The 274,503-nt window shown below is 36.2% G+C and overlaps 13 protein-coding genes and 1 long non-coding RNA gene across 58 annotated transcripts; 9 read left to right on the top strand and 5 right to left on the bottom strand.

Moving 5' to 3' along the window:
• Nucleotides 1–8,080: 8,080 nt before the first annotated feature.
• LOC117340854 (protein PFC0760c-like) lies at nt 8,081–9,163 on the top strand. Its single transcript, XM_033902629.1, has one exon. The coding sequence runs from the start codon at nt 8,081–8,083 to the stop codon at nt 9,161–9,163; it is 1,083 nt and encodes a 360-aa protein (XP_033758520.1).
• A 42-nt stretch (nt 9,164–9,205) lies between these two features.
• Nucleotides 9,206–11,666, top strand: LOC117340843 (uncharacterized protein DDB_G0290685-like). The gene is made up of 2 exons (XM_033902622.1): nt 9,206–10,024; nt 10,110–11,666. The coding sequence occupies exons 1-2, from the start codon at nt 9,206–9,208 to the stop codon at nt 11,664–11,666; spliced, it is 2,376 nt and encodes a 791-aa protein (XP_033758513.1).
• A 25,558-nt stretch (nt 11,667–37,224) lies between these two features.
• Nucleotides 37,225–54,042, bottom strand: LOC117341044. Its single transcript, XM_033902864.1, has 3 exons — nt 53,916–54,042; nt 38,327–38,630; nt 37,225–37,402 (listed from the first exon to the last, which is right to left on the bottom strand). The coding sequence occupies exons 1-2, from the start codon at nt 53,919–53,921 to the stop codon at nt 38,334–38,336; spliced, it is 303 nt and encodes a 100-aa protein (XP_033758755.1). The 5' UTR covers nt 53,922–54,042; the 3' UTR covers nt 37,225–37,402; nt 38,327–38,333.
• Nucleotides 54,043–67,050: 13,008 nt separating this feature from the next.
• LOC117340832 (collagen alpha-1(XXI) chain-like) lies at nt 67,051–70,080 on the top strand. Its single transcript, XM_033902616.1, has 3 exons — nt 67,051–67,070; nt 68,774–69,011; nt 69,598–70,080. The coding sequence occupies exons 1-3, from the start codon at nt 67,051–67,053 to the stop codon at nt 70,078–70,080; spliced, it is 741 nt and encodes a 246-aa protein (XP_033758507.1).
• A 14,875-nt stretch (nt 70,081–84,955) lies between these two features.
• On the top strand, nt 84,956–111,638 carry LOC117316250. The gene is made up of 14 exons (XM_033870792.1): nt 84,956–85,026; nt 85,328–85,500; nt 89,843–89,936; nt 90,548–90,694; nt 91,135–91,195; nt 93,176–93,305; nt 93,710–95,451; nt 95,818–96,132; nt 97,793–98,030; nt 101,730–101,833; nt 103,695–104,659; nt 106,809–106,952; nt 110,539–110,605; nt 110,807–111,638. The coding sequence occupies exons 6-14, from the start codon at nt 93,247–93,249 to the stop codon at nt 111,250–111,252; spliced, it is 4,080 nt and encodes a 1,359-aa protein (XP_033726683.1). The 5' UTR covers nt 84,956–85,026; nt 85,328–85,500; nt 89,843–89,936; nt 90,548–90,694; nt 91,135–91,195; nt 93,176–93,246; the 3' UTR covers nt 111,253–111,638.
• Nucleotides 111,639–112,236: 598 nt separating this feature from the next.
• On the bottom strand, nt 112,237–131,137 carry LOC117316234 (speckle-type POZ protein-like). 2 transcript variants are annotated; one of them, XM_033870774.1, is made up of 10 exons: nt 130,991–131,137; nt 120,732–120,968; nt 120,273–120,394; nt 119,087–119,238; nt 118,651–118,778; nt 118,111–118,288; nt 117,308–117,363; nt 117,040–117,162; nt 116,633–116,775; nt 112,237–115,946 (listed from the first exon to the last, which is right to left on the bottom strand). In XM_033870774.1, the coding sequence occupies exons 2-10, from the start codon at nt 120,807–120,809 to the stop codon at nt 115,802–115,804; spliced, it is 1,125 nt and encodes a 374-aa protein (XP_033726665.1). In that variant the 5' UTR covers nt 120,810–120,968; nt 130,991–131,137; the 3' UTR covers nt 112,237–115,801. The 2 variants fall into 2 exon arrangements, with proteins under 2 accessions (XP_033726665.1, XP_033726673.1); XM_033870782.1 differs by lacking the exon at nt 130,991–131,137 and adding an exon at nt 129,083–129,101 and having other exon boundaries at nt 115,658–115,946.
• Nucleotides 131,120–147,168, top strand: LOC117316212 (RUN domain-containing protein 3B-like). The gene is made up of 10 exons (XM_033870743.1): nt 131,120–131,530; nt 133,790–133,905; nt 134,616–134,752; nt 136,694–136,779; nt 137,404–137,493; nt 138,933–139,013; nt 139,912–140,077; nt 141,745–141,902; nt 142,470–142,616; nt 143,998–147,168. The coding sequence occupies exons 1-10, from the start codon at nt 131,448–131,450 to the stop codon at nt 144,824–144,826; spliced, it is 1,893 nt and encodes a 630-aa protein (XP_033726634.1). The 5' UTR covers nt 131,120–131,447; the 3' UTR covers nt 144,827–147,168.
• A 909-nt stretch (nt 147,169–148,077) lies between these two features.
• Nucleotides 148,078–164,688, bottom strand: LOC117316203 (cyclin-T2-like). The gene is made up of 10 exons (XM_033870732.1): nt 164,521–164,688; nt 163,794–163,875; nt 162,500–162,625; nt 160,076–160,136; nt 159,807–159,869; nt 157,605–157,650; nt 156,725–156,815; nt 155,764–155,836; nt 155,283–155,356; nt 148,078–154,166 (listed from the first exon to the last, which is right to left on the bottom strand). The coding sequence occupies exons 1-10, from the start codon at nt 164,661–164,663 to the stop codon at nt 152,472–152,474; spliced, it is 2,454 nt and encodes an 817-aa protein (XP_033726623.1). The 5' UTR covers nt 164,664–164,688; the 3' UTR covers nt 148,078–152,471.
• A 155-nt stretch (nt 164,689–164,843) lies between these two features.
• LOC117316217 (KAT8 regulatory NSL complex subunit 2-like) lies at nt 164,844–181,629 on the top strand. 2 transcript variants are annotated; one of them, XM_033870758.1, is made up of 9 exons: nt 164,844–164,972; nt 168,705–168,949; nt 169,521–169,693; nt 172,202–172,316; nt 172,701–172,864; nt 173,639–173,730; nt 179,532–179,685; nt 180,309–180,463; nt 180,783–181,629. In XM_033870758.1, exons 1-9 carry the CDS (start codon nt 164,952–164,954, stop codon nt 181,380–181,382), a joined length of 1,719 nt encoding a protein of 572 aa, XP_033726649.1. In that variant the 5' UTR covers nt 164,844–164,951; the 3' UTR covers nt 181,383–181,629. The 2 variants fall into 2 exon arrangements, with proteins under 2 accessions (XP_033726649.1, XP_033726655.1); XM_033870764.1 differs by having other exon boundaries at nt 164,917–164,972; nt 168,702–168,949.
• A 1,173-nt stretch (nt 181,630–182,802) lies between these two features.
• Nucleotides 182,803–200,878, bottom strand: LOC117316185 (zinc phosphodiesterase ELAC protein 1-like). Of its 3 annotated transcripts, none has more exons than XM_033870703.1 (9): nt 200,614–200,878; nt 195,553–195,671; nt 193,408–193,602; nt 193,046–193,143; nt 190,659–190,754; nt 187,432–187,531; nt 185,184–185,364; nt 184,871–184,965; nt 182,803–183,920 (listed from the first exon to the last, which is right to left on the bottom strand). In XM_033870703.1, exons 1-9 carry the CDS (start codon nt 200,696–200,698, stop codon nt 183,798–183,800), a joined length of 1,092 nt encoding a protein of 363 aa, XP_033726594.1. In that variant the 5' UTR covers nt 200,699–200,878; the 3' UTR covers nt 182,803–183,797. The 3 variants fall into 3 exon arrangements, with proteins under 3 accessions (XP_033726594.1, XP_033726601.1, XP_033726610.1); XM_033870710.1 differs by having other exon boundaries at nt 193,046–193,140; XM_033870719.1 differs by lacking the exon at nt 200,614–200,878 and having other exon boundaries at nt 193,408–194,932; nt 195,553–195,666.
• A 10,675-nt stretch (nt 200,879–211,553) lies between these two features.
• LOC117316167 (nuclear envelope integral membrane protein 2-like) lies at nt 211,554–231,030 on the bottom strand. The gene is made up of 8 exons (XM_033870679.1): nt 230,876–231,030; nt 228,118–228,263; nt 227,268–227,502; nt 225,966–226,038; nt 225,610–225,703; nt 223,432–223,796; nt 221,990–222,151; nt 211,554–212,764 (listed from the first exon to the last, which is right to left on the bottom strand). Exons 1-8 carry the CDS (start codon nt 231,000–231,002, stop codon nt 212,617–212,619), a joined length of 1,350 nt encoding a protein of 449 aa, XP_033726570.1. The 5' UTR covers nt 231,003–231,030; the 3' UTR covers nt 211,554–212,616.
• LOC117316177 lies at nt 215,095–217,766 on the top strand. 2 transcript variants are annotated; one of them, XR_004529840.1, is made up of 4 exons: nt 215,095–215,212; nt 215,541–215,562; nt 217,339–217,420; nt 217,462–217,766. It is a non-coding gene; the product is annotated as an uncharacterized LOC117316177 (long non-coding RNA). The 2 variants fall into 2 exon arrangements; XR_004529841.1 differs by lacking the exons at nt 215,095–215,212; nt 215,541–215,562 and adding an exon at nt 216,944–216,966.
• A 1-nt stretch (nt 231,031) lies between the features above and the next one.
• Nucleotides 231,032–254,635, top strand: LOC117315949 (aspartyl aminopeptidase-like). Of its 39 annotated transcripts, XM_033870642.1 has the most exons (18): nt 231,032–231,140; nt 232,516–232,594; nt 236,464–236,552; nt 240,491–240,604; nt 240,955–241,080; nt 241,744–241,868; nt 242,363–242,450; nt 246,487–246,594; nt 246,957–247,034; nt 248,328–248,408; nt 248,747–248,904; nt 250,753–250,792; nt 251,131–251,232; nt 251,878–252,045; nt 252,434–253,563; nt 253,830–253,899; nt 253,932–254,159; nt 254,192–254,635. In XM_033870642.1, the coding sequence occupies exons 1-15, from the start codon at nt 231,138–231,140 to the stop codon at nt 252,479–252,481; spliced, it is 1,407 nt and encodes a 468-aa protein (XP_033726533.1). In that variant the 5' UTR covers nt 231,032–231,137; the 3' UTR covers nt 252,482–253,563; nt 253,830–253,899; nt 253,932–254,159; nt 254,192–254,635. The 39 variants fall into 39 exon arrangements, with proteins under 39 accessions (XP_033726533.1, XP_033726396.1, XP_033726374.1 ...); XM_033870505.1 differs by having other exon boundaries at nt 252,434–253,119; nt 253,310–254,159; XM_033870483.1 differs by having other exon boundaries at nt 252,434–253,119; nt 253,272–254,159.
• A 7,371-nt stretch (nt 254,636–262,006) lies between these two features.
• On the top strand, nt 262,007–272,828 carry LOC117315938 (protein amalgam-like). Of its 2 annotated transcripts, XM_033870371.1 has the most exons (8): nt 262,032–262,189; nt 263,574–263,686; nt 263,795–264,047; nt 264,335–264,480; nt 264,803–265,004; nt 269,876–270,097; nt 270,769–270,825; nt 271,525–272,828. In XM_033870371.1, exons 1-8 carry the CDS (start codon nt 262,123–262,125, stop codon nt 271,698–271,700), a joined length of 1,236 nt encoding a protein of 411 aa, XP_033726262.1. In that variant the 5' UTR covers nt 262,032–262,122; the 3' UTR covers nt 271,701–272,828. The 2 variants fall into 2 exon arrangements, with proteins under 2 accessions (XP_033726269.1, XP_033726262.1); XM_033870378.1 differs by lacking the exons at nt 269,876–270,097; nt 270,769–270,825; nt 271,525–272,828 and adding an exon at nt 268,690–268,852 and having other exon boundaries at nt 262,007–262,189.
• The last annotated feature ends 1,675 nt before the right edge of the window (nt 272,829–274,503 follow it).

Here is a 274,503-nt window from a genome sequence, read left to right as displayed (position 1 = left end):
TACGAAAAAGATTTATGAAATGAACACCTGTGTGGAGACAACCCGTATCTAGGATATCGGACATATGCTTTCCATTTAATGCAGATGTAAGGCGGTTAGACATGCTTGATACCGCTACAATTGCTGGGTAATTCATGAACAGATTTGTAAGCACTTTTGTTTTATACTCCAAAACATTTTTATTTATCAATTTAAGTTCAATAATGTCATACTTATGCACGTATAGCTGTTGGTTCTTCCTTGTCGCACCTGTAATTTACCTGCCTACGGTGTAATTATGCTACGATCAGTCTCACCAAGGGAGATATTTAAGAGATGATTTAAATTGAACGACAGAGTGTAAAATCAGGCATGTTATAAGTAGCTCGTTCAGGACTGCGTGGATTCGAGTGTTTCTTATATGGCACTATGGTTTATTTCAGTCATTTATTGATGTTTTCTAAGGGATTTAAATGTAAATTGTCCGTCTGAAGTGTGGTAGTTTATTGTTCCTCTTAAGATACATTTACGAGTGATGGTATGTGCACATGCTAAAGATTTTAAATATTTAATATGTTAAATCATATTATATGTGCCATATATGTTTTGGAGAGGGGGTAACTTGTTATATATTATTACATGTTCATTTATTTTACAGTGGGCCAATTCCGGAACATTTCTCTTCGTGTATTAGATATTAGACATCGGGTTCATATGCCATGAAAACTACTACATATGTAGACCAGGACTGAAAACGCTGTAAACGATATTCAGGATAATCTGTTTGTATTGAATAACATCTTTTTTACATTAGATGATGTTCTCGTTCCTTTATTTCTATCACATTGAGGGGAAAAAACGTTCTTACAACTTTAATATCTTTCGGAAAATCCAATAATCTTATCTGTTCATAGTGAAGTAGAATTGATTGACATCGTATCGACTACCATATCATGTTTTATTCTAAATATTTTATTTGTGCTGTGAACATGTATGACTGTCTTCTAGGCTGTGTATTCACGAACACCTGTCAATCATCCTTTTCGGACCTTTCTTATTGGTTAAATGGAATCGATGTGGATTGGCCATAGGAATGTCCGCACATGACAATCCGATGTCGCTTGCTCGTTACCAAACGTAGCATGTTTGGGTCCAAGTGAAGCACTATATTATCCCTAATGCGGTAGAAATATTGTAATTCATTTGTCAAGCTGAATTCTATTTCATCCCGGATATCCTTCTCCGCCTAATTGATTAGGTTGGTTTTGATTGTTAGTTGCTACTCTATATGTCAATCTCTCCCCATTTCTCCTAGTAATGGTAATTTCTAGTAATGTAGGGTCACAAATCATAAGCATTGTATGTGTCAAACCATTTCTTTACTGATTGATACATTTTCATCAATTTTACTGCGTTTTGCTATTCATTAGTTATAGAAAAGGAGTGAATCTTTTTGTCTGATTGGATGATATGTTATACTCTTTCAGATTCAGACGCCAAAATGACGGCAGCCTTTTATTAAATGGAAAGAAGCGATTTGGTTATGACATCGGTACAGCTTTGACGTGGTTTACAAGTATTCTACAATACCCCATTTACAAGTACAATCATCTAGTCCAGAGCCAGTCTTCGTTTATTATGTATATTCCTGTACACTATATGAAAAATGTATTGTTTGCATATGAATAGCTGTCTGCGTACATGCATATTTCTATTTCCATCAAATTTCTGTCTTTCTATTGTGTAGCGACTGATTAGATTCACGAACCGCACCTCGCATGTGACACAGAAGACGTGCATGTGACACGTGAGGTACAATACGAAACAGCTTGCTGGTTGACAGGCATGGGTATGGGTGACCGGATAATAAAGAATCGAGAATTCTCATTCAGGAAGGAAAATAAGCAATTAATATATTTAATTACGAAATAGTGTCCCAATATTGGGAAAGTTTAAATGCTTTAAATGCTTTACCACCTGTAAATAAACATGAATTTCCGTGAAAGCGTCAGTCCCGGCCGAATTATCTCTTTATCCTAGTAAAAAAAAAACTGGGAAAACTCGAATTCGGAAATCTCGAAAAACTCGGATAATACGAAGTGAAAATTTGGTCCCAACAATAAAAATCCTACTTGAAATGATCGAATAACTCGAAGTATCGTGTTTGTGTCCAACAACGATCGGTAGTAAACGCCGACATTTTTTCAACATCGAAATTCCATTGATATCGGCACTACAATTCTACCGAATATTATACCCGATTATAAGTGTTTCATAATGTCATGAAAGAAATTGTCGGTGGAATCTTAGAACAACAACTGTCGGTGATAAAAAGTACTGTTTTACTTACATTAGATAATTTCCTAAGGCGGTCGCCGATAATAGTACTCTGATTAATCCTGTTTCTCCCAAAACTGAAAATCCAGGTTAAACTTTTTTTGGAGAAACAGGATTTGTTTACACAGGGGTCTAATTATTAAGTAAACACATAATGTAATTATCTCTCGCATTCATTTATTGCAAAATCCAGGTAAATACAGGTACAGTAGGTAGGTGATAGAACCATACAAATTTCAATTTAATGTTATACTTTGAGATGTGAAATTATATATTAAATTTCATTGACATAATCATATATATGTGAATATATATTTCAAAACATATTCTACACTTTGAAAAGTTAAAAATAATGCATATACAAACTGTATATGTAATTTTTACTGATAATATAATACTTGTACAATGGATAACTAATATGCACTATTATCTTCAAAATACAATAATAAGCGCCACATATACATTCATACATACATTACAAATTAGCACTATTTATATCATAAATAAACCAATAGTTTACTTTCTCTGTACACTATTTGTACTGTATTACAAAAGATGAATTTATATTTAGGATAATACATTGTTAACAGAACTATATGTAACTACATATATGTAGTATGTTTTATTTCACTCCATATGTAATAAATATGTTGCTCAGTCGCCATAGTAGATGTAGTCGATGTCGCCATTGCGTAGAAGGGTTTTCAGTTTGGTCAGACGGTTGTTTAGTTGTAGGTATCTGCGTCTCTTGGGCATTGGCAGTCCTCCGGGAGCAAGCTGAAGTCGGGTGATGTCGTTTGTAGCCTGGATTTTTTTGAGTACACGGATGAAGATTTAAATGTTTGGGTGTGCGTGTGGGATCCTCGAGCTCTTGGTTGCTGGTAGTGGCAAAAGCTAGCATGCGTTGGTTGTCTGTGTTGTCATCAAAGAGAAGTAAGTCTTCACCGTTATTGGTTCGAGTTTATTCATCTTCCAAAATGATGCCTGCCAAGGATGTCGGTGGCTTTGGTAGTAGTTTGCTTCTGGAGTGGTAAAGGGATGTCTTACAGGTTGCGTAGGTGGGAATCTGCTCAAGTAGTGGTCTGTCAGCTGCCCAGTCCTGTGTCTGTAGTTTGGATACTTCTTCGTCGTAGATGTCGGGTATGGGTTTGAATTTCTTTCTACACCTCTTCGTGATGCTGTTCATTATCTTCTGAACTTCCCCCTGGAAATTGAGCTGAAGTTGATGATTTGTAATATGGGGGATACATATATCTTATTAAAGTGCACGTTTTATTTTTAAATTCAAACCATCTGTGAATATATGGATAAATCTATTATTTTTTATTTATTTGTCAACTGATACATTCAGTAATAGACACCTTAATTTACCTGGTCAGGTAACTGGAACGTTGATTTACCTGTACAGGTAGCAGTTAACCTAAATGTTAAAACAACACTCCTCCTAAATTGTTTACATAAGTTTTTGGGAGAACCAGGATATATATTTTTCAGTTTTGGGAGAAACAGGATGACACCCTCTGACACACCGGTAGATCTACTCGGCTGATGTTTTTACATATGTATAAATGAAACAGTCACCGGTGCCTATTAAATCTGCAAACTGCTGAAACAATAGCGTAATTACTGCCGAGGTGTTCAGAGTGGTGTGTTCTCCTTTCTCCCACTTTTTAAAAATAACAAAGGGACAGGTATGTTGTGACAGTCATTATAGTCTGCTTCATGTATACCTTACCTGGATTTTACATGTGTTTTCCCACATTACCTGGATTTTACCTGTATTCTCCCACATTACATGGTTTTTACCTCTATTTTACACAAACTTTGAATTCATCTCATTTCGTTACTTTTTAATCAATTTTTACATACCATATACCATTTTCATCAACTAAATTTGCAGAAGACAGCTATATTACAACTTTATATATTATAGATATTTCACAGTTTGAAATTATTAAAAATGCGAAACAAAATCACATCAGGCCATTTACTACTATCCGACAACCCTTATCAACATGGCTAAGTATCGCTGATATTTTTCTTGATACTAATTAACTTAACTGATTACAAATCATATACATGTATACATATAGGATTGGAAAACAAGCTAAAAGCTTATACTAATTCTTTTCCTAAAACATGATTACAGCATTAAATCATGGACAGTTACACACAATAATTAGATGGACAAATTAACTTCTCAACAAAAAAGTTGATTACATATTCGATACTTTAATTTCTGGAAAATTTGATATAGCCTCAGTGGGGTTTGAAAACTAATCAAGATGTGGACATTATTAAAATCTGTTACTGTTACAAATGAAATTCTGAACAGAAATTAATATTTCTTCATTTTCCTTAGTGTTTAGCGATTGATCACCCCATAAAAGAATATTAGTTAGGTTTTCATTAATATCATACTTCGTCATTACATTTGATAAAGATTATTGTTGGATTAAACTATTGAGATGAGTGTTTAAGCTGTCTGATTTGTAAGTATACATGCATCAGGATGGCTATGTCTATCACTATTCCCTGTCAACCAATAACAAGGCAAACGCAGATTCGGATGAAATTTCTTCAGTACAAGAACAATACATTCAGAACCCCAGGACAAAATTACTACAGCTATTTTATTAGTTGTGTATGCATTTTAAATTTTATGAATAATCTATAAGCTATCATCCATTGTCCAGTGCTGAGTGTATATGCCAAGTATTCCTCGTATAGATGTAAACAATTACTATTAACTGCTAATTATTATTAGATAATTGTGTGTTTCATTTAATTTTTAATCAGCCAATGTCTAGTGCTAACTATTTTAAGTTTGCTTTTTACTTTAGCATTTTCCCTTCAGGCACATATCACGTACAATGATGTAACTGTTCTGTACTAGTGTATTCTCTGTACTATCTTTCTTTCTCCTAATATTAATTGCCACATGCTTCAGAATTTCTGTATTATGTATTATGCTCTAAAATTGAACTTGGTTAGTGGAATCTGGAAGATATCATAATAACAAAAATAAATAAATAAAAAAGTAAAATAAAAAATATACACAATACCGAAACATTGACAGCCGCCTTTAATATAATAAACGGGTATATTGTGATCTATCTTGTAGTATGACTTGATAATGTGATAATACAAGTGAATATCTATCTTTACATATGCACATTCCCAGAACAGACTATAATTGGCGTGCCATTGTTCTCAAGTGTTTATATAATTCTTTTGATCCCCAAAAAGTGCTTGACTCCGGTTCAGTTTTTGCTGCTATAAATACCATCCGTATAAACCACAATAGATCGAGTCTGGTATTAATGCAGTTCCACGTGAAAATAAAATAAATGGTGTCATCAAATACACTAATAATGTAATTCAATATATAATCGAAAATCGGTTATGTAGAGGTAACTATTAGAAACATTATATTTCAAAAAGAGAAATGATTAATTTTGTCTGGTGTCACCTATCGAAGGATGGGTCCATTAGATAACCGATACAATCATTACATTGTGAGAAAATAGATCACTCAATGCAATAACGGCCATGTTTGTTTGACAAGTATTGAGAAAACAAACAAGAGGAATTCCCGTTTGATGTCCTGGGGGGAACATCTGTGTAATAGGCCATCAGGAGTGTCCAGTGTACTTGAAATATCATCAACAGATAAAAATAATCCTACTGGAATTCTAATAGATAACTCACGTTTGACCACCGCTTTAAATATACAACCTTGCGAAGTGGAAATGGACACAATAAGAATCAGGCTGAATAGTGTCCAGAATACAGAAGCTGTGTACTAGCGACACTAACTAGAAGCTAACATCAAATGAAGCAAAAATGAATAAATTTCTTCATTTACTTGATTTAATATGATACCCTCAAGAACAGTAATGTTATATATATTTTTAAGAATTATGAAAGACACATATCGTTCAAGTTAAAATTATCCAAAGGATTGTACAAAAGATGCATACGACATTAGCATCACAAATTGGGTAAACAAGGACGTGTAAACAAGGACTGGGTAAGCAAGGACTTGGTAAACAAGGACTTGGTAAACAAAGGACGGGGTAAACAAGGACTTGGTAAAACAAGGACGAGGTAAACAAGGACGGGGTAAACAAGGACGAGGTAAACAAGGACGAGGTAAACAAGGACGAGGTAAACAAGGACGGGGTAAACAAGGACGAGGTAAACAAGGACGAGGTAAACAAGGACTGGGTAAACAAGGACGGGGTAAACAAGGACTGGGTAAACAAGGACGGGGTGAGTAAGGACGAGGTAAACAAGGACGGGGAAACTTTGGTTTGGTTTGGTTTAATTTGCTTAACGCCCTATTAACAGCTAAGGTCATTTAAGGACGGCCTCCCGTGTTTGCGATATGCATGCGTGTGGTGAGTGCGTATGTGTATTTTGGGAGGCTGCGGTATGCACGTGTTAAGTCTCCTTGTGATAGGCCGGAACTTTTGTCGATTTACAGTGCTACCTCACTGAAGCATACTGACGAAGACATCCAGCAGGATCCCCCACCCGGTCACATTATACTGACAACGGGCGAACCAGTCGTCCCACTCCCATAATGCTGAGCGCTAAGCAGGAGTAGCAACTACCCTTTTTAAAGACTCTGGTAAGTCTCGGCCAGGGGACAGAACCAAAAACCTTCCTCACAGAGGGGAACTCTCAACTAAAGGCCAAAAGTGAGGCATTGTCAGGGGAGACATTAGGAAGAAGAAAGTTGGTAAGAAAGAAGAAAAAAGATAAGATCCCAATTTTAGTCGCCTCTTACGATCATGCAATGGGGGTAGCAGGTACAATTCTTACGCCCTACCTGCGGGGAAAACAAGGACGGGGTACACAAGAACGGAGTAAACAAGGACGAGGTAAACAATGACGAGGTAAACAAGGACGGGGTAAACAAGGACGGGGTAAACAAGGACGGGGTGAGTAAGGACGGGGTAAACAAGGACGGAGTAAACAAGGACGGGGTAAACAAGGACGAGGTAAACAAGGACGGGGTAAACAAGGACGAGGTAAACAAGGACGAGGTAAACATGGACTGGGTAAACAAGGACGGAGTAAACAAGGAAGAGGTAAACAAGGACGGGGTAAACAAGGACGAGGTAAACAAGGACGGGGTAAACAAGGACGAGGTAAACAAGGACGGGGTAAACAAGGACGAGGTAAACAAGGACGAGGTAAACATGGACGGGGTAAACAAGGACGGGGTAAACAAGAACTGGGTAAACAAGGACTGGGTAAACAAGGACGAGGTAAACAAGGACGAGGTAAACAAGGACTGGGTAAACAATGACGAGGTAAACAAGGACGGGGTACACAAGAACGGAGTAAACAAGGACGAGGTAAACAAGGACGAGGTAAACAAGGACTGGGTAAACAAGGACGGAGTAAACAAGGACGGGGTAAACAAGGACTGGGTAAACAAGGACGAGGTAAACAAGGACGAGGTAAACAAGGACGGAGTAAACAAGGACAGAGTAAACAAGGACAGAGTAAACAAGGACGTGGTAAACAAGAACTGGGTAAACATGGACGGAGTAAACAAGGACGGGGTAAACAAGGACTGGGTAAACAAGAACTGGGTAAACATGGACGGAGTAAACAAGGACGGGGTAAACAAGGACGTGGTAAACAAGAACTGGGTAAACAAGGACGAGGTAAACAAGGACGGGTAAACAAGGACGGGGTAAACAAGGACGAGGTAAACAAGGACGGGGTAAGTAAGGACGAGGTAAACATGGACGGAGTAAACAAGGACAGAGTAAACAAGGACAGAGTAAACAAGGACGTGGTAAACAAGGACGAGGTAAACAAGAACTGGGTAAACAAGGACGAGGTAAACATGGACGGAGTAAACAAGGACAGAGTAAACAAGGACTGGGTAAACATGGACGGAGTAAACAAGGACAGAGTAAACAAGGACGTGGTAAACAAGAACTGGGTAAACATGGACGGAGTAAATAAGGACGGGGTAAACAAGGACTGGGTAAACAAGAACTGGGTAAACATGGACGGAGTAAACAAGGACAGAGTAAACAAGGACGTGGTAAACAAGAACTGGGTAAACATGGACGGAGTAAATAAGGACGGGGTAAACAAGGACGGGGTAAACAAGGACTGGGTGAACAAGGACGAGGTAAACAAGGACGGGGTAAACAAGGACGGGGTAAACAAGGACGGAGTAAACAAGGACGGGGTGAACAAGGACGAGGTAAATAAGGACGGGGTAAACAAGGAAGAGGTAAACAAGGACGGGGTAAACATGGACGAGGTAAACAAGGACGAGGTAAACAAGGACAGAGTAAACAAGGACGTGGTAAACATGGACGGGGTAAACAAGGACGGGGTAAACAAGGACTGGGTAAATAAGGACGGGGTAAACAAGGACTGGGTAAACATGGACGAGGTAAACAAGGACGAGGTAAACAAGGACGGGGTAAACAAGGAAGAGGTAAACAAGGACGGGGTAAACAAGGACGGGGTAAACAAGGACTGGGTGAACAAGGACGTGGTAAACAAGGACGGGGTAAACAAGAACTGGGTAAACATGGACGGAGTAAACAAGGACAGAGTAAACAAGGACGTGGTAAACAAGAACTGGGTAAACATGGACGGAGTAAATAAGGACGGGGTAAACAAGGACGAGGTAAACAAGGACGTGGTAAACAAGAACTGGGTAAACATGGACGGAGTAAACAAGGACAGAGTAAACAAGGACGTGGTAAACAAGAACTGGGTAAACATGGACGGAGTAAATAAGGACGGGGTAAACAAGAACTGGGTAAACATGGACTGGGTAAACAAGGACGGGGTAAACTAGGACGGGGTAAACAAGGACGAGGTAAACAAGGACGGGGTAAACATGGACGGAGTAAACAAGGACAGAGTAAACAAGGACGTGGTAAACAAGGACTGGGTAAACATGGACGGAGTAAATAAGGACGGGGTAAACAAGAACTGGGTAAACATGGACTGGGTAAACAAGGACGGGGTAAACAAGGACGGGGTAAACAAGGACTGGGTAAACAAGGACGAGGTAAACAAGGACGAGGTAAACAAGGACGAGGTAAACAAGGACGGGGTAAACAAGGACGGGGTAAACAAGGACGAGGTAAACAAGGACGAGGTAAACAAGGACGAGGTAAACAAGGACTGGGTAAACAAGGACGGGGTAAACAAGGACGGGGTAAACATGGACGGGGTAAACAAGGACGGGGTAAGTAAGGACGAGGTAAACAAGGACGGAGTAAACAAGGACTGGGTGGACAAGGACGGGGTAAACAAGGAAGAGGTAAACAAGGACGAGGTAAATAAGGACTTGGTAAGCAAGGACGAGGTAAACAAGGACGAGGTAAACAAGGACGGGGTAAACAAGGACGGGGTAAACAAGGAAGAGGTAAACAAGGACGGGGTAAACAAGGACGAGGTAAACAAGGACGAGGTAAACAAGGACGAGGTAAACAAGGACGGGGTAAACAAGGACGAGGTAAACAAGGACGAGGTAAACAAGGACGGGGTAAACAAGGACGAGGTCAACAAGGACGAGGTAAACAAGGACGAGGTAAACAAGGACGGGGTAAACAAGGACGGGGTAAACAAGGACGAGGTAAACAAGGACGAGGTAAACAAGGACGGGGTAAACAAGGACGAGGTCAACAAGGACGAGGTAAACAAGGACGAGGTAAACAAGGACGGGGTAAACAAGGACGGGGTAAATAAGGACTTGGTAAGCAAGGACGAGGTGAACAAGGACTGGGGTGGACAAGGACGGGGTAAACAAGGACTGGGTAAACAAGGAAGAGGTAAACAAGGACGAGGTAAACAAGGACGAGGTAAACATGGACGAGGTAAACAAGGACGGGGTAAACAAGGACGGGGTAAACAAGGACGAGGTAAACATGGACGGGGTAAACAAGGAAGAGGTAAACAAGGACGAGGTAAACAAGGACCAGGTAAACATGGACTGGGTGGACAAGGACGGGGTAAACAAGGAAGAGGTAAACAAGGACGAGGTAAATAAGGACTTGGTAAGCAAGGACGAGGTGAACAAGGACTGGGTGGACAAGGACGGGGTAAACAAGGACTGGGTAAACAAGGACGAGGTAAACAAGGACTGGGTAAACAAGGACTGGGTAAACAAGGACTGGGTAAACAAGGACGGGGTAAACAAGGACGAGGTAAACAAGGACGAGGTAAACAAGGACGGGGTAAACAAGGACGAGGTCAACAAGGACGAGGTAAACAAGGACGAGGTAAACAAGGACGAGGTAAACAAGGACGGGGTAAACAAGGACGAGGTAAACAAGGACGAGGTAAACAAGGACGGGGTAAACAAGGACGAGGTCAACAAGGACGAGGTAAACAAGGACGAGGTAAACAAGGACGGGGTAAACAAGGACGGGGTAAACAAGGACGAGGTAAACAAGGACGAGGTAAACAAGGACGAGGTAAACAAGGACTGGGTAAACAAGGACGAGGTCAACAAGGACGAGGTAAACAAGGACGAGGTAAACAAGGACGGGGTAAACAAGGACGGGGTAAATAAGGACTTGGTAAACAAGGACGGGGTGAGTAAGGACGAGGTGAACAAGGACTGGGTGGACAAGGACGGGGTAAACAAGGACTGGGTAAACAAGGAAGAGGTAAACAAGGACGAGGTAAACAAGGACGGGGTAAACAAGGACGGGGTAAACAAGGACGGGGTAAACATGGACGAGGTAAACATGGACGAGGTAAACAAGGACGAGGTAAACATGGACGAGGTAAACAAGGACGGGGTAAACAAGGACGGGGTAAACAAGGACGAGGTAAACAAGGACTGGGTAAACAAGAACTGGGTAAACAAGGACGGAGTAAACAAGGACGAGGTAAATAAGGACGGGGTAAACAAGGACGGAGTAAACAAGGACTGGGTAAACCAGAACGGGGTAAACAAGGACGGGGTATGCAAGGACGAGGTATACAAGGACGGAGTAAACAAGGACTGGGTAAACCAGAAAGGGGTAAACAAGGACGGGGTAAACAAGGACGAGGTAAACAAGGACGGAGTAAACAAGGACTGGGTAAACAAGGACGGGGTAAGCAAGGACGGGGTAAACAAGGACGGGGTAAACAAGGACGGAGTAAACAAGGACTGGGTAAACAAGGACTGGGTAAACAAGGACTGGGTAAACAAGGACGGAGTAAACAAGGACGGGGTAAATAAGGACAGAGTAAACAAGGACTGGGTAAACAAGGACGGGGTAAATAAGGACAGAGTTAATAAGGACTGGTTAAACAAGGACGGGGTAAAAACAGCACGAGGAAAAACAAGAACGGAGTAAACAAGGACGAGGAAAACAAGAGTGTGCTAATTACAGTCTCGGAAGTAAATTACAATTGAATTAAGCCTCAAGTGATTTAACCCTGACTTGATAATGAAGACGCTTACTCCTCCGAGTACCTTATCCGTGAAATGAAAGTATGAAAATCTTTACTTTTGTGTAAAATTTTCCTTCGTTTAACCGACTTTTAGTTTGAATTGTTTTGTAATTATTCGGTATTCTTTGTTAGTGTTTTTTTTCACTTATTGGGAGCTTCCTCTAAAATGTCTGGTACATGGCATGAACAATTGTCAGCAATACAAATCATACTGCAATTAATGACATAACAGGCCTTGCCCATAGAGGGAATATTCTGTAACATATCGGTCAGTTAGATGATAGAACCATAGCCTCGTTCTAATCTGAAGTCCTTATTAAACATCCCGGCTACTGGACCTGCCCTATCATATCCTTCCCGGTGTGCTGTTGAGAGGTCGTACTTTGTCTAATCTGTAAAGATTATTAAAATCATTTTTAATACATTAGCTGTTAGCTGACCAGGTATTCGGTATGTTTGGAATGTTTTAGGCAATGTGTTAGTAACACAAATGTCGTGTAACGAGGCATTAGGATGGAAACCCATGTAATTCGCATTTGTCTCAAATTTGGTTACACGTCATAACACGACCATGCATTTTTATGCTTTAGTTATCTTCCATTAAGTATTCGTGGTATTCTACAGTAACTTCATCATTAAATTTCTGCCATATACAAGCATGATCTCCAGTAGGAGAAAGCACAAGGCTGCCAGTAACAAGGAACGAGACGTGTGTTGATTGCCGTAATCTGAGTTTGTTTAATCATATTGATTCCAAGTTTAAATATTTATATACAATAGTTAATAATCTGTGTTATATCTGACTAGCACAGGAGGGGGACAAGGAAAACAAAGCAATCGGGTCACTTTGTTAAGACACTAGTTACGACTGGTCCCTGACAAACTGATGGACATAGTGGAGAGCGCGAGACGATTCAGATTGACCAGACTGACAAGTCATTAGTGTAGAGTCTACTAATAGGTCAGCAGGTCACATCAGCATGTTATGGTTTAACAAAATAAATGATGGAGGTTATGTCCGACCATTTTTTCAACTGTCCCCGCAGTACTGACCAAACAATAGTTTACGGTATGTCCCCACAGTACTGACCAAACAATAGTCTACGGTATGTCCCCACAGTACTGACCAAACAATAGCGTATGGTATGTCCCCACAGTACTGACCAAACAATAGTTTACGGTATGTCCCAACAGTACTGACCAAACAATAGTTTACGGTATGTCCCAACAGTACAGACCAAACAATAGTTTACGGTATGTCCCAACAGTGCTGACCAAACAATAGTTTATGGTATGTCCCCACAGTACTGACCAAACAATAGTTTACGGTATGTCCCAACAGTACTGACCAAACAATAGTTTACGGTATGTCCCAACAGTACTGACCAAACAGTAGTCTATGGTATGTCCCAACAGTGCTGACCAAACAATAGTCTATGGTATGTCCCAACAGTACTGAACAAACAATAGTCTATGGTATGTCCCAAAAGTACTGACCAAACGACGGGGACTTGGCATTTCGGTCTACGTAAAACAATATTTTATCTTATATCAATTATATTTTTTCAAAAGCACAAATAAGTTTGTCCCATCCCTTTATAGATGGTAAATCTGGTTGTTAAATCCTCTTAAAACAACATTAAAGTCGAGTGTGTATAATGAACCGGTGCCACTTTTTCTTCATCTGATACAAATGTGCCTCCCCAATGATAAGTACACAATTCCGAACTTTGTCCCTTTGGGATCCAGCACTGATGTTCAGGGCAAAAGGTATATAAGGTTTAAGTCCAAAAAAAGGAAAATCAGCTTTATTCGACAAATTAAGAAGATATAAAATTATTGATGTTCCATATACACTGTATGACATTCCTAGTACATTCCCAATATTCCACTGGTACAAATACAATATCAAAATATAAATTACAAAATTAGAAACAATTGTTAGATTAACATATTCTAATCTAGATCGATCAATTAGAGCTATATGTTGAGGTCAGTTTGCATGCCAATCATTGCAAATTCACTCAACTAGTACATATTTTCAAGGTACAAACATTATTTGTAGGGAAGCAAAACAAGCGTAATGAATGGCAATCATAATTTAGAACAATGCTTTTAAAGTACACAGTAAGATTAATGTTGACAAGAAATACGTGGATCTTTGGTACGATCCCTGATTTGACAGACCGATGCCGCTGTAAGATATCTGGTATAGGATAGAGTAAGGAGGACCGCCTCGTGACCTGTGTCCAGCAAACATTTCCAATTAGGAAATGTATATTTGTAATAACATTAGACGTTACAAACGATCATCGCGACTCCAAGTAGCAAAGGGGATAATCTTAAATGGCTTCTACGACAATGTTAAGATGGCGACGATAACAAAGAGTTTCTTGCTTTTTGACTACCCAACATTTCTGATCTCGAGGAGTCTAATGAGCTCCCTTAATGGTCGCCATTTATCAAAGGCGGGATCCATGACACGGCTTTTTATGGTGATGAATTAATTTTGCGTCGTTTATGGATTGTGTGATGGCCGGCACTTATTGGTAACACGATGCTCACACTTGATTTGTGTATTGACCCTGGGATTTCATCCAATATCGCCATCACGTGATTAACTCACAGAAATTGTTCCATTCTGGTCCTTATATTGATATTTCAAAGACAAAAAACACAAACTACATGAAAAAATCAATTTTCATTTTGGCTGTTTCACAATAATTATTCTTTAATATTTACATATAATGAGATATATGACAAAATAAGTTCTGAAATGTTATTCTATATATATTTATGTATAATGAAGTATAAGGAAATAAGTTTTGCAATTTATTCTTTATATATAATGAACTACACGAGGAAGACAGTTTTGTTCTTTATATATATGTATGTATAATGAACTACCTGAGTAAATGTATTCGTTTATTATCAACTACATGTGGAAATAAGTTCTGGAAATATTATTCTTTGAATGTTTATGTATAATGAAAAACATGTGGAAATAAGTTCTGCAATTTTTATTCTTTGAATGTTTATGCATAATGAACTACATGTGGAAAAATATTCTTCAATATTTATTCTTTGAATGTTTATATAGTATATAATGAAAAACATATGGAAATAAGTTCTGCAATTTGTATTCTTTGAATGTTTATGTATACTGAAAAACATGTGGAAATAAGTTCTGCAATTTTTATTCTTTGAATGTTTATGTATAATGAAAAACATGTGGAAATAAGTTCTGCAATTTTTATTCTTTGAATTTGTATGTATAATGAACTACATGTGGAAACAAATTCTTCAATTTTTATTCTTTGAATGTTTATGTATAATGAACTACATGTGGAAAAATATTCTTCAATATTTATTCTTTGAATGTTTATATAGTATATAAGGGAAAACAGGTGGAAATAAGTTCTGCAATTTTTATTCTTTGAATGTTTATGTATAATGAACTACTTGTGGGAAAAAAATTCTTCAATATTTATTCTTTGAATGTTTATATATAATGAAAAATATGTGGAAATAAGTTCTGCAATTTTTATTCTTTGAATGTTTATGTATAATGAACTACTTGTGGGAAAAAAATTCTTCAATTTTTATTTTTTGAATGTTTATGTATAATGAAAAATATGTGGAAATAAGTTCTGCAATTATTATTTTTTGAATGTTTATGTATAATGAAATGCATGGCGTAATAAGAAATGTTTATTTTGCGTGATCACATAGTTCAATGCTGATAGTTGTTTTTTCTGTGAATAGAAAAATGAATGAAATGCCATGCTGATTGGGTTAATGATTCCTTGTATCGTTTATATTATGTAGGCCCAGGGGGTCAGAGTTTACTGTTCCAGTATCAAGTTCGTTGGTATCATTTTCCTATTGCTTCCAAAAAGGGTATTACACATTAAACCGGCAATGTGTCATTATAGTTTATGTTTCAAGTCACGTGAATGTGTAGCTAGAATGTACAATGCATTAGTTATAATTAGCTTTAATTAAGTGTATTTAAATATATATATTGTGTACATCGTTTATAAACCCTAGTTTGTAGTATATCCTAATGTAGCAACATTCACCTCACTCTTAGATCTCTAGATATGTCTTCCTTTCAGTCAATTTCTTTGGTTTTTCCTCTTTTTTTAATCATTATAAGTATAAGGTGTCGTTATCACAATCTTTGTTATACATTATGTGTGGAGAGGGCTTTTATAAGTTGTTAAAAACTTGTGCCCAATTCAATTGTGTCTTAACAATAAAATACGTTCAAATCAAATCAAGTCACCTTGTTTGTTTTTGTTTTGGTTAGGTAAATCATTCCGGGACAGTGTGACTTTAGCGTTTAGTATATCTATTGTTGTATATTATGTATTATTACCGTTACTTGAATGATATGACTTGGCAACACGCTAGGATATTTACAGCTGCATTAGTTTGTATCGTGTGTTTTTATTTATCTTTTGAAATATTAAACATTTTCATCCCTTCACACAACATCAGTATTGTCGATATAGAATAAAACAGATGTAAGTGTACAAGAGAAATATATGTTTTGACTGTGGCTGTGTGTCTTTTCTGTACAAGACTTTGGAGGACCTTGTTCTGAGCAGCCATTCATGGTCACATCAACTCTTATCCCTGACTCATTATCAAACTATTTTCAATATCCTTGTCTACACATGTAAGCGCTGCCTTGAAGGGGACTTTTGAATGGTCCAATTGAATGTCTTGCAGATTAAGAAACAATTCAAAAAGTTAAAAAGTTGAACCTTAAAATTGAATTTATCAGGAAAATAAGATACCCGTATTGACAAGAGGACAAGAAGTACAGCTGGGAGATCAAACCGGACCGTGTCCTCACTAGGTTTTTTCGGTATAAGGGATTTAGGAACACTATGACTAATTTCTGGGGGATGACTTATATAGATATAATGACATGTTTATTTGAATATTCATAAGATCCATGTGAAAGTTGGAAATAGAACAGGAAACAAGTTGTATTTTTACACAGGATGACTTATCTCAGTAAGGTTAAAGAATTGCTACGACTGATCCTCGTTGTGTCAAGTTTGTTAAAAAGTGTCAACAGAAATGAGGCGACATTGCCTTGGTGATGAACATGTCAGGGAGTGAAATGGGTCTGATAATTTTATTAATTAATATGTTCTCTACAAACACCCTCTATAGCAAGCTCTTTCTTCTTATTGTCATTTCTTAGAAACCGCATAAGCTTCAATATTACCCAGTAGCATTTCTTGATATAATAAATATTCTCATTTCGTTATTTTTGTATAGAGAATTAATATAACTCCAGGAAACAGATTAAATGGCCCTCCGAATGGGTCATATTGTAGGAGTGCTGATATAATTAGTATTGATTGACTAACTAAATAAATAAAACAAAATCCCGGAGAATATAAACACGACTTTATTTAATGGAGAGATACAGCCACACACCTGCTGCTAACATGCTCATTAATCACCCCGCAACCAAATATCTATCACCCACAAACACGAAATTGATTGCTTGGATTTAATTTCAGTCCAAAAATCAATGCCGCGTGAGTCGAAAACTTGAATAAAAACACGTACATTAGTAGAACACATAGGGCGAAATACCAAACAACGTCTGAATTTAATCCGTAATACTACAAATAAATTCATTTTTAAAAGTCATCAGCTAGGCATTGATAATGTGTCCCTGCTATGGGCTCATGTTGAAGGCTCCTAATTCGACAAAATGGACATTTTCTGGACCCCGGTCAATACCATTAGTCCCGATGGTATTAACTATTTTACGTAACTTCACGTCATCACGTTGTCTTCTGTAGTAACATTCATACCTATTTTCTTATACTATAATGCTTTTGATGTATCCCCCAAATGTTATTTGTATAAACATATTGTGGATTCCTTCTGTACTCAGTTCTATCTAATTAAACCTATCAATCATATATTTAAGAAGTTATTAAGCCAATTTCTTATGCAGTGTCACAGTCTCAATATCGAGTCTGGGCGTTATAATAACATCCCTAGAAATCAGAGGATTTGTACTGTCTGTGATAAAAATGACGTAGAGGATGAAGTGCATTTTGTACTTCTCTGTCCGGCATATTCCGAATTAAGGGCGACATACATCAAAAAGTATTTTTATTGTCGACCAAGTGTGTATAAGTATATTGAATTATTCTCGAGTAAAAGTGTTAAAATTTTGAATATGTTGGGTAAGTATTTGTTTCGTGCTACAGCGAAAAGAAAAGCCCTGCTTGCAAGTAATTAAATTGATCTTAGTTTGTTGCTATTATTGATTCATCATTTTTCATCAGTGTCACTGTTGCTTCTGTAGCTTTTTTATATAGTATGACGTCATCCGTTATGACGTATCGTTACTATGTATGACGTCACGGTTTTGTCATATTAATTCAATAAGTTGAAACTGGTGAGTTTACAGTGTATATTGATAACACAATGTAGTTACAACATGTCTTGTACATCTCATTACAGTAGTATTGATGGTAATATTGTCCTCCGCCATCTTATGCTTGTCTATGTCATGATAATTATGAAAATGTTTGTACTGTTCCCTATATGCTTGTTTTGCATTTGGATGAAATAAAAAATAAAAAAAAAAAAAAAATACATACTCCATTGTCACTCAAGGCTTATTTATATAGCAAAATAATGTTGAATTTCAAACACGAATAAATATCTAAAAATTTGCACAAAAATAGTCATTTGATATAAAAAAAAAAAAAAAAAAATGTTTGTTTGGACATGTACATGTAGTTACTTAAAATCACCCATAATTTGCTGTAGATGCAAACAGGTTTGTTTTCTACAGAGTAACTTTGTGATAAGGTGTAGCATGGAATAATTGTAAGTCACACAAATAACCAAACCTGAAAAAAGGCCATAAGTGTCTTTAGCACTGGGTAGGAGCATCTGTTTGACCGGATTCGGCTTTATGTACGTATAAACACTTATTTTGTCTTGACATAGAAATGAAAATTGCGACTGTGAATAACATTACACAAATTCGGCATCAAGGGGGACACTTCAATCAATAAAAAATTGCTCCTATATCATACTGTTAAGACATCTGATCATAGTAAGAAGGTCCTTTTAATACAAAATCTTTAACTGGTGAGTCTTTTTCAGAAATGTGCATATTTTACCCCAAACTCAACGGTTGAACATTTATTTCTAAAAACAATCTTCTTGCCGTGACAAGAGTTATTTATAGAGTCTAATAAGAACATTTTTCGATGTTTGAAATACCTCCTTAATAAAAACAGTGTTTATACATATTATACAGTTTGATCTGGTCCAACCAATACTCATATTTTGTGCTTTTGACTCTTGTGAGCAACACGACGTAGTTATTTTGTGCGATATAAGCGATACAATGAGCTAATTATCTCCCCCTGAAACATGCAGTTTTCACATGTTTTCCTGAAATTTACAAACAGCTTAACAAATTACATATCAACAGCAAGGCCCAATATTAGCCATCATACAAAATAAAAGTTCATCATGTTACTTGCGTGAAATTGCACCATAGTAGGGATTTATAGGCCTGTAAAATATTACTGTTTTGACTGGATTTGCTTTTAAGATGACACTAAGTACTTTCATTTTCAAATCACCACATGTGACGTTTGTATACCAAATACATGTACACAATAACCCAATCAGGCTAAAACTGTCGTATCGCCATTGATACTATACGCTTATTTGCGTTAATTATAAAATATGTGTTTTAAATTGTTGTAAAATATGTTTCTATTTACCTGTATATTCAATTTAAACTGGACAGTTTTTCCTTTTCGCAACATTAAGTACGATTCAAAAACACTTTTTGTTTCACTCAAATTGTACCCCCTGATTGACACAACGTGCTGTAACAAAATTCATGGCACTGTAAAAAAAAAAAAAAAAAAATCACGGCGCTGTAACACAAATCTTTTATTATTACCTCATCAACAATCAACTATGAAATATATATGAATGAAGATATAAATATTTCAACAAAAACAACTGAACATTAGTGGTCGTGGGTGGTTATATAACTACTGGTTAGTGTTAGTGGTGGTTATATAACTACTGGTTAGTGTTAGTGGTGGTTATATAACTACTGGTTAGTGTTAGTGGTGGTTATATAACTAATGGTTAGTGTTAGTGGTGGTTATATAACTACTGGTTAGTGTTAGTGGTGGTTATATAATTACTAGTTAGTGTTAGTGGTGGTTATATAACTACTAGTTAGTGTTAGTGGTGGTTATATTACTACTGGTTAGTGTTAGTTGTGTTATATAACTAATGGTTAGTGTTAGTGGTGGTTATATAACTACTGGTTAGTGTTAGTGGTGGTTATATAACTACTGGTTAGTGTTAGTGGTGGTTATATTACTACTGGTTAGTGTTAGTGGTGGTTATATAACTACTGGTTAGTGTTAGTGGTGGTTATATAACTACTGGTTAGTGTTAGTGGTGGTTATATAACTACTGGTTAGTGTTAGTGGTGGTTATATAACTACTAGTTAGTGTTAGTGGTGGTTATATAACTACTAGTTAGTGTTAGTGGTGGTTATATTACTACTGGTTAGTGTTAGTTGTGTTATATAACTAATGGTTAGTGTTAGTGGTGGTTATATAACTACTGGTTAGTGTTAGTGGTGGTTATATAACTACTGGTTAGTGTTAGTGGTGGTTATATTACTACTGGTTAGTGTTAGTGGTGGTTATATAACTACTGGTTAGTGTTAGTGGTGGTTATATAACTACTGATTAGTGTTAGTTGTGTTATTTAACTAATGGTTAGTGTTAGTGGTGGTTATATAACTATTGGTTAGTGTTAGTGGTGGTTATATAACTACTGGTTAGTGTTAGTGGTGGTTATATAACTACTGGTTAGTGTTAGTGGTGGTTATATAACTACTGGTTAGTGTTAGTGGTGGTTATATAACTACTGGTTAGTGTTAGTGGTGGTTATATAACTAATGGTTAGTGTTAGTGGTGTTATATAACTACTGGTTAGTGTTAGTGGTGTTATATAACTATTGGTTAGTGTTAGTGGTGGTTATATAACTACTGTGTTAGTGTTAGTGGTGTTATATAACTAATGGTTAGTGTTAGTTGTGGTTATATAACTACTGGTTAGTGTTAGTGGTGGTTATATAACTACTGGTTAGTGTTAGTGGTGGTTATATTACTACTGGTTAGTGTTAGTGGTGGTAATATAACTACTGTTTAGTGTTAGTGGTGGTTATATAACTACTAGTTAGTGTTAGTGGTGGTTATATAACTACTAGGTTAGTGTTAGTGGTGGTTATGTAGCTACTGGTTAGTGTTAGTGGTGGTTATATAATTACTGGGTTAGTGTTAGTGGTGGTTATATAACTAATGGCTAGTGTTAGTGGTGGTTATATAACTACTGGTTAGTGTTAGTGGTGGTTATATAACTACTGGGTTAATGTTAGTGGTGGTTATATAAGTACTGGTTAGTGTTAGTGGTGTTATATAACTACTGGTTAGTGTTAGTGGTAGTTATATAACTACTGGTTAGTGTTAGTGGTGGTTATATAACTACTGGTTAGTGTTAGTTGTGGTTATATATGTTAGTGGTGGTTATATAACTAATGATTAGTATTAGTGGTGTTATATAACTATTGGTTAGTGTTAGTGGTGGTTATATAACTATTGGTTAGTGTTAGTGGTGGTTATATAACTACTGGTTAGTGTTAGTGGTGTTATATAACTATTGGTTAGTGTTAGTTGTGGTTATATAACTACTGGTTAGTGTTAGTTGTGGTTATATAACTACTGGTTAGTGTTAGTTGTGGTTATATAACTACTGATTTAGTGCAAAATGATTGTGTTAAAGTAGAAAATAATTTTAGGTAATTGGGACATCTTATTATAGAAAATAGCTTCAGATGATGGTGCAACTGTTTTAGTAGTGACTTGGCGATGGGACAACCTGATTATTGGTGACTGGATGATTTGCCAACCCGATTAGTGGTGACTGCAGGATGTGAGAACACGATTAATGTTGACTTGATGATGGGACAACACGAGAAGTCGGGTTAGAGGTCCCGGATGGTTGACAACCGGGTTAGAGGTCGGGTTAGAGGTCACGGATGGTTTGACAGCCGGGTTAGAGGTGACGGATGGTTGACAACCGGGTTAGAGGTCACGGATGGTTTGACAACCGGGTTAGAGGTCGGGTTAGAGTTCACGGATGGTTTGACAACCGGGTTAGAGGTCGGGTTAGAGGCCCCGGATGGTTGACAACCGGGTTAGAGGTCCCGGATGGTTTGACAACCGATAAAGTAAAAGTTGTATGACGAGTAACCAGATCAGTGGTTATTGAGGTATTGGTGGTGAACCGGATTAGTGCTGGATAGTCGGGTAACAAAACACTAGTTGTCATAACACTGCAGATCAAAATGGCCTTTTTACAGAAAATGTCTTACCATGAAGATTGAAAACGGTTTAACTTACGTACATTCACTGCGAATTAAATACAATTTAAATAAAATTAGATTGCTGCGTAGATAAATGATCATTGTCAAGGAATGTCTTGGTTTGCTGTAACAGAAATTGATGATATAATTGAGAATAGATGAATATATAAGCACTTCAGTCTGTGTATTGGCGCTACCACATGTTTTCTTTCTCCCTTTCTTTTCAATCCCAGAATTCAATTGATAGTGTAAACTATGCAGACTAGAATTCATGATGACATTTTAGATTTGACCCGAAAATTATCCTCGTTTGTCTCGTTTGGGATTTGTAAATTAAGCACCCTGTCTTTCTTGTAAAGCAAGATTTCTAATTAATTGGGTAGCCGGTCATTTGGGTATTTCTCGTGTGCGCAAGCGCAGACGGAGAAAGGTGTCCAGGACCAAACGATATCACATTTATCACCATGGAAATGGTGTCGTCATCATGCAAATATAATCGAAATTGATGAAGATTGCTCCTTCGAAGACCATCAGTCAATTATTTGCTCAACAACATCAAATTATAAATGGCTAGATAATTCGTAAATTTGAACATTTTCGGCAATTTGATCAATAAACGCTGACGACTTAGCGAGATATATATCCGAAAGCAATCTCCTCTGATCTATCATGCATCAATCTTGGCGGGAATCTGTGTGCCAATTTACACCAAGTTAAACATCGGAGGTCGCAAGATTAAAACGAGAAGACAAACACCAACATCGGCAAAATAGCAGATTATAGGCTTGTTCTCTGATTTATTCGATATATCTCATTCTTCACCGCTCTTCTATGGAATTTTTCACGCTGAAGGAAAATCATTCAGTTCTATTCATGGTGGGGTGATTTCCTGGCTGGAGTGAGAGTCTAGCTTGCGCCAATCTATATGTAACATGTAATCATTTTCTCCTTCTCGTTTTGGCTGACGAGTTGGAAGCAAAGACGAGAAAACATTAGATGTCTTCTGACGATTAATCATTAGGAAAACATGTCTAACTCAATGGCCTGAGAATGTATTGTCATTATAGTGACGAGTACACAGTCGGATGAGGATAAAGAAGAATGTTTTGTGCTGTCCCAAAATTATATTCTGATTTCGTTTAATGTCTTCTTTTAGCAAATGGAAGCTGCTTTCATGCCGTTTGCGTTTTGCTTTTCGAAAACATGTACTTTAAAATGGTATGAAAATCTTCTTTGAAAAGTTAAAGCAGAAACAAAAAGACACAATCATGGCCGAATAGGAAGGGAAAATATGAATATGTTATTCATACCAAAACTTGTAGCAAACAAATAACTCTATCAAACAGGCCAATATATCATTATAAGAGGTTTGCAATCAATCTTCGTTGTTCTAATCATCGCGAAATCCGGTTGTTCCACTATCCCTCCACACTGTTCAGATGTCGGCTGTTCCACTAACCATCCACACTGATACAGCTGTTCCACTATCCACCAACACTGATATGGCTGTTCCACTATCCACCCACAGATACGGCTGTTCCACTATCCATTCACACTGATTCAGATGTGCCAATATCCATTAAAACATATGCAATTGCCCCGCTCACCATTAATGTGGTTATTCCACTTTCCATCCACACAGATACGGCTGTTCCACTATCCATCCACGCTGATACGGCTGTTCCACTATCCATCCACACTGATACGACTGTTCAACTATCAACCCACAGATACGGCTGTTCCACTATCCACCCACACTGATACGGCTGTTCCACTATCCATCCACACTGATACGACTGTTCCACTCTCCGCCCACACTGATACGACTGTTCCACTATCCATTCACACTGATACGGCTGTTCCACCATCCATCCACACTGAAACGGATGTTCCACTATCCACCCACACTGATACGGCTGTTCCACTAACCATCCACACTGATACAGCTGTTCCACTATCCATCCACACTGATACGGCTGTTCCACTATCCATTCACACTGATAGACTGTTCCACTATCTATTCACACTGATACGGCTGTTCCACTATCCATCCACACTGATACGGCTGTTCCGCTATCCATTCACACTGATACGACTGTTCCACTATCCATCCACACTGATACGGCTGTTCCACTATACATCAACACTCATACGGCTGTTCCACTATCCATCCACATTGATACGGCTGTTCCACTATCCATCCACACTGATACGGCTGTTCCACTATCCATCCACACTGATTCGGCTGCTCCAATTTCCATTCACACTGATACGGCTGTTCCACTTTCCATTCACACTGATACGGCTGTTCCACTTTCCATCCACACTGATACGGCTATTCCACTTTCCATCCATACTGATACGGCTGTTCCACTATCCATCCACACGGATACGGCTGTTCCACTATACATCAACACTGATACGGCTGTTCCACTATCCATCCACACTGATACGGCTGTTCCACTATCCATCCACACTGATTCGGCTGCTCCAATTTCCATTCACACTGATACGGCTGTTCCACTCTCCATCCACACTGATACGGCTGTTCCACTATCCATCCACACTGATACGGCTGTTCCACTATCCATCCACACTGATACGGCTGTTCCACTATCCATCCACACAGATACGGCTGTTCCACTATCCATCCACACTGATACGGCTGTTCCACTATCCATCCACACTGATTCGGCTGCTCCAATTTCCATTCACACTGATACGGCTGTTCCACTTTCCATTCACACTGATACGGCTGTTCCACTTTCCATCCACACTGATACGGCTATTCCACTTTCCATCCATACTGATACGGCTGTTCCACTATCCATCCACACGGATACGGCTGTTCCACTATACATCAACACTGATACGGCTGTTCCACTATCCATCCACACTGATACGGCTGTTCCACTATCCATCCACACTGATTCGGCTGCTCCAATTTCCATTCACACTGATACGGCTGTTCCACTCTCCATCCACACTGATACGGCTGTTCCACTATACATCCACACTGATACGGCTGTTCCACTATCCATCCACACTGATACGGCTGTTCCACTATCCATCCACACTGATTCGGCTGCTCCAATTTCCATTCACACTGATACGGCTGTTCCACTTTCCATTCACACTGATACGGCTGTTCCACTTTCCATCCACACTGATACGGCTATTCCACTTTCCATCCATACTGATACGGCTGTTCCACTATCCATCCACACTGATACGGCTGTTCCACTATACATCAACACTGATACGGCTGTTCCACTATCCATCCACACTGATACGGCTGTTCCACTATCCATCCACACTGATTCGGCTGCTCCAATTTCCATTCACACTGATACGGCTGTTCCACTCTCCATCCACACTGATACGGCTGTTCCACTATACATCCACACTGATACGGCTGTTCCACTATCCATTCACATTGATACGGCTGTTCCACTATCCACTCACACTGATACAGTTGTTCCACTATCCATCCACACTGATACGGCTGTTCCACTATCCATTCACATTGATACGGCTGTTCCACTATCCACTCACACTGATACGGCTGTTCCACTATCCATCCACACTGATACGGCTGTTCCACTATCCATCCACACTGATTCGGCTGCTCCAATTTCCATTCACACTGATACGGCTGTTCCACTCTCCATCCACACTGATACGGCTGTTCCACTCTCCATCCACATTGATACGGCTGTTCCACTATCCACTCACACTGATACAGTTGTTCCACTATCCATCCACAATATTACGGCTATTCCTTTATCCATTCCCACTGCTTTTGATGTCCGACTTACAATTCTCAATGAACAAGGATGTTCCACTAATCCTTCAAATTGTCAACAGAGACAAATAGTGTGCTGAATCGCCAGAGAAATGAACTGTTGGTGATACAATAACAGGAACTAAAACGTAAAAAGCTATATAAACATTCCTTTTTCCCTGTTGTCTCTTTTATGACAAAACAATTGTAAAAGAGGCACATATGCGAATAGCTCATTCAACTTATTTAATAAATAATACACAACATAGAGCAAGAAGGAAAATGAATAAATCTACATCGATGCTAATGACCAGAATACGAGAAATGAAGAACCAATGTTCAAACTCAAATCGAAAGTGACCTTATCTCTCAGCTACACCCATTCAGTTTAAAATGTATGTTTATTCAAAATAAATCAGTAGTGTTGTTACAATAATCATTTTAGTCAGTATGAAATACAAACAAATGGCTTATTGGCTCCCACTTTCCAAATTATTTTTCCTTTCAAAATGACAGAGATCTTCCCTCCCGTAGGATTATGTAGCAGCCTAATGGTTATGTATAATAATGATCTACTTACAATAACCAGATGTTTATATTTATCAATATGTTCGGATTACACTAGCTTTTGATAATATTAAGGTATTTCCGAACTTTTATTTTGACACCGTCCATTTGTATATTACACTTTACCCCAAGTAAAGACTTAAACCAGGCACCGTTATATACAAAGGTACCTCGTATATTTTGTGGAAATCGACAGTCGGGAGGTAGAGTACACACACCGATATGGACGTCAACAGTCGGGAGGTAGGGTACACATACCGATATGGACATCGACAGTCGGGAGGTAGGGTACACATACCGATATGGACATCGACAGTCGGGAGGTAGGGTACACATACCGATATGGACATCGACAGTCGGGAGGTAGGGTTCACCCACCGATATGGACGTCAACAGTCGGGAGGTAGGGTACACATACCGATATGGACATCGACAGTCGGGAGGTAGAGTACACACACCGATATGGACGTCAACAGTCGGGAGGTAGGGTACACATACCGATATGGACATCGACAGTCGGGAGGTAGGGTACACATACCGATATGGACATCGACAGTCGGGAGGTAGGGTACACACACCGATATGGACATCGACAGTCGGGAGGTAGGGTACACATACCGATATGGACATCGACAGTCGGGAGGTAGGGTTCACCCACCGATATGGACATCGACAGTCGGGAGATAGGCCACACCCACCGATATGGACATCGACAGTCGGGAGGTAGAGTACACCCACCGATATGGACATCGACAGTCGGGAGATAGGCCACACCCACCGATATGGACATCGACAGTCGGGAGGTAGAGTACACACACCGATATGGACATCGACAGTCGGGAGGTAGAGTACACCCACCGATATGGACATCGACAGTCGGGAGGTAGAGTACACACACCGATATGGACATCGACAGTCGGGAGGTAGGGTACACACACCGATATGGACATCGACAGTCGGGAGGTAGGGTACACACACCGATATGGACATCGACAGTCGGGAGATAGGCCACACCCACCGATATAGACATCGACAGTCGGGAGGTAGAGTACACACACCGATATGGACATCGACAGTCGGGAGGTAGGGTTCACCCACCGATATGGACATCGACAGTCGGGAGGTAGGGTACACCCACCGATATGGACATCGACAGTCGGGAGGTAGGGTACACACACCGATATGGACATCGACAGTCGGGAGGTAGGGTACACACACCGATATGGACATCGACAGTCGGGAGGTAGAGTACACACACCGATATGGACGTCGACAGTCGGGAGGAAGGGTACACACACCGATATGGACATCGACAGTCGGGAGGTAGGGTACACACACCGATATGGACATCGACAGCCGGGAGGTAGGGTACAGACCCACCGATGTGGACATCGACAGTCGGGAGGGAGGGTACACACACCGATATGGACATCGACAGCCGGGAGGTAGGGTACAGACCCACCGATGTGGACATCGACAGTCGGGAGGGAGGGTACACACACCGATATGGACATCGACAGTCGGGAGGTTACCACACCCACTGATATGGACATCGACAGTCGGGAGGGAGAGTACACACACCGATATGGACATCGACAGTCGGGAGGTTACCACACCCACTGATATGGACATCGACAGTCGGGAGGGAGAGTACACACACTGATATGGACATCGACAGTCGGGAGGTAGGCCACACCCACCGATATGGACATCGACAGTCGGGAGGTAGGCCACACCCACCGATAAGGACATCGACAGTCGGGAGGTAGGGTACACACACTGATATGGACATCGACAGTCGGGAGGTAGGGTACACACACCGATATGGACATCGACAGTCGGGAGGTAGGCCACACACACCGATATGGACATCGACAGTCGGGAGGTAGGGTACACACACCGATATGGACATCGACAGTCGGGTACACACCCACTGATATGGACATCGACAGTCGGGAGGTAGGGTATACCCATCGATATGGACATCGACAGTCGGGAGATAGGGTACACCCACTGATATGGACATCGACAGTCGGGAGGTAGTGTACACACACCGATATGGACATCGGCAGTCGGGAGGTAGGGGACACACACCGATATGGACATCAACAGTCGGGAGGTAGGCTACACCCACCGATATGGACATCGGCAGTCGGGAGGTAGGGTACACACACTGATATGGACGTCGACAGTCGGGAGGTAGGGTACACCCACCGATATGGACATCGACAGTCGGGAGGTAAGCTATACACCCCGATATGGACATCGACAGTCGGGAGGTAGGTTACACACATCAATGAACTACCCTTTGTATCCGTTTCTCTGGTATCCATCCTACTACAGAGTCTGTTGTGTGTATAGGGTTGACTGCTCATACGTTGTGATAAACTGTTTTGACTTTCCGGGAGACTATCAGTCCCTACCTATCTTACAATTCTGGTTTTACTTCCGGTAGCTCCTTAGAAATCACATCGGAACTCATTAACTGGCACATACACATGTTTGTACGGGACAAGAGTCGTCAGCAAGAGGAATGCCAGCCCGATATAAAACATTATCAAAAAATACTAATTCTATTTGAAAGCGTGTGTCTTCGTTCTTACTTAATTGATTATAAAGAAGTTAATTACGATGTCAAAAACTAAGCTAATGATGTTGTCCAAATAGAGTTGAAACAAATCGCTCGAGCGCGTTCACAGATTAAAGTGTACCAGTCACGACTCATCTCCAACAAATTCTTCTCATTATGTGTACTAAATTGATGAAAATGTTATCCTTCTAATCATACGCTGTAGTTATAGCATTAAACGATAATTTGTATTTCTTGTGGCCAATTTAGCCATAGGATCTTTTAGCAAACAGTGTCACAAGAAGCATGTTTTACGGCCAAGACGCCCATCCTGTCATTGAGTTACATAAATGTGTTTACAATCAGAAAACCTTTTAATTGAGTATTTAAGTTGTATTGGGGGTTTAGCAACCTTCATAAGCTAAGTTAGATAACTTCGGATTGACAATGTCACGATATTGATCATCTGACCAAATGTTGTAATGGTGACATAAGATATTATCTTTATCACGATGGGGGATACAGAGGAGAACAAAACATAACAAGGTTCCTGTACAAAACATCGTTAAGAGTAAGGTTGTTGGGTTTGTTTTGTTGGGGTTTTTTTTGGGGGGGGGGGGGGGGGGGGGGGGGGTAATTAGAGAATTTGAAATGGAAAATCTGGCATTAAAAGCTATAGTTTCGAACGTAAACGAAATTTGAAAAACATGACATAGCAAATGAAAATCGCGTTTTTGAAAGTTAACTGTAATGTGTATTTTTATCCTATGCACTTTACGTATTTATAGTGTTATGCTATGCATATATACTGTCCTACTGAGAATATGTACTAAAATAGAAACCTGTCATTATCTCCATGTTACGTATTTATAGCGTTATAATACGTACATACACTGTCCTACTGAGGATCTGTAATAAAAAGCTGTCATTATCTCCATGTTACGTATTTACATGTATAGCGTTATAATACGTACATATACTGTCCTACTGAGGATCTGTAATAAAAACCTGTCATTATCTCCATGTTACGTATTTACATGTATAGCGTTATAATACGTACATATACTGTCCTACTGAGGATCTGTAATAAAAAGCTGTCATTATCTCCATGTTACGTATTTACATGTATAGCGTTATAATACGTACATATACTGTCCTACTGAGGATCTGTAATAAAAACCTGTCATTATCTCCATGTTACGTATTTACATGTATAGCGTTATAATACGTACATATACTGTCCTACTGAGGATCTGTAATAAAAAGCTGTCATTATCTCCATTTTAACATTAACACTCTATGCATTACTACAAGAAATAAATTCCAGTCGCGCTTTAAAAATACAGAATAATGCAAATCAAAGAAAACTATCTCGAAAATAGTGCGCACTTTCTCTTCAATCTAGTTTTTATTGTGATAAACTTATATAAATATTTTGTAAGCTCTGGTAACCAAACAGTTCTTCTCTTCTAGGCGGCAGACACTAAAGTACTACGCAAATCTCTGATGGATTTTCGACCGTTTTGGCAATCATTTTAAATTAACAACAAAACACCGTTTAAGTAACTATAAAGACAAGTTCTCAAGCCTTATTGTCTGTGAAGGGGAGAGCACTCCCCATGTCGAAGTTAATCATCGGCTAAGAGCTATTAGCTCGCACCATTTGCTAGATTAACTTTATTTGTCAATAAATAAGAACTTGTCGGTCGGAGATTGGTGCGGATCAGTGTGACTCCGGGGAGAATACACGCACGCTTATTTACATTAACTAGTCCTTAACAGAATTCATTTCATTAGCTAAATGCTGCGCTCCGATTTAACGCACGTTTGGGTCATCACGGAATGACGACAGGCCATTTGCAGCTCGTTGCGCGAAATCGACAGTATTAATTGATTAAACGAAGACGTTTCGAGACGCTGCCGACATAAAAATGCCCCGCTAGGGCAAATTTAAACCTCAAGCTGTAGTCTTAAACGACGATGGGCATCTAATTATAAGATCGATATTTTTAACGGAAATAAAAAATCAAATGAAAGGCACAACAAAATTACATTAAAAAAAGACGAGAAGAAATTAGAATCTAAAACACAAGAAGTTGTTGACATTTAAGAATTAATATAAAAGACAGGTTTGTATTAGATTAGGTAACTGTCCCTGGGGTCCAATGGCGCGCAGTACACTTAACCTGTTATCTAACACATGCGCACCAATTCCGTACAGAAAACAGCATCGATAAACAGCCAATACACAAAAATGAGAATGACTTTTTTAATTGAGTTTTTGCTCTATATTTAAGAAGTATATTCATAGCAATTACCAGGGACGTACATAACTATGTAAATCCCTGTTAATTACAGGCATCTGTCTACATTGAAAAGCTACAAATATAGAACCAGGATCAAATTCATCGATCAAAATTAGATTTCAGGTTTATTTTGGCTTCGTAAAAAGTTAACAGTGAGATATATACGGAACTCTTTTAAAAAGAACAATAACACACCAGTTAAAGATAAATCCACATTTTTAGTTGTATACGATAATAGTATACGATCATCAATGCCAGAAAACTTTAGAAAATGCAACTTTCCAGAAATCAAGATTTATTTATCTTGAATAACCAGAAAACAAATACTAAGGTTACAATGATTAATTTAACATGTACCATTGATATGTATGCCGAAAATATGGGAATTGTTTGTGTATCGATCACTTTATCGTGTGTGAAGTTTTATGGTCCTATTTTTTTTTTTTTTTTTTTTCAAAATTATTTTTTTAAATGCCCAGATGTGTCAATGTTTGATATAAATATTAGATTAACGACACTGAATATATATATATATATTTCTACATTCCTCACTGTGTTTTAGCATGCATTTTAATCCATTTTAATAATCAAATGTCTCCAGACAGTTAGTTTCACATTTAAAGCGCGACGTTTACCTTAGATTTCGCCCTCAGGACACGGAGAATTCAGCCTATAGAAAATCGAATATACCCGTAATAAAGCGATACAAGCACCTATACGAGCTTTGCTGTTTGTATTTTCGGGGTTAAAACATTGTTCACTTCGACTGTTGCTTGTAAACATGATTTATATAATACTTTCCTAATGTTTCTACTCGAAATAAATACCAAAATAAAAATCATTGATTGTCATTAGAATACAATAACGCAAAGCTTTTTTAGATAAGTAAAAGCATTGTTTAATATTGTTTGTTGAAATTTTGCACTGTGTTTTGGTAGTACAACATCAGCCTCGATGTAAGGGAAACAACTCTAGTTCATTTGTATCGCTTATTTAGCCATGCGATCCACAAGTAACGCTCATTAATAAAATAATCATCACCTAGTGCACCCTACTGATTTTTTGATAAATAAGCCCTACATATCAGTAGGATGAATAATTTGATGTTCCAAAAGTACATTTTTTCAACAACAAAAAATCCTTTTTTGTGATACCGCGTACCTTGAACTGTTACGGGAACAATTAATTGATCCTTTCAAGTATTAATCCAGACGTGGTACATGGCGAGAGAGAAAACGTAGAAGTCCGGCGACATCTGGATTTCCACGTGGTTTGGTCGGTTTGAATGAGGAAACAACCGAAACTTGTGTTTCTTAAATCATGTTTAATCGTAATGTTAGAGAGTTAGGATTTGAAGTTTTGTATATCTAAGTTACCATGACTACTTGTGTTATGAACATGTTACTGGGAGTGACATGTTCTCATATTATATAGAAGTCAGCATTCGTTGAAAATAACAAAAAGACTAACCTACCGTCATTTATAACATATACAAAAAAAAAAATCAATGAATGTGACCGTGAAGTGCAATTGCTTGTAAGTCCTCCATATTTCATCTATAGGTACATATGTATTTCTTTAGTTTACAAAACCTTTATTGACCTCTGTCGATCGAATAAACCATGTATAAAAATGAAATCAAGTACACTGTAGACTCTTCAACACCAGCCGCTTGCCTTCATTTTCCATTTCTTGATAGTAACATCATTTCTTCCCCTACCTACGGTATCCCACTTCATTCGATATATTTCAGGAACTGATCACAGTATCAAGATTTCTGCGAGATATGTCGCCACTGGTGGAAACACTAATATTTCGAGAGGTGGTCGACATTATTATCTTATTGAGAAATAATCTAATTTCTAATTAAGAAATAATCTATTTCCTAATTAAGAAATAATCTATTTTCTTATTGAGAAATAATCTATTTCCTAATTAAGAAATAATCTATTTCCTTATTGAGAAATCATCTATTTCCTTATTGAGAAATAATCTATTTCCTTATTGAGAAATCATCTATTTCCTTATTGAGAAATAATCTATTTCCTAATTAAGAAATAATCTATTTCATTATTCAGAAATAATCTATTTCCTAATTAAGAAATAAGCTATTTCCTTATTGAGAAATCATCTAATTCCTTATTGAGAAATCATCTATTTCCTTATTGAGAAATAATCTATTTCCTAATTAAGAAATAATCTATTTCATTATTCAGAAATAATCGATTTCCTAATTAAGAAATAATCTATTTCATTATTCAGAAATAGTCTTTTTCCTTATTGAGAAATAATCTATTTCCTTATTGTGAAATAATCTATTTCCTAATTAAGAAATAATCTATTTCCTTATTGAGAAATCATCTATTTCCTTAGTGAGAAATAATCTATTTCCTTATTGAGAAATCATCTATTTCCATATTCAGAAATAATCTATTTCCTTATTGAGAAATAATCTATTTCCTAATTAAGATATAATATATTTCCGAATTAAGAAATAAGCTATTTCCTAATGAAGAAATAATCTATTTCATTATTCAGAAATAGTCTTTTTCCTTATTGAGAAATAATCTATTTCCTTATTGTGAAATAATCTATTTCCTAATTAAGAAATAATCTATTTCCTTATTGAGAAATCATCTATTTCCTTATTGAGAAATAATCTATTTCCTTATTGAGAAATCATCTATTTCCATATTCAGAAATAATCTATTTCCTTATTGGGAAATAATCTATTTCCTAATTAAGATATAATATATTTCCTAATTAAGAAATAAGCTATTTCCTAATGAAGAAATAAGCTATTTCCTTATTCAGAAATAATTTATTTCCTTATTCAGAAATAATATATTTCCTTATTCAGAAATAATCTATTTCCTTATTGAGAAATAATCTATTTGCTGTCACGATATGAAGACAGGAGATACCTCGATGCTCATTGATCTGTCTGATGGTTCCATTGTCACCATCTGGAAATAGATTTACGTGGCCGGTGTCGTCAATGCTTACTCTGCCGGAACACCTGGTCTCTCCAACTCCAACTTTCGCCATCTATTACTGCTTGTCCTATTTTCTGGTCTGACTTTTTCCTCTTACGCTTTCTGGCACTTTCCGTGAGGTAACTTTCAGGTCCCCGTTGCCTTTACGTGTTCACGTCCGCCATGTTGCTTCTTTCTCAACTTACACGCATGCGCAGTATCAGGTTACGAGCGGTAATTGATGAATTAGATCGAGACCGCTATGTTTACATTCTTTATTTTTTTAAATATCTATCATAAATGGTTGCAGTGGCTTTTAATTTTTGTAATTAACAGAAATTGTTAGTTTTGTGCCATACTCAGAAAATATAACGTTTTACATCTTTTTTCTCATAGTGTTTTTTAACCATATAGTCCCTTTAAGAGTAAGAATGCATGTTGGTATTTTTTGTTGTTTTTATTACATGGTCACGTGATCGTTTAGTATACCTGGCTAACATATTAACTGCAATCTGCTAACATTTTTAATGGTTAGTGATATCGCAGCTATCATTTTAGTTCTGATAGAGATAAGCTATTCAGTTATAATCGATATGAAGTCTTCTGGAGTTCTGTCGTGTTTCCATTTTCCAGTACATTTTGACGTGTTAAGACTGTCATAAAGATACCGGTCCTAACGTTGTGTATCCTTTACTCAGCACCTTTATGACTTAACGCTCATAAAACCGCTCGTATGGTGATTTCGTTTTATAGCACACACATGTAACGTAGTTTGAATCAGTGCTGTCTTAGAACTCACTACTCGTACAATAATCCAACCACCTGCATTCTTAACAATACAGCTTAACTGAATGATATGAAAAGTATATTAGTGGCGGAGAGATTACCATGGCTCCTCTGAGTTCAGTAGTGTAGAGAATCACTCTTTCTGATTCTGTAACGAAATATCATTGATTATTATCTTCAAACTTACGAGAAACATGACGATAAAGATCACTCGCTTGTCAACATATTAGATTTTCCTTCTTTCTTTTTTGTTTTAATCTTTGTCTCCCCAGTTCATGTTGTACAATTGACAGGTGTAAATGCTGTTACGAATGATGTTCACTTTTGCATACGAATTTGAATTTTTTGGTGAAGCTATTTGAATACTGTTATGTGTTTTATGTGTTCTATGAGTAATAGGATGTTAAACAAAATAAACCAAACCAAACCAAACCAAAGTGTTCTATGATAACAGCTATTTATTTCAGTTATTGGTATTTCTACCTCAATAGGTCGGTGTTATTCAACTCCCAAGGCATGAAATAACTGTTGAATATCATTCAGTTTATACCACACGTGGAAGAAATTCTAATTACGTGGTTAAAAACGATTTGATTGGCTAGCAATTGAAGGTCGCTACACAAGGTCCCAGAAATGATAACGTTATAGAAGTAGGAGTTGTTTCCTTAGTTAAGGTAGGGCTGTATACACAAGGCACGTAACCTTATTTATTGTTATATACACAAGGCACGTAACCTTATTTATTGTTATATACACAAGGCACGTAACCTTATTTATTGTTATATACACAAGGCACGTAACCTTAGTTATTGTTATATACACAAGGCAAGTAACCTTAGTTATTGTTATATACACAAGGCACGTAACCTTATTTATTGTTATATACACAAGGCACGTAACCTTATTTATTGTTATATACACAAGGCACGTAACCTTAGTTATTGTTATATACACAAGGCAAGTAACCTTAGTTATTGTTATATACACAAGGCACGTAACCTTAGTTATTGTTATATACACAAGGCACGTAACCTTAGTTATTGTTATATACACAAGGCACGTAACCTTATTTATTGTTATATACACAAGGCACGTAACCTTAGTTATTGTTATATACACAAGGCAAGTAACCTTAGTTATTGTTATATACACAAGGCACGTAACCTTAGTTATTGTTATATACACAAGGCACGTAACCTTAGTTATTGTTATATACACAAGGCAAGTAACCTTAGTTATTGTTATATACACAAGGCACGTAACCTTATTTATTGCTATATACACAAGGCACATAACCTTAGTTATTGCTATATACACAAGGCACGTAACCTTAGTTATTGTTATATACACAAGGCACGTAACCTTATTTATTGCTATATACACAAGGCACGTAACCTTATTTCACGTAGGGTTATTTGCACAAGGCACGTAACCTTATTTATTGCTACATACACAAGGCACATAACCTTATTTTAGTTTGGGCTATATACACAAGGCACGTAACCTTATTTTAGTAATTGGTAACTTACAACTTTATTGAATCTCATAGTCGATGCTCATGAACCTGGTGGTCTTTTTCGTCACCCGAGTTCTCATTTTAAAGCGTGACATCGCCTTGATTTCAGGAGGTTTACCTGATGGGTGTCGCTGTTTTGACGGAGGTTTACCTGATGGGTGTCGCTGTTTTGACGGAGGTTTACCTAGCGGGTGTCTCCGATGATGCAGAAGACGACTACCATCCGGGTCCTATTTTCCTAGTGTATGTAGTTTTTTTTCATTACGTTGTCGTTTTGAAACCTTTTTTAGATCAAATTACAGCTTTTTCATGTCTTTTTCACTTGTTTTATCGGACAATTATGTCATGGCGATTGGCTAAGTTTGATGGAACTAACTGATTTAAATCCCAAACCTGACAATACGCATTGTGCCGTTGGCAGAAGAGAACAGTTGGAAAGCAAAAGCGATATTCACCAGCAGTATATGAAATTAAATAAAGTATGAACACTTTTTTGTTGATATCGTAAACTTTATTTACAAAATCTCATAAGCGAGCAAACATGAGGACAAGATGACGTCTCTAAAGTATCATATATCAGAATGACATTAATATCGATGTTATGCTTGTAAAAATTTAACGATATAAATATCCATCTATTTCTGTCCTGCTGAAGTCTTCTCTTCTCCTAAAAAAGAAAGACTTTGTTAAAAAGATTGTACAAAAAAGACAATCAATATATTAACACCTTTCAAAAATTTAACAGCAACATACAAATATCATCTTAAAAGACTCCTCAGTGATGCTTAGTGCCTAAGGAAGGTTCGTTAAGCAACAGAAATTTAAAGTTATTTTAACAAATGTTTGGAGATGATTTTTTTCAACTATCTTTTTTGAATATGTACAATTAGCATACGAAAACCAGGTTATATTAAATGTCACTGCAATAAATCACAAAGGAAGAAGGTTTCGTTAGGCGTTAGTTTAACTACATAGAAACATTGGGAAATATATTATCCTTCTTTCTTTGTTGGTAGGTAAGAATTGTAGAGTAAATGTTTGGTGAAGACTTCGGGATTTTTTGTTTTGATATTTCAAACCAGATGATGTAAAAATTATTTATGTACTATGTTTGGACTAGGGTCTCTAACGTGTTTGAATACATGGGTTACATGGTGACATGGTTCAAGAAATACAATGAGACAGACAACAATATAAAGGCTACCTATGATTTTAAACTATGGAAAGTTAACTGTATCGTCTGTAAATACATCTCGAGATAATACACCATTATTATGTAAGGAAGACACGCAATATCTGTAAATACATCTCGAGATAATACACCATTATTATGTAAGGAGGACACACCAAATCTGTAAATACATCTCGAGATATTACACCATTATTATGTAAGGAAGATACGCAATATCTGTAAATACATCTCGAGATAATACACCATTATTATGTAAGGAAGATACGCAATATCTCGAATTCATATATAACGGCTCTGTCGCGCATAATGGTCTACTACCAGAAATAGGTATACTAAGTATACAAACAGATAAACAAACAAAAAATGAACTGTGACAGACATAATGTTTCCAGTGATTACCTTCCTCTCACGGGTCCACGCTGTCCTCAAGGTTGGCTTTCGTCTGCATAACCGTTTGACAAATGGTGTATATTGATGCAAGAGCTTCTCGTACATCTTCCACGTTCGTTGGACTGTTGTACATAGATCGTTTTCCGAAAAATAAACTGTTCATATTTGGATTCATGCCTCTTCTTCCAAACAACAGTGGCTGTTGACCGAGCAGGCGACTGAGAGCGCGCGTGCTTGGCTGTGATTGGCTGGCGTGGGACAGGATAAGGACCGCAGCAAATACCAAAGCGGTACACACTATTTTCAGGTTCATCTGAAGTGGAAAAAGATACAAATGATGAGAATTGAAAAGAAATGATAATAAACTGATGTATGTCTGTCGTCTGGTCCATTTACCTATCTAAGCTTACTAGTGTCAAAATGTTCCTACTTCTTGTAGGGAGTTTTAAAACCACCTACAGGGAGATAACAGGCGCCAGGAAAAGAAACACCTCGTCTGGAACCATTTGTGTCTGGTCCATGACCTTGTATGTTTTTCTGAGTTCTGATAATAATCAAAATATGCATATTTTACTTAGATTCGGTGACCGTATGTTGCTTGTCTCGAGAGTTGACATACATTTTGTAAAAAGGAAAAATAGTCTATGTGCCTAATTCGTCAGGTTGGCCATTTTATAATATCAATATGCAACCCGAAGTTTACTATATTTTTTGCAATGTATAGTTTAGACAGATTTTAAAACAAACATCTGACGCTTTTTAAACATTTGAAAATTGAATACAAAACACTGATGTTTATCTGGTTGCCTAGACATTAATTGCTTCTAATGCTGAAAACTTACTAATACTAGTTTGTCACAAGTTTACTTCTGGTGTTAACAATATCTCGATTGCTTTTGTTTCTATAACAACAGACTTTCTTATTTCACTCTTGAATTATAACCTAACTTTTACAGTATTGGCGTAGTTATTGGTCTTAAGACAGTCGTATTGACCCAAGGCGACGACCGCTAGGGCTGTCCTCCGAGGTGTAATGTCTAGGCTTGTAGTGAATCAGTAAGGTCTAGACAACTTTATAACAGATCATATGAATGGAAATAAACTACTTTTACATTGTTAACAATTTTATTCTCATTAAAACAACCATCTGAATTTCCAATAAAAACCAAAAGTTGAGTATGAGCTTGTCGCTGATCCAGGTCGTTTGTGTGATTGTCTACAACCCTCAAATTCATCACGATTTTATGCGCGATCGCCTCCGCAGAGCTAGTTTTTAGCCATCGTTGTTACGTAAACTGAAACTAAGACGCTACCGTATACATCTATGATAGCAATGACCAGTTCTGAACGGAATGGATGCGTTCGATTAGGCGGAGTAATGGTGCACGTTTGTGATATCGGACGCCTTTTCAATATTGGACATCTCATTACCATATTGGTCAGTGTTTTCAGTATTGGACGTCTCATATCCATATTGGACAGTGTTTTCAGTATTGGACGTCTCATAACCATATTGGACGGTTATTGCTAAGTTTATTACATAGCTAGGTTTCTCGGTGCCACTGTCAATATTGATATTTGTAGTTAATTAATAAAGGTTTCTATTTGTAATTACCTTCTGATCTTTCAACAAGCTTAAAAGAGGATGAAGTCGTGAGAAATATTAATTAAATTTCTGGTCGACAACAACTTTGTTGAATTGGGTTCTTCTGGCATACCCATGGAAACTATGCCCTTCCTTGGTAGACTTGTTTTCATTAGTTTTCCTACGAGACTTAGCCATACAGGTGTGAAAGACATTGTAAAATATTTAAATGTCACCTAGAGACAAAATGACAATAAATTATCTTTAAATAGATTTTGAGATAGCATTAGGGTTTTGTTGGAATGTCGAAATTCTCTGTTTCTTTTTTCAGCAAAGCCCTCATATAATATTCCATGACGATGTACTTCTTCAACTGAATTTGATTTACATGATCACCAATGACATGATAATGGAGTCTGATCTATAATACACATGTAGTTAGGATAACCCTCACATGATAATGGAGTCTGAACTATAATACACAGGTAGTTAGGATAACCCTCACATGATAATGGAGTCTGATCTATAATACACAGGTAGTTAGGATAACCGTCACATGATAATGGAGTCTGATCTATAATACACAGGTAGTTAGGATAACCCCTCACATGATAATGGAGTCTGATCTATAATACACAGGTAGTTAGGATAACCCTCACATGATAATGGAGTCTGATCTATAATACACAGGTAGTTAGTATAACCGTCACATGATAATGGAGTCTGATCTATAATACACAGGTAGTAAGGATAACCGTCACATGATAATGGAGTCTGATCTATAATACACAGGTAGTTAGGATAACCGTCACATGATAATGGAGTCTGATCTATAATACACGGGTAGTTAGGATAACCCTCACATGATAATGGAGTCTGATCTATAATACACGGGTAGTAAGGATAACCCTCACATGATAATGGAGTCTGATCTATAATACACAGGTAGTTAGGATAACCGTCACATGATAATGGAGTCTGATCTATAATACACAGGTAGTAAGGATAACCGTCACATGATAATGGAGTCTGATCTATAATACACAGGTAGTTAGGATAACCGTCACATGATAATGGAGTCTGATCTATAATACACAGGTAGTTAGGGAAACCGTCACATGATAATGGAGTCTGATCTATAATACACAGGTAGTAAGGATAACCCTCACATGATAATGGAGTCTGATCTATAATACACAGGTAGTAAGGAAAACCGTCACATGATAATGGAGTCTGAACTATAATACACAGGTAGTTAGGATAACCCCTCACATGATAATGGAGTCTGATCTATAATACACAGGTAGTTAGGATAACCTCACATGATAATGGAGTCTGATCTATAATACACAGGTAGTTAGGATAACCCCTCACACTGTTAGTGAGATGACCAGACGAGGGATACTCATGGTCACAGAAAATGTACCTGGGTGAGAAATCACACATTGTATTCTTACTATCTAGCAGATTTAAAGTACAAGCAATATGTATGAAACCAGACAAAACCTTAGCATCGTTCCCATTATGGTACTCTAACGTCACTCTGGCACGTGTTCTAAATGTACTTAAGCTTGATCCAATTTAAAAAGACAGAAATAAAAGTCCCCCAGGTTCGTGCTAAGAACAGAGAGTAATTAGTTTTAGAACCCCATTACATACCCAGGTGAAATTTATAACTGCTGAATTCATGGTATTACTGTGATGGATGAAGATGTAGATCAAATCCCTCACAGACTATAAAAATATTCTACAGTATAGATATCACAACACTATTTCACGTACACTACAAGGTTTTATTTGTACATGTATTCGTTTATCATGAGCTATAAAATCCAGACCTGTTAAATCCGCTAACGTTTACGACGTCAGCAATGAATACGTATTTATAGCAATGGAAATTCTTATCATAAAATTGATTGCATTATCATGTCTTAAAAGTCATTGTCAGCTTAACTGTCAATGATTTTTTTACAGAGAATTCATAATCTGTTTAATGATACAATGCTCATTTTGGATTCATCTATATTACGATCGTTTAGATTTTGTACCTTTATGGAACAAATTTGTTTTCCTAGACAAAAGTTTTATTTTTATAAACCAATCAAACCAATATCATGGAGTGCTTTGGATGGTTACATTCCAAGAACAAGATGGTGAAAGTTTACAATACTTCAGGATATCTTCCACCGGTGATGATAAGATATAGTCATCCAATGGACTGTTGTTCTTATATTTGGCACAAATGCATGTTATTTATTTATCTATATATGATAACATGCTTATCAGAGTAGCAGACGTGTCCTTAGTCATCTCGTATTTTTTCTCTGTAAACCGAAAGAAATTGCTCTATTATATACAATGTAATTCTGAATACGGGAAATTTTCCAAGCTTCCATAATTGAATGTGTTCTCTATTTCAATGTTTCTCAAGAGGAAACCAGTTCTGATTTAAGAATCAGCTAAAAAAACTGGTCTGAAACTGTATATCAAAACCTAAACCAGTTTATTTGCAACAAATTCGCCCTTATAATGTTTAATTTCAACCAAAAAATGCTGCTGGAAATCTTTAATATGATAATAAAGGTGTTCCTATTGAACATCTTTTTGTAGGTATAATAATCTTACATAGGTTTCTTTTACATTTCAGATGTATGGTACGTGTCTAACACTGACTTAGTTTGATAAAAATATATTACGTGTTTGATAAATCGATATGGAAAACAATGCTTCTGTTAATAAAGTCCAAAATTCTTTAGTAGTTCTAAACTGTCCTTTCGATGAAACATACAACTTTACAATTATATTTACACATAACAATTTTTATATACATGTACATGCAAATGATATTGACTATAAATTCATATTAACTTTTTCTCCTTCCTAGGTTTTGTTGACAAATCTGAGCATGAAAACGCACATCTTGTGTTCCTTAATGCCATGAACCCATCATACTTCCGGTGTGTATGTGTACATGGTTTCTGAATAGAAAAATGGAACTTCTTACAACAGATAATTTCTTTTATAATTAGAAGGTAACCTTTAGACATGGCGAGTAAATGTAAAACCAAGGCGACCGAACGGTGATTCTTTATATTAATCCTAATGCAAATAAATGGCCAAAGGTTTTAACTCGTCAGCCGTAGTCGTAAAATCTATATGCTTGTCCGTAATGGCTATTGCAGTCCCATGTTGGCTTGATTGATGACAGACAAAGCACCAATTAGTCCCTTTTAACACCATCATCTATGACACTGATGATTAATCGATTATTAATAATTGATTTTTCATCAAGACAAACTGTTTGTCTGGTTTAGAGATCAAAGTGACGAGAAAACATCGTACTTGTTTGGATTCCGTCGACTTACAGTCTATTATGTAATATTTATCTTGTCAATTTCTTTCCTCATTAAGGAAACGAGATTATTCCAGCTTCTTCTAGGATATGTCTACACAAATTGATTTTGTGACATATCACTTATATTCATTGTGGTTAGATTGTTCCTATCTTTACCTTTCACTGTGAGGATTCGCAAACACAACTATGTTTACTGGTAATGCCGAAATTTCTGAGAAAACTTATCAAATAATACCTCGTGGTTTTAATACAGTAATAAAAGAAATTAGTATGTTGAAATGTATGTGGGGTTGGGGTGACGACAATGTTTGAAAGTGGCAATAGACACGTAATATAACGTCTTTCTACCTTTCGATTGTGCATGGTTTTTTTTTATTGTTTATGTTACTGATAATTCTGAAGATTTCAGACGACAGAGAATATTACATGAAACCACACTTATATGTTTTCTACTGTACCTTTTTGAACCGTCAAAGAGATTTCATAATTTAACTAAATTCTTCATGAAAGTCCTAATTCAGTAACATTATGGTTTTATGTATTGGCCATTGAACTAGGAAAATGTTTTACTTGTACTTGTACGCAACCTGATATATAATACAGTTACTGTTTTATCTCATTCTTTAATGTATCCTAGCGATGGCTTCAAAATGAAAACGATATATATTTTTTTATTATTCAAAATATTTGAAATAATTTTCGTCTCAACAGGATGAAGCCAAAATAATTTTGTCGACGAAGTGTTACTCTGGTATGCTCTAACTCAATCCTACACATATAAAACTCATCATAAAGGATCTATTTTATGTATCGTTAATACAACATTATCGCCGTGCGCTGATACACGTGTAAATGTCAGCCAAGGTTAAGTACAGTCTTGAAACCTGAGATAACGGGAGGTTGGTACTGTTGCACACCCGGGTCAAATAAGAAAATTATATATGAATTTTATTCAGGATAATAAATATTTCGAGAATTCTGTTATATACAAAGTATCAGGGTATTATGTATATATTAGTTACCCGGGAAACAATAGGTTGATCGGGTGGCGCAAGGACGAAGCACTCGTCTTTCACCTAGGTTATCAGGGTTCAATAGTTTCATGTTTGTATCATTCCTCAAGGCTACACATGGTTGTCATAATTCAAGTTATGTGGAATTTCCGGATTCAGTAAATGATATCGTAGCATGTCATTAAATGTTAAGTACAGTAACAGCAAGCTGAATCTAATTTACCTACTTATGAATTATCTCATAATTTTATTTCAATTTTCTATATGTTCGTTATGGTACAAGCGGGATCTGACATACTTCACAAGTCATATATATAATACTGTTAACATTGGTCACGGGTCAGGTCAAAACCAATTATATATAGTACATATATAATACTGTTAACATTGATTACGGACCAGGTCTGAACCAATTATATATAGTACATATATAATACTGTTAACATTGATCACGGACCAGGTCTGAACCAATTATATATAGTACATATATAATACTGTTAACATTGATCACGGGCCAGGTCTGAACCAATTATATATAGTACATATAACTAATGTTAACATTGATCACGGCCAGGTCTGAACCAATTCTATATAGTACATATATAATACCGTTAACTTTGATCACGGACCAGGTCTGAACCAATTATATATAGTACATAACCGTGTCATTAAAAATTAGTGTTGTTATTCTATAACATGCTTCTAAAACAACATTGTTATTTTTGTTTTCAAGTGTTTCTGTCTACGTTTTTTTAAACCATAATGTTACCACAACTTTCTCCTTAACATTACAATGACGACGCTGGTTTGTCCTCATTCTGGCGATCCCTGGTTTCCATTCTCTGGCTTCAGCCTACCTTGGTCTTGCAGCAGAAATTGACTAACTATTCTATTGGGTGTCGTTCTGTGTAACGCCATCTTGTGAAGCCTTAGTAATATGGCCATCAAGGGTGTGATTTTATTTTATTTTATCTTCTCAAGGATTTTTAAGTTGGCAGATTCGAGACTCCTCGTTCGAACAAGAAATCCCAGGGGTGCCATTGAGTACGTGGCGACACTAATCAACATTTTTTTCTAATTAATCATGCGACCATCATTAGCAATTATCTGGATATTTTAAGACATTGATTTTTAATCCTTAAAATATTGCACAATTTAATTCTGGAATGGTAAAATGGAAAAAAAATAACGTCATTTGGTGTAAGGACGTGTATACATATTGATGAAAAGGGCGTGGTCGTTTAAAAAGCAGAAGGTACAAGGAATGCAACTACAGATGCCTTATAAAATGAAAGACTTTTCCTACTGATATCTCTGCTGTTCATTTAATCATTTCAGTTGGTTAAAGTACACGAACTATACATCGGATTAGGCCAAGCCTAAATGCAGCGAAGCGGCCATCTAGGGTTTTCCATCCGTAATGCGTATCGGGTAAATTGGGCAAGTATTGGATAAAATAATTAAAATGTTCACGGACAAGTTGGCAGGTAACGTAACTTTATATTCTCAACATGAGATGGGATATTAATAGTTGTTAACGTTCAGCACATTAATGGCGCCACCACTGAACTGGTTATTGACTTGCCATGGTACTAAGAGGAAGTTGATAGACATTTTCCGGGTATGTGTCGCCAATGTTTTATAATGTTAATTTACTTAAAACGAATCAAATGAAATTATCCGAAAATATTTTCAATGATGCAAAGCATAACCACCCACGGTTTGTCAGTCTGAGTATGGTGATAGTTCTTGGTGCCGACATGAAGCCAGCCTAATTTAACCGATTTTTTACGATATGTCCTCACACAGACCACCGGCTATCATTCGATTCAGGAATCATTTTACAATGTCTACGAAGGAAGTTCGATATTCCTACAGTATCAAGCACTCCAGAGATATTCCTTCAAATGTCGTGGAGACACGTGCTAGGTATAAACATACATTCAATATACTTCCAGTTGGACAGTAACGACAAGGTACATTTTACAGTGCAACTTAGGTAATTATTCTGAGGGGGAAAACCGGGGAAAACAATGCTTTATTTTAGGTAACTTTACTAGATTAACACTGCTATGTTATTACTATGGTATTGTAATTGTAATTAGTAATTTACAATGCATATATGATAGTCATTATTTTTTACCAGAGAACCATATGATTTATTACAAACGATTTCATTCTACTCAAGATAATTATTCGTTAAATTACACACGGGCTTTGTTTATTGGATAGTTTAATGGTAAACGACAGATATTTCATAGGATTATCATTAATTTTAATATTCAGATGATAGTTAACTAATTAAGAGCACTGATTAATTATTAATTCCTGTTAAGAAGAGGATTTTTTGCGTTAAGCCATTTTCTTCAACCCTGAAGAACAGAGAATAAATGAAGCAAACGGAACAACAACATATATTTAAAAAAACTCAGGAAGAAACAACACAGATTATAAAAACCAAAGGAACAACAACACAGATTATAAAAACCAAAGGAACAACAACAGATATTATAAAAACCAAAGGAAGAAACAACACAGATTATAAAAACCAAAGGAACAACAACAGATATTATAAAAACCAAAGGAACAACAACACAGATTATAAAAACCAAAGGAACAACAACAGATATTATAAAAACCAAAGGAACAACAACACAGATTATAAAAACCAAAGGAACAACAACAGATATTATAAAACCAAAGGAACAATAACAGATATTATAAAAACCAAAGGAACAACAACACAGATTATAAAACCAAAGGAACAACAACACTAGCACCTGTTCAAAACAAAAATATAAACATTTCAGATATCCTAACATTCAAAACCTGTACTAATGTAACTGTCTGTAGAACTCAACGATTAAGGTCAATAAAATGGTGAAGAGTAATTATTTAATTACTAACATATACTGGTATGTTATCGTTGGTGGATTCTTACACTCGGGTGTCGTGGATAAATATAGGTTCTCCTTTGTGTCTCTTATGTCAGAGGCAGCACTTCATAAATCTCTATTTACATCTCCGTTAGTATCCAGCCCCGTCCGTAAAATCACCACTGGGGAGTACTTCCGTCAGATTAGATAAATCATGTATTCTAAAGTCGTGAACTTTTATAGAGAAAACATCGAGAACGTGAGTCCCTGGTGGGTTATCTTATTCTAAACTGAAACTACATCATTGTTAATATCCAAACTCAGCACAACAATATTCAAGCGTTCTTAACTTTTTTTTTCTGTTACGAAGGTTATTTTGAAACACATTAACATTCAATAACATGTCGGGACAATTATTAGTAGCGATAACAATTATCATGGGGCTGGAACTATTAAAACTTTGTGGTAAACAGCTTTTGTTGTTTATGTTTTAAGTAATAATCAAGGTAAATGCCGTATGAGGATGAGCTAGAAATGTCCTTGATTTTAAGTTCTCTATGGTATATCAGATTGGCGTAGTTAATACAGCTCGTGAAGACAACACATCATCAATATATTTTTAAAAGCCAATTGAATTAATTTGCAAGGTTTAGTATATATTCTTAAAAGCTCTTTAATAACTACAGTCTAGTGTGGAAACAACGGTTTGTCACCATATGGTACTGGATCATCAACTGTCGGTATGAAAACAAATTAAGATAATAAACTTAAAGCCGCGGTTTACATTCTTTTCAGTAAAGAATACATGACTTATTTTGAAACCAACATGTTGTTTTCAGAGTTTATTGCATGTTTTAAGATTTGAAATGATAGGTATACTAAATACAAAATACCGTTAGTTTAAAAAAAATTGTGATTGTGGATTTCGCTTTCAGAATAGCATATACATATAGCATATATTTCATATATTTTCATAGGTAAACCAATTCTCTCTTTTTTTTAAATGTTCCTTAAATTATAAGCGAAACCTTTGATTTTCAAGATCAACGCTGTACTGAACGAGGTAGTCCGTCTATCCCTGTAGGCTAGAAGTGGATAGTATCAGAGTGATGCATAACCAGATTTTAAACGTCATAAAGGCACCAATGTCTTGATGTTGTAGGGTCTGGTTATGTTAATGAAGATTGTTTTTTAATGTGCATGAGTATATGAGTTACTAGATGCAGCCATTACCATACGATGTGCATGACTGATTTACTCCTATTACTGTTTTCACGCCCAACATAGCCTCTAGTCGTAATTATGTATAAATACCATCGAAGGTTTGAGATTACCAAAACATCTCTCACATTCACAATTCACTTTCATACCGAGCTGATGGAAATACCTATTGATATGAGTGGAAGATCTAGCTACCAACTCAGTACAGAGGTTGTCAACCATCAAGTCAGTAATTCTGTTCATGCTCGATACATTATCCTTTGTCCAAATGTAGGCTCATTGATTACTAACACTGATTGAATAGTTTCATTCATATTTCAGGAGATTTGTATATGACTTGTTTAAAAACATATACAATCTAGATTAATTATCTACGATTTCTAATGGGATGTTTTCAATTTTTCACGATCTATATAGAAAATCAATATGAAAAGCGGATTTTTGCGGGATCGAGTACATGGAGAAATTAACTAAAACATTGCACTATTTGTAAGAACTACGTCATGGTAATTAAGTATGTGATAAAGATAGGCAAAAGATGTAGCCAGCCAAGACACCGTCAGACAGTCAGCTAGTCAAGGTACTTCTTATCGAAATGTGTTTTTCCCTACTGGCACATTATATGCAATACTTCCGTTCAACGTTTAAACTGCATACTAATATAACAGCCCCGTTTTCCATGCTCAATATGGGGTTATCTCCCCTTCTTTATTTTTACAATTGTTTATGTCCTTTTTGCTTTTCATGACTTCCATTATGGATTTAAACACTCCCTGCCCCTTCGCATCGCTAACGAATCCTACACAAGGACGTCACAGCTGCATGATGTCCCTTACATCACTGGCGAGTCCTACAAGGATGAAGCAGCTGTATGATGCCCGTAACATCATAGCCCGAGTTTTCTCTGGCCCTGTCACCATGTCTGGTGTGGGGCAGACATGGTGACAGGGCCAGAGAAAACTCGGGCTAGTAACATCACTGTCGAGTCCTAAGAGGATGAAACATCTGCATGATGTCCCTAGCATCACTACGAAGTTCTCGAAGGAACATACAGGCTGTATGATATCTCTTACATCATTAAGAAGTCCGATAATCAGTACTTTCAAATATTCGGCTTGTAAATAATTTAATGGATTAATTATATATTTTGTTAATCTAATTCAATGACAAGCCATTGCGATAAATAAAACCAGTAAGAGAACACTGCCCTCCTGATTTAGTCATTGACATTTTAATAAATACGAATACCAGTAACCGACACAATATAACAAATGCCCCAGCTAGTAATCTATTGCCTCTATTAAGTTAAATTATTCCTTTGAAACTTAACGACACTTGGTTTTAAACGGAGTAGAGAGTCACCACAATAAATTTTACAAGGTCGCTGTTGACGTCGAGACAGTCAGTTTTATACGTGTAGTTGTTTAGACATACGACACCCAGTACACCTACATATCGTATGGGAGACATTTACTTACATTTCCACATTTTACATTCTCAATCCCTTCTATTCAGGGCTTAATAATTTAACTAATACGCGACTTATTCATTTGATTATGTGCAGTTTTAGCCTCTTTTTAATGTAAAACGTTCGCATGGCCATCCGCTATTGCCAAAATAATAAAACGATTCTCGCAAGACATTGCTTTAACACGTTTTCAAAAAGGAAGGTGCAAAAATGTAGCAACGGATAATGTGGGAATAGAGGCATGGAAGCGTGATTTATGAATATTCAATGCTATATTTAGCAAACCAACGTAGATTTGGACGCGCGTGCCACCACATGACATCATGATATCTTATTTCGAAAAGCCGTCTAGCCAGGATTGCTTTTTCAAATTGTCGGGAACAGAAATTATCAGTCTGATAATGGATATATTAAACTTCAATTTCTCAAATACTGCTTTGTATTGATCTAGTGCTGCAATTTATTGTCCCGGTTTTGTTTTCAGATGTAAAACGTGAATCTATAAAGAGTTAATGTATACGTTTGTTTGAAATTCATTATTGGGTATAAGATCAGGCAGCATGCCATTTTAAACCAAAAGATTTCGATAGCATGAACTTTTCGAACTTTATACATGAATATACTACACACAGCTACGTTTATCCCATATTGTTTCTTTCATAAGGAATCGTTCTTTAACTAACAAACACGATTTAGACATATGTCGATATTCCAATACTCTCAAAAAATATTGGTTATTTGTTCATGTTAAAGTTAATGATATATGATAGTCACTTTTGTTTTGAGTCCCGCCGCTCTATTTTGCAATCTAATATAAGTGATATGTGACAGTCACTTTTGTTTTGAGTCCCGCCGCTCTATTTTGCAATCTAATATAAGTGATATGTGACAGTCACTTTTGTTTTGAGTCCCGTCGCTCTTTTTCCTCTCTAATATAAGTGATATGTGACAGTCACTTTTGTTTTGAGTCCCGTCGCTCTATTTTCCTCTCTAATATAAGTGATATGTGACAGTCACTTTTGTTTTGAGTCCCGCCGCTCTATTTTGCAATCTAATATAAGTGATATGTGACAGTCACTTTTGTTTTGTGTCCCGTCGCTCTATTTTCCATTCTAATATAAGTGATATGTGATAGTCACTTTTGTTTTGAATCCCATCCCTCAATTAATCTCTCTAATATAAGTGATATGTGACAGTCACTTTTGTTTTGAGTCCCGCCGCTCTATTTTTCTCTCTAATATAAGTGATATGTGACAGTCACTTTTGTTTTGAGTCCCCTCGCTCTATTTTCCATTCTAATATAAGTGATATGTGACAGTCACTTTTGTTTTGAGTCCCGCCGCTCTATTTTTCTCTCTAATATAAGTGATATGTGACAGTCACTTTTGTTTTGAGTCCCGCCGCTCTATTTTGCAATCTAATATAAGTGATATGTGACAGTCACTTTTGTTTTGAGTCCCGCCGCTCTATTTTGCAATCTAATGTAAGTGATATGTCACAGTCACTTTCGTTTTGAGTCCCGCCGCTCTATTTTGCAATCTAATATAAGTGATATGTGACAGTCACTTTTGTTTTGAAGCCCGTCGCTCTATTTTCCTCTCTAATATAAGTGATATGTGATAGTCACTTTTGTTTTGAATCCATCCCTCAATTAATCTCTCTAATATAAGTGATATGTGACAGTCACTTTTGTTTTGAGTCCCGCCGCTCTATTTTCCATTCTAATATAAGTGATATGTGACAGTCACTATTGTTTTGAAGCTCGTCCCTCTATTTTCCTCTCTAATATAAGTGATATGTGATAGTCACTTTTGTTTTGAATCCCATCCCTCAATTAATCTCTCTAATATAAGTGATATGTGACAGTCACTTTTGTTTTGAGTCCCGTCGCTCTATTTTCCTCTCTAATATAAGTGATATGTGACAGTCACTTTTGTTTTGAGTCCCGTCGCTCTATTTTCCACTCTAAGGTAAGTGATATAATTATATGAGCAGTAGAAAATGGTCGCACAATCTGGCTTATTTGTCTGTTAACAGTAGGAAAGTGTTGGAACCCTCTATCTTGAAACAACCGATCATACTATAAACATACTTCAGTGGTAATCTTATTTTAGCAGTGTTGGCGCTGGGAGCATGTCGCTCAATTATGACTGACCTAATTATGCTTACTATGCGCGGTTTCTATGTAAAACAACTTTGTTGCGTCAATTCTTCGATGCGCTATTCTGTTTAGATTCGGAAATGCGCTAAAATTTGTGCGCGCCAAATAGAACGTTTACAGTTTTGTGCCGTTTTCGAATCTAAGCTGCTGTCTAATTGGGCGCTTGTCACCTCCTCGCCGGCGCTATCGGAACACGGTACAAGAAAAGACAATAATAGACTCCAATCAAATGCCAATATTTCAATCTTTGTGAAATATTTCAAAATGATTGCTTTAGATCGTACTAAATATAATTTCTCCAAATCAAATTCAAAACTACCTAATTGTATATTCTCATGTGAGCTTTAAAACATCTTTATCGCTAGCGTACCGTCAGCATATCATTGAACTGGGTATTGGAGCTTTCCGTGTTAACAAGTTCTGGGATTCGATTCATTCTAGCCCATGAAATCCTGCCTCGTATTTAATGTGTCCACATGTAGAAGGTGATGTCATTTGAAGTATCATGGTGTCATTATTACATACAATTAGATTGATGTGAGGAGATGTTTATTACTCATGTCGCTGTTCAAATGTCGCGAGACATCACCTGTTAATGATATATACTATCGTAAGGTAGCTTCAGTATCTTACAATACGTTTGAGAATTGTCTTTGCATTTCCTATTATTATGTCGCTACATTTTTATTCAGTACACTGTAAAGTAAGCCATAGGACGGATATAAGCAATTCTACACCAACAATAACATTGTCCTTAACATGGAAAATTTAATCGTTTGATTTTTATTTTATAATCTGTCTGCCAATGTTTACCAGACATGACCTTACATTAGTTACTAATACTACTGTATGCCTTGTAAAATTATATCTTTAAACACAGATTTTCAACAATAAAATAGACGAGATTATCAGTATGAGAATAGCAATATTTGCTATACTTACAGCGATGGCGGAATTACAGAAAAGAGGCATATATCTTCACTACGTTTGGAAATAAAGCCAATTTGGTTGTCTCAACAAAAACTATAACTATGGCTTACAATAAAATGCGTCGTTACAAAATAGGTTTAGGCGGCCACATAGAACCTCCCCTATGTCGGAATACATCATCTAAAACCATCTTCCTTTCAGTTAAGCATAACAATAAATATTAATTAGAGAACAATAAATTGAACTAACATTAAAAATATCAAATGAATCAGTGTGATATTTACTTCGTCAAGAGCATGTTTTTATATTGCTACATATCCGCAGATACATCCAAAATTATTTCAAATGCAGAAATTATTTTCATAAAAATTATCACATCAAATGTGAATATAAAGAATTACTTAAAAATCAGTAACGAGAGTTATAAAGGGAAAATCTTGTTGCTTCCAAGCTTTTTACTAAATATTAAAAAGGAGGTTTACTATTTCGCCTACACGTACATACTGTCTTTTTGTTGTAGGCTTGTGCAGCTTTCCTGTTTGTGACTTTAAAACGCGGAAGTGTAGCACTCATCAAATTTATTTAGTCATTTAGTTAATATAACTTAATCACCTACTGTGGTAGAATTAAACCACCAGTTAAACGAACCATACATATGTATGATCGCAAGTGATTCAACTCATCGTAATTATTGTAAATATAATGGAATTTAGTCATTCGTTCTTATACATCATTCATTATCATAAAGGTTTTCTCTATACTGTTTAAACGTCGTCAGAAGATACAGATGACCAGACTAAAATCAATTTTCATCAAAATTTGCTTTTCTCTCCAGTAGTCATTTTAGACAATCCCAATACATGCGTTGTTTGAATCAAGAAGAAAGCTGGGATATTGTATTTGTAGCCTTATTTCCACTCCAACAACATCTTTTTACAATCGAAAAAGTTTGCAATATAAACATGGTTATTAGTAATTCATAGACCTACCTTCATGTTCTCCTGATGGCTGCTGTTCGGTAATTCGTCTGTAGTTAGGTCTTGCCTTTTAATGGTAAAACTACGACGAACCTTTCCACTTATACGCTTCTCATTGTAATATTCACAATGGGCGGTGAACTATAGTGACGCCACCTCACCAAGCCCTGTTAATCGTTCGATCGGAGGCGGGTCTCTGGGATATCATTGATAAATAATGGCTGTTAATTAGGTGTATGTAGTCATATTTCAGATATTGCCGACCGAAAGCACGCGATGTAAACCAATAAAAATGTTATTGATGATGCTGAATCTGCATCATCAATCTTAAAAAGATAAATTTGTTAAACTAATCCACTTAAGCAAGGACGCAGGGGACAGGGACTTTGAAGTACGTCTAAACGCGAACAGGAACAACGACAAGATATTCCATGGGAACATTCGCCTAATATGCTTTTTGTAATGATTTTATTTGGAGCTTGTTTGGAAAAATTGTGTCTTTTTGTATCTGCCTTTGAAAGGACAATTTGCTTTTAACAATACCGGTTGATGACACAAGTCAACTGTTTGGTAATGCTTTATTGTCACGGTTGCCATATCCGGCGATACCGGTAAATTCTACCGCATTGATATTGCTTCGTCGTCATCATACCCAGTAACAAATGGGGGCACTAGGAGGGGAATATATATGAATAGCGCGTTATCACATTAAAAGAATATGCCTAATTCTAAATTAAGGTAGACTAATGAATGGTCGCTATAAATATTATGTTTCCGTATCATTTCAACGTTTCTTTCCTTTAAATTTACATCCGCGTGATTAAAGAATTAAACATAAATATCTTATATCCTAATAAGGGCCTCCAACAGACAAACTCGTAAAAACGTGGGCTGGATTTAACAGGTCCCGAGTTTCATCTTCTATCTGGATTCCCAATTATGACAGTTCATGATTATCTAAAATAGTTCGCTATGAAAGACTAATGTTGAGATGTCAAATCATATTACATTAGTACACGTGTTTGACCTCTAATATAGGAGGGTTTAAAAATTGACCTAACTTATGAAAAAAATGGTACTAAGAATTCATACTGGATTGTAAGAGATAGGGAACAAGTTCAGACTGGTTAACAACATGTAGATGGTCAGATTATCACTGAATACGATCAGGATTATTACTACAGTCGATATTGTTAATACTGATTGATTTCAGTTGCGCCATCTGCGAGTCAGAGGTCAAATGGGATAAAAAAAAAAACTGTCACCGATGGAAAATATCGGTTCTCATTATTTATGAATTAATGAAAATGCTTATGTTGACGGAAACTGCTCACCCTGAGTCGCTTACTTCAAATGTTGTATGTCGTGAATAACAAGTTAAGTATCATTATCGATAGGGGGCCCGAAACAAACGAACAACGAGGGGTTGCTTTTGGGGGAAATCTCAGATAAGTTTCTTACCTTTTCACAGAAATGAGAACACCTCACGGAAAGAAGTCAAATTATCGGCGATAAAGATATATGTTATTTTATATGTAAAACATATATTTCTCGAAAAATTTATCTTGATATGTTGGAAAAAAACATGGCATGCCTTAAAATAAAAGTGATACACACGTACTGTAGTATTGTAGGATAGATATGTTAAATTCAAATGAATTGCAGATTCATTTCACTTGTAAAGATACTTTTCAACAGGCCTTTTTCATATCTAAATCTTATGACTTATTCACCAACATTTAGTCAGATATGTACATGTATATTGATAATACAATTCACCGATGGCCTCGGTAATTCAAAATTTAAAAAGTTCATCTTGAAAATATTCATGGTCTCTTAAAATTGTCATGGGTGACTAATATCTTTCTTGACGAACGCCAAATATCTCATGTACGCATTACAAAAATGTGTATATTAGATATGAAACAATAATAGCGTTACCTAATGTCCATAACTTATAACTAGATAGCATTGTCCATGTTAACCTCATTGGAAATAAGAATAACTTGCCAGAAACAAAAATACGCACATACTTCAATGGAACAATACAAAACAGAATATTTTCACATTCGTGTATATCCGTATATATCCGTTGTGTTTTATTAGGGAGGTAGCAGCTGTTAAATTTTAATAATGACAACTTTCCCCATTTATATGAATACTGTAAATCAAGAGCACCAAATGCGTCATGAAAACCTTGAATCTTATAACACAATATCACAAATTATTCTTCTTTCACTGATATTGGTCAAAAGCTCTGCACTGTCAAGTAAGCCTAATAGGATTTTCTATTTTAAATCAACTTTTACAATTGAATGCTTATATATCTAACACTTTTTACTTGTATCGATTTAGGTTCTGTACAAGCTGGGCAGACTACATTTTTATTTTAGCCTTACTGGCGACCTGTACTTCCTACGCAGATAGTAATTTGGGTGCAGTAAGGAACGTCCAGTTTCACGTGATTTCGGTATTCCCTAACATCCTCTATTTATAATCATACCCATCCCGACAACATAGATACTTGGTCTAAGAACTTGATTGATCCCGCATAACATATTTTTGTTCTCACGCTTGTTTGTTCCAATATTCATTTAATATACCGGTTTAATATGTGTCTATTCTTTAAATAGACTCCATATTGATACCGGACGAGGATCCATTTAGTCTCATAAAGATATTTTCGTATTCGTCGTCACAGATGTGTAAAGTGACCCATCAGCAAAAAAACTTCACTATCGATTGCTATTTTGAAGTCTAAGCCAAGTCGTTTTGAATTTCTTTTTTCAAGATATTGGAACAACTTGACCCTATGTAACTAAGATAGTCTGATGGGAGAAAAATAGGCATTCCAAGCATCCCTACCTTGAGGACGTGACATAAGTTTAAATGATGTCTCATTTATATCAAATTAAAGTTTGAAGTTTTTTCTACGTAAGAAATGACGTTATCGTATATATTTAGTGGCAAATCAGCGCACACGGGTTCTCGAAAGACCCTGATATTTATAATGTGGAGGGTAAAACCCAAACTGGGGAATTCCCGCCATTTTGACCTGTAGGCCTTCGTCATTCTATTTTCAGAAGGACTGTATATTTTTTAGCTTTTCCAGTCTTAAGACATTACTCTTTATTCTCGTATATATAGAAAATACCTATCCGATATGTAAATTACTCAAGAAAAAAGCTACAAACCTCAGAAACACTTTTTAGTTAGGGACTTGGTTCTCAGGGAAACAACAGCTGATTGGCAAATTTAATTGTGGGATTTCTTTACATGCGTACTGTTATAGGAACAAATTGTGAAACACTCAGAAAATATTCAAGAACAATCACCAGAAAGCCATAGGATATGCTCTGTTATACCAGTCGCATTATCTGTCAAGATCTTCGTTTGGTTTTTTCCAGCTACAATGTCACGAAAACGGCAGGTGGCATTTCCCCTGACAAACGTAAACAAAGCGTCAATCTCATTGTACAGACATTACAACCACACTTCTTCAGCTAAGACTATCCGCTACACACCTCTAGCCTTCCCATGCTATCAACATTAAAATGATCCGTACTTTAATTACAATACATTTCCACCGCTCTGTGAGGTAATGACATTTCACTCAGAAAATATAGTCTCATTACTTAAAAGATTACAAGATCAAGACGGGACCATAAACTACACTTAGATTTTGAGGTTAAACTCATCAAAAGAAAAGGGACCTACGAGACGGGACCATAAACTACACTTACATACGTGAGGTTAAAATCATTAAGAGGAAAAGGGCCTAGAAGACGTGAGGTTGAAATCATTAAGAGGAAAAGGGCCTAGAAGACGTGAGGTTGAAATCATTAAGAGGAAAAAGGGCCTAGAGGACGTGAGGTTGAAATCATTAAGAGGAAAAGGGCCTAGAAGACGTGAGGTTGAAATCATTAAGAGGAAAAGGGCCTAGAAGACGTGAGGTTAAAATCATTAAGAGGAAAAGGGCCTAGAAGACGTGAGGTTGAAATCATTAAGAGGAAAAAGGGCCTAGAAGACGTGAGGTTGAAATCATTAAGAGGAAAAAGGCCTAGAAGATTGGACTATGGACTAGACTTGCATATGTGAGGTTGAAATCATTAATACAATTTTACGATTATTAAGTGTGTGTGCAACCGGAAGGAAGTCGTGAAGGATAAATTTTAGTTATGGGAAAACGCCATAATACATCAAAGAAGTCCAATAAGACTTATATCGATGTCTTCCAGTGATTCAGTGAGTCAGAAGAGTAAAAGGGCCTACTCCGTGACCAGACAGGTATTCCATGTAATAATGTAACTTACCATTGTAATCTAAACGTGTGAAGTCAGAGGTTTGATCATCACGTGCAGCTACAAGTAATAGTCTGGAATACTAGTACCTATCCTCTCCTGTTATATTGTCTGTGTTCCCCAAGCTCGTGACCAGTCTTGACTATTGTCTGTGTTCCCCAAGCTCTTGACCAGTCTGGACTATTGTCTGTGTTCCCCAAGCTCTTGACCAGTCTAGACTATTGTCTATGTTCCCCAAGCTCTTGACCAGTCTGGACTATTGTCTGTGTTCGCCAAGCTCTTGGACAGTCTGGACTACTAGTACCCACCCTCTAGTGTCATGTTGTCTGTGTTCGCCTAGCTCTTGACCAGTCTGGACTATTGTATGTGTTCCCCAAGCTCTTGACCAGTCTGGACTATTGTCTGTGTTCCCCAAGCTCTTGACCAGCCTGGACTATTGTCTGTGTTCGCCAAGCTCTTAGCCAGTCTGGACTACTAGTACCCACCCTCTAGTGTCATGTTGTCTGTGTTCGCCTAGCTCTTGAACTGTCTGGATTGTTGTCTGTTTTCGCCTAGCTCTTGACCTGTCTGGACTGTTGTCTGTGTTCGCCTAGCTCTTGACCTGTATGGACTGTTGTCTGTGTTCGCCTAGCTCTTGACCTGTATGGACTGTTGTCTGTGTTTGCCTAGCTTGCGATCAGTCTGGACTTATAGTCACTCTTCTGACCCATATGTGGTGTTAGCTTTTGTTTCCGCCATCCTTACAAACGGATCATTGAACAAATTTGGAACCCGTTCTTCCTGAAAATAAATAAGAAGTGCTGTAATTATCAATAAGGTTACGAATACTATTCTGGTTGATTTTCTGATAGTTACATATATGTAGTATTTATAGAATACCGCATCATCGATACTCCAGCGGTGACGATCACAGACATCTTCGTTATTTTGGTAGTTAGAACAGGGTGTGTGTCTGTTTTGTTGTTTTTGTTTAATCGAAACATTGAATGTACAATAACTTGCTCAAGACATCGACGTAAAATGATATCCTCATTATATATGCATGTACGCATATGTTCCTGCTAAGGACTTTAACTGTTCGCTATGTACTAGGGCTGATTGATATGTTGTGAACCTCATATTGAAGGATGTGAATTTTGCCGGACATTTTGTATTATTTTTCAACATAATCCCCTTCAGTATCTATACACTTTGGCCAGCGGTGTTTATAGGCCTCAATGCATTTTTATAGAACTCCTTTTCTTGGCTGTTCAGAAAGTCATCTACTGGATTTATGACGTCATCATCAGACTGAAAGTGGGTGCCTGAAATAGCTGTTTTCAGTTATGGAAATAGATGAAAGTCTGATGAGGTTAGGCCTTGGGTACACGGCCATATATAGTCAGAGAATAGTAGGACTTAAAAAGAACATCCTTCAATACGAGGCTGACAACATAGCAATCATCCCTCGTATTATATAGCAATATTGGTTGCATTTTTCAAAGTTGTGAACATTCTGACGGGTAATAACTGATAGTTGTTTAATATTTTTTAAAGAATTGAACTTGCCATCTACATGTATGTATGACCCCACCAAATACCGTGTGTCCATACATGGCCTGTGTCTATTGATAAAACAGACTACCTCAGAGGTATGTGACATTTAACGGAACGTCTTTATAACTGATATCTCCCCCTTCACACACCGCAAAAACTGGATGCTGAAATACATAACCATCATCAATCGATCAATCGATCAATCGATCAATCAATCAATCAGTCGATCGATCGATCAATCAATCAATCAATCAATTTCATTACATTGCAAAGGTTCGATAGAAAAGTTGATGGTCATTTAGTTACTAGAGTGAAGTTATTCAGTACTTGGTTTAATATACGCTAAAGTATTAATGAAATATTCATCTGTGTACTGGCCTAACTCACCCCTTGAAGCTATTTGGAGAATCTAAGAATTGAAGATGACTGAATGAAGGCAAGACTCATTTTCATTTCTCTTATCATCACTAAAGTAGATTTTGCAACAATACCTATCGCCAGTTGATTGGGATCTCATAAACACAGATGACTCGGACCTATTTTAGATAAGTAAATAAATAAAACTTGAACACAGCATCACAATTTTCTAGCTGATGTTAGCTTAGTGGTGCGAGGTCAGCGAAATGTGCAAAAATACTTGTTATATCCAATTTTCCGTAATCAGTATTTAGTACGGTATTCTATATTTAGAATCAAATTATTCAGCTGTAGATCAGACAATATCTTTTTTATCAAAAGTTGAGCTTTGTTTCCATTGAATGCTGTTTTTCATGAGTGTATGTCCTACAAAATGAGTCTTAATAGGTTAGAGCATATTAAACATGACATTCTGGGAAATAATTCCGCATAGCCTGTTATTTTCGTGGGTCAAAACTTTCGTGATTACAGTATATTCCGAATGTTTTACAGGAAATTCGGCAATGCGATCCCACTTTATATTTCTATCTTTTGGATGTTATAACGGCCTCTGTTTTCGGTTCTCAAAACATCAAACGCCAACGACAGCAGTGCGACCTTGGACACATTGATACTCTAGATTGGGTGTCATTTGGGACTGACTCACTATTTAATAGTCAGTAGACTATTCTCATGGTGAAAAAGAAATCTTGCCGGAAGTTCGTTATTGGATTAAAGGAAACACCAAAAGTGCCATTTCCAGAAATTTCAGTGACCAATTTCATATATGTTTCACATAGGATTCGTGAATTCAGTGTGTAATGTAATAACACGTGCTTCCTTTAGCTGTATGGTGGACGTTCGCCTACATTTCGTGCTCGTGTCTTAAATTGCGACAAAATCCAACCACACAGATCCCGTGGACATAGCTGTGAGGTCAGAATGCTGAAAAAAAAATCTTTTAAAACGCACGAATACTAAATTTTGGATTTTAATGTTTATTAAATCATTTAAACAAAACAAAATATACAATCGTATTTCGAAATAATTGGCCCCTATCCCTATATCTGTAATCCTACTGTGGCTGTGTTTTAATCTATTGTGGATTAGAGATACGTTTGTTTTGTTTCGTGTCCTCTTTTGTTTCTCTACATTACGTCATAGTCACGCTTGATTAAGTCGATTAAGGCTTACTAATCTTAAATAACACACATAAAAGATAAAATGAGAGTCCATTATGTACTGGTATATTAACTATGTACTGGTATATTAGTTAAAAGCACTATCTTTGTTTTACTGTCTTGTGACAATAACACTACGATCAGACAAAATACGTTAAATACTGAATAAGATATTGTTCAAACCAAATTAATTTATATCATGATAATACATGTAATAATTTGATGCCTCATTGCTTTTGAATATAAGTTCCACAACAGCAACAATACATTGATGTCCTTTATGAAGCTTTTGTAGTGCTGAACATTAACTTGCTTACTTTTGCAGACCCTAAATGTTACTCGTTGTCAAGTTGCTCACGACTGTTGAAATGTAATCTACAGTCGATACGTCTGCTACTTGGATCACTTTCGAACTGTATACATTGATCTTAACGAAATATACAATCAAGTTACTTTACCTTGTGGTAGTTATATAACAATAAACTGGAGCTCATTAAAAAATCCCAAAACGTCCTTAGTAATGGCTGTAATACTGTAGCGCTTCCAAACTGTATTAGCAGTAGACCAGGGAATGAAGCAGGTGTCCTATGTCTGTGATGTGTTTTCTGAATTTGTACTGGCATCGCTAAACGAAATAGAAAGTTTGGATGTCTTAAATTTACAACGACCATGTCTTATTCCTGGGATGAACCAAGCATGTTGATAGGCAGTACTACAGGGCCAACATAACCAGATAGTCTCTCAGTTTGAACAGATTCCAGACATTCTTTGTATTGCCCCTGAAAGATAAGTAAGGTTTTAAAAGACGTTGAAATCTTTCCATATTGACCTCTCTATAACCTTTATAAACGCTATTGTACGGAATAAAAGTTGACACGCTTCCTAGAATTTTCCTGGAAAATTTATCTTTTGTCACGAGTTCTTGCTCTGGCCTACAGGTATAGTCTCCAATACAATTTTGTCTGTTTCCAATGGCCTAAGTGTCAAGTCCCAACGTTGGATGTGCATGAATACTTTTGAAATTACAGTACAGAACTTCCTGCGTTATCATTTTACGCCACATCGGAAGTTATGTTTTTTCAAGCGTAATTTACTTTGTGTCGGCGGCAGCGGAAACTGTATGATTAAAACATCATGTATCATTGACGCGATGCGTTAGCTTCGTAGATAATTAGACTGGTTAGTCTACGCATTTCTTCTTACAACATACAGTTTAGATTATCAAAATAACATTTATCTGATATTCACACTATTTGTTAGAGGAGTATGTCATTTTCAAGCATATAACGTCTTAGAGACACCAAAGGATATTTTTGTGGATATTTTACTGAAAGTAAGTACGTAAATGTATTGTTAGTTTAGCAGGTAAACAGACGCATGCTTAGAGATCGTGTTTACGCAAGTGCAAGCCCAAGCGTAAACACGGTATTCTTTCATCATTCTTTTCTATACAGATTTGGTTATCCACTCCAACTGTAAGCTAGAGAATTTCAGTTGTGGTTTTAGATTTTGTTTCGAAAGCTGTGATCCTGGCAGTATTTGCTCCGTCAATCCTTCCTATTGCATACTGTCTCTCAAAGAGAACCGGTATCGTGTGTAAATGAAACGACAAAAACCTATTGCTGCCACAAGGGTTTGGTTTGCATTGTCCTATCAACAGCTAATGTCATTTAAGGACGGCTGCAGCAAGGGAACATTCGCTGTATGGACATGGCACATTCATATGAATTCACGAGACTGTTCTACCAACGTCAACATGACTTCTAAACTGTTGACTTGTCCTGATTTGTTTTAGGTTACATCTGGTTTGTAGAGAAGTTGTTGCGCATGAAAAAAGTTCGTTGATAACAGAAACAACTGTCACAATGGGACATCGATATGTGTGTGTATTACCGCGACACTGATCCCAGGACGATGATTGAAGGTCTTTCTATGAATAGATTCGGATTTATTTTTTGTTAAAGCGTGGTTAATTGGATTTCAAGCATCCAATTATCCTTTAACGACTCCATAAACACAAACCACCATCCCTGTCCCTTGTGTGGTGCTTAATAAGTTCGTAATTCCAATTGATGTGATGTGATATCAAGCCATTAGAGAGAGGGTCCTGATGACGTCCTTTTTCAGCATATCGTTTTAACTACTAAGTACTCATGATATATGGTCCATCGATGCTTTATTGTACGCTTTAGTTTACATATTTCTTCAATCGCATTGTTTCTTAAATAGTATTAACTACTTATCTGCCTTTGAAAATCGTTCCAATCTCTGAAAGCCGTTCATGACTTTGGGATAAATATGTTTCAGCGGTCTGTGATGTGAGGCATTGCCCCTAAATTTGAACTTCGATGACTGACATTGATACCCAGATCCATCATTCTTGATACTCGCTAATGACGTCAATTTTGTATTAGTAACTACAACAAGTTTAGCATTTTTTGCGTTTGAATGGTTAACATCTGGTCATTTCCTATAAAGTCTGGTAGAACGACGTCCTATGTAATGTCATTTCATATGAAGCCTGGTAGGACGACGTCCTATGTAATGTAATTTCCTATAAAGTCTGGTAGGACGACGTCCTATGTAATGTCATTTCCTATAAAGTCTGGTAGGACGACGTCCTATGTAATGTCATTTCATATAAAGCCTGGTAGGACGACGTCCTATGTAATGTCATTTCATATAAAGTCTGGTAGGACGACGTCCTATGTAATGTCATTTCCTATAAAGTCTGGTAGGACGACGTCCTATGTAATGTCATTTCCTATAAAGTCTGGTAGGACGACGTCCTATGTAATGTCATTTCGTTATTAAGAATGTAGCATGTATTGTACGGGGAGTTATTTGTTTTTGCATCTTCGTAGACTTCCATCAGTAAAGTCCAGCCATGAACCATATAATAAGACAAACATCTATAAAAAAAATGTATGAATACGACAAAATGTGCGTTTAAACTTATGTTTCTATTCCATTATGTTATGAACAATGTACATCACGCTAATAATGACTCTTCTTGGTAAATAACGACATCATGTCTGAATGAACACTGAACCAACAATCGCCTGTTGCCGGTAATGTGTCAAATACATGTTTTCCGTTTGTCCGTTCCTGCTGACGACCGTGTCAGAACTCATGTCTTTCTCACCTGGTTGTCCTTTCTAAACCCGCTGTGTGCGTAACTGTGGTATATTTCAATTATCCAGTAACTCCCCCTATCTTGGTGTCCTTTATGAACCATAGGGTCACTTGCAAAAATAACAGATTCCGCTTATTGTGCCTAAAAAGCAAATTCACTTTAAGTGACTAGTGATAATTTGTGATAGAATAATGATAATAAATCTTTATTGGACGAGAGTAACATGTTTGATAACACTCATCTCCCAGATGGCCCTCCTAACACTACAAATGTTCATGTACATAATGTATTTATTATAAAAATCACATAAAAGATATATATTTATATAGACATCAGATTAAACGTGAAATATTGACGAATTATACTTATTAAAGAACTAACACATGGGCACTTACATTTACCAATTAAAAGTGCATACAGCTTAACACAATGAAATATAAAATATGAATCTCGGAGATAACTTTTAAGATTTGATTTAAAATTTGACCAATTGATTCTCTGATTTTGCTAGGTAGGGAGTCCTACATTATCACACAAGACGTATAATCAAGCACGAGCGACAATGTTAAAACATAAGGTTAGCTTCTTTATTACATTTTCACCAGTGAAATATCGAAAATCATTCATTCTATAAAAGTGATATTTTTCACTTTTTTTTTCTGATTTAACAAATCAGAACACTGCTTACAAATGACAATGGGGAAAATTATGATTTTCATATAGGTCTACGTCATGTTATATGACGTCATAATGCAAGATAGAATACAAAACGTCACGAATTGGCGTACATTTGTGAGCCATTGACAGGGGACAGCAATGAATTCTGGGGGAAATTGAGCTGCCTCGGTATTTTTTGCTATGAAATATTATAAACATAATATCTAACAGCATCTTTAGTAATACCAAATGTATTTCACTCGTGCGGCTAATATTTTGATGTTTTTCGCTCGTGCTACGCACTCGTGAAAAATATCAAAATATCAGCCCTATTCGTGAAATATATTTGGTTTTACTGAAGACACTGTTAGACATACTTTATTTAGTTTACGGAAAACTGTCATCCCAGTTTCCAATTTTGTATATAGTCTTTCCAACTTAATATGTGGTATATTAGTACAATATGCCAGCAAGTGTTTTAATTTATTATATAATCTTTTAATCATTCTCTACACTAAGCGTTATATATCACGTGTATTTATCTGTGTGGGAGTGATGCGAAAGCAAATAATGCTTTTGATTATTGTAAATATGCATATGTCTACTGAAGAGCCGAAATGTTCATAATAATAATGAACTGAACTGAACGTGGCTTAGGTCAGCGAAAAACAACAAAAATGTCTAAATAAAACCTTCCAAATAAAAACTTTTATATTGGATGGGATTGGAAAGAAAGGCGTGGTAACACTCTCTTAGTTTCAAAGGCTAGTTTGTCAAGTTTAATACCAAGTAAAATTCCAAGTCATGCATATAGCACAATAAATAATATTAATTTAGCACGAACAGTACAATACTGGATTAAACTACCTGTAAGTTCTCATGATACATGTATATGTAACGAAATTTTTTCAAAAAAGATAAAATAACTTTTCCATTTTTCATTTTACTTAATGATACAATCTGACAAATACTATGCAAATATTAGATATTCATTCCATCAAAAAAAGCTCTTTGGAGGAAACAAATATTTCTAATTGGCGGAAGGAATAATGAAAAAGCGAACAATTTTATACAAAAATTCAAAGCCGCATCAGTAGATTCAGACGACAATGGGCAGTATTAGCATTTTCAATGAGTGGCATGCTCAGTTTCAATGGGTAGTAATAGGCGATTTCAGATTCGCCTAGCGACTTACGCTGTATTAAACGCCAAAAATGATCATGTAGTATCGTCATGTTATTATTTCCTAGTTTGTAATAGCATTAAGGCATTGCGATTTTAAAAACAAATAATTTGTTCGAATGTCACGTGTTTGGCAAATTAACAAAAAAATTCACCTATGATCATAATTTGCATTGGTTCGTGGTACTCATTAGAGAAAAATAAAATCATTAACATTTGAAATTGAAAATATTTAGAAACACACATTTTTTCTCTCTTAGCGTCTCGAAATAATTACTTGGAAAAAATCGAACCAAGAGCATTTCTTTTTCACATCTCAGAAGCAAATAAAATACACTTCCGATTAAGGACCACTTCCTGTTAACGTAGACATGAATATCTACTTCCGGAAGGTACAGTCAGTGGCTAATGAAGCTTGGACTTGCAAATACATCATACAGAGGAAGCCTTATCTTGGTATTTCATGACTTCCAGTCCATTACACGACTAACCGATAACTAGTATACTTGGACGACAATCAGGTACACATAGATTTATATAGATCAGTAATTACGTTGGCAGATCAAAAAGGTTTTATCGCTAGTGCTGTTACTGGAACATCCACGCCACACCATATGATTACCAACCATGGGATGATTACCTCCCTTTGACACTTTAAGACAGGCAATTGTGTAGATACCTTGCCGCGATCAACCCCCTCTGTGTGACACCCATGTGTTCAATATCATATAATGATAATGATAATTCTAAAGATAGCAATGTCTACCAACCTCATGCGGTAGTTGAATTATTAACTCGAATTTCGCGACGCCACAAGCTTTCATCACTGCGCGACAGAGTATAAAAAGCATCTTTCCTGCATCTAGTTAGCAACTGCTTCAATATAACTCATATGACAACAACAGACAAATACCCCGACAGATCATAATGCTATCCCACTGCACGAAGATTTGTTCTTAATTCTAAATACATATAGCATTTTACATCATCAGAATCCGTGTCCTAAAACGTGAATCCACCGCGGTGTTCGATTTGCAATAATTGCGCTTTAAGAATCATTGGTCACACAAATGTTGTATAAACAGGTAAACTGGGTCTGGTTTGGAGACGGCACAGTGTACTAATAGTACATGTCCTCTGTAGACATGTGTAAAGCTATTAACCCATTAACCACAAAACAGTTTACTAAATGTATCTGATAAGTAATTCAATGATCCCCTGTATACAATAATTAGAGGCCTTATGGGCGATGTGTCAGAGACCTGCAGTTAACCGAGAAACTTTAATTCACCATGTATAATGTAATCCTCCTCATCAGGTCTAGCAGAGAGCCCAACAGACAATCGGCGACTCTCTCGACACTAACAATATCAATACGCCCCCTGGATACCTGAAATTGCATTGTATTGTTTTCGACCTATTTACTTTAATGCTAAAAAGTAGGCTTGATTTTTTAATTTGAAAACAACGGAACAGAGCATTTTACCGGGATATATAGGCATACTTTCCTATGACACTCGAAGCAAAACCCCTGTATTACATAAAAACCATTTTCTCAGAATAAGACGCATTTGCATTATCAGACACATGCCTATCAAATGAATCCCTTTACTACCCCTTATCCGCTTCAAACGGGCACTACTCTGACAACTCCTGTCGATGCCGGACGTTACCGCTATACATCAAATCCACTGATGTAAGCCTCTTTAGCGTAGTAATCCGTGGAGATCCTACTGTACAGGGAGTGTAAACGTCCGATTTATCGGGATTTCAGAGGGCGGCAATAGGACAAAAACAGGAGTGACCGTTGAAAAGATGACAGTCTAATTGTTTTAGGGAGTGGCTCAAAACACTGCTACATTTTTGTGAAGTGATTTGTCAATCGTTGACAAACACGAAGGTGGTTTTTGAACAGGAAGTGTGAAATGTTGTTGTGGTTATATTTATATATATTTGATTCAAATTGGACACATTTCCAACAAGCTATATTCAATAATACATTAACGAAAGTACTGCCAAAATATTTGATAAAACATAATTACCAAAACATAAATTAAAGCAGTTTTAAGGAATAACAAAATTTATACCGAACATAAATTAGTTTTACAATGAACACAACAGAATTTCCAAAATATTTTATAGCATACGTTTCTTTAAAATATATCGACTTTCCCTTAATTATGAAAATCGGATGTGTCCGCAATCGCGTTTTGTAAATACCTAAATCGGTGCAAAATAGTAACATTGCAATTCGGTACGTCCTACAAGTAGAACGCTGCGTGAGTTCGTCACTTGCACCCTCGGGACTCAATTCGACTTTCTCCATTTTACAAACATCAACCAGGTGTGTTTAAGCCCCTTAATATATAGGTATAGAACATTTGTACGGTATAGATATTAAAACCAATTCTACTTATAAGAAGAAATAACCGTTAATGAGTATAATATATATAGGTATAGTCGCTTTATACATATCAGCAGATGGAAACATGAAGAATTAGCAGTCAGAGGGAAACATGAGGAATTAGCAGTCAGAGGGAAACATGAAGAATTAGCAGTCAGAGGGAAACATGAAGAGTTGGCAGTCAGAGGGAAACATGAAGAATTAGCAGTCAGAGGGAAACATGGAGAATTAGCAGTCAGAGGGAAACATGATGAATTAGCAGTCAGAGGGAAACATGGAGAATTAGCAGTCAGAGGGAAACATGGAGAATTAGCAGTCAGAGGGAAAACATGATGAATTAGCAGTCAGAGGGAAACATGGAGAATTAGCAGTCAGAGGGAAACATGAAGTATTATCAGTCAGAGGGAAACATGGAGAATTAGCAGTCAGAGGGAAACATGGAGACTTAGCAGTGAGGGAAACATGGAGAATTAGCAGTCAGAGGGAAACATGAAGAGTTAGCAGTCGGAGGGAAACATGATGAATTAGCAGTCAGAGGGAACTATGAAGAATTAGCAGTCAGAGAGCAACATGAAGAATTAGCAGACAGAGGGAAACATGGAAAATCAGCAGTCAGAGGGAAACATGGAGAATTAGCAGTCAGAGGGAAATATGAAGAATTAGCAGTCAGAGGGAAACATGAAGAATTAGCAGTCAGAGGGAAACATGGAGAATTAGCAGTCAGAGGGAAACATGGAGAATTAGCAGTCAGAGGGAAAACATGATGAATTAGCAGTCAGAGGGAAACATGGAGAATTAGCAGTCAGAGGGAAACATGAAGTATTATCAGTCAGAGGGAAACATGGAGACTTAGCAGTGAGGGAAACATGGAGAATTAGCAGTCAGAGGGAAACATGAAGAGTTAGCAGTCGGAGGGAAACATGATGAATTAGCAGTCAGAGGGAACTATGAAGAATTAGCAGTCAGAGGGAAACATGGAAAATCAGCAGTCAGAGGGAAACATGGAGAATTAGCAGTCAGAGGGAAATATGAAGAATTAGCAGTCAGAGGGAAACATGGAGAATTAGCAGTCAGAGGGAAACATGGAGAATTAGCAGTCAGAGGAAAATATGAAGAATTAGCAGTCAGAGGGAAATATGAAGAAATAGCAGTCAGAGGGAAACATGGAGAATTAGCAGTAAAAGGGAAACATGGAGAATTAGCAGTCAGAGGGAGACATGGAGAGTTAGCAGTCAGAGGGAAACATGAAGAGTTAGCAGTCAGAGGGAAACATGAAGAATTAGCAGTCAGAGAGAAACATGAAGAGTTAGCAGTCAGAGGGAAACATGATGAATTAGCAGTAAGAGGGAAACATGGAGAATTAGCAGTCAGAGATGAAAGATGAAGAATTAGCAGTCAGAGATGAAAGATGATGACCGAAGTTGGGAAGCAAATCAATGTCACCCCACAACATCCCCACAGTCTTCAGGGGCCCACTTTTAGATCGAAAAGTTTTGCTCTACTCTTTATGAAAATAATGATAATGTGTTCAAGCATCCTCCAATTCCATACGACTGGTTAGGTAACTATAAGTTTTATTTTATGTTTAGGTACATTTCTCTACTTATTAACGATGATGGTGAGCGTTCCCCTTTAAGCAGTCAATCACTGATGGTATTAACTGTAAAATGTATATTTCAAAAATATCGAATTTTCCTAATTTCTTCAGATAATTGTATTGTGTGGATTGGACTGATCGCTAGAGAACAGGTAGTTTTATTAGTTAGAGCATCTAAAGTTTTGAGGTCCTGTGGTTGGGACGTAACGAGGATTTTCGTGTGTGCCTTTGAGGTCGTCTCATGAGGAATTTCGTGTGTCATGGGTCCCCAGGTGGCCTCCTAGTGAAGAATTTCGTATAACACGTGTGTGTTTGAGGTCTCGTGGTCGAGTCCTAACGCGGAATTTCGTGTGTGTCTTTTCGGTCGAAGACTTTGCTGAGGGATGTATTAGTGTAACTGAATTAGTCAGGGGTAGCATCTTAGTACTGTTGAGAAAGGATATGACTCCAACAATAAATAAATGATATACAACAAAAAGAGTTAGTTAATTAGTCAGTCAGTCAGTCAGTGGCGAGTACAAACGGGCAAAACCAAATCAAGACCAAACAAACGAAACAAGTGTACACAGTTTTGAAAATTACTTTTGGACTTGATACACTTGTATGCTGTTGTAAAAGCTCTCTCTTTTTCTAATACAATGCTGAACGGCAAGGCTTTTAAATTATTGACCCTGAGAGAATGCTGATGTTTAATCCAGAATTTTCTCAAAGCCGGACGTAATGCACGTGATACCACAGTCTCTATAATCATTAAGTGAGGTGCGCTTTGGTAAACAGGTATTAGGTAGTTGCAGTAACGTACCCCCTCTAGGACCTCGTTTATTCTTACGCTACACACTTAACTCCTTCAATTAAGCTAGCTCGTTAGACGGGCATAAGTCCGACATGAATTCATGGTTAGATGAGTCTGAGAGGTATTTACAAACGCAACAATACTATCCATATCCGGTCATGCTCCAAACTATGCATGTGGATAATCAACAAATAGGTCTGAAGCGAATTCCGGAATTGGATTGCCAACCCTTTTAAAATTGTCTGTACACTCCCATTTTATAACTAAAAGTGCATTGTGGCACGTGATTGTAACACGTGAAACAGCATTGTTTTAAGTGCAGTAGCAACCATAAAATGTTAGGTAATATTCCAGTCTTTGTAAGTCAAATTTGTGAATTATTTTTCTTTCCAGTATCTTTCGAGGCAATTCACCCAATTATCTACACATGAACAACAAATTACTTCATACCACAAATAATCATGCACAAAAATTACCTATTCCATTATCAGTCTAACATGTACGTTTACCTGTAGTAAATATCAGCATTTGTATGATATGCGCGAATAAGAAGAAAAAGAATGTTTAATGAGTCTTGATCAATTATCGGAGATGATAAGGTATATAATGTAATAAGGAACGGTCGAGTTGGCTATGAAGAGTGTCCAGTGACTTGCACATAGCGAATGTTTTGTCCAAGCAAGCTTTCAGAAAAGACTCAAACAACCGATAGCGTAAATGAAACATACAGACGGGGTAGCAACGGGTGACATTGTCGGAATGTACATGCCAGCAGAGCCAACTAAAGACGTGATATATCGCTCACTGATTACGAACATATACCTGGTCTTGTGGAATAAGGCCATGTCGTAAATAATTCATCAGATGGATGTCTTTCTGCTCTTCCTTTCAGACCTGGCTGTAAAATATCACCTTATGGAATGATGAAGCAATGTCGGAAATAATTTATCAGATGTCCTTCACTTATATGCTTTTTCGTGCAGATATTTTCGACATTTTAAACACTCTGTTTCTATATACTTGACATTGATATTTCTCTGGCGTCTGAACTACTGGCTAACTGGGGTTACGGGTGAAACTTTCTTTGAGCTCCTCTTATGGTTGACAGACACTGGTCTTGCCTGATTTGTCACATCTATTGCTTAATATTTATACGTCTTTGGGGCTCAAAGAAGTTACAATTCACAGTCACCATACATTTGAGGAATTCTCAGCACAATTCCACCAACATTTTGTCTGTTAATCAAATGTCGGCAAATGCGGGATCTGTCGAGAACAAAGCCTTTTTTTCAATTTCACACACTCGGTAAGTATGTGATATGCCTTCTGAAATTTCAAAACTACGAGCTCTCTTGGAAACAGTCTATTGACTACCCTACAAGCAATACTCATGCATGCAGTAATACTGTTCTTTTCACGCTGAAACAACTAGGCTACCTTGCTGTGTTTTTTTCTTTCATCCTCATTCCTAAGTTTGATGACAGGCCTGTCCATGGTTTTCAAGGAAGCGAAATTAGTGACATGAAAAGCGTTATGTGAACTGAATACCTCGTATTTTTATAAGGGCGGGTATTTTTATTCATTCTCAACTTTCAGTAGAACATTAAAAATATGCCACAAGTCAGAAGAACAAGTCATTTATCAGCAGTCATTAGTAAATCCTGCTGGTGGACTATGCAATCATTTGAGATCGTCGGGTGGTAAGTCCTGTTGGTGGAATATCCATTAAGATTGTTGAGCGGTAAGTCCTATTAGTGGACTGTATAATCCTTTGAGATTGTTGGTCGGTAAGTCCGGTCGGTGGAATGTACTATCTTTTGAGATTGCTGGTCGAGAAGGTCCGTTGAAATTATTGGGTGGTAGGTCCTACTGGTGTACAATCCCTTGAGATTGCTGGGTGGTAGGCTTCGATAGTAAACTTCAATTTGCTGACATCTTTTTACCCTGCATGTCATTTCCTTATTCCGATAGTAGTGGCTTATGTTTAGAATATCTTATTCATTATCCAAACTTACCAGTTGGTTAATGCAGCCCTGTTCTGTTTTAAAATGTGTTTAGGACCATTCTTACAGCATCACTGACGAGTCCTGGAAGACGAAAACGGCTATATAATGTCTCAGACATCACTGACGAGTGCTAGAAGGAGCTACTTGAGAATTAATGTTAGCTTTGGTTGACATCTAGCAAGGTTCTTCAAACGTCCAGCTGATTCCAAGTATTCACTTTTATTGGTACGTTTGGTGGCGATCTATTCCAACAGACTATTATAATGCCCGTGTGTAACACAGTGCTTAACTGACTAATTTTGGTTGTCACACCAGGCTGAGTTCTCCCAATATTTTATCGGGACAGGTACCAAATACATTGCAAAGTTCTTCAATTTCAACCTTTGAAAATATTGATAATTTTGAAATGTCTTTAAATCATTCTCAATTTGTTGACTATTGTGATAAAAAATACCATCGAAATTTTGAAATCAATACCACTACAAACTCTTCGACTCAGCCACTTACTTCTCTCCTCTCTTACATCGTAATCAAATAGGACAACCTAACATTCAGCTGTAAGAGGAGTATAATGCGTTCAATTTCCCCTTGTGGATATTTATCACAGGGACTTGGCATGCATTTCCAGTCAACAGTTCACTTTTTATAGTATCAACATAGATACTGTAATACATTTATATGAGGGCCGTGAGTATAGCTATTAAATGTATAACATTGATCAATTATGGATTTTTGTGAAGTCAATATGGTGTTATACCGACTTGGTAGAATCAAATATTAGCCGAGGGCGAAGCCTGAGGTTAATATTATAGATTCTACTAGGTTGGTATAATAGCATATTGACCGAATCAAAGTTCCTTATTTTCTATATTAGGTACGAAATTTGTTTGCAAAAGAACGCAATTACATTATATCTATCTTGATTAAAATGAAACTTACATTTGGGCATTAATTGTGATGTAACAATGATTATGACGTCATCAAAGTAATATTAACTTTGTGTTTCTAAAAACATAAACATCATGTTGATATCACAAAATATTAAGCCCAAGCTACTGTTTTAGCCAATGAGAATTGAGGAAAATCGAATCATATCTAATATACATATATATGGACCATGTGTTGGAAATTCGTATCAAATCCCTGTGATATTTATGAACCATTCAGTGTTTGCCACAGTGTTTTGCAAAATATTACCATAGATTCCATTTTGCTGTTAAAAGCAAAGTAGTCAAACTAGCTTACTTTCAATTGGATTTTTTTCAAATTGTATTACAGTTTTAACAGAATATCTTTAAAGACAGTCTCCATGCATTTTTGAAGGCGAACTGGAGTTGATAACATTGTGTTCAAAAACAACTTGTAGCGGGCACGAAAAACACCTAAACAATCGCATTTATATTGATGGCGCCAACCGAAGTCAGCAAGGAAAATAATCGTCGTTCTCGGGACTCCTGACGTCACGGATTGGGTACAATGGCCGCCCAGGGAGAAACATTGGACGAGCTAATTACAAGAAATCGTTTCACTTTATTTTTCCTTATCTAATTAAGTTTATTGCCAAATACACATTTAATAGGTTTACAACATTTGCATATGGTCAGCATTCCATAAAACAGTACAGAAGCGGAGACCATACAATACAACTACATCCTACCAAGTACGAATAGGAGGTGAACAGCTAAAGCTGCTCGGACCGCGATATCATAGGGGGAATGTTTATAAACAGTAACTGATATCATCCTTGGTACTGACTGGTAACCGGTCCAACTATCAATATCAAATTACATCTGTCCAAGTAAGATGTTCACCTCCGGTAGTTTTGATTTGAGATTAAGCATTCGAAATTTCTCATAAGACTGGCGAATCTCTCGTAAGTTCCTGTATTTGTCACAAGCCCTGCATACCAAACATGATAAAACGCTTTGGAAATATCAAAAAAATAAATAAATAAAGATTCATCGATTTTTCAAAATATTCACATATATTAAGAAATGTTTCATTTGCAGTTCAGGTACAGTAGAGAGAGAATGGTGATTTTCGCGTCATGAATTATCTAATGAATAAGTGTATAAAGTTTTGGTAACCTCCCAGTAAAGACAGTACTAAGACAGAAATCATTCTATAATTATATGAGTATGGGTCGTGAGTGTCATGTGCTTTAAACGGGAATCTCTAACGGTAACGCATGAGATGAACATACGTGTAGTACCTGGTACTGGGGACTCTTGGAAAGATAGAGAATTGTGAACGCCCGTTACGCTAACTGTGTATTGGTGTTATGTCTCTCATATTGTATTTGTATGTTGTATTAAAATAACATGCATAAAATAATGACTAAAGGATCCCTTCTAAAACGACACAAAGTAGAGAGGACACTACACGGATAATTAAAGACAACAGAAAAGCTCTCTTAGACATGACATGTAATATCCCGCATACATTCTCTGCAAAGTAATATAACACATTGTTGTATTAAACATTATGATACACAGACAACCACAGACTATTTACCCCATTCCAACACAGATTCAAATCCCAACACAGAGCTAGCTCTATGAGACACAACTCGTCACATTTACCACAGATACATATAACAATCTTTCAGAAGGGAACTTTCACGTTTCGCCTTTAACAACAAAATATAACCTGGATAAAAATATCTTTTTGAAAATGGAAGCCAAATAAGTACTTGTTAACAATTTAAAATCCAACGCCTGCCCAGTCCTGTTATCCCTGATTATTCTTAGTATGTTTATTAATGAATTACCAAACTCACTAAAGCGCCAGGCTCGACTGTTTCCGATGACATCATCATTAATATCACAGCAACAACAGAAACAGACTCTTAAACACCACCAGGAAGATAGCCACCTTCTAGAAAACTGGGGAAATCAATGACCCTGACAAGTGCGAAATTCTAACTGTAATGCATACCAAACCATATATATACACTTCTTGGACAAGGAGTTACACACTTAGGTCGCACTATTACTTGAGACTTTTCAAGGAATTTATTACACACAAAGCGGGAAAGACATTGCATGAGAACGTAGGAACAATAAAACAACCAAAAGAATAAGTGTATAAGGTACGCCAACAACAGGAATACTGTAGCGCTGGACCCATGGCAACACTACACAATAATATTGTAATTATCCAAAGAAGAGCTGCTAGGTACACTTTAATTAATTATCGAGAGACAGACATTGTCAATCTAATTAAATTCAGGTCACTCAAAATTCATGTCAAAGATTTTCGATCGAGACAGCGTTTCCGACATGTTAAAAACCCTAAATCATCAAACGCTTCAGTACCATAGAAACCACTCTAAAATCCACGAATATGTCCCTCTTAATTGACCATAAACTGTCATGTACTGTCTTTCTGTTTTCTTTCCCCATACCATTCATCTCTGGAACAACCTGTCGCCAAAAAACGCCCAGGGTCAAATTTAAAGCTATGTCATTTCCATATATATCTATACAATCTTCTACACACAGTGGGAAATGGAGTACACTGTTGATGGTAATGCATTCTTACTGTTCATATACAATTGTGTATAATCATGCTGCATCATTTCTGAGAAAACAAACATGATACATTTTTACTTAATTTTTGTTACATTTAAGCATTGAAATGCATTCCGTTTAGGGTTATAGGCGTATGAACGCCCACTGCATTACAGGAAAATAGCACGAACAAACCACAGAGGAACGTGATGAAATATGTAGGGGAGATAACTCACCCTTACGTGATTTAATAGGAGAACTGTAATTGAAATATTACAATTAACCGTATCAAGCAGATATCGAACTATAGACACTGGAGTAAGTAATTCACTATAAATTATGCCTCACATGCTGGAGACCGAACCAGAGTATAAGGACGTCTTTCAATGGTAAAACCATCTTTTCACTATGTCCGTTGTTTCTGCAGTGCTAATAAAATGTTGTGTATTTGTGTATTTATATTACCTTTGTTTTATCTCCATACAATAATAAATTGTCTCTAGTCATTAACGAACAATTTATTAAGTTCTAAACGTATAAATATTTAAAACATTCACAGAGTAAAGACTATAAATGATCCAATGTGATTTTTGGCATGTCGACTTTGAGCAGTGTTTGTAGCCGAAGATATCTCTGGCTGGGCTATTTGGTGCTGTAGATCGCGAGTTTGAGGCCGGTGTAACGTTGAAAATTGACCCCCATGGAAAATGGAACCGGGATGCCGTGGAAAACGGAACCAAATATCAAATTTTCTTTACATACCCGTTGAAAATGGACCGCGTTGAATAGTGAACCACATAATAAGGAAATGGGTCAGTATATTGTAGGGTCCATTTTCAATGTTGAATATGGAACCGGGGTCATTTTCAGCAAATGATATGCGAATGGGTCAATATGTCGTGGAGTCCATTTTCAACGTTGAATATGGAACCGGGGTCATTTTCAGCAAATAATATGGAAATGGGTCAGTATGTTGTAGGGTCCATTTTCAACGTTGAAAATGGACCCCACAGCATACTGACCCATTTCCATATCATTTTTAAAAAATGACCCCGGTTCTATATCGTATACATTTTATATGCATATCTTATTACAGTTTGAAGATAAACCAAAGGTTAGTATATGGGTTACCAAAGGTCACAGGTCACATCGTCAATCAATGTCGATCAATATCTTGTACATGTTACATATATGCATAACTTATATCAGTCATAATTTATACCAAAGGTCATTATACGGGTCACCAAAGGTCACATGTCAAATTTTTAATCAATGTCGATCAATATCGTGTACTTGTTACATGGATATCTTATCATAGTGATAAATTATACCAAAGGTCATTATATATGTCACCAAAGGTCGAAGGTCAAATATCTTATCAATGTTGATCAATATCATATGAGTTTTATATGCATTTCATATTTCAGTTTGAAGATATACCAAAGGTCATTATATGGATCACTAAGGGACAGGTCAAATTATCAACCAATGTCGAACAATATCGTGCACATGACATATGTATATCTGATAACAGTGACAAGTTATTCCAAGGTCATTATATGGGTCACCAAAGGTCAAAGGTCAAATTGTCATTCAATGTCGATCAATATCGTATAAATTTTACATGTATATCATATTACAGTTTGAAGATATACCAAAGGTCATTATATGGGTCACCAAAGGTCACATGTCAAATTGTCAATCAATGTCGATCAATATCGTATAAATTTTACATGTATATCATATTACAGTTTGAAGATATACCAAAGGTCATTATATGGGTCACCAAAGGTCACAGGTCAATTTAACAACCAATGTCGATCAATATCGTGTACATGTCATATGCATATCTGATAACAATGATGAGTTATACCAAAGGTCATTATATGGGTCACCAAAGGTCACATGTCAAATTGGTAATCAGTGTCGATCAATATCGTGTACGTGTTAGATGAATAATTTATCATAGTGATAAGTTATACCAAAGGTCATAATATGGGTCACCAAAGGTCAAAGGTCAAATTGTTTATCAATGTTGATCAATATCGTTTAGATTCGGTTCTTAATACAATTGAAGATATACCAAAGGTCATTATATGGGTCACCAAAGATCGAATTGTTAATCAATATCGATCAATATTTTATGCTTGTTAAATTGTATACAGACTTGTATCTTATAACAGTCCTGTTATTCAGAGCAACTTATACATGTCGCTCACTTTTCAACGGGTTCCGTTTTCAACAGGCTACACGTGGAAAAGAGAGACCTGATGGGGTCCATTTTTAACAGGAGAGTCAGTTTTCCACGGCGTCTCGGTTCCATTTTCAACATTGAAAATGGAACTATTTTCGACGGGGGTCCATTGTCAACGTTACACCGGCCAGAGTCATTTATGTTTAGATATAAAATATACTTTAAAACACTTTGAAAAAAAAAGTAATTAATACCAGTAGACAAAGATAGATAACGCGCTTTCCGTCTTCTGTAAATGAAACTAAGGAGCCATTTTGGGATACAATTATAGTTGGCATTAAACGAATTTCCAACATGGGGAAACTAACTATTTACATTAATTGCTGTTATTTGATGTTTCCTGAGATTTACTGTACATTGGTGATGTTTACCCCTGAAATGCTGTCGACAGATACACATCATTGACGTCACTATCTTACGGCTTTGTCACGGTGTGTGTGTGAAGGGAAATTGTCACATTTGTCAGGAGGACACTTTTTATACATATCTGCATAATTCCATTTCAGAGTTCTTGTTCCTTTGAAAGACTATATAAATTGAAAGGCGTTCGATTAATGTTTAGATATTTGTTTTGATATGTTAAAATATGCTGAACTAACGAGGGAGTGTCGGTAGATCCGTGTGACGATATGACTTGTGAGAAGAATGGACGGCGTGACAATTGATCACGAAGCAGTATCGAATAAACAAATATAGTTGTCTATCAAACTATAACATAATGTATAATCACGAAGGGATATCAGTTAGATTTATAGTTTTCTGAAATTTTATTGTTTATATGATTTTATAAAAGAAATAATTATACCAATGTTGAATGCATATATCATAACGCCATTAATATCGCGTACAGACCACTTATTGGTTCATGTTCACTATGTACATAGAGACCACTTATTGGTTCATGTTCACTATGTACATAGAGACCACTTATTGGTTCATGTTCACTATGTACATAGAGACCACTTATTGGTTCATGGTCACTATGTACATACAGACCACTTATTGGTTCATGTTCACTATGTACATGGATACAATGTGTATTATTATCGCATACATACCACTTATTGGTTCATGTTCACTATGTACATGGATACAATGTGTATTATTATCGCATACAGGCCACTTATTGGTTCATGTTCACTATGTACATAGAGACCACTTATTGGTTCATGTTCACTATGTACATACAGACCACTTATTGGTTCATGGTCACTATGTACATACAGACCACTTATTGGTTCATGTTCACTATGTACATGGATACAATGTGTATTATTATCGCATACAGGCCACTTATTGGTTCATGTTCACTATGTACATAGAGACCACTTATTGGTTCATGTTCACTATGTACATACAGACCACTTATTGGTTCATGGTCACTATGTACATACAGACCACTTATTGGTTCATGTTCACTATGTACATGGTAACAATGCGTATTAGTATCGCATACAGACCGCTTATTGGTTCATGTTCACTATGTACATGGAAACAATGTGCATTATCATCGTGTACATACCACTTATTGGTTTGTGGTAACCATATCCATGTAAACGTGTGTATTGATATCACGTACAGACCACTTACTCCAACAACTTTGGTTTGTGGTCACCATATACATGTACATGTATACACTGTGTATTACTATCGGGCCCTGCAATGAGTAACAAGGGAAATGGAATTGGTGATCTGGGAAAAAAAGATAAAATGAGAAGGAACGAAAGGAAAAAAGAAAAATGAAAGAACGTCGGGAAAAAAATGAAATGGAAAGAAGCAAAAACAAATCGAAAAACAGCAAGAAAAAAAGAGGCAATCATTGTTATAGTAAAGATACTCCACATGAGCTAATGTGGCCAATTTAATTGGGCAGTTGTCATCTGTCACTTCCAATGACGTCAAGTCGACTCCGTCTTTATCACGTGTGATAATGCTCACGTGACATGTGCCATTTTTTTTTCATATAGATGTATTTAATTTATTAATAACAAAATAAATAAAACAAGAAGTAACGAGGTATTAAGCAACATCGACTAAAGATATATTTTCCCTTGCAAGCTTTCGGTCTAAGTTGTAACACTGGTAATCAATTAATAGACACGTGCATAATTTGCCTTCATATCCACGTCAGATCTATGGGGACAATCCTCAAAGTTTATAAATATAAAACGAATTCTGCTTCTGTAGCGGAACTGGACTAAGTCAGGCTGAACGCCGGTGACCAGGTAGATCAAATGGTTAGAGCGTCCGTCTAGAGTTCGGAGGTTCCATGTTCGAGTCCCAGTCTGGCAGTCGTTGCATTTATCCACTCCTATTACACTTCGCCAAAGGATACTCCAGGCCAAATATCAACAAAGTCCTTTCATTACATCAGAAGAATAAAAATTCATAGATTTTGCTATATTCCTCATCATTGCCTATAGGATCCTACCCCTCATCCCTCTGGAGGATCAGCCCTACCATTTGTACAATTTTGGATCCCTACCAGGGATACTTCCAGTCAAATATGAATCATATCAATCATTTAGTTCCAGGGCAGTCGTTTATGGTTACATTTCCCCCTTTTTGCTCCATTAAACTTGGCAGACCTTTAGTTTGGAGGCCAGTCCTAGTAGTCAAGGCAATGAATGACTTAGGCTGGACAAAACTGGTTGCAAACTGCGCTAACTGTTTTACTTGTAACTATTCATAATGAAATGATATAACATACATATTATTGACGTATGTTTAAACATCTGCGTTCTTTATTAGTCAAGCACCCATCCTGACTAACATCCCGCGATATCATCGTCTACCTCCACGTCTTCATCGTCCTGGCTCTCTGGGGGTAGTCCTTTTAAACATGTGATGCCTCGGCACTGACCACACGCTGGTGTACATAACAATCCATTTTTACAGCAAGTGTATGTTTTCTTGTTACATTTCCCACTGCAGTTACACCAGATGATTGAAATTAGTCTTTCTGGTGCAGCTGGCTTGGTCATCTGGATTGGTACAAGACCAGTCGTAGGGGACTTTTGCCATTCCCAGTCCTCAGGAGAGATGTTATTATCGGGCCAAGCTTGCACCTGATGATATGTCCGATGGCTGTGATAAGTGGTTGCATTGCTGATAGGAGGCGGTTTCTCAGGATACACGAATCCTGCAGAAGTTGCCACTTTTAGCTGAAACTTTGTCACTCGTGCCGCATTAAGGTTTGGTGTTGCTGTGGTCCATTATACTGACAACATGGCGTCTTCTACTGCTCTTTCGATGTCATCTTTTGATGAAGATGGAGACATGGAAACGGATGAAGATCGATGTAGTGCTCTGAACTTGGTTAGGACGGTTACTTTTCTGATTCCATTAGGCCCTAACGTGGTATCGCATCCACTAAATCCGCGCAGGAAAAGTAAATCTTCAGCAAGACAGGGATGCAGAGATTTCAAGGTAGTGATGTAAACCGTCTGCCTTAATGTCACCATGTACAGGTTTTCGCTATGGTCGCTGATAGCTTCATGATATACCAGGAGCTGAATTACATCGGGATCTTCAGCAACGACAGCTGTTGGCTTTATATTTTGTAGTCAGCGTCGCCTTCTGCGTGTTCAACACTGATGCCGACTTTGACTTGGTATTCTGCAAGCAGGTAAATGAAGCTCTGCTTATTTTATGCATAAACAAGGAAATCTTTTTTTGGTCATTGGTTAAGGCATTTCCGAAGACACTGACTCGAAACACACACATCGTATCCTTTCCGACGCCGATGGGCTTCATCCTTGGTGCTGGAGTCATGGTGCCCACCAAATACCAACGATGCATGGCCAAACTGTCATGGACATTGCGGGTATACATTTTCGACGTAGTTGGCATGTTTAGGCCAAGAAAACTTGTGGAGCAGTCGTCCCCCATCATCAACAAACTGCAACCCATTGTCGATCACGGCTCGGGTGATGCTTAAGGAGCAAGCCTCAGGAGATGGTGTATGATTTCAGCTTTATCCCATGTTCGCATACACAAATGGTTATCAAAGAGTGACGGGAGGGTATAAACAGAGCTCGTATTTGAAGAGTTCAGAAAGAGAAATATCGTTGATACCTGTATCAAGGCGACGCTGATACAATCGTTGGGAGTCCAATTCGATTTGCTCACCAGAGACTGCTTTTACATGGACAACTGAGGCTAGAGTATTCACTTGTAAACTTGTAACCTGCCACATATTTACCACCCATGGAAGCAAGAATCTTGTTGTCGACATTTTTGGCATCAGCTGCGTTAATTGATTCTTCTGCCACTAGCTCTGTTGAAAGACTTACAAGTTTGTCAGTGGTTCGGCTAAATGGTCCCCGTTCAATAAACACCCCGATCAACTTCTGAATATCTGACATGTCATGCGGATACGTGATTTTGCAAGGTCACGACGCCCGTTTTCGGTATTGGAAGGACAACCCTGCTATATCGAAGATAGATTGGCTAACCTCTGCATATATCGGTCCGAAGAGTAGGAAAAGTAGGTGAGTACTTTCAGTGAAGCCAAACCCATGTGTCAGACCCCCACTTGACTTGATACCAGCCTAAAAACTTGCTCAATGAAGAGATCCGTAAATATCCCTAACCACACACCATCAGTTCTCCTGACAGGAAAGAGTCCATTCATGAAAGCTGCATATACGGATGGGTACGTTCTACAGTTGCAGCTCAAACATTTTAGTGATGAAGAGAGCCAAGGATTTTGTGTAATTATTGTGCCCAACAGCAGCAAGATATGGCTGCACCTCACACAAAGACTGTAGATACCCTTATATTTCTTAAACAAAAATAGAAAATGCCAGATGAATAAGATTTATCTATACATTACAATATACTAAACCTGTCCTGATATAATTATAGCAAAGAATGGATCATGACCAGCACCTGCAAATGAAACAAACAGTATAACGGAATAAATATACACAATTTTCGCCAAAATTTGAGTCAAAATTTGATCTAATTTCATATTGACCTTGATCCTGAAAAAAATCTTGATTTTAAATCACTTCATAGGTGTCGTCAAACTAATAACCAACTCAAACTTAGTTGGAAATGACACCTAGAATGTATTTCTAGTCCCCTTATATCTCCTGATATGTCCATTTGAATATTGGCCCTTCTGTAATGGTGGCCATCTTGGAATTTCTGACGAAAACGAGGTTTTGCCATGGAGGGATCCAGGTGGATTTTTTTGGTGTTCTATTGTACCATTACTAAAGCCATTTCAGTTGAAAAACCTTTGTTAAAAATTGTGTCCAACCTCTAATGCAAAAAGAAGTTCATTGCTTGGACTGTAGTTGTGGCTTCACAATTTTGGATGTGTCTATCACCTAGCATGGATGTCAAATTTAGTTAAATTCCTATCATCAGTTCAGAAGAAACAAGTCGTTTGAAGAATAGTTGAAACACAGATGACAGACGGCCGGACGGATGGACGGATTGAGGTTATGCAAGGTTCTAAAAAAATTAAAGATTCTGTACTATAAGTTACAGTACTGATTTCTATGACGCGGGAAGGATGTCATAATTAAATATTTTTGCCTAGTTTTGCCTAGGCAGAAATCGAATTTTGCCTAGGCAAAAATAGAATATTGCCTAGGCAAAATTCGATTTCTGCCTAGGCAAAATGCGATTTCTGCCTAGACAAAATTCGATTTTTGCCTAGGCAGAAATAATTTTGTCTAAGCATAAATCGAATATTGCCTAGGCTGAAATATTTTTGCCTAAGCAATATTCGATTTTTGCCTAGGCAGAAATAATTTTGCCTAGGCAATATTTTATTTTTGCCTAGGCAAAGATATTTAATAATGACATCCTTCCCGCGCCATAGATTTCCGTTACTGAAGTACAGTAGGCGATGAAGATATTTGCATGGATTGAATCCCGTTTCAGAAATGTCATTATATGTAACTTGGAAACTCCTGTTTGTTTATTTATTTACTTTAATCGTTGACATTGCCTTGTATTTCCAAAAATATAATGATTTAAAAACTGTTTCTATGCTTGTATCTCCGGAATATCAGTGGTAAGTTTGGGTCCACATTTAGTAATTTAGCACATACAATGTACACGTCACCACAAAGTGTGATATGACTGCAGACGACAAGACGAAGAACAGCAGAACCAGAAATTATATGGCTAATCTAGGCTACATGAACCGTGAGTCTTTGCAATATATATCCAGTCCTTATCAACATGCTCTGGTCTAACTGTAAGGGCAACCAATTCCACAATTTCCGTTGCAAATCAAGGATAAATGGCACTGCCTATAAAATATGTCGGACTTGAGCAAGACTACAATAGTGCTGTATAGTCAGCTAGATTCTTTCGTTATAGTAACTTTCAGCTAAAAACATTATGCAAGGCACATGTTTTGAATATACTAGTCTACATGGTACCACTGGTACCTCTTTTATTATTTACAGCATATTCTTTTTGTGATATTGATCTATTTTACTAGACTGAAGACTGAAGTGGTAAACCATGTTTGACCAGTTCCCGTCCAACGCTGGCCTTTCTCTATGGCCAGATCCACCAGAAACAAAGAATGAATTCATTTGTTACCTGAGTGGTGGATTTGGACTAATCTACATTATTTGTTTGGTCTTAGCCTATGCTAGCAGCAGGTCAAAGGTACAGTTTATCTTCATAAAATTTCTACAAATCAAATGGTACAATGAAACCTGTCTAATTCAACACCTGTGTTTATTCAATGAAATAAACATCTTGTTTGATGTGAATTATAATATGAATTCTTTAATTTGCTAACATTAACTTTCCTTGAATATACCCTAGGCCCTTTAAGTGTGCAAACTCCAGGGTATTAGGCCTACCCACATGCTCTCGCAAACTAATTGGTTGCTTCTGTTGATTTTCATATATTCCTAACTTTTTTCTTTTAATTATCTTTTGTCCATTCATAGATCATTAACTGTTCAAAGGTCATGTCTTAAGCATGATTTCTGTATATGATCTCAGAGGTTAATCTAGCCCATTTTTACTACCAAAATAAGGTAGTATTCCCCACTGATGTTGTTTTCCCCAATGAATAAAAACAAATTCCCCATCAAGAAAAAATGCCATAAAACAGGGGAAAATTCTCCAAAACAGGGGATCTCCCCCAAATTTTGATGAAATATGTAAGAATTATAGCAAATAATAGCTGTCAAATGTTAAAATTTCAAGAATAATTCAAGACTCTATGGCCCCTTCATTTCCCCTAAATTTTATAATAGGTAGTATTCCCCAAATCCTAGATTAGCCCCTGGATCTATATAATATAAGGATAAATAATTCAATTTGCAGGCTGTACTAGTTTATATATATGTCATGTACTTGTGTTGAGTTTAAATTAAATTTTAGTCATAATATATTAGTCCCTAACAGACAGGAAGAGGGGAGCTATAACTTAGTCTATAGTTTTTGCATTGTGTTCGTCTGTCCTACCATCCGCATTTGTTTAGGCACTATTTCCTACATGACTTGCCACTGGTTCACCTGGTTGAGGTGATTTTAACCTTTGACCTACATAGAAAGAATGGTTTGGCCTGATCTCCTGCACTACTTGTCATTGGAACTACTAAGGACATCCATGGGTGAACTTGCATTGCACTTTTGATATTGCCTAGTAAGATTAATGATATTACTGAATTTATCACATTAATTTACCATCAAATGCAGGTATCAAATAAGGTGGATCTGTCAAACATTCAGTGTGTAGAATTAGTTCTTACACAAATTCATCTGTGCCTTCTTGGCACATAAATCACATCCTGTGGTGGACTGTAACTCACTGACTTGTCTTATTTATTTTGTTATTTAACTTCAGGGGCTGGTAGAGGAGGTATTTTTTTAATGTTTTGTTATTAAAGCTATGACTAGGAGTCAAGATTAGACAAAACAAATTGTCTGTTTTAAGTGGCATGTGTAGTTTTCACCCTAAAATTTACCTTTTGTTCTTTTAGGTGGGTATTAGTATTGACAGTACTGCTAAATGATTAGCTTTGTTTTATCTATATGTAAACATATAAATTCCTTTATGTTGCACATAAATACAATTTTACTATCGTGTTTAAGCTGTAATTTCCCCAGTGTAGCACACATGTGAACTCTGCTATGTTTAAAACGCAAAAACCAATATTGTCGAAAATTGAGCATTTATTAAATGCCATTAGATAAACCAACAACAATATCAAAAAACTATTTGCATAAAAGGTTGGGTAAAAATAATACTTAAAAAATGCCACAAACTTGAGCGAGAAACTGCAGTATCTGCTCAAGTGCCCCTAACCCAGAGGAAACCTGTGTGCTACAATGAGAATACATAATATATATTTTAAACATAAACCACTGAATTGCTGCCTTGTATATGCTGACTAGGAAGGCAATCTTGTGCTAGCAATATTAGAACACAAACATTAATCTAAATTCATAGCCCACTCTGCATAATATATCCATTTATCAAGATTCATTAAATGTAGGGATGTGTAAATTTTAAATACTGCCAAGTTAACAATACATTTACACCATAAGATCAGCTATGTATGAAATATTTGTATGTAACCTTTTTATGATCCCCCCCCCCCCCCCCCAAAAAAAAAAAACCCCTCAATCGCAATAGGTTATGCTGATATGACTTACTTAGTATTGAATCAATATATTTTCCAACATTAAACCACGTATAGGCATCATGAAAGACAGTCAACAAAATATCTAAATCTTTATCCTTAAATCAATTGGCATACCATTACAACATGTGTCAATTATCTTCATACACTGATAAAAAAACTAACTACAACTCCATGCAAAGTTGGAAGAAGTATCAAGCCGCCTCAGACAGTCAATCAACTTCCCAAAACATCAAAAATTGAAAAGCTGACTTAAAAGGGAAAATATTCAAAATACTATAACAATAAAGCATAAAGTCATAACAAGCTGAGGTCAGTGCCTCGTATACAAATGTCCACATAGTATTATCATAAATGAATGTGTTAAGTATCATGCCGCCTCAGACAGTCAATCAACTTTTACACATTTTACATTTATACTTGAAAGGCTAATCAAAAAGAAAAAATATTCAACATATTATAACAATAAAACATAAAGTCATAACAAGCTGAGGTCAGTGCCTCGTATACAAAAATTTTTTGTCTCCGCCAGTGAACATAAACAAAGAAGTCACGTGATCCTATGGACGGCCGAACTAAAGTACGGCAAGGATAAGACAACAAATCCGGAAATAGAAATTCCGGAACAATAATATAATAAACAAAAAACAGATAGTATAATCTAATATTGCCAGAAGTGCTTTTATTAACAAATGATGAATAAAAGGCTAAAACAAACAATTTTGTGTGGCCTTAGATCTTATCATTTTCTTAACATTTCCTAATTGTTTTTTGGCTGAGTAGTTCCTTGTACATCTCAAGGAATTCTGTACTGTCCCTCATGCATCTGATATGATGATGAGATTTCTTTTTGTCACTGACTCAATGATGCAAAGCACTTTCTTGGTTTAAGGCATATGTCCCTTTAGTTAAAAAATTAGAGATGATTTCATTGAAGGATAGATTTTTTGGGTTAAAAAGCTTTTTTCAAAAAGGAGGGCAAATTAGTGTTTTTGTAGCAATAACTATTTCATCATTTTCAAAAACACAGAACAATATCATTAATTGTCTATCAAGCACCTTGTGAATACTTTGCAAACTGTGGAGGGATTGCTTTTTCTTAATATCTCAAAGTAACATTTAGGATTTAAGCCATATATATGGGTATGGCCAGTAAATAGGATAGCGTTATAGGATATTTCCTGACATAAACGAACTTGACTTTTGGGACAAATTTACAGGTCAAATGTCAAGGTTCTTGTAAGCACCAAGCCATAAATGTTTCCTCGCTAAGGATGACACATTTCTGTCCACAAGGTGTTGATGTTTCACAGGATGAATACCCATTAAAATTGATGAGGAAAAGAGTTTGCAGATGGAGGGTTAAATGTCAAGTTGTTCAGCTCATTTGGTTTTTGAAATGTACATCCAACTCTTCTGTTGACTACCATTTTTACCTGTCATTACCAAGTAGGATGTAGGTTTTAACAGGTGTCAATTACATTTCAATCCAATGGCAGTTCATATAGCTATGGAAGAGCTGGATTGGGTCAAGAGCATCTATTTTATAGTTTAGAGGTCCTGGGTTTAATATAGGTTAATTACATTTTTCTGTCCTGTTTTACTATTAATCACTTAGATTTCGCAAATGTCTTCAGACATACGTGCTAATGCATGATTTCACGAACACTAGCTAATGAACACTGATCTAGAAATGAATTTAGATTTGTGAATTATGAGCTTTTTGTTTAAGAGTCATGACTTCTGCAAAACTCCTTAATATCAGTAACCAGGGCTTTTTTTCACTGCTTTTGGAATGGGGCCTATGGCTTTGGGATTGGGAAAAAATGCACGGCAACAGGTAAATGGGGAAAAATGGACATAATGGTAAAAATAACAAGTAGACACAAATATGGATCTATGCTATATTTATTTAAACTCTAGAGCATTATCTCCATTTATCAGGCCAGAATAACCAATGAAATGTAGACGGGACGGCGCCATCCGGATTTTTAATGACATAATTTTTTTATAGATCATTCGATTGGGAATTTTAACTGGTCGGATTGGGAAAAATATCCTATTTTGCTGTGGGGAATGGGGCCGAAATTCGGCCCCAAATCGGCCCCCAAAAAAGCCCTGGACTAACCCATAGCTTTTGAGGCCGCTATCCAAAAGTGTTATTTTCATACAAATAATCACAAAGGATTTGAATTTGTGATTGACTCTCCTGATGTGTTAAAGCAAGCATAAGTGTCCCACACGAAATATAAGTGATTTAAATGTCCACAGCCTCAGAATTGTTATCTCTATGAGATACTTAATTATTGATCTGATAGGAATGTACAATTTGTTTTGTCCTTCTCCAGTCAAGCATAATCCTAGTACCACCAAATGAGGAAGTGGAGGATGAGAAGTCACTGCACAAGTATCTATTAGTATTAACAACATCTCTTATACCAGGTGAGGATGGTAAAATAACTTTGAGTGATCAACTGGCCTGTTTTACCCTGTAATTTGCCCATGTCATCAATATCATAAGACACATGTATTAACACTGCTATGACATGGTGTATTGCAATTGATATAGGATCTCTTGTGATTGTCTCTGTAGAGAAACATGTCAGATTCAAAATTTGCTTGTCTTATATATCAATTTGATAGTTTTCGCTTAAATTCTCATAAAAATATGATCAGTTATGTGATAAACAGGAGCTTACTCTTGTGATTGTGTTATATTGGGATTATCATATATATGACATTGCCATTTCTGAAGAAAATCTTGCAGGTAAGAACTATTCTTTCAAAAAGTTGTCGGCTAATAAATTGATTCATAAGAACAAGATTAGGTAACTCAATTCAATGAAGTAATACTGTTCTAGAGAAGATATTGGTTTAATTTCACCACCTACCAGGAAGATTGAAATGTCACAGACCACTAATAGTAGTAATAATGACCATGTGCATCTTGTAAACTGATAAATAGTGTTTCTCATTGACAAGTAAAGAAGTTCCACCTATACGTTACATTAAATGAAAGCTTGCATGACAGTAAATAGAAATATTCTTTCCAGGTTCCAGCTGCTCATCAAATGCTAAAGTATTCATACAGGTAATTGGTCAAAATCTCAAATCCAATTACTACATGGTTAAGGTTTTCTCAGGTGACAGATTCCTTCTTCAGCGAGGCAATAAAGACATTCTTCTGATACGTACTAAAGGTAGGCACACTTAGAGCATCAGCCACTGAATGCAGGTCTTCTTTATTCAAGTAAAAAAAGTGATAACTATAGTTAGATTATGGGAATTTTAGGGAGCTCATTATAACATTTTTGAAATTATTACCAGTTAAAAGCTGTAATGTTGGAGAAAAGTAATAATAAAACAAGCCTACTCAAGCTTACCAGATAAAGCATCTGATTTGTAAATCAAATGTTCCTGTGATGAATCACATAATTATTGGATGGAGCTGTGTTATTTTTGTGAAAATGAAAACTGAAAATAATACTAGTATTATATATTAATTTCTTTAATAAATCTTTGCTTTAGTAAATGGTGAAGCAATTACCAAGTTAGAAAAAAGGCCAAACAAGTTAGGTAGCATTATATCCTGCATGAGACACATGTGTTACACACATTTGTCCACTGTTATATTTGGCAGATTACCTGGGTCCTCTACAAGAAGTCAAAGTTGTTGTGTCTGGATTAAAGACTGTTACATGGTAGGTGATTATTGAAATAAGCCAACTTTTTGTCTCGATGTCAAAAATTATCAATTCAATTTCTTAATCTAATTAATGCATTCTCTGTGATTGATTGATCATCTTACTCTGGATTTAAGTTTTCTCCCAAAAAGAAATTTTGTGGCCATTAGCAATTGAGACTTAATGTTGTATTATATCATCCAATTAGATTTATTAATTTTTCTTTTTAAAGTGATTAACTTTCAAAATGGCAGCATTGCCTGTGCTATTATTTCTTGTTTCAAAATTCATATCATGATGTGATTCATAAGTTAAATTGTAGTTAAATATTTCATCTGGTGTTCATGTTAAGAACGAAACCCTTGTGTTGTAGATGTCTGATATGCTACTGTCATGGAGTAAAGGGCATATCACTTTTAAATGTATCCTGTTTTTCATTGATTTGTAATTTTATTGTCATCTGAGGATCCTATCAGTCTTTTTATCTTTGCATTTAGATTAATCTCTCAAAATCAAGACATTAAATAGATTAATGTAATTCTGGTTGGAGTAGATTTACTGTATAATTGAAAGGATATATGTATAGAGGTGGTTTAGATCCAACTTGTCTTTCCAACAAATGACAGAAATTTCTTCCAGTTTCCTGGTTTTGTGCTGCATATCATAAACATATTGGCCAGCTAGTGTGGTAATCTCTGTGTAATACAAGACCAATGACAATGAATCCCTGCTGGGAGACCTATGGCACGAAAAGCATCAGTTGATGAGCATATTTTGCTCTGGACATTTATTCAGATGAGGTTATTTAATAGTTTAATGGGTTGACAGATGTAATTTTGCGGTTAGTGATGTAATTTTCCCGAATGATTTACAAATAATTATAGTCATAAAGAAGTAAGTGGAGATAAAATGATGATTAACATTTGAAATCTCTCCAGTTTTGGGTCCTCATTTAAAGTTAATTAAGTTGAGGCACAATTTACAGGTTGTACCAGCACATATTTTAAGACACTTCTTCATAATGAAAGCGGCCATTTGGAAAATTGAGTGCCATACACCACTCCCTCCTTTGATTTGCCTTTGTTCTTTTAACAACATTTGTATTTCATGTTTTTAGTCATTTGGATTCCTCACAAGACCTGTACAGTGTCTAGATTTGCTAGTTGATCTTATATCATCAGTAGCTATTCAGGGCGGAAATCTGCATCAGGGGGAAAATACAGACAGTGTATTAACTGTACATATAATACAAAGTGTACTGGAGGTGTTTTCAAGGATATCATACAAGTATTGATTTTCCCGTTGTTTTTTCACTGTTCAACTTTAATCCTGAAATAACAACTATATGTAAATAGCACTAAATTTTCCTTGAGATAGCATGGCTTTTGATACAAGTTTATAATTATAGATGGCTAATTTAGTTTCTGTATAAAACATGGAGAAAACTATGTAAAAGACATGAGTAAAGAGCATCTGAGAGGACCAGAGCAGTTAAAAAAATTTCACTTATTATTAGGGCTATTTAAAAAGGAAAAAACAAAACAAAAAAACAAAAACAAAACAAAAAAACAAATGATAGCATTGTTGGACATTCAATCATGAAGAAGACACCACTTCTTTAAATAATTGGTTTCATTTTAGCCTATCATCTTCAGAGGGCGGGCTGTTTTTCCAAGGTTCATCTTCCCTCCATCTTTATATCAGTTCTTGTTATCAATAATTCTCTGGCAATTCTGCAAGGATTTTTTCTGGTACCAGTGTTTTGTGGTCAGGGATGTGGTATTGGTGCATTATCATAATGTTAGATCTAGTCTGTCCATTATCTGTTTGGCAAAATGATGGATCAAACCAGTATCACTTGCATTCAGAAAGAGAATAGATACTTCAGAAAGAGAATAGATACCTACATGACAAAAGGTGAAGAGTAATTTCTGTGAAGATATATGTATAGCGTGAAAACACAGTGATTGGGTGATAACTAGCCTATTTTTGTTGCAGGAGACCCAGTTCTGTGTTAGTGACTTGCATGACAACAGGGAAGACCTATTCTGTGGACTGTCGACTTGTAAATGCAAACAATACTGCTGCACAAGGGGAAGATAGTCATGTTTTTCCCCTTTGATAACAGGTTTGACACCATGAAATTTATACCAAGAGAGAGAGAGAGAGAGATTTGTAACATATTTCTTATGCAATATTCTTTTGAAAGTAGCCCAGAATTCCATGTTTTATGGGTTAAGTAATAAGACATCAGGGAGATACACATTTGGATTTAGCTATTCAGATCTTTAATAAGTTTCTGCATTAATGCTAGGTTAGATATCTCCTTTCGCTGTTATAGAAGTTTTTTTTGTAAATGTATTGTCTTCTTCAATTTTGATAACATAATGCCTTTTTTTTTTTTTTCTAGGTAATTCAATTTTAATTGCAAAGGGAACAGCCTTATTTCACTTCCTTTTGCTTTTATAACAGTTGCTTTTTGTAAATATTTTTTTTTTTCATTATTGATATCATGCTTGATTTTTTTTCCAGGAAATTGTGGAGTTGGCATGCCATCTTTGGAAGGATTGCTACCTTTCACCCATGGTTATCTCCATTTAATGTGCCTTTAAGGTTTGGCAAGTTCTCAACTGTTGCCAGCACCAGCTTTGTCTTCCTGGCCTTGACTTTACTGATGACCTGGACTTTGATGGGTTACATTCTAACATCCAACAATGTCACTGACAATTTCTCCATGGAGATTGAGTTTGTCATCATGACAGTAATTGTTGGAGTAGCTGTCAACCTCATCATGTATCTTCTTAGTATATTAATGAGGAACATCAAATCAGGAAAGAAAGAAATAATTGACAATTTGTTTCCTAAATCTTACATGAGTGATAAAAATACAGATGGAGAAAACTATGATGAGAAGCAAGGGGAAATATCCGCTTTTAAGAAGAATGTGTCACAGGTACATCTCAGTATAACCCATTTTCCTTCAGTACTCAGCAGAAGATCATCACATAGTGCCAAAATTGGTGATAAACAAATGTCTGATACATTTATGTCAATAGATCTACAGTCAGAACAAAATGACAATATTGTATCGGACAAACATTTAAGTAAACTTAACAGAAACCTTGACAAGGATGAAGACATAGTTGATGTGGGATCAAGCAATGACAGAGCTAAACACTACAAGGGTGTGTCCAATAGTAGTACTTATTTAGAAGAAGGAAACAGGGATGTTTTTAAAAGCAGCACTGATTTTGAAGTTTGTCGTTTAGAAGAAGACTCGAGTATGGAGTTAATTGCTTCAGACCAAAAGAAATCAGTTTCGGATATGAATGTAAGCTTTATTTCTCTTGATCAATTTAGGGATGTAGAACAGGACAGCAACAATTCAGCAGACAAAGATGGTAATAATATGAGAAAAAAGAATGGCAAAATGGAGAGAAATGATACTAAATCATCAGAAGAAGATGTAAAGATGTATGCTTATGGGAGAAAGAATGATAAACATGAACCTGCTAAAAGACCTGTTGAAAAGGTGGATGCTTCAAACACTTCTTTATCTGATGCTGAGCTGTTTGATGAATTCAAATTTTTGGATATAGAATCAGATGCGTTCTTAGATGTGGCTCATTCTGAATCCAAAATGAAAGGAAATGGACAGTTACACTCCGTCAGTAATGAGTGGCAGAGTAATGTGGATACCTGTTTGAAGGATTGTGCATATAGTCTCTCTTTACCATGCACTGTTAAACAGCAACAAATGCTAACAACTACAGAAAGTGATCTATTGCAAGCAGGCTGTGAGGGTGGTAGAGTACAAGACACTTTAAACAGGGAAGAAGAGTCACTTCAAAACTCTTCATTTCTACCAAAAACAGAAGAATTTCTTCAGAATTCTTTTTCAAAACCCAAAACTGAAGAATCCACTGGAAGTTATTTATCAAGACCAAATGAGGATGGTTTTGCAGAAAGTCCATATTCCAAGCCAATTATACCTTCAAATCATAGTGACGTAGATGGTAAGGTAGAACACATGAAGTCAAAAGAACAATGTACATCACACCAGGGTCCTAGGATAAAGGATGGACAAGAGGGCAGTCCAACTTTCCAGGATATAAGTCAGGACCATCTTTCCTGTGATGAGGTCAGCATACATATGTACACTGCTGGTGAAGCAGACTCACTGGATGAAGAAGAGCTTTTTTTGGAGATAGAAAATAAGGCTTCTGTGAACCAATTCTGCTCCATCAGTATAGATGAGCAGACTGCTATCTCAGGTTAGTAAATGTTATAGTGCTGTTGCAAGGAATCCGTAGCTCATTTCTAAGACTGGTTTAGGGGGAGTGCGTAAACATTTTTATAAGAAATGACATCAAAATTATACTTCAAAAATTAAAGCATTGATTCTGAAGTAAATCTTAAATTCAGTGTAAGTAAAATTATATGAAATTTTTTTTTTCACAAATTCATTTTCAAAGCATTGTTTATTTTTACAGGGTAATCAAGGTTTAATGAAGGGATTGTTTAAACAAATCCAGTGGATACAAAGTTTACATGTATTTCTGATTAGGTTCTGCCTAACAAAAGCTTTAGTATTTGTTAATGTTTCCGATAATCTGAATGTATTATGCAATTTCCATTAGACTCCGGGATGAGAGATGAATCGACTTGCCTTCACTCTGTCCTGCTACCCCAGAAAAATTTGACATTCTCAGAATCTGATGAGGTACAGCAGCAGATCAACAGAAGAAATACACAACTCCAAGGAAAAGCTAGAATGTTATCTTTACAACTACTGTTACATTTCTGTGAGATACGTCGCCTGCTACTGACCTGTGTTGATTCCAGCATCATATACCACAAAACAAAAGTGGCTGCACGTACATGGATGACTAGCTTAATAGAGGAACAACTGTTCTCTGTTCTACATACAAACAGGATACTGGCAATCCAGAGAGGTACCCAGTGGATGGTGTTAATTTCAAATTGCTTCAGCTCTGTTTGGTTTTTAGTGTGGGTGTATAAAATCTGCTCCCTCCTTCAGGTATAGATAAGAAGGGTAAAGGACTGATAAATGTCCGATACATTTTCAGCTTCTCAATAATCATCATTTAGATGTCCCTGAACAAATTTGATTATCTTGAGGTTAATATTTGTTCTGATCTTTGTTTGTATTTGACAATTAGTCATGATTAGAATGATTCTCACCGGATAAGTGCAAGTGTTATCGTTTGGATTTGGTTCAAAACCAGAAATGGTCATCATTACAGCTGATTTGCTGGTTTATTTTCAACTTAACTTCCTCTTGAGTTCCTTATGACAGTTCTAATGTGAAGTGGAAGATAAAATGTCTTTTGATCAAAACAATTTTTTCATTCATTTGAAAGCCATGGAGATAGCTATAAAATGTCTCATGATAAGATTATAGGATTAAGACCAGGTCAGTCTTACCACAATCTAATTAAAATTAGACTTGTTATTTCCATTCCTCTACGATACTCTACGATACACTGCAATACAAGATCTAACGACTCCCCGTAGGAGGTCATCTCAGCATGACCTTTGAGCTCAGCCAATCAGCGCGCCACCTATGAAATTGTCGGTGTGATTTCATTCTTCGGAAGTATAAATACTTAGGTAACGTTCCCGAGGTATTCCAATGGTCGATAGCAACGGTAAACAACATGGCTTCACCCACTCCATCTCACCGAGAACACTTCAACAGATTTATATTTTTACAAACGGATGCTGCCTGTGAGATTTTTCATTAATCATACGAAAGAGAGAGAGAGAGACAGTGAAGATAGCAGCGTCGTGTAAAAATAGTTTGGTAGGGAATAACGTGTATGGTAACGGTTTTCGAAATCCAGTTGGCAACAGAGTCCGTCCTGTCGACTAAGACAATATATATGTCTTATCATTTTCTGTTCTTCTTTCAATGTAACACCCAGAGAATAAGCAACTTTTTTTTTATTATCGTAGCCATTTGAGTAGTCTACCTTTGTGAAATTTTGCGTATTTCAAATCAAGCGCTGATTTGAGTCTTCAATACTAAGGAGACGCAACCGAAGGCTCGTATAAGGCTGTTTGTCATTGGTTGACTGATGACGTCATTGAACAATTATCATTGGCTTATATTTAAAGCTCAAAGGTCATGCTGAGATGACCTCCTACGGGGTGTTGTTAGATCTTGTATTGCAGTGTATCGTAGAGGAACGGAAATTACAAGTCTAATTTTAATAAGATTGAGTCTTACCATCATATTGGTACAAATACCTTGGTAACTTTATTGCTCCGATCAAGAACTGTTGTTCTAAATTGTTTAAGTCCAACAAGAAATCTTTAAAGACCACAAATTGGCAGAAGCACCACACATTTAATGTCGTGTGTCTCTACTTTTAAAAACATATCAGAGCAGTGGAGTCATTAGGATTGTTTTGTTGTTCCATAGCACAGTATATATTATACTTCAGCTCTAGATCTGTCATGGTTTAATTGTGCAATGATCAAGAGTTAGAGATTGCAAACAAAAGCAGCGAGTCCTTATTAGCAGTGGGTGAAAATAAGTTTTACTGTATGTTAATGTAATTCTATCAATCAATTTTCTTGATGCTTAAGACCACCTTGCTGTGAAGATGACTGGTCTAGGCGATGAAGTGTTAGAATGGCCCCAGAGCCAGAATATGGGTGCACGGTGTATCAAAAAGTGTATACAGCATGTTTGTGAGGCCATGGCCTTCCCCAGACACCAGAACTTCAGACAGAGGCTTGACAGAGGAATACAGGACACTCTAACACAACATCTATATGACTTCACTCAACAGTTCCATGATCATCTAAAACAAAACTCCAAGTGGTAAGTGTTTTTTCTATCAGTATGATTTTTGTGTATCTGTGGTTCTGCACAATTAAGTTACTTTTTCCAAGGGAATAACTTCAAAATATGCATGCACATTTCAGGCTGTTATACATAGACTTTTTCTTTCAAAACCCTACTCTTCCTTAACCCAAAAGTGGATTATTACCAAATTTGGTGTGAAACATCCTTGAGCTGGTCTGACCCTTGGGTCCGAAGGGGTGGGGCCCCAAAGGGGAACTTTCGTGCATTTTTGCTTAAAAATCCTATTCCATCTTAAGCCTTGGGTGGATTACAACCACATTTGGTGTGAAACATTATCAATAAGGCTGGTCTGACCCCTAGGGCCAGAGGGTTGGGGCCCAACAAGGGGAACTTTGGTGAATTTTTGCTTTAAAATCCTACTCCATCTTAAGCCTTGGGTGGATTACAACCACATTTGGTGTGAAACATTATCAATAAGGCTGGTCTGACCCCTAGAGCCAGAGGGTTGGGGCCCAACAAGGGGAACTTTGGTGAATTTTTGCTTTAAAATCCTACTCCATCTTAACCCTTGGGTGGATTACAACTGAATTTAATGGGAAACATCATTGGAGGAGGGAAATCATATTTTGTATAAATGAGGCTAGTGTGACCAATTATGCCCGATTGGTGGGGCCCTAAAAGGGGAACTTTGCTGTGATTTTGCTTGAAAACCCTACTCCTCCTAAACCATTCAGTGGATTACAATCAAATTTTGTGTGAAACATCATAAGGGGATAACAATCATAACTTATATAAATGAGGCTGGTGTGAGGCCTTGGGAGAAGAGTGAGGCCCCCAAAAGGGGAGCTTAGCTAAAATTCTGCGTTAAAACGCTACCCCTACTTAATGCCTTAATGGATTCCAACCAAATTTGGTTTGAAATATCATATGGAATGGCAATCCTTATTTATATAAATGAGTCAGGTCTAACCCCTGGGGAAAGAATGGCAGGGTCCCCAGAAGGAGAACTTAGGTTAAATATTGCTTTTAAACGCTACTCCTCCTTAATGCCTTAATTGATTACAACCATATTTAATGTGAAACATCATTGGGGAAGGGCAATCCTAATTTATATGAGGCTGGTCCGACCTATTGGGACAAAGGAGCGTGGCCCCAAAATGGGAACTTGGCTGAATTTTTGCTTTAAGATGCTACCCTTTAAGCCAAAATGGATTAAAACCAAATTTGATCTGAAACATACCTGTCTGTAAACAGACAATTTATGGTATTAAATGGATTGAGGATGTGTCCCTGCTGTAAGCGTTTGTCAGATGACCGTTTAGGCCAATGGGCCTCTTGTTTGTTTGTACTTTTTTGAGTGTCTCCATGCAAATCTATATTTTTGTTCATATTTTACCTTCATTTTATCAATTTTTAATTGGAATTGTGGTTTCACTGTAAGTCAGTATTCTTTGTTTTTTGCCCTTAACATACCCTTTTACAATGTCAAATATCAGCATTATTGCATTGTTATGCATATCTCATATACACAATCTGATTTTTTCAGTGCATTTTCCAAGCTAATATTATGATATATGAAACTTAGCTCACATGTTTCCTGAAGCTATACATCGTTTAAGTGATAATAAATAGAATTCATGTCATTTGAAGAAAGTTGTTTCCTGTACAATATTATGAGGACTAGTGAAAAAGGTGCAGCTAGTACATAGGTTCGTTGACTTTGAAAAAGCCTTTGATAGAGTATGGCGAAAAGGTCTTTGGAATAAAATGTTAATTGGTGGCATTAATGGAAAATATTTAATATAATTTTTAACATGTATCAAAGCATTAAATCAAATGTATCTTTTAATGGTGAATTTTCTGATTATTTCCCTTGTGGAAACGTCTTAAGACAGGGGGAAAATTTATCACCCTTTTTATTTAGTCTATATCTCAACGACTTAGAGGAGTTTATGGCCCAAAATAATGTTCAGGGTCTTAATAATATCAGTACCAAATTACAAACTGATTTGAGTATCTATTTAAAGCTTTTTATTATGCTGTACGCTGATGATACCTTAATTCTATCAGACTGTCCAAACGACTTGCAACTGCAATTGAATGTTTTTAATGAATATGTAAACAATGGAAACTGAAAGTTAACATAGAAAAAACTAAATGTATGGTCTTTAGTAAAGGACGCAGATGTAATAGAGTTGAATTTCTACTCAATAATGAGAGGATAGAGTGTGTGGATAGTTTTACTTACTTAGGCACGGTTTTCAGTTGCACTGGTTCTTTTAACGAAGCAAAAAAATACAACATTAAAAAAGCCACTATAGCCATGTACGATGTTATTAAGAAAGGTAGACAACACAATTTATCAGTCCATTGTATATATGATCTTTTTGACAAGATTATTAAACCAGTTCTATTATATGGTTGTGACGTCTGGGGTTTTACTAATCTTCAATCAATTGAACGTGTACATTTAAAATTTTGTAAATTATTACTTGGATTAAAAAACAGTACTCCAAATTACATGATATATGGGGAGTTAGGTATTACCCCACTTGCAATATCTGTTAAAACAAGACTGATATCATATTGGTCCCAGTTGACACATTCTAAAGATAGTAAATATAATGTAACTTTATACAAACTCCTTTGTTACTGTCATCATATTGAAAATAGGCCTGTTACATATGTCAGTTTTGTTAAATCTATACTTAACGAATGTGGAATGAGCTATTTATGGAATAACCAGTTTACATCCGAATGTAATCCTGTATGGATTAGACATGTTATTAAGCTAAGACTAAATGACCAGTACTTACAGAACTGGGAGAGTGATGTTAATAACTCATTAAAATCTATGTTATAGAATTTTTAAAAATAATTTTAATTTTGAAGATTATTTAGTTATCTTAGATGATAAAGACAGGATCACTCTTTGTAAATTTCGAACAACTAATCATAAATTTATTGTTGAAACAGGCAGATGGCACCAGATTGAATATATTGATAGAAAATGTCCACATTGCATTAGTCAACAGATGGTGATGAATTTCATTACTTACTTGAATGTACAAATTTAGCTACAGAAAGAAATTTGTATATAGACAAGTATTTTTGGTTACGACCGAATGTAATTAAATTTAATGAACTTATGAATGCTACTAATATAAAAACACTTAAAAATTGTGTACATGTACATTTATAAGAATAATCAATAATATTATTTGTCCTCCTTAAAACAAGTTATGTATATTATGAAAGTGCTGTATATCTACAAACGAACACTACACGAATAAAGATTGTATATAATATTGTAAATATGTTTTCTCTATGCATTATGTTATGAAAAGAGAAATAAACCAATTTGAATTTGAATTTGGTCAAATACAGTCTCTGGCACTCTGCTTATGGAACATTATTGTTGTGGCTTAGCTAGTAGAGCTGGGGATTATCAGCCAGAGACCTTCTGGGTTTTATCCTTGGTTTGGCATTTGACAGGAGTGTGTTTCACTTGTTCTTTCACACTAGGGCACCCAAAGATTGGCTGGTCCAACACCTTTAGAATAGAGACCTTTAGAATAGAGAACCTGATTTAATAAATTCTGTGTTTTGGTTTTATTTATATGCTCTCTTCCTTGTTATACAAGTGACATTGAGTTATCCTCTACTTTTATCATGATAAATGAAATAATCAGTGATTTCTTCACTCTGTTAAAGGACTCATGACTTGTGGTCATCAGTCTCTACAGATGATAGCATGGCCTACAATCTGACAAGTGTGTATGTGTCCCAGTCATCCCCCCAGGTACTACAGCATAAAGGTGAGTAAGAATTATTGGCCAATCAGGGCTCAAAGTGGTGCCTATTTTGGTGGCCATGGCACCTTAAATTCACCATTGGCAGTTATTGACCTGTAAGGCGCCTGCATGGTGACTACAAAATTTATTTTGAAAAATATTAGACATGAAGTAAAATTCAAAAATGTACTTATAACCATCACATAAGCACTTGATCTAAACTAAATCTTGATCTAAATCATGCTTTGTAAAATGGCTGCAGTTTTCACAACTGAGTTTAAACATGTATGTTGTGATTTCATCAAACTCACTGGTTATTATTCTTTCAAATGTTGCAGTCAATACTTGCATGAATGACATTTACAATCTAAAAAGTTCAGAGATGTTCTGAAAAGTTAATTGGAAATATTTTGAAGAAATTTATTAACTTATTTTTAAAGGCAACTATATGAGCCGGAGACCCAAATTTTTCAGTTGGTGCTTAGATTTTATGGCCTGGTAGCCCAATAGGCCACCTGGTGAAAATATCTACTTTGAGCCCTGTCTGTTCTAGCTACTCCCACTTAACTACATGTGTACCTGACCATTCCTAATTCCAAAGTGATTGTAACATTAGACGAGTTGTTGGCAGCTGTTAGACAATGAAAAGACTTATTTCATAAATTTATTGATTATTGAATCAGAGCTTTAGATACGTTTATGCATCCATATAAAAAATAACAAATTTAATATAAAAAGCTATGTATCAGGATATGTTTTGTGTCTATGTCACCTCTCCCATTTATCAGTACACCATCATATATGATAATACTATATATACAACCTGTGAAATGGTCTAGTATAGTATATTGTTGTGTGCATATACTGTTACCCATGTCCGTCCCGTCTCTATGAATGTAACTAGCTAATCTCAGGAACTGCTGATGTGATCCTCATCAAACTGTGTTTCGTGGGTCAAGTGGCAGTGGTGCAGAGGCATTTAAGTCTTAAAGACATTTTCTAGTTAAACCGTTGTGTCATAATTATCATATCCATACTTTATGTCCATGAGTGAAATCAAGCAGAAAGATTTTTAAAAAAATTGATGAACTGATCAATAGATATTAATTAATTGTCACACTCACTGACATTTGCTGTTACAACTTTTGAAATGTACAAATTTACTAATCCCCTTGTGGAACTTGACATTCTTCATGAAAATGTGTCAATAATTAACCAACCTAGTTTGAAAAATCACTGCACATCTTTCTTATTAGAGGAACAGTTCATTGATGATTACCCTCGCAAACAAAGCCTGGGAAGGAAATAGTGCACTTGTTTGTGTGTACCTTCCACCTTTTTTAAGCATTCTAGTGACTTTTTAGACAGATTTCTCTCAAACTTCATTAATATATCTTGCTTAATTCTCAAAATGCCTCGAACAAGTTTGTGTTTCTAAGGTTAAGGACAAGGTCACCTGTCATTGATACTTTTGTTAGCACTCTAACACCTTCATTACTTAAAGCGACATCATGGTAAAAACATAACATGTCTTTTTAATCCGTCCGTCGATCCATTGTTTGTTCGTCAATTTTTCCATTAAATTGCTATGTCATATTTAATGTACTGAATGGATTTTGACCAATTTGGTCAGATTATGCTTTGGGGATGGGAAACAAATTTTTCATAAATGGTAATTCTGGCCCTCCTGAGGCTGGAGGGGCAGGTCCAAATAGGGGAAAAAGAAGTTCATCCTTTAAATTGCTACTTTTAAGAGGTCATGAACGAGGTAAGGATTTAGACCAAAATTGTTTAGAAGTATCTTTTTTAAATTTTAAATAAAAGGTGAGTCAGTATATAGATGTCCATAATTTTACTTTACTTTTCTTGTTTTTGATTTGTACAGACAATTTTCCAACACTAGTGGTATCCAAATCAGCTGAGTATATGGACTCTCATCTACATGAACTATCCTACTTTTACATGGAATGTGTGCAGAAATGTTTTTCAAAGGATGAAGGAAAAAACTTCAGTGTATCTGTGATGCCAATGCCCACATGTTCAGGAGAGGATCAAGAGGAAGTGCAAGTGTTACTTGGCCCACCACAGTTTTCCCGGTCATTTAAGGAGCTGTCACTGGAATCACAGCTGTATAGGGTTGCCTTAGATGGAGCAATGAAAGAATTATGGCTGGAGTACCAAGACCCTGTTACTATCTACACAACATTTCTCATGCAGGCAGTTACTCTTGATAAACTTAAAACTGTGCTACCATATGAGAGCCAAGAAAACTTGACCAGTGACCATGACAGTGCTGAAGTTTTGAATGGAAAACAACATATCCATGGAAATAAACATACCAACATAGATAACCAAGATGTGGAAGGTTCCGAGCCAACAAGAACTTTGAGGGCAACCCTCAGTGGAAAGTTGGCAACATATTCAGGAGCTTTGTCTCGTAAGTTAAGCTTACTAAGAGAGTCAAAATCAGCTTTAATTACATTACTCTCAAAGAAATCTGAGACTACAGCCAAAAAAAATGTAGACCTGCATCCCTTGATTCCATGTTTGGACAAAAAGTGGCATCAGCTTGGGTTCCATCATAGTTTGAATGTCCAAAAAAGTTTGACTCAAGCTTTGATGTCAAAACTGGTGAAAGATTTGAAAAAGGAACAAGACAAGTCTATACTATCAAAAGAGAACTTGGCACTGGAAAGTGTGTCATGTTTTTACAGGATTGAAAAAGAACTCTTTAGTGAGCTGGACAAATGTGCAACAGCTTGCTTTGAAAGATGGTGTCCTTACATTCAACAAATTGTAGCTGACTTTGAAATTGACACTTGGAGGACCAGAGACCAAGTCTGTGCTGTGGTAACTATCACTTTAAAATCTGTAAAAGTTCATTTATCCATTCTATCAAATCAACAAGAGGCCAAGAGGGCCTGTATCGCTCACCTGGTTTCATGAGATATGAAACAAGAATGATGCTGAAGTATATTTGTCGCTTGTATTGCTATGTCAATATATATCATAAGCATTTTATATGGGTACATGTGCATTGGTTTTATTTTAATACTGAAAATTCCAAAAAGTGCATTAATCCATGAAATGATATTGACTTTTGGCGCGACCTCATAGGGATGCTACCACACAAATGTGAGTGATATCCATTGTTTAGTTTCAGAGAAGAACTTGTTTAGACCAATTGACCCCTTTTGACCCTGACCTCTGCCCCCTTGGGGGTCAGCTCCTTCCTTTATGCAATTTTGAATCCCTACCCCAATAGGATGCTACCAGTCAAACCATTGCTAAGTTTCAGAGAATAAGTTGTTTAAATCAATTTAGCCAAATTGACCCCTTTTGGCCCCACCCCTCAGGCCCCTGGTGGCCCGGGTCAACCCCAACATTTTTACAATTTTAAATCCCCACCCCATAACCATGCTACCATACAAATGTGAGTAATATCCATTGCTTAGTTTCAGAGAAGAAGTTGTTTAAACAAATTGACCAATTTTGGCCCCGCCCCTCAGGCCCCTGGGGGGGGTCAGCCCCACCATTTGGACAATTTTGAATCCCCATCCCATAGGGATGCTAACCGGGAAATATGAGCGATATCCATTGCTTAGTTTCAGAGCAGAAGTCGTTTATTTAAATTTTGCAAAACTGACCCCTTTTGGCCCTGCCCCTCAGCCCCCAGGGGGTCGGCCCCGTCATTTGTACAATTTCAAATTCCTACCCCAAGGTGATGCTACCAGTAAAATATGAGAGATATCCATTGCTTGGTTTCAGAGAAGAAGTCGTTTATATCAATATAGCCAAATTGACCACATTCGGCCCTGCCCCTCAGGCCCCTGGTGGGTCAGCCCCATCATTTGTACAATTTTGAATCCCCAACCCATAGTGATGCTACCTGGCAAATATGAGCGATAGCCATTGCTTGGTTTCAGAGAAGTAGTCGTTTATATCAATAGCTCCAAATTGACCCCTTTTGGCCCCACCCCAGAGGCCCCCAGGGGGTCAGCCCCATCATTTATACAATTTTGAGTCCCCTACCCATAAGGATTCTTCTGACCAAATTTGTTCAAATTTTGATCAGCGGTTATGAAGAAGAAGTCAAATAAGTCAATTGTTGACGGACGGACGGACGCCACGGTATGGCATAAGCTCACCTTGGTCCTTCGGACCAGGTGACTAATAATTAACATGCTGATCATATTGCTCTATAAAACTAGTTTCTCTCGCTTTATTTCAGAAGTTACATTGTCATTTTAAATTAACTATTCCTCATTAGTTGATTAATCTTACTTTTATGCAAAATTACTCCTTTTGGATTATTCATATTTTCAGCCCACCATCTGATGATGTTGGGCTATTCAATTGCCCTGCTTCTGTAGTCCATGGTCCGTCCGTCCCTCCATAAACAAATCTTGTTATCGCTATTTCTCAGAAAGCACTAAAGGGATCTTTCTCAAATTGCATATGTAAGTTTCCCTTGGTCCATATTTGCGCACATCACATTTTGGGACTGATTGCAAAATGACATGGCCGACAGGTGGCCATCTTGGATTTTGATAATTGAAGTTTGTTATTGCTATTTATCAGAATGTCCTTCAGGGATCTTTCTCAAACTTCATATGTACATTTCCTTTAGTCCCTAGTTATGCATATTGCATTTTGGGACAGATCAGAAAACAACATGGCCCACAGCTGGCAAACTTGGATTTTGACAATTGCAGGTTGCTCCTACTATATCGTGTTATATAAGTTATTAAATGTTTTCAAGGAAGGATGAAAGAATGGAAAAGAAGAGAAAAGATCAGTCTTTCATTTGACTGATATGGATCATTCAATGATGGGTGCCACGATCCCTCTGAGATTTCTTCTTATTGCATACAATGCATGTGATTTTGCACTGCTATTTTCATGTATACAACATTAATGATACTTTAAGTTTTCACCACATATAAATGTATGGGAAATGCATTTTCTTATACCTTTCACCATGTTTCAATTGCTATAGGTTGATGTTGCTGGCCAAGAAATGTTAGCTTCCCTAGACAGCATTGTAAGGGACTTAGTCAAGAGGGAGATTGTCGAATACACAGCTACCCAAGCCATCCAGAATTCCATCAGCCAGACTTTCAGTAAAGCAGACAAACTACAGGTGCAAAAACTTCATTAACTTGGTTTAATTAATCAAATTGATTTATAAAGACAGAAGTTTTTTTAGGTCACCTGAGACAAAGCCTCAAGTGACCTATTCTAATCGCCTTTTGTATATCATCTTGTGTCATCCATTGCCTGTCGTCCATTCATAATCAATTTACATTGTTACTTCTTTTCAATAACCAAGAGGCCTAGAGATCTGATAAAGGGCCTACAGCATGTTGAGTAATGGAATATAATGATTGTTGAAATGAACGACCTTGATCTTCATTTAAGGTCACAGGGGTCAAATATGATAAAATCTTTAAATGACTCAGACTTCTTTTCACTAAACAAGAGGCCTAGGGACCTGATATTTGGCCTTTAGCATGCTTGGCTGAAGGGCTATCATGATTGTTCAAATATTTGACCTTGACATCATACAGGGTTAAATATGCTTAAATCTTTAAACAACTTCTTCTCATTAAGCATAAGGGTCATAGACTTGCTATTGGGCATGTAGTATGCTGACATAAAGGGCTATCTTAAATATTCAAGTGAATGACCTTGACCTTCATTCCTGGTCTCAGGAGTCAGATATGCTCCAATCTTCAAATGAATTCTTCTCATTAAGCAAGTTACTAAGAGACTTGATATTTGGCCTTTATATGAAAGGGTAAAGAGCTATCAAGATGTTTTTTCAAATGAATGACCTTGGACTTCATTGAAGGTCACAGGGGTCAAATTTGCTAAAATCTTGAAAGGACATTTTCTCAATAGCCAAGAGGCCCAGATCCCTGATATTTGGCCTTTAGTTTGCTGAGGTGAATAACTACAAATTTTGTTCAAATGAATGACCTTGACCTTCATTCAAGGCAACCAGGCTCAAATATGTTAGAATCTGTTAAATGTCTTCTCAAGAAACAACACTTAGAAACCTGATGGGCCTCTTTTTATATGTAGATTACTAGGATAACTTTGTGATTGATGCCACTTTGTTGACTGATTTTGATTAAGCATACAATGGTCATAGTATTATATTTTCATTTGGACCATTCTTTATATGGAATTTTTCACCTCTATTAGAGCCCTGTATCACAGGTACCCTAGGTAATCACAGTCATCCATCCTTCTGTCCATCTATAGGTACCCTAGGTAATCAGTCATCCATCCTTCTGTCAATCTATAGGTACCCTAGGTAATCACAGTCATCCATCCTTCTGTCCATCTATAGGTACCCTAGGTAATCAGTCATCCATCCTTCTGTCAATCTATAGGTACCCTAGGTAATCAGTCATCCATCCTTCTGTCCATCTATAGGTACCCTAGGTAATCAGTCATCCATCCTTCTGTCAATCTATTGGTACCCTAGGTAATCAGTCATCCATCCTTCTGTCCATCTATAGGTACTTTTGTTTCTGGAGATTTTCTCTGAATTCAGAAGGCCAAACGTTCTGAAACTTCATATGGTGTTATACTTTGATGTGCAGATGAGCAATAGGGGTTGAAAAAGTTAAAGGTCAAGGTTACCAAAAATGGAACTGAATATATACTGCGCAAAATACATCATAAAAGGCCCTTAAAGAATGCCAAATTTCATAATAGGGATTAAAAATTTGCTAATGTCAAGGTCATTGTTACTAAAAATAGCACGTAGAACCATTAATACTGTAAAGAAGATCAAATTTTCAGAAATTTCACTTATGATACACTGAGATGTGCAATAGGGTTCCTAATGTCAAGGTCAATAGTTGTTACTTCTAAAAACAGAGCTAGCAATATACTGTCAAAAATACAATATTTTTGGCCTTTAAAAATGAAATTTATGATAAACAGATCTATTAGAAATTATCAATAGGGGTTTATAAAGTTTCCTATGTCAAGGTCAAGGTCACTTAACAAAAAAGAACAGTTTACTGTAAAAAAAATACATCATGTATAAGACCCTGACAGAAGGCCAAACTTTCTGGAATTTTCCATGGTGATACACTGAGAATTGCAGATGCACACTAAGAGTTTAAAAAACTTCACAAGGTTGAGGTCATAATTGCTTACAATATAACTGAGTACTGGTATATACTTTCAAAAATACATCATATATGGCTCTCACAGAAGGTCTATCTTTCTGAAATATTAAATGTCTAATAGGGATTTAATAAGATCCAAATGACCTTTCCCAATGTCAACGTCAATGTCATTGTTGGTTGCTAATAGAACCAGCAATATAGCTTTTGGTAAATTTTGATGGACATCCTTCAAGGCGGTTCAAAGGTTACACTTAGACGACTTTAAAAATTTTTTTTTTTGAACAATGTACCTCGTGAACTCCTCATTTGGTTTCCTTTACTATAGTTTCATGATATCAAAAAAATAACTGGGCCTTCACTGTTATGCCAGTAATCTACAGGTAATTGAAAAACAAAATCATTCACTTTTTTGGGTTCTGGAAAAACCACTCGGTTACTTGTACTTGTGTATCTCATCCCCCTCTCTGAATTTTTATTGCATATGAGTCCAGAATAATCCTCAAAAATATGCTACATTTTTGCATTATCATATGCCTTTTAAGAGTTTTTAGTAAATTTATACCAATAAATTTGTTCACAGCAGAGCATTTTATAGAAATCAAGATATCATTCTGGGTGTAATTTTAATGTACAAATGTGGAAAAGAAATTTTAGGCATTTTTGTAGAATTTTTAAACTTATAATTGTAACTGCAATTACATATGTGTTTGGCTGTGTGATTCATTCAGCAGAGTGCACTGGAACTAAATACTTGGGGTATTGGTTCACATTGGTAAGCCAGTGTGTTATGTAGCAAAAGTAGATCATTCTGACCTCAATTTTGAGCTTTGACCTGCATGTAAGAAAAGTTTGTTCTGCCACTACCTCCTACACTATGTGTCACTGGAACGTCATACTTGGGTTACGTGTATAGGTTTACCTAGGGAGGTGGTGTGTCACTGTACCAAAAGTGGGTCATTCTGACTACTGACCAATTAATTTCAATATGGAAAAAAGATTCTTAGTGGGACCTCACTGAAAGTGTTGTGAATTGTGAATATATGTCCTTGCTGCTCTCTTTAATTAAGGAATGCCACGAAGGTTACAAGCTACAAGTTGTATTAGCATCTTGACTGTCATGACAATAATGGTTCAAACAGGTGGACCAAATTCTGTCATTCTTGAAAAGAAAAAGGATTTTACCTAAAGAGTGCCACATCCTTTGTTTATACATTAGATCTCATTAGCCCAGTAATGCTACAGATCAAATTTCATCAAAATTCTTATAGATGTGCAGGGCTGGTGTGGCGATTTACCTCTATTTCCCCTATATTGCCCAGCCTCTCTTGCCAAAAAAGGAATAACATCCTCAATTTATACAATATCAGGTTTTCTTTAACCAATAATGCTCCACACCAAATTTCATTAAAATACATTCACACGTTCAGGACTAATAGAGATTGAAAGGATAACCTCAAATTTCCCTATTGGGCCCTGCTCCTCCAGCCTCAGGAGAGTTCCACCCTCTGTTTATACAACACAAGATTTCCTTTTCCCATTAATGCTCCAGTTTAATAAGAAATAAATGCTTTATCATAGATCCCAGTGACTGATAATGGAGAGGCAGCGACAAGTTATGAAATGAACCTGGCAGAACTCATTAAAGGTATGGACTTCAAGATCAAAGGTTGTGTAAAAATATATATTTATCACATTATTCATTTATTGCTCTTAGTTTTGTTTTCATTTCATGAAATTTTTATGACAGTCTTCTCCATTTTTTTAATTTTTGCTCACTGAGGCTCATAATCATCTTTACATGAATGACATACATGACTCTAGAAAAAAGAAATGCTTTTGCTTGTAGATTTCCAACCTTTGAGAATATACCTGTCCCGTGTCACCACATTGGAAAAGTTGATTTCCAAAGAAGTCATAAAGGCCAATTTTCTTGATCGGTATCAGCAAAAACACAACAAATTTGCAGCGATAACCTTACAACATGTTCTGGACTCCTACTATGAGAAAGACCTTGATAAGATGGACACTTCACTTACAAATGACACTCTACAGCAGCTAGAATGGCATGTTCTTCAGGAAAATACCAAAGTGATTCCAAGCATTTTTGGAAGATTGGTGACCTTCATGATGTTCTGTGTGACAGTCTTTTGCCTTGTCTATGTCACGCTCACTGGAGGCTCCCTGACCGTCACTCAGATTCAGGAATGGGTGTCATGTTTCTGTATCAGTATTGCACTCTATGGATTTATACTTGAGCCCTTTGTTGCTGTGGTTGGATATCTCCGATACTAGATTGTATTTGAATAGAAGTCATGGTTCAGTTGATCAGGTTATAAGACCTCTATGGTCAGATAATAGAACCTTTGTAACCATGGTAAGATATATGGCCAGATATCTCGGATAAGAGGACCTCTGTTGTCATGGTCAGATATCTCCAATAATAGACTATCGTTGGCATGGCCAAATACCTGAGATAATAGAACTATTGTTGTCATGGTCAGATCTCCAATAGTAGAACCTTTGTTGTTATGATTATTATGATTGGGTATCTCAGATTTGTAAATAAAATATGTTTAAATTAAAATCAGAATCTTTGTTGCCATTGCCAGATAACTCAGATAATAGAACCTGTGTTTCTATGGTCAGTTATCTCATATTATAGAACCTATGTAACGATGTGCAGATATCTAGGATATTAGAACCTATGTAACGATGTGCAGATATCTAGGATATTATATAGAGTACTAGTAGACAAAGTGTATTTCTTGCAAATGTTGTCAGAATAATAATATTTTCTAGTCCTGGTTGACTGAAGTGCTAGAAATAGTGTTCTAACTTGTAGTTATGGTTTACTGTTTTGGATAATTGGACTCTTTTAGCCGTGTTTAGCTATAGCTGTTTTTTCTATCTGAAATTGAAAACCCTAAAATCTGGAAAGTCTTCAAATTAAGTAAGTTATTCATACGTCTTTTAGAGTAGTGATACTGACAACAAGAACAATCTTTGAGTTGAGGGGACATTTAGAAATCATCATAATGACGGCTGATCATCAAGACAAACCCCCTGCAAGGGGTCCCCTGGCTAAAAATACCATACACAATATTGTAAGGATATTTACTGAATTTCAAAATATTTTCTGCAAAGTGTACAGGAACTTAGGTGGCAGTGTACAGCCAGAAATTTGCTAATTGTGCAAAAGTTCTCTTTAATTGGTAGTATTCTTCAATGAAGTATACCAGGATAATCAGGATTCTTTAAAGATGAGATTCGAGCAGCTTTGATATCACTGATTTATTTACACAACAATGATCAGATAAAAAAACTTGACAAGGAATGAGTGATAATAGTACTTAACTAATACCACAATATTTCATGAAATAAATTAATTGCATCATTCATATATGCAACAAGTACCATTAGTTAAATAGAAAACACTTCTGCACCAAACAAATCAAATACATTGTATATATGTATGTATGGTCACAAATCCCAAAATAAGAATTCTTTGCACCAAATGATTATTGTTGTAATTAATAACATGTTCAACAGAAAATCAGGACTTTAGGGAGATCATTTGAAGAACCTGAAAGTTTATTTTGTTCAAGATTTTGGTTTGATATTCAATACTTTTGAATACAGATAAACTGTGACAGATTGATACAGATGCAGAATGTGTTGGGCATTTAACTAACTCACAAGTCTGAACAATGTAGCAAAGTCGGACATCAATATATTCTCCCAAAATTATACTGTTTCTCAGGACTTTGAGCTGTACAATCATTTATGAATTCATATAAAGTGACAAAATACTCTTGCTATAATGAATAATTGGGGAAGAACCCCAAATATTTCGGTACCAATTTTCATACAGCATGCTGTTATTTTTATTTCCATTATTTATTGCTCGTATTAAATGCATTTTTTGTATTTGTGTACATTTCGTGTGTACTGTGGAGTTTTGTACCTTTTAAGAAATTGGTACCAACATTGATCAAGAAAAGGAATCACATGTACCATTAGTTGATCATTAGCAAATGGTAAAAAAGATCAATTAATAATTATAATCAACTGGCAAAGAACTTTAAATACAATACAGGACACTCATACATACATACATTATCACTATTCTGCCAAATCTATATCAATACACAGCTAAATCATTCAAGTTTCCTTTGCCTTAAAAATTTATCTAAATAAAATATAATATCAATTATTGGCTATATATAAATTTGCTGAATGTACACATATTCTACTACCATAGCTTATATTATTACATACCGCTTGGGGATAAGATTCAAACAAATGTAGGATATTTTAATTTTAGATGTCTTGGACCACTGAAAATGACTTCAATTTGAAAATACAATGTAATGATAACAGACATAAATACACTTTCTATTTCCAGAAAATGAGTATGTATGTGAATAAGTGTTGGTGAGTGGTCTTTTTTGTTTAAAATTAAATACAGCGAGACAAAAATGAACCTGATTTGTCAATATACTAAAAGTACTACCAGTACATGCAAAAGTCCCAAGAAAGATAACTCTTATCAACATATACTATAGCCTTTTCCCACTAAGAGTATTCTTTTCAGCATACACACAGCATATAAAAATTAAGCAAAAATAAGACCAAGTGTATATTTCATGACAAGGCAAAGCACATGCATTGTTCATGCAAATATGAATCAAATTTATCAATTTGAAGCACTAGTACCGAGTTTAATTTTTTCTCTCTAAAATTTCAAACACATAAAATGTTTTCCCTGTGCATGCATTATTTTCGATATATATAGTAATATACTTTGAATAGACTGCTTTTTTTGTATAGTTCATGTTGACTATGCTGTCAGAAAGACGAATACCATAAGCGTTTGTTTAGCTTCAGCATCATTAAGAGACACTCGAACGTATCACTCCCTGATGATTTTTCTTCTTCAGACTATTCATCTAACATAATAATAGATACTTGCAATACATTGTATTTGTGAAGATTAAAACTGTTAGGCAAGAAACTCCAAAATGTTTTCAACACGACATTAAAACTTATCTAAGATGTGTTATTTATGATAACCTGTGAGCTAGACACAAATAAACTAAAGCTATTTGATGAAACAATTATATCTGCATTGGATAAAATTTTGAAGAATAAAATACGAACTTTTTACCTCGGTAAAAGGTCACAGAATTCATCTATATATTGTACAATAATAAATGATGACTATTTTGAACATTGCAACAAACATCTTGTTTCAGATCAACTACAATCACCAAAAACATTCAAAAGTTCTGTGCCCCATCACTAAGATCTGCTTGAGCCAAGCACTTGTGTACGATTCATCATTCAATAAGTTACAAGGAAAAATGACGGTAAATGCGATCTTGGACATATTTCAGTTCAATTTATGTACCATATTGACAACTATCAAATGATACCACAATCATATGGTGTTAAACATTCTGAAGTCATTCACTTATTCTTTGTCTTTAATAATACACTGTACTAGCTAGAATTGCATGTACATATCAATTGCCTGTCGGTAGTAAATTTGAGACAGTTCAGATCAAATTCAATATCAAAACTTTTCACACTCCATTTGGGCAATTCTGGAATCGATTGTCCGCAAAAAATATCTTTAATCTAATACTCTGTGGCAGAGTTAATGCTGATTCAATTAGCTAATTTTGTAACAAAATGATGTAATTAATATAGACCAAAATTTTCCCCATCATTTTCATGGGATGCCGATTGATCTTTTCAATACACAAAGTCCCCTTTTTTTGCCATTTTTGTACGCAAAAGCTTCCTTATTAATGGTATGTACCAAGCAAAAAAAATTTGTCAAGTAAGAGTACATGATTTGACAGAAGAGATACAGATATAAACCTAGTTAAAAAATTATTGGATTTCTGGAAAATTCTTTTGACCCCAATCCAGCTGATTTCACCATTTGAAGATAGTGGAGTGCAATTTTTAATTAATAGTTTTTATTTCTGCTTTCTCATTTGACTTCTGCATCATACTTTTCAAACAACTAATATTGATTTAATGAGGGGAAAAAGGTCAATGTGGCAATTTCAAAGTACACCAAAAGACAATATAACATGTCAGGGTAAACACATTCCTTTGTGAAAAGCTAGAAAATGCTTTTCTAACTATGATCGCTCATTTTAGCCTCTATTTTATTTGACTTGAACTGGTTCAAATATACTTAGAGAAATCCAGTATGTTTGTAATCATTCTTGAGTTTTCGGAAAACAAGAGAAATCCAGTATGTTTGTAATCATTCTTGAGTTTTCGGAAAACACAATACGGGACAAGATCTTCCAACTATTTCCAGTAAGAGTAAAATGTAGTGGCAGATTCATCTACACACTTGGTCCATGCACATTAATTTGCATCCACGAACATATTGACATGGAGCAACATAGCATTTGCTGAGTTATGTGTTGTGAACTTCATCTTTCTTTTTTAAATAACTTATGAAAGCACAAACAACTTTCCATGGTATATGTGAAAGCTTTGCTGTTTTGTTGTATTTTTATTAAATAATGCATCAGACTAGCACATTTCTAATGTCCAAACGCACCAGTCCATATGCTAGACAACTGCACACAACAGTATTATCAGACTGTTCTGGGCAACAGTTCCAAATACAACTAAAGTCAGGGATTTAAACAAATCTTACAAATGTCAGTACCACTAATTGTGTCATACCCATTTCATAGTGTAGAGATAGAATTCTCTAGGAAATGTCATTTTCATTTGCATCCTACCTAATCTGTTGTGTAGAGACAAGAACCCAAACAAATGTCAGTTTCATTCATATCCTACTGAATCACTATGAAGTCTTGACTCGCTTGCGAGGAGGTCCAAGGGGTGGACTTTGTTGACTTGCCAGAGCACGGAAAGCATCAGCTATAAGGTGAGGGTGGCTCTCTATAAGTGTCTTCCAGCCTGCTGTCTCCATCACATCTGTTGCATGACTGTTGAAATAACATTTATCACTTATTATCAATGAAAACTAAAATTAGAATGGTACAAGTCATCCAAGTAATTTTTTTTAACAAATTCCTGGGTATCCCCCCCCCCCCCCCCCCCCCCCCACCAAGTTATTTTTACATGAAGTTTTGGCTGTTATAGAATACAAAGTAGAAACTGTTCAAGCAACATACATGTACTAACTACTAACTTGTACCCCTTGCTTCCACCTAAAGTCAATATCCAGAACTGAGGTATAACTGGTTTGAACAGTTAACAGAAGTTATGTCTAATTAAGGTTCTGCTTTGTCAGTGAGGAAAGTTTTGAGCAAACTCACCAACATGTGAGAAAACAAGACATGGGGTCATTGTGTAAAACTTAAAAATCTGTCTTCCCAGCATTCCTACTAGTAATACTTGGGAGTCACTGGACTACAAAATCTTGAAAACATTCTGTAAATGTTGGGTGTGTTGAGATTTTCACTATGCGAGTGACCTTTAAACTAAGTTGGTTAAAGTTGGATTCAGTCTTTTTGATCTACAAATCTTGATGCAAAATTTTGAAATGCACTGTTGATGATGAAACAATAATCACCAGAAAAGAAACATGATAATTGCGCTTTAGCAACTTATTTACACAAAAATTATGCATAATTCTTTGATTGTGGCAAGCAACCAGCTATATACCTACCTGTTAATGAAGTCGATTGCATGCGTCTTTAGTTGGTCTGCACTATGTAGATCTGCCAGAACTAACACTTCACATACATTGTCAATAATTAGATTTGAACACAAAGCTTCTTCACACATAACCTTTAACCGGTCCAGAGCGTACTGCAGATGAAAATGAATACACAAAATTAAAGGAAAGGGTTAAATAAATTTACATGCAAAGCTTGTACTTAATGAAATTTCAGCAGTGAATATTACCGTAGTCGACATTGCTAGGATTTAGTTGACAGAACCTTAATTACATGTATGGACAAAGATTTCATTTCTAAATATTGATTGAAATTTTTGAAACTGAAATCTAGATCTGGAATTGTCAGTAGTTTACCCTGATACTTGAACATCATGTAATACATGTGTATTTCTTACTTTGTCAGCAGCTGCAAGAAGATCATCTGCCATTTTGTCTAGATTTGGTGCCTTGCCTGTGTACACAAACCGTAGCATCTCCCTCATCACCTCATGATCCACATCTGTTATTTCTACTCTGTTCTGTAGAGAGAAAATTTAAATGCTTTTTGATTAACTGGGTACCAAACTAGATTTTAATCTCATAGCAGCATTTCAATGGATTTTAAGACAGCTATTGCTCTTACAAGATGACGTATTGTCAGGTACAAACATCAGTGGAACTTACTTGTTTCCTTTCCTCCATTTCATGTTCAAACATTGCATGGAAAACAAGAGATCGTGCTGTAATGAGAAGAAACATTATTTGAACTATTTTGACATATAATGCAAAATCACAAATTACGATAGATTATTAGATTTCTTTAGGTTTATTAGGACAAAGAATGTATTCATGACACATAATATTGTTTAAAAGTGTGAACATAAAAGGCACATGCATATAAATGCCATATTCACATTAGTTTTAAATATTGAAACATTTTAAATTTCCTCAACATAGTGATTGAACAAATTACTGCCATGGTAATATATGACTTACCAGTTAAAATATATAGATGTGATATGTATAATGATGTGCAATAAATCAGGTTTTTTTTTAAAAAGAACAAGCATACTAAGCATTGCTAAAGCAACATGTCCCCTACTGCCCGGTTCTTTACAAGTGTCTGAAGTTTGAATAATGAAGAATGAAACCACTAGAGAGCTGACAAACTTTGGTATTACGTGTGAATACAAGATGGATGGAGGGGAAAATTATAGTCTCCCCTTTCTTCACTGTTAAGTGATTAATGAATAAATAACCTGAAATTATCTATTATAGTCCTGCAAGACATGTATCTTTATGACTACAATGATTTCCATAGCCTGCAGTAAAAAGCCATAGCTTTGCCTTTTGATAAGTTTCGTGTCAAGGACTGCAAACAGAGTGGCAGATCTCCCATCTGACCATGTAAATGTCTATCCTACAATAAATCTGGGATAAGTTTTAGAATATAGTTCCCCGTCCTAATAGTGTAACCAATTACATACCAGCTAATAATGCTTTGTGTGCTTGAAATTCTCGTCCTCCTACACACAATGTTACATCACTAAACGATGACCTTTCAAACAGATTGCCAAGGTCATCACTGAGTCGACACTCTGGCACTTTGACAGGAGTACAATTGGACTGGCCAGACACATTAACTGTGTCTCCTACCACTGACACCTGAAATGGAAACAGTTTGTTGGTCACTTGGTACTTAATACTTATATATTTCTATACGATCTGGACATATTTTGAAGACATTTTAGAAATCTCGAAGTTTTCAGACAAAATATGAAATAATTTGCCATATTAGTCGACAATTGGATGAACAGAATGAAAATTTGAATTTTAGTTCTTTATGCTTCAATTTTTTATTGTAATAAGAAGGAAGACAGAAATTAAAGCTTATTCTACCAAATCTACCAGAGACTATGAGACATATGAAGCACTTCCATTTATAACAAGAAGAAAATATGTATAGTTGGCAATACACAGCATATACATGTATACAGTAACATGGGGACCTGCAATGATGTACTTACTTCACAGAATATTGTCAGCTTATCATCAGGCAGTAAACCATTTGCTTCATCCATTAAAAAATCTCGCCTAATGAATTTTTTAAACCCCCAGTCTTTTCCTTGAACAAACCGGTATGCACGTTGACTCTCTGCAAGTGAAATATTTTGTCATTTTTAAAATTATGACAATCTGTAAGCTATACAGTAAGCTCAACTTCTAATTATGTATGTACAAACATGATCACTTTAGAATACTTAAACTATGTTAAATAATCCTTTGAAGAATTTGTGACGTCATCCTGTTACTGTCTTATAATATCATGTTGCTCAACAAATATCAAACAAATGTAATGGTGTTATACTGCATGGCAATCTGAGTATAATTAAACTTGTAATTTTTGAGAATGCTAAATTATGTTTGATATCAAAATCATCTAGAAGAGAAAGCTATACGAACCCATTGCTTTAGTTTCCTCACGTTTGGCATTCAGTATGGAGAACTTAAATTTTGCCCGTACTTCACTTTTATTACATGATACTAATAATAAATAAAGAGATAGATAGTCCTTGCTTTCCTCATCCAGGCCTTTAGGATTCACTCGCAGACACCTGTAATACAAGGAAACAACGAATTGGAGAAAAACTGCTTTTGAAAAAGGTCATCAACTTTGTAAAAGTTAATTAAAAGTTCCTGAAAAATTAGGACTTGTCTTTCTCAATGTCTTATGAAAAAATATCATGTCAGTGCAACCTATTAAAATGCGTTTAGTCTGCTTTGGTTAAAAAGAATGGTATTCTATACCTGATGTGATCAAATTTGCTTCAAGAAAGTCTTTGGAGAAAAATGTTATAATTAAGGTTGACTTACATACCAGATTTCACACAAAGTTACTTTGGAAATCTTCCAACCAAGTAACAATTAGTTAACATTATAATCAAACAAGAAATGACAGACTTTATTAGCAGATCTTGCTTTTGATATAAATTTATACTAATTTTATGTAACCTTGGTTGAGCTCTAGATATCCAAAATATTCGGGAAGAGAAAACATTTTAAACATATCATTTTGCAAAGCTCAGCAGATGACAGGGATTGTAATACAATTATATGGCTAATTATTCAATTATTGATTTTTGTAACTGCTTTGCATTCTTCTGTATAATCATTTGGCTTATCCTTATGACCTTCACAGGACGAGAAATACTGTTTGGAGTCAGGACGATTCAGATCAGCAATTGATGCATACAACTGTTAAATTACACATGCAAAAAAAAATATGTAAGTTTTACTGTAACTGTACAGAGTTTGTACTATTCTCTCCAGATTAAATGGGTCTATCTGTATACATGTAATTTGAATGGGCTAGAAAATAAGTGGAATCCCTTTTACTTTCTTTGCTCTAAAAGTAAGTCATTTTACAAAAGACTCTGGCCTGTAAGCCTATTCTTAATGATAAGGTTTTAGGGAATGTATTTTTAGATTAATTGTTTAAGAGCCCTTAAACAGACTTTGATAGGAATCTTCAACTTTGAAATCCAAGGGTTGTGATCACAAATAATTATTTTGTCTGTAAGTGAATGCAACCCTTGGAATTTCGAGAATGAGGAACCTTTAATCTTCATTATCTCCCCTTTTCACTTACCATTTTAGCTTATCATTGGCCCCAGCTGAGAATGTTGAACTTTTTAGTACCTCTCCCATTTCTTCCCGACAGAAACTAAAATTGTTAATCGTCCAGATATAGGAGAACTTCACCACCTTTACCTGTAACATTGCAATAAAAATGTTAATACATGCATGATCAGATCAAAGTGATGTGTTGATTATCTTTATGGGTGTTAGTGTAAAATCAGAATTTATCAACTTCATAAAACTTATATCATCACTGCAAGAAATCTTATTCCATAACTAATATCACTATTTACCATTGACAAAATCAAAATCATGATTTTTAATTGCACATTATTGAAATATATATATATTTTTTTTTTGGCAGCAAAACATGCAGTAAAATATGTGATTGCTTTGATATATTTTTTTTGTAAAGAGTAAACACAAAGAAATTCAACAAATTTTGAAAAATTCTAAACATGTTACATACTTGTGTGTAGCACCAGTTTTCTGCCACAGGACAGGACATTTCTGGTGGTGGTGGAGTCGGGACACGCGTCACCGCCATTCTCCCAGAATGGTCGGGCGCGGAGGTGGCCTCACGATCCAGTTTGAACGTGTGTTGGAACCACCACTAAAACCTGGCTACAGATACAACTGCAGATAGACACCCAACAAATGTGGCAGCTACATCCACGGGGCTGGGCTGACACCATAGATGATACCCCTGTAACATAAAACAGGCATATAAACATAAATCTTAGATATTCAAATGATGTTCATCGATGTCCATTCATGACTGGTTAATTAAAAACAAAAGGCCCAGTGGGACTGTATTCCTCATCAGATACTGCAGTGAATATTGGGAAACACTACTTTTGCACAGAAGAAATACTTTTAAAGAGTTTGTTTATTTCTCCTATTGGGCCCTACCCCTAAGGCTCCTGGGGTACCAGACCTATACTGCTTAAACAAAATTAGTTCACTTTATTCATCCAAGGATGCTTCAGTCCTACAAAACTTCTGAAGGAAAAGGATTTTAAACAATTTGCTATATATCTCCCTTATTAGGGAACAACCAACCAATTGAAAAAATATATTTTTGAAACAGCCCCTGTGTATAGAACGTTGAGCCAAGGATAAAATGTCTGGCAGCCACTGATTGGCCAGTATGTTATGAAGTGAGAAAATAGATATGTAGCCTGATAGGTAACTATCAATAAGAAATGTTGATATAAATTTCTTAAGTCCGATTGTTTTTTTTCCCAAAAGTTCACGTAATAATAGTAAACAGGTAAACATTTAAGATTTTTGAGAATTTTTACTGCGAAATTCACCTATTTTCAAAATGGCTACCCTGGAGAAAATTTGAGCTGAAGGACCCAACTTTTTTTTTTTATTAGGTGTTATATCAGACCCTTAACTTTTGTTATAAACCATAATCGTCATATTCAATTCAAGAATTTGAATGAAATAATCCAAAACGTTAACACTAAGGTCAATGGGAAAACAATTGGTTGGTTGGTCTCTACATATAGCTACCGCATATGACATTTTGTGCCATCTAGCGTCCCTGGAAACCAGATGATGGGACCGACTAGCACATTTTCGGACGGGATTCTCATCTTGGAGGCATTGTAGCAGAATTTAGAGAGAAATTGAGATTCAGGGGGGATTGATGATGAAAATATGACACATGTAGTGTTACAAGGAGGACCATAGACCGGACAGATACGGACATACATTCTATATTTCAATGGTAGCGGTATATATCGTGGCTCGGGGTACGGTGGTATGCTGGTTGTACTGCTGGCACTACCCCGGTTCAAGGTGTGGGTGTGTGTCTGGTTGTTCTGTTGTCACTACCCCGATTCGGTATTCGGTGATGTGTTTGGTTGTTCTGTTGTCACTACCCCAGTTCAGTGTTTGGTGATATATCTGGTTATTTTTTGTTGTCACTTGCCCGGTTCCGTGTTCTGTGTCTGTGTTTCGACTCTTTTATCTAAATAATGGCTCTACTCCCTAATTTTTTTTCTCGTTCGGCCTTTTTTTCTTCATTTTTTACAAAAAGACCAGAAATTAGGGGGTGGGGGAGATAACATTGAGTTATCTCCACCTGATCTTTATTCTATATCTTATTTGTTTATATTTCTGAGTAGCACGATTTCTATACTTGGCTATTAACCAAAAGCCATCCCTTTAAATTCAAAGCTTATCAAGATATTAAAATTTACATTTCAAAATTAACTCAATTTTAATGTGGTTTTCTCTTAAGAATTTCATATCCGGTACCAATAGAAGAATCAACCTACCAGCCTAAGACTTGCAGTCAGGCACTGCATATTTTGATAGCATAGCCTATGGTTCTATCCTGTTCCAGAAAAGTTATATTTGAAAAATGTGAAAGATGCTATAGGGAACAACCAACCAATTGAAAAAATATATTTTTGAAACAGCCCCTGTGTATAGAACGTTGAGCCAAGGATAAAATGTCTGGCAGCCACTGATTGGCCAGTATGTTATGAAGTGAGAAAATAGATATGTAGCCTGATAGGTAACTATCAATAAGAAATGTTGATATAAATTTCTTAAGTCCGATTGTTTTTTTTCCCAAAAGTTCACGTAATAATAGTAAACAGGTAAACATTTAAGATTTTTGAGAATTTTTACTGCGAAATTCACCTATTTTCAAAATGGCTACCCTGGAGAAAATTTGAGCTGAAGGACCCAACTTTTTTTTTTTATTAGGTGTTATATCAGACCCTTAACTTTTGTTATAAACCATAATCGTCATATTCAATTCAAGAATTTGAATGAAATAATCCAAAACGTTAACACTAAGGTCAATGGGAAAACAATTGGTTGGTTGGTCTCTACATATAGCTACCGCATATGACATTTTGTGCCATCTAGCGTCCCTGGAAACCAGATGATGGGACCGACTAGCACATTTTCGGACGGGATTCTCATCTTGGAGGCATTGTAGCAGAATTTAGAGAGAAATTGAGATTCAGGGGGGATTGATGATGAAAATATGACACATGTAGTGTTACAAGGAGGACCATAGACCGGACAGATACGGACATACATTCTATATTTCAATGGTAGCGGTATATATCGTGGCTCGGGGTACGGTGGTATGCTGGTTGTACTGCTGGCACTACCCCGGTTCAAGGTGTGGGTGTGTGTCTGGTTGTTCTGTTGTCACTACCCCGATTCGGTATTCGGTGATGTGTTTGGTTGTTCTGTTGTCACTACCCCAGTTCAGTGTTTGGTGATATATCTGGTTATTTTTTGTTGTCACTTGCCCGGTTCCGTGTTCTGTGTCTGTGTTTCGACTCTTTTATCTAAATAATGGCTCTACTCCCTAATTTTTTTTCTCGTTCGGCCTTTTTTTCTTCATTTTTTACAAAAAGACCAGAAATTAGGGGGTGGGGGAGATAACATTGAGTTATCTCCACCTGATCTTTATTCTATATCTTATTTGTTTATATTTCTGAGTAGCACGATTTCTATACTTGGCTATTAACCAAAAGCCATCCCTTTAAATTCAAAGCTTATCAAGATATTAAAATTTACATTTCAAAATTAACTCAATTTTAATGTGGTTTTCTCTTAAGAATTTCATATCCGGTACCAATAGAAGAATCAACCTACCAGCCTAAGACTTGCAGTCAGGCACTGCATATTTTGATAGCATAGCCTATGGTTCTATCCTGTTCCAGAAAAGTTATATTTGAAAAATGTGAAAGATGCTATAGGGAACAACCAACCAATTGAAAAAATATATTTTTGAAACAGCCCCTGTGTATAGAACGTTGAGCCAAGGATAAAATGTCTGGCAGCCACTGATTGGCCAGTATGTTATGAAGTGAGAAAATAGATATGTAGCCTGATAGGTAACTATCAATAAGAAATGTTGATATAAATTTCTTAAGTCCGATTGTTTTTTTTCCCAAAAGTTCACGTAATAATAGTAAACAGGTAAACATTTAAGATTTTTGAGAATTTTTACTGCGAAATTCACCTATTTTCAAAATGGCTACCCTGGAGAAAATTTGAGCTGAAGGACCCAACTTTTTTTTTTTATTAGGTGTTATATCAGACCCTTAACTTTTGTTATAAACCATAATCGTCATATTCAATTCAAGAATTTGAATGAAATAATCCAAAACGTTAACACTAAGGTCAATGGGAAAACAATTGGTTGGTTGGTCTCTATTAGGCCTCAATTAAGGCCCCTGGGGTGCCAGATCAACAATTTACACAAAATGGGTTCCCCTACACACAGAAGGATGCTTCAGACCAAATATGAACCACATCCTTTCATTTATACAGAAGAAGGATTTAAAAAAAGTTGCTATACATGATTTTCCCTTCTTGGAAACCACATCTAAGGCTCCTGTGTGGACAGACCAATCTTTTATACAAAATTTGTTCCACTTCAACATAGGATGCATCAGACTAAATATGTACAAAAACTTCCTTTACAGAACAAAAAACTTCCTATATTTCCCCTGTTGGACATTACCCCTCAGGCCCCTGTGAGGGGCCAGTCCCACTGTTTTTATACAAAATTGGTTCCCTTTTACCAAAAGATGCCTCAGACTAAATATGGACAAAATCCTTTCATTCTTACAAAAAGGAGAAAGATTTTATGTTAAATTTGCTATCTTTCACCTATTAGACCTAGCCCTTCAGGCCCTGTAGGGCCAAACTAACCATTTAGACAAAACTAGTTCCCTTCACTCAAGGATAGTTCAGATAAAATTTGGTCAAAGTCCACTCAATCGTTCAGGACTAGTACATATTTTAAGGAAAAGCTGACAATAGAAGATGGATGCTGGGCTATATGCCATAAGCTCACCAGCTCTTCAGACTAGGTGATCATAAACAAAAATGCAGTAAGTCTATGAAGATTATTTCTAATTATAAAGCCTATCAATTTTCACACAGATCATCAATTGAAAGCTTGATAATATCAGATTTTCAGACAGGAAAGTTAATTATTACAAATAAATAATCAATGTCATATATATATTATCATCTTATATAGGATTTTATTGGAAATTGAAATCACGTTATTTTAGTTGGTTAATTCCGCTAAAAAATACATAATATACTAATGCATTGCATTGCCACACAGTGACAAACCTAAATGTAATGTTTCAACTTAAGTACATTTGTAAGCAATGCAGAACATACCAACCTGATAATTAATTACACAATGTTTTTATTACAGATACAATAAAATTGAAGAATGTGGCCATAACTTAGGGCTGAAGTAATATGTACAGTTAACCTGGCCTCCTGCCTTGCTATCAGCTAATAAATTCCAAGGACTACCTCTTACAAAATCCTAAATATAATTTTAGTCTTATATATTGTGAAATTTACAGTAGACTTACCATAATTTTAAATAATTTTTATAAGCAAGAGCAAACACAGATTGAATCATATGATCACAGCTTTTTACGGATTCGCTTGAAAATGCTTTAATTATGACAGCACTTTGCACTATTATCTTATGATTTTTGTATCTGAAAGCAATCACAACATAAACTTACACCTATTGATTTTCCATACAGTGAAAATTTTGTCAGTTTTTTACATGCACGCAAAGTAGAAGAAATACTACAGTATATATATGTATATGCATTTATGCCATCTTATTACCTCATGTCCAGATGGACCTTATATATATACATGTGTATATAGATCTAGAGGTTAATTAAATTTAAATGACTGCCTCCGCTAGGGATCGAACCCAGGACCTCTGGCTTACTAGTCTTACGCTCAACCGATCGAGCTAAAGAGAAGATTTCTCTAGCCGAGTGGTATATTGTGGCTAGTATTTATCAGTTGCATACTCCCCCTCCAGGAAAGAACTCGTCCTCAAGTTTTCCAGGGGTAACAGCGATGCTTTCGCAAGCAGTGATGAGTATCATTCCAGAGTCCCTACATGGGCGCCAATGTAACAGAGCGCATGATTAATTAAATTTGTATCACTGCCTCCGCTATGGATCAAACCCGGGACCTCTGGCTTACTAGTCTTGCGCTCAACCGATCGAGCTAAGGAGAAGATCTTTCTCTAGCCGAGCAGTATATATTGCTGCTAGTATTTATCAGAGTTACATATCCAACAGTCGACACATTTATACAATGGCTTGAGAGTGGAATAATTAAACACAGGGTATTGTGGTAGAAATATATTTCTCGCTAAAGCTTGTGTCTTTTGTAACATTAAAAAAATTACTTACTCGAGTGAAATAAATTCCATATCCAACAACCACTTGTTGTGTAACCTCTATATATCCAACTTCAAAGCCCCCTTTAGGCTAAAGGGCAAACAGTTCCTAGTTTTGATACACCCTCCAGTTATACACATTCAAATTAAATATCTTGAAAATTGCATGCCATATGGCATGAAAGATATGCAAAAAAAAAACTGTCTTAATATCTGATACAGCTGCAGCGACCTAGTTCTGGCACTGAACTTACAAGCCTTTGTAACCCAATTGCAAATATCAAAGACTTTGATACTTGAGGTACATCTTTTCAAGTAGAATGTATGCATGTACACTGCAGTCTTGATAATGTCATGCCGAAGACGTCTTGCAGAAAAGATTGTTTCTCATAAAATATTTTATTGAGAATCAGTATATACAACTAGGACAATAAAAATACATAAATGCAAATTTACAATTGCAGAGTTGTGATCATAAAGTACGATTGCCAAATATTACATTACTTTTACACACTGTGAAATTAAACTGTTATGGATTAACTATTAGAACAAAACATCATTGCTCTATCAAGAAGTATGTGGCAATATTCATGCTTACACTCATGTAACAATAAAAGTCAGACAAGGACAGGTGTGAATGTGTCTTAGATACAAATGTGTACACATACATTGTACTTATAATTTATTAGATATCGCTGATGACCATACAACGTAGCATTATTGAAGTAGTGTATACAGACTGCAATGCTGAGTCCTCTAGATCTGGCTAAGTCTCAATTTCAAAAGAAAATTAATTGGGAAATTTTATGAAAGGTCTTTTTGGTAACCTAAGTTTTCTTGCAAATGATCCAGATCATGTTTTTATTACATTAAGATGAATTTAAAATGAAATTAAAATTTTTGTTTCCCATGAAAGCACTTTATATTTTTCCTGGATTAACTCATTTATGACTTTTTCATTGAAACCAAATTTGTATAGATAAACCTGCAATATATCTAAGTAATAAAATGAAAATACCTCTTCTCTCATTTAATTAGTTCTACCTGCTATATATGTTTATGTACATGCCTCTTGGCGCACCAGGTTGGGAAAACACACTATATTTGGGAGTAAACAGACAAGCATGTGACAAAATAATTCCCATAATGCTTTCCTATAATGAATGCATTTTCCCTACTCAACTAATTGTACAAATGAAATTTAGACAAATGCATTGTTTTAAACAATCATGTGCTTTTTGGCACTTCGTCAGTTGGTGAAAAGGTACATGTATATATATATATATATATATTATATAATACAGCAACTATAAATAACTTAGTTTAAGAGTTATCATTTGGCCAAGAATTACTGGAAAAAATTCAACTTCTTTCACCTGTCATGACTTGAGGTCAAGTTCACAGTTACCTAAAGACAGTGAGCACTACACACTGTAGGTATACGTATCTTTATCAGTTTTGAAATCATAGCCCAGTCAAGAAATTATTTTAAAAATTTTGCACTAATTTAACTTTTGAAGTTTTGACCTCAAGGTCACAATGATCCAATGACAGTACATGCACTTCCTCAGTAGGTGATTAAAGTATGTACAGCAACTCTAAAGATCATTTTAAAAAAGAGCTATATCTCTAACAGTTAAAAAGTTATCACCTGGACAAGATTATTGGAAAAAAATAGCACTTATTTGACCCTTGACCTTGAGGACAATATGTTTCCTTTCATCCAAAGGGGAGACAATAAAACATAATTTCCAACAAGTAGGTCCATTTTATAACAGAAAAAACATGTGTTTTATGTTTTATCCCTGAACAAGATACTCAACTCTGTTGTTTTCCAGTCGACTCAGCTGTAAATGAGTATGACAGGGTTTTCCCTGACCCAAGTTTACTGGGTCTTGGATGCAGAATAACATAAAGAATACCCAAACTAAATGTCTGTGCATCCTTGGGATGCATTGTAATTCCAAAAACTGCCATACAATGTAGAAATAACAGTTGATTTCAATTAACACTAGTTTTTCATTGTGTTTGTATTCTATTACTTAGGGCAACATTGTTATCCCTGACAACCAACTTGGATGCTGGAACTGTTTTACCATAGTTTTGTCAATTTGACTCCAAATTTTCACATCTGAGAGTCCTTGGGTACCTGCATAACAAAATAACAGGGAAAACCCTGGTATGAGGTAGCTAGAGCTTTGCATAAATATTGTGTGTAAGCCATTATCACCAAAATGGCAGCACTGGCGGCATGCAGGAAGTTAATTGAGAAAGACATTGGCTGATTGTTAAAGGCCCAATGACAATGAATAATAATTTGTGAACCACTTTGAGACTGCTTATAGTGCTATGTTGTTGTCATACACCGTATATATAAAACTCCAAATTATTATATTACTATCATAAGTGGGTGAGTTTCGTAGGTCTAACACTCTGTTTCTATAACAACAATTCATGACAGTAATCAAGAAAAGCATGCCCAGGTGTCAACCATTTCCTAATATGACTGCCCCCTTCCTACATCTCCCAGAGAATAGACATGGCACCCTATGTTTTCTAAATAAATGGATATGAATAACGAAAAATATACTGACATGCTTGATCAAAATATTTGGCCTTCAATAGAGCAATGGAGGGTATTATCGTATGACTACTTCATTACCAGTGAGTACTGTTCAAAAAAATAACTGTTGTAGGTTAAGTTTAGGCCAGTGTTGTGTTTACCTGAGTCTGACTCGTTGAGCGTTTGTCACTTATACAAGGGAACATACTTTATTTGTATTTCCGGCCGAAGAGAGGCAGTTATCGTCACCGTCAATATTTTCATGAGTTTTGAAATGTTTCTCGTTATAAACATAAAAAAAATATCATGTCTACGTTTAAAGAACATGCATTAATCAACAAAAAAAATGCATTTAAACCGTTAACAAATATGCCACCCGGCAAATATCATTGTCGGAAATGTTTGGGGTTTCTGCACGTGCTGCCCGAGTTTTCAAGCACTTTGCAACAGTGAACATTACATTCAGCATTGATGTTATGTATGATATTACAATATTTCAATATTAATAAATATCAGATGAAACTTGGAAGACACAGATCAAATATTGATCTTTTAAAATTAAATCTTAAATTTAGAACAAACAATTGGGTCTTAATTCTAAAAGACTAGGTTATATAATATTTATTTTGATAATAAAAAACTGACGATTACTGCCTCCAGTGTACCAAATTGTGGCGGTTATAGTCAGGCCCATTTACGGCATCGAAGAAGCCCGGACGTACATACATCGCGGGTCAACTTAGCAGACGCTGCAGAACTTCGCATATATCACAAACATTCCAATGTTTGCTTCGAGATTTGGATATTGATACGAGAAAGATGATGCACTAACTTTATTAAGTGACCTAAGAACATCAGAAATTATGACGTGAAGATTATTAAAATATTCAAAAATAAATATTATCTGTTTGGAAACTTTGTCTGAATAAAAATAAGGCCAGAAATGTTCTCAAAACTTATATATTTGTTCAATGAAAACTACAGCAATTTGACTTCACCATTTAATGAAATATTCAAAACTTTTGTAAAAACTGACGAAAACTACTCTAAGAAAAATTACATTGTCGGACAGACAATTAAGTGCTTTATCAAACTGTGTCTATTCATTATATATATAAAAAAAATCTAACATACTTTTTTTTAATACTTGCATGGTAATTATGCAACTGGACCAATTAACTCAGTGCTTGTTGTTTTTATGTGAAATAAGGGGAATTTATCTGAAATATCATGAATAAATAATCATTTATTTGGCATATTAATCATTTGCAAGAATGTACCAAGATAATGATTTGTGGACCGATATATTTATTAATACCAAATTAGTATGCCTTATTTTTCCTATATAGGTCAGGAGGTCAAACGGCGACTATTTTTAGAAAATCGATCTTAACCTGACAAGTTAGGAACAGCATGCTGAGCTTGAAATAAACACGTTTCTACGTGCGTGCACCTGCCGTTGTGCGATTGTAAACGAGATACTTATATGAAAATAACAATAAAACAAAGTTATACTTGATTCTTGAATGCAGCAACTACCAATAAATCCATAAAATTACATCAATGATGAATTATTTTCAAGAAATAAGCAAAATTATACCAAAATGTGTCATATTTTTTGCCCTCTACTATTTTCGTCTGCTTCGGGGTAAACGACCGAGGACACGCGGAAGAGAGGGAAATTTTTGACGTTACCCGGTAGATGATTTAGTACTGAAACCTAATTCTTTTGGTCTAATGAAATTATTTAATCTGTGCACGTTTTGATGTATACTAGGTAACCTTCCGTATAATATATAAAGACCATCAAGACTTCACAAATGAACCCCGAAGTTGACCGATCGTTCATTAGACTTGTTTTGGGGATGTGCGATAGAATACAAATAAAATTGGATACATTTCGACCAGATAATGTCTAAAACGGATAAAATTATCATACCTATGTTTTAGAATTCTTTCTCGCCATTCTGTTCAGCAGAGCGGTCCAACTCCGATGTAATTGGAAGAATTATTACAGCAAAATACACAAAGCTCCGAAGGCTAGACGGATCTGTCCTACATTCATTTGACGCATGCGCACCTGGGAAATGATGAAGATCCCAAATCGAGTCCTTGCCGATTTTGTTATGATTTTGGCATCATCAGACCAATGTGGCCACCAAAATCTATTTGATACGAAAATATAACACACTTGCTTTCAATTAATTGGAAAGGCGACACATAAAATATTAAATACAGCTACAATATAACCCTATTTGCACTTTATTTAGAAGGTGAAGGCCATTTGCCTCTCAGCTGGGATAAGTCACATGACACCATAATGGCCGCAGGTGTTTTTTGACAAGAGCGAGTGGCAGTGAGTACGTTCAACCTGTGAAAACCAAACACTCTGCAGGATGGACGTACACGACAGTTTTCGTAACCGAACACAAAACCGACAAGTGTGCGTCCAAAGACGAAATCTGGTTCAAATATGCAGGTAACTTGTCTTAAGATAACGAATCAACATTTGCATGATCAAATTTATCACAACACAAAGTTACCCGTACTTGTATTTTAGACTAAGCGTACACATGTACGTGTATTAGCTGTCGATGAAATAGAAGAAAACGTAAAACGTTTGCATAATGTTTTGATAATATAGAATTGGCATTCGACCAATTGTTCTCTATTGATAAACGGAACAATGTACTGTTCATTATATAAGAAATAAACCGCTCGACTTTTGACCTGTATTTATCTTTGTAATCCATGGTTGTTCATATGCTTTAACCGACTTTACCAGTAGGTCTGGATTTAACTAAGATATAGTTTTGTTTGTAACACTCAAGGCTATATATTCAGCTCAGAATTTCCAGGTAGACTGGCCACTTGACTTCTGGTTAGGTCAATACCCAATATTTCCACAATTTAGTTATAAATATGTTTATTTTTTGTGTTGTAAACACAAAGTAAGAGTAATGGTGTGCAACATGTTTTTGATTTCACCCAACAAACATGTCATGGATTACAATGACAATTGTGATGAAAAAATACAGGATTCATATTAGTGTGACTACCAATTGTATTAGGTTATGTACATGTCCTCAATTGCCATTGTCAGACCAATTTTAGAAAATAAAATTGTATATTGTCTAAATTATGATATTATTACAGTTACTGTACAAATATTAACGGATATAAATGGTCATTCAGTAAACATTTTTAACTATCCTTTATACAGAAAAACTACATATAATACAAATCACCCAATATCAAAGCACAATAACAGCTGTATAGCAGATAAGAATAGCAAACGGACGGATTAAACCACAAATATGGGACTGAATGGGTATTTTTGGGTAAATAAATATCTCATTTATCCATATATGTAAGGAAGGTGTTATATATATGTCACACCCAATTTTTACGGTGTCCATGAATTCCATGTTTTCATATATATATATATATAGTAGTGCACTCTGGCGCTACACCAGACATGGTGTCAGGGCCAGAGGAAACTCTGGCTATCAGTAATAGAGCAACTGCTTCCACCAAGCACTCATGTTGATCCTCACTTAACGCTCAATTCTACCTAGCACTCACAACACAGACATAATCAAGAACAAAGCTTTACCAATAACCAAGAGGATCCAATACCTGAAATTGGGCCTGAGCATGCTGGTATGAAGTTTGTTCAAATAAATGATCTTGACCAACATTCAAGGCCATTAGAGGTCAAATGTACTAAAATCTTCAACTTCTTCTCAATAACCAAAAGATTTACTTTCATGGTCACAAGTGTCGATTGTTTTGGTGTTTTTTGGATATGTGTCAGGAAAATAATGGAACGAAGGTCTACAGAATTTGTCAAAGTGAATGCTTAGCCTAATCTCATATTGAAATAAAGAGGTTTTTAGATTAGCATCCACATGAATAACATAGATCAACATGCATAAGTAACAGGCACATGAGTGATACAGGCCCATGAAGCATCTTGTTACCTTTTCCTGTGAATGATTTAAGATGCTACAAATTCAGTTACATTGGACCAGGATGTTTCAACTTTGGGGAAGAACTTTCCAAAGGAACAGTGACACTGGAATTGTATTCCCTGTCCTGATTGTGGTGTGTGTCTTCCAAAAAATACAGCTCTGTGACTGACTTGGCTGTCATGGATCGATTTTCATATATGCATTTTAAATGTATATCATGAACTATTGCACAGCTAAAATGACTATAGAACAGTCACGTGCAAATTATTGAACACCTATATGACACTTTGGAATTTGGTCATATCCGAATTATTGAATACCTATGACGTTTCAGAATTTAGTCCTACCCTTTTTAGCATCTAAGTCACTCAATTGTCAACACTGCCAGACGACAGTCATGGTGACGTCAAGGCCTACAGAAAAGTCGAGATTTCAGTGATTCTAAGTGTGTTTTAGTGATTATGTAATAAAGCAAATTTGGGTGTCTGTGACAGCTGTAGTAGTCCAGAATATTTAACCTTCAGTACTGGTAATCGTCCGCTTCGGCCTAGTGCAATAGAACAGCGGTCCATCACCAATACCTCTTGTAAAATATTCTGGACTATTGCACAGACACCCATGATATATTTGAATAATAGAGTTATAAGATCTGAACTTAGTGGATTTTGATTGAAGTTATGATGTTTAGTTAGAATTCTTTGGATGTGTTTGATCTTAAAGAATTAAAGTTTCTGTAAACTCACGACTAATACATTAATCCTCAGGTTTACAGTGAAAAGTCTGATTGACAAAGCATCGCTCACCACTGTTGATGATGAGTGTGGAGAGGTCATCAATTTCTGTGCAGTTCTGGAGCAGCTGCTTTCACACAGATTGAAAGGTATAAATATTTTATTTTCAATGTTCTCCATCCTTTCATACTTCTTGGCAGCAATAAAGCCATTTTCCTGTTGGTCTATCTATATTTGGGATAAAAAAGTCTCCCAAAAATAGAGGGTTGTGAACTATGTATGTCAGAGGTTACAAGACTTAGTAAATGTTCAAATAGTTACAAAAATATAATATTCAAAGGTTAACTTACATGATTGTTGTTTACCTGAGCTATTTTATATTTATTGATGTATTCAGGATACAAAACATAATGTACTTGGCAACTCACATGATATTCCTAAGGCGAAGACAAAACATATAATTTCATTTTGGCCTAGAATGTGTAGTCATAAGGTACTCTTTGTGATGTCGTAAATAAGTGATGTTACATGATTAGTGGAAAACATACCCCTGGGGAAGTTTAGTCCACACCTAACTTGTAGGGACTTTGATGAAGTTACATGGTCAACAGATCTTAATCTTGGGTCAATGTATTGTGGAAATTTATTAAACTTGATAAATAATTTGACTGAATGTTAATACATAAGAAATTATGGAACTTTGTAATTATTTTGTAAATTTCAAACATGTATACTCGTGTAAGAAAGATCCTTTATTTATATAAATAATCATATGACAATAATGTTTAAAAAAGTAAACTATATGCATGCTATATTTGATTTTATAAAACTGATGTTGTTCATGTTTTTCTTTAAACAGCCCAAAAGACCTGGTTTACTCTAGATGAGGATCAGTCACATTTCTGGAGTTACATAAAGGTTGCATGCAAAAAGGTGCCCAATAATTGTATCAATAGTATTGCTAACCTGGAGAATGTCAAATCTCCTTTGGCGAAGGTAAGGAAATGATAGTTTTATGAGCAGCCTCTTAATTCAAAGTCATTTACATAAGGAAACATTTGAGTGTTCCATCCCAGTTGTGTGCAGTTAAAGTACTGGCAGGATATTTCTCCTGTATCACAAGTCATGTAGGTATACTTGGGATCAAGTTGTGTCTGTTCTGATTGAGAAAACAAAAATGCTTACATGCAGACATCTTAGCTTTTGACCGTTGAAATTTGTTATTGTTACATTTCAGAAAGATATTCTTAGATATTTCTTAGACTTTATTTATGTTATCAAATGATTATGAGGAAGAGGGGGAGGGAATGGTAGAGTAGAGAAAAAAATCAGTCTTTTCTAAGATCTCTTAGTCTACAAAATATTTTCATTCGCATATGAGACATCTGAAAGATAAGAAGCATTTGAATATTTGTTTTAGACAAACATCAAATTTACATTAAAAATCAAATCTACAGCTGGTCATATTAACTAAAACACTTAGATGTACAGCTGGTATATTTGTATTTAGACACGCCTTGAACATACTGGCATGATTAGCCCAATGTCTAAGTCACTGTTGCTGAAAATAGAATTTTGCTATCACTCTGGTAGTCAGATTTTGGTGAGCCTTCAGAAGTATGTTTGTATTTTGTAAAGCACCCTTCAGGCTTTAGTGACTTATTTTAGCTCTATCAGATATACACAATGCCAGCTTTGCGCTTTACATTTTAGCACACCTGCTGGAAGAGCAAGTGAGCTTATGCCATGGGGCGCCGTCTGTCATCCGTCCAGCATCAACTTTTCCATTTAAACAACTTCTTCTCAATTACCAAGAGGCCCAGGGACTTGATATTAAGTCTGTAGCATGCTCTGGTGAAGGACTACCAATTATGTTCAAATGAATGACCTTGAACTACATTCGAGGCCACAGGGGTCAAATAGGCTAAAATCTAAAACTGCCTTCTTCTCCTCAATAACCAAGAGGCCCAGGGACTTGATATTGGGTTTGTAGCATGCAGGGGTAAAGGGCTACCAAGATTGTTCAAATGATTGACCTTGACCTACATTAAGGTCACAAAGGTCAAATATGCTAAAATCTTTAAACAACTTCTTCTCACTAACCATGAGGCCCAGGGAGTTAATATTGGGACAGTAGCGTGCTGGGATAAAGGGCTACCACTCTTGTACAAATGAATGACATTGGCTTACATTCAAGTTAACAAGCATCAAATAGGTTGAAAAATATTTAAACAACTTCTTCTCAATAACCAAGAGGTGCAAGGACTTGATATTGGGTCTGTAGCATGCTGGGGTGAAGGGCTACCAAGTTTGTTCAAATTAATAACCTTGACATACTTTCAAAGTCAACAGGGGTTGAATAGGCAGAAATGTTTAAACGACCTCTTCTCAATAACCAAGAGGACCAAGGACTTGGTATCGGGTCTGTAGCATGCTTGGATAAAGGGTTACCAAGTTTGTTCAAGTGAATGACCTTAACCTGCATTGAAGGTCACAGGGGTCACAAAGGCTGAAATCTTCAAACTAATTCTTCTCAATAACCAAGAGGCCCAAGGCTACCAAGTTTGTTCAAATGAATGACCTTGACCATAATTTAAGTTAGAAAAACTGGAATTGGCCAAAATATTTAAAAGACACATTTTCAAATAACTTTGAGACCCTGTATATATATATGATCTCTAATACACTTGTCCTTAATTATGTTTATGTATAAAAAGGAACACTGGATAGCAGGTGAGTGATTCGGGCCCATTGGGCCCTTGTTTCTTGAGCAATATGACTCTCACCAGAAATTTTACCAAACTTAAGTAGGTGGCTAGTCATTGTGAGTTTTACTCACTTTCACAAACTAACCAGCATTAAAATCTTAAGAAAATTACATTCTGCAGTCCTGCAAGTGAAATGATAACACATTTTTCTATCAATTTTGACCTGAAGGGACGAGCATGGATTCGGTGCGTTCTGATGGAGAAGCGGTTGTCGGAATACCTTAATGTGGCTCTACAACAAACAAATATTACAAAGTAATCACCTCTTTACTGATTTTTTGGTTTCCTGTATTTATATTATAGATTTATACCACTTTGGATACTGAATTCTTTTTCAGTTTTGTATTTGAATTCTAATACATATAACGGTACAGGTAGCCTGTGTAAGAAAACCCTAAGTTTAAACATGTAAATATATAAATAAAATTAATATATAATGTTGATACAATTGCAAATAGTTTGTGATGTTTGGCTGTGCTGGATGTTTGATATTTGATATAGGATGTATTGAAATATCACTGAAATGATGTTTCCCATCCACAGATCTGGCTCGTCAGCACGGAAATGTAACCCTGGTAAATACTAGCTGCAATATACGGCTGGGCTAGAGAGATCTCTTTAGCTTGACCAGTTGAGCATAAGACTAGTAAGCCAGAGATTCCAGGTTCAATCCCTAGGGGAGGCTGTGATTTAAATCAATTGTGTTCTACTATGGAAACATGTTATATATGTGTTTAGTACACAATGCCTCACTGATAGAGTTTACTACAGGACTCTCATGACTTCCATATTTGTTTAATATTTCTCTTGATGAACCTATATACAATGTACTGTCATAGAATTATGGAATTTATTGGATTTTATTTGTCATTGTTACAGAAAGTTTTACCAGGATGGAGCTGTGATGTTAACTGATGATGCTAATATGTTGAACGGAGTTCTGTTAGGACTCAATGCCATCGACTTCAGGTGATGCGTTGACCTTAATCTTATACCCATTGAACTAAAATTATTTTAATTGGGGTAATGTCTTTTTTTTGTTAGATTACATAATTTTATATTGATGAAGTTTTACAAATAATATTGATAATCATGGCTAAATGTACTTTTTGGTTATCTGATACAAAGTCTCAAATGACCTATTCTAAATGGCTCTTGTCCATTGTTGTGTGTCCGTAAACAATTTTCATTTTTGACTTCTTCTCCAAACCCCCTGAACAATTTCAATGAAAGTTTGCAGAAACCTTCTACGGTCATACTTAAGACCCAAATAAGGTAGAATGAAATACTCTTCATAGGTTCACTTAGTTCAATTAGTAGATTAAGATGACAGTTTGATGGTATAGACATGTTAGCCCTGACTGACCCCCTTAGGCTGATGGGCAGGACCGAAAAGTGTCAAATTGGCTTGAATTTCAAAATCTTCAGTTATTGCCTTTTGTGTTCGGTGTACACAAGACTATACAGACCTGGTCAAGAGTTTGTTCATGGAGGCCGCAGGCCCGTATAGTCTTGTGTACTACAACAAACACAAAAGGCAATAACTGTTTTGTAATATGGCCAACTAAAATAAAGAATAACAAAAGCTTTTCAGAGTCGACATGCAGACTGACTATTGGCACGTAAATATTGCCGGAATAGTTTGTTGCACCTGCAGTATTTTTCTGGGTGTTCAACAAGACTTTTTCTTCAAAATATCTTGTAATTCCTCTTCGTTTATTGTAGCAAAAGGTTGTTGGGGTATCTCGTCTGCCATATTATAAACAAAGTGATGCTGAACAATTATTTGTTTCAAGCATTCTGATTGGCTGTTGTCCAAAGTAACACGTTGCATGATTGGAGGCAAATATTGTTGACCCATTGGTACTGAAAATAGCACGAACAGGTCCACAATGCCTGCCTTGGAAATGTCCAAGCTGAGTTTATTTTTGCACGAACAAGTCTACTCACTGATAGGTCCTTGGGAGGAACACAGGAAATTGGTCAATGAAAATTTATCAAACACTCCAGCCCTATTACAAACTGTGTTTTTGCACAGTGTTTATTGGTTTGTTTCCATGCAGAACAAAATGCAAAAACGTCATGTTCAGTATTTGCCTTGTCATACTATTGAGGGAGATGTTCATTAAAAACATATAATCGGTAATCCTGAAGATGTTGAGACAAAATTACACTGTCAAATGTTCGTTAAGAAAGCATCTGTTTACAATGCATAATTAAGATCTATGTATGTTAATTAGTTAACAACAAAATATCAACTTCCTTGTTGCATGATCTTTGTTGAAAAGATGGCGTACCAAATTGGAACAGTTACAAATTCCAATGGATGATATTCAACAGTTTTCAATATAAAGTTCAGGAACACATACAATCTGCACATTAAAAATACAACTCCTTTTTGTTTCCAGTTTCTGCCTGAAGGGTAATAATGTGGCTTTGTCCAGCCCATTGGAAATTGACTTTACTCCATACCTGAGGTTCCAACAGAGGTAATACTTGAGTAAGATTTTATAAAGACAGAGAGAACCTTCATCACCTGAACCAAGTTTATTTATGGTTCACATCAATTTGCCATTCATCTGACATCATACAATCCATTTTTCCTTTGAATACTTACTGCTTCTACTCAAGAAGAGCTGAAGTTATTTGTCCCCTACCAGTGAAACCGATGGAACTGTAGGTTTCCTCCCCATCCGTCTGTCTATCAGTCCATCCAATCAGTTTTCCACACTTTTCTCAGCCATGCTTCAAGGTATGTTGGTGAAAGTTGGTATTTAACATCAGTATGAGTACCTACAGATCAAGTTCAAGTTTCAGGGTTTTGGGGTCAAGGTCACTGTTATAATGAGGGACAATAGGGGACACGTATTGCTTTAACTTTACCCAGCGTGCTTGTTTTGACTTGATCCTTTAGCATAAGCAGACTTAGACCAACAAAATAAGATAAATGAAGGTTGTGTTTTTCAAACCCTATTACAAACATACACCCCACCAGAAATACCAGAATAAGGCTGTTTTTTAGCCAGCAATCAGTGTATAGTTTTCTGTTCATTCATCCTATGTCCATATGGTCTCTCTTAATGTGAATCTGATGAATCTTTCTAAAATTTCATGTTCCCATTGGTCCATTTATAGCTAGACTGATCATATTAGTCATCTTCGAATTTGAAAGTTTGTTATCAATATTTCCTTAAAAATAACTGAATTAAATAGCTTTAACACTTAGTGGTAAGTCAGTTTCTAAAACTCGGTTATTTTAAATATTTAGAGTAAGATGATTGTAGTTATCCTTGGGATGACAGTTCTAGTTTTAGATTTAGTTCAACAAAACGTTTAGAATGGATTTTCCTGATTGTGCCAGTATTCAGACATGCTTTATGTATTTAGTCAGGAGAGTCTCCATAGTGACGCAGAGGAGCTACAGGAGTTGAGTACCATATCTAGTATGACAAGCAGCATCATGAGCGAAGAGATCACAATTCTTGGGGACGACACCTGGAAAAACAAGTACAAAGCTTTAGAGGCCAAATATAAGACAGCAAATGAACAAAAGGTTAGGATTTACTGCCTACAACGACTTTTTAGGTCACCTGAGACAAAGCAAAGTCTCAAGTAACCTATTCTAATCACCTTTTATCCATTGCCCATCTGCATACAATTTACATTTATGACTTCTTCTCAGAAACCCCTGATCAATATTGATAAAATTTCTTAGAAACCGTCCATGGCCAAAGGTCAACCAAAATTGTGAATTATATGGAACCCATCCCCAGGGGACTGAGGGGCAGGGTCAAAAGGGGTCAAATTAACTGAAATTTCTTCTATTAAAGATCCAAGTAAAGTATTATCAAACACTCTTCATAGATGGAAAGGTTTTAAGATGCTTAAGTGTGAATTTCATGACCCTGGGGTTTCATGTTTGCCCCTGGTTAGGGGGTATACGTTACTATGGTTTATATAGTTGTGCTAATCATTTGGTAGCTCACCAGGCTCGAAGGGCTGGTAAACCTAAGCCATGGCGCAGCTTATGTCATCCATCCCTCCTGTGTCCATCAGCATTTCCTTTAAATCACTATTAGTCCTGAATACCTGAATGGACATCATTGGCAAAGGAGATAAAACACTGTATAAACAGAGGATGAGGCTCCCCTGGGGCCGGAGGGGTGGGGCCAAAGAAAGGAAATTGAGGTTCATTATTTAAATCCCTTTTTGTCCTGATGGGGTAGACATTGGAAAGGGCAATCTGGAAACAGGCCATAACAGATTTATGAACCTTCTGATGGTTTTGTGTGAACCCCATTGATTTTCTCGGTTGGTCCTTTTACAGACAGCTTTGTGGTTTAAGGAGGTCTTTGTGACTTTTAATGTTTGCTTTTGAGACTTTTTCAAGCGGTTAGTTGAGAGGATAACTATGTCTGGTGTAGTATTTTACTACACCATTGGCATGTTTCTCAAAGTCCTTAGTTCTAGAGCAGATTCTTTTGATCCTGTTAAATTAACTGTAAAGACCAGATTGCTTGCAATGCCTCAGGTGGTGAGATGTGTAGTGGAGGTACCCATGTTTATCTGTGGGCCATGTCCAGAAATGTGATTGATTCTGTGAGTATTCCATGGTAATCTTTATACTCTGGTGGAAAGCATAGAACAGAGTGAGTTTTCTTTCGATTCCTGTCCAGATGATTTAGATATCATCAACGAATCTGTAGTATGTATGGGGCTGGAATGGCGTGGATGCTATAGCATTTTGTGCTCAAGTTCGCTCATGAAGATGTTAGTAAAGGAGGGAGCTAGTTTTCTTCCCATGCTGGTACCCCCTATTTGTGGGTAATGTTCCATGTCAGATGTAAAGATGTTACAATATAGTACATGTTTTAACAGCAGTATTATGCTTTGGTTGGAGAGTTTTTATTTAGTGTAATATTTGTAGTATTTCATTTATGGTTTTGCATACATGGAAAATATTTTTGATTGATTTATGTAGTACACATATTGATAGATATATTAAAGTACATTATTATGAAGACATATGTAGCTAAGTTTAGTGTATACAAGTCTAATAATGTTCAAATAAAACTAACATCAAATATTTTGATTTCTCTTACAAATTAATCATATCATAGTCATTATGTTAGTATGATGTAATTTGAAAACCTTAACAGTTATCACCTGTTAATGAGAAATCCTCTAATCATTATTTATGTAAACAAATAAAAACAACAGGGCTACCTGGAGGAGCTAGGGCGGATGAGGGAACAGCAGCTGTACCAGCTGCAGCACCAACGCCAGACCCTCATTAACACTGTCCACCAGTTTGATGTGGAGGGGAAAAAGGAGCGGCACCAACTGGAGCTTGTTATACTGGAGCTTCAGAAACAACTGTAAGTAATTACACAAACGATTGTAAGTAATTACACAAACAATTGTAAATAATTACTGGTACACAAACAACTGTAAGTTATTACACAATCAACTGTAAGTAATTACACAAACAATTGTAAGTAATTACACAATCAATTGTAAGTAATTACTGGTACACAAACGATTGTAAGTTATTACACAAACAATTGTAAGTAATTGCATAATCAACTGTAAGTAATTACACAAACGATAGTAAGTAATTACACACTTTTCTTGGAAGTTATTTGGCAGAATTATGACTGACCCCATTGTTAATGAAAAATGTCATTTTTTGCAAAAAGCTGCTTTTTCCACTCAATAACTGGTGGAAATATTATCCAGCTAGTTCTTTTTAAACTTTATTCAAGGACTCGGCCAAGTTCAATAGCTTTGATAGCGTCAGATATAATTGTCAACAGCATGAAAATTACAAAGTTCCAACCTATACTCAGAAGAGCTCACATACAATATGATTACCCTCTAAAGAAAGGGGGAAAGCGGTGATATAAATTCCACGAATTAGCTTGTTTATTCCTGCTTTTTTGTAGCTCTGGTATGAAGAGACAATGTGAAGTCCAGCAACACAAATATACAAGTCTGATGAGGAAGCTACAGACTGGACATGTAGATATGGATGATGTTAACTTCGTCAATGCCCCACCTTCTCCAGGACAGTCAGCCTCAGATAGTCACAGGTAAATCCTGGAACATTCTGTCTGTATATCTCAGATGTATCTAATGTACTTACCTACAGGGACAGCCTGCCTCAGTCACAGGTAAATCCTGGAACATTCTGTCTGTACATCTCGGATGTATACCTACAGGGACAGCCTGCCTCAGTCACAGGTAAATCCTGGAACAATCTGTCTGTATATCTCAGATGTATACCTACAGGGACAGCCTGCCTCAGTCACAGGTAAATCCTGGAACAATCTGTCTGTATATCTCAGATGTATACCTACAGGGACAGCCTGCCTCTGTCACAGGTAAATCCTGGAACACAATCTGTCTGTACATCACAGATGTATACCTACAGGGACAGCCTGCCTAAGTCACAGGTAAATCCTGGAACATTCTGTCTGTATATCTCAGATGTATCTAATGTACTTACCTACAGGGACAGCCTGCCTCTGTCACAGGTAAATCCTGGAACAATCTGTCTGTACATCTCAGATGTATCTAATGTACTTACCTACAGGGACAGCCTGCCTCAGTCACAGGTAAATCCTGGAACAATCTGTCTGTACATCTCAGATGTATACCTACAGGGACAGCCTGCCTCAGTCACAGGTAAATCCTGGAACATTCTGTCTGTACATCTCGGATGTATCTAATGTACTTACCTACAGGGACAGCCTACCTCAGTCACAGGTAAATCCTGGAACATTCTGTCTGTACATCTCAGATGTATACCTACTGGGACAGCCTGCCTCAGTCACAGGTAAATCCTGGAGCCATCAGCCTCCTAATCTGTATTCACATAAAAAATGTACCCAGTACGTCATGCACTTAGTAGTACTAGTAATGTGTTTTGTCCATGGAAATCAAAGTTGTTAAAATGAAGTAAATGATATTCCTGTGACTTTTCTTCCATACTCTTTGGAAAACCTCTCTTCTGAATTTACCAGGTAAACAATCCAAGAGCCTTTTGTTTCAGCTTTGCCTTACAAGTTATTACAACTATGATTTATAAGGTATTGGTTATGATTTCAATTTTGAAAGATTCTTATGGTATACAATAGTTGACATCTAATAAGCACACCTGCTCCTATAAGCACACCCCATTTTTTTTTTTTTTTTTTTATGGGAATAAATGGATGTGTTCGCTAATTGAAACATAAAAAGTTCCATTCCTCACTGACCTGCTAGTACTTTTATATATACTGTTATATAAATCTTTGTTTTTTAACCTAAGACTCTGGAATGTTTTTTTCTCTGTATATGATTTTATCAGAGCACCCCTTGCATGTTTTTGTAAGTGCACAGTGTACTCGATAGTCAAATGCAGTAATAATAGGTATAAAACGCAGTGTACCATATTTTTAGCTATTAAATGTATTTGTTTATATAATATAGGTCTAGCTACAGCAGTAGTGATGCCGGCTCCACCCTCCCAGCCTCAGCTGCACGGCTGGCCATACCTGGGCCACAAGCCACACAAGGTCAGTCACTAGGTGTGGACACCAGTACACAAAAAGAGGACACTCAGAGCATGATCGCCATGGCTGGCTCCTTTACATCCCAGACCAGTGTACAAACCAGCGACACCACTCACAGTCACCCAACCATGGTAGACGGGCGACTTCACCTGCTTGTTACATCGCCGGAGCGAAGACGAGGAAGCTCTGAATTCAACACTCCAGAAAGGAGAGTAAACTCTGGAGCAGATAGAATTGGAAATAGCTCAGAAACAAGTACTCCTATAAAAAGAGGCAATAAATCAGGCACAGAAAAGGGAGAAACGCCTAATAAAGCTGGCTCAGAAAACTTAAAAATACAGAATGTTGATAACAATATTCAAAAGGATGTGTACTTAACAACAAAGGAAGAAGAGTTTGTTATGGTACCTGAACAAGCTCAGGATGCTTCTGCTTTCTTATCTTTATCAGATGCAGGAGCTGACCAATCTGAAGAAAGATTACAATCTGATGAAAGAACTGACCAATCCTGTGAAAGTTTACAAAGTGTAGACCTGTTAACAAATGATAGTAAAGAAATCCCTGCTGTGAGTCAAGAGACACATGATATAGCCAATGAAAATATACTACCTGAAGACCAAAAAGAAATTCAAATAGAAGGAAAAGACGAAGACAAAGATGGATCAAACTCAGGAAGTGATGACATCATGGTTTTATCAGATGTTAGTTTGACAGACTCTGATGGTTGCACAGATCAGAAAACATAATAACACCATGTATTAGTACAAAACATTGTACAAAATGACATTATTCCACAAAAAGTGTCTCATTTCAGACACCTGCAAGGTATATCTATAAATAAGACAAATAGGTAGTCATCTAGACCTATCTATAACATATATGGTAAACCAATCTTACATTTATTTGAGGACCAATCCTGTGACAATATATCATTTATGATATAGTTAAAATTTTTATCTTGGTACATCCATAAACTTGGAGATCTATTACAGGTATTATGAAAAATGTTCTTGAAGACTAAAAAATTACTAAATAGATATGATAGTAGTTACAATTTGTGTGACATTTACCGCTAAACAATGATAAGATATTCATATTATAGAAATGAATACATTGTTATATCAGCATGGATAATATGTATTCCTGATTTTGCTTTGTGGTAAAAGCTGGTAATCTGTGTTCATATTAAGCTGATCCTCCAGAATAAATCCATTGTAAATGAACTTTCCTGGAATAAAAACTTAAATTACTTTGATTTCCGACCTGCATTAATGTTGGGAACTTTCATTACTTCAAAGTCAACTAATTCTTCATACAATGTCTTCTGAACCAATTATATTAGATCTCTTATACAGAAACTTATAAAATACAGAAACTTAAAAACTTTTATAAGGTGAAAACATATCTTACAAATGAATGAATAAATTACTGTATTAAGATATATGTATTTAAGATCCATATTTTATGATATCTCACTTTATGTAAGATAAACAGGACTATTCTCATTTAATTAATGTATAATTGGCTTACCATAGACACGTCTGTAAATTACATCATCACAAATGATGTAATAAAGCTTTTAAAGTGAGACCATTCTAACATCCATCCAATGTATGTGTATTAGGTATTGTACCCAGTACTCTATTGAATATATGAGGAAGTTTGTGGTTTATTGATCAATGTATTGTGTGATTGCAGTATTACAGAACATTTCACAAAGTGTTTGAGATGTTCATCCGGAAGTTGACCAATATATTTAAATATTCCAGACTACGAGTCCTAGTTACAGTCACTACCCTCCATGCAATTTATATTAAATCTTAAAATGCATCTTTCATCTTCATTTGATAGTTTGCAATTTTCCCCATTTTGTTAATTGGTTTAAGTGGGGTTTTAGTGGACAATGGATACATATGAACAAAATTAATCAAAAATATAATTTAAAAAAAAAAAATATGAGTATTTCCACCATAGTGGTCGGCCATCTCCTTTCTGATGTGGTTAGTCCCGAGGTTGTTTAAAAGATCAAAGATACATATGTAAAAACTGTAAATATTTTATACACATTATTGTCAGGAGTATCTTTTAAAAAAAAAATGATCAAGTTTTATTTCAAGCATGAAAAATACTGAGATTTCTCTAAATCACTTTGAAAGTATGGACTTGAGAAGTTGTCAGGTATTGTACAAAGGAACAAGTGAAGAGAAAAACAAGTAAAGATTGCATTATATAGCTGTTACATCCTTCCAGGATGCATTTACTGTTTTTAAGTCATTCCATGCTCAACAGTTACTTTCTGGGACAGGTGTCAAAATTCTTTCTGGAAATGGTACCGAAAAACTTTTCATTCTTTTGCACATTTTGAATTGTTGGAGCATAACTGAATTTGAATAACTGTTGAGATTTTTTGTTCAAACTTTGAAGTCGGAGACACTGCAGAGAATGGCCAGAAGAATGCTGTTTGGTAATTTGCTTTATATCTTGTTCACAAGGTTCAGTGACAATAACACTACAAAGGGTCATAGCACCGTAAGTTACAGTTGAATTGGCCTGATTGTCAAATTTGTCTCAGATCTTATTGGTATAAGGCTGCATGAAAATCTGTTCATATTCACCAGTACTCAAGTTATTATGTTCACTAGAGAAGTTAATGGACAAAAGGCCAGTGCAATAGGTCACCACAAGTCTTTGGCTCTGGTAACCTCAACACATACATCATTCCTGTTATTGTTTCAAAATGTATGAGAAGTAGAAATTGATTTAGTCAACAATTGATTTGCCAGGGGATGTATTAAATGTCTTTATTTAAACCATTGTAAGGGCTATTCCATTAAAATATCTACAAGGTGGACTCAAGGTTTGTCAAACAGGGACCACCAGCTAGAATAGCCCAAATTACTTAAAACTGATGATTGAATGAAATTAATATTTCCAAGGCTAGTCAGAAAGTTTTCAGCATCCACCGAATTGATGTGTTAGTTTAAATGATGATTTTGCTAAGCTGTGATAAATGCTATGTTATATTGTATTATGTGTCTGTATGGTACTCAGTTTTACCCACCAATAAAGTATTCAGATAAAAGTGTCACTTTTTGTTTTGGTTGTAATTTCTCATTATCAACTGAACAGTCTAGTCAAGAAGCTGCATGGGCCTGTACTTCCCATCTATTTTGAAGCTTGTTAAGAAAACACTTATAAGATTTCATTGCTCCGACTTCCAAAGTTAAATTAGGTTTAAGTAATTGATATGGATCCCAAATTGATGTAGGTTATATTTTTAATGTTATAATAAAACATTACAGTACAAATCGTACACTCCTGCGACCTTAAGAGTTGGTCATGGTTATTGCTATAAATCAAACAAACTTAACCTTTTCATGCCAATATCCAACTGGCCAAATTTTGTGAACCTAATCATCTTGGTTATTGAGATCCCAGTTGTTTGAAAGGTGATTAGGCTAATCACAGTTTAACAACAATTTAAAAATTCTGATCAGATAATTTTTGGTAAAAGTAACATTTTTATTAAAATACAGTACTGGTATATACATGTACTACACACTCGGATTTTGAAGAAAAAAATAAATGAGATTTTCACTATCAAGATATTAAGTTAATCACCTTTTGAACAACTGGGCCCCGATTGACACGTTTGAAGTTTATAGAGGATCAAGGTAATTCATTTGAACAAACTTGCAGGCCATAATCCCAGCATTCTACAAGCCCACTACCATGACTTTTGGTTATTAGGCAGTGGTTACAAGGAAAATGTTGACACCAGACGGAGATTTCAGAATGGCACATACTCATTTGCTATTCACGCAGGCAAGCTAAAATTTCAATGCTTGCATTCAGAGGAAACAAATACAGCGCGTTATGGAATAGAGGATACATATGTAGTTCAAATGATTTTACATGACCATTACAATTGTAGAATCTGAAGTCTCAATCACTAGCTTTACACAGGTGACAAGAAAAACAAAACAGGAGACCTTGGTACCATTTTAAAATGTTTTATATAATCAAGGTAAATATGTCCAACCTATCAACATAGTGTAGCACATTTAATTCTCCCTCCTAACGTACAACTCATTGAAAATACAAAGATATGCTGATCTCACACACGATTAAATAAAAAGATACTGATATTATGTAATAAGTTCAGTGGCATTTTAATTTTTTTTTTTTTTTTTTTGTAAGTAAAGTACATATTACCCGATTATTAGAGAATCACAAAAACAAACTTCTTGGCATGATTTCTTGTGCATTTAAACCAACACTGATGCTTTCATATAGTCCAAGTCTCATCTGGACCCAACACCAGAAGTGTCCATCAAGTCTTTTGTCCGAGGAAACTTTGGCTACCATTCACACTTTATCAATGCTCTAGAGTGTTTTCCTAATCCCTATGTACCAAATCAAAGTGAATACTGCTTAAATCCTACAAACAACAGTATCAGACTTGCAGACACGTGACTACAAAAACCTCCTGTCAAGGAGAATATGTAGATATAGCATAGAAAAAAGATAATGTACATGGGTGTAATGACATGGCAGGTGAAAGATATGGTAACCAAATTATTATATGAAACATCAAGCAAAATATGAACCTTCATGTAGGTAAAATTGAATCATTTTTTTTTTGTTGATTTCTCTTCATTTTTTTTCTTTTCTAGAAATGGCATTACATTTAGGCATTTCTACCAGATAAACATGGCATATCCCAGGTAGTATCCATATTGTAAAGTTTTTTATTTAAGTTGATCAGCAATAATTTCTCGGAAAATTCACCACACTGTCATTATGTTTTTGAAATATTACCCTGATCAGTGTTATCTTAAAACTTGCTATGTTTTCAAAACCTGTTGAAACAATGCAAGCCAAAAATGAAAACAAGACATACGTGTACATCAATGACAATATAACAGAAATGGTATCGCTACTTTTTAAGTCAGCGATTAAATTAGGCAATTCTGAAACTATGTCACCTGATGACAATACTGGAGGTTTATATTATACAAAGTCCCTACTAGTACGCCAGCAGACAAAAATGCCCTCCCACAACATCTAAGATAACAAGGAAATGACACTTCATAAAGGCCTCGATTCACGTGCACAAAACTTACCTTGCTAGACAACGATACTGAATATAGTCATTACAAAACACACCTCCAAGATTTGTCCCCTTCATAATAGCTAGTATGATACTGAATGTATCCCAATATTACAATTGATACCAAACTTGCCCTTTCTTGTTTGTCCTTACACAACATCCTGTATATTGAAGATAATTTGTTAGTTCAACATACCACACGAGTCTTAAGAAGACTGATAAACCTCTGTATTATAGTTAGCCTGACACTTTATGTAGCATGTAAAAATCACCTGCATAAATCAACTCCTCATTAAATCCTGGTAGATACAGACAGCACAATCCTGACATTGTGAATATAAACTAATAAATCAGAAGGACTTTACCTCTAGCTGCTAATTTAACAAATCTTCAAATGATATATTCATTGATATGGGGTTTTCTAGCTTATATCTTAAACAAAAACAAAAACGCTTAGGTGTTTTAAAAACGTTTCCCCTTTATAATCTCAATTTTCCAAAGGTTACAAAAAAAAATGATAAGAAAGGTTGCATCCAATTCAACATGTGTCGAAGTCGAACTTGATGGTATAACTTTTTGTAATTGATCTAACATTGGCAGAACACAACTGCTTTTTGATGAAAAATGTGCATTTCTTGGCTGGGCAAGACACAATGATAATGTGCTATTACCCATAGTGAATGTCAAACTGCTTATGATTAAAGCATTGATATAGATCATGTAAAATGGGTATAAAAAGAATAAGGAATGATTTCAGGATTTATTTTGCTTTTTTACTGGATTTAAATTGAAAAGTTTTGCAATGGCAAACTCACACATGCGAAAATGTTACATTTCAACAGTAAAAATGTGTACGATTATATTTAGAGCACCTGGCTATTCTGTAATTCTTTGGGAGAACATAATTTTGAAGTGTCAAGTTAAATTGATTACATGATCTAAATCAAGGCTGCACAGCTCATACATATTGATACACACTGAACATGTAACTTGTGCATCTAAAGTTTTGTTTAAACACTGAAGAGAATTGGGCAATTAGCACTTTCATTCACCAAAACTCACAAGAATCACCAGTTCAATGGGTATGATAGTTTTGAAAACTCATGATTAATTTTGAGGTAAACGTTGCAAAGTAGTATTTATGTATGGTCATCAATTTAGGTTACTAACCTGTTATAAATGACAAAAACAAAATCTTAATATGTACTAATCCATAACACACATGTACATTGAAATCACCATTAAACATTTATTATTGAAAACCTGCCATTCAAACAAGCTATAACAATGTTGAGAATGTTTATCAACATTTCTTTTCAACAAGACAGATAAAAACTTTTTTTAAATGGTTGCCATTAGGAACACGGTACATTATCAATATGTTATCACTACCAAATCTTTTGTCCATTAAAACATCCATCAGAAACCGGAATGAGAGAAACATGAATTTGCTTGGGAACATATTCTCGAAGACTGCCTATCTAAAGCATTTAATAGTAATGCCAATCTGCAAAGAACCCCTACAAAACTTGTAGGAAATTATATTAAGTGCACTGAGGGTAAATTCCTTGATGGGCAATCCGATTAAAGTCAGATCTTTAATTCCACTTTGATACTCTACCTGGAACTGGAACATCAAGTACATCTACATTGATTGTAGAGTATCAGAGTGGAATTGAAAGATCTGGTTTTAATCAGATTATAAAGATGTAAAGTGATGTATCTAAGTAATAGTTTAATGGTGATGATGATCTCTAGTTATGTTTAACCAAATTTAGCCGAGACAGGGCTTTCTTTTCCTTATTCTTTTGACAATCAGGAATCCCCCATCCCCCAAATCATAATTCAGTTTAATTTGAGCCATACCCATCTACACAGACGATTAATAACCAGCAATGTAATACAAAAAAAGTTTTGCTTTAGGACAGGATGCACTTTACCTTCTTCCCATACATTTCTAAGTAAAATGTCTCAATTAAATATTATTTTTCAGATACAAGTAAAAAGTTCTGGTAAAAAACAACAACATAAAATAAAATTTGTTTGTTTAATGCCCATGGCAGTAATTATAATGAAAATGCATCATATGTGTGAAAATACAAAACTATATATTTTTTGTGTTTACCAGTAATTTAGTTGTTGCAATCTACAAGGCTATAGCCAGAAAGTTTACTTTTCTTTCTCACAAAATATCTACTATACAAGTCTGTGTTGACCAATCACTGACGTCAAGTAAAATATTTGAAATCTTTGGTTCTATCAGAATCACAATACACACTAAAATACAGTAGATTCCACTTCAATCACATAACCAATCTGTCTAAGATTCTAGCACTCTTTTTAGGTACCTCGTTACCACAATGAAAGAATTTTTGATGGACACCAATCCCAGGAATATCTTGCCTTGTCCAGCTCTTTGCAATATTTATGCATTGTATACATGATCTAGAAAATCTATATACTCATTACTGCTTTACAATGTCTTTGTCAATTTAAAACTAGAACTGTCGTCCAGAGGGCCAACTCATACCCCCCGCTCCTGCAACCCCCATCGTTACTATGTGTTCATTTATACAATAAACGAGATATACAGTTAAATCTCACTTAGTCGTATTCAGTTTTCTTGGTTACCCTAATTCTTTTTTTATCTATATTATGAATAAATTGTTGTACATGACATTATGAAAAATGATTTCACATTAGAAAATCTTTTCAATTGATCAATTTATAACAAAGAAAAAATTATTAAGGTTATGAGAAAGGTAAAGTGTGAATGGGATTTATTCAAAAAATTACGACATGGTTGAAACAAGTCTATTTCTTTTTGACACCCCACTCAATGCCGTGTGTTATTATTATGCAAATGGTAATTTTAAGCTTCTGAAGTGGAATCTTCTGAACTTCATCAATTTTTGTGTTAATTCAATCATCAATTTGGATAAAAAATAATTTCGATCTCCTATGGACGACATCATGAATAAATTCTCTTAACATTCACCAGCAATTTTTGCTATGTAAATATTCTAAAATCATTAATATGAGAACATCAATATTGTTACTGATCAATATTAAGTATAAATGAAATAATCTTAGAAAAACAAATATACAAATACATGTGCTTTATATCTACTTGCATTCAAAACAAGATTTGTAAATTACAGTAATGTTTTCAATTCATAAAAGCTCAGAATATTGAAATACTGGAAGTTAAGTTTTGCGTTTTTATTTCTTTTTTTAATTGGTATATAAAATTAAAGTTGCCTAATGTATGGCCTAAGTCAAAAGTGTGTGGGTGTTGGAGGTTTCTCCGTTATGTCACCAGGTAGAGGAGGCAAGGCATCGTCAGAAAGGAAATCCATGTCAAACAAGGATTGCATTGGCATGTCGGTAAATGGTGTGTTCAGTGAGGGGGCAGGAGGCGGAGGCGGTGCCTGAGGATTGCTGGGGGTTTGTTGTAATGCTATTTGAGCCTTTTGCAAGTCAATGACTTGCTGTAATTCCTGTATTCGCATATCTAACTTTTCTTTACTGGCGTCAATCAACGGAGAGTTGTTTCTACTTCCACCTTCAAGTCCACGTAGTGCAATATTAGTCTCTGTATTGAACACATCCCCACCAGTCAGAGACCCAGTGTCTGACAAATCCATACTCACTATAGAATGGTTAGAAGATGACCTGCGCAGGTTTGTTTCTGATTTTGACACTTTATTCTTATGTAAATCATTTAAATGGTCTGTTGCAGGACTATGAGGTCGTTTCCGTGACGATGACGAAGGCATTGAATTTGAAGCTGCTGTTGTGGCCATTAGTTCTGACATTGTCCATGGGTGACCTGAGTGGCTGTGTGAAGACGTGGAAGAAGAGGCAGATTTGGCCGAGTCGTGGTGGGAGGACGAAGACCGAGAATTTTTGTCCTTATGTTTTTCCCCCTTTCCCTCACGACCAGACTTGCTTGAGGATGACGACATTGTGTTCATGTTGATGTGGAGCTTGAGGTCCGAGCGGCCGTTGGTCCCACTGTGGTGACCTCCACCGTCACCTGAATGGTTCATACCTGAACTTTGTTCGGAGTTACTACTGGAGTGTCGCGAAGACTTGTGTGACTTATGATGTGACTCACCACGATGCCTTGAAGAGCCTGAAGATATTTTCAATGGTGGCACTTTTTGTTCCGATTGAGATGATGACTGGGAAGAAGAATGCTTCTTATCCCCATGACTTGATTGGTCCTTTGGCATTTTAATTTTTAGTTTTAGAGGAGAAGAGCTTTCATTTGTAACCTTGTGGTGAGTAAGACCAGGTTCTGACTTAATTTTGATTTTAGTTTCTGATATCTTTTCAAGATCTCGCTGTTGTCTATGCTGATCTCGGTGATGTTCCCTATCTCTGTGATGGTGATGTTTGGTTTTCTCTACTCCAGGATGCTGACCTGGTTCTAGTTTTACTGAAGGAACTCTCCTCTCCTCACCACTTTCCTGAGGCTCACGCTTAATCTTCTCAGCTGCAGCAGCAGCCTCACGTTTCTCTCTTTCTTTCTGTTTCTCCCAGTATTCTTTGAGTGTGGTTTTTGTGGTACTAGTGGTGGTTGCTGTTGAAACAGCAGCAGCAGCAGTAGCAGAAATGGACGGATTTGTAACGGTCCCTAAATGTGAAGGGTCTGAGCTGTGTTTGTTTGAATCCGTACTAGTTTGGACAGGGTTGGGTTTTGATGCAGCAGAATCTGTATGGGAACGCTGGTGATGGTGGTGGCCACTCTGAGCTGTTCCACTGGGGTCTGAATGATGTTTTGAACTACCATGTGATGTTTCTGATTTTATGTGATGAGATTTGTCTCCTTTCCGGTCATGGTTGGTCATTGAATGATGATGGGATGATGTCTTGCCTGCGCCAGATTCTCTCGCTGATTGCTGGGCAGCTTGCTCACGTAACTTCTTCTTTTCAGGGTCATACTCCTCTGGTCTGTCCTTTCCAGACTGGAAAAGAAAACAAAAACAAGTCACAATTACAGTATTCTATCCAAATTAGACCTTTTGCAGCCAATGAATTCAAATATCCCTCCCTTTTTTCAAAATTTAAGACCCATAAATAAGCTTTCAGAGAGGATTCCCCCATTAGGCCATTAACTTAAAATCAAAAGATATTGAAATAAAATCATAATTCTGTTCTCAGGTCCCCTGTATTATTGTGAACATGCTGCATTATGCCACAAAAAACCCCAGAAAGATACCATCTAGTTTCTGCATAAAACTTTTCAAAACAAGACCCAAGAACTCAAACTTGATCTGAGTGGATGGACTGAAAGACGTAAGAGGAGGAAACTTAGAGTCTCCTTGGTTTTACCAGTAGGGGACTAATAAATGTTGTTTTTTTTTTTTATTTCTTGCAATAAATCTGCTTATTCTCAAGATTTCCCTGGAATTAAGGAATTAGTATATATGCTATATACAAAGTTTTAGATAAACCTTTCATAATTTCACTATTTAGCAGTTTCTCTTGCAAACAATTCTTTTATTGTGATTGATTTTGTTGTAAATCAAGTTTACATTTTACTTGGAGGGACATGCACTTCTCTAAACAACTACAAATCTGTAAAACTGATACTGTGCTCCCTAGAAATATATTGCAACTGAAATACAGGCCTACATATCATGTATAGGATTCAAGAGAGATATAGTTATTTTATACAAGTCACACACCTGCACCCAAAGTAGCATGCAGCAAAACCACCTTAGCCATAACTCTATATGTCACTAACCTTGGACAAAGAATTTGACTTTTGATCTATGATCTCAATGTGGCCTTTACTTGAGGCCTGTGGCCCGTCATACTTGTCAAACACAGCTTTGCATTTGATTTCATGAGTCAGAAAGTAAGGCTTGGAACATGAATTAATGTGTGACCCAGACCTGAAGTATTGTCCAGGAACAATGTGTAACACAAACTTGCCATTCTACCTATAACCAGAAAATTTCATTTGTCTATCTCCAGCGAATTGTAAAATTGACCTCCCACCCCAGGCAAAACACTTTGCTCCCCTAAAGTGTTTTTGAGGAGCATTAAAAATGTATTTATCATATCCAGATTTTTACCTTCCATGTCAATATTTTCTTCCTAAGCTTGCTTGGGCACTTGTCCAGTATATTGAGAAATTCCTGCGACATATCTAAAAGGCAAAAATACAACTTTATATGTTATGAATGAATCAAAGTTGGCGATATTTATGGAAAGCAGTAGACAAGATTTTGCTGTCTGTGAAATGTCAACTGCTCAATAAGTCAAATGCTTACATTGTTGAGTACAGGTGTTTTAAATATAAATTTAAACAAAATATTTTTAATAACATGTCAAAGCCATTAATTTGCCTACAAAAAAGAGAATATTCAATTAAAGACCTTTACTGTTGATCTGCTTAGATTCTTATTGAACTGATATGAAAAGCATATCGTTGTTTTCACCAGATCATTTAATAAATATGAAATAATTAAAGGCAACCTGACCACTTTTAATCTAATATACCAACTTTGGAATTTTCCTGAAATATTCATGTGATTGTCATTTAATCTGCTTTACCTTCAAGTAATTTGACTGTGACATTTTTGTCAAGGTACCAATGCCAATCTTTGCCTTCACTTGACCGAGGAATCTATAAATGGTAAAAAGAAATAAGATAATGACATGGAACATATTTTTGTAATAATCAACCTACATATGAAACTTGAGAAAGATTAAGTACTCTTTGAGAAATAGTGACATGCTTAAACTGTCAAATTCAAAATGGCTGCATGTTGGCCATTTTGGTTTCCAAACAGTCTCAAAATTTAACATACACTACTATACTAGGTACCAGGAAGAAACAAAGATAACTATACAAAGTATAAGTATTTATGGATGGACCTAATGGGTTAATAAATACATGACTATTACCAGAAGTAGAGTCGGTCAGGAACCGAAATCAGACTTGTGTTTTAGTCTCAATAGTATATAATTATTTACTATTAAGACTATAATATAAAAAGTTCACTATACAAGCTATCAAGGAGTAATATTTAAATATATAAATAATATTAAATATTACTAGAAAATAATAGGAACTCTGGTGAGAATAAAGTGGATGCTCAAAAAATATCTATCCAGAGGTTCACCAAACATCATGTGTACCAGATTTTTTTTAAATGTTCAAGTGTGACCTTTGACCTATGACCACCAAATCTAATCAGGTGTAGAACTTGATGTGTGATACTACGATGTAAATATGAACTAAATCTATTCAGAGGTCCACGAGATATTGTGTACACAAACTTTTTATTGTAAAAGTCTGACCTTTGACCTTGACCAATGACCATCAAAATCTAATCAGGTTCAGAACTCGAAAGTGTGATGCTATGTCTGGTATGAATATAAATCAGTTCAGTGACAGAGTGTCATCGATATCAATACTAACAGGGTACTTGTTTCACAGGTTATTTGGTATCTACAATATCAGGAAAGGAGGGGATGATGTTTATATTTTGGGAAGGACGGCGAGTTATACCTCCCAGCTGGACCATTTGCAGGCTAGATGTACACAGGCACAGGCTACTACTGTTGGCTTGTACTGCAGACACATGGTAGTCAAGTGGAGGCTGCAATAGGCAATGGAAACATTAATTCAAAACCTAATGCATACATATATATATACCAAAAACATATAGTAAAAATGTAAGATATTGATGAAAAACTTCAAAGACAGGAAATCATCACTATGCTTGCCAGTCATATGTGCATTGTATCTGAAATTAAAATGATTATAACTTATAGACATGCATGAAATATGTTCTCTCTCCATTTATGTAAAAAGTTGAATGGCATTAAGATGCATTCTTGTTTCCAATTGAACACTTTTATTATGATATATATGTATAATCCATTTGAACTTTCCACATATTAAAGTCAAATTCTGTGGGAAGGGTATCTTTTGAAAAAAATCTCTCTGAATATGCAACACATTCAAGTTTGAAAGCATGCATACTTTGCAAGAGTCCATTTCTTTTTCTTTTCAAACAAGTGATGTGCTGTGTCACAGTAGTAATGTATGAGATTGAAATTTGGTTTCCAGGTATATAATAAAAGATCATTATGATCGTCAGCTTGATACAGTTCTTGTTTTCAAAAGTAAAATAAATTTCTACATATTTTTCAAAATCAAGAGTACTGGTTTTTTTTAATGATTATGATGCTGGATTAATACTTTTGACTACATAGCCAAATCAGAAACTTAGTTTAAGTAGCATTTACTTCAGTAAACAAAACTGCAAACATTGCAGTCATTTGAAAGAAAACATGAAAATCTGACATTGGCTACATAGAGAAAAAGTTTGTGACCCATTACATAAATACTGCTGGAGAGAGGCGAATGGCATTGATGTGAGCACCTGTTAGTTGCCAGGAAGTAGGACGTCTGGGCGAGATCCTTGGTGGCTGTGATTGGAACATCCGGTCGACACAGCGGTGACAGGCACAGGGTCAAGGTCACAGGCAACACAAGTGTGGGGGCAGAGAGAAAGAAAACATATGCCACCATTAGCCTGTGCAACAACAGCCCTAAATTTAAAATGCACTTGTATTCTAAGCCAGCAGGTATTGGGGTACCTTTTTAATGGGGAATATTTTCGGCAAATTACCAAGCCAAACTTATTTTAAATCCTTCCTTTATAGGACTTGCTAACATAAATATCAATCCTATCAACTTTGTATAAAGTCCTATACTCTGTATATTTCTACACTATACCCAAACTGTCAGATGACTTTTGGCTTCTGGCCACAGAAATTTGTAATGTTCCTTGTACAAGTGAAAACACTTGATAGGGAATTCAATTATGATTTCCATGTAAAACGTAAACTTTTATGATCAATGATTCAAATGACTAGGTAGAAAAGTTATTCTGCAGACTCAATCACATTCTGCCAATTCATTTGCATTTTTGCTTTCAAGGGGTGATTTTATAATAATCACAAATGAGCAGGAAAGTGACAAAAAGTCAAAAATCAATGAAACAGATGTTTGAGCATATACAATGCACATTATGCATTATTGTCATAACTACATGCAGAATGGAGTCACATTTCAGTTACACATTTATGAAAGATTTGTATTACAATAAACACATTATAAACATTTATATGAAGAATAAATGAGCAGATCATTTCTATAATCCAGAGACAGCATTCCATATGGCATCCTATACTTTACCTGTAATAGCATAAAATAACACACAAGTTAGTTAATATTCAATATCTTTGTTAGAGAGAATCCTGTAAAAGCTTTAGAAATGACATTTATAGCATTTCACAAAGTGGATGGGTCATTTGCAGGGGCAACAGTAGCAAAATTGCACAGGGAAAAGATACACTTATCAACTGAAGAATATATTTTATGAACATTGATTTTACTGTAAGCAGCAAAAGGAAACTGAAAGTTTTTGTGTGAGAACCATTTTTATATGACCTTGACCTTTGAACCTAAAATGCAATGCTATGGATGCAAGCACATATTGAAATCAAAATTGCCCCCACAGTCAAGTTATTAAGCAGACACTATTTTTTCATTTCTTGTAAGTGACCTTGACCTTTGATCCTTAAATGCAATCTCAAGCAAGCTCTTTCAATAAGGATGCTTAGTTATAGGTATTAAGGTTCCATAGGAACATGGTTATAGCACCTTTACATTAAGACAGCAAAAATTATCTCTACTTCCAACATTTACAAGCTAAAGGCTTTGATATGTAATTTTTACACTTATATAGTGATTATTCAATAGCAAGTTAAAATAATAAAATTTCAACCAATTGAATACAAATTCACAAAATGATACCCAAAAAGCAAACCACCTTATGATACATACAAAACCTTCTACAGAGTAATTATCAAATATGAAGAAAAACCAACTGTTGAATATAGGTTTCCATAAAGTATATTCTTCTGTTGCATTGTACTTGTAGCAAATATGTTAAGATCTATCATTTATTTTCATCATTTGGAAAAATAAGTCCTTGTGACAGTACAATGAAGACTAAAATATGACTAGAGGTTTTTTGGCATTGAACATTTTCCCCAAAATAATCATGTTGATCTGAATATGACTAGCATCAGCCTTTGCAAGGCAAGATATTTATCATTTTTGTCTCCAAATGAAATCTTTTGTCAAATTAAAGGGAACATGTTAAATAGTTGCTTTAACTTTATACTTCTACATTCCTATTTTGCATACTGCCTAAGAATTTTAGAAAAGATATCTAGCAGTCCAATCCTAATCTAAACGTCATAAATTTGATCCCCTCCTACAGATATGTTCAATTTGAAATGTTACCAAGCTAAAATCTTCAGTTACAGTAAATATCTAAAAGACAAAGAAAATACCTCAGACAGACCATTATGAAATACTGTCAAGTATGACACCTTGGTTAAATATGATGTAGCTTTTGTATCAAATTGATTCCATCCATGCATTATGGACTGAGCCACTTCATATTAAAATTGTACACTTTTATTTTCAGCAAAAATGTTCAGTAAACGTAAACAGAGGTACACATTTACAACTCCTTGCCATAGCCACTGCAGTGTGGATACAAACTCACCTCTAACCAGTTGACATGTCTTGACCACATGGGTGTGGGGATGGTCTACAGTCAGGTCAAACCCTGCAAAAAAAAAAACCACAACATATGTCTGAGCATCCACTATTCAATAATAGGAGTGGGACAGTTCAGGATTTATTCAGTTCAGTTTGGTTTTTTTTCTGTTTGGTTCCATGTAACAATGTATTGTTGGTACACAAGTGGGGTGTAAGGTTAACATATATACAAACAAACTGTATTTCTAATTTCTGAAACAACAAAGTTCTTACCCAAGGTCTGTAGAAGGATGTTTTCATTCACAACCAGTTCATGTGCTTGTTGTAGGTAGTCCTGTAAATTAAAACTAGTCATCAAAGGAGCATATAATTGTTTTTCTGCATCTACATTAAACTTTTCTATCTTTATCTGTTAAAACTGAACATACACATAATTTCTGAAAGATGTGACATCAAAGTGCAATAAATCATCAAACTAAAGCAAACATATTCCAAAAAAGACAACCTAAATGCTAAGTCTAAATAAATAGGCATACTACTGCCATCATGAACCACTGTTTACAATTTTGAACTAAGCCACATATTGTAAATTTGCGCAAGTTCGTTTTTGAGGTTCATTTTTATAAAAAAAAAAAAAATTAAATGTTTAACTTTGACTGCACAGTAGCTAAATACTCCAGCATAAGAGGACAGAAACCTGTAACTTATCAAAGCTAAATTACAACATTGAATTGCTATCACCGGTCAGATTAGACACATTGGATTGACAGGATGTTTAATTATGCTGCGATTGGCCTAGTCAGCTTGCAAATTGGAGTAGTCCCATCTACGATGTTTGTACAAACAAAATAAAGTATCCTTCCCCAATTAGCTTGTGATTAGTATGATCTTTTGTGGTATCTGTACATACGAAGCTAATTAGGTTGACTGGAAAGCTAAGTATAAATGTAGGCTATGTAATGTTACACTAGCCGTACCGGAACAATTCTGCTGTCAGTGTACATGTGCTGGTCACTACTTTTACATCAACGAAATAAAGATGCTGATAGGATGAATTTTACAGTGCAGATGATGAATCAGAGCAGTTTTCAGTAAAGTCATAATTTATAGGGCTATTTGGTCAGTGACTGCAGCACGAGATCAGGGCATCAGTGTTATCCTTGCGGAATTATGAATGCGTGCTGTAACAGCTTCCGTAAATAAACATGTTGAACTTTTTCAGTTTCTGGCAAAGCTCTGGATTTATAAGATGATTTATTTAGAATAATGAATTAACTAGGTACTGATAAATCACTTCAAGTTTTGTTTGATGTATAATTGAGCCATTATACACTGTAATGCACCTGAATACTTGCTCAAGTGCGATTGTATGTGTGCGGAACATTTGTGGCTAGACAAAGATGAATCCTTTTTAATATATATATGACTGTGATTGTTCGGCCTTTCCTAATTGGCCAATTCTAAACATTCTCACTTTGCTCAAATATTATATCAATCCTGAATCCGTGCTACAGGCCGATACAAAACTTCAACAACTCGAGTTTGTACCCAAATATAATAACAAGGGACTTTCCCACAATCTGTGACGTCAAAAATGTATGCTTACATACACATGTATGTATGTACTAGTAGATTTAATTCGTAAATTTTGTTGAATTTAAAGCAATACTGATTAACGAAGTTTAAGTTCTTTGCTGATTCTGTCTTATTTATTGTCATTTTGATCTTTTTTCCAGGATCACTATTCTCTACCCAATCCCATTGTGATGGGAATCATTCTGATCAATGTGAAAATGTTGCAGTTTTGTCATATATAATAAAGAATTTATCGACCTGTTTTCAGGTGAATACGTTTGGTTTGGTTTGGTTTATTTAGTTTAACGTCCTATTAACAGCTAAAGTCATTTAAGGATGGCCTCTTGTGCAGGTGAATACAATGATTTATCATCCCTTGAAAATGATATTTTCCCCCACCTTCAGCCTCGGGAAATATCACTTTCCCCAGCTGAGAAATCATCGTATTCATCTCGTTTTCAGGTGAATACAATGATTTATCATCCCTTGAAAATGATATTTTCCCCCACCTTCAGCCTTGGGATATATCACTTTCCCCAGCTGAGAAATCATCGTATTCACCTGAAAACAAGTCAATAACTTCTTTATTATAATTGTATAGTAATTGCCGATAGATGGATATACAATTTCAAGGAATAAAACATCAAAATAGCTATTCGTTTACTTTATCATTTGTTCAATGTTTCAGGCATGATTTTGAGTCAAACTGAAAATAGTTGAACATTTTCGGGGTCAGGGGCCAGGGGCAAAGCCCCAATTGGGGGGTCTGGGAGGGAAAGTCTCTCTGAAGCCAGCGACTTTGCACCAATCTAAAATGCCATTCTCACCTATGTAGTTCTTTAATTACTAGTATGTTTTGACAAAGTTACGTCATTAATAACTTCTTCTAGCCAATTCAATCGCCAGGGGTTCTTAATCCCTTTGTTTGGGTTCTTATTCCCAACCCTTTCCAATATATTTCACCACAGGGGTTTCATAGGTTTTACATTATTTGCCATTTTTTACAAGAACAAATAACAAGCGTCGGAATCACCTTTGCGCACTATACGTGAATATTACATTACATTCCACTTACAGAACTTTAACGCCACATTGCAGTTTCTTAACTTCCTTTATACTTACATCACTTTTGGCATCAAAAGGGCCATCTTTGTGTAGCGACTTGTGGACTAGTTTAAGAACATGTTCCAGTTTTCTGGGCTGTTCTTCTACTTTTGCGGCAAGAAACAGACAAACTGGCGCCATGGACTGCAATGTGGAAAGGAAATCATTGACATTCTTAAATTTTCAATAATCACCATTAATATTAATAATATATACTGCATTTCTAAGATGTTGTCTTAACTTCAACATTCATCATATAAATTGATCATTATCCACATCTTCTAGTATGAATGAGACTATGTATAAAAGGGATATTTAGCACATTATTGTTATTCAACATTAAATGTTCATTTCCAATTCAAACCCCAATGTTTTAGAGGTTATTATGAAAATTTCTGTCTGTATCAATAAAAATTCAGCATAATTCCTTGGGTTTTGCACACTTCTGCATTGAAAGTGCCAGCCAATTGACAGATTTTGCAATCTTCAGATTTTTAAACAACTTTTGAACATTAGAAAACATCTTAACAATACCTATAGTCCATAATAACATTTTCAAAATATTTCCAATTTGCAATATCTTGCATTTTCTTCCTAAAAGAGATGGTGGTAACAATAATGACTCGTAATTTAGCAGTTCTATGGTATACAGAAATTTCTCTCAACAAAGTTCCTTGAATACATTGGTACATATGCATGAAATAAACTAATTAATAATAGGTCAATATATGATTATTCAAATTTCACTGAATTTCATACTCTCTTAAGTCACTCACTATCCTACCACTTATGATCATAGTTTTTCACTAACAGAGGTGATTATATTTTAAAGCATTGTTCATATTAAGACTTTCAGGGACAGTGACATGTATATACCATTTAGAGCAATAATTACCTTAGGGAGGGAATGTTTATAGGGCGTGTACTTAAGCACATGTAGCAGCAGGTTTTTTTAATTAAATGCCACATAAAACATCAAACTTGTGGGATTATGGCCCAATGTTCTTTCAACAATTAATACATTGTGATAGCTACATTAAGCTGTTTGTAAAAATATCTAGCATTATTTTAATGGAAGATAGAGGAAATATCTATAACTTTCTAATATTCCATATCGCAAAACGTATGTTCTTAAAATTGCATACAAATTATCCATGATCATCCTTTTCCTTTCAAAACACAAGTACAGACCATTTGAATATTTCTGTGTTGGATACTGAAATAATTTATATCTGTAAGACCAGTTCACTAACTACAAATTAGAGGTCTCAACATGCAGTTCTCAGATCACTGTAATTTTATTGTTACTTACATTGCGATGGAACCTGGAGAAGGAGTGGAACATGTAGAACCGATGCATGTACACGATGGCAGTGTTGATGCATAGCTGGGTTCTGGCAGAGAGTTAAGGATTGAACGTGCAGTAAATCAACATTAGATACGTGTGCATTAATTTATTAGGGCAATTCTTCACATTCTGTAGAACTAAACGACAATATATGAAAGTCAAGTCATACTACATAGTGTAAAAGCAATCCGATATTAAAATCCCACAAGAAAAAATATATATATTATAAATCTCCTATTTCAACTAAACAAAGAACTATCGTTAATGACGTTATACGAAATGGTTTGAATAAACGAAATGGTTTGCATATACATTTATAAACAATGGACTACCATTGAATGCATACGTTAATAATGAGCTTAGAAGCACGTGGTCTTTACTATGAGGAATTTACAATCATTGCGCCGGTATCCATTGACGAAAATGAGGTCATGAATTTACTAGGATCAGTTGCATTACTACGCATCGGAGAAAACAAATAAATGTATGATAATTCACACTATTTCGGGTTTCATCTCTTTAATTTGTATAACCATAATATATGGTTTTCAATTTGCTTTCTTTGAACTTGATAAATGTGTTTAAGAACGATTTTAGACAACATAGCACAACAGAATAGAAAATGGTGCGACCAAACCGGTGACGATTCGACCACACCACTTCACTGCCAACTTTCTCCTGAACAGGATACACTATGAGGCTCTGTCCCATTTCCTGGATCAGGTTGGCAGCTTGTTGTCTGTATGCCAGTTCTTTGTCGTTATCTATCCCACATTTTCGGCTGGGGGTATCCAAAAGTTGCGAATTGGTGAAAATCCATCGCTCCCCCGCCATTTACCCAGCACCAAGGAAATATCGCAAGAGCGCATGCTCAGATTTTAAATTATAGCTCAGACTGAGATTTTGCTTGAAAACGATTAGTCAAAATAATTTTTGAAAAACAACTTAATTCGAGGTTCGGATTAATATCAAAATTAATTCAAATATTCAGCCATGTAACAAATATCCAAAGCCTGTTATTATCAAATAATGATTTATTTCAGCATAGATAAAATGTACACTCAAAATATTTAGCATGCGAGTGTACTTATACGAAAACTGGTGACATGTGCGTGGTGGTGTATGTTGGAAGTGGACCCAAATGTACGTATATTTTCGACTTATTCGTTCACGTTTTCGTTGGTTTTTTATTTTTGCTTGTGCAAGTAGTCGTTTCATTTCTTTTGCCATGTCTGTTTAACCGAAATTTGACTCGATATACATTGAAAAGCGGCCGAAAGCCAAGTCAATATTCTTGGAAAAGTGCAGACCTCTTCACTGCCATGTGGGTTTTCCTACTGCGCATCCAAGAAAAATAGTGCATTCTATTACTCGTTCATTTGACAATTGCTTCCCTTTTATTTCATCTCGTTATGCAATATTTATACGTATAAAATCTGTATAAAATAGAAGCGACTCCACTCATTTTGATATCCACGTATAATATATGTGCCTTCCAAAAATAGATTTCTGCAATGGCCTGGTAGACTACTAGTGGTAGACCACAGGGCCATATAGCTATAGTCTTATATAAAAACAAGAAATACCTTTTAAAAAGTTTTCATAGTTTTGATGCTGGTGGTTATAATGTAAAACTGCTAGGCGAAATAAATTAAAGAACTAAATGCGTTTCAGAACGGATAACAAAATTATATCAGTTTGAATCATTTTTGTTGATAATAAGATTGCATTTGAATCAGGAATATAATTTTATTAATGTGTCATTTGAAAAGATCCATCCAATTATTCAGCTTGCATTCAATCTTAACTTTCTTTCGTTTTTATCTACATTTTGCATTTACCGCTACATTGACCAATCACATACTTCATCTTGACCAGTAACGCTATCTGCCGCGTCATATCCGTAGCCAAAAAAATATTATACAGCTATGCTGAAAAATATAGGTATTTATGGCTATTATTTTTATATAAGACTAGGCATGCCTATGTGGGTAGACTGTATTGGGTATCTTGGAAAGACGGGTAGGGTGCACAGGGACTTGGCATTAATTTCCAGCTCACAGTCCAGGCCTAGGGTACCTTATATGGTAATTACTAGTTTAGACTAGCAGGAGTTGCCCTTTAGCCTAGCTAGCAAGAGGATGTTTGCCTTGAGAGCGAGAGATCACTAGTTAAAGCCCCAAAGTGGGAAGGGTAGTTTTCATCACTCCTTATAAATTTTGTGTGACGTTGACCACTAAAAGTGAAAGCTTTAGGAGATTGAGAGAATTTTCTTGGAGCTAAAGAGGGTTGTCTTCGAGGGCGAGGACTTTGTGAAGGAGGGATTAGTGTAAAAGTAGAGAATATAAGGTCGCCTTACAAGTTCTGACAAGCAGAAAGCTCCCTTTAGCCTAGAGGTAGGATGTTAACTTTGAGAGCGAGAGCTCGCTAGTTTGAGCCTTGGCACCACCAGGGTATTTTTCATAGGACTGTAACGAGTACCCGGGGCACAGACCCGTCACGGGTCGGTTTTGATCCCGACCCAGGTTTGAAATTGTGTACCCGAACCCCGAAACTTTGTACTAACATAGTAATAACTACTATAGTTCACCGAAATACACATATATTTCAAAGAACACTGTATAACTTTGACACACTCATCACATATAGATACTTATTCATCATGTCGTTTTCGTGTGTTCTCTCTACCTGAGCTATTATGGTAGAGCTGTGTTTCCGGTCATGCGTAAAACAAACTGCACGTATGTCAACCAAACAACATGGCTTCCTTGATTGAAGCGTGACTCAATACGATGTCTTTTCATCAGTACATATCATGACTTCATCAGTAATGTTCTACTAAGAAGTAAGAACTATTCAAAGTATTCATTTAGCACAAACAAATCCATGTTCATTATCGAAGGCCTCTCCTGTTCTAGTTCTAAATGTCCGTACAGGGCTACAACTTACAAGTCTATAGCCAACGGGTAACCGGGTACGGGTCGGGTTGTAAAGACCGAGTACCCGGGGCAAAAAATTTGTACCCGTGACAGCCCTAATTTTTCATTACTCCTTGATTCCTATTGCAGTAAAATAAAAAAATAAATAATTTACATCCAGTTGGAGACTAATTTGCCAAATTATCTTATTATATAGCTAGACTGGGCTGAGTGCTGGTGGCCAGGAAAATCAAAAGGTTAGAGCATCTGTCTAGAGTTTGAGGTCCCGGTTTCAAGTCCCAGTCTTGCAGTTGCATTTTCCATCTCCTGCTGCATTGGCCCCCAACTAAATACCCACGTATTACTTCAGCTAGCTTAATGTCTCTGGCTAATTTTTTGTTCTGACGCCAAGCAACCTTCAGCAACCGATCCCTAAGAAGTAATACAAATGGTAATTATCAGGGTAACACTGGATCCTTGCAAAGGTTTGTCTGCAGGATACAAATTACTTGAAATGTTAATATGGGGCAAATAAGTAATTCTAACAGTGTGGACAATAAAAAATATCAAATTTATGAGGCAATCCCCCCTTTATCTAGACACAGAGAATACATGTACAATCGCATGATATATAAACATTACTAGAAAATAGTACAATATTAAGATGCAGTAAGGGTAATATTTTTGGTAGTAGCTGGTTTGAAACATCCTTGGGGGAAGGAGAACAGATTTGCATAAATGGTGACTCTAACCCCCAAGGGGGCCAAAGATCTTTCAGGCCTTAGAGAGTCTGGACTTAATTATTTCTTTTAAGTAGTTGGGATCCCCACACTATATATATAGCATTGTTTGAGAAATTTACAAATAAACGAATTGAACATGAACGTTATTTGACATTTGGTCTAATCCAACCAGGTGAGCGATACAGGCCCCATGGGCCTCTTGTACATATGTACGGGGTTAAAACATTGTTCACTTTCACTGTTGATGGTAAACATGATCCATGCTCAATTTATTGTAAAGAAAATCAAATTGGTCATGTGGTTTGTCACCTTAACAATTTCCAGCCAACAAAGTGTTATTTTTCGGCCTAGTAAAAAGTTTGACATGGAAGCCATGGCCGCCATTTTGTAACATGATTGTGGAATAATGGTTTTCCTGAACAACACCTATTTCAAACTTTTCTCAAGTTCCACCAGTGGCATTCAACTCAAGGTTGGCTACAATGATCTTGAGATTGTCCAGAACATGTACATGTGTTGTTATTTTTCTGGTCAGTCCAAAATACAAGATGGCTGCCATGGCCAGCAGTACCACTAAAATGTAACTGAATATGTACATGTATACTACAATAGAACAAGGATCTTAAGAGTCAGATGACAGTTAAAACCCATGGGCCTCTTGTTATTTTGAAGTAAAATTTACCTTACACGCTTAAGTAGTTATTACAGTTTCAATAGGATACATTCCTAATTCAAGCCTTTATTAGCAGCTCTAGTTTTGGCATTTAATAATTTTGTTATGCTTGTCAGTGTACAAATTTTCTGCATAAAAAATTGAATAAGGCCTAACAAACGATAAAATTATCTACATTTAGTGCATACTGGAGTGTTAGCATAAATAAGGTCACACAGTCCCAACTGTATCAAAAGCAAAAGCATCTACCGGGAAAAAAACACAGACAAATTATATTTGTATCCAAGCTAGATCAGCTTACTTCCAATTTTATACAATCGTATCAGAACGGCTCGGAATGTTTCAAGATTATTTGCAATTAATTCTTAAATTTATTGAAACCTATTGATCAACTTTTAACTTAAACAGGGTACTATTTTTGCATGCACATAAACAATAATGTTCATTTACAGTACTTACAATACTTTTTTTTTTTTTTTTTTTACATAAATGTTTTTTATTATATATATACACTATATAAATGCATATTTTTTGTCAGCAGAAAGAAAAAATGATTAAGTCCAAAAACCAGATTCCCAACCCGCGGCGAATTCGCCAGCCAGTGGAAGGAGTTTTCTGTAATTACACTCACAGGACCTGCATGCACAACAGACTGGATGGATATGACTATTGTATAAGACACATTCTTGAGGACAAGAATGCACCATTCAAACAGTGTGCTTTCATTTCAAGCAAAAACGGAAAACGTTGTCTCAATGCTGCACCAAAAGCAGATAGGAAAGATGGGTAAGGTTCTTATAAAAAGATTAAAATGGCTTTTGATAATTTTCCAACGCCATCATTCAGTTTAGTAGATGTGTTAGATATTGTCACGTTTATAGCATTCTATTGGAACACACTGAAATATTAGAAAAAATAATGATGCAATAATACAATTTCATGCATCAGCCAAATTATTTGTATATATATATAGTGGCAGCCTACAAGTAGACAACACTGTACTAGTTGACTGGCAAATTTTTATTGAGATTTGACATGTCTTAACACCACATTTATGTGTGTTTTTACTGTATCATTCACTTAGCAATCTGACTTTAATACTAGTTTTTACTGACATGAGGAAAACAAAGATTAGCAGGTACCGGAATATTAGCTCATGTGGCAGTGTATTTTCCTTTACATTTTAAATTGCTTTCGAAGGCGGCATGTATAGTACATGTGATTTTACCTGTTAATGAGGCATAAGATGTAAAATTATTTTTCAACAATATATCTAATATTGGTTGAGATTGCAAAGTACAAATCTATTCGTCTTGTTAAGTGTCACTTGAATTAACTTGCTATTGGCTTTTTACAGTTACTGTGCAGAACATTCACGGAGAGCAGTATTACTACGGCAGAGATCCACCCGAAAAGCACAGCCCAAGGAAACAGCTGAAAGTCTGCTAGAGGACCTAGATCACTTTAAAGGTGTGCAAGACAGTCGGCGAATCAAGGGCTACTCCGATAGTGTAGCCAGCAAAGTTCTAGGTTAGTATCTTGTTAGGATAATGTTTATATTTGGATGCTGTTTAGGTATACTGCTTATGTATCAAGGACGTGTTTTTGTTGAATCAAAGCTTTGCCTGTGATGAAAAATAGATTTGCACCTGAATAATTTGTGGATAACAGCACGTCAGTCTGAGGCAAAACTTTAAATTTTTATTATTTTCTTCCTACGTCCTTGGTTAGAAAGTATTGGCAAAATTACCATTTTTGTTTGATAAGTAGGTCAACATGCTGTACTTTCAACTACACTACAGTGGACCCGCAATAATCCGGACGCCGATAGTCCGGAAAACTCACAGTCCGGATGGAAATGCACCGGAACGGATTTCCGTAACGTTATTTGTACTCACCAGTCCGGAAATTCGGATTCCGATTCCGGAAGCCCATTTTGGGAACAGAACGTACTTTTCATTAGTAAATTTCCCTCAATAATCCGGATGATTTTTTCACCACGAGGAGAAAAAAATGTCGGTGCAAGTCACCCGTGTCGACAGCTGTACAGACTATCGCTTGACACTGTGCGTAGTCATAGCGACCGCTGCCAGGTCATAGCCCCGGGTGTTTACCTGTGTTACAATGTGTAGCTTTTGTTTTTATAACGGTACATTGCTTTTTCTCTACGACCTAAATGTTACAGAATTTATGCACAAACATACAGTACGTGATACAATAATTAATCAATCTCAAATACATGTAATAAATTTATGATCAGTAATTAACATCATTAACACTTGTATTGGGTAAACACGGATATCGGCTTGTAACACCGTTACGTGAAACGACGACTCATTGAAAGATGCATGTTATTAATTACATACACATTTACGTATTAAGCAGTGATCACAAGAACTGGGTTGATTACACACAAATTAGTCAATAGTCGTCTGATACTTAACTAAGCGTCACATTGTTAAGTGAATACGGGTTTAATAGTTATCGGACATCTTGGGTAGTTCTCGCTGGTGTCGCATACTTTTAAATAGATAGCTTGGGGTTTCTGGTACGTAAAAATCATTAAAAAAAAACATGGACTGACGGTAAGTTGTAAAATCCGTGTATTTTATTTAAGGTATTTAACGTTTGTAATTTCTACTTGTTTGTGAACCTCCGGGACGTGACACATGTGTGTTGTTTGTAGGTCACAAATGCCCGCTATAAATAAAACAACTTTCACTTTACATGTTCTTTTAAAAACATCAGAAACATAAGTATATTTATTGTTAAAAAGTCTGACAATTAGACGTGTTTATGAAACGTCCCGGATTGTATATAATCAAGGGAGATAACTCTTACACGACAATTTTTTTGACCTGGTACACAAAATTCGGCAGTCCGGAAAACTCGTAATCCGGACGGTTTGGACTGGGAACAAAGGTGTTCGGATTATCGAGGGTCCACTGTACTTAAGTTTCATTTTGTGCATGGTTGACTTAACTTAGGCTCCCATATATCTAATGTCATTTGTCCTAAGTCATCAAACTCCTTAGGTACTACAGTATACTATGTATGTAGGTCACTGTGACCTTATCTTATATTCCTATGACTTTGATTAAACATTGTGTTTATTTATTGTACACAAATATGCTATAAGTTATGTTATGTATCAATATGTCCTTCCCCACCTTGTTTTGGAACAATGCTGGAAAAGTTCTTGTATACCAGTTAGCATGATACAGATATATTCTGGAAAATCTGCATGATTAGTGAGTTCCGAACATTAGACAAAACAGCCCTTGCTTCAAGAGATATTTTGCCTGTGATGATGCCATAAGATTTGCTTCTGAATTAAAGGTTGACACAGCACGTCAGGCTGAGGCAAACGTAAAATAATACTGAAATCTTGCAGGAACTTTATATAATTTGAGATTTTAGAATTCTTTAAGTAGACATCAGAAATCAAATTAAGATTTAAAGCAAAGATGTATTAAAGTAAAAGATTGTGTAGTGAAAGCTGTTGATTTAATGCATAGATCTTTATGAAATATACAATGTAACCACAGTATTGACCATAATTGAACACATCATCGATTCATTTCATTGAGAGCATGCAGTAAACAAGTGTCTTTTTTGTCAGGTTATGTTGTAATTATGTTTATGCCTATGATGAAGTCATTAAGATTTGCTTCTGAATTTGATGAAGACACAGCACGTCAGGCTGAGGCAAATTCATAATACATACACATACTGATACTGTAAAATAATGAAGTTCCTCCTGAACGAAAGTAATAAGTTGTATTCAAATGAAAATAACTGAAGTTACATTGCAGAATTTGTTGCTTTCCAATGTTCTCTCGCCTTTGTTATATATATTCCACCATGTAATCCATTGTAATACATGTATACATAATTTTATTTCCTAGAACATTATGTTATTACTGTGTATTATTTCCCTGATAATATCTCTTTCCTATTCAGCAATGTTTTCTGTCCTTTGGCAGTAAATAATGAAAGTATGTTAGGGGTTTTATATCTATTTTTGTGTGTATATAGAGTATGCTAGTTCTGAGGATTCTGACTTGGAGCCTCCTCTAGTGGACCAAGCATGGCGAGGGGATGGGGACAGTGACCCAGAGAGTATCGACAGTGATCAGGAGGACCTACTCAAGTAAGACTGCCTACTCTAATCAATGGTCTGAATGTAATCATCATCCTCTGCTTTCGTGTTATTAATATTTGTCTAAGTCACTATATATATAATTAAAAGTCATGGTTAAATGATATTCCCAAGATAATTATTCAAATAGATGTATTTTGCATCAAAACTAAAATGATATAAATTATAATTAAAAGTGTTTGAAATTACAGAATCTATTTATATTCTTTAATAAAGCACAAAGATGGAGTCATTTATATTAGTCTAGCCAAACTAAACGTACTTAATCTACGTCTAGAAACTAATATATAATTAATATATTGTTTAAGACATTGTGACTTCAGCCTGTCAGGACAAATGAAGTGAAGATCTCTAATATTTTCAATTTGTTTTTAGACATGCCGGTGTGTACACTGCCGAGGAGGTGGCTCTGGTAATGCGGGACAAACTCATACGACTACAGTCACTCTACATTGACCAGTTCAAACGACTTCAGCACATCATGAAGGAAAAAAGACGAAAGTACTTGCACACTCACAAACAGGAAAAAGAATCTCTAGGTAATATTTATATTGCACACTGCCTGTGGTGGGGAAGCTGTATTTTTCTGGAAAAGCCATAAATAAGATGTGTAATTAAAGATAAGTAGCAAAAGGTTGTGCTATCTATCTTATAAAAGCATACATGTAGTGATAAAGTCTTGGGAGAAATGTTTTTTGTCGCATACAAAATTGAAGAATCCTTGAATATTACACAGACAAATAAATGGGACATAAATTACTCTGGTCGGTTTTCACATTAACAACTTCCATTTTACTTTTACTAAGAAGGTTTTAAAGCTCGACATATTACACTTCTTGTCACCTTTTCCACCACATAAAATCTAGGTAGCTATATTCATTTGAAACCTTTTTGCGAGGTTCGATAAGAGTATGAACAGGTAAAAAGCAATTGTTTTACTGGAAAACAATTTTCTGAAAATACATTGGTTGATTGTGTAGTTGGCTAACTTGTAACAAATTAACAAAAATAGCAAAAAGATATTACTGGAAAACTGCTTCAGTTTTAAGGCTATCCAGCTTCTACATTCTCTAAGCATTAATGAACTATGTGCATGAGGTAAATATATTTTTGAATATAATTGGTTAAGAACTGCTTGAATGTGTTTGATCTGATATAATTGTATATTGTATATCAAAAGGAATTCGTTCTCTATACATTATTCTGCATTGAATCTCTACTGTATGTTTGCTCAGTTATACTGATGGGCCTATGGCTTAAAGTTTTGTTTAAACCCTAAAACTTGATTAGTTAATAACTTTGTATATTTCTAGGCAGTTTATCTGTTTACAAAGAAGGTCCAGAAACAAGAGACAAATACACAAAACTGAAGGCTCTCAAGAGATACCACAAAAGGCATGGAAAGGTGAGCATCATTTTAAACTGGTCTACTTTTGACACATCAGCCAACATTATGAAGTTTACTAAATGAAGACAGGAAGTCTGCCTTGAAAGTTGGAAAGCAAAAAGATTTGAAAGATGCCAATAGCTGGTTAAAACTCTTATGTGGTTGCCTATGATGAAAAAATTAGATTTGTTCCTGAATTTAATGTTGACAAAGCACGTCAGACTGAGGCAGACTCATGTATAGTGTAAAATAATAATGAAAAATTGTTTGAACCAATTAACATAATAACATCTTACATAATAATTTACAGATATCTTGTTTAATCCTTTGAAATCATTGAATTGTTTCAATAATCTTTAAATGTTTAAATTTAAAAACAAAATAATCTAGTTGATATTAAAACTTATTAAAAGTGAACTGAGATATGATAAAAATGTATCCTGAGTCATTGTTTTATCACATAGATCTGTATTACAAACACAATGTTTAACCAAAATTTTAAAATATTAACAAAGATGAACACATCTCTGATTCAAATTCAAGACATTGTAAGCATCATCTACTCATCTAGCTCACCTGGTATTCCTAAGAGTAATTTGTCTATATAGCTATAAACGACTAATTCTCTGGAAAAGTGCTGCAACAGTAATCCGTGGGACATTTTAGGGCTGTGTAAATGGCACGGTTCTGTTCAGATTATTTTTTTCTCATATCACATTATGCCCATTGTTCTGGATCAAGCCATTTTCAGTTTTCTGTGCAGAAATTAGTATTGCCAAAAACTAGCATGACAGCGGAAACTCTTTCGTTGAGTGACTGTTAAGGATTGAAAGAACCACCTACTTCATTTAAATCACATATCTGGAAACATTTTGGGTTCTGTTCAACTGAAACAGATGGTTTTAAATTAATCTTTTGATTTTATGTGTATCGTACCATGGGACAAGTATCGTGATACATATATCATGAGGGAAGTGTATCATTGCTGCACTGCTCTGGAACTTGGTGATCGATATCACTCTTATTTAACTGGCATCCTTAGGGGGTTGGGATTCAGAAAGTTACAAATGGCTGATCATGAGCTGACCCCAGGGGGCTCATGATCAGCCAAAAGGGAGTATGGAAAAGTAAGCATCATTTTAAACTATTCTACTCTTGACACATTAGCCAACATTATGAAGTTCATTAGATAATAGCCATGATATGAAAAGGCACAAGAATGGTGCCTAGAACAGACAGGAAGTCTGCCTTGAAAGTTAGAAAGGAAAAAGATTCGGAAGATGCCAATAGCTGGTTAAAACTCTTATGTGGTTGCCTATGATGAAAAAATTAGATTTGTTCCTGAATTTAATGTTGACACAGCACGTCAGACTGAGGCAAACTCTTGTATGGTAAAATAATAATGAAAAATTGCTTGAACCAATTAACATAATAACATCTTACATAATAATTTACAGATATCTTGTTTAATCCTTTGAAATCATTGAATTGTTTCAATAATCTTTAAATGTTTAAATTTAAAAACAAAATAATCTAGTTGATATTAAAACTTAAGTGAACAAAGATATGATAAAAATGTATCCCGAGTCATTGTTTTATCACATAGATTTGTATTACAAACACAATGTTTAACCAAAATTTTAAAATATTAACAAAGATGAACACATCTCTGATTCAAATTCAAGACATTGTAAGCATCATCTACTCATTAGATCGCATCGCTCACCTGGTATTCCTAAACAGAGTAATTTGTCTATATAGCTATAAACGACTTATTCTCTGGAAAAGTGCTGCAACAGTAATCCGTGGGACATTTTAGGGCTGTGTAAATGGCACGGTTCAGTTCAGATTATTTTTTTCTCATATCACATTATGCCCATTGTTCTGGATCAGGCCATTTTCAGTTTTCTGTGCAGAAATTAGTATTGCCAAAAACTAGCATGACAGCGGAAGCGCTTTCGTTGAGTGACTGTTAAGGATTGAAAGAACCATCTACTTCATTTAAATCACATATCTGGAAACATTTTGGGTTCTGTTTAACTGAAACAGATGGTTTTAAATTAATCTTTTGATTTTATGTGTATCGTACCATGGGACAAGTATCGTGATACATATATCATGAGGGAAGTGTATCATTGCTGCACTTCTCTGGAACTTAGTGATCGATATCACTCTTATTTAACTGGCATCCCTTGGGGGTGGGGATTCAAAAAGTTACAAATGGCTGATCATGAGCTGACCTCAGGGGGCTCATGATCAGCCAAAAGGGAGTATGGAAAAGTAAGCATCATTTTAAACTATTCTACTCTTGACACATTAGCCAACATTATGAAGTTCATTAGATAATAGCCATGATATGAAAAGGCACAAGAATGGTGCCTAGAACAGACAGGAAGTCTGCCTTGAAAGTTAGAAAGGAAAAAGATTCGAAAGATGCCAATAGCTGGTTAAAACTCTTATGTGGTTGCCTATGATGAAAAAATTAGATTTGTTCCTGAATTTAATGTTGACACAGCACGTCAGACTGAGGCAAACTCTTGTATAGTGTAAAATAATAATGAAAAATTGCTTGAACCAATTAACATAATAACATCTTACATAATAATCTACAGATATCTTGTTTAATCCTTTGAAATCATTGAATTGTTTCAATAATCTTTAAATGTTTAAATTTAAAAACAAAATAATCTAGTTGATATTAAAACTTAAGTGAACAAAGATATGATAAAAATGTATCCCGAGTCATTGTTTTATCACATAGATTTGTATTACAAACACAATGTTTAACCAAAATTTTAAAATATTAACAAAGATGAACACATCTCTGATTCAAATTCAAGACATTGTAAGCATCATCTACTCATTAGATCGCATCGCTCACCTGGTATTCCTAAACAGAGTAATTTGTCTATATAGCTATAAACGACTTATTCTCTGGAAAAGTGCTGCAACAGTAATCCGTGGGACATTTTAGGGCTGTGTAAATGGCACGGTTCAGTTCAGATTATTTTTTTCTCATATCACATTATGCCCATTGTTCTGGATCAGGCCATTTTCAGTTTTCTGTGCAGAAATTAGTATTGCCAAAAACTAGCATGACAGCGGAAGCGCTTTCGTTGAGTGACTGTTAAGGATTGAAAGAACCACCTACTTCATTTAAATCACATATCTGGAAACATTTTGGGTTCTGTTTAACTGAAACAGATGGTTTTTAATTAATCTTTTGATTTTATGTGTATCGTACCATGGGACAAGTATCGTGATACATATATCATGAGGGAAGTGTATCATTGCTGCACTTCTCTGGAACTTAGTGATCGATATCACTCTTATTTAACTGGCATCCCTTGGGGGTGGGGATTCAAAAAGTTACAAATGGCTGATCATGAGCTGACCTCAGGGGGCTCATGATCAGCCAAAAGGGAGTATGGAAAAGTAAGCATCATTTTAAACTATTCTACTCTTGACACATTAGCCAACATTATGAAGTTCATTAGATAATAGCCATGATATGAAAAGGCACAAGAATGGTGCCTAGAACAGACAGGAAGTCTGCCTTGAAAGTTAGAAAGGAAAAAGATTCGAAAGATGCCAATAGCTGGTTAAAACTCTTATGTGGTTGCCTATGATGAAAAAATTAGATTTGTTCCTGAATTTAATGTTGACACAGCACGTCAGACTGAGGCAAACTCTTGTATAGTGTAAAATAATAATGAAAAATTGCTTGAACCAATTAACATAATAACATCTTACATAATAATCTACAGATATCTTGTTTAATCCTTTGAAATCAGTGAATTATTTCAATAATCTTTAAATGTTTAAATTTAAAAACAAAATAATTTAGTTTATCTTAAAAGTGAACAGAGATATGATAAAAATGTATCCCGAGTCATTGTTTTATCACATAGATCTGTATTACAAACACAATGTTTAACCAAAATTTTAATATTAACAAAGATGAACACATCTCTGATTCAAATTCAAGACATTGTAAGCATCATCTACTCATTAGGGCAAAAAGTTTGTTGTTGAGAGACACTTATAAAGCACACAAGAATGGGTGAAATTCTTATACATCAAGAAAGAGTTTTTATTGACCAGGTATTGCATCCTAATGTCATAACATCCAGCTGTAATGTTATAACAAACAAGAGGAAAAGACCCAATGGGCCTGTATCGCTCACCTGGTATTCCTAAACAGAGTAATTTGTCTATATAGCTATAAACGACTAATTCTCTGGAAAAGTGCTGCAACAGTAATCCGTGGGACATTTTAGGGCTGTGTAAATGGCACGGTTCAGTTCAGATTATTTTTTTCTCATATCACATTATGCCCATTGTTCTGGATCAGGCCATTTTCAGTTTTCTGTGCAGAAATTAGTATTGCCAAAAACCAGCATGACAGCGGAAGCGCTTTCGTTGAGCGACTGTTAAGGATTGAAAGAACCACCTACTTCATTTAAATCACATATCTGGAAACATTTTGGGTTCTGTTTAACTGAAACAGATGGTTTTAAATTAATCTTTTGATTATTTGCGAAATAAATGTTAATGAATTTATGTGTATTGTACCATGGGACAAGTATCGTGATACATATATCATGAGGGAAGTGTATCATTGCTGCACTTCTCTGGAACTTAGTGATCGATATCACTCTCATTTAACTGGCATCCCTAGGGGGTGGGGATTCAAAAAGTTGCAAATGGCTGATCATGAGCTGACCCCAGGGGGCTGAGGGGCAGAGCCTAAAGGGAGTATGGAAAAGTCAGCATCATTTTAAACTATTCTACTCTTGACACATTAGCCAATATTATGAAGTTCATTAAATAATAGCCATGATATGAATAGGCAGAAGCATGGTGCCTAGAACAGACAGGAAGTCTGCCTTGAAAGTTGGAAAGCAAAAAGATTCGAAAGATGCCAATAGCTGGTTAAAACTATTATGTGGTTGCCTATGATGAAGAAATTAGATTTGTTCCTGAATTTAATGTTGACACAGCACGTCAGACTGAGGCAAACTCATATATTGTGTAAAATAATAATGAAAAATTGCTTGAACCAATTATCATAAAACAAAATAACATCTTGCATAATAATTCAGGTATTCAGATTGTTTAATCATTTGAAATTATTGAATTATTTCAATGGATATTACATGTTTATATTTTAAGAATAAGTAACTTAGTTATTAAAACAGTTAAATATCATGATTCTAGGCCTTTTGGTTTGTGAGGAGAATCCATTTTAATGTTTAAAAAGTTTGACTTCTTTGATCTTGAATATAAGTCAAGATCATTTCTTTTTGCAAATTGTGTGGGCTCCATTTTAGGTCCTTTGGTTTTTGAGAACAAGTCATTTGAAAGTTTTAACTACTTTTACCTTAAATACAGGTCAAGGTCATTCTTCTTTTCCTCGCCAACTTTGTCAGGATTCATCTTCCACCAATCTAACAGCCAAATATCACGCTCCTAGGCCTTTTAGTTTATGAGAAGAAGTTGTTTGAAAATTCTAACAAATTTGACCCCTCTGACCTTGAATATGTGTCAAGGTCATATTTCTTGGCAAAACTTTCATCCCGGAAACCTATCGGCCAAATGTCACGACTCTTAGCATTTTGGTTAATGAGAAGTAGTCATTTAAATTGAAAAAAATATACCAGACAGATGAGACGCTGCACCAAATCTGCTAACAATACAATGGTGTCTTGAAGAAGCAACAGACCGTCTATGTCATTGCCTTCAGTTCCTTAGGTAACATCATGCATTGGTTGCTTGCGAACATTTTTTCAGTAGCTTTCCACCCATTTCTATTACAGGAGGCATTACTACATCGTCAGTCCAAACAGAGGAGGATCGCTGTGTCAGAAGGGGCCAATTACAGACCACCATCCTACCCCAAGTGTGTATATGTAGAAGATGGCAACAAGTGTTCACACAGAGCCCTTCCACTGTCCAAGTATTGCTCGCAACGTATCCTTTTTTATATACAGAATATCTCTTAAGTTCCTTTTTGACCACCAAGTCAATTTATTTCGATTCATAAACATCTTCAAGACTTGCATTAGATTGAGAAGAGGATAATTGAAGTTATTAGCTTTCTTTGATTTTTTCATGCTTCTGCCTTTAAGTGGCTAGGGACAGAAACTGTTAGCTGTTATCTCTCAGTGTACAAGTTAGATATTAAAGAAGATTTGTAGAGTTTGTGTGTATTGAGAGACTACTGATATTTTGCATGAAAAGTATTAGGGAGTCTAATTTTTACATGATTTGGACTTTGATATCTTAATTTTTGCATTAAGCTCCTTATGTATGTTCTCAAACATATTAATTTTATGAATTTCAGTTATATTTTCTTCTAGTCTATTATCTAAATAACTCTCTGAAAATATGAATACATTTGACAAACTTTTCTTTGCAAATAGAAATGTCATATACATGTAGCTTTATTAAAATTCAACACAGTTGATATCAATATATATTACCACAATTTTGCTTCATATTTCAATTGCTTAGATACAGACTATACACTGGTTTCTAAAGTCACTAGAAAAATATCTATATATAACCATTAGCTAACCTTGACATCACCCTAGACATTCTAACTGACCAGTATCAGGTGTTGTACCGACCTTGTCAGTTTGGAGGAGGACGGTGTGGTCAGCCTGTGGTCACCCTAGAGGATAATGCACGCTGTCCACTCCACACTTCACTTAAGGAAATGGAGACCAGGTTTCCTCTCAAACCAGAGGTAAAGCATCTACTAAAACATTGCTGAAGATTTGCATGATTTGTCCATATTGATAGGCTTGAAAGTGACAGTTTCTTATTGTAATAAATTAAAAATAATGCTCGAAACTGCTTTTTGTTGCATTTATGTAAATAGCTGTCAATCACTGACAATATTATTGTGCATTGTTTTGAAAATGGTATTTATTACATTTGGACCTGTCAACCGTTTCAGCACATTTGCTGGCCTATCATTATACTAGTTGAATTTCATGTAATGTGAAAATCTTATTTAGTGTAAAACTACCTTAATAATTCTAAACTTATTTTGTATGTTGTAGGAAACTGATGATGAACTTGACCTTGACGAGGCAGAGTTGTTGCCCAAGGACATATTGCTTCCCCACCTTGACGCCTTGCAAGCCAGGGATGCAATGGCCCAACATCTCCTTTCCAAAAACCCAGAACTTCCGGAGTCCATTTTCTCAGGATCAGAGCCTGATGATAATCCAATGTCGTCCTATACACAGGATTCTTTACAGAACCTGATGCCTTCTAAACATCTAATAGACTCTGACCTCAAAATCCAGCTTGATCAACAGCAGTCTTCCTCGAATATGTCATCTGCATCTTCATCATCATCTCCTTCTCCTTGGTCAGATGAAACCAAAGAGGAAAAGAAGGTAGCCTATGGACCACTGTTGCTTCAGCACTTACAGGGGAAGGTAGACCTTACTAGTATCCACAACCGACGTGTCCCCACAACCAGTCCAAGACAGACCACAAGTAGTGCTGCTGCCACAACACCCGAATCTATTGTAACATCTGAGGTGTCTGTATCAACTCCCCTTTCAACCTCATCATCAACACTCACCGCAAGCTCTTCTGAGAATCACAATGGAAATGAACTGTCACAGAATGGCGATAGCATGGATGTATGAAAGAGACAATTTTAAACCTAATAGGAAAATAAAGTTTGATTGCCAGAACTTTTGCAGTAAACATGAATTTCTTAAAAATAATTGAATGGACTTGGGAAACTGGAAAATATTTATTTTTGGGACCAATTGTGCCAGAGCAGATAGTATTCTCCAATTTACAGGCTGTGCTCTCTGCATCTAGATGTTTACTATATTTGCTGTTGTTTATTATGAATTTTGTTGATATTAAATGAAAGTTTTGATTGTATGTACAAAGTTCTGTTATTTTATCAGTTTTGCCATATTTATAAGCCTACCATCATCAGATGGTTAGCTATTCAAATCACCCGTCATCCATAACCGATCTTTGTTATCGCCATCTCTTGCAAAGTACTGGAGGGATATTTCTCGAACTTCATGTGTAGATTCTCCTTGGTACCCCTAGTTATGCCAGTTCAATTGGTGATCAGAAAAACAAAATGGCCGATAGGCAGCCATCTTGGATTTTGAGAATTGAAGTTCGTTATCTTTATTTCTTGAAATGTAATGGAGGGATATTCCTCAATCTTCTAATGTACAAGGGCTGATTGATAAGTTGGTGAGCCTCATATTGAAGGATTTGAATTTTGCTGGACATATTGTATAATTTTTCAATATACCCAAGTAATTCCCTTCATTATCTTCGGTATACACTTTCGCCAGCAGTGTTTAAGGGTATCACAATGCCAATTTTATAGAACTCTTTTTCTTGGCTGTTAAGAAAGTCATCCACTGCATGTTAGGGTTAGGGTGCCTGAAATAGCTTTTTCAGTTTTGGAAATGGATAAAAGTCTGATGGAGCAAGATCAGGTGAATAAGGCGGATGCTCAATCAATTTAAAGCCACAACCGTGAATGGCAGCTATGGCAATGACGGACTCTTTTACCCTTACCGATTTTATCCATTTTGCAAAAGTCGCTACTTTTGTACTACCACATGGATATAAACTAACCAAATGAGACCAGTTCTTTGGTACACGGCCCTTTATAGTCAGAGAGTAGTAGAACTTAAAAGAACATCCTCGAGTACCTCCTTAAATACGAGGCTCACAACATATCAATCAAACCTTGTAGGTACCTAGTTGTGCAAGTTCAATTCAGTCTCAGATTATTGATCAGAAAAATCGGCCATCTTGGATTTGGAGAATTGAAGTTTGTTATCTCTATTTCTTAAGAACTGGAGGGATGTTCCTCAAACTTCACATGTAATGTTCCACTTGATCTTGTTATCAGATTATTAAGAAAGAAGGAAAAAGTAGAGAGAAGATCAGTCTGACATAAAACCAATAAGATCATTCAATGGTGGGCACCAAAATCCCGCTAGTATCTCTTTGTTTATAGCTGTATTTCGAGTCCCATTTCATGCAAGTCCACCCATTTTGATATTACAACAAAACAAACAATGTTTGCCAATCATTTTAATGTAACAGGATTTAACAATACATTTAAACAAGCTTATGGTATTTATAGTCAATGCGTAATTGCTCTGTCAGATGTGTTTTTATATTTCATTACATCTAATTTAGCAGGCAGATTCACCCATATTTGAACAATACATTTTAAGATTTAAGTCATACAATATATATTGGTGTCTGAAAAAAGTTAGAACCTAGGAAGTGTCTAACAAATAAACCAGATTTTCATATTCTAATTATTAAGAATCTTCCCTGAGTAATTTTGTTTGTCCAATATGGCAGACATAATTGAACTTCTGACTCCCACAAAATACAACTGCCTCCCTAGTGGTATTTTCAAGCCATATTTAGTTGAAATCCATCCAGCTGTTTGAGAGGAGTAGACTTTCAAACTTCAGTCATACCAAATGTGACTGCCTCCCTTGTGGTATTTTCAAGACATATTTAATTGAAATCCATCCAGCTGTTTCAGAGGAGTAGACTTTCAAACTTCAGTTATACCAAATGTGATTGCCTCCCTAGTGGTGTTTCAAACCTTTGGGAGGAGTAGACTTTCATAGGATCAGCATGATGACTTGTCATATTGGTTCACAAGTAATCTTATCAGCCTCTCAAATACCAGAAAAAAATGTGACGAGAGTTTGTGATGTACAGTAGCCACATTTTAGTGAATACTTTGGGGAGCTGAATCGATTATTCACCCTTAAAAGATCTATGTTGATGGCTCGCTTTAATGCAAGTTTGTCGTGTTGTTATAGTCGATGAATATTATAAACATTACACATGTCAAAGTCACTGGCTGTAGCCCACACATTTCAATCGCTATTGACTGGCCAGTATCTATCACCCCTGTGTAGATAACTCAGTATTGTATGAAAGACCTGTTATAACAGGCTTTAAACGATCACAGGCTGTTTCACATCACAACTTTGCCTTGTTCACATAAACACTGGTCTATTATTCCATCAACATAAACAGGTGTGCTAGGAAATTGCTGACTTCATTGGGATGTTTAATGACATGAAATCATCAGCCACCACCACCTGGTCATCTCTCAGAATCTCCATAGCCTCGAGACGTAACTTCTTCACAGTCTCATCTCCTTCCTACATAAATACAAGAGTAATCACAATCTCATTCTTAATATTTGATGTCACTGTGGTATGAAAAAGTAAAAAAGATAATTAAAAGGTAAACAGTACATAGTTTAAATTTTTTTTTGACAAGTGTACCTTATAAGAATATTTTTTAATGATTTTTAAAGCTACAGTCAAACCTGCTCTAACGACCGCCTGTATATAACGTATATTGTTTGCTTCAAAAATAAAATTAACCCTGTAGTCAGTTTGGACCAGCAATTGAGGAATCCAGAATTGAATGCTCACAGGATAGATTTTATCTTAGTATTGGGTAAATACACAAGTGTTTAAGCTGTTAATTATAATTTCTGCTTTATAAGGCTCATTTCCTGTCAATTTTATTATGTACACATATATTTCATACTGTTTGTCTAATAAAAAGTAAACTTGTTAACATTTTGTATATCCATTTATATTGAAGCATATGATTTACATAAATAGATGAAGTAAACGCTTTTGTGTAAATTTTATTGAAAAAGCATAATGAAATCCTAACTTGTGTGGAGTTGTGATAAAATAATAAAACCACAAAATTATTGTAACCAACAGAAATAAATATAGAGAGGAAATTGCCAACAGTTAGGGAACCCATGGACTTTTATTCCTTAATCTGTAATAATTCCCCCCGAGATATAAACAGCCAATAATATCAATTATGACTGACTTTTTAGAATTGGAAAACAAAATTTGTTTTCATAAGTGAATAGACCTCTTTAAGGCCCATCACAAAGCCCTCAAAGAAATCAGGTTCATCATAACTAACACATAAAAGTAAAGTAGTTTAACAATGCTAACAGAAGATTAAAAGTTACTGCTAATTACAAAGCTATTTTATCTACAGAGTTTTATATATTATTTAGTCGAACATATCTGTCTGGTTAAATACAATAATTCACTGCCTCTGAGGGACTACTTACCTTTATATCGGCAGACATTGGTTTATATCTCTGACTAAAGTGAGTAAGGACCAGCTGTTTAACTTTGAGTTCTGATGCCAGTTTAGACGCCATGCCTACAAAATTTCAATTAACAAATGAAAGAATTTTAATTCTCTTAAATGACAATATAAATTCAAGTTAACAAGGCCAATAACTGAAAATCAATATCATTGGCAAACCAACCTTGTTATGTCAGAAATGATTAGCCTCACCCAGTGATGTTTTAGACAGAATTAATTAAATTTCTAATAGTTTGTCCACATTGAAAACTTTATTGTTTATAATTATATACCTGGTGTTGAATGACCTTTTTCAAGGGCACTGTCTTTCAGATCATTCTCGAGTGTTGCCTCGTGTACCAAAACATCAGCATCATGACCTAGCTTGTATAGCTCTGAAGAATCACAAGAGTCTCCCATGATGACAACCTTTCGACCTGGTCGTGGAGGACCCATGACTTCTTCTGGTTTTATCTGATAACATTCACAAACTTCTATAGCTCAATGTTTCTACTGTCAGATGTGAATACAAATAGCAGAAAACGAAGCTTTGACATTTCTAGAACTAAAGGTTACATCTAATACTTTAACCGTAAACAGAGAATATTGAATGGTTTTCCGTTTAATATAACTTATATTTCACTTGTATGACAGAATATTGATATTTTCACAATGCGAAGCACGAGTGAAAAGTATCGAAATATTCTGTCATACAAGTGAAAATTCGAATATATGTTATATAAATTAAACGGGAAACCATTTAATTTTCTATTAATTGCATTTTATATGCTTAAAAACAAAATTAAAATCATTGAAAAATCAATGATGTCAAAAAGTGCGGGAATCAGTAAAATACATGTAATTCATGATTTCGTCATCTCTTTGTGACGTTACTCCACGTCAACTTGAGGGCGCCATTTTGAAAGGACTGATCAACAAAATTTAAGCTGTTCTGCTGTTATCGGATAATCTGTGCATGATGAGCTAATGTCAAGTGAGTATTTTGTCAAAAACTAGTCTGAATATTTCAGAGTTACAGCAAAATAACCAATTCATCTATCTTCGCTTTGATTGGAAATATCAGCAAGTATCAATGAGGTGAATACAAAGCTTCGCACTGATTGGTCAAAAATGAAAAACTGTTTTCACCGCTCATCGTTGCAGTGAAAATATAAGTTTTATTATTTTGTTATAAATTTCTATATTTCACTGGCAAAAACGCAATAAATTTTTGTTTTTGCTGATAAATGTCTTTTTAAAACAATTCACAGAGACAACTCACAGCACTATAATACAACATGTTTTAGTCCTTCTTATTTTTTCTGACTCAGTTCATCAGACTTTTAATGATAAGTTAAACCACTACATGTACTAATAAAGTCTGCTATTTAGGGACATCAATTAATATCCATAAGTTTGACATCAATGAATGGCCTTTATCTTGTACTCAAGTAACAGGCATCTGACATGTGACACATATATAGTTTTCAGATGCTACAGGTGTAAAATGGACATTACTGAAATCAATGCAAAGACTTGCATATTAGAATCGCTTACCTAGTTTAAGGGAAGATGTAAAGAAATGCTTCATGGACAGGATGACAGATCGAAGTCACACCATAATATGACCAATTCATAACAAAGGTATAAAAAGTGGGTCAAAGCAGCCTAAACATGGTAGTGCTGTAGTGCTGTAGTCAATTCTGCTGACAATGTTGTCTCGCACCACACCATGAGTCAAAAACCAATATGGCATCTCGCTCAACAATAAGAATCCCTTATAAGTATTCAACATCAACTAATACACAAAAAAGAATAGCAAGAACTGTTGAATCACTACACCACTCGGGAAATCACTACTAAATATCTTAACAAGAGATGATAGTTGAGAAAGAGTTTAAAGAAACAGAACTCTATATGATAGTTAACAAAGTTGGTAGATCCAGGATGATAAAAATCCATAATAAGAGTGACATCAATTGGTATCCTAGGAGATTGAAATCAAAATTAATACAATCAGACATAATCAACGAAGTTCGTAGAATGAGGATGTTGAAAATCTATAGTAATAGTGACCTCAAGTTTGACCCCATGAGGTTGTTGTAACCAAATTTGCTCAGAAGATGATGGTTGTAAGTATATAGAGGTTCCGGACTAAGATAATTAATGAGGTCAGGAGAGCGAGGACATCAAAAATATTTCTATAGTAATAGTGACCTTAATTTTGCCCCCCTGGTGGTTGAAACCTGAATTTGTTCAATAGATGATGCTTATGAGTGTATGAAGATTCAGAACAACTGGATCATTATTGACCTATTCACCATCTTTCTAATCCTATCTAATCCTATTAACAACTGGAATGCATCGATAAATCAGTTTGTGATCAATATCCATAAGAATTGAAGATAGGTCCTGCTTATATCTTTTGAATTTTCTTTTATTAATGAAATTTAAGTAAGTTCAGAACATCTTTGACAATACCAAATAGGTTTTACAACATAATCCATTATCTACCCAATAAAGATAAGCCACAATACTTACGACTTCCCCTGAAGGAAGGGTAACACACAACCCCTGTTTCAGTTTTCCATACTCCGGTCCAGGCTTTAGTCCCCGGGCCTTTAATTTCACTGGGTCCAGTCTAAACAACATATACAGAGAAGACTGATCACTTCTGTATGAGGTGACATGGTTGAGACTCCCTTGCTCTTCACTTGAGCTGACTTTGTCCATTAAAACATTGATATACAAGTACAAACATGTGGCCAGAAATCACTCACCTGGATAATTCTGTGATCATGACAAAACACCCTCATTTATTGTAGCCTATATTATGAATACTTTTCCATTTTGGACTACCATTCTCTGTACCATTCATGAAAGTCAACCCTTCCCTTTAGCGACCATTTTATTCATACATAAGAATAAAGAATTCCTCTATTTCCACTAGTGGGCCCTGTCCCTCTGCTCCCGAAGGAGTCAGGGCCCTTCCATATACAACATCTAGTCTACACTAAATTTGATCAAAATCCTTCAGGTTATGCAGAAGAACTTTAAATGTTGTACACCTAATCCCCCATCCCAGCCTTGTCCCTCCATCCCTTTGGCTTATACATCGTGTTTCCTTCACCCAATATAATACTCCAGGCCAAATTTTATCAAAAACCATTAGTAGAGGAATGACTTCTATTCTTATCAGCTACTCGTATACTATGTCTATTTTTACTAGCTACTCAGATACTATGTCAATTTTACCAGAAACTCCGATTCTATGTCTATTCCTACCCGCTACTCAGATACTATGTCTATTTTTACTAGCTACTCAGATACTATGTCTATTTTACCCACTTCTCAGGTACTATGTCTATTTTACCCGCTACTCAGATACTATGTCTATTTTTACTAGCTACTCAGAAACTATGTCTATTTTACCCGCTACTCAGATACTATGTCTATTTTTACCAGCTACCCAGATACTATGTCTATTTTATCCACTACTCAGATACTATGTCTATTTTACCAGCTACTCAGATACTATGTCTATTTTTACCAGCTACCCAGATACTATGTCTATTTTACTAGCTACTCAGATACTATGTCTATTCTTACCCGTTACTCCGATACTATGTCTATTTTTACTCACTACTCAGATACTATGTCTATTCTAACCCGCTACTCAGATACTATGTCTATTTTTACCAGCTACCCAGATACTATGTCTATTTTACCCGCTACTCAGATACTATGTCTATTTTTACTCACTACTCAGATACTATGACTATTTTTACCTGCTACTCAGATACTATGTCTATTTTTACCAGCTACTCAGAAACTATGTCTATTCTTACCCACTACTCAGATACTATGTCTATTTTACCCACTACTCAGATACTATGTCTATTCTAACCCGCTACTCAGATACTTTGTCTATTTTACCAGCTACTCAGATACTATGTCTATTTTACCAGCTACTCAGATACTATGTCTATTTTACCAGCTACTCAGATACTATGTCTATTCTAACCCACTACTCAGATACTATGTCTATTCTAACCCGCTACTCAGATACTATGTCTATTTTACTAGCTACTCAGATACTATGTCTATTTTACTAGCTACTCAGATACTATGTCTATTTTTACTAGCTACTCAGATACTTTGTCTATTTTACCAGCTACTCAGATACTATGTCTATTTTACCAGCTACTCAGATACTTTGTCTATTTTACCAGCTACTCAGATACTATGTCTATTTTACCCACTACTCAGATACTATGTCTATTTTTACCAGCCACTCAGAAACTATGTCTATTTTACCAGCTACTCAGAAACTATGTCTATTTTTACCAGCCACTCAGAAACTATGTCTATTTTACCAGCCACTCAGATACTATGTCTATTTTACCCACTACTCAGATACTATGTCTATTTTTACCGCTACTCAGATAATATGTCTATTTTACCAGCTACTCCGATACTATGTCTTTTTTACCAGCTACTCAGATACTATGTCTATTTTTACCCGCTACTTAGATACTATGTCTATTTTACCAGCTACTCAGAAAGTATGTCTATTTTACCCGCTACTCAGATACTATGTCTATTTTACCCGCTACTCAGATACTATGTCTATTTTACCCACTACTCAGATACTATATCTATTTTAATAGCTACTCAGATACTATGTCTATTTTACCAGCTACTCAGATACTATGTCTATTATACCAGCTACTCAGATACTATGTCTATTTTTACCCGCTACTCAGATACTATGTATATTTTACTAGCTACTCCGATGCTATGTCTATTTTTACCCGCTACTCAGATACTATGTCTATTTTTACCCACTACTCAAATACTATGTCTATTTTTACTCACTACGCAGATACTATGTCTATTTTACCCGCTACTCAGATACTATGTCTATTTTACCAGCTACTCAGATACTATGTCTATTCTAACCCGCTACTCAGATACTATGTCTATTTTACCAGCTACTCAGATACTATGTTTATTCTTACCCGCTACTCAGATACTATGTCTATTTTACCAGCTACTCAGATACTGTCTATTTTACCAGCTACTCAGATACTATGTCTATTTTTACTCACTACTCAGATACTATGTTTATTCTTACCCGCTACTCAGATACTATGTCTATTCTAACCCGCTACTCAGATACTATGTCTATTCTTACCCGCTACTCCGATACTATGTCTATTCTAACCCGCTACTCAGATACTATGTCTATTCTAACCCACTACTCAGATACTGTCTATTTTACCAGCTACTCAGATACTATGTCTATTTTACCCGCTACTCAGATACTATGTCTATTTTACCAGCTCCTCAGATACTATGTCTATTCTTACCCGCTACTCCGATACTATGTCTATTTTACCAGCTACTCAGATACTATGTCTATTTTACCCGCTACTCCGATACTATGTCTATTTTTACCCGCTACTCAGATACTATGTCTATTTTTACCCGCTACTCAGATACTTTGTCTATTTTTACCCGCTACTCAGATACTATGTCTATTTTACCAGCTACTCAGATACTATGTCTATTTTACCAGCTACTCAGATACTATGTCTATTTTACCAGCTACTCAGATACTATGTCTATTTTTACCCGCTACTCAGATACTATGTCTATTTTTACCAGCTACTCAGATACTATGTCTATTTTTACCAGCTACTCAGATACTTTGTCTATTTTTACCAGCTACTCAGATACTATGTCAAGTTTCAACAATAACTTACTTTCCTGGTAGTGGTTTTTCCTGAATTATGAAGCCAAAAGAAGGAATCCTGTGCTTTAGCCAAATTGCTGATACTTGCATTTTATCATCAGAGAAACTGAAAAAGAAACGGTTCCCTGTTTGATAACGAGGTTTTCATATAATTGTTACAAATGATTGGTTCAATAGATCTGCATGAAAGTGGATTCGTTAACTCGACATCAATATCTGGTCAATTCAGTTTTGTCTAAAAACTTTTCCATTTCAATAGTCAGTTTCCAAAAAAAGTTCTGGTAACAAATAAATGTATTACCAATAAGATATATAATGAACTAAGCCAAAGGCTGTATTTAGCATCCAGAGCCACTTTTCGTCAGTGTGACAAAATAGTCTAGTCTTACAATAGAAATTGTCTAGTAATGATACAATACAAAATCTCTAATTATGATACTACTCCAGTAATGATACAAAAACTCTAATAATGATAACACTTCAGTAATGATACAAAATCTCTAATAATGATAACACTCCAGTAATGATACGAAATCTCTAATAATGATACTTCTCCAGTAATGATACAAAATCTCTAATAATGATAACACTCCGATAATGATACAAAATCTCTAATAATGATAACACTCCAGTAATGATACAAAATCTCTAATAATGATAACACTTCAGTAATGATACAAAATCTCTAATTATGATACTACTCCAGTAATGATACGAAATCTAATAATGATAACACTCCAGTAATGATATGAAATCTCTAATAATGATACAAAATCTCTAATAATGATAACACTCCAGTAATGATACAAAATCTCTAATAATGATAACACTCCAGTAATGATACAAAGTCTCTAATAATGATAATACTTCAGTAATGATACAAAATCTCTAATAATGATAACACTCCAGTAATGATACAAAATCTCTAATAATGATACTACTTCAGTAATGATACAAAATCTCTAATAATGATAACACTCCAGTAATGATACAAAATCTCTAATAATGATACTACTTCAGTAATGATACACAATCTCTAATAATGATAACACTTCAGTAATGATACAAAATCTCTAATAATGATAACACTCCAGTAATGATACAAAATCTCTAATAATGGTAACACTTCAGTAATGATACAAAATCTCTGGTAATGATAACACTCCAGTAATGATATGAAATCTCTAATAATGATACTACTCCAGTAATGATACAAAATCTCTAATAATGATAACACTCCCGTAATGATACAAAATCTCTAATTATGATAACACTCCGGTAATTACACGAAATCTCTAATAATGATAACACTCCAGTAATGATACAAAATCTCTAATAATGATAACACTTCAGTAATGATACAAAATCTCTAATTATGATTACACTTCAGTAATGATACAAAATCTCTAATAATGATAACACTTCAGTAATGATACAAAATCTCTAATTATGATTACACTTCAGTAATGATACAAAATCTCTTATTATGATAACACTCCAGTAATGATTCAAAATCTCTAATAATGATACTACTCCAGTAATGATACAAAATCTCTAATAATGATAACACTCCGATAATGATACAAAATCTCTAATAATGATAACACTCCAGTAATGATACAAAATCTCTAATAATGATAATACTCCAGTAATGATACAAAATCTCTAATAATGATAACACTTCAGTAATGATACAAAATCTCTAATAATGATAACACTCCAGTAATGATACAAAATCTCTAATAATGATAACACGTACTCCAGTAATGATACAAAATCTCTAATAATGATAACACTCCAGTAATGATACGAAATCTCTAATAATGATAACACTCCAGTAATGATACAAAATCTCTAATAATGATAACACGTACTCCAGTAATGATACAAAATCTCTAATAATGATAACACTCCAGTAATGATACAAAATCTCTAATAATGATAACACTCCAGTAATGATACAAAATATCTAATAATGATAATACTCCAGTAATGATACAAAATCTCTAATAATGATAACACTTCAGTAATGATACGAAATCTCTAATAATGATAACACTCCAGTAATGATACAAAATCTCTAATAATGATAACACTCCAGTAATGATACAAACTCTCTAATAATGATAACACTTCAGTAATGATACAAAATCTCTAATTATGATAACACTTCAGTAATGATACAAAACCTCTAATTATGATAACACTCCAGTAATGATACAAAATCTCTAATAATGATAACACTTCAGTAATGATACAAAATCTCTAATTATGATAACACTCCAGTAATGATACAAAATCTCTAATAATGATAAAACTCCAGTAATGATACGAAATCTCTAATTATGATAACACTCCGATAATGATTCAAAATTTCCAGTATACAGCGACACTTACAGATTCCAGATTGAGTTTTGGTCGGGCTTTAATGTGGTGCCATTTTTTTCATTCGGATGACATTGATAAGATGATGAATGATCCACCTTCCATCGCTTCTGAAAAATATTCCACATTTCAGTTAAATCCTTTTAGTGGAAGATAGGTATGCCAATATACTATGTACTAGTCATGTTAATGCAAAACAACATATATGATCATCATGTATATAACCACAATATAAATGTTTGTACAAATCACAATCTAATAGTCTTAATTATTTATGAAAAGTCATGAATATATCCACAAGTTATAATTACATATGTATCTAAAGTCTAAGTTATGTCTCTAGGTACCGGGTATGGTGTGGTGGTGTAACTTACATTCCAGTCATCTGGATACTGACTAGTCAAACATTCCAGTTCATGGACAGTATAACTGAACCCCAGGAGTGACCGTGACAGCTCCAAACTGACACGTAGGAATTTCCGGAGGCCCACTGGACCATACACTTCTACAGGGTCTGTCCTTTGGTTATTCTGACTGATAGTACACATCAACCCAGGTAGTCCAAACATCTACAAGGTGACAGAGGTAAACAAGGTAGTCCAAACATCTACAAGGTGACAGAGGTAAACAAGGTAGTCCAAACATCTACAAGGTGACAGAGGTAAACAAGGTAGTCCAAACATCTACAAGGTGACAGAGGTAAACAAGGTAGTCCAAACATCTACAAGGTGACAGAGGTAAACAAGGTAGTCCAAACATCTACAAGGTGACAGAGGTAAACAAGGTAGTCCAAACATCTACAAGGTGACAGAGGTAAACAAGGTAGTCCAAACATCTGCAAGGTGACAGAGGTAAACAAGGTAGTCCAAACATCTACAAGGTGACAGAGGTAAACAAGGTAGTCCAAACATCTACAAGGTGACAGAGGTAAACAAGGTAGTCCAAACATCTACAAGGTGACAGAGGTAAACAAGGTAGTCCAAACATCTACAAGGTTACAGAGGTAAACAAGGTAGTCCAAACATCTACAAGGTGACAGAGGTAAACAAGATAGTCCAAACATCTACAAGGTGACAGAGGTAAACAAGGTAGTCCAAACATCTACAAGGTGACAGAGGTAAACAAGGTAGTCCAAACATCTACAAGGTGACAGAGGTAAACAAGGTAGTCCAAACATCTACAAGGTGACAGAGGTAAACAAGGTAGTCCAAACATCTACAAGGTGACAGAGGTAAACAAGATAGTCCAAACATCTACAAGGTGACAGAGGTAAACAAGGTAGTCCAAACATCTACAAGGTGACAGAGGTAAACAAGATAGTCCAAACATCTACAAGGTGACAGAGGTAAACAAGGTAGTCCAAACATCTACAAGGTGACAGAGGTAAACAAGGTAGTCCAAACATCTACAAGGTGACAGAGGTAAACAAGGTAGTCCAAACATCTACAAGGTGACAGAGGTAAACAAGGTAGTCCAAACATCTACAAAGTGACAGAGGTAAACAATGTAGTCCAAACATCTACAAGGTGACAGAGGTAAACAAGGTAGTCCAAACATCTACAAGGTGACAGAGGTAAACAATGTAGTCCAAACATCTACAAGGTGACAGTGGTAAACAAGGTAGTCCAAACATCTACAAGGTGACAGAGGTAAACAAGGTAGTCCAAACATCTACAAGGTGACAGAGGTAAACAATGTAGTCCAAACATCTACAAGGTGACAGAGGTAAACAAGGTAGTCCAAACATCTGCAAGGTGACAGAGGTAAACAATGTAGTCCAAACATCTACAAGGTGACAGAGGTAAACAAGGTAGTCCAAACATCTACAAGGTGACAGAGGTAAACAAGGTAGTCCAAACATCTACAAGGTGACAGAGGTAAACAAGGTAGTCCAAACATCTACAAGGTGACAGAGGTAAACAATGTACCGGTAACCCTCAATACTTCTGATTCAGTAATATAAATGAATGTACTCAAGACATGTTTTTGATTACTGCTGAAATTAACGATACATGTCCTATTAATGATTTTACACTCATCAACAACATTTATTGGTGTATCTGTGATGCAATCGTTGTAAGCACTTTACAGCACTTTACGAAGATTTAAAGAAAAGATTCATTACTGTTGCTAAAAATGAACTTTTCTCAAATTGTATTACCGTATTTGACCTAATAAGTGCAATGTGTTCTTACAAAAACACAAAAAGGGTGTACTTGATTTAACCATGTACAGAGAAAAATGTTGGTGTTACTGCATATGTATGGAACATTTTTTTTTTTTTTTTTACAAGTTAGAGTCTTTGGTTAAAAGACATAATATTACAATCCATATTGGCAGCTCAGAGAGGTAATCAGCTTCTTATGTGTTTAATTGACACACCACTCCTCTTTTACTGAAACAGGTAGGTAGAGACATGTGTGCCTATTAGGTCAAAAACAGTGATGCAGCTCAAATTAGAATTTACATCATGTTTACAGAAAAAGAATATGATTGTAAAATTTCTGTCCAAAACTTACATGGTCTCCATGAAGATGAGTGATGAAAATTTTGGAAACTTTGCCTGGCTTTACATTACTCTTCATGACCTGTACTTGTGAGCCTTCTCCACAGTCAAAAAGCCATACACCAGCTTCTTCTGAAACCACCAATAGCAATCAACAACATAGAATAATGATACTTTCTTAACTTTACTTTGACAAATAGATATTAATAACAGTGTAAAATGGCACCATTAATTAAACTAGTAACACACCTATGTTCTATAGGTCATTTAAAGCTTTCTTCACCTGTTACCCTGTTGTCCTTTCTGATGTCAAATGTAGAAATTTTGACATAATATTAATGATTGAAAGTGCTGATGTCATTATTGAATTGTCAATGTGACATCAATTTATCATAGTCATAACATGATCACAAACTTGTTGTGGATGGGGAATCTCCATCTCGACTTCAGTAGTTGTGATTGCCACTGTGCTGACATTAGAATGCTGTTGTGATGAATGCAGTCAACTTGAGTCAAGTGAGCTTCAGATCACTCTCCCCTAGTTTAAGACACACGGGTGGCAGTGATGTCTGGTGGGTAAGTTGTTTCCCCACCAATCATAGTTTTGGCTAACATATTTTCCCCGAACATCCAACACAAAATTTGTTTCCTTTAAGCAGCATTGTAAAAAAAAGCATTTCAGAACTTGTGCTATTTGTTGAACTTGACATTGATGTTAAAAATAAAGGTTAACAACCTTAGTGTGAGATAAATAGAATCATTCACCCAAATGGGGATCTCAACCCAAAGGGGAAGTTTCTAAAGTTGCCAAACATGAGGCCTGCTAACTTTTTGGCAGCTTAAGTGTCTTACTCATGAGGTTGAAACCCACTGTCTCACCCCAAACAAGTTAATAATAACTTTTCCTTAAACCTGTTCACCCGCATATGTATCTAATATTGATGTTGCATAAATGCAAGGAAACATTGGCGTGACATGATTGAATTGTCGACGTGCTATCATGGTATTATTGAGAAGAGCATGTGTTGCTTGTCTCAACCCTAGGGCGAGATAAGAAAATCACACACTGGTAAAATTGTGGATATCCCTGTCCAGGGTAAGAGAATAATAGAATCTTTCACCCCCTTGAGGGTGAGACAGGGGAATCTCAACCTGATGGGAAGATTCTTAAGTTGCCAAACACGAGGCTTGCCAAGTGTTTGGCAGCTTAATTATCTTACCCCGAGGGTTGTGATTCCTCTGTCTCACTTTCATGGGGGTGAATGATTATTTTTCTCTGACCCTGTTTACCCTCTTATGTATCTAATATTGAGGTTACATCAATGCAAAGAAATGTTGACGTGACGTGATTGAATTGTCGACGTGATGTCATTGTACTGTTGCCGTGACGTCATGGTATTGTTGACGTGATGAAATACAATTGTTGAGAACATGAAAAGAGCACATCTAGCTTGTCTTTTCCCTCTGGTGAGATAAGAAAATCTCACCCCGGTAAAACTGCGGATATCCCTGTCCAGGGTAGAGAAAAGGAAATCTCACAACTGTAAAATTATGAATAAACTTGTCCAGGATAAGGGTGATTTCAACACAAAAGGGAAATTCTGAAGTTAACATCGCTTGTCAAGTGTTTAGTAACTTATAATAACATACTTACCTTGACATAATGTTATACAGGTATACCCATGGCAGGGAGGGGTACATACTTACCTGGATTTGTTATACAGGTAAACCCGTGGAAGGTAACTTAGGGGTACAGACTGAATGACTTGTTATACAGTACAGATAAATTTGTTGTAGGTTAGGGGTACAGACTTAATGACTTGTTCTACAGTACAGATAAACCACGGTAGGTTAGGGGTACAGACTAAATTACTTGTTCTACAGTACAGATAAACTTGTTGTAGGTTAGGGGTACAGACTAAATTACTTGTTCTACAGTACAGATAAACTTGTTGTAGGTTAGGGGTACAGACTTAATTACTTGTTCTACAGATAAACTTGTGACAGGTTAGGGGTACAGACTGAATGACTTGTTCTACAGGTAAACTTGTGGTAGGTTAGGGGTACAGACTAAATTACTTGTTCTACAGTACAGATAAACTTGTGGTAGGTTAGGGGTACAGACTTAATTACTTGTTCTACAGATAAACTTGTGGTAGGTTAGGGGTACAGACTTAATGACTTGTTCTACAGATAAACTTGTTGTAGGTTAGGGGTACAGGCTTAATTACTTGTTCTACAGTACAGATAAACTTGTTGTAGGTTAGGGGTACAGACTTAATGACTTGTTCTACAGTACAGATAAACTTGTTGTAGGTTAGGGGTACAGACTTAATTACTTGTTCTACAGTACAGGTAAACTTGTGGTAGGTTAGGGGTACAGACTTAATGACTTGTTCTACAGTACAGATAAACTTGTTGTAGGTTAGGGGTACAGACTTAATGACTTGTTCTACAGATAAACTTGTTGTAGGTTAGGGGTACAGACTTAATTACTTGTTCTACAGGTAAACTTGTGGTAAGTAAGGGGTACAGACTTAATGACTTGTTCTACAGTACAGATAAACTTGTTGTAGGTTAGGGGTACAGACTTAATGACTTGTTCTACAGATAAACTTGTTGTAGGTTAGGGGTACAGACTTAATTACTTGTTCTACAGGTAAACTTGTGGTAAGTTAGGGGTACAGACTTAATGACTTGTTCTACAGTACAGATAAACTTGTTGTAGGTTAGGGGTACAGACTTAATGACTTGTTCTACAGTACAGATAAACTTGTTGTAGGTTAGGGGTACAGACTTAATGACTTGTTCTACAGATAAACTTGTTGTAGGTTAGGGGTACAGACTTAATTACTTGTTCTACAGGTAAACTTGTGGTAAGTTAGGGGTACAGACTTAATGACTTGTTCTACAGTACAGATAAACTTGTTGTAGGTTAGGGGTACAGACTTAATGACTTGTTCTACAGATAAACTTGTTGTAGGTTAGGGGTACAGACTTAATGACTTGTTCTACAGATAAACTTGTTGTAGGTTAGGGGTACAGACTAAATTACTTGTTCTACAGTACAGATAAACTTGTTGTAGGTTAGGGGTACAGACTTAATGACTTGTTCTACAGTACAGATAAACTTGTTGTAGGTTAGGGGTACAGACTTAATGACTTGTTCTACAGATAAACTTGTTGTAGGTTAGGGGTACAGACTAAATTACTTGTTCTACAGATAAACTTGTGGCAGGTCAGTGGTACAGACTTAATGCCTTGTTCTACAGGTAAACTTGTGGTAGGTTAGGGGTACAGACTTAATGACTTGTTCTACAGATAAGCTTGTGGCAGGTCAGTGGTACAGACTTAATGACTTGTTCTACAGGTAAACTTGTGGTAGGTTAGGGGTACAGACTTAATGACTTGTTCTACAGTACAGATAAACTTGTTGTAGGTTAGGGGTACAGACTAAATTACTTGTTCTACAGTACAGATAAACTTGTTGTAGGTTAGGGGTACAGACTTAATGACTTGTTCTACAGTACAGATAAACTTGTTGTAGGTTAGGGGTACAGACTTAATTACTTGTTCTTCAGATAAACTTGTTGTAGGTTAGGGGTACAGACTTAATGACTTGTTCTACAGTACAGATAAACTTGTTGTAGGTTAGGGGTACAGACTTAATGACTTGTTCTACAGATAAACTTGTTGTAGGTTAGGGGTACAGACTTAATGACTTGTTCTACAGATAAACTTGTGGTAGGTTAGGGGTACAGACTTAATGACTTGTTCTACAGATAAACTTGTTGTAGGTTAGGGGTATAGACTTAATGACTTGTTCTACAGATAAACTTGTTGTAGGTTAGGGGTACAGACTTAATGACTTGTTCTACAGATAAACTTGTGACAGGTCAGTGGTACAGACTTAATGACTTGTTCTACAGGTAAACTTGTGGTAGGTTAGGGGTACAGACTTAATGACTTGTTCAACAGATAAACTTGTTGTAGGTTAGGGGTACAGACTTAATGACTTGTTCTACAGTACAGATAAACTTGTTGTAGGTTAGGGGTACAGACTTAATGACTTGTTCTACAGATAAACTTGTTGTAGGTTAGGGGTATAGACTTAATGACTTGTTCTACAGATAAACTTGTGACAGGTCAGTGGTACAGACTTAATGACTTGTTCTACAGATAAACTTGTGGCAGGTCAGTGGTACAGACTTAATGACTTGTTCTACAGGTAAACTTGTGGTAGGTTAGGGGTACAGACTTAATGACTTGTTCTACAGATAAACTTGTGGTAGGTTAGGGGTACAGACTTAATGACTTGTTCTACAGATAAACTTGTTGTAGGTTAGGGGTACAGACTTAATTACTTGTTCTACAGATAAACTTGTGGTAGGTTAGGGGTACAGACTTAATTACTTGTTCTACAGATAAACTTGTTGTAGGTTAGGGGTACATACTTAATGACTTGTTCTACAGATAAACTTGTGGCAGGTTAGGGGTACAGACTTAATGACTTGTTCTACAGTACAGATAAACTTGTGGTAGGTTAGGGGTACAGACTAAATTACTTGTTCTACAGTACAGATAAACTTGTTGTATGTTAGGGGTACAGACTTAATTACTTGTTCTACAGGTAAACTTGTGGTAGGTTAGGGGTACAGACTTGTTCTACAGGTAAACTTGTGGTAGGTTAGGGGTACAGACTTAATGACTTGTTCTACAGGTAAACTTGTGGTAGGTTAGGGGTACAGACTTGTTCTACAGGTAAACTTGTGGTAGGTTAGGGGTACAGACTTAATTACTTGTTCCACAGGTAAACTTGTGGTAGGTTTGGGGTACAGACTTAATGACTTGTTCTACAGGTAAAGTTACCTGTGGTAGGTTATGGGTACTCAATGACTTGTTCTACAAGTAAACTTGTGGCAGGTCAGTGGTACAGACTTAATGACTTGTTCTACAGGTAAACTTGTTAGCGGTACATAATTATCTGACTGGCTATACATTTAAACCTGTGGTATGTAGGGATACACAGACTTATCAATTCCGTGACAGGGTAGACCTCTAGTGACAGACTTACCGAGTCTTAGCGCTATACACGAAGCCCCTCTGGTAGGCGATGGATAGGCAGATCCTGTACCTAGGAAAGTTAGTTCCATTGCCATCTTTGTTCCGATATTTGAGGTATCGTTTACTATTTCTTCATTACACAATTCAATTGAGGTTTATCAAGATGGAAGTACTGTTGTGGTTCAAGGCATTTATATGTGTACAGTCACAGAGTCAAACAGCAATTTCCCCCTAACTTGTAACAAAACACGCGTTTGGTTTGGTTGTTGCAGGATATTGCATGTGCCTAAAGGGGCATAACTCTAAACAATATGTAGAATTTAACGCGCGTAGCTTTAAGGAGTCACACAACTAAATAATTTACTATGTTATTACTAGGGACCCCATCCCTTCATTCGCTCGTTATTGAATGTGTTTATGTTTGTTGTTGTTAACCACGCTCTCTGGTAAAGTGTTCCAAACTTAATACTCGCTATGAGAAAAAAATAATTCTTTCTGATATGTTTTAGCTCTGATGATCAAGAGGTTTGCATTGAAATATTGCTGAACTGAATGAATAGATTTATTTTAGTAAATATTGAAATAGTTTATAGACGACACATCACAGATCGATGATATATACAGACTACAGACACAGGATATGCATTTGTTCATATAATGATGACAAAATTACTTTTTATCATATCAGACTAGATCTATATAGATTCTATGTCCATATTCTGTTTCAGACATTTATTTGAAGTCTTTATCAATGATACAAGAGCACTTCGTGAAAATATATTACCTTGACCTCCTAATTGGTTGTTAGTTCATTGGATAGCTTACAAAAAAGTTTGGAAAATTACCCTGACCCATATTCAAGGTCATAGAGGTAAATTTAATTTGTTAAAACTATTCAAATTTCTTCATATAAAATAAAAGAAGAAGATATGGGTGAAAGGTTCCTATAGGATGAAACATGAAAAAAGTTGCGAAAAGAAATAATAATGACCTTATATATATATATATATAAAGATAAATATATGATAAAGGGGCGGATTGCCTCGAAAATTTAACAAGCCTCATTGTCCACACTGTTTGAATTACTTCTTTGCCCCATATAATCATTACAAGTAATTCGTATCCTCCATACATTTATGTGAGGATCCAGTGTTATCTGGATTATACTGTTTATATTACTTCTTTGACCCATATATATATATATATACATGTATAACCTTTATTCAAGGCAACAGGGTCAAATTTGTTCTGAATAACTTAAATGTCATAGATTAAGATATTTAAGATATATATGGGTGTTTATGTATATAGTTCATTGGATAGCACACAACAAAGTTTGGAAAATCACCTTGACCCATATTCAGGGTCACAGAAGTCAAATTTGTTAAAACTTGTATATGGCACTTGACATTTGCAAATAGAAATTATCTTGACTCTTATTGAAGGTCAAATGGTGAAATTTGTTAAAAGCCTCACATGACTTCTCCTGATTAACTTAAAGGCCTAGAATACAGATATTCTGCTGATAGATTCCGGGGATGAGGCCAAACAAAGCTTGTGAAAATAAATGACCTTTGCCCTTATTCAAGGTCACAAGGGTCAAATTTGTTAAAACATAATTCATTTGATAGATAGAAACACATAAAATCATCAAAGAAGTGAATACCAGTCGAGTGATACAGGCCCATTGGGTCCCTTGTTTTTAGAAGGAGGCCTTCAGTTTTTCTTAAGTCATTGCCTATTGACTCCGACATAAATATCTTTTCCCCTTCATTTTTGCAATGTCAGCAAAGTACTGACAAAACAACATGATATTTAGACTTTTCAGCTTTCCTTGAGTCAGTTCAGTGCAATAATTTTTTATAAAATCACCCTTGTGACTTTGTACATGCATTATTGCCAATCATGTCAGCAGGTTTCTGGTTGAATGCCTTGACTCTAGCTGTCTCAGTTCTTCATGAAAAATTGATTTTTAAAATTAAAAAAAAATACCTCATTATCTTGAATATAGGTGATGACTAATAAGGAAAACTCAAATCAAAAGTAACATAAAATTAAAAATAATAATTTTATTCGTTTGAAAACACACATAGCAACACAAAATACAAACAAGATAACAAGATATTTTATATACCTGTAACACATACAATCATTTATCACTCGCATCATGCAACATCTTTCCAGTATGTAAAAAGATGAATCCATTAACAAGAGATCCCAGAGGGATCATGGCGTCCACCATTGAATAAGCTTTATCTATGCAAGACTGATTTTGTTCTGTACTTTAAATAATCTAATCACAAGGAAAACCTTCATATGAAATCTAAGAGAGGTCTAAGAACTTTCTGAGAAATAGAGGGAATAGTTAGTTGAGTGTCAGGTAGAGCTTTACTGCTGGATGTGGAAACTGTTAGATGTGTATTGGAGATAGAATTAAAAAACAATTAAATGTAAACTGTAACAAGAGATCCCAGAGGGATCTTGGCGCCCACCATTGAATGATCTTCATAGGTTCCATGTCAGATTGATCTTTTCTCTACTTTTCCCTTCCTCTAAGTCTTACTAATCTGTGTAAATTCAGAAACAGCCCTCTATAGCTAGTACTTTTCAAACAAGGGGAACATATATATAAAATTTAAGATTTAGCGATAATGGCTGTCTGTCGACCATGTTGTTTTTGGATTGGTCCCAATATGCAAAACTAGGCACTGAGGGGAACCTACATATGAAATTTGAGAAAGATCCCTTCAGTACTTTCTCAGAAATAGCGATAACAAACTTCAATTGTCAAAATCCAAGATGGCTGCCTGTTGGCCATGATGTTTTCTGATTAGTCTCAAAATGCAATATGCATAACTAGGCACCGAGGGGAACCTGTGTATGAAATTTGAGAAAGATCCCTTCATTACTTTCTGAGAAATAGCGATAACAAACTTCAATTGTCAAAATCCAAGATGGCTGCCTGTCGGCCATGTTGTTTTCCGATTGGTTTCAAAATGCAATATGCATAACTAGGCACCAGGGGGAACCTACATATGAAATTTCAGGAATATCCCTTCATTAATTTCTTTGAAATAGCGATAACAAATTTCAATTGTCGAAATCCAAGATGGCTGCCTGTCAGCCATGTTGTTTTCCGATCAGTCTCAAAATGCAATATGCATAACTAAGCACCGAGGGGAACCTACATATGAAATTTGACAAAGATCCCTTCAGTACTTTCTCAGAAATAGCGATAACAAACTTCAATTGTCAAAATCCAAGAAGGCTGCCTGTCGGCCATGTTGTTTTCTGATAGGTCTCAAAATGCAATATGCATAACTACACACCGCAGGGAACCTACATATGAAATTTCAGTAAGATCCGTTCATCAGTTTTTTTAAAAATAGCGATAACAAACTTCCATTGTCGAAATCCAAGATGGCTGCCTGTCGGCCATGTTGTTTTCCGATTAGTCTCAAAATGCAATATGCATAACTAAGCATCAAGGGGAACCTAAATATGAAATTTGAGAAAGATCCCTTCAGTACTTTCTGAGGAATAGCGATAACAAACTTCCAATGTCGAAATCCAAGATGGCTGCCTGTCGGCCATGTTGTTTTCCGATTGGTCTCAAAATGCAATATGCATAACTAGGCACCAGGGGGAACCTACATATGAAATTTCAGGAATATCCCTTCATTAATTTCTTTGAAATAGCGATAACAAATTTCAATTGTCGAAATCCAAGATGGCTGCCTGTCAGCCATGTTGTTTTCCGATCAGTCTCAAAATGCAATATGCATAACTAAGCACCGAGGGGAACCTACATATGAAATTTGACAAAGATCCCTTCAGTACTTTCTCAGAAATAGCGATAACAAACTTCAATTGTCAAAATCCAAGAAGGCTGCCTGTCGGCCATGTTGTTTTCTGATAGGTCTCAAAATGCAATATGCATAACTACACACCGCGGGGAACCTACATATGAAATTTCAGTAAGATCCGTTCATCAGTTTTTTTAAAAATAGCGATAACAAACTTCCATTGTCGAAATCCAAGATGGCTGCCTGTCGGCCATGTTGTTTTCCGATTAGTCTCAAAATGCAATATGCATAACTAAGCATCAAGGGGAACCTAAATATGAAATTTGAGAAAGATCCCTTCAGTACTTTCTGAGGAATAGCGATAACAAACTTCCAATGTCGAAATCCAAGATGGCTGCCTGTCGGCCATGTTGTTTTCCGATTGGTCTCAAAATGCAATATGCATAACTAGGCACCAGGGGGAACCTACATATGAAATTTCAGGAATATCCCTTCATTAGCTTCTTAGAAATAGCGATAACAAATTTCAATTGTCGAAATCCAAGATGGCTGCCTGTCAGCCATGTTGTTTTCCGATCAGTCTCAAAATGCAATATGCATAACTTAGCACCAAGGGGAACCTACATATGAAATTTGACAAAGATCCCTTCAGTACTTTCTCAGAAATAGCGATAACAAACTTCAATTGTCAAAATCCAAGATGGCTGCCTGTCGGCCATGTTGTTTTCTGATAGGTCTCAAAATGCAATATGCATAACTACACACCGCGGGCAACCTACATATGAAATTTCAGTAAGATCCATTCATTAGTTACTTAGAAATAGCGATAACAAACTTCAATTGTCAAAATCCAAGATGGCTGCCTGTCGGCCATGTTGTTTTCCGATTAGTCTCAAAATGCAATATGCATAACTAAGCATCAAGGGGAACCTAAATATGAAATTGGAGAAAGATCCCTTCAGTACTTTCTGAGGAATAGCGATAACAATCTTCAATTGTCAAAATCCAAGATGGCTGCCTGTCGGCCATGTTGTTTTCTGATTAGTCTCAAAATGCAATATGCATAACTAGGCACCAAGAGGAACCTACATATGAAATTTGGGAAAGATCCCTTCAGTGCTTTCTGAGAATTAGCAATAACAAACTTCAATTGTCAAAATCCAAGATGGCTGCCTGTTGGCCATGTTGTTTTCCGATTGGTCTCAAAATGCAATATGCATAACTAGGGACCAAGGGGCACCTACATAAGAAATTTGAGAAAGATCCCTTCAGTACTTTCCGAGAAATAGCGATAACAAGAATTGTTTACGGAGGGACGGAGGGACGGAGGGAGGGACGGAGGGACGGAGGGACGGACGGCCGGACCACGGACCACAGACGCAGGGCGATTTGAATAGCCCACCATCTGATGATGGTGGGCTAAAAATCCAAGATGGCTGCCTGTCGGCCATTTTGTTTTACCTACCATATTCAGAATTAAATGGGCAGACCTAGAGATCAAGGTGAACCTACATGTGAAGTTTGAGAAATATCTTTTAAGTTCTTTTCAGGAAATAGTGATAACAAACTTCAATTGTCAAAATCAAAGATGGCCGCTTGTTGGTCATTTTGTTTTCCCCAATCACAATCAAAATTGAATGGGCAAAACTAAGGAACAAGGGAAACCTACATGTGAAGTTTGAGAAATATCCTTTCAGTACTTGTCAAGAAATAGTGATAACAAAGACTGTTTACAGACAGACACCAGACGTAGGGCAATTTTAATAGCCTATCAGATGATGGTAGGCTAAAAACATCATTCAATGTCGTCAGAATAACCAATTAATTAAACGTAAAAATATACAAAACTTACACTAAAATACATTGCAACAAGAAAGTATTTTTCCTTAGGTTTCTAGAAGACAAGTTGATTTGTGCAACTGTTTGACTTCTGAAACTAATTTTAATGACACGTTACATTCCTAATTGGTAACATCAATAGTTCCAATTACCTGGTCAGTCCTACCTACTGATGCTCATCTTTCCAGCATTAGTAGTCACTAAGGTCTACTTACCTGATAGTACCAAATATTATCTAAATCAATTATACTTTTGGTGTTGATACTTTTAGCTACTACAAACAAATACAAAATCTAAAGAAATAACAGTAAATTCAATCACACGAAATTGATCAATGTAATCGAGATACAAAAACTTCACTTTTTCACAACCATAAAAGTGTTACTATATAGTGTGAATCATCCCATCTTATCTCAGGAAAGTCACTTATAATTGTCTTAACAGTCAAATATCCCACACATACAATCAGCTGAGCATGAGAGCACATTACGTAATGGTGAATGTACAAATAATGTGCTTGTAATCCCCTTGAGAGAGTGAGAACTGGAGATTGAATCAGAGTTTTCCCTACTTGTAATCCCCTTGAGAGAGTGAGAACTGGAGATTGAATCAGAGTTTTCCCTACTTGTAATCCCCTTGAGAGAGTGAGAGAACTGGAGATTGAATCAGTGTTTTCCCTACTTGTAATCCCCTTGAGAGAGTGAGAGAACTGGAGATTGAATCAGAGTTTTCCCTACTTGTAATCCCCTTGAGAGAGTGAGAGAACTGGAGATTGAATCAGTGTTTTCCCTACTTGTAATCCCCTTGAGAGAGAACTGGAGATTGAATCAGTGTTTTCCCTACTTGTAATCCCCTTGAGAGAGTGAGAGAACTGGAGATTGAATCAGTGTTTTCCCTACTTGTAATCCCCTTGAGAGAGAACTGGAGATTGAATCAGTGTTTTCCTTACTTGTAATCCCCTTGAGAGAGTGAGAGAACTGGAGATTGAATCAGTGTTTTCCCTACTTGTAATCCCCTTGAGAGAGTGAGAGAACTGTAGATTGAATCAGAGTTTTCACTACTTGTAATCCCCTTGAGAGAGTGAGAACTGGAGATTTAATCAGCATTTTCACTACTTGTAATCCCCTTGAGAGTGAGAACTGGAGATTGAATCAGTGTTTTCCCTACTTGTAATCCCCTTGAGAGTGAGAACTGGAGATTGAATCAGTGTTTTCCCTACTTGTAATCCCCTTGAGAGTGAGAACTGGAGATTGAATCAGTGTTTTCCACGTTACAGTTCAGTATTTCAGGCTCATTTAATAAAAATCCCCTCTATACTACTTGAACATCACAGGTGCAGTGACTCCCAGACCTGACTCTACCACATAAAACACACAGAAAATAACTTTTGTGTCTTACATGTTAGAACAGTCACACTTTCAGGAAAATCAAAGTGACTTAGAAGACGTACGCCACTCATATAAATATAAATAGTGGCCACAGAGTTACACCCCTGTACTATACATGGAAACTCCTTATCTCATAATTAATAGATCTGTATCACTAGTTACACCCCTGTACTATACATGGAAACTCCTTAACTCATAATTAATAGATCTGTATCACTAGTTACACCCCTGTACTATACATGGAAACTCCTTAACTCATAATTAATAGATCTGTATCACTAGTTACACCCCTATACTATACATGGAAACTCATACTTAATAGATCTGTATCACTAGTTACACCCCTGTACTATACATGGAAACTCCTTAACTCATACTTAATAGATCTGTATCACTAGCCACACCCCTATACTATACATGGAAACTCATAATTAATAGATCTGTATCACTAGTCACACCCCTATACTATACATGGAAACTCATAATAAATAGATCTGTATCACTAGTCACACCCCTATACTATACATGGAAACTCATAATTAATAGATCTGTATCACTAGTTACACCCCTATACTATACATGGAAACTCATACTTAATAGATCTGTATCACTAGTTACACCCCTGTACTATACATGGAAACTCATAATTAATAGATCTGTATCACTAGTTACACCCTTGTACTATATGGTTTGGTTCATGCCAGGTTTTTGAGGTGGAGGAAAGCTGGTGTACCCGGAGAAAAACCACCGACCTACTGTCAGTACCAGGCAACCGCCCAACGTGGGTCTCAAACTCGCGACCCAGAGGAGGAGGGCTAGTGATACAGTGTCGGGACACCTTATACTACTATATGGAAACTCCAAAACTCACCAAGACATGCATAAAACACTTTAATGTTATATATAAATAATGAAAACATAAAAAATCATTGTTATTGGCTTTCCATCTAAAGTATGGCATAATGGGAGGAGCTCAATGTTTACATCTCAAAGGAACAATCTCACTGGGAGTTCTCTACACTACCAAACACAGGTGTATCACTGGGAGTTCTCTACACTACCAAACACAGGTGTATCACTGGGAGTTCTCTACACTACCAAACACAGGTGTATCACTGGGAGTTCTCTACACTACCAAACACAGGTGTATCACTGGGAGTTCTCTACACTACCAAACACAGGTGTATCACTGGGAGTTCTCTACACTAACAAACACAGGTGTATCACTGGGAGTTCTCTACACTACCAAACACAGGTGTATCACTGGGAGTTCTCTACACTACCAAACACAGGTGTATCACTGGGAGTTCTCTACACTACCAAACACAGGTGTATCACTGGGAGTTCTCTACACTACCAAACACAGGTGTATCACTGGGAGTTCTCTACACTACCAAACACAGGTGTATCACTGGGAGTTCTCTACACTACCAAACACAGGTGTATCACTGGGAGTTCTCTACACTACCAAACACAGGTGTATCACTGGGAGTTCTCTACACTACCAAACACAGGTGTATCACTGGGAGTTCTCTACACTACCAAACACAGGTGTATCACTGGGAGTTCTTTACACTACCAAACACAGGTGTATCATGGGAGTTCTCTACACTACCAAACACAGGTGTATCATGGGAGTTATCTACACTACCAAACACAGGTGTATCATGGGAGTTCTTTACAATACCAAACACAGGTGTATCACTGGGAGTTCTCTACACTACCAAACACAGGTGTATCACTGGGAGTTCTCTACACTACCAAACACAGGTGTATCACTGGGAGTTCTCTACACTACCAAACACAGGTGTATCACTGGGAGTTCTCTACACTACCAAACACAGGTGTATCACTGGGAGTTCTCTACACTACCAAACACAGCTGTATCACTGGGAGTTCTCTACACTACCAAACACAGCTGTATCACTGGGAGTTCTCTACACTACCAAACACAGGTGTATCATTGGGAGTTCTCTACACTACCAAACACAGGTGTATCACTGGGAGTTCTCTACACTACCAAACACAGGTGTATCCAACTTGGAATTGTTTTCAAAGAACATATGTAATAACAATCAGACCCTGAGCCTGGATAACTCACTTAGTTATGGGGTGTATTATCGTATCATTAATATGTACAGTATCAAAAATATATAACTAAATTTAACATTTGTATATAAAATAGATAATTTTATTGTTTATTTAGCAAGAAAAACCTGTAGTTTAATATATGAAAGCATGAAACATTTTGGTGTTTAAATAAAAGTCTATTACAGCTTGGTAGATTGTCATGCATAGGTTGGGATGTTCTGACCACCTACAGAAACATTTCAAGGACTTGATGTGTGTGGCTACACCATGACTGATAAGGCTGACCAATTGATTTATGTGGCTACACTGGCCAGTTATCATGTACCAGAGACCATTACTAACCATAGATTTTCCAATCATCACAAGGTTAACATTCACACAACACAGCTAACATAAACAACCCATATGGGAAGCACTTCTAAAGACAGAAATTTTAACATTAGTTAAAGAATATTCATGAAACAAGAGAAAGTATTTTGCATACCTGTCATTTACACATATGAATTGAGAGATGACAATGCAATAGATGATGAGCTGATGATTCACAGGAAAGACACTTGTTCTATCAATGACCATTTATACACAATCTTTGAATTGTACCATGACTGATGAGGCTGACCATGCCAATTACACACAAACTATGAATTATACCATGACTGATGAGGCTGACCATTTATACATAAACTATGAATTATACCATGACTGATGAGGCTGACCATTTATACATAAACTATGAATTATACCATGACTGATGAGGCTGACCATTTATACACAAACTATGAATTATACCATGACTGATGAGGCTGACCATTTATACACAAACTATGAATTATACCATGACTGATGAGGCTTACCATTTATACACAAACAGATGCTATTTACACACGCTTATGAGTGGCACATTCCATTAATCATGTAGGTGAACACTATACAAACAGATGCTATTTACACACGCTTATGAGTGGCACATTCCATTAATCATGTAGGTGAACACTATAAAAACACATGCCATTTATACATACTTATCTCACAGAAAGTTCCTTCCATCAATCCTTTAGGTGAATCAATTACATACACATAAATAAGGATGATTAATTCCATCAGCACTATTTACAAACAAGGTCAGTTATGTACACGCAAAAGTCAAGGGATGACATGTACACTTAATCCACCAATGAGATCTCAGCACAATAAATGTAAGGGTATGCTACTGTATTTACTGGTAGTACCCCACAACCTTTGTGTTTTATGGTTACACTACCTACCATTCTGGTACAGGGACTATTGTTTACCATGGCAAAGACACATTGTAATATGTAATAGTGCATCAATTCATCAATGTCCTAAATCACTTCTTTTTAGTTTTTTGCGTTTGATTCAAGCATACCAGAAATGGATGCTAAGAGTATCTGTGATATTACATGTTTTTTATGTCTATTTTGTAATATACTGTACATATTATGCTTTGTGAACTTGACCAAAAGGGAGACGAGTCTTTGACTCATTTTGTTATCAAGTTTTAAATAAAGACTTTATTATTATTATTATTAATATAACAGTGTGTTTTGACAAATCAAACACAAGGAAGTAATTTTATCACTGAGAAGAGTTTGTCTAAATCATCTCTACTGGGATTATTAATTTGGTATGATAGTTACAACTGTAAAAACTAAAATGAAATATAATGGTCACAATTTTGCTGCTTTAACTTGTCAAAAAATGTTCGCAATTAAGAATATCTTAATACAAGAGGCCTAAAGGGCCTGCATCGCTAACCTGACAGTGACTATTTCAGCGATCTTTAAAAAAAAAATGTTTTCATTTGAGATCCACTTCTAAGTACCCTGCAATTGATGATGTCACTACACCTTTGTCTATAATTTGGTCTCCTTATTTCAACAATGATTAAAAGTGAATAAAAATGAAGGATACTTAGTTTGATATCTACTTCTGATTTCCCTTTCTGGCCTCACCAGTCCCTGTGGAGTCAGAAGCTCTATTCATACAAATCTGTGTCCCCTCAATCCATGGACAAAATTTTGACAAAATCCTTTTATTGAGACAAAAGAAGGATGTTTACCTTTATTTCTGTAAAATTGAATCCCCTCACCCAAGTCTGCTGCAAGCTAAATTTTATCAAAATTCATTATTTAAACAGAAGATAGGGTTTTAAGAGTTACTTTTTATATTGGGCCCACTCCTCTGGCCCCAGGGGTGTCAGATTCACCCCTTATACAAAATTGATTTTCCTTTACCAAAAGATCATGATCCAGGCTGGTAAAACTCCATTACGACATTCTAGACCTAGTAGTGATAGAAAAAGATGATGGATGCTAAACCATCACATTTACTCACAGGTCCCTCCCTTGGACCAGGTGAGCTAAAAGCATGACAATCCGACCACGAAACCTAAGATGGCTAATCTCAGAGTAATACTGTATGTAAGTGTTACATAAACATGATACAAAATAATTAGACAAATTACATAATTGACAATTGCTATGTTCATGGAGCTGCAATATTTACAATAACATACACAGTAAAAACATTAACCCATAAAAAACAGAAACTTTTAAGTTATTTGCCCTTTGAAAATGTTATGATAAATATGTGGTTTTCCTTTCAAACATCCAAACAAATTAAACAAAACAAAGTTTTTGTTGAAATGAACTGGCGACAATGAAATTGTCCCTTCCACTTACAATATGAAGTTCACATTTCTAAGAAACCACTTCAAAAGTTTTTTCAACTTGGGATGAAATAAATGAAACCTGTGTGGTTCCACAAGTTGAAAATGAAGTTCACATGTCAGATCAACACCTTCCACTGATTTTGTTGGGATGAATGATGATACTTGGTGGAATGAATGAATGATAATGAGGACGGAAACTAAGGTGAACTGAGTATGAAATCCATTTCATCATCCTCGTCTAAAGATTCTAGATCTACTGGTGGTGTAGGTTCAGGCCCACTGTCATACTCCAGTAGTTCCTCGTCTGTAACATGCCATGATTCTCCCTCCACAAACTTTGCAAACCTGTAAAAAATGTGTTATTGAATTTATTTATTTCTTTACATTTTTAATAAGATTGAATTAACATTAAAGCCATACGTTCAACCAATTTGATCTTATTTCAGATTTCTGAAAACCATAACATGTCACTGGAACATGTCAAGATCGAAAAGGACATTGGTGTCACCATAGATGAGGATTTAAACTTCAAAACGCACATACAGTTAATTGTCAATAAAGCTAACAGTATAGTTGGACTGATAAGAAGATCTTTTGTGTATCTGGACGAACTCATGTTCAAAATGCTATTTAAAGCTCTAGTTAGACCCCACCTTGAGTATGCTGCAAGTGTTTGGAACCCATCAAAAGTAAAAGATATAGAACTCATTGAAAATGTGCAGAGAAGGGCAACAAAACTGATCCCTGGATTTAAAAATATCTCGTACCCGGAACGGCTACAACGGTTAAATCTCCCAACGCTACAGCACCGTAGGACCAGAGGAGATATGATTAACGTTTTTAAGATAGTAAATAACATATACGATAGTAGAATAACAAAAAACTTTTTCCAAATGGACAAGATGAGTAGAACCAGAGGTCACGATAAGAAAATATTCAAAAAGCGATGTCGTCTTGATGGGAGGAAACATTTTTTCAGTTACCAAGTTATTGATTTATGGAATAGCTTGCCACAAATTGTTGTCAATGCTGATTCTGTCATAAAATTTGAAATAATGTTAGATGATCATTGGAAAAATAAACGTTTTTATTCATGAATGTACAGGAACTAATATAAAGCCATTAATTACATAGGAAATATTTATATTATACTATGTATTGATATTGATATGGATATAGAGCCTACAAGCCTGCGTCCATTATTTATGCTAATAAATGCTAATAAATAACATAAATTTTGAGGTTAATCCTACAAGTGATGTCAAATTTTATTTCTACATGGATTCAGCAAAGAACATTATATAAATTCAGCTAATAGAATTCCCTTAACTCACCGTAACTCGCTGTACAAGCCTAACTTGCCGTAACTCACCATAATTCACTGTAACTCATCTAGCTCTCCATAACTCACCTAGCTCGCCGAAACTCACTGTAACTCACTGTCATTCACCGTAACTCACCATTGTTAACATTAAGAATCATGCAGCTATTTCATTGTGAATGCGTGACATAATAAACAATAGGTACTCATGGCAGCAACTATTACTTTTATTGTAAGAAACTGTTGAAAGTTTTCCAGTTCATGGTTAAGTAATGATACAATCACTTGTCCAAGATAAAACATTTAGTCCACTGATGTGGGTGTAGACAGGAGAGTGTAGGTGTATGTACTCACTTTGTAGTACACAGGAGAGTGTAGGTGTATGTACTCACTTTGTAGGAGTGGACAGGAGAGTGTAGGTGTATGTACTCACTTTGTAGGAGTAGACAGGAGAGTGTAGGTGTATGTACTCACTTTGTAGTAGACAGGAGAGTGTAGGTGTATGTACTCACTTTGTAGGAGTAGACAGGAGAGTGTAGGTGTATGTACTCACGTTGTAGGAGTAGACAGGAGAGTGTAGGTGTATGTACTCACGTTGTAGGAGTAGACAGGAGAGTGTAGGTGTATGTACTCACTCTGTAGTAGTAGACAGGAGAGTGTAGGTGTATGTACTCACTCTGTAGGAGTGGACAGGAGAGTGTAGGTGTATGTACTCACTCTGTAGGAGTGGACAGGAGAGTGTAGGTGTATGTACTCACTTTGTAGGAGTGGACAGGAGAGTGTAGGTGTATGTACTGACTTTGTAGGTGTAGACAGGAGAGTGTAGGTGTATGTACAGGAGAGTGTAGGTGTATGTACAGGAGAGTGTAGGTGTATGTACAGGAGAGTGTAGGTGTATGTACAGGAGAGTGTAGGTGTATGTACAGGAGAGTGTAGGTGTATGTACTCACTTTGTAGGAGTGGACAGGAGAGTGTAGGTGTATGTACAGGAGAGTGTAGGTGTATGTACTCACTCTGTAGGAGTAGACAGGAGAGTGTAGGTGTATGTACTCACTTTGTAGGAGTGGACAGGAGAGTGTAGGTGTATGTACTTACTTTGTAGGTGTAGACAGGAGAGTGTAGGTGTATGTACTCTATCTGTAGGAGTAGACAGGAGAGTGTAGGTGTATGTACTCACTTTGTAGGTGTAGACAGGAGAGTGTAGGTGTATGTACTCACTTTGTAGGAGTAGACAGGAGAGTGTAGGTGTATGTACTCACTCTGTAGGTGTAGACAGGAGAGTGTAGGTGTATGTACTCACTTTGTAGGAGTAGACAGGAGAGTGTAGGTGTATGTACTGACTTTGTACGAGTGGACAGGAGAGTGTAGGTGTATGTACTTACTTTGTAGGTGTAGACAGGAGAGTGTAGGTGTATGTACTCACTCTGTAGGAGTAGACAGGAGAGTGTAGGTGTATGTACAGGAGAGTGTAGGTGTATGTACTCACTTTGTAGGAGTGGACAGGAGAGTGTAGGTGTATGTACTCACTTTGTAGGAGTAGACAGGAGAGTGTAGGTGTATGTACTGACTTTGTACGAGTGGACAGGAGAGTGTAGGTGTATGTACTCACTTTGTAGGAGTAGACAGGAGAGTGTAGGTGTATGTACTCACTTTGTAGGAGTGGACAGGAGAGTGAAGGTGTATGTACTCACTTTGTAGGAGTAGACAGGAGAGTGTAGATGTATGTACTCACGTTGTAGGAGTAGACAGGAGAGTGAAGGTGTATGTACTCACTTTGTAGAAGTGGACAGGAGAGTGTAGGTGTATGTACAGGAGAGTGTAGGTGTATGTACTCACTCTGTAGGAGTAGACAGGAGAGTGTAGGTGTATGTACTCACTTTGTAGGAGTAGACAGGAGAGTGTAAGTGTATGTACTCACTTTGTAGGAGTAAACAGGAGAGTGTAGGTGTATGTACTCACTTTGTAGGAGTAGACAGGAGAGTGTAGGTGTATGTACTCACTTTGTAGGAGTAGACAGGAGAGTGTAGGTGTATGTACTCACTTTGTAGGAGTGGACAGGAGAGTGTAGGTGTATGTACTCACTTTGTAGGTCTAGACAGGAGAGTGTAGGTGTATGTACAGGAGAGTGTAGGTGTATGTACAGGAGAGTGTAGGTGTATGTACTCACTTTGTAGGAGTGGACAGGAGAGTGTAGGTGTTTGTACTCACTTTGTAGGAGTAGACAGGAGAGTGTAGGTGTATGTACTCACTTTGTAGGAGTAGACAGGAGAGTGTAGGTGTATGTACTCACTTTGTAGGAGTAGACAGGAGAGTGTAGGTGTATGTACTCACTTTGTAGGAGTAGACAGGAGAGTGTAGGTGTATGTACTCACTTTGTAGGTGTGGACAGGAGAGTGTAGGTGTATGTACAGGAGAGTGTAGGTGTATGTACAGGAGAGTGTAGGTGTATGTACTCACTATGTAGGAGTAGACAGGAGAGTGTAGGTGTATGTACTCACTTTGTAGGAGTAGACAGGAGAGTGTAGGTGTATGTACTCACTTTGTAGGAGTAGACAGGAGAGTGTAGGTGTATGTACTGACTTTGTAGGAGTAGACAGGAGAGTGTAGGTGTATGTACTCACTCTGTAGGAGTAGACAGGAGAGTGTAGGTGTATGTACAGGAGTGTAGGTGTATGTACTCACTTTGTAGGAGTAGACAGGAGAGTGTAGGTGTATGTACTCACTTTGTAGGAGTGGACAGGAGAGTGTAGGTGTATGTACTCACTTTGTAGGAGTAGACAGGAGAGTGTAGGTGTATGTACTCACGTTGTAGGAGTAGACAGGAGAGTGTAGGTGTATGTACTCACTTTGTAGGAGTAGACAGGAGAGTGTAGGTGTATGTACTCACTTTGTAGGAGTAGACAGGAGAGTGTAGGTGTATGTACTCACTTTGTAGGAGTGGACAGGAGAGTGTAGGTGTATGTACTCACTTTGTAGGAGTGGACAGGAGAGTGTAGGTGTACGTACAGGAGAGTGTAGGTGTATGTACTCACTTTGTAGGAGTAGACAGGAGAGTGTAGGTGTATGTACTCACTTTGTAGGAGTAGACAGGAGAGTGTAGGTGTATGTACTCACTTTGTAGGAGTAAACAGGAGAGTGTAGGTGTATGTACTCACTTTGTAGGAGTAGACAGGAGAGTGTAGGTGTATGTACAGGAGAGTGTAGGTGTATGTACAGGAGAGTGTAGGTGTATGTACTCACTTTGTAGGAGTGGACAGGAGAGTGTAGGTGTTTGTACTCACTTTGTAGGAGTAGACAGGAGAGTGTAGGTGTATGTACTCACTTTGTAGGAGTAGACAGGAGAGTGTAGGTGTATGTACTCACTTTGTAGGAGTAGACAGGAGAGTGTAGGTGTATGTACTCACTTTGTAGGAGTAGACAGGAGAGTGTAGGTGTATGTACTCACTTTGTAGGTGTGGACAGGAGAGTGTAGGTGTATGTACAGGAGAGTGTAGGTGTATGTACAGGAGAGTGTAGGTGTATGTACTTACTTTGTAGGACTAGACAGGAGAGTGTAGGTGTATGTACTCACTTTGTAGGAGTGGACAGGAGAGTGTAGGTGTATGTACTCACTTTGTAGGAGTAGACAGGAGAGTGTAGGTGTATGTACTGACTTTGTAGGAGTAGACAGGAGAGTGTAGGTGTATGTACTCACTCTGTAGGAGTAGACAGGAGAGTGTAGGTGTATGTACAGGAGAGTGTAGGTGTATGTACTCACTTTGTAGGAGTAGACAGGAGAGTGTAGGTGTATGTACTCACTTTGTAGGAGTGGACAGGAGAGTGTGGGTGTATGTACTCACTTTGTAGGAGTGTACAGGAGAGTGTAGGTGTATGTACTCACGTTGTAGGAGTAGACAGGAGAGTGTAGGTGTATGTACTCACTTTGTAGGAGTAGACAGGAGAGTGTAGGTGTATGTACTCACTTTGTAGGAGTAGACAGGAGAGTGTAGGTGTATGTACTCACTTTGTAGGAGTGGACAGGAGAGTGTAGGTGTATGTACTCACTTTGTAGGAGTGGACAGGAGAGTGTAGGTGTACGTACAGGAGAGTGTAGGTGTATGTACTCACTTTGTAGGAGTAGACAGGAGAGTGTAGGTGTATGTACTCACGTTGTAGGACTAGACAGGAGAGTGTAGGTGTATGTACTTACTTTGTAGGAGTGGACAGGAGAGTGTAGGTGTATGTACTCACTTTGTAGGAGTAGACAGGAGAGTGTAGGTGTATGTACAGGAGAGTGTAGGTGTATGTACTGACTTTGTAGGAGTGGACAGGAGAGTGTAGGTGTATGTACTCACTTTGTAGGAGTAGACAGGAGAGTGTAGGTGTATGTACTCACTTTGTAGGAGTAGACAGGAGAGTGTAGGTGTATGTACTCACTTTGTAGGTGTAGACAGGAGAGTGTAGGTGTATGTACTGACTTTGTAGGAGTGGACAGGAGAGTGTAGGTGTATGTACTCACTTTGTAGGAGTAGACAGGAGAGTGTAGGTGTATGTACTCACTTTGTATGAGTAGACAGGAGAGTGTAGGTGTATCAGTGTTCCAGCTAGGTCGGGTTAGCAGGGCGCGGCGCCCTGCCCCTAATTCAAAGTTAGAAATGCGCCCCGCCCCTTTTCCTGAAGTACTGCCCTTTTTCTAAGTGTCATTGATGCTCATTTTGCCTCGTATACTCTAGATCCGATTTGCTGAAGCCATGCAATATACAGTCAGCCAGTCAGTCACTAATTGGCCACCTGTAACACCAGTCCCCTTACCTGTAGACCTTTATCCACGGTAGTGATGGACGCTGCCCGAGGCAGAGATCGGTCAGCTGGGGATCGAGCTGGTGTTTTATAGATTCATTTAACCGTGACGAGTCGATAGGATCGGTTGGTAATCCAATTGAATCATGATCACGAAGGCTTTTTGAAGATGGACAAAGTAATGATAATGGATGGAAATGTTGTTTTACTTATGTAAACAACTTTTGACAAGACCGAAAAGAGCCGCACGTTTGTCGTAAAGTTATCCCATGAGCACGTGTGCAATTGGCGATCGATCTATATATCTTTGAAATTTTCTTCACATGACAACACGAAATCCTTCTGGTTTTAACCAAGCAACTTTTAAGTAAATGATCATGAGATCACTTTCCAGTGATTTTCCAGTGATCAAAATTAGCTTTCGGTTGATTTTATTTGATGAAGTTTGGCGGGACGCCGGAAATGGTTCGTTGTAAATGCAGATGTCGCAAATTCCTTGTTGGATTGACGGATTTCTATACAAAATGTTTATTTTTCATCAATAAATAAAGGACACATAAAAATATCTGCTTATGTGAATAATAGTTGCAAAAGTTTAGTTTATATTTTGTTATTTTCGTATCTGAAATGCCGACTCTGCATTAACTGCGGGCCATGTGATAGCCAAGTGAACACGGGGACCGTTTGTTTACGAGAGCAACGGAACAAATGTTTGATCAGAAACTTGCGAATCATGATCGGCCCTTATTCGTTTACCATTTCTTATAATTAATTCAAGAAAATGTTAACTTGCTATAAATTCCTGATTTTAGTTTACCGTTATTTCTAAAAAGTCTAAAGTGAAAGTAGAAATTTACCGCCGCTTACAAGATACATCGCAGTTATTTGGACGAAGTTTATTCAGATATTAAATACAGTAAAACTCGGATAAGTCGAAGTCGACGGGACCAAGCAAAATATTCGACTTATCCGATGGTTCGACTTATCCGTGCTTGCATACGGACAAAATACCCGACTATCATCGGTTTGTATGCAGAACAAGTGCTTGCATGATAACACAGTCGAAAATAAGCAATAAATAATAACAAAGAAATTAATTAATTGTACATGATAACAATTATTCCTTTATCTAATAAACAATATTGTGCACAGTTACAGATAAAAACAAAGTTCATGCGTAAAATCATCTTTGACATAGACACACGATTTACACACGGGAGTCGCAAATGACAACATAATATTCTATGAAAATGTTACATACATTATCAGAATATAAATGTATATATTCTACTCATATTATTTATCGTAAAATCCGTTGATATTGTTCTCCAATTTAACAATATTAAACAATAAACAGTCCGGGAAAATTGATCGACCGTACGCGTGCTGATTTTGTATCAAAGGTGAAGGCCGCGGTCAGTGTTTATCGGCTGCATAATCATGCATTGCCACAATCTTTTGAACAGAGTAAAAACATCCCGCATATCATTGTTACTATTGCATCGTCGTATTCAGAATTTAGGCATATATAAATAAATCAATGACAGACAGGTATTTTTTCTTTGCATTTTTCGATGGAAGATATGTAATTTATCATTTACTTTTTCCTTATTTTTTCGGCGGCCGTGTGCATCAAAACAGTAAACAGAACACATATTGGTTTGTAGACTAAAACGTGCACATTTTATTCTTAGTTATGTATACCTGAACGTTTTACTTCACCCGAGCACCTGTATAACCAATGGGATGATGCGTAACCGACAGCCGGAAACTAACAATAGGCTCTGGTAACACCGTTACGGCTGATCGGTCACACTCGGTCAATCAGACGAGGCCAGCAAATTTTACCCGAGACAGCATGACGCCTCGATGTTCGACACAAAAATGGAAATTTTGGTATAGTTTAGAAGGGAGGGACCACAAAATATATTCGACACAACCGCAGTATTCGATTCAACAGTGTTCGAGTCATCCGTGCTTAATTTACTAAGATAAAGAAGGGAAAAAATCGGGACCGAACGAAACGTTCGACTCATCCGATGTATTCGATTCAACCGTGTTCGACACAAGTGAGTTTTACTGTAATATAATTTCTTTTACTTAATCATTTTTTTCTCGTATATGCTTGATCACCTTTTCTCTTTTGCTCTATAATATCTTCACTTACAATTAGTCGTCTTACAATCACAACGGACAGACTAACTTCTGGTTGAAAATATCGCTCTGTTGACTATAATCTGATAGTAACTTTTTGATTGGACGTAATTATCGTATATATGAATTCTCTCAATACACCCTTAAATTGAAATAATGCTAATATCATTTTATTTTTGAATTACTCTAGGTCATAACTTTTACCATCAAAATTTAAAACAATATTTGAAGAATAAAGAGAAGAAACAAGACATTTTTACACACAAACAAAATAATAAAAAAAAATCAACAGATTTCTATTTGTCTCTATGAATCAGGTCATATGTAATGCATGGATGTACTTAAATTGTCCTGTAAAATAAGGTAGAAGATAGATAGGCCCGGAAAAAATGTCGCGCACAAAAATGCCCTTTTTTTAGGCAGCGCCCTGCCCTTTTCAAATCCTAGCTGGAACACTGTGTATGTACTCACTTTGTAGGAATGGACAGGAGAGTGTAGGTGTATGTACTCACTTTGTAGGAGTGGACAGGAGAGTGTAGGTGTATGTACTCACTTTGTAGGTGTAGACAGGAGAGTGTAGGTGTATGTACAGGAGAGTGTAGGTGTATGTACTCACTTTGTAGGAGTAGACAGGAGAGTGTAGGTGTATGTACTCACTTTGTAGGTGTAGACAGGAGAGTGTAGGTGTATGTACAGGAGAGTGTAGGTGTATGTACTCACTTTGTAGGAGTAGACAGGAGAGTGTAGGTGTATGTACTCACTTTGTAGGTGTAGACAGGAGAGTGTAGGTGTATGTACAGGAGAGTGTAGGTGTATGTACTTACTTTGTAGGAGTAGACAGGAGAGTGTAGGTGTATGTACTCACTCTGTAGGAGTAGACAGGAGAGTGTAGGTGTATGTACTCACTCTGTAGGAGTGGACAGGAGAGTGTAGGTGTATGTACTCACTTTGTAGGAGTGGACAGGAGAGTGTAGGTGTATGTACTCACTTTGTAGGAGTAGACAGGAGAGTGTAGGTGTATGTACTCACTTTGTAGGTGTAGACAGGAGAGTGTAGGTGTATGTACTCACTTTGTAGGAGTAGACAGGAGAGTGAAGGTGTATGTACTCACTTTGTAGGAGTGGACAGGAGAGTGTAGGTGTATGTACTCACTTTGTAGGAGTAGACAGGAGAGTGTAGGTGTATGTACTCACTTTGTAGGTGTAGACAGGAGAGTGTAGGTGTATGTACTCACTTTGTAGGAGTAGACAGGAGAGTGTAGGTGTATGTACTCACTTTGTAGGAGTAGACAGGAGAGTGTAGGTGTATGTACTCACTTTGTAGGAGTGGACAGGAGACTGACAACCTTCCATGTATCACACTGTGGACTCTGACAGAAGCTGCGTAGCTCCTCTAGCGCTTTCTTAGTCTCCTCATTGGCCTGTTTGAGGTACTCATCTTCTGTCAGAAACTTACGCTTTGGAGTGAAAAACTTGAACCTGAATAAGATCAATTAATAAATCTGAAATAAAAGTCTGTATTACAGAAACAATGTACACTATAGTAATATTGGAATGTTTTGATATGTGCCAAAATGGTTAGCATTTGGAAATAGAGTTAAAATGAAAATGTGTTAGAACTAAAAAAGTAACAAGAGACCCAATGGGCCTGTTTCACCAACCTGCTTCTAGAACAACTTGGAAGTTGATCTAGGTCATTTATGCAGATAATAAGCTGATTACCACTTTATTCAAATATCAGATTAGGTTGGGTTTATTCATGTAAATTAATTTTGTAGTCCTTCATTCAAGCATACTATCAGGACCTGAAGTCTCTTGGCCATCGAGAAATCAATGTTTGAATATTTAAAGATATTTCCCTCCAGTGACCTTAAATATAAGTCAAGGTCATTCATTTGAATAAACTTGATATCATTCATCCGAGTCTGTTATAGACCAAATATCAAGTCCCTGGGCGTCTTGGTTATTGAGAAGAAGTCACTTAAAGTGTTCAGTCTATTTAACCATTGTGAGCTTGAATGTAGGTCAAGGCCATTCATTTGAACAAACTTGGTAGCCCTTCACCACAGCACACTACAGACCCAATATCAACTATATGCGCCTCTTGGTTATTGTGAAGAAATCATTTTAGCTGTTGTAAAGTTATGTCCCAGAAAAGATTGTAGCGTAGTACAACAATATCAATGATAAGAAGAACCAGTCCTAAAACAATATGTCTCCCTTCATTGAAATGGGAAATATGATTAGATGATAATAAGTAACACCACACTAGTGCTTAGGCATATCTTATCTCTAAACAGACATAAGTTATTTTCAAAAATACCAGTAGAAAATATAAATAATGAACATTAGGACTATCCTGTAAAATACATAATCAATCAGAATAAACAGGGCCAGATAAGTAGATTTTAATGTCCATAAATAAAGTTAAGAGATCTCAAGGCCAAATATCAAAACCCATATAGACAGGGATCCAGATTAGACAGGAGTCACATTAACCAGATTATACTTCACAAAATGTATTTAGGAAATATATTCACTCTAAAACGGCAGAAAATCAGGCAGCAACGAACCACTGATAAGGAAAAGGCCAAGTCAAGTTTTGATGCGATAATTATTTAGTCAATGTTGTAATTAAACTTCAGGCATCAAACATTAAATTTATAATAATTCAAATCTAAACAGATATCTAAGTTACCATTCATGTAATCCTTAGTTGTAAATGTAGATGTGAATCAGTAAAAGTAAAATCCACCCACCTGAGATAGCATGTTAATCTGTTCTCAAACAGTCCTTTGGGTATATTATAGAGAGTCAGCAGCACAACGATGATGGCCACCGACAACTCGGGTATCTGTGTCCCCTGGTATACCAGGACGAGTCCAACCAACTGTATGAACCACTGTATGAGGTTGAGGCTGCGTGTATCGGTCACTGGGCCGTACCTGTAGCATGCACAGAAACTGATGAGGCCTGTCAAGATGACATAGCCTAGGATGTATTGCCAGTACTGGAGCAATGTGCCTGTGATAGGGTCAAAAATCTGGTTCATGAAATATGTCCAGAACCAGAGTGACGTTGAAGTAGCAGCTGCGATCATCAGGTAACTGATCCTTCGAAGGCTCTGTAACATATAAATTACTCTGATATAATATCTGTAGCTGATCCATCGAAGGCTCTGTAACATATAAATTACTCGGATATAATATCTGTAGCTGATCCTTCGAAGGCTCTGTAACATATAAATTACTCTAATATAATATCTGTAACTGATACTTCGAAGGCTCTGTAACATATAAATTACTCTAATATAATATCTGTAACTGATACTTCGAAGGCTCTGTAACATATAAATTACTCTAATATAATATCTGTAACTGATACTTCGAAGGCTCTGTAACATATAAATTACTCTAATATAATATCTGTAACTGATACTTCGAAGGCTCTGTAACATATAAATTACTCTAATATAATATCTGTAACTGATACTTCGAAGGCTCTGTAACATATAAATTACTCTAATATAATATCTGTAACTGATACTTCGAAGGCTCTGTAACATATAAATTACTCTAATATAATATCTGTAACTGATACTTTGAAGGCTCTGTAACATATAAATTACTCAGATATAATATATATTCATTGTGAACGCAAGTTGCCAAAAAATGTCCATAAATGAACTAATTGAGTTGAAAGGATACTAAACAGTCTAACCAGTCAACAATGCTCCATTTGTACTTTTACATTTGCTAAAGAAGAGTTGTTTGAGAACAGCATAGCCTGCTTATTGGTGACATACCTAAAGTGTATACTAACTGATATTGGAAGATTCACACCAATGTGAAATACCATGCAGTCTAAAAAGTAATGGTGCCCGCCAATACATGAAGACTAATCTTTTCTCTTATTTACTTTTGAAACAACCTACATATGAAATCTAGGAAAGATCCATTATGAACTTTCTGAAAAACAGAAAAAGTGATAAAAAACTTAAGTCATGAAATACAAGATGGCTGACTGTGGGCATATCAGATCAGTTTCAAAATCAAGCATTCATAAGGGACCAAAGAAATCTGCATGAAATCTGAGAGAGAGCCATCAAAAACTTTGTGAGAAATAGCAATAACGATCTTCAATTGCTAAAATCAAAGATGGCTGCCTGTTGTTCTTTTTGATATTTCCAATCAGTCGTGAAATTGCACTAGCACAACAATGAATTTTTGGGGAAACTACACATCAAGTCTGATCATTATCCTCCAAATACTTCTCAAAAAATATTGTTAACAAACTTCAACTGTCATTATTCAAGATGGTCACCTATCAGGTTTTTTGGTTTCTTGAACAAAAAGAATCAAATTAAATGGGCACAACTAGGGACCAAAAAATATGCAAGTTTGAGAACAAGAGGCCCATGGGCCTAACGGTCACCTGAATTTTGAAATATTTCAGTTCATGTAATTGACCTTTTTTCGCCAATTGTTTACGAACGCATGAAGTACATCGCACAGAGGACAACGTACAGCGACGGACAAAAGCCGGTTAGAATAGTCTCAGTTGACCTAAAAATCCTTCCAAAACAAGCAATTCCAGAGAGATCTTGGCATCAACCACTGAACGATTTTATGTGGTTTTATGTAGGACTGATCTTTTCTCTACTTTTTTCTCTCCCCTTTTCCTATTAATCTTTTAATAGCAAAGAAAATCTATTCAACATATATCATTTACAGACTTTTCAACAGTCATCTGTGGTAATGAATTTCTAGAGACCATGAAAAAACACTTCATTATTTCTGGGACTAATTATTCCTGATTCACAGGTGTATATTATGTGTATAATACTTTGTATTTGCCAACATTTTCTGGTTCATGACTATATATTTTAAAAGTTGACTGTAATCAGCTATGTTTGACTATATAAATTTTCACCTTACCTGAGGAAACAATCTCCGAAGGAAAATCAGGAGGAAAACAATGGAAGCCATCACGCCTATAGTTACACCAGTACTGTAGTGTAGGTATGTATTACTGTAACACAAGTAAATGAAGGTCAGCCCACAACAACAAATGTATCAAAAGAAATTCAACATGCATTCTTTGTCTGAATACGTATCACTCTGCATGCAAATAACTTTTTTAGTTTTGTGGAAGGGTAACAAAATATTTTTCATACATGTAGTTGAACTTATAAATACAGTGCTTTGTACATTGATAAAACATAAGATTTCAACTTAATAACAGTGTTGAAAAGTTTCATTATATACATATATATACTTGCAAACAAACTTACTGACTCCAGCTTTTTGCTGATAGAAATATGACAATACCTGCAGCTAGGTATGCAACATACCACAGTTCAACATCTGAAAAAAATATAGAACAACAGACATTCAGTCTATACTCATATACATGTAGCATGGGAGATTCTTCCTACTGTATACAATAATTTGGTTTGTACTCAAATTCAAAGAAAGTCTATCGTAATATGGTCTGGCCATTTAAACATTAAAAACGGTTTACACTGAATTTTTACTTTGGTTATACTCACATTTAACAAAAACTATACAAACAGGTCTTTCTGTACCGATATCTAACAAGAAGTCAAAAGGCCTTAACAGTCTAAAGACCCTTGAACTATTGTAGTATATATATATACTCAGTAGTGATTCTATTTCTATGTTGTCCATGGCTGCCATCTTGGATTTCGCACCATGATTGCGCAATCATGTCACAAAGACCACCATGGCTGCCATGTGAGTGAAAGTTTTTTTCGAAGCTGAAAAGTAAGAACACTTTGTCGGCTCCCTTTCCTGAATATCGCTACCAATTTTCAGCTTAATGATAACATTGAAACTGGGGAGGAAGTTTTAAATGTGTTTTTTAAGATGGCAGCCATCTTGGATTTCAGACCAACACGAAAAATAGCAACACTTGGTCAGGACCATATCAGGATCATTTTAGGTAAGGTAAAGCTGAATTCCACTGGTGGAAGAAATTTGAAATAGGTATTGTTCAGGAAAACCATGGTTACGTAATCATGTTACAAAATGGCTGTGGAGCCTGTCTGTTAAATTTTTTACATGGTACTTTATTGGATCCCCTACTACAGCAATCCTACCAATTTTCAGCTCAAAGGTACCAGTGGAACTGGAGAAAAGGTTTAAAATGTGTTCTTCAAAATGGCGGTCAAGGCAGCCATCTTGGATTTCAGACTGACACAAAAAAAAATAACAACACATTAGGACAACCCTCTGTACAATACTCACATTTTACATTAGGCCAAGTCTGCCTATACAATACTCACGTTTTATATTAAAGGACCAGTCTGCCTGTACAATACTCACATTTTACAATAAAGGACGAGTCTGTCTGTACAATACTCACATTTTACATTGAAGGACCAGTCTGTCTGTACAATACTCACATATTACATTGAAGGACCAGTCTGTCTGTACAATACTCACATTTTACATTAAAGGACCAGTCTGTCTGTACAATACTCACATTTTACATTAAAGGACCAGTCTGTCTGTACAATACTCACATTTTACATTAAAGGACCAGTCTGTCTGTACAATACAGTTATACTCACATTTTACATTAAAGGAGAGATTAAAAGATGAGTCTGTCTGTACAGCCACACAACTTTTGTTGAAGGCTCTAAGTGATATATCCTCTCGATCCTTGTTGAAGATAAGATTCAGTCGCTGGATTAAGCTGAGAAATGGGTTCTGGCCATTTCGCTTCTTCCTTATTTCCTCCTCAGTGTCTCCATGAATTTTGATAAATTGCTCTGGTACAGTATTATTAACAAACTGAAACTTGATCTGTTTTAAAGTAGACAAAATAAATATTCTTATCCAGATTGCAAACACATAACTTATTCCTATTCCTTTTCTTACATAACTGAATTTTGAATTTGTTTTTAAAATAACACTGGAATTCAAAATGTCTAGCAAAATGGAGTTGTAGTTGTTAATTGCTAAAGCCTCATTTGAACATACTAAATAGATACATGCAGATGAGGTAAATATCAGAGTTAGTTCTCAAACACCAATCAAAATATTTCTCTACCTTTAATCTATATTTTGAGGTGTATGAAGTGCTAGGTAAGGAGCTTGATATAGACCCCTTATCCCATACATTTATATATCTTATCCCCACACATTCACATCTCCTATTCCACACATTCACATATCTTATGCGAAACATTCACATCCCTAATATCTGCACACCCAATCAGATCTCTCATCTTACACATTCAGATCTCTCATCTTACACATTCAGATCTCTCATCCCAATAAATGCAGATCCCATACATTCAGATCTTTTATCCCTCACATTCAGATCTCGTATCCCCATACTTTCAGATCTCTTTCATCTTGCAGGCAGATCTCTTGTATTTTGTAGAGGGGGGGATATAGAAATCATTTTTATCATACCACAGGATTTGACCAGAGAAGATACAGATATTGTGTTTGTCCTTCGTAGCAATAACACTGCCAATGATTTGCAAATGCCTCCGTCTCTTTCTTGTCTTTAATGTTGAGTGAAACTTTTTCTTGATATCCCAGAGTTAGATTGAAACCTGAAACAGCAATAAACATTTCACAGATAATGACTACAAATCAACTACATGTACATCCAGTGCCTTTAACAGATTTCTTGATCATCTCAAAAATGAGCTTATCACTACACATGTAGTGTCCACATGCTCTTGCCTTCCAGCTTTCCACTAGTAAAACATCTATAAGCATTACTTGACCTGCCATGTTTTTGAAATATAGTTTAATGACAGTTGAATTCCATCCTGTCCTTTCGATAATCCAGAGATCAGATGGTGATCCAAGTTCCCCAATATTCTCTTTGAATACAAGTTGTTTTATGATTTGGATTCAAATAAATGGCTAACTGGTTATCGATGCCAAGGTGACTTGGTGACAGGTGCATATTTGAGATAAGTTTACACAAGGGATTTCTATAATGACAGAATGAATTTGTTTAAATATATTAGCTTCCTGATTATCTTTCCCACACCATCTTGAGTAAATATAAAGGTTTTTTTAATCAGGATGATTCCTCTCCTAAAGAGTTTACACTAAACTTAAGTGCTTTGTCTCATTAGCCATTTATCTGTTTTCATATACATACAGACTTAAGTGCTTTGTCTCATTTCCAATTATCTGTTTCCATATACAGACTAAGTCATCATCATAACAGTGGTTTTTTTTTCTTTATTTCAGACAGTTTCGGAACTTGCCACTACATGGAGATTTGGATATTTTTTTTGTACAGCTAAAGCGTAAAATTTGGGGTAAATGGAGTACAATCATGGTCGGTAGCTGACTTAAGTGTCCTCACGTGAAAAATACCAGATTTTAAGATATATTTTGGAAATTTTGACAAGTTAATGGAAAGAAATAAATAACATATACAATTAGGAATTTGAATGGGGCCTGAATTTGGACCGAAATATACTCCATGTCACAGAATTTTATGTAGATAAGAAATAATATGGGCCCAGGACACAACCTGGAGAAACTCTATTCCATTTACAGTATACACTGTACTAGATGGAGTCTTGTCTCTCTTTCCATATTTTGTTAATTAAGGATCTGGAGGCTGGGTTGGCTTGTACATAGTGTTAAATATGGTCACACAGCCAACAGAGCCTGCCTCTTTGGCTCAGTTTGTAGAACCTGAGATTATCATACCAGAGACCCAAGTTAAATTCCTTTAGGGTCACTCAACAGTACTTTTGTGTTTTCACTGTTCTTTTACAGCTGGCACTTTACAAAATTCCATGGTGGAAGAATTGAGCCTTGATCGATATTGGAGAAATCTCAAGGAGCAGGTGAGTGCAAAAGACTGCATATCTGTTTTGCATGTACATTATGTTAAATACAGTCTCTGTAACTCAGCTGACAGAGCATGTCTGTTTGGCCAGGGACATACATAGAGGGATTAGAGACTCCACTAATTTGGAGACTGACATTTATTTGGTTTATTTTGTTTAAAGTCCTTTTAACAGCCAGGGTAATTTAATGATCACTTGCCAGGTTTTGGAGGCAGAGGAAATCCGGAGTACCCGGAGAAAAACCATCAACCTACGGTCAGTACCAGGTAACTACCCACATTGGTTTCGAACTAATTTTTATAGCGACTCAGAGGTGAAGGGCTAGTGATCAAGTGTCAGAACATGTACACCTTAACCACTCGGCCACCACTGCCCCTGGACACTGAGTAAAATTAAGATAAATTTTAGTCAACATCGTTTATTATTAAACTTGATTACAAGCAATGTAAATGCATTCAGCTTCTAATTGATTCAATAATAATAAAAATTGGATGAGTACTTTTGGAGAAAACTTGCTAAAAATTAAACTATGTTTGATGCAAAATCTTAACAACTTTATACCAGTAACAAAAATGTTATTCAGCTTTTTACTTATCCAAAAATGAAAAAGATTGTATGAGTATTTTTGGAGATAAGTGGTTCACAATAAAGTAGTAAATATTTGTTATTCACTATTAACAGTATACAGCCATTACATAAAATCAGTGATCATGATTATATATGCAAAATTTGAGCATTTTGCTCAAAATCATTTGCTAGAAATACTTAATCAGTGCACATGAAATTTATTCATCTTTTTACAGATTCAAAAATTGAAACGATTCAAAGGGAATTTTCGGGGGGAAAGGGGTCCACAGCAAGGTTGTGTAGTTAACACAATGTAATCTCTTTATGCAATAACTAACAGATAGAGACAGTTCCCAATCCCTGTATGTACATCCCTGGTTGGGCTCAGTCAGTTGAGTTAGGCTACTGGGTTTCGATTCCTGGCGGGACATCTGTACCAGATACTGGGGGTTCACAAGATCAGCATGCACAGGGAGGGGAGATGTCTTGGGTTGTTAATGAAAAGAATGAAGTCCAACTCTGAAAGGTTGCATCATTGTTAAACATGTTAAAATAACATTTTAAAACTGATATGTATTTGGAATTTTCTACCATAACTGCAGCTTTCCTTCTTAATAAAGAAAATCTACTTGCACTTTTCTTTTCCACTGTCTAAGCGATGGAGTAGTCTAGGCCTATAAGATAAAGGCCATGACCAGGAACCAACTGATCTGGCTACAGTAAAGTTCATAATGTTTGTCACGACGGAGAACAATGTTTATATAATAACATCTTACATTTTTCTTCTGCAGTTTGTTCTGATGCAACGACCAAGAAGAAAAATGTCGCCCATACAACAAACATTACGGACATCCCTGAATGAGAGCCCCTTGAACTCTGACCGCAAATCAATTTGAGCGCCATCTTCAAACTTCAGAAATGATTGCCGAAACGTTTGATAGACCGGATTAGCAATGCAACTAGTTTAAACGCTTGAAAGACACTGGTTGGCATTTTTTCCAAGAAATTTATCTCCGCGACAGAAGAGTGATCAACAAAATGGTAGCTATACTTTCATTTTCCGAATCAAATGTCATTCATAGAATCAACATCTCTATTGAAAATGTTTTGTAATATTGTTAACGCAATAGCACACAACTCATATTTTTCAGGTGGTACTTTAACTATTTCAGTATTTGTTGAGACAAGACTTAACGTTATGTCTGAATAAAGGCAATGTGGGGGGGTCACATGACAATCCGTTTGCTGATTGTTTATCTCGCTGTTATAGCAACTTTTATTATTTTATTTTCGATCCCGATTTTATTTTGAATGCAATTGAACAGTTGATTCACGCAAAATAACTATAGATCAATGCACATAAAGTTTTAAAATCGTAAGAAACTGAGCATGCATCCTTTCTATGTATCTTAACGGTAGTACCACCGCTGTTATAGCAACTTTTATTATTTTATTTTCGATCCCGATTTTATTTTGAATGCAATTGAACAGTTGATTCACGCAAAATAACTATAGATCAATGCACATAAAGTTTTAAAATCGTAAGAAACTGAGCATGCATCCTTTCTATGTATCTTAACGGTAGTACCACCGCTGTTATAGCAACTTTTATTATTTTATTTTCGATCCCGATTTTATTTTGAATGCAATTGAACAGTTGATTCACGCAAAATAACTATAGATCAATGCACATAAAGTTTTAAAATCGTAAGAAACTGAGCATGCATCCTTTCTATGTATCTTAACGGTAGTACCACCATTCAAGCTTACACTCCCCCCCCCCCCCCCCCCCCCCGTTCCCCTTCAGGTGACAACGGGGACTAAACATCATAAAATCGCTCGTGCGTCGTTCGTCCACCAGAGCTCTATTTATATAACTTATGCAATCAGTATGTTTTTTGTAACCAGGCTTTGAACAGCTTCGTCCTGATTTTATTAATCAATGTCAATGACTTGATGCTTATAATATCAGTGAGGGACATAATTTATAATACTTGGTCGCTGATGATCAACCCGGTCCAATTCAACTACAATTGATCTTCCCTCCCTTTTTTTAAAAGTCTTTGACCGCAAAGACCTGACAACTCACAACCCAGGTTCGGGTATCCCCTTGTCAAGTATTCCCCTCACTTAAAACAAGGAGTGGAAAAATGCACGGTGAGACCGGTGTTCAAACCCCGTTACCCGGCACCTCCGAACACTAGCCAGTTGCTCTACCAATTGAGCTGCCTGGTCGCCGAGGATCAACCCAGTCCAGTTCCCCTACAAATATATATATATGTCCCTGATATATATACAGAAATATGAAAAAGAGGGTATTTTTCATATTGTATATACAATACAAACTTTCAAATAGTAAACTACAAATATACTGGAAAATTAAAATGTTATTATGAACCATATTATATTTGTTCAGGCAGCCTCCAAGGAAACCGTTCTGGGTGCAGCCAAGCAGTTTATCAGCTACATCAACAAGAGTCCATCTCCATTTCATGGTATGAAATGATTTATTAGTATTAAGTAAAAAAAAAAAAAAAAAATAGCAGAGGTGACAAGGTTTTGTATGCACTGGGGGTCATTACTACTTGTCAATAGCTGGCTTCTGATTTAATAAAGATGCCATCATGCATGCACGCACGACTACAGTTATTTTATTCATACACAGTAAACCTTGTCATCCCCGGCTACTGTTTTCGATATTGTGGACATGGAAATGACTATGGTTTTGTGATGTTTCTCGCCTCTTTTCCCCCCCCCCCCAAAAAAATTGATAGGTTGACATAAGTATAAGATGTGAAGTTAAGAAACAATTAATCTGCCGTGAAACAAGAACAATGTAGCCCCATGATCACAGACAAGTTACTTGAAAACTTTTAATGAAAAGACAAATTTCACTTTTGCCACATTTCCCCACCATTTTATTCTTTAATGTATTAATGTCAGTGAATAACTAATTATGTGTGGAAATGTTTCTATGCATGTTTCTGAATAGCCCATTTTCACCTGATGGTGTTGGCCATTGCACTCAGCAAAACCTGTTAAGTAATAAATGTTAACTCATAGCTATGTAATGCCATAGGAAAATGTATTATTGAAATTGCAAGTGAGATTCTATCAACTGTTTTGTAACTATCCCAAAGAGTCTGAATTTAGCTAATGTGCTGTTTTACTTCAATCGTTAACGGGATGATTAAGTGATTAACAGGATTAAATCACAATGATGTTGTCAACTGCAGTAACCAAATATTTAGTCATAAGGCAGCCTTCAAAATCAAGGGTAAAAGTGTGTTTTTTAATGGTTGTGAGTTAAATAGACCTTTTATCAATTTAAGTCCGTCATAGTTATCATATTTATATGTACACTTAGATGCTATGCTAATGCTATACATACATGCCATATTTTCAGGAGACCAATAAGGGAGATTGATGATTATTTTAAGGGAGTTTTGCCTAAAATAAGGAAGATTTGTGCGCGACATGAATATCAGCATTTTTACTCAATTTTAAAGCAATAAACTAATTTTGAAAGTGATAAAGTATATTTATATTTATTTTGGATATTAATCATATTGTATATGCAAACAACAAAAAGTTGTATAAGGTTAAAAAAATGCAATAAGTACAATGTATATACATTCGGATTCTGATGATATGAAACTATTTCTTGATTTTTTTTTTGTAAAAAAAAGTTTCACAGCTGTATGCATATTACGTAACAGCATTTGAAAAGGGTATATTATAATTACATGTAGCTAAAGATTAAGACAAACAAGTTAATCATTTATCAGTTTGGATTTTTCTTAAAATTAGAAAGCTTGATCCACTCTGAGGGAACACATGATTCAGTTGTAAAAATCACCATGAAATGTCATGTGGGATCCCTTATGTTGGAACATTTAGATATAAAAATATTCCAAGTGTGCAAGGGTATACATGAAGTCGTGAGAACTTAAGATGTTCATGTTAGGAGACTTGCAGTAAATCTTATCACGATCGTTGTAGATTTTGTATATATTGTCTCTGTCATGGACGGTACAGTCATTGTAAACATCATGATTGACCACTACGACCACCAGATGTGCTAATTTTGATAGTTTTCTAAAAGAAAATATCGGATTTCATCTTGCTATCACTGATCCACGATACACATGTTATATGAAAAACATTTGTGATTTTGCGTCTGACCGGGCTCTGTATCAATTACCATCATCAAATATGGTCCCTAAAAGAAACAACATAATCAAGTCTGTTAGCAAAGAGGGTTAAAGTTGTTTGTAAGCGACTTGCCTTTATTTCATGGTGAATCACTAGATATTCTAGCGCAAACATTACACTAGCCAGAGCTTCGGGTTAAAGCCGTGTCCAACAGGCGCCATTTTGATTGAGTGATCACGTGAACAGATGGATCACGTGATCGCTAAATTTAGCCAAATATCGCGAGAAAAACTACTGAATTGTAAACAAATATGGCGTCGGCAAAATACCGGAGGGATAAACAAAATACGGGAATTGGGCTCTCCTGCCGGGAGGAAATAAATGACTTGAAATAAGGGAGATTTTGTCTCACGCCGGGAGGTATGGCCAGAGCTTCGGGTTAAAGCCGTGTCCAACAGGCGCCATTTTGATTGAGTGATCACGTGAACAGATGGATCACGTGATCGCTAAATTTAGCCAAATATCGCGAGAAAAACTACTGAATTGTAAACAAATATGGCGTCGGCAAAAATACCGGAGGGAATAACAAAATACGGGAATTTGGGCTCTCCTGCCGGGAGGAAATAAATGACTTGAAAATAAGGGAGATTTTGTCTCACGCCGGGAGGTATGGCATGTATGGCTATACTAAAACATTAATTTGAATTTTTCAGCTTACCAAAATTGATTTTAGTATCTTTTTCTGATCATATTTGATCTGTTTATAAATAGTATGTTTTAATTCATTATAGGTCAGCAGTCAGTAAGAAATTCTCTAATAAAATGTCAAATTCTGTAGGCACTGCATAGATTAAGTTTTTTAGGTCAGGATGACCTATAGCCATCGTGCTTCGTCCGTCGTCGTGCGCCGTCCGTAAACATTTCACATTTTAATCTTCTTCTCAAGTTCCACCAGTGGGATTGAGCTGAAACTTGCCAGAAATGATCCTGAGATGGTCCTAACCAAGTGTTGTTATTTTTCGGGTCTGTCCGAAATCCAAGATGGCGCCATAGCCACCATCTTGAAAGCACATTTTAAACTTCTTCTCAAGTTCCACCAGTGCTATTGATCATGAGCTGAACTTGCCTGAAATGATCCCTACCAAGTGTTATTTCTTTGGCCGATCCAAAATCCAAGATGGCAGCCATCTTAAAAAACACATTTTAAACTTCTTCTCCAGTTCCACTGGTGCCATTGAACTTGAAATTGGTGAGAATGTTAAGGAAGGGGAGCAGACAAAGTGTTGTTATTTTTCGGCCTCGTAAAAATTTTGACATGGCAGCTACGGCGGCCATTTTGTAACATAATTGTGCAGGCATGGTTTTCCTGAACAACGCCTATTTCAAACTTCTTCTCAAATTCCACCAGTTGGATTCAGCTCTAACTTACCAGAAATGATCATGAGATGGTCCTGACCAAGTGTTGTTATTTATCTGGTCGGTCAGAAATCTAATATGGCCACCATGGCAGCCATCTTAAAAACACATTTTAAGCTTCTTCTCCAGTTCCACTAGTGCCATTGAACTGGAAATTGTTGAGGATGTTAAGGAAGGAGAGCCAACAAAGTGTTGTTATTTTTCAGCATCTTAAAAACTTTGACATGGCAGCCATGGCGGCCATTTTGTAACATGATTGTGCAATCATGGTTTTCCTGAACAACACCTATTTCAAACTTCTTCTCAAATTCCACCAGTTGGATTTAGCTCTAACTTACCAGAAATGATCCTGAGATAGTCTTGATCAAGTGTTTTTATTTTTTGGGTTGATCCAAATTCCAAGATGGCCACCATGGCCAACAGTGCCACTATACTCGCTACAGAGAATGCATACTACAATAGTATAAGGGTCTTTAATTTGGAGTCAGATGACCGTTAAGGCCCTTGGGCCTCTTGTTTAGTGCTTGAACAAAAGTAGGAAAGTTAATAAAACTTTCTCATTCAATAACTCAGATTTATCCTTTTTAATCACAGGGTTAGCACGGGCCTTGAGAAATTAAGTCTTGAATTTCACCTTGTTCTCTTGTTCCCTCTCAAGATGACTTCGATGACGGGTAAAATCGGCCTTGAATATTTAATGAAGACATTGAAAAAGCCTTGAAAAGGCCTTGAATTTGGTTTGATGAAATCTGTATGAACCCTGAATCACTTTTGCTGTCCTTTGTATCCACAGCTGTAGATGAGGTTTCCAAAAGGTTGCTGGGTGCTGGCTTCCAAGAATTGCATGAAACTCAAGCATGGGACATCAAACCACAGCAGAAGGTAAGGAGGCAATCACAAGATGTGAATGCTTGTTATCACTAGTTTAGACTGCAAGATTTTTAGCTAGGTCACCTGACCCGAAGGGTCCACCGTTGTCGTTCATCGTCCGTCGTGTGTAAACCTTTCACATTTCAAACTTCTTCTCAAATTCCAAAATTGGGATTGAGCTGAAACTTGCCATAAATGATCCTGTGATGGTCCTGACCAAGTGTTGTTATTTTTCAGCCTTGTGAAAACTTTGACATGGTAGCCACGGGGACCATTTTGTAACATGATTGCGCAATCATGGTTTTTCTAGATAAAACCTAGTTCAAACTTCTTCTCAAGTTCCACCAGTGGGATTCAGCTTTAACTTACCTGAAATAATCCTGAGATGTCCTGACCAAGTGTTGTTATTATTTGGGTCTGAAATCCAAGATGGCCACCATGGCCAAAAATGCCACTATACTTGCTATAGAGTATGCATACTACAACAGTAGAAGGGTCTTTAGAGTCAGATGACTGTTAAGGCCCATGGGGGTCTTGTTATGAATAATTTACCATGCATTTAGACTTTTCAATGTAGCACTATTTATTGACTTGATGAGAATGAGGGGAACAATACAGTGATGGTATTATCCTTTTTAAAAACAAATTATATATTTAGGTACACATATAGGAAATGAGACAAAATGAGTTCCTTGCACCACTGAACAGTGATCTTGTTAGATAATACAGTTATAACACAATCCACTTTACACATCTATCCCAGTCTGTTTAAGGTAAATTAATATAAGTTTTTGTATCCCTATCAATATACAACATATTTTTAGGTCATCTGACCCGAAGGGTCAGGATGACCTATAGTCATCATGCTTCGTCCGTCGTCGTGCGCCATGCGCCGTCCGCCGTGCGCCGTCCGCCGTCCGCCGTGCGTAAACTTTTCACATTTCAATCTTCTTCTCAAGTTCCACCAGTGGGATTAAGCTGAAACTTGCCTGAAATGATCCTGAGATGGTCCTGACCAAGTGTTGTTATTTTTCGGGTCAGTCCGAAATCCAAGATGGCCGCCATAGCCAAAAATGCCACTATACTTGCTATAGAGTATGTATACTTCAACAGTAGAAGGGTCTTTAGAGTCAGATGACTGTTAAGGCCCATGGGGGTCTTGTTATGAATAATTTACCATGCATTTTGACTTTTCAATGTAGCACTATTTATTGACTTGATGAGAATGAGGGGAACAATACAGTGATGGTATTATCCTTTTTAAAAACAAATTATATATTTAGGTACACACATATAGGAAATGAGACAAAATGAGTTCCTTGCACCACTGAACAGTGATCTTGTTAGATAATACAGTTATAACACAATCCACTTTACACATCTATCCCAGTCTGTTTAAGGTAAATTAATATAAGTTTTTGTATCCCTATCAATATACAACATATTTTTAGGTCATCTGACCCGAAGGGTCAGGATGACCTATAGTCATCATGCTTCGTCCGTCGTCGTGCGCCATGCGCCGTCCGCCGTCCGCCGTGCGCCGTGCGCCGTCCGCCGTCCGCCGTGCGTAAACTTTTCACATTTCAATCTTCTTCTCAAGTTCCACCAGTGGGATTAAGCTGAAACTTGCCTGAAATGATCCTGAGATGGTCCTGACCAAGTGTTGTTATTTTTCGGGTCAGTCCGAAATCCAAGATGGCCGCCATAGCCGCCATTTTGAAAACACATTTTAAACTTCTTCTCAAGTTCCACCAGTGCTGTTGGGCTGAAACTTGCCTGAAATGATCCTGAGATGATCCCGACCAAGTGTTGTTATTTTTCGGGTCGGTCCGAAATCCAAGATGGCCGCCATAGCCGCCATCTTGAAAAACACATTTTAAACTTCTTCTCAAGTTCCACTGGTGCCATTGAGCTGAAACTTGCCTGAAATGATCCTGAGATGATCCCGACCAAGTGTTGTTATTTTTCGGGTCGGTCCGAAATCCAAGATGGCCGCCATAGCCGCCATCTTGAAAAACACATTTTAAACTTCTTCTCAAGTTCCACTGGTGCCATTGAGCTGAAACTTGCCTGAAATGATCCTGACATGATCCCGACCAAGTGTTGTTATTTTTCGGGTCGGTCCGAAATCCAAGATGGCCGCCATAGCCGCCATCTTGAAAAACACATTTTAAACTTCTTCTCAAGTTCCACAGGTGCCATTGAGCTGAAACTTGCCTGAAATGATCCTGAAATGATCCCGACCAAGTGTTGTTATTTTTCGGGTCGGTCCGAAATCCAAGATGGCCGCCATAGCCGCCATCTTGAAAAACACATTTTAAACTTCTTCTCAAGTTCCACTGGTGCCATTGAGCTGAAACTTGCCTGAAATGATCCTGATATGATCCCGACCAAGTGTAGTTATTTTTCGGGTCGGTCCGAAATCCAAGATGGCCGCCATAGCCGCCATCTTGAAAAACACATTTTAAACTTCTTCTCAAGTTCCACTGGTGCCATTGAGCTGAAACTTGCCTGAAATGATCCTGATATGATCCCGACCAAGTGTTGTTATTTTTCGGGTCGGTCCGAAATCCAAGATGGCCGCCATAGCCGCCATCTTGAAAAACACATTTTAAACTTCTTCTCAAGTTTCACCAGTGCTATTGAGATGAAACTTGCCTGAAATGATCCTGATATGATCCCGACCAAGTGTAGTTATTTTTCCGGTCAGTCCGTAATCCAATATGGCCGCTGAGGCCGCCATCTTGAAAATCACATTTTAAACTTCTTCTCAAGTTCCACCAGTGCTATTGAGCTGAAACTTGCCTGAAATGATCCTGATATGATCCCAACCAAGTGTTGTTATTTTTCGGGTCGGTCCGAAATCCAAGATGGCCGCTGAGGCCGCCATCTTAAAAAACACATTTTAAACTTCTTCTCAAGTTCCACCAGTGCTATTGAGCTAAAACTTGCCAGAAATGATCCTGATATGATCCCGACCAAGTGTTGTTATTTTTTAGATTGGTCTGAAATCCAAGATGGCCACCATGGCAGCCATCTTGAAAACACATTTTAAACTTCTTCTCCAGTTCCACTGGTGCCATTGACCTTGAAATTGGTGAGGATGTTAAGGAAGGAGGGCCAACAAAGTGTTTTGTTATTTTTTCGGTCTCGTAAAAACTTTGACATGGCAGCAATGGTGGCCATTTTGTAACATGATTGCGCAATCATGGTTTTCCTGAACAACACCTATTTCAAACTTCTTCTCAAATTCCACCAGTGGGATTCAGCTCTAACTTACCAGAAATTATCCTTAGATGGTCCAGACCAAGTGTTGTTATTTATTGGGTCCGTCAGAAATCCAAGATGGCCACCATGGCCAACAGTGCCACTATATACTTGCTACAGAGAATGCATACTACAATAATATAAGGGTTTTAATTTAGAGTCAGATGACCGTTAAGGCCCCTGGGCCTCTTGTTTACTATAGCTATAGATTTAGGCTTCATAAGACTGTATACTGTAAATGTGATTTGTGTTCAAAGTTACATTCCTTTAAAAACATAGTATCAACATTGTTTAATAAATTTGGAAGCATGTTATCAATGCATGCATTCCATGTATTTAGATTTATCAGCAGCTTATATAGGTGATCCACAGTAATTAGTAATTAGTTAACATATGTATTAATGAAAGGTAATATTTTGATCTCAGTGTGGAACTCTTCATAGAAGAAATATATAACTAAATAGTACACTTTCTGGTACAAGAGCAGTGATTTTTCAGCCTATATAAATGGGGTCGGATACTGATCCCATTCCCAAAGATATGTCATTAAAAAATCCCAATTGAATATTTTTTCTCCAAAATAGCCTGAAAAATCACGGAAGAGTAGAATGACTGGTCAGCTAAATGAAATACCAGTATTGTAATGGAACCTCATCCATATTTATTACATAATTGTTTTGCAGTATTTTCTGACCAGGAACAAGTCAACTATCATTGCATTTGCTGTTGGTGGACAGTTTAAGCCAGGGAATGGGTTCAGTGTAGTTGGAGCTCACACTGATAGTCCCTGTCTGAAGGTATCAAATATATTAATAGATGTGTTGATTACAGATATACAATATTAATGGTCAAAAAAATAAATGGCTGTGTTGATGACAAATATATAGAAAACAAAACATAATGCCAGTATAGAAGTGTATTAATAGCTGGAATACTCCAGAATTGTAAAAAAAAAAAAAAAAAAACTTCTGGATTAATTTACAATTTTCTTCGATTAGAACAATAAAACCATACTAGCTAAAGGTAACATATTCTTTATTAATGCTAAGACTTTTTTTGATTACAGGAAAATGAAATTTTAGATATTAAATGATACAAACAATAAATGCAGATAAATTTCATTGTTCTGAACTTCTCTGGATATCAGGTGAAACCTGAATCTAAAAAAAACAAAGTTGGATACCAGATGGTTGGCGTTGAGTGTTATGGAGGTGGCATCTGGCACACTTGGTTTGACCGAGATTTGACTGTCGCTGGGCGTGTACTTGTCAAGGTATGTCGTACTTCAGTAAATGTTCATATCTAACTTTTCTGGCCAAAGACGTCAATCTGCCAAACTAGAATTTTTCTTTACACAATTACTTAAACATAACCATGAGCGATGTTGTAGCTTCCAGTGTTAAGTTGTATTAAATGGTCTTTACTGGACAGACAGCACTAGTACAATACTAGAATCTGTGACCTGTATGAGTTTGAAATTAATTAATCTCAATCCATGGCTGACATTCTGTAACAAAATCAAATGGAGGCAAAATAGATATACAAAAAGTGTCCACATTTCACAGGTAAACTTTTTGAGAGAAAAAACCCGGTGAGTTTACATAATGGGAATACTGAATATACCTATACAGCATCAGAATTTGTTTTATTATACAAATCAACCTGTTGAAGATAGAACAATGAGAGACCTGTTTGTTTGCTGGATTTGGGATATTTGACATATGATGACCTTCATAGAATGAAAAATAATAGAGGAAACAACCTATCAAACTGTTCTTAACAGTAGCTCTGGTTTGGAGAGGTGTGACATTATTTCAACACGACAAATTTGAATAATATACATTAATTAATGTTGTCAGAGTGTATCCTTTGTTCAGTACCAACAGTTTATTATATACTGGTCAGTGGTTTAACAGTTCTCTTTACATTTCTACAGAACCAGGACAAAATTGATCACCGCCTTGTCCACATTGAGCGCCCCATCCTCCGTGTACCCAACATCTGTATCCATCTTATGAGGGATCACAATGAGAAGTTTGGTCCTAACAAGGAAACCCATGTGTAAGCAGTGCCTGTTTGGTTGTCTAAGATTTACAAACCTAAGCTAGAGGCCTCTATTTTTTTTATGCCACAATTTTCCACCATTTTAGTGACAGGTCACACTTCTTAAAATGAGATACTATGAGTTTTATTTTGTAAACAGAAATTGTGATATGCAAGAATCTTGCTAGATATATATGGAATATACGGTGCTGTTTTTTTTTGTCATTCAAAAGTACTAGTTCGATGCTAAGGAAGTCTTAAGATAAGAATCTTACACATATATTTGGACACACCTGTAGATATTTTGTAAGTGTTTACAGCTGTCTTCCTATTATAAGAGTTTAGCCATCAGTTTTAGTTAAGATATTTCATGTTGTGTTTTCCCGATTTTTGTGATATATTTATTTATAGACAAAAATACTGAACAATGTCACTGCATTTCTTCATCTTGTAGTACCTTTTCTGTTGGATAATTTTTTTCTCAAATTTAAACTGTGATATTTGTTGTGTAGGTGTCCCGTCCTAGCCACAGCAGTACAGGCAGAACTCCAGGGGGATACTGGAATACCGGACTCTAACGTTCCAGGGTTCACACCTCAGGTACCAACCATCCTATCTATATAACTGAGTTACTCTGCCACTCCTTTAGTCAATACCATGTACTTTTCTAATGAAAAACAGTATAACAAATTATTGTATTGTGTATTTGTACTTAATTGCCAGAATTTATAATTTAAGCCAAATAGCTTTTAGCTCTATGTCTGCTTCCATAGACAGCTTGCTTAAAGTTTTTAGGTCATCTGACCCGAAGGGTCAGGATGACCTATAGTCATCATGCTTCGTCCGTCGTCGTCCGCCGTCCGCCGTGCGTAAACTTTTCACATTTCAATCTTCTTCTCAAGTTCCACCAGTGGGATTAAGCTGAAACTTGCCTGAAATGATCCTGAGATGGTCCTGACCAAGTGTTGTTATTTTTCGGGTCAGTCCGGAATCCAAGATGGCCGCCATAGCCGCCATTTTGAAAACACATTTTAAACTTCTTCTCAAGTTCCACCAGTGCTGTTGGGCTGAAACTCGCCAGAAATGATCCTGAGATGATCCCGACCAAGTGTTGTTATTTATTAGATTGGTCTGAAATCCAAGATGGCCGCCATAGCCGCCATCTTGAAAAACACATTTTAAACTTCTTCTCAAGTTCCACCAGTGCTATTGAGCTGAAACTTGCCTGAAATAATCCTGATATGATCGCGACCAAGTGTTGTTATTTTTTAGGTCGGTCAGAAATCCAAGATGGCCGCCATAGCCGCCATCTTGAAAAACACATTTTAAACTTCTTCTCAAGTTCCACCAGTGCTATTGAGCTGAAACTTGCCTGAAATAATCCTGATATGATCGCGACCAAGTGTTGTTATTTTTTAGGTCGGTCAGAAATCCAAGATGGCCGCCATAGCCGCCATCTTGAAAAACACATTTTAAACTTCTTCTCAAGTTCCACCAGTGCTATTGAGCTGAAACTTGCCTGAAATAATCCTGATATGATCGCGACCAAGTGTTGTTATTTTTTAGGTCGGTCAGAAATCCAAGATGGCCGCCATAGCCGCCATCTTGAAAAACACATTTTAAACTTCTTCTCAAGTTCCACCAGTGCTGTTGGGCTGAAACTTGCCAGAAATGATCATGAGATGATCCCGACCAAGTGTTGTTATTTTTCGGGTCGGTCCGAAATCCAAGATGGCCGCCATAGCCGCCATCTTGAAAAACACATTTAAAACTTCTTCTCAAGTTTCACCAGCGCTATTGAGCTGAAACTTGCCTGAAATGATCCTGATATGATCCCAACCAAGTGTATTTATTTTTGGGGTCGGTCCGTAATCCAAGATGGCCGCCATAGCCGCCATCTTGAAAAACACATTTTAAACTTCTTCTCAAGTTCCGACAGTGCTATTGAGCTGAAACTTACCTGAACAATCCTGATATGATCCCGACCAAGTGTTGTTATTTTCCGGGTCGGTCCGAAATCCAAGATGGCCGCCATAGCCGCCATCTTGAAAAACATGTTTGAAACTTCTCAAGTTCCACCAGTGCTATTGAGCTGAAACTTGCCTGAAATGATCCTGATATGATCCCGACCAAGTGCTGTTATTTTTTGGGTCGGTCCGAAATCCAAGATGGCCGCCATAGCCGCCATCTTGAAAAAACACATTTTAAACTTCTTCTCAAGTTCCAGCAGTGCTGTTGGGCTGAAACTTGCCAGAAATGATCCTGAGATGATCCCCACCAAGTGTTGTTATTTTTCGGGCCGATTTGAAATCCAAGATGGCCGCCATAACCACCATCTTCAAAAACACATCTTAAACTTCTTCTCAAGTTCCACCAGTGCTGTTGGGCTGAAACTTGCCTGAGATGATCCCGACCAAGTGTTGTTATTTTTTAGATTGGTCTGAAATCCAAGATGGCCGCCATATCCGCCATCTTAAAAAACACATTTTAAACTTCTTCTCAAGTTCCACTGGTGCCATTGAGCTGGAAATTGGTGAGGATATTAAGGAATGAGGGCCAAAAAAGTGTTATTTTTTCAGCCTCGTAAAAACTTTGACATAGCAGCAATGGCGGCCATTTTGTAACATGATTGCGCAATCATGGTTTTCCTGAACAACACCTATTTCAAACTTCTCAAATTCCACCGGTGGGATTCAGCTCTAACTTACCAGAAATTATCCTTAGATGGTCCAGACCAAGTGTTGTTATTTATTGGGTCCGTCAGAAATCCAAGATGGCCACCATGGCTAACAGTGCCACTATATACTTGCTACAGAGAATGCATACTACAATAATATAAGGGTTTTAATTTAGAGTCAGATGACCGTTTAGGCCCCTGGGCCTCTTGTTATAAAACAGCATTGTGTCAATAATGATGAAAATACAACTTAGGTATTTCACATGTGTGTTCCTTGTGACAAGAACTTTCCACTGGTACTACATTTGTAGACCTGCTGACGTTGACAATGACAATTGACCTACTTTTAGAAAACTAATTATGAATTTCAACCCTTCTGGCTAGCTACAGTATGTTGTCTTTTTACAGCACTTTTTGTATTTTCCCATTTGATAGTGGAAAAAATTATGTCTATGACTACTTATTATTGGGCTGAAATTTCATTAGCTGTGGTCAAGTAGTTCTGGATGATGGATAGACGATTTCTGACAGATGGTCATAGTCAGAGCTACTATTCTGTTCCAAGTAGTATAACAATACATTAAACCCCAAAAATGCTATCAAGTACCTGATGTCATTTAACTTTGCAGTAATATTTGTTATGATGAAACATATCTTATGCAGTTTAGCAATTTTTTAGCCTTAGGTCACGTCTGGAAACCTTTAATTTGCACCATTATTATACCTCAGAATTGTCGCAATGATCGCCTTAGTACTTCTCGAGAACTCTCGTGAGGATGCTTACCCAAATATGGTATTCATGACCATATATGGATGCAGCTACTCAGATACTAGATATATTCAGAGGTGTAGACAGGGCATGAATATTCATTCCAACATTTCATAAGGATTACTCCTCTTACTTTTTGTGAGCTGTTCAATAGTCTTTCATCTGTGATATGGCCATCGTCAGTCCTTAAACAATTTACAGTTGTTTGATGCCTCATCAGTCAACAGTCAAAACAGTTTCCACTTGGTGTTGGTACTGACCAGGTGAACTGATTCCCAGAGGCCGAAGGCTGAAACAACTGTTTTGTTATCTGACCATTGAGGTGAATAAATTACAAAAAAAAACAAAAAAACAGTCTGAAATTCAAAATTTAATAACTCACAGAACCCTTGATGATATTCCTGGTATTAGCTGAGTCTCTGTTCTCTATGAGATTTAAAAGCTTGTCATCGTTTATGTCTTCAAACCTAGAAGTCATGTTTATAGTCAACCGATGTTTACAAACCTGTCGACGACAAGTAGCGTAGTCACTGTCATCTGTACGCTTGTAATTAGGCGTGTTCGGGCAACAGTTCATGGGTAGCATGTTTTATAGGAAAACAGTCAAATTTGGTTAATATCCATTTATATAGTGAGTCAGATAACAATTCTTGTTATCACTCTTTCTCATATTTCCTATGTAGGTTACCTTGGTTCGTCGTTGTGCCCATTATATATTTTGAGTGTGACAAGGAAAACAAAATGGCTTGGATTTTGACAATTGAAGTTTGTTCTGTTTATTTTTTGAGAAGTACTGGAAGGACATTTCTCAAACTTTATATTAAGAGTTCCCATTGGTCCTTAGTTGTGCCCAAAACAAAGAAGTCTAACAGGTGGCTATATTTGATTTTGACAGTGGAAATGTGTTCCAATATATCTCAGAAAGTTCTTAGATTTAGATATGTCTTAGACATCATTTAAGGTTCCACTTGTTATCAAATGATTAAGAGGAAGAGAGAAAAGAAGGGAAAAGTAGAGAAAAGATCAGTCTTTCATGGAACCAATAAAGATCATTCAATGGTAGGGGCCAAGATCCCTCTGGCATCTCTTTTGTGAGAGCTAGGGTAATAATTAATCCTGTACAGTTCTCATCTATACAAACATTATACAGGCTCATAGTAATACCAGGTTTGTGTTACTTGTTGGAACAGTGCCTTAAACATCAGCCATTACTGGTGAAGTTGATCTGTGATGAACTCGGGATCAAGCCTGAACAAATGCTGGACTTTGAACTCTGCGTGGCTGACACACAACCTGCAGTAAGTACCAGAAAAAGATAAAGATGAAGGTCAATACATTTGTATTTTGAATGATAAGTATTGTTAAACATAAACCTATTATATAAATATTGTGGTCACCTGCACTTCATTAAATACTGGGGTTTGATAGCCAATGCTTATGATAATTACCAGGTACTGGATAGTTTTGGTAGTATCTTATGTAACATTTACAGAAATGAAGATTTCCATTTGATAATGTGTCTTAATGTACCAAACTAATATTTTTACAAAGGAAATCGAAGATGCATAATACCTGTAAAGTATATACGTACTATGTAGAATGGTCTACACTGAAAATGATGTAAGGAGTTTCATGTACTAATGTTCCGATATTTGTACAGGCAATTGGTGGAATCCTAGAAGAGTTTATTTTCGCGCCTCGACTTGACAATCTTCTGAATGCTTACTGTGCCACTGAGGTAAGAATGGCCACAATTTCATTGTTTAAAATGATTTGATGTTGAATAACAGTTAAACATTTTGATAACCAATTCTACATCTGATTTACAAAAGTTATGTATGGGCTACTCCACAAATATATCTACCCAATAGGAGGGCTCCAGGTGTGTCAATCAGTGACCACCCAGGAAATGTTTTAATGAAGCACCACTCATGTATAGAATTTCTTTTTTTCTTCTCCTGTTGGATATATATTCTTAGCTCACCTGAACCAAAGGTCTGGTGAGCTTATGTCGTGGTCCGGCGTCTGTCTGTCAACTTTTGTATAAATCACTACTAGTCTTGAGCACCTGAATGGACAAAGGGGATCAAACGTTGTATAAACAGGAGGTGTGGCTCACCTCAGGCCAGAGCGGTGGGGCCCAATAGTAGATATTAAGCTAAATTCTTTAAATTGGTACTAGTTTAAGCCCATAACCATATAAAGCATTGCTGGACATCAAGAGATAACACAATCTGACATCATGATGTAAAAATAGGCCTTGGTGTCTTTCCCAAACCCCTAGGGACTTCGATTTTATATACAAACAAATGTATATCTTTGAAACCATTGAGATCCCGACCCTATAACCATGTATAGCATTGTTGGGCATAAAGAGATAAACACAATCATGATGTAAAATTAGGCCCTGGGGTATTTCCCCACCTCTAGGGACTTAGTTTCTTTGATATGATATGTCTTTGAAACCATTAGGATCCCCACTCTATAACCATATATAACATTGTTGGGCATAAAGAGATAAACACAATCATGATGTAAACATAGGCCCTGGGGTCTTTCCCCACCCCAAGGGTCTTAGTTTCCAACCCCATAACCATATATAGCATTGTTTGGCATCAACAAATATAGATATTAACAAATTGAACATCAACATTATTTTGACGTTTGGTCGAATCCAAACAGGTGAGTGATATAGGCCCTCTTGGCCTCTTATTTATTGGAATAGCACTAATCAATCACATCATACATGGATTTATTTCCCTTATTCAGGTCATAAAGTAAACTACCACGTAGTGTTGGACTGAAAGAAAAATTAACACGTACACTTCAAGTTACAAAATGTGAGCTGAGCTGTAAGGAATCAGAGTTTGGTTACTGTCAAAAGATAATTCTACAGAAATTATAGTTTCCTAAAAGATATGTTGTTAAGAAAATTATTGATAGTGTGAATGTGACAAAAGTTATGTTATTAATTAAAGTAAAATCTTTGGTATAGTTTTCACTGAAGTGCTGTTGTAATTATCTATTTTAGGCTTTAATCGAGTCTTGCAAGGGGACCAGCCTGAGTGAGGACCCAAACATCCGCCTCATCTGTCTGTTTGATAATGAAGAGGTAAGATCACCCCTACAGTAGTGACTGGAGGATGACGGGCCTATGAATTTGAACTTTTGAAGATTGACTTAGCCATGGGAGAATTTGTATGGTTTTTAGCCTGGGGAATGGAATATGTATTCAAAATATTGGCTGTTTTGGACTAACTTCAGCAGACTTTACATGTATAGACAGGAAAATAGTGGGACAAAGTGAAACACTTGGGTTGGTCTTTGTATTTGTTTGACACAAGTTTCACCGTAGATTGAGGAATCAGAACATACAATCTGAACCATAAAGTAGCAACTGAGGAAAACAAATGTCTGGTCACAAATAAACAACATCTTTCCTGCGTTTAGGTTGGGTCTCAGAGTGCCCAGGGTGCAGCCTCCACCCTCCAAGAGCTTGTCCTCCGCCGCCTGAGTGCTGGAGGGAGCAGCACAGCATTTGAAGAATCAATGCCCAAGTCCTACATGCTGAGTGTAGACCAAGCCCACGCAGTTCATCCTAACTATGCGTGAGTCACTTTTGAGGAACTTTTACTGTCATGGAAACTTTTTGGAATATAAAAAATTCTCAATCAGTCATTTATTGTGATCAATAACTTGTGACTATTGGTCCCTTACTGGTGGAACCTGGGCCTGATGATTTTATATTGTTTTCAGACGAGCCTAGGCAAAGACTTTTAAAGCTTGAATTAACATCAATAGGTCCGTCAAGATATATGTCTGAAATATTACACTTTAAAATTGACAATGTCCAAGGGAGATTCTAGGTCCGTCTTTCAGGCAGTCCGTCTGTTAGTCCGTCCATTCAGTTTTCTACATTTTTCTCATCCATGCTTCAAGGTATGTTGGTGAAAGTTGGTATGTAACTTCAGTACGAGTAGCTACAGATCAAGTTTGAGTTTAAGAGTTTTGGGGTCAAGGTCACTTTTATTATTTTTAGCAGGGGCCAGTAAAGGACATTTATTGCTTTAGCAATACCCAGCATGCTTGTTAAAGCTCAAAATGTTGACTGCGACATCTTTCAATGATATCAGCTAGTCAACCCAGTGGTCTACAATGTGTAGATGCATGTTAGGTTAGGCACACGTGTGACTGCCAAGGGTCTCTTGCCATTTTGTTAAAATGTGACAGTTTAGGCATATAGATCTTGACAGATCAGTAGATGTAAACACAGACATTGAAAGTCTTTGTCAAAGCTGTCAAAAAAAAAACATCACCAGGTTTGTCTATATTCCCAGCTCTGGTTTAAGTCTAGGTAATTTACATATGATAGGTTTGTCTATATTCCCAGCTCTGGTTTAAGTCTAGGTAATTTACATATGATAGGTTTGTCTATATTCCCAGCTCTGGTTTAAGTCTAGGTAATTTACATATGATAGGTTTGTCTATATTCCCAGCTCTGGTTTAAGTCTAGGTAATTTACATATGATAGGTTTGTCTATATTCCCAGCTCTGGTTTAAGTCTAGGTAATTTACATATGATAGGTTTGTCTATATTCCCAGCTCTGGTTTAAGTCTAGGTAATTTACATATGATAGGTTTGTCTATATTCCCAGCTCTGGTTTAAGTCTAGGTAATTTACATATGATAGGTTTGTCTATATTCCCAGCTCTGGTTTAAGTCTAGGTAATTTACATATGATAGGTTTGTCTATATTCCCAGCTCTGGTTTAAGTCTAGGTAATTTACATATGATAGGTTTGTCTATATTCCCAGCTCTGGTTTAAGTCTAGGTAATTTACATATGATAGGTTTGTCTATATTCCCAGCTCTGGTTTAAGTCTAGGTAATTTACATATGATAGGTTTGTCTATATTCCCAGCTCTGGTTTAAGTCTAGGTAATTTACATATGATAGGTTTGTCTATATTCCCAGCTCTGGTTTAAGTCTAGGTAATTTACATATGATAGGTTTGTCTATATTCCCAGCTCTGGTTTAAGTCTAGGTAATTTACATATGATAGGTTTGTCTATATTCCCAGCTCTGGTTTAAGTCTAGGTAATTTACATATGATAGGTTTGTCTATATTCCCAGCTCTGGTTTAAGTCTAGGTAATTTACATATGATAGGTTTGTCTATATTCCCAGCTCTGGTTTAAGGCTAGGTAATTTACATATGATAGGTTTGTCTATATTCCCAGCTCTGGTTTAAGTCTAGGTAATTATACTTGTAGGGATATTTTAACAACTTGTTGTTGAAGTTATCACTAGCTTGTACCTATCATTTCTAATGTTAACTGATACCAGGTGGAAAGTGAGAAACAAAAGAGATAGATGTCAGAGATATGGCAGCAATGAAAGCTGTTCATAAAAGTACATGCTCACACAATTGGTGATATATGAACTTTGATGATTTCAGTGAAAAGCATGAGAGTAACCATCAGCCTGGACTACACAAGGTAAGAACACTCTCACACTAATACAATGCTTGTTTTTAACATTTTTTGTCAATTCTCTATTGAAAATCCTCACTCGGGAAATCCAAAGACTTACAAAGTTCTGGTAAAACTTGTCAAATGTAAGTTCACATTGACAGGTCAACTGTCAAATTCAAATTAACAGCTGAATGTCAATTTTATAGTATAAACAAGTCGGAAACTATCTGTAAAAAGAGTAAAAATATTTAATGATATAGTGTTAAGTAAGTCCAGACCAGTGTCAGCAAGGCTTCATTTCTTAGCAATGTTGTCATTTTCTTCAGCAGTATACAAATTTTATATTTTCTGAATCTGAACAGGGGTATGTGGTAAAGTTCAATGCTAACCAGCGCTATGCAACCACAGCCATCACCACCGCTATTCTAAGGGAGGTGGCCAAGGGCGCTGGAGTACCATTACAGGTAGGAAATTAGGTTATGCCTGTGATGAATGGATGAAACAGTACACAAGTGTCAATTTTCTGCCACTGTTGGCATCAGATTTTGTGTCTGATCATCAAACTCTTTACATATTTGATGTTTCCTTTTGATATCATTCAAAATAATGAAAACAATTAAAACTTGACAAGGATATATTGCCAGGCATGACTAATGTTCATGATTAGGCATAATATTTATAATCATATTGAATGGGTACCATTTACCTTGGTGAGAATAGCTAGCTGGGTTTGATGTTCAGCAGTATCTGTACTGTGATGGTTGTAGGATATTTTTTGTAAAATGAATGGTAATATTTTCATGTTTGTGAAAATGTATATTTCCCACTCAAGTTAATGTATATGTTAGACAAGAGTCTACACAAATTTAATGAAGATAAATTAACTCCGAGCAAAATTATGGTTGAGAGTGAAACAATATCTTCACTACCTTCACTACCACAGAATTCTAATCTGATTAAGTTGTGGACTTCTTTTGTGATTTAGAAAGGAACATTATGGTTCCCCTTGTTTTATGTCTGCTTACCTACAATATAAAGGAAGTTATTAAAATACAGAATATCTATCTAAGGTTCCTTCTCTTTATCAGATGTTTGTGTTTTTGTGACAGGATTTTGTAGTGAAGAATGACTCGCCATGCGGTTCAACCATTGGTCCTATCATGTCTGCCAAACTAGGGATGCCAACCATTGATATTGGGGCTCCTCAGCTTAGCATGCATTCTATCCGTGAGATGTGTTGTACCTCTAGTATCTACCAGGGTGTCCAGCTGTTCCAGGTTTGTCGAGTTCTAATCCTCCGTTTCTTGACCTAGAACTTTAGTTCCCCTCATTTCCTCTCTTGTTTTGGCCATATTTCTTTCTCTTGGTTTAAATTGATATCAAAACAATGTAATACATTTAATAAGGAAATTTTGCATATTTTGGTTATTTAACTGTTTCAGTGTTTGACATGAAGAACTATTAAGTAAAGATTGTGCTCATTATTGGCCAAATGTCCAGAAACAGCATCTATGAGTATGGGTTAAAAGGATCAGGATTGGTAAAAGAAGTAAAATATTTGACAGTAACAGGCACATTCAATTTAATAGTCATCACAATTGTAATAATGAAATAATTAACATTGACTTGTTATATTAAATTTGACTTCTTTTCTTCCACTTTTAGGGATTTTTTGAGAACTATCCTCGAGTGTTTGCCTCGATGAACATGTGAGCCCGTCTTTGATGACAGTGTCCATCATTCAGGCAGCAAATATATACAAGATCAAAGGAGATAACTCCAGTGAAATGGTGATAACTTTGACCTGTGATACAGCTATCTAAAGTATGATATATACTGAACATTCTCTATAATTTATCTTCTATTTATATTGTACACATTATCCCAATTGATATCTGCTGTAATAATACCTGCCTTTATACTGTAGTAATACCTGTATTAGGTAGAACTGACATATTGTCTCTTGTTGTGCTGTATTTTTGACAGATTTTTATATGAATGTGTGTGAAATTCATCTATTTTGTTTGCTTATAATGAGATAAAATGTATGAGATTTTGTTTGCATTAAGTATTATCATGTAAAACTGGATGATGTTTTATAAACAGACACCATGTAAAATAGGAATATTAATTACCAGTACCTATCAGTTTATTCAGAATGCAATTGATGTTGAACTTTATTTGTGGGGTTATTCATTTAATTAGCTTTAGATCTTCTCAAGATCTCTCAATCACTCCACATTTTCATGTTTTGTAATCAAACTGTGATCAGTCATGGTAATCTTTATTGGGTAGATTTTCTAGCCAGAATTCAACCCTTAAATTGATTCCAGTGTTCAATGTATCTGAAGGTTTATAAGATCCAATAGTACATGTAATGTACCTGAAGGTTTATAAGATCCAATAGTACATGTAATGTACCTGAAGGTTTATAAGATCCAGTAGTACATGTAATGTACCTGAAGGTTTATAAGATCCAATAGTACATGTTATGTACCTGAAGGTTTATAAGATCCAATAGTACCTGTAATGTACCTGAAGGTTTATAAGATCCAATAGTAATGTACCTGAAGGTTTATAAGATCCAGTAGTACATGTAATGTACCTGAAGGTTTATAAGATCCAATAGTACATGTAATGTACCTGAAAGTTTATAAGATCCAATAGTACATGTAATGTACCTGAAGGTTTATAAGATCCAATAGTACATGTAATGTACCTGAAGGTTTATAAGATCCAGTAGTACATGTAATGTACCTGAAGGTTTATAAGATCCAATAGTAATGTACCTGAAGGTTTATAAGATCCAGTAGTACATGTAATGTACCTGAAGGTTTATAAGATCCAATAGTACATGTAATGTACCTGAAGGTTTATAAGATCCAATAGTACATGTAATGTACCTGAAGGTTTATAAGATCCAATAGTACATGTAATGTACCTGAAGGTTTATAAGATCCAGTAGTACATGTAATGTACCTGAAGGTTTATAAGATCCAATAGTACATGTAATGTACCTGAAGGTTTATAAGATCCAGTAGTACATGTAATGTACCTGAAGGTTTATAAGATCCAATAGTAATGTACCTGAAGGTTTATAAGATCCAATAGTACCTGTAATGTACCTGAAGGTTTATAAGATCCAATAGTAATGTACCTGAAGGTTTATAAGATCCAATAGTACATGTAATGTACCTGAAGGTTTATAAGATCCAGTAGTACATGTAATGTACCTGAAGGTTTATAAGATCCAATAGTACATGTAATGTACCTGAAGGTTTATAAGATCCAGTAGTACATGTAATGTACCTGAAGGTTTATAAGATCCAATAGTACATGTAATGTACCTGAAGGTTTATAAGATCCAATAGTACCTGTAATGTACCTGAAGGTTTATAAGATCCAATACTAATGTACCTGAAGGTTTATAAGATCCAATAGTACATGTAATGTACCTGAAGGTTTATAAGATCCAATAGTACCTGTAATGTACCTGAAGGTTTATAAGATCCAATAGTAATGTACCTGAAGGTTTATAAGATCCAATAGTACATGTACCTGAAGGTTTATAAGATCCAATAGTACATGTAATGTACCTGAAGGTTTATAAGATCCAATAGTAATGTACCTGAAGGTTTATAAGATCCAATAGTACCTGTAATGTACCTGAAGAGTTTAAGGATAGCAGCAAACAAAGACATAATCCCAATCACTTTTTTTTTTTTTTATTTTGTATGAAACATGAAAGGTAACTTTTGTATGTAATGTAAAATTAAAAGTCATAAATCATTGATCATATACATGATGTTGTGAATTTGTTTTTTCGTTGTGCCACACTTTACATAAACATCAATTTATTGGAGGACATATCATTTGTTTGTTTTTCTTTGAATTTTAATTTTGACAAAAAGCACAATATGTTTGTCCTGTAACGTGATATACATGGTCGAATGTCCGTTATTGCTGAAAGGTATTTGAACGTTATCGGGGTCAATGGGATTCCATTCAATATTGTAGTGTGGCAGAAATGGAAGTTCGGGGCCAGATTAGAAGAAAGATGAAGTTTTTCAAAGGGGCAAAACAGGCGAATTCCCTTATTAAATTTTAATAGGGATTGAGACATTTTAAGATTGTTTGGCTTATTTAAAATCCAGCTTAGTTGTCATAACCTGCTTGTCAAGTTCTATTGGACGGATTGGTTATAGTCTACTACTGCTACAGAATCAGCTTGTCTGTCTGTCCTCTGAAATTTGTCTGGACAACTCTTTAAACTTGAGTGCAAATTTCAATAAACATAACACATATCATAACTATCACCTGATGTTCTGTTTGTTAAAACTTTCATATTCTGATCCGTTTTTACAGAATTGTGCAATTTGTCGAGAATTTGAATCAATCCCTGAGCTCTCCAAAACTACTTGGTCAGTTTCAAAAAGACTTCACATGCATGATCAGCATTGCTGTTATATTGTGTAAGTCAACTAATTGTATTGCCCTTATTCATTTTAAAAGTATTGATCTTTTTGATAAAAAGCTATTGATCAATATCCTAGATGAAAAATGTTAATTTTATTGCTAGGATCGCTAAATCCACCTAAAATTCACAGTTATGAGATGATAACCTTTCAATGTTATAGGATTCTTGTCATTTTCTTGGTTGATATCCTATGTTACTATTAGCTATAGTACTTTAATCTAGAAATGAAGATACCCACTGCCCTATTGCTATGATTGTGTTACCTTTTACTAGTGAATAAGAACATGCAGTTTTGACCTCATAATCCAAGATTGGATGTGACATGACTATAAATCTTATTTTGGTGTTTTTCTCCATAAATTTTAGTGAATTGTATTTACCTCTTAATTTTTCAATGTCAACAATCCTTGAATGTTGACTCAAAATTTTAGAAGGTGGACATTAAAAAATACCTGATGGAAGTCGTTATATAAGTATTTAAAAAAATACCTGATGGAAGTCGTTATATAAGTATTTAAAAAAATACCTGATGGAAGTCGTTATATAAGTATTTTCAATCCATTGTAAGCATTGCCATGACATTAGTTTGGAGCTGACAACTGCAATGACCCTGAATCAGTGGGGGGATCTTCCTCCTCCGTCTAAACAAGCGACCCAGAATCGGTGAGGGGATCTTCCTCCTCCGTCTAAACAAGCGACCCTGAATCAGTGAGGGGATCTTCCTCCTCCGTCTAAACAAGCGACCCTGAATCGGTGGGGGGATCTTCCTCCTCCGTCTAAACAATGACCCTGAATCAGTGAGGGGATCTTCCTCCTCCGTCTAAACAAGCAACCCTGAATCGGTGAGGGGATCCTCCTCCGTCTAAACAAGCGACCCTGAATCAGTGAGGGGATCTTCCTCCTCCGTCTAAACAAGCGACCCTGAATCAGTGAGGGGATCTTCCTCCTCCGTCTAAACAAGCGACCCTGAATCGGTGGGGGGATCTTCCTCCTCCGTCTAAACAATGACCCTGAATCGGTGAGGGGATCTTCCTCCTCCGTCTAAACAAGCAACCCTGAATCGGTGAGGGGATCTTCCTCCTCCGTCTAAACAAGCGACCCTGAATCGATGGGGGGGGTCTTCCTCCTCCGTCTAAACAAGCGACCCTGAATCAGTGGGGGGATCTTCCTCCTCCGTCTAAACAATGACCCTGAATCGGTGAGGGGATCTTCCTCCTCCGTCTAATCAAGCGACCCTGAATCGGTGAGGGGATCTTCCTCCTCCGTCTAAACAAGCGACCCTGAATCAGTGAGGGGATCTTCCTCCTCCGTCTAAACAAGCGACCCTGAATCGGTGAGGGGATCTTCCTCCTCCGTCTAAACAAGCGACCCTGAATCAGTGAGGGGATCTTCCTCCTCCGTCTAAACAAGCGACCCTGAATCGGTGAGGGGATCTTCCTCCGTCTAAACAAGCGACCCAGAATCGGTGAGGGGATCTTCCTCCTCCGTATAAACAAGCGACCCTGAATCGGTGAGGGGATATTCCTCCTCCGTCTAAACAATGACCCTGAATCGGTGAGGGGATCTTCCTCCTCCGTATAAACAAGCGACCCTGAATCGGTGAGGGGATCTTCCTCCTCCGTCTAAACAAGCGACCCTGAATCGGTGGGGGGATCTTCCTCCTCCGTCTAAACAAGCGACCCTGAATCGGTGGGGGGATCTTCCTCCTCCGTCTAAACAATGACCCTGAATCGGTGAGGGGATCTTCCTCCTCCGTCTAAACAAGCGACCCTGAATCGGTGAGGGGATCTTCCTCCTCCGTCTAAACAAGCGACCCTGAATCAGTGAGGGGATCTTCCTCCTCCGTCTAAACAAGCGACCCAGAATCGGTGAGGGGATCTTCCTCCGTCTAAACAAGCGACCCAGAATCGGTGAGGGGATCTTCCTCCTCCGTATAAACAAGCGACCCTGAATCGGTGAGGGGATCTTCCTCCTCCGTATAAACAAGCGACCCTGAATCAGTGAGGGGATCTTCCTCCTCTGTATAAACAAGCGACCCTGAATCGGTGAGGGGATCTTCCTCCTCCGTCTAAACAAGCGACCCTGAATCGGTGGAGGGATCTTCCTCCTCCGTCTAAACAAGCGACCCTGGATCGGTGAGGGGATCATCCTCCTCCGTCTAAACAAGCGACCCTGAATCGGTGAAGGGATCTTCCTCCTCCATCTAAACAAACAACCCTGAATCAGTGAGGGGATTACTCCTCCGTCTAAACAAGCGACCCTGAATCAGTGAGGGGGATCTTCCTCCTCCGTCTAAACAATGACCCTGAATCGGTGAGGGGGTCTTCCTCCTCCGTCTAAACAAGCGACCCTGAATCGGTGAGGGGATCTTCCTCCTCCGTATAAACAAGCGACCCTGAATCGGTGAGGGGATCTTCCTCCTCCGTCTAAACAAGCGACCCAGAATCGGTGAGGGGATCTTCCTCCGTCTAAACAAGCGACCCAGAATCGGTGAGGGGATCTTCCTCCTCCGTATAAACAAGCGACCCTGAATCGGTGAGGGGATCTTCCTCCTCCGTCTAAACAAGCGACCCTGAATCGGTGAGGGGATCTTCCTCCCCAGTCTAAACAAGCGACCCTGAATCAGTGAGGGGATCTTCCTCCTCCGTCTAAACAAGCGACCCTGAATCAGTGAGGGGATCATCCTCCTCCATCTAAACAAGCGACCCTGAATCAGTGAGGGGATTCCTCCTCCGTCTAAACAAGCGACCCTGAATCGGTGAGAGAATCTACTTCCTCCGTCTAAACAAGCGACCCTGAATCAGTGAGGGGATCTTCCTCCTCCGTCTAAACAAGCGACCCGGAAAGCAGTACCAGTAGAGGAGTAAAATTCAAGGGAATGCACCCCCGTAGCTTCTCCCACAGTCGCTAACGAATGGTAATGCACTTGGAATTGTTCCATATGTCATAGTAACCTCAATACCAAATTATAATATACATTGAAATCGGACAAGTGGATTTCATGATCAGAAGCAAGCCAATAGCGGTCATTTGATTAGATTTGAAGTGCATGTTAGAGTGGTGTTTGTAGCGTGATCATACACCTACATACAAAATTTCAGTGAAATCTGATAAAATCCAAATTTGGTCCAATCAGAAGCCTCTATACGCAATCATATCGTCCGATTGGAAAATAGAGGTCGGAAATGTGTTTTCCTATCAGGTACGAGTCTACATACCAAAACATCAAATCGGGCAGTGGTTTTATTTGGACAATCAGAAGCCACCATATGGCAGTTGTTTTGCTTTTCTTCCAATTTAGGCATGTCTTGTTTCCATCTTTTCGGCCGATTTTTATTCCAAAAACAACAGCAATGCAAATTGTTTTTAACCAGTCAGAAGCTAGGAATTGGTAGCCATATTGAATGATGTGGTAAGACCTGAATTGTACACCTCTAAAGTTTCGTTAGCATTCCTCCAATTAGTTTCCGAGGAAACTCGTAAATGGTTTTGCATGATGGAAGAAAAAAAATCTCACTTCATCCCCTTTCTTCGTTTGTGGGACTTGAGTAAATCATTGGTGAAAGACCAGCTGAAAACAAGGTCGAACCTACAGCATGCATGTCAAAGATTGAAGCGGCCTCAAAGAAAAAAAGGAGTGGAAACAACCTTAGCAGAACTAGATCTGTAATAATATGATATTGAACTGACACAGGATCGGTAATCACAGACATATATATCTCTATTCCATAAATGATAGGCCTAAGTGAATCCGTGCTTGGATGGAAATCATGTTTTTAATAACAGTCGGTGCTTTGGAAATGAATAACCGCCCGGCCCTTTGGCGATCAAATTACTAACTACTAATTAATGCGAGAATAATAAGAACCATCAATTATAAAACAAGCGGGAGTCTTGTGCATGGCTGTTTCGAGAGTGAGTCAAATTAGTAGACTGGTCCAGTTTGCCATTTCGTCCTCTGTTCCCAAAGCAACATATTTCGGGTTTTGATTTAATTGTGGATGTTTACATGGAAATCAATGGTCAAATGTTAAATAAGTTCATCCGATATTCCGTGTGACTATTCTCGAGGTCGAAAAACATTCAGAAATATGGAAACCACCTCAAAGATATGACTTGACTTCACTTTCCTTCCCATTTGTCGCCACATTTTACTACAGTCTGTGCTTTGCAGAACAACAGTCCGCCAGTAGAACAACAGCCGATGATTTTACCTTTTCCAGTGTGGTATTTTGGGTGACCAACACAAGCCTGATCAATCATAGAACATCTGTACAGCATTATGTGTAGCCTACCTGAAGAGTAAAGCAGTCTCATTCAGGACGACCGCCAGGTTGGGACAAGACCTTCAAGCATATTACCCAAACAGATAACGACAGTAAAACAGTGAACTGAAGATCACCAAAATTATGACTGATAACAAAAACTTCCCCAACACATTCCATTGGACCAGGAGTAAAAGGCTTAGGTACTCGCCAGGATAGGACAGCTCTCTAGCAGAAACATACCGTTAACTCAAATACCACACTCATTTGCCCACTTGTCCCTTACACGTGGTTTTACCCAGTAATTCCTGGACGCTGATACCAGACATTGAGAAGAGTCAGTAATACAATGTTCACTACTCTGCTTTTCCTGCAAAGACCGTGTCCAAAAGAAAGTGAAAATTCGGATCAGCAATTGGGACTTCATTACCACCGTGACCACATTGTACAGCCACCAGGAAATCGTGTAAAATTGTTATGAAGCGGGATGTGGTGCCATACTGGTCGCCAGATCTAAGAAAATGATGAAAAATGTTTCGATTGTATGCATTTTTTATTCTTAATTGATAAACGTATTGAAAGTGAGAGTTTTTTATACGCACGTCAAATTCGGATTTGGGTAAGCGTCCAGTTAAAGTTTTGGTGCAAGTTTCTTCAGAGTCAGTCAGTTACACAATGTGTTAATGTACTTATGTTTGGAATGGATATTCTAGTGTATAACAAGGACAATATAGATTAGAATGGTTCAATATAGACTAAAATGGTTGACGGCAATCTTGGACGTTGTCTGAAGTTGACCGAATTATGAACTTCGATTATTCGTACCTGTATTATGACTTTACTATAACATTCAAGTAAATTATACCCACAATTACTAAAGGGAGTATACAATATTTACTTTGAGCATGCGTACAAGAAATCCCATGAACCCCTGGACAGAATATCTTCACCTGATTTTTGGTGGTCATCGGTTCAAGGTTAAAGGTCAATAGTATTAATAATATTGAGGTAGCCTATGGATCAATGGGAATTATGGTTTACTGTAGATTATCTAGGAAGTCAATTGTCATCATTGTCGAAGAAAAGTGATAATTGCCCGAAATAGAACAGGGAATCAGATTGATCCTTCATTGAAAATCAATGGAAAACAATGGGATAGACCTTTAACTGAGGAAAAGATAAGACAACTTCACAGAATGATTCCCGGAGTAACCAATATAGGCATATTTCAAACATTTAAAAAAAAATACTTGTGGAAAAAGGAAAACTAAATCGAAACCCGAGATTAAGTCCAGTATGTTTGGACGTATATATCACGAGGAGCTGAGGACAGCGAAATGAGACACATTTAGAGTCCCTGATAAAGTAAGACACTGTCGCTAGAATGCTACATATACAGAGGTGGTATTACATTGTAAGATAAAGGCGTAGCCTCAACATGTCATCATAAGGAAACGATGATAGAGTTTAATATCCTGTTGGAATTAGATAATGCTGACATGTCATAGTACTATATATAATTATATACATGTACATGCGTTATATTAGTTGAAATACGTTTTCGCAGTCGCTTCATTGGAAATGTGAAATCGGTCCCCTTTTTTGTAGCGATAAAATCGTGTTAGTAATGAACGAAAACAAATTGATTCGATGACGAGAAACCAAGTTTCTTTTTAAATGACTGGTCATTCCTCACTGTGTATACCCGTGCACTGGAAATTGCTAATAGCGAAGCGAAACTGCTAGGTGAACGCGGTCAAAAACAAATAAGTTTTTCAATGTTTTTCGTCATTACATATTTTTTACACGGCGTATAAGTTGTTTCTATGTAAAGCCAACTATATATGCATACCAAAGAACATCCTTATGTGACTTTTCTTTCAAAACATGTCTGTTTAAGCTTATGAGATGCTTTCTGGTTCCGCTAAATGCAAAGTTATACCATTTAACAGGTAACGATAATTCATTATACCGCATCTTTAAACGTCCCTCACGCCAACATTTCACTAAATAATATCCAAATAGGATAAACGTGCATGTACATGTTTGACCAAGTTATAGTTTTAAATCGTTATAACAGAGAATAAGGTGACCAGGTGTATGACAGGTTGATAACTTGCCGTACACCGATTGATCTACCTGCCGTACACCTCGTCTCATTATTCTCTGTTATGACGCAACTATGTCAACTGATCAAACTGCTAGGTGGACACGGTGAGTTTGACCGCGTCCACCCAGTTTCGCTTCGCTGGTAACAATTTCCGGTGTACGGGTCTTCTGCGTTTGGGTTGCCCAAACTGATCACATTTACCGGAAACACGTCTGCCGGAAGTATCAGAAGTGCTGTTTAAACACATGTTCGAAATGGTGATATTTATCTCTTTTTTTTCTGGAAAATTACCCTTAGTAATGAATTAGTTTTTAGTATAGCAGAAATTTTATGAAACGGGAGATTGTGGGCGACCGGCTGTCATAGCAATGACGTTTATGGTCTATAATTCGTATAATCTGCCTCGGGCAATAAGTCGTGCTAACCACAAATTGTTTCTTAATATGACGTCACAAAAACCATCAACAACACGCAGTTATCAGGAGGTACGGATTAGGACAAGATGAAGAAGGAATTTGTTCACGGTTTTAAAGTTATATTTCTAGTTCTACTGTCTGTCGCATTTCAAGGTAGGTATTTCGTCGTGCCTACCTGTAGGTGTGTATATATGACGTTAACTGCTCTAGATATATACAGGTCTGCTGACAGAATTATTCACTGCGAGTTGTGTCGAGGTGTATGTAGGCATCTTGGTGAGTAAAGGTATAACAGATTGGTGTATCACATTTAATCTCTTGTTGAGTCGGAAATAAAGGGAACACCCTTTTGTAACTTGATGGTTCGACACCTTGATTCGATCGTTGTTTTATTCATGACCAATTTATCAATAATATTTTATCAGTAAATGGTACAGGGCGCGACATCCTGTCGGAACGCTGGGTTTTTCTCCCGTTTGTGTGTGCTAATTGTGCCACCCCCTTCGTGTTATGATTGGTTTATCCACCGAGTATTGATCTAGTGTTACATTTTATACTGAGTTGGTGAGTCCGCGATTCCAGAGTTGTATTTTTGTGCATGTTTCAGGTTTGCCTTTTTTCCTACACGGTTTCTGTATTTTTGTTCTGATCCTTCACAGTCTGCTTTAAAAAACGACATCACTACAGTAGCATGATATGTTAATACAATGGTTCTCCTAATAAGGTGATCTAGTGTTCCTGTATAATGCAAATGGATGTAAATGTATGCATGTGTAACATTCCTGGAATGAACCTGTCCATAGCAAAGTAGGATTTACAAGATTTATTGATAAATTAGGCATTGAAATATGAAAGTGTGTTAAATGTGAACATGCTGGTCTTAAATTGTTCCAGTTCCAACCTGTTGTTTTACATGTTCACTGTAAAGTTACATTTATGTAAATAACGCCCACAATACATGTTGTGACCTTTGACATTGTCAATACGTCTTCCGTTAACATCCATCACGACACAACTCCCGAAAGCATGGTTAGGTTACCACTGAGTTTTACATAAATTGTTTAAGAGTTATAGTGCATGGTATTCTACATTTGTATTTGACTACTAGTAGGTAGTGTTTGTTGACTTTTAGCGGTAATCTTATATGTTATGTATTGTATTCAACTAACACTTATATTACAAGAAACACCAGGAAATGAAAATTAACATTTTGTAAAGGGACAAACCAAAAATGGTGAGAATAATATGTATTTGTGAAACAGACACGCTGCAATGATCACAGATCGAGTAAATTAGTCGTTTTCTTAAATTGAGCCTTACAGCTCATCTGCAAACAAGTACATGTACATCAAAACGTTGGCATGTGGTACATTAAAGGAGAATGGACTTAATATTACATCTATGATTTTATCAGATTATTTTCATCGTAAACAAATTTACTCAACAGATTTAGTGCTTAGTTCATTAATCAATCCAGTCTGATAATTAAAGTCTTGGATTTTAAAAGTAATTGCGATGTTGACCTGCAAATTTACAGTTTCTGCCGAAAAAGTACTACCGTCTATAGGAGTCATCGCCAACGCGACAGCGGACGAGGGTGATGACGTATACCTGGACTGTCCTGTTACCAACAAAACCGCCGTCTCCAAGGTACGGGAAGTTACTCATTACTAATCTGCATAAGCTCTTCATTAATACCGTCAAACTGTCTAAATGTTGTGTAATTGATAAAAATAGCTACCAATGCCATCTCTGTAGGTCCAATGGTTTCGGATGCTACCAAGTTATCTCCATATCAGCAATGACGGAGATCTGCTGACGATAAACATGGATAAATATGGCGTCAAGGCGACGGATGCTATTTCAGGCAATCCCCAGACCGTTAATACGGTGACTCTCATCATAAAACACGTGACCGTATCAGACGTGGGCCGGTACCGATGCCGTGTGCGCATCCCTCAAGTGTCCTACCCCCGGTGGCCATCCAAGGACGCCTTCGTCAGTATAGCAGGTCGGACATATTGTAATCAATGTAACTCGAAAAAACCTTTCAGAGAGCGGAATTCGTTGGCATTCCGAAATATATTTACACATTTTTCTAAGTCACTCTTTCCACTTCAATATATATCAACAATAAATAGGCTATGTTGTATGTTAATTCGTCTATTCAGCAGATTATAAGAAGAATGTTTGTCCATCTTTATATCAATTTTTGGAATCCATATTGTTCTCATTTCAGTATGATTTTCGGATACATGTACAAAAGTATATTGATTCTATTTTGTATTTGATGAGTAGCGCCGCCTGTAATTCTGTCTGTTGGTAACACCAAAGTGGTGTCCGCTGTTGGCGAGGATGTGACGTTGACATGTAGAGTGTTCGGAGCTCCGGAGCCTACCATCACGTGGTACAAAGGAGACACGGGAAGCAACATAATGGGACATGTGTGTTAATCATACTACATATATTTTATATATATTAGTAGAAGGCGATGTTTGTTAATTTGAACTTATGAATCTGGTATCCTACGAATGCAGATAGGATGTGAGAAATACACTTTAATCCGTACAGTTATTAAAAAATCATCCTTATAGGGTTACTCTAAATGGTAATCTAAACAGTTAATAATTAAACATTAAGTTATGTGTTGTGGAATTCAAATAATTCAAATTACACTAAAACGGTTTTAACAAAACCTAATTACGTGCTGTTTTTTGCGTTGTAATCGTCTATTAAAAAAAAGGCTCATGCATCTGTTTCCACTAGGGCGAGGTGTTACACCTTGAGGGCCTGAGGGCCGGGGATGGAGGTGAATACAGGTGTGAAGCTGACAATGGTGTGCAGCCTAACGCCATGGAAACCTACCACATCACCATCGAACAAGAACCGATGTGTTCTGCTCCAAAACAAAACGTGATGCAAGCTAAAAACATATTCCAACCTGCCGAGATGACTTGTCATGTAACAGGTAGGTGTCGTATTTAACTAAAGCATAACGTACAGAGAAATCGCTTACCGAGATGACATGTAAAAATAAATCAAATCATGAGATATATTTATTTGACGAATGATATTGACACGGGGCAATCTCATACCAGATCACTGTAAAATATGGTTCTTTTAATTAATCTTATGTCGTGTGTCAGGGAGATAAACCGGATGTCGGCTGTTTTTCTGTCATGACTCACTGGTGTCAATGAAGAAGCCACGGGTTGCTGTTGTGTGGGTCATTTTCTTGTTCTTTTAATCTGCATGTTACACTTTTCATGGCAATAACATGTCATCTTCTGTGTAGGTCAAGATTAATGGTGGTTTATCTTAGTATCAAATTGGAAACTCAAAATGCTTTTAACATTGAAGTTAAAGAAATTAGAAATACAAATGTATATTAAAAATAACTAAAAGGAAAAAGGCACCTGGCCCTGATTTTATAACAAATTAGCACATTATATTGCTAGTAATGGTTTATTACAGTACATGGCGAATCTTTTTAACGCCATTTTTAAATGTGAATACGTACCAAGTTCATTCATAAGAGTAAAAATAAGGAGAAATCAGACCCTGCTAATTATAGAGCAATAGGTTAACTTTTTGAAAAAAAAATGTATTACCTGCTCGAATGGAAGACAGAATTGATGAATAGAAAATGACATTTCCCCATCCATGTCTGTTTGGATTTCGCAAATAACACGGTTCTATTCCAGCAATTGAAGTAAAAGAGCTTATTAATTACTATAATGGTAGAAACCCTAATGTCTAGTGTTGTTTTTTAGACAACGAGAAAGTATTTGACAGAATCTGGCAGAGTGGTCTTTTCTATAAGCTGTATAATTATTTAAATATCAACGGGAAGTTAGGGAATATACTATACAACAAATACCAGGGGGAGACATGTGAGGTCAGATGCAAATCTTTTCTCATTGAACAAGTTCATATAAAACAGGAGGTCGGTCAAAGGAGAGTAATGTCATCATGGATGTTTTCCGTAAATATATAGACCAGTTGATGTATTCCTTAGAAAACAAGAAAAGTGGTCTTATTATTGGAGACACGCATATATCGTCTGTGTTGTAAGAAGATGATACTACTTTACTGTTATCGTCTTTTATAATGTGTAGAATTTTATGCTAACAAATGACGGTTGACCTATAATGGAGACAAATGTTCATTTATTGTTTTCAGATGTAACAATACAAAATATTATGTGTTAAATTAACATTAGAATTTTGTGATATTATAATTCTTGAAAAAAGACTCATCAATATATAATCTGATACCTTACTGTCAGTGAAGCATGATTGTACTAGTATTGTCAATTGGGTATCCGAAAAATGAAGAAAAGAATACATTCTTTATATGATGTTGGCATGAAGCCTGCAGGATAGTTACCAACCTCAACCAAATATATTTGGGAATGTGCTGTACTACCTGCTGCGCTACACTCATGTGAAACCAGGAATAATTTATCTCCAAAACTTGGTGAAACTTTAGAAGTGACCCAAAGGTATTTTGCAAGATTTATTCTTACTTTTCATTCAATTTCCCAGTAGTTTCTGCAATTTCCTCTCTGGGTTTATGGTCAGTTCAGGGGAAAACACAAAATGTTGTTTTTGGAAAGATTGTGCAATGCCTAATCTGACTATATCCACAAGAATTTTTTTTAGTATCTTCTTGCATGTATTGCCAATGAACATACAATCTGTTCAAACTCAATTACATCTAATTTAATTGATAAAGGATGGATACTTTCCATCAGAATATTGTTGGCAATGCCATCCGCAAATACGAGGAAGAAACGTGGAAAAACAAAGTTCAAAACAGATTAGATTTGGAACAGGGTTGCTTACTTCAAGAAGAGTTGAAAGAACATTGTTTGGTTACATTGCTTTCACATCATAATAAACGCAGAAAACAATTTATATATTTACTTAAACTTGGATGTATGACTGTAACAGCAGGTGTTTGTAGTTTATGTGGAATGGCTGCTGCTGACATAATAAAACAGTTAATGATGAACTGTTATAAATCACTTGAGGAAAGAAACACAATCTTTTACATGATGGTTGATATCCTACCTGTAACCGCCTCAGTTTAACTATTTAACCAAAATGAAAATTACTTGCATTTTATTAGGTGGATTGAATGATTTAACATGATTTGTGAAGATTGGTGAAAAATTATGCTAAATATCGCAAAAAAAGATAGATCCAATAAGAATTGAAATGGGGGGAAATGTTGAAATATGTAAATCCACTTTCAATTACATTAATAAAGATACCTATCATGGGCGGCATGCGACATACTCTCACGTAACTAGCATACATATAGATAACTGCATGAAATTGGTTGAGTGTTAGTCGTGTGATTTATCTTTTCTTTGTATATATTTTTTGTGTTATGTAATGTTTCTTTAGATAATTTATCTTCATGTATTAAGGAAATATAGATCGTTCATTCATTCATTCATTCATTCATTCATAAATACATACATGCATACATTTTACTGTTATTTACTTTCATTATATAATTTGGTTAGTAAAAACATTTGTTAAACATTTAAAAATATGACCTTTTGGAGATGACATTATGTTTTTTTTTTGTTTTTTTGTTTGTTTTGTTTTTTGTTTTACATTTCTGTTAAAAAATATCACATAATCTATTTTTGATTATATTAAATGAGGTGTTATCGACTACATTTGACTCCAAGAAATACCAATGGCCAATATTTTATCATTAACCACGCTTCGCCGTTCTCCAACATATCATTATAACATGATCTTAAAATACAGTTGTTTGTATGCCTCAGTTTTAACCAATATTTGAAAATTCTAAATTTTCTAATAATACTTAAAGAGTATCATCCCAATGCCTTATAGATAAAATTGTTGCATGTGGGTTTTTAACACCTAATATTTTTTTACAATCAACTGATGTGTAATATCTCGACATCGGGCGCTTGATGGAATCCCCAAATTTTGGAAGCATAATTTACAACACTACTAACGACTGTGTCAAAGACAGATAATTTGGCTTCAATATTAAATTAGTTATCTCTACATACTTTAACAATAGCATTCAATGCTTTCCTGTCTTGATCCGCGAATTATTGTTTTTTTTTATTTGTCTTAATTTATCATTAAAATCAAGTAGCATACCGAGATAATTGAACTCCTTTTTTACCCTTATAAAACCGTTCTTCATTTTCCTTAAGAATTCCATTGTTTCTGAAAACTACGACGTTGGTTTTATTGGTATAGACTGTTAAGACCCATTTACATAAACAATATTCATGTAAAGGTGTTCTTACCTGTTAGAGGATATCCATGTTAAGGTGTTCTTACCTGTTAGGGATATTCACGTAAAGGTGTACTTACCTGTTAGGGATATTCACGATAAGGTGTTCTTACCTGTTAGGAATATTCACGTAAAGGTGTACTTACCTGTTAGGAATATTCACGTTAAGGTGTTATTATTACCTGTTAGGGCACGTAAAGGTGTTCTTACCTGTTAGGGATATTCACGTAAAGGTGTACTTACCTGTTAGGAATATTCATGTTAAGGTGTTCTTACCTGTTAGGAATATTCACGTTAAGGTGTTCTTGTACGTTCTTATTCACGTGTCATGTATGTCATTGTTCTTTTTTCCTTTTCAGAAAATGAAGAGATCGACCCTTGATATTGATAAAAACTAACCTAAAGAAGAACATATATTTAAGTTGTTTTTAATTATTTATAAAAATGTATTACCTTTTATAAGTATTGTGTCGTGGAATTATATCGAACGCAGAACTTACGAATAAAATTAAACAAACGCAGCGAATGAGTTTATGATTTGTTCAAATAACATATTTGAAACAATAAAGTGATCGTGTTTGATGTGATCACAATGTACGCATGTTTGATGTGATCACAATGTACGCTGTGCCTGTGATTTGATTTACACACGTATACTTAGTTATGACAGACTTCAGATAAATTATACTGTTGTTTCTATTTATAGAGAGCAACTTTGACTAGAGAATGTACTGAATGACATATTACTAGGAAGGAAGCAATGTTGACTATGGTTTTATACACACACCATTTACAACTTTTCTATAAAGGACACACTGTCCAACACGATAAAAAAACTGGAAGGAATCAATACCCTGCATTAAATGTGTACTCTAGCGAGCGAACATACCGCTAGAGTTCATCAGTCAACGATGTCATGCCTTTTATACCAGTGTTTACGGCATGGTTTTCTAAATTGTATTCGAAATTGGTTAAGATATGATTTTCTGTATTGCATTGCAAATTTATTACGGCACGATTTTCTATATTGTATTCCAAATTGGTTACGATATTAATTTCTATATTGTATTCCAACTTGTTTATTTTATGATTTTCTATATTGTATTCCTAACTATTTACGATATTAATTTCTATATTGTATTCCAACTTGTTTATTGTATGATTTTCTATATTGTATTCCAAATTGGTTACGATATCAATTTCTATATTGTATTCCAAATTGGTTACAATATTATTTTCTATGTTGTACTCCAAAATGTTTATTGTATGATTTTCTATATTGTATTCCAAATTGGTAATGGTATGATTTTCTATATCGTATTCCAAATTGTTTACGATATTATTTTCTATGTTGTACTCCAAATTGTTTATTGTATTTTTTCTATATTGTATTCCAAATTGGTAATGGTATGATTTTCTATATCGTATTCCAAATTGTTTACGATATGAATTTCTATCTTTCTATCTCTAACCATTCCCCGTCTTGGATACTAATTAACACACATTTTCTGGTATGCAATACATTTAAAGTTATTGATTATCAAGGTTATCCAGTTCCAAAAATAACGTGGAAAAGATACACCATACATGGAATCCAGTCGATTTTTACTTCAAAGTATGACATCCATAACGTTATGCCAAAGGACAATTCTGGTGTGGTGTCGTCAGTTCTCAAAATTCACAACGTCACAGGTTCCGACTTCGGCACGTACATCTGTGAGGGAACGAATGATATTGACCACTGTACATCGGAAATCAGATTACTGGGTAAGTATTTTAGTATAGGTGCCAACACTAGGCGGCGAAATTCAACAAATATTACAATATATTTATTAAGCAAGCGTCGTTTTTTCTTCTCCTTGCTGTCGAAGGAGACGCAACCTTTATCATAAATTGACTGTCATATCACTATTCACTTGCAATAGTTACAACACACTTAAAAATGACTTTGTATTCCGGAGGATGACTATATCTCTAGCTCACCCTTGACATAAACTCGTGCTCTTCAGATAATTGTTACATTTAGGGTTAATATGATTTAGTTTGGTGTGCTAAAGGAAATGACTTAAGTTTACGTTGATGCATGGCTTTTAGATTTTCATTCGAATTATTTTAGTAGCTATCATAATGTATCGGTTGGTGTATTTTATCGATAATTGAATTCCGAACTATTATCCACTTGAAATAATGTAACAGAGATGATCACATAATGTAATTTACAACATACCATTGTTTGCGCCTACGATAACACTTCGACTACATTCGTGTAACACGTACTATACCTACTTAGAATTAAACGAGAAAGCCTTGTTTAAACTAAACAGATATTTTGATATCAGTCAGATATATTTGCTAGAATCATAATAATACAAGAACTGCATATACAATTTTTGATAGATTCTCCTTTAGGAGTTTATGATATACCTTGTGTTATACAGAGAGTCGAAGTTGTGTAGGTCCTCGTTGCGACAGTCTTGCAGATCTCGACGAGAGAAGTAAGTGACAATATACTGATCCCAATAAACCTTGTCTCCTATGTATTGACACCAGCGAGATGTTGTCACCGTTAGTTGGGAATTCAGACATGCCATCGCCAATGTCGTGTATCAAATGTTCCAACTGTATTGTTGATGTATCAGAGTTAACCTTCCCATTTGTAATTGGACAAACAATGATGAATTGGTGCATTGTAAAGATACACATGCATAGCATCAGTCTCTCATGCATCAGACAGGAATTTCATTGTTTCATTTTTCTGCCATTTTCATTATTTACATATTATTGTTAATGAATGAAAGTCCTATTTGATTCAAACTAAAATATACTACTTCATATAATTCCTGGTTTAGCTATGTAGAAGACATTATATGTAGAAAAACATTATCCAAAAAAATTAAGATATATTTTCAATAAATTAAATAACATGTATTGAATGAAAGCAATAAATTACACACACATATATATATACATATGTCTAATTAATACTATTCACGAATTTTAACGTCCAATGGTTGTTGTTTTGGTGTAATTCATTGATATATGTGCTGTTTGTTATGTTCAAACAACTTTGTAGCTACAAACATGCAAGTAAAAAATAATTGAATTATAATAGATGATCTTATGTACGGACCCACACAAAATGTAGTGAACGTGTTAAGCTTTAAATTACAAAACAAATACTTGTTATATCCTAGGGATTGGACATACTCGCCCTACGACGTCACCTGCACCCTCTGATGACGATGACATCGAATCACCTCAGGGACATAAAGGGCCCAATTCACCTGGCACTGGCGTTGCTATAGTACCGCCAATGGCCGCCATTTCGGCCTTTTCACTATGTACTTTGTTAATTACTATGTGTATGTAGTTGTCGCCATATTAATATCATCTCCCATACATGCGCTTCCTCTATCCAAATCTTATTTAAGGGATTGAAAATCTTTTACATAATTCGAATATGTTTTTTATTGATCAATACGTTTAAAAACCTCATGTATCTTCATGCGTGCATTTTTTAATATTTCAGTTCCTCATGATCAAGTATTTTGTAGTAAGTTTCTTATATTAGAATTTAAGAACACTTTTTTCTTCAATGGAATCTCATATTTGAAACGCTTATCAAACTAACATCCTTTAAATGGACCTATTCTAGGTACTAATACCTTGTTTAAGGTTCTCTCTTTCGATAATGTGCACTTCATTCTCAACTCTATTATACAACAGTCCCTAGAACTGCCTTGAGTGACATTTTATATAATTATGTATTTTGTGTTTTGTTCGTATGTAGAGCATTTGATGCCACCAAACTTTATGTAATTAGAAAACATAATTATGGAATTAAAAAAATTATAATAATAAGTGGAATAATCATTAACTTGGATTTAATGTATTTATCAGTTATTTGTTAAAAGTTTCTATCCAGAAATTTCCTACACTAGGAGCAGGCTGTGAAGCTGTAAAAAGCCGAAGCCGACAATGGAGCTTACTATTATGATTGTTTTATCATATGCACGTATCTAAGCTCTGTACTATGAATTACGATAATCGTTTATGCTGTTAGTTTGCTTTATTGAACTAGATTTGTCAGTTTCAATAAATTGTAAAGGAACGAACATAAATACACGTTCATTTTGTTACGTAACCATGCATAGTCCGTGTAATATTTAAAACAGATATTTTGATAAAAATAAAGTTTTATAAAGATACCGAGAAAGAATGGAACCAATGTTAACAGATTTTATAAAGAATTAGACCGATGTGATATATCGAAAATTATTTTGGGTATTAGATTGAAATCTGTGTTCGAAAATGTTTAATCCGTAATGGGATAATTAGTAATGAGACGAAGGTTTGTAATTATGTACATATCTACAAATATGTGTTATCTCTAAGTACGCTGGTAACTGTTTTTGTGTCTTGATATTAGATATAAAATGTGCAATATTATCGTGTTTTGATTGTTTTGATTGTATTAAAACCAAGATGATGATCAAAATGTTGTTGTTGTTTGTATGGTTTAAAAAATAAGATAATGTATGATGGTATATGTTTCTTCCATTACATTAACGTTACTGAGTTAACATTGGTATAGTCTCAGTGAACATATATACCACTTCAGTCAGTTTATATTGGTCAATGAAACAAAAAAGAAGTATTATGGCGAACGTTTTATATTCTGAACAAAATAAGAAGTCAACTTAAAAAAAACCCCAAAAAATTCGGGGTATTGGTGTCCCCAACTGTGATTCATAATATCATGTGCTATCTTTCCATGTCAAGAAAGCACAACTTTTTTATTCACTTAATTTTGAGGTTCAGTGTTGTGGCCTTTCAGTGGATGGGTAGATGTTTTTACCGCACGGCTCCTACCACCCACCCATAATGTAATTATCCCAGACATGCTGTGCATTAGTAATAACCAAATCTGATGATATATAGAGCTATAGAAAAGAAAGGATGGATTCCGTCACATTTTATGGAACACGCGTTAAAGAATTTTGTATAATCATTGTATGCATTTGATAAATAAATGCGTTTCGTTTTTTAATTCAAATTTTATCCAAGTGAAAATTTTGTATCTCAACATTTCCATCTTTATACTAAATTCTTCATATCAAATATACATTTAATTTTGAAAATATCTTTCAAATACGACCAAGAAAAATTAAAAGGTATCATTCTTAGAAACAACAAAATATTGATAAGATACATCTTAATGATTCGAACTCCAAACCTTCGGGTTGATTATCGATGGTTCTACCATGTGAGCTATGCGGACTGACAGGAATGTGAGGTTTATGTTATCATTTAGAGTCAGTTTAGTTAATGCTAAAATTAAAATGTTTTATCAACTACGTTTTTTCAATTTTTCTATACCAGCGCATCGGAGGACCACTTTTTAAGAATAGGATTTTAGTTGTCTTTTGGTACATAGAATAAAATTAGACATTGTAAATGTTGGCCTTCCGATGCGCTCTATGTCCAAAAATTATATGAATGCGGGAAAAAAATACCGAAAGTTGCAAATAGCCCGATGATGCAACTTGACGGTCATTTATGAAATATCCATAGCAATGAACAAACAAATTTTTCGCAAATAAGAATCTTTATATGCTATAGAGTTATGGTTTGTATTCAAAAACTTAATTTTTAACATTTTTTATTTTTTTTTTTATTTTGAAAACGGTCACCGTTAGGTCGAAACATGCCAATATGCGCCATACCTCTTTATGGTATAGGCAAGTGGCATTTATATTCAGTATAACATGGTATGTATGTTAACATAGTAGACAAGTTCCTGTCGTTGAACGTTCAGCCATTAGATACCGTACATCACCAGGGTTCCAGACTGAAGTTCTGGAACGATCATCGTGTAACCTGTCGAGAGAAGTGATCATTGGAATTATGCACTTCCGTTAATTAAGATACTTCAAATTCAGCTAACGCTATACAACTGTTTCGTCCCTCTATGACTCTGTCGTGCTAAAGGCCTAAAGTGTTGATGGTAGGAGGCGTCCAAAATCTTGAAATAAATCGAAAGAAATGCTGAAATCTGAATATTATTAACTGAAATATTATAATTTTCAATATTTCACTTCAAAATAACGTTAAATACATGTGTAAATTCTGAACTATGTCACTATTCAAATAAATTAGGAAATTTGTGTAGG

This window comes from Pecten maximus, chromosome 2 (assembly GCF_902652985.1).
Source record: "Pecten maximus chromosome 2, xPecMax1.1, whole genome shotgun sequence".
NCBI lineage: Eukaryota > Metazoa > Mollusca > Bivalvia > Pectinida > Pectinidae > Pecten > Pecten maximus.
The sequence above is the reverse complement of the archived record's forward strand: the minus strand, read 5'-3'. Positions and strand labels throughout refer to the sequence as shown.

Coding starts and splice junctions, on each gene's coding strand:
- LOC117315949 (XM_033870505.1), top strand. Junction 232,595..236,463: donor GAGTCCATCTCCATTTCATG/GTATGAAATGAT, acceptor TTGTATCCACAG/CTGTAGATGAGGTTTCCAAA. Junction 236,553..240,490: donor ACATCAAACCACAGCAGAAG/GTAAGGAGGCAA, acceptor ATTGTTTTGCAG/TATTTTCTGACCAGGAACAA.
- LOC117316185 (XM_033870703.1), bottom strand. CDS start 200,698: ATGGCAATGGAACTAACTTTCCTAGGTACAGGATCTGCCTATCCATCG. Junction 195,672..200,613: donor GTGTATAGCGCTAAGACTCG/GTAAGTCTGTCA, acceptor TGGTGGTTTCAG/AAGAAGCTGGTGTATGGCTT. Junction 185,365..187,431: donor CCCTTCCTTCAGGGGAAGTC/GTAAGTATTGTG, acceptor GAATGTTATCAG/ATAAAACCAGAAGAAGTCAT.
- LOC117316250 (XM_033870792.1), top strand. CDS start 93,247: ATGCAAACAATACTGCTGCACAAGGGGAAGATAGTCATGTTTTTCCCC. Junction 93,306..93,709: donor TTTTTCCCCTTTGATAACAG/GTTTGACACCAT, acceptor TTTTTTTTCCAG/GAAATTGTGGAGTTGGCATG. Junction 104,660..106,808: donor GAGACCAAGTCTGTGCTGTG/GTAACTATCACT, acceptor CAATTGCTATAG/GTTGATGTTGCTGGCCAAGA.
- LOC117340854 (XM_033902629.1), top strand. CDS start 8,081: ATGGACGGAGTAAACAAGGACAGAGTAAACAAGGACAGAGTAAACAAG.
- LOC117316212 (XM_033870743.1), top strand. CDS start 131,448: ATGGACGTACACGACAGTTTTCGTAACCGAACACAAAACCGACAAGTG. Junction 131,531..133,789: donor AATCTGGTTCAAATATGCAG/GTAACTTGTCTT, acceptor ATTAATCCTCAG/GTTTACAGTGAAAAGTCTGA. Junction 133,906..134,615: donor GCTTTCACACAGATTGAAAG/GTATAAATATTT, acceptor TTCTTTAAACAG/CCCAAAAGACCTGGTTTACT.
- LOC117315938 (XM_033870371.1), top strand. CDS start 262,123: ATGAAGAAGGAATTTGTTCACGGTTTTAAAGTTATATTTCTAGTTCTA. Junction 262,190..263,573: donor ACTGTCTGTCGCATTTCAAG/GTAGGTATTTCG, acceptor GCAAATTTACAG/TTTCTGCCGAAAAAGTACTA. Junction 270,098..270,768: donor ATCGGAAATCAGATTACTGG/GTAAGTATTTTA, acceptor TGTGTTATACAG/AGAGTCGAAGTTGTGTAGGT.
- LOC117316203 (XM_033870732.1), bottom strand. CDS start 164,663: ATGGCGGGGGAGCGATGGATTTTCACCAATTCGCAACTTTTGGATACC. Junction 163,876..164,520: donor ATGGGACAGAGCCTCATAGT/GTATCCTGTTCA, acceptor ACTCTCTGCCAG/AACCCAGCTATGCATCAACA. Junction 155,837..156,724: donor GCAAATGGTCCAGCTGGGAG/GTATAACTCGCC, acceptor TACCATTTATAG/ATTCCTCGGTCAAGTGAAGG.
- LOC117316167 (XM_033870679.1), bottom strand. CDS start 231,002: ATGGCGCTCAAATTGATTTGCGGTCAGAGTTCAAGGGGCTCTCATTCA. Junction 228,264..230,875: donor ACAAACTGCAGAAGAAAAAT/GTAAGATGTTAT, acceptor TTGCTGTTTCAG/GTTTCAATCTAACTCTGGGA. Junction 226,039..227,267: donor TCTCTCCTTTAATGTAAAAT/GTGAGTATAACT, acceptor TATTTTTTTCAG/ATGTTGAACTGTGGTATGTT.
- LOC117340832 (XM_033902616.1), top strand. CDS start 67,051: ATGTCTACCAACCTCATGCG. Junction 67,071..68,773: donor ATGTCTACCAACCTCATGCG/GTAGTTGAATTA, acceptor ACATATCAGCAG/ATGGAAACATGAAGAATTAG. Junction 69,012..69,597: donor GGAAACATGGAGAATTAGCA/GTCAGAGGGAAA, acceptor AAACATGAAGAG/TTAGCAGTCGGAGGGAAACA.
- LOC117340843 (XM_033902622.1), top strand. CDS start 9,206: ATGGACGGAGTAAACAAGGACAGAGTAAACAAGGACGTGGTAAACAAG. Junction 10,025..10,109: donor ACGAGGTAAACAAGGACGAG/GTAAACAAGGAC, acceptor GGGGTGGACAAG/GACGGGGTAAACAAGGACTG.
- LOC117316234 (XM_033870774.1), bottom strand. CDS start 120,809: ATGGCGGTGACGCGTGTCCCGACTCCACCACCACCAGAAATGTCCTGT. Junction 117,364..118,110: donor ACACAAAGCATTATTAGCTG/GTATGTAATTGG, acceptor TTCTCATTACAG/CACGATCTCTTGTTTTCCAT. Junction 116,776..117,039: donor TTCTTGCAGCTGCTGACAAA/GTAAGAAATACA, acceptor TTTCATCTGCAG/TACGCTCTGGACCGGTTAAA.
- LOC117316217 (XM_033870764.1), top strand. CDS start 164,952: ATGTTGGAAGTGGACCCAAAT. Junction 173,731..179,531: donor ACCACAAAAGGCATGGAAAG/GTGAGCATCATT, acceptor TTTCTATTACAG/GAGGCATTACTACATCGTCA. Junction 179,686..180,308: donor GTCCAAGTATTGCTCGCAAC/GTATCCTTTTTT, acceptor ACATCACCCTAG/ACATTCTAACTGACCAGTAT.